This window comes from Xiphias gladius, chromosome 3, assembly GCF_016859285.1.
Source record: "Xiphias gladius isolate SHS-SW01 ecotype Sanya breed wild chromosome 3, ASM1685928v1, whole genome shotgun sequence".
In the NCBI taxonomy this organism is placed as follows: domain Eukaryota; kingdom Metazoa; phylum Chordata; class Actinopteri; order Istiophoriformes; family Xiphiidae; genus Xiphias; species Xiphias gladius.
The window spans coordinates 12,639,287-12,927,644 of record NC_053402.1 but is presented as its reverse complement, the minus strand read 5'-3'; the positions used below and the strand labels follow the sequence as shown (position 1 = coordinate 12,927,644).

The 288,358-nt window shown below is 41.3% G+C and overlaps 13 protein-coding genes, 1 long non-coding RNA gene and 1 other non-coding gene across 26 annotated transcripts; 11 read left to right on the top strand and 4 right to left on the bottom strand.

Annotated features, from left to right (window-relative positions):
- The first annotated feature begins 98,869 nt into the window (after positions 1 to 98,869).
- On the top strand, positions 98,870 to 108,240 carry nptx2a (neuronal pentraxin 2a). Its single transcript, XM_040123685.1, has 5 exons — positions 98,870 to 99,319; positions 101,059 to 101,305; positions 103,948 to 104,192; positions 107,158 to 107,337; positions 107,948 to 108,240. Exons 1-5 carry the CDS (start codon positions 98,870 to 98,872, stop codon positions 108,173 to 108,175), a joined length of 1,350 nt encoding a protein of 449 aa, XP_039979619.1. The 3' UTR covers positions 108,176 to 108,240.
- A 13,123-nt stretch (positions 108,241 to 121,363) lies between these two features.
- On the top strand, positions 121,364 to 151,218 carry LOC120788428 (brain-specific angiogenesis inhibitor 1-associated protein 2-like protein 1). Of its 2 annotated transcripts, XM_040124255.1 has the most exons (15): positions 121,364 to 121,618; positions 121,727 to 121,792; positions 123,396 to 123,471; positions 123,867 to 123,953; positions 131,303 to 131,364; positions 133,265 to 133,336; positions 134,408 to 134,542; positions 139,736 to 139,888; positions 140,261 to 140,416; positions 141,015 to 141,129; positions 141,427 to 141,643; positions 144,218 to 144,280; positions 145,203 to 145,428; positions 150,079 to 150,125; positions 150,214 to 151,218. In XM_040124255.1, exons 2-15 carry the CDS (start codon positions 121,742 to 121,744, stop codon positions 150,284 to 150,286), a joined length of 1,533 nt encoding a protein of 510 aa, XP_039980189.1. In that variant the 5' UTR covers positions 121,364 to 121,618; positions 121,727 to 121,741; the 3' UTR covers positions 150,287 to 151,218. The 2 variants fall into 2 exon arrangements, with proteins under 2 accessions (XP_039980189.1, XP_039980188.1); XM_040124254.1 differs by having other exon boundaries at positions 121,365 to 121,792.
- Positions 151,219 to 151,418: 200 nt separating this feature from the next.
- Positions 151,419 to 156,990, bottom strand: bri3 (brain protein I3). Its single transcript, XM_040124256.1, has 3 exons — positions 156,820 to 156,990; positions 155,225 to 155,333; positions 151,419 to 152,838 (listed from the first exon to the last, which is right to left on the bottom strand). The coding sequence occupies exons 1-3, from the start codon at positions 156,962 to 156,964 to the stop codon at positions 152,706 to 152,708; spliced, it is 387 nt and encodes a 128-aa protein (XP_039980190.1). The 5' UTR covers positions 156,965 to 156,990; the 3' UTR covers positions 151,419 to 152,705.
- Positions 156,991 to 160,614: 3,624 nt separating this feature from the next.
- Positions 160,615 to 173,205, top strand: tecpr1b (tectonin beta-propeller repeat containing 1b). Of its 3 annotated transcripts, XM_040124250.1 has the most exons (26): positions 160,615 to 160,712; positions 160,890 to 160,996; positions 161,711 to 161,943; positions 162,033 to 162,215; positions 162,343 to 162,465; positions 162,588 to 162,710; positions 163,112 to 163,286; positions 163,800 to 163,900; positions 164,006 to 164,107; positions 165,158 to 165,285; positions 165,436 to 166,046; positions 166,303 to 166,421; positions 166,558 to 166,713; positions 166,864 to 167,013; positions 167,183 to 167,340; positions 167,656 to 167,783; positions 168,415 to 168,508; positions 168,658 to 168,754; positions 168,861 to 168,940; positions 169,042 to 169,098; positions 169,185 to 169,359; positions 169,556 to 169,691; positions 169,862 to 169,954; positions 170,037 to 170,143; positions 170,357 to 170,476; positions 171,214 to 173,205. In XM_040124250.1, exons 3-26 carry the CDS (start codon positions 161,719 to 161,721, stop codon positions 171,334 to 171,336), a joined length of 3,564 nt encoding a protein of 1,187 aa, XP_039980184.1. In that variant the 5' UTR covers positions 160,615 to 160,712; positions 160,890 to 160,996; positions 161,711 to 161,718; the 3' UTR covers positions 171,337 to 173,205. The 3 variants fall into 3 exon arrangements, with proteins under 3 accessions (XP_039980184.1, XP_039980185.1, XP_039980186.1); XM_040124251.1 differs by lacking the exon at positions 160,890 to 160,996 and having other exon boundaries at positions 160,665 to 160,712; XM_040124252.1 differs by having other exon boundaries at positions 160,665 to 160,996; positions 166,336 to 166,421.
- Positions 173,206 to 174,684: 1,479 nt separating this feature from the next.
- lmtk2 (lemur tyrosine kinase 2) lies at positions 174,685 to 202,019 on the bottom strand. The gene is made up of 14 exons (XM_040124269.1): positions 201,478 to 202,019; positions 194,945 to 195,078; positions 194,590 to 194,743; positions 193,920 to 193,996; positions 193,315 to 193,433; positions 192,287 to 192,374; positions 187,143 to 187,273; positions 182,802 to 182,886; positions 180,720 to 180,841; positions 179,841 to 179,990; positions 176,616 to 179,676; positions 176,399 to 176,531; positions 176,055 to 176,309; positions 174,685 to 175,441 (listed from the first exon to the last, which is right to left on the bottom strand). The coding sequence occupies exons 1-14, from the start codon at positions 201,578 to 201,580 to the stop codon at positions 175,413 to 175,415; spliced, it is 4,641 nt and encodes a 1,546-aa protein (XP_039980203.1). The 5' UTR covers positions 201,581 to 202,019; the 3' UTR covers positions 174,685 to 175,412.
- A 657-nt stretch (positions 202,020 to 202,676) lies between these two features.
- On the top strand, positions 202,677 to 207,027 carry pvalb5 (parvalbumin 5). Of its 3 annotated transcripts, none has more exons than XM_040124267.1 (5): positions 202,677 to 203,306; positions 203,968 to 204,040; positions 205,861 to 205,993; positions 206,416 to 206,525; positions 206,790 to 207,027. In XM_040124267.1, exons 2-5 carry the CDS (start codon positions 203,980 to 203,982, stop codon positions 206,810 to 206,812), a joined length of 327 nt encoding a protein of 108 aa, XP_039980201.1. In that variant the 5' UTR covers positions 202,677 to 203,306; positions 203,968 to 203,979; the 3' UTR covers positions 206,813 to 207,027. The 3 variants fall into 3 exon arrangements, with proteins under 3 accessions (XP_039980201.1, XP_039980200.1, XP_039980202.1); XM_040124266.1 differs by having other exon boundaries at positions 203,964 to 204,040; XM_040124268.1 differs by having other exon boundaries at positions 203,964 to 204,040; positions 206,750 to 207,027.
- Positions 207,028 to 208,006: 979 nt separating this feature from the next.
- LOC120788430 (parvalbumin beta-like) lies at positions 208,007 to 211,391 on the top strand. 4 transcript variants are annotated; one of them, XM_040124261.1, is made up of 5 exons: positions 208,007 to 208,139; positions 209,823 to 209,891; positions 210,126 to 210,258; positions 210,697 to 210,806; positions 211,098 to 211,391. In XM_040124261.1, exons 2-5 carry the CDS (start codon positions 209,831 to 209,833, stop codon positions 211,121 to 211,123), a joined length of 330 nt encoding a protein of 109 aa, XP_039980195.1. In that variant the 5' UTR covers positions 208,007 to 208,139; positions 209,823 to 209,830; the 3' UTR covers positions 211,124 to 211,391. The 4 variants fall into 4 exon arrangements, with proteins under 4 accessions (XP_039980195.1, XP_039980196.1, XP_039980194.1 ...); XM_040124262.1 differs by lacking the exon at positions 208,007 to 208,139 and adding an exon at positions 208,259 to 208,303; XM_040124260.1 differs by lacking the exon at positions 208,007 to 208,139 and adding an exon at positions 208,643 to 208,884.
- Positions 211,392 to 212,729: 1,338 nt separating this feature from the next.
- LOC120788431 (parvalbumin beta-2-like) lies at positions 212,730 to 214,979 on the top strand. Of its 2 annotated transcripts, none has more exons than XM_040124265.1 (5): positions 212,730 to 213,028; positions 213,739 to 213,805; positions 213,910 to 214,042; positions 214,491 to 214,600; positions 214,693 to 214,979. In XM_040124265.1, exons 2-5 carry the CDS (start codon positions 213,745 to 213,747, stop codon positions 214,716 to 214,718), a joined length of 330 nt encoding a protein of 109 aa, XP_039980199.1. In that variant the 5' UTR covers positions 212,730 to 213,028; positions 213,739 to 213,744; the 3' UTR covers positions 214,719 to 214,979. The 2 variants fall into 2 exon arrangements, with proteins under 2 accessions (XP_039980199.1, XP_039980197.1); XM_040124263.1 differs by lacking the exon at positions 212,730 to 213,028 and adding an exon at positions 213,250 to 213,340 and having other exon boundaries at positions 214,693 to 214,935.
- A 1,723-nt stretch (positions 214,980 to 216,702) lies between these two features.
- trnaq-cug lies at positions 216,703 to 216,774 on the top strand. The gene has a single exon. It is a non-coding gene; the product is annotated as a tRNA-Gln (tRNA).
- A 1,902-nt stretch (positions 216,775 to 218,676) lies between these two features.
- On the top strand, positions 218,677 to 220,406 carry pvalb8 (parvalbumin 8). The gene is made up of 4 exons (XM_040121889.1): positions 218,677 to 218,737; positions 219,368 to 219,500; positions 219,960 to 220,069; positions 220,381 to 220,406. Exons 1-4 carry the CDS (start codon positions 218,677 to 218,679, stop codon positions 220,404 to 220,406), a joined length of 330 nt encoding a protein of 109 aa, XP_039977823.1.
- Positions 220,407 to 222,924: 2,518 nt separating this feature from the next.
- LOC120805167 lies at positions 222,925 to 228,024 on the bottom strand. The gene is made up of 3 exons (XR_005709521.1): positions 227,914 to 228,024; positions 224,386 to 224,515; positions 222,925 to 223,575 (listed from the first exon to the last, which is right to left on the bottom strand). It is a non-coding gene; the product is annotated as an uncharacterized LOC120805167 (long non-coding RNA).
- aimp2 (aminoacyl tRNA synthetase complex interacting multifunctional protein 2) lies at positions 227,937 to 232,938 on the top strand. Of its 2 annotated transcripts, none has more exons than XM_040155100.1 (4): positions 227,937 to 228,122; positions 230,535 to 230,753; positions 231,102 to 231,336; positions 232,048 to 232,938. In XM_040155100.1, exons 1-4 carry the CDS (start codon positions 228,108 to 228,110, stop codon positions 232,431 to 232,433), a joined length of 855 nt encoding a protein of 284 aa, XP_040011034.1. In that variant the 5' UTR covers positions 227,937 to 228,107; the 3' UTR covers positions 232,434 to 232,938. The 2 variants fall into 2 exon arrangements, with proteins under 2 accessions (XP_040011034.1, XP_040011024.1); XM_040155090.1 differs by having other exon boundaries at positions 227,938 to 228,236.
- Positions 232,939 to 234,560: 1,622 nt separating this feature from the next.
- Positions 234,561 to 237,422, bottom strand: zgc:161969 (uncharacterized protein LOC569044 homolog). Its single transcript, XM_040154822.1, has 2 exons — positions 237,040 to 237,422; positions 234,561 to 236,693 (listed from the first exon to the last, which is right to left on the bottom strand). Exons 1-2 carry the CDS (start codon positions 237,229 to 237,231, stop codon positions 234,981 to 234,983), a joined length of 1,905 nt encoding a protein of 634 aa, XP_040010756.1. The 5' UTR covers positions 237,232 to 237,422; the 3' UTR covers positions 234,561 to 234,980.
- A 2,920-nt stretch (positions 237,423 to 240,342) lies between these two features.
- Positions 240,343 to 253,335, top strand: LOC120788052 (voltage-dependent calcium channel gamma-4 subunit-like). 2 transcript variants are annotated; one of them, XM_040123534.1, is made up of 5 exons: positions 240,343 to 240,569; positions 247,917 to 247,924; positions 250,454 to 250,525; positions 252,199 to 252,339; positions 252,809 to 253,335. In XM_040123534.1, the coding sequence occupies exons 1-5, from the start codon at positions 240,343 to 240,345 to the stop codon at positions 253,333 to 253,335; spliced, it is 975 nt and encodes a 324-aa protein (XP_039979468.1). The 2 variants fall into 2 exon arrangements, with proteins under 2 accessions (XP_039979468.1, XP_039979467.1); XM_040123533.1 differs by lacking the exon at positions 247,917 to 247,924 and having other exon boundaries at positions 240,343 to 240,565; positions 250,442 to 250,525.
- Positions 253,336 to 260,103: 6,768 nt separating this feature from the next.
- cacng1b (calcium channel, voltage-dependent, gamma subunit 1b) lies at positions 260,104 to 273,137 on the top strand. Its single transcript, XM_040123883.1, has 4 exons — positions 260,104 to 260,344; positions 269,696 to 269,770; positions 272,302 to 272,439; positions 272,905 to 273,137. Exons 1-4 carry the CDS (start codon positions 260,104 to 260,106, stop codon positions 273,135 to 273,137), a joined length of 687 nt encoding a protein of 228 aa, XP_039979817.1.
- The last annotated feature ends 15,221 nt before the right edge of the window (positions 273,138 to 288,358 follow it).

Genomic DNA, 288,358 nt, shown 5'->3' with positions numbered 1-288,358 from the left:
AAGTGGCATTCAGCTTCTCAGTTTGTTCTTCCCCGTGAGCACTGTTTGAAATCGATGCACAAGAGGTCAACATTGTGTACCATCTCTCCTGGAAAACTTCTTTCTACAGCACTGTTGCGTCTGAAAGAAGAAAAGCCTTTTTATGCTGTTATCATTTGCTACTTGTCACAGACACAACAGCTATTTGTGTCAGGTGTTCATCTTTCCTTCACTGTGAAAGATTATGGGTAATTATGCCTTCTCAATATCGTTTTTCATACATTATACTATCGAATTGTACAGTTAAGAGATGCATTGCTAATGTGACATATCAATCAACACACAGTACAGAAAATGCTATACTGAAGATTTTGACAGGGCAACGTGATCATGTGAAACTTTCTTCTCATACACATCTCGCTGTCAGAATTTTGAGCATACATCAATTTGTCACCATCATTTACAGCAACATCAAACATCATATAGACCTTTTCATTTACAATGTCAAAAAGGGCCACAAGGGGGGTTGAGGTCAGCCCTGAGATGTTGAGGAAGTAAAGGTATTGAACTGCTTCTGGGAGGCTCAGAAAGAGATGTGATTCATCAGCCTGGGCTCAGTGGCCAAGCTGCCCACAGTCAGACCTGGATCACATTCCCTCCGTCAGCAGTATGTTAAGAGTCAGAACCCTGAGAGGTCTGCAAAGTGGGGTCTGAAAGGAGGGGTATCAGAGCAGTTTAAAAGTGCATGGTATGGGGTAAAATTTGTTGTTTCCTCTGGAGGTATTGCTATCTGGATTTGTCTTATTGGGTTTCAATGAAAACCAGGCTGCCATGGACTTGCTGTGCCTGAAACTTTGTTGTTGTCGGTAATGGATCAGCAATTTTACTTGTCATTATGTAGAGGAAATATAATAATTATAATGCACTGTTTGCCCTAATGTAGTTCTCAAATATAAAAAAGTGATTTTAAAGAGTCTTGATATGGGGTCCTTTCCTCTTCTTGGGTATGCAACATATTTTAAGAAAACAACACCGTATTAATAACTGTGAAGTGTGAAGTATTCATTACATAGTAGGAGATTCAGAACCTGAAAAAGATTTGTGTGAGCTGCATACATGATATCTATTTAAATAGATTAATTATTCAAAAATAAAGAAAAATCTTCAATCCTGTCAGTCTAAATCCTCATATATCCCACAGGAAATGTTTACAGCCAGGGAACTCATATCCTGGGTCAGTTTCATTAATTAATTAATAATTTCATTATTTCTTTATTAATTTCTGCAGGTGCTTATTGGCACTATGTTTTTAACCATTAAAAAATTGTTTGGTGCGTTTCTCGCTACTTGTTCCTGGGGATGGGTCCATTAGCTGGACTACAGGCACTTGCGCTCCACATACATTATCAGATGGCGATGCTTGAAATGATTAACAAGTTTTCGGCTTGGGTAACATCTGTGTTGCGTTGGGCTTTGAGTAACGTTAATCTATCTCTTCACAGTTAAGGCTGCTGTGATTAATCATGACAAAGTTTTTCTCAAATTGCTTGTCTCTTACACTTAACTTTCTCACTTCCGATATTATTCAAAACAATAGCATGCGGTGCATTTAGTTAACTCGCCCAACCCTACTATGTTTATTTTCCGGGGGGGGGATGGGCTCCCTGTTCCTAAAAAACTAGCATGTGTTTGGTTAGAAACAGCCTCATTTTCTGTGTTGGGATCGGTTTACTAGTATTTTGTCAGTGATGTAACTTGTTGACAGTATATCATTTATATCACCCAGCCCTCACTGATAGCTGTTGCTCATTTGGATATGACAGAGCTAAGATTTACGTTTTCTAATCGGTTTTTAGTCAAGACCTACTGAATAAATAGTCCAGTAACTGTACTGTAAAGTGTTAATTACTCTTATTCTAACTAGGACCAAGGAGAAAGATGTATGTACATATGTTTATCTCTGTATTTATTCAATCTAAGTTCATTCTGAAAAGTTGTCGAGAATCAGAAAAAAGGTAGCCGCTAGCTACATGATTTAGTATCAAATTCTAAATCACGTATCTCCCTTCTCCCATATTTTAGCTCAGCTATTCTTGTTTAGGGCCCTACAGCTTTAGTGCGCACACCCCACTTACTAACCCCTTTCTCATCAAAGTACAAACTGCACAGATCGACTCCACTAATAGGAGTCAAGCAGAGTCTATATTTCAAAGGGGGAGCTGCGTTGTAGCTGAGGCAATTACAAACAAGCTTTCTCCCCCTGAAGATGTGCCAACGAGTTAAACCTCTGTCAGCAGTTTTCTTCAGGGCTACTGTTGAAGCAATGCAACACTTTACAGTCTGATTTACCTTATTATGGAAATGACCAAAGTTTGTCTACCTGCCTCGGGGGGGGGAATGAAAGAAAAAAAAAAAAAAACACTTGCCAAGTATTTATCCTGTGTAATCAAGGAGGCATCACTTGAAAGGATCAGAGACGTACTGAAGTGGGGAACAATAGAGTCTTCAAAGAGCGGGCGGGAGAAGACTGGGTCGAGGAGAAACACTGCAGCCCAACTTCCACTGCCCCCAAGCAGTGGAATAAAGCAAAACAGTAGGGAGGGATTATTAATTCACTGCGGTGGATCGCCAGTGTTTATCTCCTTTTAGTGTGGCCGGACATATAACTCCTACCTGCAGCTAAAAGTTTGCTTGTTTGGCACTCTTGGTACACTGAGCAGAATAGATTATTTGATATGAACCTCACCTGTAAATATACAGTCAGGTTGAGATGGATGATCTTTAGCATTGGTAGAAAATGTAGAATATAAGTAAAATTTATGTTCACTCTACTCAACTAATTATTGAATTTACAAACTGATTCTTGTTACATCAAATATGGAAATGAAGAAAGCATCATGTTTAAGTTCAAAACTTATGATAATCCTCAAAAATATATTTTATATTAGATTTGAAACAATTAATCAACTAGTTGTCAACAGAATGGCAACTATTTTTAATAAATTGTTTCAATTATTTTCAAGCCAAAAGGCCCAAAATTTTTTCGTTTTGGATTGTTGATTGGATAAAACAAGACGTTTGAAGATTTGAAGGCTCTGTGAAACTGATGGGTGTTTTGGCCATTTTCCAACACATTATAGACCAAAAAGCTAATCAAATGATCAGCAAATTAATCAATAATAAAAATAATCATTAGTCGTAGCCCTATATAATCTGAAACTTTATGATAGCAATTTTAAATCTTAAGTAAGAAAAACAGCTGAAAACACTCATGTACAATAAATTAAAATATGGGGGTTAGTCAGTCAGGAGCATAATAAGCCATCGTTTGCATAATTAGATCGACTGGCCTCAATACAGCCGCTCGACACGAACATCCCTTATTCGATATTTTTCATACCAAAAAAATCAACATTGATCAAGGGGGTCACCTCAGTGTTATTCAACCATACACATGCAGACCACACACACACACACACACACACACACACACACACACACACACACACACAGACACACACACACACACACACACACAGCCCACGCACTTATAGATTATAAATTGTTTGTAGTCATTTCTTGTACCATTATCCAATGGTAGTTTGATATATATGAATCGATGCTTACAAAACAACAAGAAGTAACAAATAAATAAAAAGAAATAAATGATAATACACTATTGGCAGCTGGTGTCTCCACCGGCATATATGCAGTAATGGAAGTGCAAGATTTCCCAAGATAAAATGGCTGAAACGCTGAAAGAGAGTAAAAACTGTGATGGCTGCGTCTGCATGTGAACCTTCCTTCCCCTTTCCTCCCTCAGTCTGATGACTCCCTGTTGGGAAATGTGTGGCTTTTCAGATGGTTTTGTAATGCAATCCACTAAGAGAGGAGAGACATTTACTCTGACACTGCTGGTATTTTCAAATTACTAATTCATAGGGATGGAACAAGCAATGCATTTGTTGAGTGCGAAGGTTTTGAGTTTACATAACATGTATGCACACACGTGTGTTTAAGTTATTTGTCTACTTTGACTGTTTGCAGTACTGTTATCAATGCATAACTCATATAAACAGCAACTGTAGCGAAAGGGGATGCATTTCCCCTCTTCCCCCAAATTCCTCTGCTCCTCTTTTCAACCTCAGTAAACTTTTTTCACTTAACAAACTGAAACTGACTGACATGTTTGCAGTTGTCACACTCCAAAAATGGTCATGCAAATGAGGAATAGTCCGGGGATTCACCAGTCCTTTTCTCAAATCTACATTCTGTTAAGAGCTCACCACAACCTGTAGGCAGGGTAAGATCGAGGCCATGAAGCCCCACTGCAGTCAAGTTGAAACTGATGCTCTTGACAGGCTGACAGCTCACAGTAGCCCCCTCTCTGGGTCCTGCGACAACTGGGCTACATTTTGGTGCATAATCACCAGAGGTAGGTAATAATTCATAATTTTTGTTTTAACATGTTTACAGTACCAGACAACTATGGTTTACACTCCACTAGGATACAGGATGAATTAATGAAAACCTATATTTATGAGTCACTTAATATAACCTTAATTTTCTGTGACTCTCTGTATTGCCAACCCCCCAAAAAAATTGAAGATGACTTGGTGAATATTGTTGAGCCGAAGGTTTTCTTATGAGTTGGTAATTTTAACTCAAAATCAAATCTGTACTTTAACCATGTGAATAAAGAGAGGCAGATAGATCAAGTAGACAGAGCTTCAACTAAACCCACAGAGAAGCTTATTGGAATCATTGATCATTGTAAGGTACCCTAATTGCTGAGGATAATAAAGAATTGATTAAACCAGTCAAGAGGGAAAACACAGAAACTGCATGCCAGCAGTCTCTGAAGCACACTGAACATTTTCTTCTTTGATTGCTTTTTTCTGCACATGGAAAAAAAAACTAATGTTGATATTGGACAATTGTGAAAAACACTAGTTAATGTTAAGTGACAGTGACAATTTTTTAACACATTATTAATATTTGTGCATTGCAGCTACTGTATGGGTAAGTTGTGATCATTTTCAGGCAACTAAAGGTACTTTGGAAAGGTTAGGGATAGACTATGGTCATGATAAATTACAAGGTAATAGTCCCATTTGTGCTTATGTCCACAGTGTCCTACCTTACACACTTGAACAGCGGTTTCTCAGTTTGCAAGATCAATTCTACCGCATTCCAAATTCTCTTTCAAAGAAGAACTTCCTGTTTCTGCTTTGCTGGTTCTAGCTCCAGTGTCAGCATCTTCCACCCTGCTTTTCAATGACTCTGTACACAAACGTTTTTCACTCCTGCCAAAGCTGCGCCAGATCTTGGACTGTCTACTGTGGATGCAGAGTCCACTTTGTGCTGAGATCATTGCAATGTTACTGGTCTTTCCTTGTGTTTACTGATGAGTGTGGGACAGTAGTGCCGGGTCATCTGAAAAGTCTAGATAATCAAGCTGTCTGCAAAGTTGTCTCCACTCATTTCTTCTGTGTGCATACTGTATTTCATAATGATCCAGTCTACCATCACTTCTCTAAATGCATAATTGCCAAATATGTTTCTATAACTCTTAAATATTGGTATTGTTATTGGCCTCACAAATCCAGTATTGGTCAAGCTCTAGTTGTTATGAATGTTTCTTGGCTATTTGAGGTGCATGGGTCTGTTAATCTAAAAACAATTATATTGAATGTATTGAGGAATATAGGGCCCTGGTAACATACAGTAGATACCCTCCCCTCTGAAGGTATAGTTAAAGCTGGAGTGCGGGACTCTTACATATAAAGGAACATCTGTTACATTCAAGCCCCTGCCAAATGAGTTCACATAACGCTGATTAAGCCTATCAGCGTAAATCTTTCGGTATTTCGCAATACAACAGTAGCGATGTGTTTTACGTTAGCCAGCAAGTTTCCCAGAGCTGAAGGGGGGAGCGACCGTAGCGCCGGAGACAGAGTGGGCAACAGTATCTAAGAGTATGGCAGAGCCTATGGTGGAAAAACCTAGTGAGCGTCCAAGAAAAGTTTCTGATGCTCCAGATTAAAAAAAAAACTGCGTTCAGAGGAAGGATTACAGTCTAAACTAGAATGGCACTCAGTAGAGTGCATACCTCCACCAAGGCCACTGTCAAACAATATACACCAGACTTCAGAAAACAAAATTCAAATTCATAGCAAATAACTCGGATCTGCCCCAAAATTTTATGGGTTTTTCCCTGGCCCATTCCCCATCCCTCAACCAAATTTGAAAATCAGTTCGGTAGTTTTTGTGTAATTCTGCTGACCAATGTCTGCACCATGGTGTAAAAAGGGTTCCTGTATCAAGAGTTCTTGTTTGTGTCTGGGCCACACAGATATAAGCACCCTGAGGTCCTCCCCTAGAACAATCAGCCGCCCAAATGTACTGTAGACTGTACCCTGTGGAGGCCCTATGAATATTTCTTAGTATGCAAGAGAGAGGCTGCATGATGTACAGCACTAAGGGTCATGAGAGTCAGATTGGAGGAGAGAGAGAGTCCTGTATGTAGAGGGTTGTTCATTAGAGATGCCAAGGTAGACAGAAATAAAGGGAATGTATGAACGAAATTCCCTGGCTGCATGATGCTTCGTAAAAATAACCGACAACATGACCCTTTTTAGACACTGAACTTGGGGTCAATCCACACCTGTGGTCACATAAATGTACACTACAAATGTACATTTTATATGCATGTAGTTCATGTTGTGTTACACAAACATCCATATTGCAGAAATATCTGTGAAAATGAACTGCCCTAGAAAAATGTTTTACACACAAAGATATTTAATGACTCCTAATGTTACAGTTATACTATAATGTGTTTAAAAGGATTATACTGGTATTTTACATGTTTCAACTCATTTACCTCCTCTCATTTTTTGCACTGAGCCTGCTTCAATTAATCTTGGTTTCGTATACAACAGAATATAACACAATTAAGAAAATTCAGTCTACTCTACTTCTTGTCAGGGACATTATCATTATGTGGTAATGCATTTAAAAGTGTGCGTTGAGTTGAAACATCTTCCAGGTTGTAGCGATCATGTGATGGTGCAAGCTCCAACTTCCAAGACTTGATAGTCAACTGACAAACAGCAAAGTTTTTGATGCAAGAAGCTAACAAATTCATATGATCAAGTCATCCTTTCTGCTTATGGTTTTACTTCTGAGTTTGATTTTCTAACAATGTAATTGATATTACAGATTAATTATAAACAAGTTTAAAGTCTATACTTAAATGAACACATGGCTGCCTGAATGATAGGGACGAGTGCAGTTGCTCTGGGATTCACGGTCTAAGTGCGCCTGCATTCTCATTTAGCTGAAATTACTAAACGGTACTTAGTCTCCTATTCTATAAAGATAAGTATGGCAGATCATTAGTCATGCTCACATCATCAAGTGTAGATGCTAATGTTACCAATATTTCACTTCAGAGTAAAGAACACTGTGAGTGAAGTGAAGAGAAATATATACTTACTGATCTCCCACTAACAACCAAGCCGCAGCAGATGTGTGTTTGCCTGCACACAAAAAGCAGACACAACCTTTCACTGGGACACATTGTTATTATTTGCCACCAATGATCTGATTGTTTATTGTCAAAAGTCTATATCAGTTGCTGTGTCTGTTTGGAAATTATGGAACAACCCACATACTTGTACACACATATATAGATATTGAAATCCAAAGCAAAAACAAAACATTAGTAAATGAAGATTTCAAAAACAGTTCCACAATCTGACACTCCCACATTCACCGATGCTAAATTCTAACACGTACAGAAGATACAGTACTCACACAAATGCACACAGAGCCTCTGGCACTACATGACTCATCTCTCAACTTCTGCCCACTTTCAACCTCCTGCTCCATGACTATGGGCCAATGTCTCAGTATGTGTCTGTGAGTGTGAGAAGCAAAAAGGCAGAGAAATGCAGCATTTTTCTCACAACCTCAATGCCATGTTTGCTTGACAGGAGCCTCCACATCCGTCTCCCTTGGCTGCCTATTAACTTTAATTAATGTACTACAGTACTTTACCTGCTAGCAGTGATACACTGATCTAATACATTGTAAACAGAATTAAGCAACACAATTCAATCAAGCTTTAGGGGCTGTTCACCACGAGCCAAAAGACTCTTCACGCTCTGCATGACTGCAGTGAAATGAGATCAAAATACATGGAGTGTACACAATAATGGAAAACCTCTCTTTTAAATAGCCTGACCAGGCTACCTGTATACAATAGCACCAGGCAAACATTACAACCACTTTAACTTAACGGTTCCATGTACATACCAGTTAGTTACCAGTTACTAGCATATTGTTGAGGTCTGGATAGTCATCGCACCTCATGGTAGCATCATGTGTGTGAAATGAGGTACTGAAGTAATCTAAATCTAAAACACAATGTGTCCTTTTTAACTGCCCTTCAGAAATACAACATATACGCATGCTGACAATAACCCTATTGACAAGACAACGCCATTTGTCAGCCCCAGCCAAAACCATTTACGACTCTGACTGTTGCAAAAATAAAAGCATTTTAGTATCTGGCAATACTATGGTTGAGGTTTGATAAGATTTAGGCACAAAGCTGACTTTGTTAGGGTTATAGAAACAATTGAGTTAAGATTCAAATTGCTGCTTCATCATGGTTACAGGACCTTTGTCATCGTGTTTGCAATAATCAACAAATTGGTTAAGATTGGGGAACAATTGTGGTCATGGTTGAAACAAACGAATGTCAGTAGGAAATGTGAAGCAAACCATGGTATCCCTTGTCAAGCTCCAAAGATTTATTAACCCATCCAACCACCATGACTTGCTCCGCATGCAGACTTTGTGGCTCCCCAACAACGTCACGCATTTCTTCTTTCGCTCCCAATATCCAACAGTTTCAATTCCTACAGCCGCTAGAGGGTTCTCTACATGCACGTTCATACTTAAAGTAAAAATGTAATTCCTGGTGAAAAGCTGTTTCAAGTTGAGACTTCGATAAACCTGTGGCACACTCCTGAAATCTATACTTCAGTGCCTTAGAGATTAAGAGACGCCGTCAAGTCCACATACCTAGAACTGTTTCACTGTCGTCACAGATTTGTCCTCCAAAACATAAGTGACACCAAGATAAATCAATCTGCCATCACTCGGAACATTCAACTCTCTGTGCCCCTTCAACTCCCTCCATCGGATTCCCACCACTACCACTCTGTCACATGATTCTTTAAAGGTCCTTCCCTTATGGGCCTTGGGAGGTTAAAAACAAGAGACAAGAGTCGTAGTGTGTCCTCTTGATAGACTCATCTTAATAAAGTAGCTTTACCTTGGTTTAACCTGTTTTTTTCCCCCTCAGGCCATATGCTTTGGCCGGGAGGATCTGACTATCTGATAATTCAGCAAAGCCATCGCCACCAATCTGGAGACAGCGGAGGCTCAGTACGGGGAGAGGAAAATGATGAAAATATTTTCAGAGGCAGTGATGCAAGGCCACTTGAATTAGGGTGCTAATGTAGTGTTGCCCATAAGTGTGAAATGGCATTGAGGCAGTGAGCGCTGCCAGCGGTGTTGCCATTAGGGCTCATTTTCCACTCTTAATTGCACAGGCACCTTGTTTAATAAGCATCGATTACAGGTCATAAAGGGCAATGGAGCACAGAGAGCCACACAGGCTGGGAGGAGGATAAAGGGACGGAGGGGAGAGGTAGGGGTGGCCTGAGGAGAGAAGAGAGATAAGAGGGTAGAAGAATTGAGGAAGGAGAAGGGAAAGATAAATGACAGAAGGGGAGACATGACAACAAGGGAAAAGGAGAAGAAGAGAGGGGCTAAGAGATGAGTTGGGAAACTTAAAGAAAAGGCAACTTACAGTACATGCTTGAGGTGATTTGTTTTCAGCAATTCCTATATATCAATGGAAGGTTTTTCAGGCTTTAAAATAAACCAAAACTTGTGACTCGTGATGTCCAATTTCAACAGCTCGAAAACTTAGCTTTTCATATAAAGCCTGTTTATCCCTGACAGTTAGGACATTATCAGACTTGCTCCCCGCCCATTGTTGACAGAGTTATAGTATAAGTGTATTTCATGCAGTAAGCTTGAACTTCCTACTGATCCTCATCTACAGATCAGTGAGCCAGAACTTTTGCATTACTTCGGATAAAATGCAATGAAACTGAGATGTTCACCAACCGGCTGCATGTGACCTCGATCTACTGTCTTGTGTCTTGACTATTAGGAAAGTTTATGAAGTGTGTTTTCCAGCTGTTGAGCTAGCCATTGGTTTCCATTTATTTTAGAGTAATCATTACACTCATTATCCATGATGTTACCTTACTGTTACATGTATTGTAATGCAGCGGCAGCAGAGCAGTTATTTTCCAGCGCGAAGCCACATGTTCTCTTTTGGTTCTATCCAAATAGGTAGAAAATGAATAGCATTATTTTTCTGACACAACAAATTAAAATAAAACTGCAAATAGTGGCATCTGTAAAGATCTATATTGTCTGGTAACTGTTCACCCAGTACTCTTCTAAGTTTGTTTTCAAACTTTTGATTGCATGTTAGAGCTCTAAATTAGTCTGTAGTGCCTGTTTTGAATGTAGAAAACCATCCTTTTAGTCTGATGGTACTTCTCTATTCTGAGCATCTCATTCATTCAAGTAAAAAAAATAATAAGCTGATAGAGCTCAATATAAGCCTCTTGGTATTTTCTTAGAAAGTAAAGAAAATGTGACTGTGTTATCCCTAAATTGGATCCCATTGCTGTTTTTCGGGAAAATAGACATTAGAATGTAAATTACTTTGTGAAGTTTCCCACATTTCCCCACTGGCTGACGATTATGCTGTGTTGATGAATTCAGAGAGGATCACTTATGTCGTGGATGGAAATCTGAGAAATGTCTGCGTCCTCCTCCTCCTAAACAATGGCTTCTCAAAGTCCGGACCTTGGTCCACAACCAAACCAAACAGCAAGTCAATCCAGACCCTGTCCATACCTCGTGTTTTGAATACTTATTTCTTTAGCGATTATGTTGTCATGGCGAAATTAACTGCTGGAGAGAGTGTTGTGTGTTGTTGCTGCAAAGTTCATGCATTAACGTTACACCAGAGAATTTGCTATCAGCTCCTAAATCGTGGATATAAAATGTGCTTTGTTTTCTCAAGTACACAATTTCTACAACTAGAGTAAATGCAGTTTTAAGACTATGTTTGAGTCAGAAATAAATATGGACCAACTGTCTGAGCTGTGTCTGCCTCTGTTTAGTGGTGGCTGCATCACAAGAGATGTGAAGCTTGTGGTGTAATCACGTATCAGGGTTCAGGGGTCACACAGGGCGTGTACCAAAACAACGTTGACAGTTGAATTAATTTCTGCACCCATATGTCATACTGCAACAGCTTGACCAATCCACACTTGGATCAGTGTCTCAGTCTGGCAATCACAACTTCTGTACCTAGGTTCAAGCAATAGATTGCAGGCAAACAATGCAAATTCTCCCAGGCTTGACTGTATTTTGATTATCTTGACTTTCTTGAACTTGAAAGAATGTTGCTTAAAAGTTATGAGCGAGTTTATTAAATGTCTTTTTTTTTTTTTTGTTATCACCAGTTGTTCCGGACCTCTGACCTTGAATATCAGGTGCAGACCTCTGAGTATTAAATTTGACAAACCCTGTCCTATACTTTTCACGTTCTCTCTCTCTTAAAAAAGGACAAGCAATTTCACACGGGAAAAGTTGGAAGAAAAATGAAAATCAAGTTTGATTTTGTATGACACAAATGTTGTTTTGCTGTGTTTGGGGGATGTGCAGGCAGAGATGTACAAAACACAATGACATTTACCATTGCAGCACAGGTGACACATTGGATGGAGACTGAATCTAAATCTGTGATCAAACACAAGCGCACAAACACCGACACACACGCCTTACCTCTCATCCAGCTCATTTTTCAACCCTCAGGCTCTATGCCAATTAGCTCACACCAGAGGATATTAATTTCAACCATGGCTCAGTGGGAAATCATAGACACTTCTATTATTCACTTGTCATGCCTTAATATTAACCCCACACTGGGATCTTTAAGGATTCATCATGTTATTAAGGGCATAGACAGACTTTTTACAACCTATTGATGAACTTGGAATCCAATAACTGCCATTATCCATGGTACTCAGCTGGGTCTAGTCAAACAGTGATGGATTAGATGTGCTTTGGTAGTTTGGGATAATGGACCTTTAAGCCCATTAGAAGCCATCGAGGTTACTATAGGTTCAAGGTGGAGCTCAGTTTTGAATGAAATTAATTTTATAGCTTTAATTCAATATCTTGTTTGGGTTATGATTGTCGTGCCCATGTTTATACATTTCCAAATTATCAATTTTAATCTCACATCTGGAAGCCTTTCAGTCAAATACAGACACATCTGCACACACATGCATATGCACAGCTGCACTCCATTTATTACATCTCATCGGCTTTTAGAAGATTATGAACAAAACGTACAACTCAGATTCATCAGACTAATATAGACAAATATAAAAACTCCAGATTAGTATCAAAAAAGATCCTTCACCAGCTGATTTACTGTTAAAATTTGTCATCCAGCAACTACAGCTGCAGTTAGGATACAGTTATTGAATGTTTTATATTGTATAATGCAGTAGCAAAGTCTGCCCATCAGCATTTGTTCATGAATTCTGTTCTATTTGCCATGAAAGAAACTGGAAGCATATTCCAACCCCCTCAGGGTAATTTACACTTAACATTGCTTAAATCCGCACCATGTACAAAGGAGGACAAGATAGAAAAGATTGGGGTCCCAAAGAGAGCTGCATGACAAAATAAATAAATTAATTAATTAAAAATAAAAAAATAAAATTAAAAAAAAGGCAAAATGAGAACTCCTCAAGACAAGTACAGTAATTAAATTTCAACTTTAGATTCTACATGAAAAGTAGAGTAACATGAATCTTCATGCAGATGAAAAGGTGGGTGTTTGTTTGTTACAGAGTCTTGTTTTATCGCAAATTCTCAGCTTGGTTATGACTCCACTTCAGAGATTATTTCTTGGAGGCAGTAGGCGTTCACACCTCTCTGTTCCCTCCATATGAGAACTCCAAGGCAACTCTCTCTCATGAGAATGATGGAAAAATAAAATAATGCACTTGATATGATATTAAATTTTGTTTACTTGAACTCTTGTTTATTTGAACTAATGAGTCAAAGGCATCTTTTGAGTTTTTTTTAAATCATATCATGTAACTTTAAGTTTTGTCTGAAAGAAGTAATACTATTCTGTTTCTGAAATTAACCCATTATCAAACTTAGCAAAGGAACACAAACATTAGGAAATTAAGTTATTAGTGTTTTTTCTCAGTTCTTTAGCTTCAAAAGTTATAAATAGGTTTGCGCTCAACTGTTATTACAGAAACAGCATAGCCTCCTGCACAAGTACAAACAGAGAAAAACAAGACTTAGAATCGCAAGTCAGGCTAACATCTCTGTGAGGCTATACTTAGCCAAAGTGGTGCTTTGAACTAAATGCCTATATCAGCATGCTAACTTGATAAAATGACAATGCAAACTTCCTAATTTTTATCAGGTATAATGTTTACCATGTTAACCACTTAGTTTAGCATGCTAACATTTGCTAATTAGCACAACAAAAAGTACTGCTGAGGCCGATGGGCATGTCATTAGGTTTGCAGGTAATTGGTCATAAATTATAAAAGTATTGAACAAATTAGAAAATTGACCTGATGATGGCTCTAGATGTTAAAGTGAAGGGATAGCCAAAGTTATGACAATTGAGCCAATGGAAAGCATGGATGTATGAACCAATTTCAAGGCAATAAATCCAATAGCTGTTTATTCAATGTCAACATCATGATGGCGCATGAGAGCAGGTCAGAGGATGACCAAAGTCCTTAGGATTCATTGTGTGGAGACAATGAATGTGTTTACTGAACTTTGTGCCAATCCATCCTGGAGATGTTGAGACACTGCAGGTGCTGAACCGGCTAACAGACATACCGACATTGCCATCTATAGAGCTATTCAGCTAAAAATGAAAATATCAACCTATTATCGTACCCCCTCCTTATTTTTATTTTGTTTAATCCTTTATTTAAAACAGGCAGTCTCATTGAAAGAGTAAACATGAACAGTTTAAATACGAGCAGACAGAAAGTCCACACCTATAAGTTGCGCTCAAATCACAAGTTTTACATTAAGAAAAGCAACTACAGTAACAGTACAGTAACAGTACAGTAACTTGACAGTAACTTGACAGTAACTTGATCAACCAAATCATAACCACATTAATCACATAAGTGATTTACATGTATGTATTATGCTGTTAGTTTCCAAACTACACAATCACATTGGCTGCAGCAACATAGGGTGTCAATAGCCACACAATGAGAATTCTCACAGTTGATTAATTGCCTCTTCTTGGCTCTCAGCTGAACTTCTGTCACTCCATATTATCAGCATCACAGCACACCATTTACATAATATTATGTCAGTGTTTAAAAATTACAGAAACATTTCACTGTTTCAGAAAATCATGCCAATGCACGATAACAAATACGGTTAATTACTGAAGCTGAGGCTACTTCACAATATCCTGCAGCTAGCTACAGAGAGTTAGCTGTGATTGTGTGATATCTACAATCTAATAAATGTCTGTGATTGAGAAGAAATGTGTTGGTGTGTGTGTGTATGCACATGGATATAGAGGTTTGTACAGGACTAACAAGAATGTTGCCAGACTTACACACACAAACAAATGTGCAGACAAACAGACACTCTCATGCGCGCATAATGACACAGAGGCCACAGTATGTTGAAGTGGTTAACTAATATCATTTGCTTAGCATATTGCTGCTGTGTTTGAAGTTCCTGACTGCACCCCAGGTTTGTCATCCTTCAAAAGAGTCCTGCCCGTGCAACATCTATGAGATGCGAGAAATGAACCCCGAGGAGAGTCTGTCATTGTATTATGCTGACGCCTTCAGCAAAAAATGGTGAACACACTCACTAACTGGACCCCCGTGGAGTCACACATATTTGTGAGGGATAACAGCAGACTCTCACAATCTGTTCTCTCACCTACCCTCTCAAGAAAGAGGAGAGATCAAATTTGTTAATCCCCACAAGAAACTTTTTTCCACTTTTGGCGTGTTCAGCACAAAGTGTTGATCAATGCTGTTAGATAGCTCGTCTTATACCCTAAGCCCTGGCCCCACTTCACATCAGATGAAAGCAACAATGATTTGCTGTGAATCAGCATTTAGCCACCTACACAACCTTGGGACAGCAGTGGACCTGTAACCTTTAGATCTCACTATCCATAATCTTCTACCTCCTGGTAAAATAAGCAGCAAAGTTGAATGCAGAAATTAAATAAGCTTACATTTCCTTATTTTTGAGTTACATAAGTATCACATCAATTCACTAGTAGTCCCCTTCAACTCCTTGCCTACAGGGTGATTACCAAACATGTTTTAGCTCGCAAATCAGGAAAAATTATTTCTTTACCAGTTCTAGAGCGATTACAAAACATGCCCACCGGTTCATACATGTGGATGATAGATCTTTGGATCATTATCTCTGTTTTCCTGACAAGGCAACAGATGAAGTCATAACAAAGGTCACTGATGAGTTTCCTCCAGGCCAGAGCTGCCATCTTCATACAAACTGCTATTGCAAAGTAAATTTCCCAGCATTATGGATGACACTTATGGCAACAAACTGCAAGAGGCTATGCGCAATATTAAGAGAAGGGAGGGAAGATGGTTTGAATGAAACATGAAAGGAAAAGTGTGTGTGTGCTTGTATCTGTGTGTGTGTGTGTGTGTGTGTGTGTGTGTGTGTGTGTGTGTGTGTGTGTGTGTGTGTGTGTGTGTGTGTGTGTGTGTGTGTGTGTGTGTGTGTGTGTGTGTGTGTGTGTGTGTGTTATGCATCAAGTTCTTCCTCTCCCAAGCAGGGCATATTATAATCAGCTTGGAGTCTGGGGATTCAGGGAGTGAACAACATGAGCAGAAGCAGAGTTAGTGGGCCCGGATTTGCCTGGATCACACAACGATGGAAGAAAAAAAAAAAGTATTCCTCTGTGTGTTAGAAATATAGAACAATACATGAGCTATCAACCTGCCCAACCTGTGTTATTATATTACTTTCTGTCTAATAAAGTATAAAGTTTTTCCAAGAGTTTCCAAGAGTGTATGTGTATCTATGTTTGTGTGTCTCAGTACATACTGACATTGTGCAGGTTCATGTGTGAGAGAGAGAGAGAGACAGAAGCAGAATATAATGGCTGAGACAGGAAGTCTAGTTAAATGCCTTGGCCTTGGGAAGAAGCCTGCAGGAATAACTGGGCTGTCAACCTGCCAGGACCCCCGGGACCAGCCGGTGCCCGGGAGTCTTCACTCACAAGCTGCTGGTAGAAAGGCTTTGATGATACTCCTCTATTATGAGCAAAAGTCCGTTTGCTGCTTGTAGAAATAGGGTATTAAGGAGTGCAGCGATGGCTATTCATTAGTGAAAGTGACATAAATGAGGATTTTCTGTGTGTTAAATTCTGTTACACAGTTAATTCACAATAATCTGTCTGTTGGGGCTTATTTGTTTTTATACACAAGTGCAGAGTGCTAATTTCCCGGTTTGAGGGACACTGTTGGGCTTTTTTTATTTATACTGGGACAACAGAAAACAGATGCTGTGTGCTGTGGCTTGGTATGCCTCTCTTAGCGCCTTGCTAGGCAAAGTATTGAACCACAAACAAAATACAATACAGTAATATTCACAAGCATTGTAATCAAAATATTTTAACTTAGTGATAAAAAGGAAGGAAAAAGAACTTGTTTTTTTATTAGCCATGACAGGCTTGGCACTATGAGAGAGTGTAGCAGTTGCATCATATTGTTGGTTGTGGTTTAGTTGTTTGTTGTGGTTATTTAAGAAACTTAAATCCTGTGACAGTAAAAAAAATAAAATAATAATAATCTATCATAATGTACTGTATGAAGGGGGCATATTAGACAGCTGTGCCACAAAAACAGTCAGAGGAATTAAAATATAGTCAAATTAACTCAGATGGGGAAAAGTTTTGTTTGGACTGGTGAAAGACAATCTGTTCTATCACTGAAGAAACAAAGCTTATTTATGTTCTACTGTAAAATGTGTTGTGAGAATCCTTCAGTTTCTGGTTTCAATTGGGAAATTGAAAGATCCCCTCAAAACATGTTTTAAGACATAAAAATACTCTTTAAAAATAACTAGTTTGGTTTTTACACAAAAAAGTTCAAATACCCTGCTAATAATTATATAAATTACTGTACAGCTACATGTACACATCTTAAACTCTGATTTAGGGTGAGAAACACATTTTGAGTGTAGGGGGGCTTTAAATGAAGCCACAATAAACATTAGCTACACTGATTTTCGATTTCTTCTTTATGAAGATATAACAATCTACATCAGAATTTGGAAAACTATATGCAGCTGAAGTCAGGCCCTCATACAGCTTCCAGTGGACATAGCAGCATTAGACAGCATGGCTGCATGTTGCCTTGGTTTCACTTGACCATCTTTGTCGAACCATCTGTCACCATTGTTGTTCATCTCTGTTCGAGTGTATACTTGTATTTTGGTCAAGATTGACCTAATTCTTATCTGAACCATCTCCATTCTTGCAGCTAGTCAGAGCTGACGTACTGAGGCTCCTTGGATGAATAGCTGAACAGTATTAGGAAACGGCAACCAATGCATTCATCTCATTAATGACAATCTTCTGTTCAATCTGTCAAAGAGAGTTTCTGACAGTGGCAAAAAGACAAATGGTGTAGCCGAGTGTGGGAAAGAACCAATTGTAACACTTCCTTATGTTCATCAGAATTCTCTCTCATTATTTCCTGTTATGAAAACCGTGATCATACATGCCATGACAAATCCAGCATATGCTACTGTCTGCTGCATATGCATCAGTCTGTCGCACAGCAGAGACCCAAGATTAGGCTGACACTCCTCACAAACGATCTGTGATATATAGAATCTGATCCCAGCCTCCAATAACCAATTTCACTGACACACACACATCCAGCCTATACTGTATACACATACTGGTGGAATATCCCATCTCTGCATCTCAGCCAAACTACCTGGGGACCTTCATTCGCTGCCTCATATATCACCTAGATAACAAAATACCCATTCCATTGCCTGACAATGTCAATAACAAATGAAGCGTCTTCCTGTATCCAATTATAAATAATGTGGCATCTTTACAAGAAGATAAAGCATCTTATTCTTATCATGCGATAGAGATCAATCAGAAAATATAATAAATAACATTCTCATCCTTTTCTGTTTCCTTCCAGCTGGGGCCGTCCTTTTTGTAGCTTGCAGGTAAAGAACGAGAGAGTTGGAGGATACGAAGGGTAGGAAACAGGGAAAGATAACTACTCTGACCTTGGAGAGGTAATCCTATAGCTATAGGCATGACTGGTGCTGTAACGAGGCTCTACTGCCTGCCTGTCTACCTGCATGTTTCTACAAAGAATCCAGAAGCCATTATGACTACCTTGAAGATAAATTGGGGGGGAAAAAACAAAAAAAACAACAAAAAAACAAAAACACAAAATAGAAAATTATATGGTTTACCACTGAGGGTAAATCTTTTGCATGTGGTAATTTCCATACAGGGGCCGGGAGACTGCAAACTCAGTTTATGTTCCTATTGCATAACTTTCTTAAAGTAATAAGAAGGATTTGAGAATGTTGCATATTTGATTTGCCTGAAATCTATGATTAATACACAGGATAACCACTTTCAGTATAGGATCTTATATTAAGCTTTTTTTACTACTTTGAATAGATTAAATCAATGTAGGCCCATATTGGAAAGAACATGGGTGTAACCAGCTAACTGTGGGCGGTCACAGTTTACACTTAAACCAATCAGATTTTGCCACAATCCTTTCTGTCCTTCTTCCCTCTCTTCTTTCTTTCGTCTTATTGATAATTTTTCTAAATTAATATTATTTTATTTGATAAGTTGATGAGTATTAGTTTTTAAAATATTTGTAGTTAAATAATAATAAGAAAAATACTGTACCTTGGTTAATTCTTTGAGTATCATCCCTACCAGCCCACTGGTCAATCATTTGAGAATCACATTGTGTATTAGTATGTGTGAGAGTGTGTGTTTATCTAGATGTGTGTAACGTAATTTTGCAGCAAGTAGGTATCGATATGTTTACAGTAGGAATGGATAGAAATGGCATAAATAGCTATACTTTTAATCAGTGTATCTTGTGTGTGTATGAGTGTTATAGTACAGAGACAGAGAGGGGAATGCCCAGCTGTTGACAATATACATTGATGCTATCAAGTTCAGTAGGGTGTAATTAAATATAGTATGCAGACAGCCCTATCAAAGCATCATGGCAATAAAATAAATACAGTAGAAGAGCACAGAGGCTGTGGAGTATGTGGAGCAATGGGGGGGACAATGTGGAAGGCGCAGACACACATTATAGTGAACTATAAACAGAAAACCCTTTCCCAGAAAACCATCTGCCAAAAAATCTTTCTCCTTATTGATACCTCAACCAGTTTGATATGAATAGGTCTGTAATACTTTTATGGGTCTAGGTTTTATGGTGACTTATTAGGTAACCAGTGCAGTGGCTGTTGGCAAATTCAGGAAACTAATCCATTTATTAACTAGTGATTAACATTGTTTGGTAAAGTAAATGCATATATAAAGACAGGAAAAACTAGAAAAACTCTTCACAGTGAAAGTTGTAGTTTCCATTAATCATTTCTACAGAGAGTAAGTGATATTTTCTTTGAAGTTAAAGGCTTTAAAACATCAAGACACACATCAATAAAGAAACCTTCTGTGAAATCCATGTTGAAATCCTTAGATAAATTAGCTCCAACAGTCTGTTGGTTCTTTATTATTCAAAGAAATGAAAAGATGTCAAAAACTATACTACAAAAGAAATACAAAAGAAAAGTTAGAGTGTCTTTGTGAAATTTTACCTCAAATTTCTCTCATGTTTGACCAACACTTGATCCTTTAAGAACCATTGATCCACAGCAGAATGTCTGGTGAATCACAGTATTTGCCTTCATCATATTACACTCTACAGACATTCTGGGTCAGAACAAAGAACGGGGCGCCTCAATTCCCTGCTCATATTTTTAAAGCTAAGCAATCAATAGATTCATATGAGAATGTGTGTAAGTTGTTCAGAACTAAGACACATACAAGCCGCACCGTCTCTAAGGGAATTTACTTGAGAAGTTTGAAATGGAAAAGAGAAATTGGAGAATTTATCTCACTTTGTCAGGTCATTTCCTGAACATTCACCTTGGATATGGAGCCACTGACCGCAGGTTTGAAATTATGTTGTCAGATCCTGAGGCGCAGAAAACAACCTGCCCCCAAGGTCAAACAGTTAAGTATACTGTATATTCTCTGTTTCACTAAAATGAAAAACCTCCGGAGGGCTGTTAATCCAAGGCCCGAGTGATATCCCCCTGACCTTGTGCCGCCACAAAACACCCATGAGACCTGCATTGTTAGCATGCATCAGACAGACACTCTACGGTCACAGACTATACAAACCCCACGACAACGTGCAAAGTAAACAGCATTTCCGCCTGGACTAATGAGACCATGACAAGCCATTGATCTGAGGCTGAATAAAACATCAATATAACCTCATAGTGGAGATGAAGCACAAGTGACAAGGGTCTTGATTTTTTTTAAGCCAATCAGCGGGGGAATTTATCATTTTGGCCTTTCATACGAGGCGGCAGTTCTGGGGCCAACTTGAAACACTGCCACTGCAAAACGATGAGCTCTAGAAGCGAGGTGACAGGTTCGATTGTCCAGCCCTGCAGACTGGACAGGGCTCATCAGAATGCTGGGTGCTTGCAAGTGTTTGTCTGCCATTGTGTGTGTGTGTGTGTGTGTGTGTGTGTGTGTGTGTGTGTGTGTGTGTGTGTGTGTGTGTGTGTGTGTGTGTGTGTGTGTGTGTGTGTGTGTGTAACACAAAAAGGTGTTTAAAGTGCTAGGGCTGTCAGGTCAGGTTTGATGAAAACCGTTTGCAAATAATCTTTTGTAAGTCTTCCAAAATTAAACTTGTTCCGATTTTTAGATTGAGAGCTGTAGAGAATAAGAGGGTATTACTGATCTTGTCAAGCCATACTTGGATTGGTTGAAGTCCATTTTAGAAGAATTAAAGATCAGAAAGCATCTTCAGCAACCAATTTCAATCAGATTTTGGTCCCTTGCCTCCTGTGTGGCCGTGAAAAACAGTTGCATTGAACTGTGTCAAAATACTGTCAAACAATTCGCCTTCCTATCCTCCCACTTTCTCTCTCTCTTTTTTTATCTGGCTAGACTTTAAAATTATTTGATTCAAAATCGCCACTAAATTTCTAGCAGAAATACAGAGAAAGAGAAGGAGAGGAAATGCAAGAAAAGATATTAAAGGAGTAGACATGAGGTGAGATTTCTGCAAATATACCATGTTTTACATGTTGCACATCATGTGGAATTTTCTTTGTGTTTCAGTTGGTGCCCCTGTGTCTTTTCTCTTTATTATATTCACTTCATTCTCTTTCTACATATTCATCTTGTTATAATAAATAGACTGCCTTTTTATTCCCTCTTCGAGAAGCAGGAGTGTAGAGCTTTTGTAGAACAGTCCTTCTGTCATTCAATTTGGAAAACCTCCTGATGTCTTTGATAAGAATTTGCAAATTTGAGTCAAAATTATGGGGCCTCAAAGACAAGGGGCCACTTGGAGTACCATTCAAAGAATTGTCAAGAATACATATTTTGTTCTATTTAAAATTGGTTCTTATATTTGTGAACTGACTTGACTTGTAACAGTCTGGTATCGTCACTTTGGCTGAAATGGGGTTCAGCAGTGTGTTTACAATCCCAACACTAGAACAGCACTCAGTAGAGCGCATTGCTCTGCCCAGACCAAATATTGACGAGAATGTTGAAAATGACTCTCTCTCGCAATGTTAACGAAAGTAATAAAAAAAATCCAAGTTTCCACCCGTTTAACCAGATCTGCACCAAAATGTAAAGGGTTCTTCCCTTGCCCATGCCCCATACCCCCACCCAGTTCAATGCAAATAGTTTTACTTCTTTTGTGTAATCCTGCTGAAAAATAAACAAACAAACAAACCAACAGACAGACGGATGAAAACATAACCTCCTTTGGTGGAACTAATAAAGTTCGGTTGTGAACTCTGGGTCAGAACGAGGTGTCAAAACGAGTAATCGTCCCTTACTGTCTGACAGCATCCTGGGAGCGATGCTTGGCCTTAGAAAAGGACTCCTCCTCTTGCGTAATGCCTGCAAGTGTTCAAAAGCATTACAGTGCAGAAAAGTTGGCAGCTGTAACTCCATCAGCACTTGATTTTTCCATAAATGCTAATAGGTGCAGCAGCAGCTCAGTGAGCATGCATTAATGAGCTCTACTGTTACATCAGTATGTACACACATACTTCCACACAGTTAACATTAATGTTATATTAGCAGGGAAAGTAATATTTAAATGGTTAACTTGCAGTAGGCATACTATGTGAAAACTCTAATCCCCTAAAGTTACTTTTTATCTCGCAATTCTTCCTCTCTCTCCATTCCCTTCCCTTAATCTCCTCTCCTCCCTATCTTTCTATTACCTAAATGAAGTAGGGACGACTGGATTTCCTCCATACAACTCTTGAATGGTGAATGCACTCTGACTTTGAATACAAATGCCACCTTTTATGAATGCCTCTGCCAGGGATCATAATGAGGCATTTTTTACATTCAACCTGCTAAAGGGCCTATGAATTCATTGCACGGAATGGGATAGCAGATTATATGAGACGAGAAGAAGAATATATCTATGTCTTCATGAATGCAGAGAATCTTATACAAAAAGCTTGACAGCTCTGCCTGTATTTTTTTCACCACTTACTGTTCTTTTAACACTGGAAATATGTATCACTTCTTTCGAGAGAGCAACAATTGACAGAGGATTTTTTTCTTTTTTTTCTTTTTTGACTGCTGGGTTTGTCGTCATTGAGGTGTAGGTTTAGGTTTCTTGTCTTCTTCACACACATGGACACACACACACACACACACATACCAGTTAGCCATAAAGTAGGACACAGGAACCTCAATTCAAAAAGGGATAACGCTCTCCTGCAGTCTTGACATGGATTACACATCTCAAACATATTGCTTTATTGTGGCTGTTCAATACCTGACAGCCCCAGAGGGCAGGTGTCCTGTCTCTGACACTGAGCATGGCTCAGAAATCAGGGCAGATGGTGAGAGACAAGTCTGCTTTGGGATGTGTCACATCAAAAGCAAGCTCTCATGCAAGCTCTCACCACATTTCATGTAAAGTTGGAAAAACCCTGTTAGAGCACATATTAGAAGCCCAAATACAATAGAAGTTTTAAAGTGCTTTGGATCTCTCTCGTTTCCATATATTGTAATTTTGAAGTTCAGGAATTAAGATCATTGTATTTACCTCGACTCCCTTTTATCAAGACAAATTACCATGGGAACCCAGCATTTTTTTATGCTGAAGACTACCAAATCTCCTCAAAAAAAGATGCTTTGCTGAACAGCATTAGTATTCCCGCATCTGTCATACATACAACCTGTAAACGAAAGATAAAATATGCATGCAGTGTCACAAGTGCATCGATCACATACGTAAGCCCCAAGTGCAGGAAGGGATTCAATAGGCCGAGTAGGGAAAAGAGAGTTTTTAACAGTCAAAAACAAGCTACTGTCACACTATTAATCTTCCAAGTATAAATACATTGAGTGCAAACTGATCATACTGCATCAATTAGTCAATGTACAAAAGCCCCCCCCCCCCAAAAAAAGAACAGCATTTTTGTCGACGCTGAAGCCTTCATTAGTGGCTTGTCATGATTCCAGACCACTTGTTCATGGTCAGCCCTGCCAATTAATCAAGCCAAGACTGGGGGCATCCTGAACATGCTTTATTATCTTAATAATTAATCTGTTGTCTTTCAGCATCCAGCCCTAATGGCCCACCTGGTGAAAATTTACACCTTTAATTAAAAGCCATCCATTGTTCAACCAGCCACCTATGACCTTCAAATCACTACCACAGTTAAAAAGAGCTATTAATGCTCCCTGATTTACACAGGGGGCAAAAACTCCATCTAAATTATCCTAAAATACTTTCCAAGGAGATGGTGGAGAAAAAAAAGGGAAAGACAATGAATGATACAGAAAGAGAGACTGCCTAAGAAATGGGATTACAAAAAGATGGGGATTGCAACGATAGAGGGTCATCTGTACCGTAAAGGAACAGGCTGACATTTTGTGAAACGCACTTACTCGCTTTCTTGCTGAGAGTTAGATAAGAAGATCGATACTACCGCCATGTCAGTGTGTTAAATATGAAGCTTCAGCCAGCAGCAGGTTATCTAAGCTAAGCATAAAGGCTGGACACAGGGGGAAACAGCTAGCCGGGCTCTGTATGAATTTAGCAGAATCCACTGACCAGCACCTAGGGTAAAAAGTTCACCTATTGATATATGATAACTTCTTTGTTTCAGCTCAACAAAAACCAAAGTGTAAAAATTTCAAAAATTTACAGACCTCTTCTTTTTACACTTTAGTTTATGTACGGATTAAGCAAAGGTGAGAGGTAATGCGTAAATTAATGAGCTTCAGAGGAGCTGGTTGGTAAATTTTGTTACCTTTTGACAGAGACAAGCTTACTTGTGAGACTTTTTCCTGTCTTGGTGTTAAGCTAAGCCAAGCGTCTGCTGGTTGTAGCCTTATTTTTGATGGACGGATATACGAGTGGCATCAGTCTTTTCATCTGACTGTCGAACTGTAAGAGGCTAACAACAATAGCACTATCTTCAGAAAAAACATCAATGCAGCAGGAGCAAACCAGAGTTAACTATATCTCAGTCCATCATGTCAGTCAGCAAGCGAACCAGACAGCGACCTATGGAGCCATCAGATAGTATTACCCTAGTATCAGACAGACGGGCCAGAGAGAAACCAAAAGGAGAATGAACTGCAGGGCAGCATTGAGCTCACTATCATGGACCTTATCAGTTTTTTGGGGTTTTTTTGTTTGTTTTTTTGCTGTAAACTACACGCTTGTGCACCAATAACTCAGGAATTTTAATTTTGGTGAATAAATATTATCTACTGGCTTAATATGTCTTGTGTAGTTCACCAATTCACAAGCGCACACACACCCAGAGAAGATCAGTGAGTCAGCGATTCCAGTAGCTGATTATCCCAAACATTCCTGTGAGAAAATGCCTACTTGGCACACAGGCCGAGTTGGCGACGGTACCGACTACACTGATAAAATCTCTTCCAATTTACTATTTGGTTATACCAAAAACACTGTAAATGACTGTTTGTGGGAAATAGTAAATTTTTGAGCCGCTAAGTGGGAGACAGGAGGACTGGAGAACAAGATGAGAGATAGAGAGACATAGACAGAAAGACAATGAGACAGAAACTACATCCTGTAATGTTAAAAGGCTCACTTGATTCTGCTGCTGACTTATGATCCTGTCACATCTTCGCTCTGCTCCATCCTCCTCAGTCCTTATTAGTTAACTATTTACTCAGGCTGTTAAAGCAGGGGGAATTCACTTTCATTTCAAAGAGCTTTACTGTGAGAAGACAGCTGGCTCGGAATTCTACCCAGGGGTTCTGACTAATCTACGAAGCATTAAACACACAAGTCTTACCACTTGATCCAGGGATTCAAGTAAAATAAAGCAGCCTGTGCTGCTTATCCCTTTTGGCTGTGCTGCGGATGTATATCATGTGGATAACGATGGAATGAGCTGCCATTAGCTGCTGAGAGAAATTATTGTGCTGCTTTAATGAGGGAACTGGAGAAAAGATGAGTAAGATTGCTCTAGCATTTCAATCATCACCTCTGGTTGTATTCTCAATATCACCTGTGTTAAAAAAAAAAAAAACTGAAAAAGAAAAAAAAACTCTTCACAGTTTGGTTATAAAGATCTGACTTTACAACAACTGTTGAAGCTTCACAAATAAGTAAGGAAACTAAAGTAAGAAGTGGAAGGAATGTGAAATAAGTTGAGCTACGCATTTCAAGTGACAAGGAACCCGTCATCACCAGGCAACGTGATACAAACAGAAGAAAGAGACCCCAGTCTTCCTCCCAGCAGAATTTAACTTTGCCCTCGTTCTTCAAAACTGCCTCAACGTTGTACATGAAAAGAGAGAAACAAAACAAACCATGCTTGAACCATACAGTTTGGGGCCCAGTGTGATGCATATCACCTTTGTCTATTGTGAAAGTACGTTAGCCAACAAATCTTTGAAGTGGGAAGGCTGGTCAGAGAATATCTTGAGTGTCAACAGTAAGAAAGTTTGGGCTGGTTAAAATCAGCGTGGCCGTCAGCCGTCAACCCATGTGTGTAATACATGTATGACAGTATGTGTGTGAGTGTAAATGAAGGCTGTCTTTGTTCCAAATCACACATTCAGGCATCTCACAAGAAGAATCTAAAAGACACCTCTCTTGACAAGGTCTGGATAAGTTTTCATTGTGCTTGCACCACCACAATAAAAGGTATCGAGCAGAATCAAAGTTATAATACTTAAGACTTTCATGAAATTTTGATGAAATTAAATATTTATGATTGGCATTTTTTCTGCATTTACGTTCAGAAATTCTCTCTATATATAGTTTTTATTTGTAGTGGCAAAGTCTGCCATTTCAGCACTGGAAACAATGCATACATGTAATCCAGCCCAGCTTTATATCATTAATAACAGCCTCGCTGTTTACTGTTCACTCTCTTTACATCAGAGCTGTATTAGGTTGCTGCTAATATAAAACCTACTGCGGTGTGTTCAGCTGGCGGAGCATGGGGTGGTTTTCATGGTGAAGCATTTACAGGAAACACTTTTCACTGTGGTTCACTCCGTGTGCAGCATGACGTCAGAATTATTATGAGCTGACAGAAAAAAAAAAAAAAACACGTCATGGAAAATTATTTAAAAACTGTGTGACAGGATGTTTTCTGCATAAACAGAAAACCTTCAGAAGAATTAGAAATCTGGGAAAAGGGGAAAAATATATGTAGAACTAAAAATTGTAACACTCTTTTTTTGTCAGCTGTGACCAACACTGTATTAGTAGATAAGTAGAGTAATTACTGCATGTGTATTTGTAGTTATACATATTGTTGATTTGTGACACTGGCAAGAAGTTGGAATGCTTTTATAGTGGGTGAACTGATTGGAGTGACTGAGAACGAGGTCTAAAGACTGATCCAGATGCATCTGAAAAGTTGAGCATTTTGAGGGCAAGCATTAAATGTTGTGGAAGAAAGGCTTCTTTTTCTTCCACAGATTTTGCATTGCAAATGCCATATTATCTAACACAGGATTTTTCAAAGCAGAATTATTAAGTTTAAATGCATTTCTGTCAAATGCTTTCCTTCAAAGTTAATCAGCATGGACTCAAGGTGCTTGGTGACATTTCGCTAAGTGGCTTTAAGTGCGACTGATTTAACAGGGTCAGCTGCAAGTGCACAAAATAAACCTCTTTGTGGCGTGCCAGTGTATCTATAGTAATTTGAGAAAATACATTTGGCTTGATTATGTTAGTATGTTTTATTTTAATGTTTTTGTTTGACAAAAAATAGTTTTTAGTTTTTGTTTTATAGCTTCCTATAATTGCTCTGTCATAATTATTATATCTAACAAATATGATTATATATTTTCCATATTTCTTTCTTTACTCCTTTTAATATTACGTTGTTGCTAGGGATGATAATGATCCACATCAGTTTTGTTGCGACTCTCCTTTGTCAGTGTCTGAATAAGCTACGTAAACAGCAATAAAAGCAGCAGTCACAAAGACAGGAGGGATAGTGTATCTGATAGACAGCTCCTGATGACTGATACATTTAAACTGCTGAGGCCTTGGTTGTCTAAAATGCCTGCGTCAGTGTCTCCCCGGGCTCTGCCATATGAGGGCTAAACATCCTGAAACAGTGGTTGGGAATTGCTATACAAGGAGGAGGGTAAAGGATTCATAACAAAACAGCAGCCAGACGTTTTCTGTGTTGATGACTGATCTAGGATAAACAGCAGGAATATGCAGGCATCATATAAACACATACTTACATGCACTCGTAAAAACCATGTGAGTGCAAACAAACCCATTCACTCCCTGAACTTTATAAAACGTATAGCCCATGTGAGCAAACCAAAAATTCAATACAGTACAATATTTGATAGGAAAAATGCATATGGCCCACAGGTCACACTGTTCCCTCAAGACGCCCCCAGACCAGGGTGGCTGATGTGACTCACAGGGCTGCAGAGCTGGGTCAAGCTGTGGGGAACCGGGATGGGTGTTGGCCATTAGCCGGTAACTAGATCCACTCCTGAGGTGCTGGAAGGGGGGAGAGAAGAACAAGCCACTACAGCGTAATGAGACACCTCCACCCAGCACTGACACATGGAAAGACAGGCTGAAACACATCTGCAGCATTGCAGTAAACATACAGTACTGCATAAATACACCAACACACTGAGAAAATTAATTTACAGAATTTCCCCTGCACACAGACAGCACAAACATACACGCAGGCTCACACTTGCGTATTCATGCACAAAACAATTACACACAAATACATGCATAAAATATTTCATTTTGTTTCTTCATAAACTCAAAGCATCCACATGTCATGATGGAGGAAGAAACCAAATTCCTGATCTCCTGTGCTGCAGTTCAGACTTGGCTTACCCTACTGTAGCTGATCTGAACAAGTAGTATTACTGTGTATGAGGGATGACCTCTGTTCTGGTTTTTGGTTTTGAAGATAAAAAACAGACCTTACTGAATTTGTTTTCATACGGAATGATGGCATTGTGCACAAGCCATTTGCTTTTGATGATAAGCATTAGTATGAAAACTTAACCCACAATGGGTACATCCACCGACCAACAACCAAATTGTCAATATAGACAGAATAAGACTTCAGGTCTACAGCCATGCTAGCAGCTCTGCAACACCGTACTTTGTAATAATGGTACTTGTTGGCACTACAGAGCTAAAGTCAGGGGATCTCTAAAGTCAGCAGGATTCATCGTCTGGGTCACATGAATGTCTGTACAAAATTGCAATGCTATCCATCTGACAGTTGTGGAGATACTTCAGTGGTGGACCAACAGACTAGCATTGCCATCCGTAGGACACCGTCACCAGTGTGTCTAAACATAATAATCATTATGGTAGGCTTTATCTTGAACTTCTCTGCCCGTGGTTTAAGTACAATGTAACAGTCGATACTTCTACATATGTTACTATTATTTGTCAGTTCCTCCATCATTTCACGGGATTTATAAAATGTCAACCTGCCTTTACATACAGCCATAGGGAAGTGCTATCAGCAAAACTGTGTTAACAAACCAACCCAGTGATCCATTAGCTGTGAGCTGTGAAACAACGTTTCCATGTCATTTAGTGTTTCCGTAAGCTTGAGTGGATCTCCACCTCCCACTCTCTCTCATTGTTTGGGTGTGCAGGCAGGAAGTGTGAGTGTCAGGAGGTGTGTAGAAGCAATTGGGAGATGGGACTGACATACAAGCCTGATGATGAGTTGGCTGGTAAAGTGTTAGTCCCGTGAGTGAGTGAGTGAGAAGGAGAAAAAAAGAGTGAGTGTGAAGGCAAGTTTCGGTGAAAAGCAACATTTGACTTAATTCTGACATTTCTTACTAAGTTTCTACGTGCACATGTGTCTGCATCTGTTCCAATGTGGCAAGAGTTTAAAGGGTTAATTAGGTGTCAGTGGTCAGGCACTATGATGCTGCAGGAGACAATCTAATGGTACGCTCAGACAGAAAGCGAAGCCAAATTCTCCCACAGTCATTTGTGCAAATTTGATCGCTGGACCTCTCGTGTTTATTCGCCCCAAACAGCCAAGGTACTGACTGTACAGACGGTAGCTTTAAGCTAGCAAGCAATCAAAGCAGCAGCTGTATATCTTGCAGTGTCCTCTTGTGTGGCAGCTCAGCTTCTGAGTGATCTCAGAACTCACTAGAAACTCAAGTTCTTTCTGTTATACCCTCTAGTTTTTCCTCTCGTCTCTGTCTTGTGCAGCAGATTCCTAAAATTCTGGGAAACACGCAAATTTTTGTGTCAAGTTGAAATATTTTTAAGATGCAAGTACGGATCTTTGCATCTAATGGCATCTTTCCTTCGACTTTGTATGCAATTGCGTCTAAAATTCGCCGAATGTTCTGTGACAGTGGGGACGTTTACCAGTGTGTTTTGTTGTGGTGACAGCTGCATCACAATTTCTCAAAAAAGTCGAGTCCTTTTTATGTAAAGTATGTACCCCAAAATCACAGAGACTCTTGTCACAGAGAATTTTGCAATCTATACATAGGAAACTTTCATTGGACCCTTTAAAAAGGATAGCAACAGCAGAAGGATCTGTCTTCCAGGACAGATACACACACAAAAGGTGTTTATTTGTCTACAGAGTAGACAAAAAAGAGCTGTGAGGAGTTCAATACTCGGTCAGCATAAAGTATGTGAGAGTAAGTAAGTCTGCAAGACAGCCATAATCCTATCACCTTGTTAGCTGTTTAGTGTGGCAATGATACAGAATGAACTCAATCAACTAAATGAAACAGACTAAATGAACTGCAGAAGCTTTGTAAGCATTAGATTCAAGTCTAAAAGTCCATGAACAGAAAAGACACATGAACTCGACCTGACCCAGAGGGTGCACTCAGCTTTAATCAAAGTAAAACTAAAACTTGAGCTAATACCTCCCTGATACTGTTCAGCCTTGTCAGGAGTTTCTGATTGAAAGCTATCTAAATGGGCTAAATTGAGTGTTCGTGAGTCAGCCCCAGTACTGAGCACTGTCTGCACACCATCCTGCCTGACTAATTTCACAGTCAGGCTCAATCCCTCAGCGAGAGGTGAACTAGACTGGGCTGTTAAGGGAGCCTTTCATGAGAATAGGATGGTGCTTACTTTCTGCAAAATGGATCCGACTGGTCATGTGGTGAGAAGTTATGTGTAGATCTGTTGACGGGAACATTATCGGCATTCCTGATATTTATGACACCATTATTGTAGCTGCACCTGCCGCTGTAACACATTCTCATAGTTTTGTCCTGTTTATATGTGCATGCAAAGGTATAATCAAAATTACATTAATCCAGCTGCGACAAAAACATCCCACTCTCACATCTCGGATAATCAGGTTTAAATATATAATGGTGACAACATCTTAATTTGGGATGTTGTGACTTTTGGAGGGAAGTGTATTCACCGGCGGAAAAAGATTAACACTACTTGTCCTATCCTTTGTAAGAAAAGTTTGTTTGTATCCAATCGTCAACACTGAACAAGTATGTTTATTAGAAAGGAGTTCGATACGCAAAAATCAATCTGGTGATTGCAATGTGGTGGCTATTAAAAAAAATCAAACAAGTACACTAGATCTGAAGGCTCACCACAGTTATTCTGTCTATATTATTTATGTCTACAACCTACTTTAAAGGAGCAAATAAATTTGAGTACTGAATGAGATCATTTTGAGCTCATACCACTGCAAATTAACCATTAATATCTGGTAAAGGTCATTGTGTAATGAAGTGCTCAGGCCTCTTTCTGTCAATTTTGAAATATATTATAAAGACTCCTCTATGTTGATTTAAAAAAAACTTTAATTTAAATGGCTTAAAAGGTTTTATTGGACTTTAAAAGAACCTTCAATTTGATATCACTGAACTGAGTGGCTGATATTGCAACTCTGCTCCAGTTGCTTCACAAATAAAGTCCCATTAAAAGTCACATTAAATTATATAGACACACATACTTTGATGGTATAAAGGTGATCAAACCAAAAAATAGCAGAGTGAAATTAAGTCTTGTCTTCAAGTCTTGACAAAATATTTAGTTCTAGGGGCTTGGAGACATAGAGGCAGGGCTAACTGGTGAACTACTATAGTTGTTAAGCTAACGGCTAACATGCTATCCATCTGGCAACATGCTAGCACTAGTCAGGCACGATAGCTGTCCGAGCATCTTTCTATTTTCTCTGTTCCGTTGCCATTTACTCCTTCCGGCATTTAGCTCTAAGGATTGTACATTATTTAATTCAAAAAGAGTTACTGAAGGGCGAACAAAAAGCTTTCAGAGCTAGCTCGGTGCTAAAGGGACAATAAGTTACACAGTTTCTCTGAAAGACATATTTGTACCACGGACCCCAGTCCCATAACGGTCTGCCAACCGCGTATCTTTTGTGGAACATTTTATACTCAACAGAGGAGGTCAAAGAAAACTGCACGGTGACACACAGCTAATAAGCCTCTGAGCTTTCTCTGTTTTGGACTCTCTGGCTCACCGTTCCCTCAAAAGTCAACACTGAACACAGCCTGCTATTAGTAAATGTTGCAATTTCTTGGGTCAAAGCTCACATAAGTTGAACAAGAAAACTTTGCACAGATGTGCTCTTCTGAATGAAAGTGAATACTGATATCAGTGACAGTGGGATGAATAGGTTTTTACAGCGAAAATTTGCCACTTAAATGCTGGTGTGACTGGACCATAAAGTGTGAATATATTGTATATTTATAGACAAAATTATACTGATATCTTGTTTATTACTTAGACTCCAATAGTCAAAGACTATGACTATACTAAATAATGATTAGACAACTACAGAAAACTGCAAGTAAGTTTTATTTATTTATTAGAGAGTCATCATTCAGGCAGTATGTGTGGGAGATGGAAAAACTCTTGTTGTATGGTGTCAGTAATTTCCAAATCACCCCAGTTCTCTAACAATGCTCACACAACAAGAATGGTAATGTCACAAAAACAGTCAACATGTAATTGTGTGGAGGAGAAATAAGCATGAATTCCAAAAACCACATGCCTTACACAAATATCTCAAACAAACCAGCAATGTTCCATTTTCCATGTCTGAAAAGAGCTTACGTTATGTCATCCACCCCCTGTATATCTTCAGAGAAGTGAAACGCATTGTTTTTGGTCTCAGTGCGGTGACACAATCATCATTTGTCATCCCACACTCAAGAGCAGCCATCCTGAATGACATCCCTCCAAGCGGATACCTAATGAAGACAAAAGCTCTTTTTGAGAACAGCCTCCTGTCTGGAAAGAATTACGCCCATGTGTTAGTGAATGTGTGATAGAAGCAGGGAGGTGACGCAGGGATGATACGGGGCTCAAAGCGGAGGAGCAGAGTGGTAGTGAGGAGAATGAATAGTGACTGGCGCTCAGCCCAGTGGCAGTTTAATGACTTGCGGTCAGTTAACTCTGTCTCAATTAATCAGACTGCTCTTTCCAGCTCACCTCCTCTTTTTCCCCTCCCTCCCTCTCCCCTTGGCTCTAATTTCCCCTTTTGTCTCCAACCCCTGTGCAGGGAGAGGGCAGTTTGTACTCTCTCTCTCTGTCTCTCTCTTTTGTTTTCTCTATCTGTGCTTCTCCATCTCTACACCATCTCCTTCTCTCCTTAGCTTTCTTTAACATGCTCCCTGACAGCTCCCTCGACTGGACTGTTTCCATTTCTTCTTCATCTCTGCATTAGTAAGAGACTGAAAGAATGAGGCCATTTTACTATCACCCTCTATCATCCCTGTTGTAGCCTGTCTAAGTCTGGGGAGAAAAAAGTCTTCCAAGTCCCAGAGAATTAATTTTTGAAGAGAACTCATGCCCACGTTGGCTGCAGCAGAGTCTGAAAACAAACTGTAACCCATGTAGATGAGGGCACAAATTGAGGCATGGTCACACAACTACCCCAGACATGTTCGCTCGTGGAGTACGAGAGGAGGCAGTACTGTGCTTCCATGTCAGTTGTTATCTTCTTCCCTGAAGGTCCCAGGGGGTCTTGCTGGCTTCCCAGGGTGGTCCTCACTGGGCTGACATTTGGAGGACTGGTCTGTGATGGCCTGTAGGGCTGTTCTGTGCAGCAGCAGCCACTGCTACTGTCTGTCTCTGCTTTGCTCGTCTCTCCCTCTGTTTTTTTAGTAATTTGTCTCTCTAGACTTATTCTCTAGTTGTCACACCTTTTTTCTCTCTGTCACTTTTCTTTATGTTTTTTCTCTCTGTACTCTGAACTCATCTTGTTCCATCTCTGTCAGATTTTCACTTTGTGTCCCTGCTGCCCGGCTTTCTCTTCCTGTCTCTCTATCCACTATCTTTCTTTTTCTCACATACAAGGAGTCTGTCACTCTACCTCTCTCCCTCACACATACTCCTTCTCTTATTTTTCCATCTTTCAGCTCACACTCCCTCCCACTGTGCTGGGAAGACCGCCCTGAGGAGCCCGCCTGCCCTGGCTCTTAGATGCTGGGAGGAAGGGAGGGGAGGGGAGGCGCAAGACCTCTGCCCCAACCAGGCTGACCCCGCCTTAAGCTCCGCCGTGCAGTCAGAGGGACAGAGGGAGCAACCAGAGGTCAAATGCTCCAGGAGGACTTATAATGTAGCCGTGATGCTGGGTGACATCTATTCAGTAGGAGCAGTGATTGACTTTCATCTATGTTGCCGTTGATCGGAGTTGAGCTTTTTACTGTGGTAACAATTTTGCCAGCCCGCTTATTCCCCACCTCTCCCTCTAATGTAAATCTTGTCCGAATGTGGCTTAAGTTGTTGAAATGCATGTACAGAAAACAACGATAATGAACAACAAATTGTCGGTTCTAGCCATAGTTTTTTTCAGCTCCAATTCCCCATGAAACTGAGGTAAGTGGCCTCATTATAAATTTTAATTGTGGAGGTTTTTTTAATTTCTGTTGGTACAAAGATTGTTATAATGTTTTTAAGAGGAGCATTCCTTAGTATTTCCTGTGATATGGTGTGTTGCCTATCCTGGCTCTGCGGACGGAGTTTTGCCAGTCTAACACACTGAGGCATACAATAAGACTAGTAAATAAAACAGTAAATAAATACAGTACAGGTTTGACTTCTGCTTTTTCAAATTACACCAATATCATAAACATATTGAAACATTTTTATGTCATGACATAAAATATTGCAGAAATTGAGCATAGCAGTACAGGCAGAGCACACGTCATGCTTGCATCAGCTTGTTTATCAGCTCATCTATCAGCAACCAACTGAATAATAGCACTCAATCCTACAGGTGGACAGGGTGGCCTTTTTAACCTGACACTTCTCAACATTACCCTGCCGATACGCTAATGCCAACATTGTTTACTGCTGCCACTGGCTACATCGTATGGAGAGTAAGAGTCCTTCAGTAATATTCTAAACCACATTTTATGCCACATCATCTGGTTTAGGACAGAGAACATTGCCCACTACCCTGAAAATGTAGACTTTCAGAAGGGAACCTGCATAACCTGCAAAGGATCTAGCCAGACGTGCAGCAATAGCAATATTTTGGCTCACCTTAAACCATGAATGATATTAGGTGAGGTTTTTGGTACAGTTTCAATTTCAGATCTAAATTCGGTTTAATGGCTAGAGAAGTTTACAGCAGCAAAGGTTCTTCCAATGTTATCTACACACATAAAAATGAGGTCCAAACAGCAAACGCACTACTACGCCTTAACAAGCAAAGTGGAGAAAGTCTTCAAAAATAACTCTTCACCCTTTTTTTTTTCCTAGGTCTTTAGCCTTCCCAGCGGTGCTCCAATCTGTAATTACTGACTCTATTTGATTCTAATCACCGGTCTGAAAAGACAGATACCACATCCCCTTTTAAACCCTCCCACAAAGACCTAGAAAGGTGTGAAGCTATACTTCTTCCAATTATCTAGTCAGGATCGACTGGCTTGGTGCTGGAGTTCTCACAGTGTGTTTGCCAATTTGCTTTGTCAATTAGATTTTCTCCTAGGTAAGTAATCAGACTCTGGGAGAGGGTGAGAGAGGGAAAGATGAAGGGAAAAGTAATTACAGCTTTTTGGGAGGTTTGCAGCTGCTCCACGGTGCCTCTGTACCACCCCTGTCTTCTTTAATCACTTTTATTGGACTTTACGGGGAGCCCCTGCCTTTGTGCTTCTCAGTAATAAAAGAGATTAGACACAAACACAGATAGCTGATACACACATGTTTAATTCGACTGTGCACAGACATGTTCTGTTAATCTCAGCTGCACACACACACACACACACACACACACACACACACACACACACACACACACAGACAAAAAGAGAGAAAGCAGAGAAGAGAAAGCCAAACAATATGATTGATGACAACAGTGTTTCTTCTCACTTCTCTTTTTGCACATTGCTGCAGCCTGTATGGCAGTGCTATTGTGCTGGGAATGTTATTTAGCACTGGATTTCTCCTCCAATCATACTGATAATGACTTGGGTCTCCAACGAGTGAAAAAGTTTAAATGTGATAATCACTTTTAATCCGTCAGAAAATGTGACTTAAAGCAGCTAAAGTTGTAAATGAATTCAAAAGTAGTGTTAGGAAATGGGCATTTAATGCTTGGATAGTTTTCCATTGCATATCTGAAAAAATAAAAATAAAAATAAAACCCCAGAGCAAGCCATACATTCACTCATTATATTTCTGTCAGCTTGACTGATCTATCTTTGTGTTCTTGTTTGATAATAAATTGTAGAGAAATATCGAGGCAGGAGACAATGCAGGAGAAAGAATTAGGCAGAGAGGCAGAGATAGGCTCACTCTCTGACACCTGGCTGTCCTGTCTGCCCTTGTCAAAACCTGACACCTCCTTAATCCCCACTCCCGGCCCCCCACCACAACCCCCATCTCAGCTGGCCAAGGTTGGCTCACAGACAAGCCTGTCATCCAGTCAGAGATCTGGGACCTGTCCAAGCCCTGTGCAGATTCACACAGACACCTACGGTCCCAGGGGCACGCTCGACTACCTCCTGAAACAAATCCTCGAGCGTCCTTGGCCTTTTCGCATTTTATGTGACTTTATGTGCTTATTTAAGGAAACCGTTATGCTAAAAATCAAGCCTGCACCACGACTTACTTATTCCCTTTTCAGCCGAAACTCCATTTAAGTGACCACCATCGACAAAAACTACCCCGGTTACTCCATTTCAGCTTGAGCACAAGCTCTTAAAGTTAACAGTACAATCTTTTTACAGCTTAAAAACCCATTCAGCTTAGAGTGCCCATTAAATTTCTCCAAACATCAAGTGCAGACTACAAGAAATGTTTTGTAAGAAAAACAGCTGCACTGTGGGACCACAAGAGCAATATTTACCTCATTATCTCCTACAGTGTATTTTTCTTACTGACAACACTCAGTACATACAGTGCTCATCTGCTTTGAAAATGTGTTTCTATGCCTCATGGTAACCAGTGTTCACATTTCAAATGTAAAAAAGTTCTAAAGTAAATTCTTCAAGTTCTTCAACAACCATACAGGCAGATGGAAGTGGGTGGTGTGCCCTTTGAATTCCACTTATACTAGAAATTCAGATGTTGTCATAAAATGGATATAGCAGTGTTCTTAACCAAACCATAAGAAACTTTGTTACAAACCCTCAGTTAACCCTCCAGTCAATTCTCCATCGGGTGTGCAAGCAGTGTGCGGTTAAGCACTTAGTGTTTCATAGTTACTCGGCTCATTTGACATTGCTACTAAACTAATTAACAATAACCAGAGGAGGCAGCAGGGTCCACATGCCTACAGCTACTCTTAAGTTTCAAAGTCAAAGGCACGACAGGCATTTAAAGGACAAATCAGGGAGCTTTTGACCATATAAATCAGGGTACAGTGTATTTAAAATGTTAAATGAAGAATATAATGAACAAAATTGACTGTAAAATAAGCACTTTGTGTGTTTGGCAGTTCATCATAAGTAAAAATCTAGGTCTCTTTTACTGGTCTTCTATCAGAAAACATTTTTAAATTGGATTTTGCTGCCGTTTAGGGTTAGTCTATGTATTAAAAGACACGCACATCAATGTGGGGGTAATAATGGACATGGGTCTCTTAAAATTTTTGGGGCAAATTTTTACATTTGGATTTTCCCCTAAACTGCAGTGTGTTCAAGACATGTTATAAAAATATCATTTTATTGAGTCTTGCCCAAAATCTGATGCCGTGTGAGGCTTTTGTTTTATTCTCTCCCGCTGCCATCAGCATTTCATAATACTCACTACAGATAAGTCTTTGATCTAAAGATTAATTTACTATAATCATATCATGGGGCACAGATGCGTTATTACAAACAACGCAGCGGATTGTAATCCTAGTTTAAAATAATAAGTAGGATATGTAGAAATGGAAATAATCTGCTCTACTGAGAACAATGGGTTGTGTAAAAATAAGTTGGGCTTCACTTGTAATTATTTTAAGGCTTACAACTGGTGATCCTTTTTTTGTGCATTTGTATACACACAAAGACGAGTATGCATTTTCTGAGGGGGATATGAGGAACAATCAGATACTGAAGCCACTGACTCACTGATCTCCTGCGTTGCAGTGTTTGGGTGTGTTTCTGCATTAACGAGGCTGAATAAAAGGACCGATCTGAAAATTACATCGAACACACGCACACACGCACTTAACGTCTAATATTATTATATTTTGAGAGGGGGCTTCGTGGAAACACAAATGCACACACATGCGTAGCATCAGATGCATATTTACTTAATGATTACATTTGTAAAGTGTAACACTGCACTGCATTGGATGTTAAGTATGAAATGCAATTACACAAAAACAGAAAGAGACGTATGATTGTTTGTTATACACCATTACAGATTTTATGTGTTCAGTCTTGATATTTCCTGCAACAGGAAAAAAGGACAGAAACAAACTTCCCTGAAACTTTCCCAAACACAAAAAGATACTAAGTATAAACCCACTTAAAATTGAAACCCACTTAAAATCCCAAATGAAGTTTGAACAGAAGATCACAGAACACAGTCGGAGCTAAATATGTAAAGAGAAATCTTTTCACTGATGAACCTAGAGTATATAATAGGTAACATACACTGTGTAATTAATATTAGGAGAAAAAACTGTCATAGTAGATGGCTTAATGTGAAAGCAGTGTGTCAACATATCATGCTCTGACTTTACATGTGGGTTCTCACTCATTTTTGTAAGTGAAATCTCAATGCTTCAACCTGAACCTAATAAATTTGAGGACTTGTGTTGAGGAAGCATCTTTATTTTCAGCTGCTTACTAATTGTGCAGTAGAGCATTGGCTTACTATTTAAATTGTTAATATAAATGTGTCTGAAAGACATGCAAATGTATACTGAATGTTAATTACTAATGGGTATAAATACATCAAAAGAAAAGTATATTGGTGTTTAAACATTAAAGACAAGCCGAGAGCCAAGAGCATTTAAGGTAAATGTTTGTTTGCCATTAACTGATGTGTCTGGTTAAATAGCAAGCCTTTCAACTTGAGGTGCACACAAACACTGGCATCTAAAGCTGCGCGCACACACACACACACACACATACACCTTCAGCCAACCTAGAACCCCTTATCAGCTTTTTGTTAATTAAAAGCCAAGCAATAAATTTTCCACTTCTTCTCCTCCATAAGAGTGAAACACTTCCTGGAGTAATCACTCAATAGCAATCCTTTAATATCTTATTTAAAAGGTTTGTGTGTGAATTTATGTATGTCCTTGTGTGCCTGTGTGTGTAGATGTGTGTGTGTTTGGGTATGTTCTATTGATTAACATTCATTCTTTGTACCAGGTCCTTCCTATTCCTGATGATGATACACTGAGCCTATCCCAGCATGCATTGGGCTGGAGGAAGAGCAAAAAATAAAATTAAAAACAAATTAAAGAAAAAAAAAACGGACAGGTCGGCTAGTCTTTTCAAGGCATGACTAATTTATTCTTAGGCAGGCAGAGCAAATGGGAGTACCTGTCAGCCAAAATGAAATATTGTAATGAAGCCAAAAATTCACATTGTTTGAATGTTTATGTCATCAAGGTGAAAAAGAAAAGTGATCAACAACGGAAACAGACGTTCAGTATTGGTCTCTTTTAACCATAACTCAATCACTCCATAACATTAACCAATAACCTTAAGTAGTTGTAGCTGTCAAAAAATAGCCAGATCTTAATCATTGAGGCAGCAGATCAGAAAAGCCTCCAATTATATATTTTAGGAATAGTCAGTAGTTGTTTTGGACAGCATATTTGTCCAAAATATTGGATTGGATCATTAACGTATGAGGACTAGTTGGTTGTAGTCCACACAGAGTGACCTTACTTGGCACCAAAAGACAGACAATACTGTAGGAGATGGCCAGTTCATTAACTGGTTTTCACCAGTTGATCTAAGGTTTCACAAAGATTTGGGTTGTTAGTCTTTAAGGCAATAGTTTAAAATTTTGGGAAATGTGCTTATTTACTTTCTTGCTGGGTATTAGATGAGACAACTGACACCACTTTTATGCCTGTATGTAAAATATGAAGCAAGAGCCAGCATCCATTTAGCTTGGCTTACTTTATAGACTGGAAACAAAGGAGAAACAGCTAGCCTGACTCTGTCCACTGGTAACAAAATCTGCCTACGCGTCGTTAGTTTAATCTGTACAAAAACCTAAGTGTAAAAAAGACAAGTTGCTTTTTTACATGGAATTATGTGCTGGAGTTTTTCAGGAGGTGCTTCAACAACCCTGTCTCCTAGAAATGACAGTTTTATACAGCTATTTTTGCAATAGAAAATGTGTTTTGAAGGAAACGTAATTGATACCAGTTACACTTTCTATTAAACTAATGAGATAGTGTTAATTTACGTATTTTGCGAGCCGCAATTACATTGATACCCAACGTATCAGTAAAATTTTCACAGACAACGCATTTGTTTTCCACAAGAATATCCAATTTTGCAGTACAATATCCACTTGTAGTGACTATAGTATTACTGAACTTTTTATGGTTATGTTCAGGCCCTCACAGCACTTGGTTAAGGTAAGGGAAAGATTGTGGTCTGGTTTCATACAGAAAAATTTCGCAGTGACTTCAAACACGTTTTTACTTCCATTTAACCAAAACCATGATTTTTCCATAACCTTAACACTGAACTCAATTTCTAAGAGACTGGGTTGCCATAAAGCATGGAATTGTAATTGCACTTCGATTCTTGCAAAGACTGAACAAACGGGATGGTGAGAGGTGCTGGTAAGAAGATTTTGACACTGCTGGACAGTGCGCCAGGCTAGCGGTTTGGATCTATTTTCAGTATTAATGCTAAGCTAAGCTAACTGACTGCTGGCTGTACCACAAGAGTCGTATCTATCTTCTCTTCAACCTTGTACAGAATAAGCATATTTCTCAAAATATCAAGCTATTCCTTTAAGAATATCAGTTCGTGGCAGACAACTAAAAACAATACAGTTGGTTTATTCTTTGCTAAACGCTAACTGTGTTACTATCTAGAACACACTCCAGAAACCAGTCTATGCACCAGAATGACGTTTAGGCTCTGAGCACTTTTCTTCAGTCAATTCCCCCCCCCCATCTCCTCCTCTTTCATCACCTTCCTCAGCACCTCTGTCGGCTGATGTCTGACCTGGCCTGAAGGAGTTTGGAACTGACAGACTACAAGCTTGTCCTGTGTCAAAGTGCACTGTGATGTGGGGAAATAATGGTCACAGAGACACACATGCCCACAAGAACAAACGTGCACACATGCTCCGAGGAGGCTGAAAAGTACACAGTTGAAGTTGATGGGGTATAAATTTGCCTGTGGTATGTTAGTCCATGTGTCTCAATCTCACCTGCATCTCAATGTTTTCCGCAATTTGCAGATCTATACAGTGTTCTCTATTATGCTACACTTAATAAAAAGAAAATTATATTTAGTTGTGACAATACAGATAAATGAAGAGTGGGACACAAGAATCGAGGCACTTTGTGATATCAAGTCTTAACTGTGCCAGTGAGAAATGAGGTTGGTTCAATACATTTGGTCAAATATACAGTGTATAGCAAAGGTTGTAAATATATATTTGTGGTTTCGATCCAAATATGGGTTAGGGGTTAAACTACCGGAAATATATTTCATGTATTTATATTCAATTGTTTTTCTAACGTAAAGAGCGGCAAGAACATGTTTACAGAGAGTTGCCTTAATTGCTTTGCCTCGAAATGGGCACAGCTGGCTCCAGTTTAGAGTCTGATTTATTAAGATCACCCATGCAAAGCAGTTTATTTGCAACTTTTAAGGTATAACGGTTGAGGTAAAGCTACTGTCCTGCTCAGCACAGCATTGAACTCAAACAACGACAAGCAGAAGATTCGCCAGTGATTCCCATCTGCAGATAAGGCCAGGAGGTGATGTTTTTACTCAAAGTGAATCAAAATGTGAGGCAAAGTGGAATCATAGATTTTATGAAAAATGCAAGCACCAAACATCTGTGTGCAAAGAGTTTTTAAATTGCTAAAAAATGCGGCGAGTAGACAGGACATTACGGTTTCATCATCAGTATTTCTTTAAGAGAAATAACTTTGTATTCAACACATCTACAAGGTGACTGATCAAGCAATGAATCATTACTTACTACCATGGGGGCTGTCATATGACAGTCAAGCATTTAACATTGAAAGAGAAAAGGGGAACATGAAAAACAGCAAAAAATACTTAATTTATTTAGAAATAATTTATATGTAAATTATATCTGGCAAATACTAAATCATTTAAATTAATAGGTAATAAATGTATCAGCAACGTGTTCTTTTCTGGTGCCCTTTCATGTGATAATTGCTTGAGTTAAGGGTTTTTGGAGGACAGAAACATGCTAGAGTCGAGGTTACTAGCATTTCTTAAGAAACAGAGCATCTAAAGTAGATCAGCTTTAAAGGGAAGATATATTTTTCTGTGTACAAGCGTAATCCATATGCAATGCCTGAACAGGAAACGGGACTTTCATGCCATGACCTCTTTCAAGCTGAAGGTTATCTCAGCAACCTAAACCTCTGAAAGCTAATGAAGTCAGTGCTACCGAAACACCTGCCCTTCCTGATCAAAGTGGGATGGAAGAGATAAGAAGGAAAATATGGAAAATTCCTAACTTTAACTACATCATTTAAATGTGCAAATGATAGACGTATTTCACATTTAGACCAAACAATTCTTTTCGAAATCTTTGAACTAACAGAATTTGTTAAACCACCAGGCTTGTCAAAGGATTCCTACACTAAGGACTGACAATTGAAAGCATATGGCACCTCTTTAAGTCTGTGGAAAGGAACAGCCGGTTGAACCTTCCCTCTCTAGACTCCATCAGAAAAAAAGAAAGCGAGTGTTGAATATTCATGACCAGATTCATGACAGCATAAGGTATCCGCTGGGATGTCAGAGGGGCAGGTCACGGCTTTGAACGTACTTACCTCAGTGAGGATTCTGTTAGATAGCAGCCCGCAAGAGATTTCTGTACAAGAGCCCAAACTCTCTGAGCCTCCATGTTGTGTCAGAGGTCAACGCTCCTTTGACCCCGGCAGGTGGGAGGCTGCTGGGAGCCAAAGGCCAATCAAATCAATTCCACCTGGCAAAGACTGGGTGCAAAGGTTCTGTTTCCTCTATGTGTGTTCATGGGTCGGTGTCAATATCACATCCCACAAGCTGAGGGCACTGACTCATTACAAACCACTTGCAAGCGGCCTGTTGCTGTTTTGTATTTGCATTTTTCAATCCAATCAGCTGTTTGTTCTCTCGATAAAAAGGTTATGATGAATATGTTTTGTCCTGAAGAATCTACTTTCCCCCCTCTGCTCTTTTCATTTTGTATGAATCAAGACAACAGACTAATTGGTGCATTAAAACAGCCTGAAGCCTGAAATGAAGCGAGGCAGGGAGTACAGTCTCAAAGGTACATGAGGATTAGGAGAGAAAAAAAGAGTCAGAGAGAGACAGAAAGAGAGAAGCAGAGATAATGAAGAGAGACAAAAAAAGACAGAAAAAAGGGGAACCGAAAACAAAAGAACAAACATGATAGGGAAACAAACTAGCAAACAAGCACAATGAAGGCACAGTCAGCCTTGTAGCATGTACAGAGATTTGTGAGTACATGTATTAAATTTTTATACTTGCTGGAGACAAATTTCAGCACAGAGTGAACGTCTGAGCTGGGATCAGACACCCAGAGAGTTTGGGGGGGGCACAGAGCAGCGGTCACACCAGACCTGGCAGGAACCTTTCGTCTCCGAAAAACCAGACTCTCACACTGAGCCTTGGTTGTTTGTTTGTCTGCTTTTCTATTTTCATCCTCTGATCATCATAACAACAAACTCCCCTTTCTCTTTTCTCCTTGACCAAAATCCTGTTCTTGTTCTCTCACTCTTTCTGTGGCCAATAAGGACCCCCCCACACACACTCTCTCTCTCTCATGTAGCATTCAGTTCCTTTGTGTTTCATGCACAAAGTGACACAAGGACAGATTGTGTTTCATAATGAAGCAGATCAGATGCATCATCATTAGTTTTGCCATTCTGTACTTTAGCACCGTGCCTTGTACTTTATACTGTAGAACACACGTTATAAATAGTGTATATTAGTACAATGAATGGCCCTGTTACATCATCCAACCTCAGATGTTGAGACCCTGCTGCCTGAAACTGTCATGCCTTTTTAATGTATCTGTCAGCAAGTTAGTGAAGCCACATTAGATTAAAAAAAGCAGAGGCATGTCATTCATCACAGTGTTATGTCAGACAGTCTGATTTCTGTTTTGCAGATTTCTGCTCGCCGTAGTGTGCAATCAGCTTATTTTTGCTAAAATTAGCCTGTTCAGTCAACTTGGTTTAGTTCTAATTCAAAAGACATACAATTGATGGGGGGGGGGGAAATGATTGAGCTGTGAAGTGCCACTGGCTTTTTACGATTTTTTTAATGCTTGATTACAATCTTGAACTTCTTTTGTGACACAGCATTACTAATATGCAGCTTATTACCAAACAACTATAGCATGGTTTTAAATTTTAACTATTCACACAAATGAACTCAAAAAGATAGATTTCTCTCTTCTCCATCCACAGTAGTTTGGTGTTTTGTTTTGTTTTTTAATCCCTGATAAGAAAAGTTCATCAAGTTATACAGCATAGTAGTATTGTCACTGTGAGCGTGTTAGCACGGTGTCGTTAGCAGTTCGCTAAAAATTACTTCTGTGCCAAAGTACAGCCTCAAAGACCCACTAGCATGCCTGTAAACTTTTAGCATGTGTCCCAAATCCATACTACACACTAATTACAAGCAGGTTTCCAGTATGTAGTGTGTTTACACTGGAAAAGTGACAAAATAAAATATTCTCAAACCAAACAATATATATACTACTGTTAATATGGCTGTTTTTTGTTGTCAAAGGATACTCTTCTCCTACAAGAGCTGCTCAAAAAATGTAAAATAACCAGTGGGAGTTGGGGAGACAGCTCCAGAAAGATCTTCGACAACAAAACAAAGTATTAAATCCTAAGAAAGACTTTGCTGTCTCTTTTGAGCGTCACTGCCAAAACCTCACAAAGTCACAGTGTGATCTATGACTGACCTTGCACATATTGTAACGTTTCCTGGTAGTATAAATTGGCATGTGTTGATTATGTTGATTATCACTGCTAAAATAGTACTGTATATGGTATGGATTTAGGACACGTCGCAAGTGTTGTAACAAACGCAGCTAAACAAAGCCCATCTTGGGTTGATAGAGCCCATCATTAAATCCAGAACAACAGACCATAGAAAGATTAAAAATATATATATATATATATTGTTAACTTAGATTTCAAAAGATATTTAAAAGATACTGAGACTGTCAGACGTACTCTTTGATCCAGGGTGGTATAGACCCCCAACTCAACCCTTCCATAGTTTCTGAAATGCCAGTTTGAGGGCATCCTGGCAGCCGGCATCCCTGCAACTGTCTTGCATCGTCTGGCATTCACCCTGCCTGCAACAGCTGGAAGGGGGGCAGACTTAAAGTCACAGACAGCAAAGATCAGAGATAAGTAAAGATGGAGGGACAGAACCCATCTGTCGATCTAGGCAGTCAGACCCTGTTACATGCCGGCCAAGGCCTTCTGCTATAGTTGGGCATAGATTCAACAAGTGTTTCTCATGCTGATTATTACCATTCACTTTGCCAGGTCTAACAGTAGTTCAACCAGGAGACACCAAGAAAAAGACTTTGTGAAGATTAATTACTTTACTTTAGTGATTGATTTGCAAGGGATAATTGGGCCTGGACCCCAACACTAGCTCAGACATCTTAAATGTATTTATTGGGTCATGGTGCAGGTGAGTTTGTGTGTGTGACATGATCGACTTATACTGTAGACCCCTGTATACTAAGCCAGTCAATCCTGGACGCTGTTGAAGGTGGAGAGGTGGAGACTAAGAGTGGTATGACAATGAGCATAAAGAGGTTATGATTGATTTGGACACAACATAAAAGGCTGAAATAGATTAATTGTTTCATTAAATATGGGAAGAACAGTGAACAAAAACAAAGGCTGTGGGGAAATGTGAGTGACTGTTTAAGGAGTGCCAGAGCTAGATGGCCTTCCTGCTTGCTATAGCTTCATTTTTCTTTCTGAAAATAAATAAGTAAATGACACATGCAAGCTCCGGCAACAGCAGCAACTTTTCCCTAGAGTGATTATTACAAGTTTGTTGATGAACTTTATTTAATTGGAAAAGCTGTTTATGCCTATGTTTTTGACTTAGCATAGCATCATTTGCAGGCTCTTATCTAACCGTAGCTAGTTTTTTCCCTAACTATGTTTTGGTGATGGCTTAAATTATATTCAATAGATGTTATTGTGTGTATTAGTATAGTGTTGAAGCTATGCCTTAATGTGCTTTCATGCCTGAAAATTACCTTGCCATCATTTTCACTTTTCATACTCTATTTCCTTTGATGTCAAGACATTAATTTCAGATGGCTGTGCTGAATGCAATTTGCATGAGTGATCAGTCTTGTTAGTCTTTGTGTGTGGGTGGACCCCGTGTGTTCTCGCTCGTGCACCTTCTGCCTCCTGTGTTTGTGCGGTTCTCTGGTGATCAGTGACGCACGCATGTGCAATTGAGAATTTGTTCATGTTAGGGAAATCAATGTCAAACAAAACAATACATCAGTTTTATAAAATCTTAAAAGGAGTAGTTCGACATTTTGGGAAATACCCTTATGTGCTTTCTGGCAGTGGGTTAGATGAAAAGACTGACAGTGCCCTTATATCCCTCCATTATAAGACTACAGCGGCAGCCATTAGCGTAGATTAGCATAAAGACTGCAAACATGGGGAAACAGCCAACTACCAGCACATCTAAAGCTCACTTATAGTGTGAAAGTGTAAAAACAGCAGTTTGCCGTTTTACAGAGAGATGCGTCATACTATTTCTTGGCTGAGAGCAATAATTGGCATTCCTTTAATATTTCTTAGTTCGTAATTTATCTGCTCTCAATTGTAGTTAATGCTATTTGCTTCTTGGACAAGGAACCTTGTGGTTTGAACGAACATCCTGAATGATCACATTATACTGCAGTTTCACACAATTTTCCATTCAGTGATTATATTTTATGTTGGTGCTTTGTGTATTTTATAAATTTCCATGACATTAAAAAATATGCAAAGTTAGAGACATAAATTCTTCAGAGGCTCTTTGTGAGTTAGTTTCATAATTTTTTAGGAATTGTAATAATTTGAGGTTTCACTCATCTCAATTTTACCATTTCAGTATGAAATTAGGGCAGGTAATTTGAGATAAAAGTAGGTTCATTCAGATTAAACTTCTTATATGTGTTCAGAGAGTATATGCATGTATCCGCAATTCCTCACATACAGCACATTGATTTAGTAGCCATCCACCATGCCCACTGAGATACAGCAGCCCTATCCTGCTCTCCAGTCTACCTGACCTGTCTGTTGCATCTATGTCATATGGATGTATGACAGCCCTGAAGCTGTGCACTGCCACCATCATGGAGCACTTGACATCTTCAGGTATTTATGACTCTATTAAAAGGCTGCACAAGTACAAGGAGGTAGTGTGCAATGGCGTTTCATTCTTCCTTCTCCCCCTCCTCTCTCCATTTTGCTCAGTCATTAGCTCAGATTTATGTAACCACCTGCTGATGGGAAGTAGATAAATGCATGTTAATATAAAAGCAAGTTGGAATATTTGTGGTCAACGTAGAAATTTTCTGTGTTTTGTCATTTTTATGTGTCATGTATATTATTTATCACTGACATTTATTGTAAAATGCCTGAATTTTTTGCGGGCTGGATTTTGGCTTGAGATGTCTCCTCATAACTCTACATATTAATGAACTGTCTTATGATATCAGTGGAATGATTTGAGGTAATATTAGGGGGAAAAAATGCATATATTATACAGTACGCATAGTATAATGTACCAGATGGTCCCTGAGGCCTTTGTGCTTGCTGCCCGCACTGATGATAAAAACTCTGACATGTAGTTGTGTCAAAGAGCAGAAGAAAATGTAGTTTTAAAGGCTCAAAGAGGCTGAGTGAAAGCCAGTAAACACTCTCTTACTGAAGATGATCGTCCTTTCACAGCATCGCCTGTGTGTGTGAATAAAATAATCGGCAGTTATGAAATTACAACCCCGACACATGCGGGGAGACAAATGTTTGAGTGCATCTTTTGTGTGTCCGATGTGTCTTCTGCTTCTCCCTAAGTTCAACAGGTCCATTTCACGTGCCCTTGCAATAACCTCTTCCATTCACGAGGCCAGTGAGTAACAGTCTGTTTGCTCTCTCACTAAAGAGCATCTCACTGCTATGTCAGTCCAGATTCTTTGACCAAAAATCATAAAAATCATCAGGCTGCAGCATAATATACATCGCTAATACATGTCGTTAGCCGTAATGTCTCAGGTTGCGGTAAAATATGTCATGTTTTTTTTTCTATATGAAAAATACCTGTATATAGTCAAAAGTAAGACATCACATATGTTTGATAATGGCATTAAGGAATTATTTTCAAATCGTGTGGCCAAGATCAGCCCTTTGAACAATTTATTACATATTAGTCTTTGTTTTAAATAAATAGTACTGTACCATGTTATCAGTAACATTCATGTTGTGCCCTAATGTCTAATGAGAGAAGAGTGTCCCCGCTCACGGATTCAATATAATATTGTTACTGTTAGAAGAAACCAGAGTGGATTGCACATATAGGCGCCAGTAGCGTTCCCCTCGAAGTTAAGAAAGACAGATATTAAAGTAGCCATCCACACGCCAAAATAAGATACTACCTAGAACTACTTAGAGGCGACAGTACCAATGAATGAAATATTAAACTGAAATAAAGACTAATAAAGTTGGGCTTTATGAGAAATGGTTTGACTTCCTCATTCACTTTATGCTTTTTGCGGGGGTGTGTTCTTATGTCATGTATGCTGACGTATGCTAGGGGGGAGATACTTCATTTAAGTTACATGCTGTAATTATCCCAAAGCAATGGAACACAGAACACGTTCCTGTGTCATTTAGACCTAGAGTGGATATCTGTCTAATCAATCAAGGAAAAAGCCTTTGTGAAAGCATCTGCGCATATCACAGCCACACACACACACACACACAGCCACACACACACACACACACGACTCTTCTTGTCCACTGCAGAGAAATCTGTACACACTCTCCTCCCCCGTACCTCCCTATAGTCTCTACTTACAGACAAATGAAGACATTACTTGCCCTCCTTGTACTTAAACTTGTATTGATTTGGCTCAGCTGTCTGAAATTACCTCCAACCTGCATACCTTGTGGACAAACTTTAACACAAACACATGCACAAACATTTATGACCAAAATAATTGCAAAATGCAAAGTTTACCCACAGAGATCGTGTATAGCAATCTGGGAAAACAGCTGTCACAGTCAGCCTTGGATCAACACAAACCTGTACATGGACACACACACATACACACACACAAACACACACAACACACGAAAATATACACACAGAGCTTTGAGGCATAGAATCCCTTACAACGGCATCTGTTGATTAATGGCAGTACATCAATCTTTTGTGCCTCTCAGGTGTTCTACTCACAAACACACACACAACTATACACTCAAAATGATTCAACATGCATATACACAAACACTCTGAGGTAGAAGGACACATGAACACACATCAGTGCCCTAGTGTAATTGGCTGGTTCCGTTGGGACAGAGCCTTGGGTGGAGCTCAGGTGATGAGGGGAAAAGAGCTTGATGAGTCTAAACCACCTCAAGAAATCACCTCTTTTCTCTCTGCTTTATATTCATTTTGTGTCACTTCTTTTCCACACTTTTCCCCTGTACAGCTCCAGATGTGATAAATGAGTCACTTCGACCATGCACACTACAGTCTTAAATCATATGTGCCTTCTTTCTAACAGCAGCATCTAAACAACCTTCTCCTACATGAGAAGAGAGTATTGCCTCCAGGACGGAGAGAAACTCCTTTCTCTTCATGTCAAATATTGTATGTGGTTGAACTTGACTTCTTCACAATAACTAGCAGTATCCCCAGGCTACAGGAACAGTGTCCTTGTAAAAGTGTGGGTTGAACCCTGAGAAAATGCGAAGCGGAGAGTGTGGTGTGGAGTGATTAGGTCTTTGTCCAAATGCCTCTGGCCTGACTACGACCAACCTCTGCCAAGGAGAAATTAAGCAAGCAGATGATGGTAGTTAAAGCTCAATTAAGCAATACTTCTAAAATTAACACTGAATCCAATATGTCCACATACGAGGCTTGCTAGCGCAAATCCCACTGAGAATCAACACCCTAGTGTGAAGCTTTCTGCAGCTTTCAGCTCATTGTTTTAGGTTTACTCGACTTCCGATATAATAGCAAAGAAAGATCAATACCAAAGTTTCTCAGTTTCTAGTGGATGTGTAAGTACAATGGGACAAGGGTTTGTTCTCACATTAGCCATGCAGAACTTGATAAATTAATGTAGTATAACAAGGTTAAGGGATTTGTCTAAAAGCTATCAAAATGGCTAAAGGTAGCTTTCACCTTTAAGAAAAATGGAGAAAAGAGCAGCGGATGGAAGAGGTGGGAAAACTCTTTGTAGCTCTGACAGCTTGAATTACAAACTATGGGAATATTTATACACTAAACGCATAATTAAGCCGTTAAAATTAGAGTATAGTCTTTATACGGACTGTCTGCACAGGTGACTCATTAAGTTTGCTGTGGTTAAGTACAACAAGCAACACTTTGCTGATCAGATATCTAAAAGATGCCAAAGATTCAAGCAAACCTTCAAACAGCCAAAATGCACAAGGTCTTAGTCAAAAAAGTCACATAAAAGGGCACAAATTCTTGCATGTGACTGTAGCAAAACAGAAATTTACATCCATCAAACCCAAAAATCTTTCCAGTCTTAATGTGAGCCACTATTGGCATGACTGTGGCGCAAATGTGTTACAATGCAACTTTATGGTCAGCTATTTTAATAAGATCACGCTATTTTAGATCAGCTGTAACCTCACAAACAAAGTAGTCAACAACATTCAACACTGTCAGGGATGTCTGCAATTTCCATTTGCAATTTGAAGAGTTTTAAGATGATTAGGAAGGAGATGATGAAGATTGTGATAATTGGGGGCAGAGATGACCAGAGGGAACTGCAACAGATAAAGGGGAGACTAAATTTGCAGTTGTGTGTTAAGAAATTAAATACCCCTCATACAGCATGTATCATCACAAAAGAAACTCAGGAAAGTTGAGTTGCATCAGAGAGAATAAATTAAAAAAAAAAGGTTTCCTAAAATACCTGAAACAGATTTGCAGGTGCCCTTGGCTTTTCAACAACCTGAATCAACGGCCATCTTCTCACAACACTGCTCAGACTCATTGTGCTGCGGTCTGAGGGCAATGTGCTCATTAGCAGCTTTCACCAGATATGCCTGATTTACGACTTTGCCTTAGAAGTAGGCTAAATTTGTGCCCTAATTTAGCAATTACAAAACAGTTCACTTCTTTATTGCTACACATTAAATATGATATGTTATTATGGTACTTATACCTGGTGGAACAACCAATTACACCAAGTGCATCACATTTAGCATTTGTAATATAAGTAGTACCTGCGTTGGGAACATAGTGATAGTGAAGAGAAAGGACTATGATTATTTTGAGGAAAGTTTAGTCTCTATCCTGATTAAGAAGAGCAGGAAACCAACAGAGGTAAGAAGAGGTGAGAGACAGAACACCCAGTCACCCTCTCCCCAACTCCTCCTGGGGCGGCGTGCCATTGATCTGCCTGCAAGCAACGCTTATAGTGGTTTGGGACAGAGCACAAGGTGCTCAGGCGCATAGACTAATCGAAGGGCCAAATGAAAATTGAAAATAGAGAGGCAATTTATGTAGCCAATAGCACAGAGGATTCTTTATGAAAAAGGACCCTGGAGTGTGTGCCTGAGAGAGAGAGAGAGATTGAGAGTGACTGTGTGTGTGCGTGTGTGTGTGTGTGTGTGTGTGCATTCAACATAATGTTCTGCTCATCAGTCAGAAGAGGAAGGGTGGCTCTCTGGTTCTCTGCAGTAGCATGCCACACTCGTCATAGCTTTCAAGTGCATGTGTGTGTGTGTGCATTCAGTAACGCAGCCATAATCCGTTCTTCCCGGTAGCTTGTGGACAGCCATTGCAGGCATGAGAGTGTCTGTAAAATTGCCGGGTGTTCTTGCTTTATGACACAGTATGAAGTGATGAGTGACAAAAAAAGGAGGCAGACAGGTGATATGTGATCATGTACATGAGCTGACTCCCACCCTGGGGCAACAGTGGGTAGAGAGGCCATCTTTAAATAATGAAACTCAGGTTCAAACTTCTAATCTCATATATGGAATTTATATCTTGGAAACAGTTGTGCATTCTTGATTCTTGCTGTAATTACATATCGATTCATACTGTAGGTGCAAAGAGTCATAATTACCTCAGCCGCCAGAGGGCTTTATCACTTAAACGTGAGCATGTGTCGTTTTTTGGGAATATGCTGAAACGACTGATGCAGTCATTTTTAGACAGCACCTCATCGCTGCGTAGACACAAGCAATAGGTGTGATTTGCAATATTATAGCCTTGACTTGTCTTGGTGATCAAATTAATCAAGAATGAAAATGGCTGTTAGTTGCAGCTCCCTAAGCACCTAAAACAAATTGCAGAGGGTTTTGTGTAAAAAAGAAAACTATTTTGCAAGAGACAAACATCTTAGCATAAAAACTTTTCCTAAACTATTTGCCAGACTTTTACTAGTTTCAGGTACATGACCAGCATTCCCTCTTTCACTTAATATGTAGTGTCGCATGTAACTATAACGGTTTTATAGCTGAAGGTGTAAGACTACCCTGAAAAGACTGCCAGCTCTGACACTTTCTCTGCCCTCTGACCCTGCTCACAGCGGGAGGGAAGCAAAAACAGAACCTTCCCCTGGGAATGAAGAAGGTATCTCACTAACATCATTACTGTGTATGCAGCAGAGTTCACTGAGTCACCAGGATGTCCTGAGTGGAACCGTTCTCTATATCCCTGCCTGCTGGCAATTACAGCTCCATTGGCTGAATCGTTAGACTAATTTACGTACAAAGTGCTCTCTACTCTGCTTTGAAGAGTCAAACTGCCTAACCATTTCCCTTCGGCATTGGACCAGCACGCTCACATTTCAACCCAGTCAATACAAATGATCAGCTTATTTTTTCTCTCTTATAGCACCGAGTTTTGAAGTTTTCTGCACTCAGGTGTAGTATTTGTTATACTCAGTGGACCTGCATTGTGACTAGCAGACTAGAACCTCTTTATATTAATACATCAATAGTGGCAGAGAGGCTGTACAGTCACAGTACACCCATATTTTTTTCACTGTCATATTTTGTGACATTAACCACTCTTAGTTTTTTTTTTTTAGCTTAGAAGTTAAAAAAATGCTTTAAAACTGGCATTTGACATCAATTAAAGCTCATCTTTTTATGAAAAAAAATGGACTAGATCCAAAGAACTACCGCTTCAGATCCTAAGCTGCACAGGTAGCTCTGCTCTGCAGCCTGTGAGGGCACGCTCAAACATTAACATGCGCAGTGGATGCGCATGAACAAAGTGACGCGGCTGTTGTGTGGCTCTGAACCAGCCTTTTAGTCTCTTTTCCTCTCTGCTCCTGTAAATTTACATTTTTGGGTTAATAATCTAATGATCCATGTTATCCTAATCTCTATTCTGTGTAGATGAGCTTGTGATCAGCTGGGCTCTATTAGCAATGTTCGATACACATATTACAAGCCGTTCCATGTTCATTACACGTGGGCAGACTGGATTGCCGTTTGCAAGACCCCTATAGCCACTTATCAGTGCATAAGAAAATCAGCAAGGAGGCTACAGTTTGTATATAAATTTATGTCCTGATTAGAATCAACCCACCAGACATGGAGGAACAGGATAACTGATAAGATGGCTGTTGATTAAATGAAAAAATGCAGCACACACGCTAACACAATTAAATCCCAATATCCGTCATTCCGTTTACCCTAGTCTGTGTGGTATATGACATTTGCCAGTAAATCACTTTGTCAATTAATCAAATGTCAGCCTGGGAAATGCAAATGGCAGGTGTTGGCTGATAAAAGGGGTCACTTATGGGAAGAAATTAACTGCTGGAAGCCAAGTATGAGCTGGGGAGCTTACAGAGAGAAGGATTGGGGCTTGGGAAGAACTTAGTGCTGTAGTTTCACCCCAAAGCTTTGTGATAGCTCAAGAGAACGGGACTTGGATAAAGACACCTCCTCCCGCAGATGATTTTACAGCTGCTGTTTTACACTAGTCCCCTTTTTTACCCATCCAGTCTCCCCTCTGCCTCTCCCTCCCCTCTCAGGTGGTGCTGGACCGCACTGTGGCGCCCAGTGGTAGCACTGGGTCTACATCCATATTCAGTAAAGCTCTTCTCTTGGGTGGGAGCCGTGTGACAGCGGAGAGAGGACAGCGATGCCATGCCTCCGAGGGCAACTGTGTGTGGCTCAATATTCAGACAGGGCTGTCTCTCTCGGGCTCTATCGGAAACTGAAACAGACACAGTCATGCAGACACTTGGACATGAACACTCTGATGCCGTATACGGTAAAGCCTGACATGCAGAGACACTCTTACGGAATGGTTGCATATTCCCAACACTTATTTACTATGTTAAGGAGGGCTGGAGGATTGTCCTGTCAGCAAAAAGCACATCTGGAGGGAAGAGCAGACGAAAACAAGGCAGGGGGTTTCGGCAATGGAAATAAAATAAAAAAATATGGGAAAGACATACAATGTTAATGCCACTACAAGCATCCTGTGATTCATTTTCATGAAACAACCATGCAAACAGTATAAATAATACCTCAACTGTAAGCAACTGTTATATTGAAAAATGGTAAATTTGGCATAGATAATTTAGAAACTATATTACTTCAAAAGTGGACGTCACTTTTACACATTGCAAGTATTTTTGTCTGTGTGGACATGGGGCTGTGAATTTGATCAATTTTCTTCAGCCAGATTCAGGAGCAACAAAAGAAATACGGCTCTTTGTAAGGTTGTGGTGAGAGCTGTGAGCACCCTCTAGTGTTTCAAAAGCGCACAATTGCTTCTGGAAAAGATGAATGACGACTCGACCGCGGATGCCGCCCTCAGAATCACGCAGTGTGGGTAATAGTACCATTTGCTTTCATCAAGTGGATGAATTTTCTGTACACCTGCCGTCCAGCCAGATGTCTCTCTGTTTTACGGAGCGCATTTCAGTCTCAGGGGACAAATTCAAACATATGATATGCATGAGACGGCACACGCAGGAGGAGACATCCCCCACGAAGAAAGGTAATGAAAGGGACAGTAAAAACAAAACAACTACAGGATTCCATCATCTAGAACTTGATTGTTCCAACACAAAGAGCACCACCATAATGAGATATATGTTTATTCACTGCAATTAGATTAATTATTGTAGAATTATGTGTGTATGAGTGAGTGAAGTAACAGAGAGTGAATATGTAGAGCTGTGTATACCTCAAATTGCTAGAAAAGCAACTTGTTCTTCTGTAGTGTTAACTCTGCATCTAGAGCACAAACTCGTATTTACTTCCTACAGGCCTGAACCACATCACAAACAATTCATTAAAGACACTGAATTCTGGTTAAATGGAAAAGCTGCTTTCTGCTACCACTCCTCCGTTTAGTGGAATACTGAGGGAGAACTGGTAAGAAGAAGCAATTAAAACCATCACAACCAAATATAACCTCTGTTTTTCAGTTTGGTACACAAACAAAGTCTTTACACCACGAAATAATGGGAACACAGTCCCTCACTGCAGCACAGCTCCAAGTATGACTCAATATGGCGCTGACACACGATGTGTGGGTGCCACTTGTCACTCGTGACAGCCTGAAAATTACTCTGCCGTTATGCAGTAACTATGTTTGGTTTTCTTTTATCTCTTCTGGTGCTTTTCTTTCTCTTCTTTCTCTCATTTCCACACACCATTGCATAAGCAAACAGACTTACCCTAATGAAACATGTATGTGCTACACACGCCATCGCCACACACCAAGTTTTTTTGATTAGCTTGAACACTTTTTTCAGTTTTTTTCCGCATTAATGGACGCACAGTGAGAGCCGCATTAGCATGAAACTAAAAACACTGAATCTAAATTGTGGGGAGAAATTATTTCCTCCAGCTATAATACAGCCTGCCCTTTTACATCTACAATCAATAATAACACATTCGTACCATATCAACCATATTTTCCAGAAACCCCACCCCTTTGTTTCCAATTTATTTTTTGCCCTGCCATATAGACAAGAGGAGGAGCAGGAGGGAAAATAAGATGATATTAAACCTGTTGGGTTATGTTTTTGAAGGTGCAAAATTTCTCAGGAGGATCTCTAGTATAAGACTAGGTAACATGAAACCATTTCAGTTAGATTACAGGGCATATACAGTAGAGGTAGAAATTGATGCATAACTGCATAGTTAGCCATTTAAATTTGCTGTTTGATTGTAGTGTTGAAGCAATGCCTCAAAAGGAAAATACATTTTGAAGTGCCAACCAAATATACGTGCAATGTTGCCATACATACTCTCGTGACAACACCCTCTCTCTAAAACGAAATTCTCCATAAAGACCTAGACTGGTATTTTTCAAAAGAAAGACTTTTCTTCCCATATATGCAGCTGATCTACACCCCATCTTCTACCGTACAATCACATGATTAAGGATTGATTATTTGACGTTGTTGCTTTTCTGACTTGCTGTTAATATGAAAAGATAATCTCACAGAGGACATTTTGACAAAAACAGGTGTAACTCAGTCCTCGTTGAAATTCCCCAAATAGATTAATGACATCCGAATCACAGGCCTTTGCATTTACAGCTGATATTAATTCATTAATTAATAGGCTAAGTGTTCTCGTTATCTAGATTCTGCCTGTAATGTGATTGTATATCAATATGCAAATTATTCAGGCGGGGGTTGGCAGACTTATCAACGATCATGGCGCATCCCAGGTGAAGGGAAGCAATGCAGTCAGGCATCATTCATTTTTCAATAGTTTTTTGTGAGGGAGGACTTGCTAGTTACTGCTAATACTTGTAGCTCTTGCCAGGCTTGCTTCAGCTAGCAGGAAGAGATGGAGGTGGGTAACTATTCAACTTGGTGGGAAGACGCCGTATGGTTGGATTTTAGAGGTGGCAGATCCGATTGCATTCTGATCACGAGGCTGTCAGGTGTAAATGCACACCCGGCATTTCCTTATCCAGACATGATATCCATGTAAGGATTACATGTCAATGCGGTGTAAATGGGAGATTTATAAAAGGCCACTTAAGTCTAGAACGAGGTCTAAGCCCTGAACAGGTAAGCAGTTCCTAGAGTTCAAGTGACGTGGGTCAAATCAACGTTCATCGGTCACTGCAAGACATCACGTCAGTGACTGTGTCCGTGTGGGTGACAGCCATAGCAGAGTATTGGGTGAAACGGAACAAGGTGTCAATGTCACTGCTTTAATCACCCTCTAAAGACTTCTTTGTCACTTCTTTGGAGGAGCCGAGAGAAGGCAGGTATTTACCTTGTCAGCATTAGATTTTAAAAGGATTAGAAATACTTTGCTGTGTGCTTTCTACTTTGAAACCAAACCTCTCATGTGTTATCTTTATTTTTTCAGCAACAGCTCTGACTTACTCTGCATTTAGCATGGCCATGAGATTGTATGCAATCATAGAAAGCCCCATATTGAACTATTTGAACTATATTGAATATAAAATACATTTGCACATGTATTTCATTTGGAATTTAAATTGTTCAAACCAACAGCACAGCTACCTGTATATCTCATTTCAAAGAGAGGCACAAGTGTTGACCTGCGTTTTAATGACTAAAGATATGAGCTTTGATGAGATGAATAAAAATCCTGCCTCGGCCGACATAAATATTAATGATGTATATTGTTTACAGTATTACTATACAGCTTATACATACAATGTATGTCATACAATTTAAGCATTTTTTTTCCTGTTTGTTATTCAGGTGCAAAAATACATAGGTTATAGCAATATATACAGCAAAACACCATTTGCATACTATATAAACACACATCTCAGTGAGTGATAATTTATTAAGAAGTACATGAAATAAGAAATTTTATCATTTGACATGCCACCTGCCGGAATCCAATCACTTCCCATATTACCAGTAATAGGAAATTATGCAGATCGGCTGACCTTTCCCACAAATTCCTAATTCAGAAGTCTCAGAAACCACCTGTGAACATTGGCCAGAGATACACCAACAAACATATACATGAGCAATATGTGGGGAATCACACAGCCTCAATGTGCCTGTCAGGAGTCATTCTGTGGTTAAAATTTCGCAACCATCAGGTACAGTAAACTGAGCGGATGCAAACTCACTGATTAATAACCCTTGTCTTTTGTTATAAAAAATAAAAACACAATTATCTCCCTAACCACTTTAAGTGTTGTCTATGCTGCAAAAGCTTCATATAGCATATGTGTCCATGCAACACAACTCCATTGATGTCGAAAAATGGGCAACATATTCCTTCAATACAATAAACACAGCCTCATTTTATGTCACGTGAGTTTTGATGATGACACACCCACAACCAAGAGTCAAAAAATGGATAATTCATGTATTTCAACCTTTTGTTTTCAGTTTAATGCAAAATGTACTGTAATTTACCTCAACTTGAAAATTAACAGAACCTGAAATTTACACTTCTTCACACTGGCTTACACAATCACAAACGCGAACACACAGAGCTCCTACCCATGTTCGCCTTTGTCTTGCTGTTTGTCCTCCAACAAAGCGGCTGAGACAGGCCCTGTCAGTTTCAGTAATGAGAGGTGATCTGCAGTGCTTGATCCAATTATGGAAGTCTGGATGGCATAAAGCATCAGACAGAGGGGAAGAAGAGGAAAGAAGGAATAAGCAGCACACAACTAAGAAGTTACACCTGCGGCTGTGTGCCTCTCCGTTTGCCTTTTACGTGCACAGATCACCTGTCATGCTTGTACATGCATATAGTTGCCATTGTGTGCCACAATGTAGTTTCTGTCCAGTCTGAATACGGCATTTATCTAGAACCTACCTTAGCCCTCCAGCTGTGGAGTGCTCTGGGTCTATGGCCTCTGCATCCACAGCCTATTAGCTCGGGCAGGCCCCATCAGCCAGCTCACCCATGCATGAGATGGACCTTCTGTAATACAAATTGTCTGCACCACTTACGGCACCTCCACCGGAGAGCAAACATGACAGCCATTAATTGAGGAGGCCCTCAGCGTGGGACAGGCTTCAGGGGAGAGAGCCCACTGCTGAGGCGGGGAGGGGTGGTGGGGGGTATGAGAAGACAGGAGTCAAAAAAGCGGTGGGGAGATGGGAAGGAGGGAGTAAAGGAAGAGTAATTGAGGAGACAGGACAAGAGACAGGTAAGGAGATAGGGAGGGGGGAGTAGTGGAAGGAAGGGAAAGATGGATGAAAGAAAAGAGGTGACAGAGGAGACAGGAGTCTAGGAAGAGTGGCAGCGTGAAGCTCTTCCAGGCTCATTTCCCCACGAATTCCATTAACGTTTTTCATCAAGAAAATTAAGGAGTTAAGAAAGTCTCCTCTCATTAGATGCTGAAAGGAGGTGACCGAATAATAAGAGTGCGTGCATGCGTGCGTGTATGTGTGTGATCTGTCTGTCATAGGCTACTTTTGGGGACGAATTTCAGACTTAAGACAAGTTAATTGGGATGGGATGGGTCAGTGGTTAAGGTCAGGGTAAGGGGTGTGTGTGTGTGCATCTGTGTGTGTGTGTGTGTGTGTCTGTGTGTGTGCTTGCATGCGTCTGTGTGTGTGTTGTTAAATTTATAACCTGGTTAATGGTGGATTACTATACTTACAGCAATGCGATGCTTAGACAAGACAATGTGTTCTGACTTTGGGTTTTGACAAAAGAGAACACGCTAATCTTTAATCGATATCTGGCAACAAAACATTCTCAACTCAGCTCTCTAATTACAACTGATATCACTCTTATCAGAAAATAAGTCATTTTCTTTATCGAGTTGTTTATATCTTTGCATGGCAATCATTGAATGTATAAATGCATGAATTATTTCATATATTCTTTACTCTTAAGTATTTCCTTTGAACATCCTCAAGTATCTTGGTAGCTCAGTGCACTGTGTAAATTCAAAGTTCTGGTTTACTCCGTTTCGTGTTGTTAAATGTTAAATTTAAATAATTAAATTCTCTAAAATATTATTTACCCTTTATCTGGTATTCTTTACATAATAATTATAATATTTTATAACTGATATTAAAAAATAACTTTTGAACATTTCAGATATTTCATTACATTTCAGGTGCCTTGATATGACATCAATGAATGTACTAGGGCTGTCCCTTTTTCAAAAAGCCACCCAATTTTTCACACCCAATTAGTTTAAATTAAATCGAACGCAACCCAGACAGAGTAATGAGTGACTGTCATATAAGAATGTGTGGCCAGCCACCCGTCGTCAAGGAATGTCTTGCCCCGTAGTATATTCGTTTATACTTTCCTACATGGTGTCCTAGAACTGCACTAACACTATGTGTCTTGAGACCCAAGTTCGAACAAAAGCTTGAATTTTGAATAAAAAGTTTCAGCCCAGAATGTGAATTTTGGAAGAATAATAAAACTCAAAATTCAGCGGGTCAATACCACTTTTCTCTCAGTCATTGTCTACTCACAACAGAAATAAATGGGCATCGCCATTCACAGCAACTCTACTTCTGCATCAGACAAAGAGGAAATATTCAGACCATGAGAACCCTAATAACAAATCTCCTGTAATCATTGTGAATGTGATGCAGGTCTCTGTATTGATTAGGTCCCCGCACCTCCTGACATGCTACTGAATGTAAGGTGCATAGGGAAATATTCAACTGGCTATTGACCACACTGAGGTAACTTCAATAATTACGTAATTAACTTGGAAAAAATGCAGTGGTTACAGCACTGTGTTGTATTTGTAACAAGCATCAAAAAGTCTCCCAGTTAAGCAGTGGGCTCTCTGGACATGGAGGCAGGACACTTATGACCGACATGCGCCATTTAAAATCTACTCATGTTGATGCAGTTTCTGGTTCTGTAAGTTCTGACTTTTAGTTTACAAACTTTTATAAGCGATAGAACTCTAAGCATGTGCAATTCAAAACGCGAGAGTGGCAGTATATTAAATCCCGGGGCAATACAGGCTGGCTGTTTGTTGCTGTGTCTAGGAGCCTGCTCAAAATGAACACGCCTACAATTCTTGGGCGACGACAGCAGGGGTCACTGCAAGCCTAAAGTTTTCTCTGGGTCCTGTGATTTTCTCTGCATTTTCAAATCAGTTTCTAACTTGTAGATTCATTATTCTTAAAATATTTCTGAAGTGCCTGACTTCAGAAAAAACATTCATCACAGAACTCATCTTCATGACTGATACAAAGAGTTTGGAGGAGAGTTTTGTAATGTCTTGTGTCCTTGAGCTTTTGTGACAGTTTCCTTTCAGGCTGAAGTTCTGGTTGACACGTCCTTGTGTTCTGATGTCGTCAACCATCGCCAGTCATGCAAAGAGTCTGAACACCATGCAGACTTAGAAATTCAGGGATGCTTGCATCGTATTAAACGTTCTCTGTTCCCTGTAACAAGCGAGAATGATTCAGAATTAGAAACATACAGAGCAGTAGATATCTGTGTCAGACCTGGATATGAGAAATGCTTTCAGTCCTTATTAATTGGGTATTTATTAATATGGGGTGGTCGATTAAATCCCTGAAGCAGCATTAAAGGACTTACAGCTGGTAACTTTGGACTACTGGGACCTTTTTAAAATATGCATCATGAAAAACCACTTCAGAAGCAAACCAAACTAACTTTAAAAAAAAAAAATCCAGAAAAACAGTCCCAACAAGTACAAAAATCTGTGGCTGTAAGGGTCACTAATAAACACAATCATACAAATATACTTCAAGGGCTGTGGACATACAAAAATACGAACAGGCAAAAGTGCACGCACATTTGTATATATTACAAACAGTGCAGCATCAGATTATATCTCTGACTCTGTAGAAATTGGCCTTGCATTGAAAAAACCCGAGATAGACTCTACCCCACAAACAGTACAGATCTAGACAAAAACACACCCATACATGGAACAAATTGCACAACCTGAAAACTGAATAAAAAGATCCTACTTACAGACGGGTCCACCACGTGGTGCCCCGCCCCTACACCATCATTACACACAGGCACAGGCACAGGCACATGCACAGGCGGGCGGGCAGGCAGGCAGGCAGGCAGGCAGGCAGGCAGGCAGGAGTGAGAGAGTTCTCTAATCTCTTAATCTCTCTACTGAGAATCAGGATGGTTTGTATCGTGCAGACAAGAAAGTAGAGATGTTGCTGCTGTGCTTAAAAGCCTTTTAGGCTGAAAGGCCTTCAGACAAAACTCAACAAAGTAAGGAACAGGGAAAAAAAAAGAAAAAAAATTCAATTTGTCCAGGGCAGCTCCTTCTGTTTAAAGCAACAAATCACACTGTGCAAGAATGCAGCTTGCGCATCATAGCACGTTTAGATAGTTACTACCCACCTTTCACATCGTCATAGTTTTCATGTGATTGCTTCTTCAGGGCAGTCCTATTAGCATGATAACTGTTCCAGCATGATAACCCAATTCATTCACAATTGTTGAAACACCCAAAACGACACCTGTTCATGAGCAGCATCCCACATTTATTGTTGAGTGACATACTGTATCTAAGAATGTCCTAATACGTGGGAAGCGTGATTTGTGAGTCCATTTCAGAGTTCACTTCCATCAACATGCTTGAATAATGTAGAGCAGCTTATTACTTCCTTAAGCATTTCCCTGCCTGGTTACACGGGACAGACATATTTAGCATTTTATTATTCAGCATGCATGCTTTGTTAACAAATATTGCTCTGAGTGCCCCCCCTTGTCTCCATGTGAGTGTTTGACAGAGACGCGATGAGACCTCACCCAAAGCTTAGCTAGGAGTGATGAGATGTTGCCATAATAATGCCTCTTCCCTATCTTACTTGTGCACTTAATCATTTCACTTAGGAGGATGCTTTATTTATGAAATGAGGGTATCTTACACTGTGGGCGGACGGTTCAGTGCCTCTGTCTACGGGGCAATTTGAGGAAAGATGATCAGGGATCAGACTATCTTTATAAGGAAAAATGATTGAATCTTGTCCCTTGGCACAAGTATGTCCAAAAAGAACAGCTAGTCTCCACGCAATCCGACTGGTTCCTTTTTTTTTTTTTCTTTTTTTTTTAAAATCACCCACATGATCGAGAGAAATGTATTTGAATTTATCTTGTATAAGTGTGTGGAGGAGGACAAATTTCCAGATGATCATTTAAACCTCCATTTGCTCACATTAACCCAAATACCCCGTATCCGAGTAATTACATCTAATCAGTTGTGAAAGGCCATGTACTGTAAATCTGTTTAAACTAATTTGCTCAATTCAAATGAGGAAAAGAATGTTTGCCTTTGAGTTGTTGGAAATCAAGCCAAGCGTTTATTGCAAAGCAAGAATGAGATTAAACCGATTTCCAGGAGGGGGAACAAAATGAGCACGGAAATTTCATGACAATATTAAAAACACATTCGCGCGCACACGCCGGCACACACACACACACACATACATACACACACACACACACACACATACATACACACACACATTCACACACGTGCACATGTGTGAATGTGTTGCTCTGTGTACACAGAAATCAAAGGGTCTTTGAGGCGCTGGAACTGCATCTGCATTGAGGCCTTCGGTTCTTTTAGCCAGAGACTGTTGTGTTGCCATGGAAACGCCTGTTGAACGAGGGTTCTATGAATCTTTCAGCAACCCCCTTTTTCTTCAGACCACTTGGGATCTTTTCATAACACACATAACATACAAAACTTTCCAGCGCGGGGAGGGCATCCAGTAGCCAGTAAATTGGTCAAAATGTCATCACAGTTCTTCAATAAAGGGGCTCAGTATTGTGTCAACAAAATAAACATGTATCAGATGGATTAAATCTCATGCCTGAGACAAATGAACTTAGTACTGCATGCAGAAACATACAGTGACTACATGCCAAGAGGACAATCAAACATCATGCATGCTGAAGGGATGTTCGTTCACAGCTGCAGAGGCAGAGGCAAACCAATCAACAACCTTTGCCTCCTTAGCTCTCTCCGTCTCTGTCAGTGGACCATGAGCGTCAGGTTAATAATGAGATTGTCAACAAATGTGCTTTCCTTTGTCTCGTGTCCTTGTACTGAGACAAAAAAATGAAGGGCCGTAGTAGACCAAAGAATCTCCCCAAACATTTATTTTCTCTTTTTTATTTGCTTTTTCCTATATTTGCCAACATATTAAGTTTATCATTTGGATATGAGAAACACTAGCCCGTGGATAGATTAAACTTATCCCATATGGACAATAATTTACAGTATCTCAAATATTAAAAATGAAATTTTATGAGGGCTTTGAGAAGCAATTCACTGGTCAGTGGTATGATTGTGATGGGAATGCGTACACAAATCCTATTCAATATATCACTGTAAAGATGTGGGATAATGATGCAAGATTTTTAAACAAACACTTGAAGTCACAAGGTTGTCAGCCATGCACATAAGACCTTGTCTTGTCTCAGGCTGTTGCACTTTTAGCATAATGATGAATCTACTTCAGCTTTTATGTGTCTTGGAGGGAGACAAAGTGTTCTGGCTCATCAGGACTACATCCAGGCCGTCTTTAGTAATGATGGTGACACATTGCTAGATTTAAAGAGGAGCCTTTATCCTAGTCAAGACTTCTGAATTTGCCTCTGTCTCTCTTTCCCCTGCCTTCAACATGTACCATGTATAATTATCAAGCCCAAGTAGTTTTATTTAGCTACAGGCACTCTGAAACAAGTCTACGTAGGATTTATTTTCCGTTCTTTCACTACAGTCAACAGTAGCAGCACCTGACAGTTTTGATTTTGTATAATGAGGGATTTCTTATGTTGACAATTTTCCGTTAGTTATACACTGTGTTGCATTTACTAGTTTTTTTATGGACAAGTAGAACCCTGGATCATGCCGAATTCCCACTGAACACCTGTGCATGAATAAGCTGAGCTTTATTTGACACAGAATGACTATTTAATCACTGTTTGCTCAGTGTTGAGGGATACGAATTGAGATATGGGATTGCAAACCTTATCCACAAGAAGAAAGTCAAAAGGCAACTGGACTTGCTGTTTGGTGTTGAGGATGTTTCACCTCTCCTCTTGAAATAATTGTCAAAGCCAAACAGCAGGTCCTGCTGCTTTCAACTTGCTGCTTTCAAATATCCTGACCTGGCAGACTGAAGCAGACTTTACTACAATTTCAGAGGTTTTCACGGTGAAAAGTGAAATGTTCAGCAAACCCTAAGCCAGTTCTCCACCTTGCCCACCAGGCAAAGCATTCTGGAAAATTCAATTTCCCTTTCATCAAAAAAAAGATTTAATTTCGTAGGATGACTGTGCTCAGTAGAGGAGACACTTGAAGATCAAACTCTGCTGAAGAGACACTGCCAGTAAATGTTTTTCACCTTCACCTTTGTGGGTTGTCATGTTGCCTCAAGTGTTGTGGCATTTCAAAACTGGTAAAATCTGCACCAGTCTTTGAGGTTAACAATAACTATATGTTTTAAAGTATTTTTGTACTTTTTTGCTCGCAAAATAAGCTTGTAATGTGGTACTACTACGGCTGACCAAAATACCTCAAATCTTCGAAGCTTCTACCATTTCCATGGTAATCAACATCCACATCAGAATTCGAATGTTGTGGGGGGGGGGTTTATATCATTATTATTAGTATTACATATACATTACCACAAAAATTAGCCCATGAAAATAGCCCATGGAATAAGAAATAAAAAAATCCATTATTATTCATTATGCATCAACATAAATTATTATTATTATTATTCTCAGACAAGGACATGTAATCTTAGTGATACCTTTGTGCATCAATCACAGCTCTTATCCAACATTACCAGCACTGAAACTGGGACGGTGACACGTGACAGGCTTACATTACAGCTACACTACCAAGATGTCAAAAACGTCAAACTTCTGGAATAACTTCCAAAATTGTGAAGATGACCCCAAAAAGTCAAGTGCCAGATATGCCAAAGGGAACTGGCACATAACAAATCTACAACGCCCTATTACATCAATGCTCACAGTATATCAGTATTCATAAAAAGTGCAAAAAGTGAATTCAGAGAGAAAACTTCTAAAGAGTAGCTGAGTCAGAATTACTTTAGTCACTAGGTGCACTGTAAAATAAGTTTTATAAATACATAGTGCAAGTGCAACAGGACCTGTCAGGCAGTACTGACAGTACTGACTTTCAGGGGCGTCTTTGCTTCTAAACCAGCTTGTTATAAACCATCTGTTATGTGTCAGATTATTATATAGAACATTTTGCTGTCTTTGTAAGCACAAATAATACTGAATGGCATAAAAAAATGTGAATCATTTTGCACAATGGCAGCTTTACTGACAAAAAAAATTATTACCAAAAAAAATTATTAATTCTTATATTACCATTTATTTAAGGGTTTTATCTTTTACACTATACATGGTGTTCATTTACTTTGCAAATACCATGTCGACAGCATTTGGGTATTAATTAAATCAACCTTTCTCAATTCAGTTAGAAGAACTATATACAGTAACAACATACCATGATGTTTTCAGTAAGGACCTTTTTTGTAAAAAGCATGGTTTTAACCTGATATTAGTACAGCACTGGTGTAAATGTCAACACCCGAGTATTCTTTGATTAGTCCCATTATTTATTATAAAACTAAACTTTTGAAGTCCAGTGCTAAGATAAAAATGAAAGAATGAGGGATATTTTCTTCTAAATACAACTATTGAATTCTGTCCAAATTCAGTACTTGTGTAGTGTTATCAGGCTTTCCAGCTAGGCAGTGTTAGTAATGACTGTTTTCTTGTCAAACAACAAAAAGCCGGAAAATAAAGGGATTCCAGAAGAAAAAGAGAGGTGCTTTTGTCAAGTCAAAATTACTTCAAACAAGGAGAGAGACTGGGATTTTGGGCTTACTTAATTGGACTGTATTGTTCTGCAGCCAGATGTGTCACTTTGTCATGAGAATACACACATGGAGAAAACTCGTTGAAATTGTGGTTGTCGAGGGTGCTAAAATCTGGTGTTGGCATGCGAAGACAGGCCCGAGTCCCTGCATTTCTGTTTCATTACCATTTTTGGTTTGGATCACTACCCCTACTTATAGCACTAACTTTCAAAGGTGTTAATTGTTGTAGAATCATCAAACATTTGATATATCAGTTTATGGTGGCCACCTGTTCATTTACACCTGCATGAATTCATTTTCTTAGGTAACTGGGGGCAGTGTAACAAGCTGTAAACACTGACATGCCTTATGAAGCTGATATGGCAAATATGTTAGCAAACAGTTGCATAAATACCGTACACATGGAGACACAGAGCGACATTATGTGGATTTATGTTTCACATCACCTGGCAAAACTAGGTCCGGTCTGCTGTTTGGTGTCAGGCAGAGATTCTTTATCAAAAACCAGCTGCCTGCTGCCACTGGAATCGAGGTGGGTGAGAGCAGTGAGACTGAACTAAAACAATAAAAGGTGTGGGCCATAAAATCAAAACAATGAGCTGAAAGATGCTAAAACATAGTCCACCTAAAATAGCAAATATTTCTCTGCAGCATCGTCAGATGGAGCAGTACCTTTTTTCCACTGGCAGGAAAAACTATTGATTACTGCACATGCACCTCAGCTGATCATTCCAAATCTGTATAGCATGAATCAAGAAAAACCTAACTTTAAACTGACAGGATAAGTGGTATAATTGCCAGACACTAAGAAGTGAGGCTAAAAGGGAGTAATGAATGAAACAGAAGAGATGAAGAATGAAGCAGACGTCATGAATGAGCTTCTGCTAAGCTCCATTTAACGGGTCACTGAGTCAGTGTGACCAATGGTTGGGTTGATGACTTTTAAGAACCACCAGGCTTAACATTATTTTACAAAAAGTTTTGGGGATAATCTGACGCAAAGGGATTAATCAATCTCTAGAGTGAAATGATTGACAAGGAGGTCAGACGTCAAGGTCAACAACACATCTACAACCTAAAAGTAGCAGATCGCGCGCTCAAGCACAGGTGCTGCCACAGGACATTACTCTATCTTGCAGGGAAGAGAAGGTCTTAATATGCCATCCTCATGCCACTAATACTTGGTTCTTTAATACTGAGAAGAGTATTACTGAGAAGTGTATTACAATGTGCACCTCTTCTCTTACATCGTCTTACGACAGATAGAAGAGGCAGGCGAGAGGAATTAAGAGAGTGGGAGAATCCCCAAGGAGACCCCAGTGTGAGCAGAGAACACAGCGGAAGATGAATGCATTTTCTCTAATTAAGGCGAATGATGGCTGATCATGATCACTTTAAGCTATCATTCACAGACTGTAAGCCTAATGAGCTATTATCCATGCATGTGCCAAACATCAAGAGACTCTAGCAGCTATACTTGTTTGTTCATTACTACACGTTTTGCTCTTCAGTAGTGAGAAAGTCATTCTTCAATTCCCACCCCTGTGAGTATGCTCTGAGCGTGATTGAAAACAAATACGTGAAACCGAACAAAAAAACACTTGAGGAATGAAAGCATATATCAAGTGATTTAGCTCTGTCAGCTACTTTGATTGGCTTCAAATGCAGAAAAGGAATGGCTAATCAGTTCCTTGAGTGGCCATGAAAAGGCGAGCTCTCCAGGCATTACTACTTGTGTTCATTAGTAACATCCTGGCATTTCTCCATCCAGACCTTCACATAAAAAAGGAGACACAGAGGACTTGAAGAGCTGGCCAATCAAGTGCATCATCTTCACATGAAAAAGAGACACGGGGGCCCTATAGATGGCTTTTAGTGATTTTATTTTTCCACAGAGCTGGCCTGGTAATTACGTCACAGGGTGACTAGTGAGACATATGATGGAATGTAGACTGAATTTAGTTTCAATATATATATATTTCAAGTTTTATGGCATTTATACTTATACCTTTATGGCAGAGCCTTTGCAAATCAATGATTTTTCCATATTTCTTTCAAATGAACAAGACATGAGGGATCACAAACACTTTAGCAAGTTTGTTTTACATTGATCTAAACATGTCACAAAAACATTCTGTATGATAATTCTAACAGTTCTTGACCTATTACTTGCACTACTTCTGAGTTTAAAAAAAAGAGAGATTTGCTTGTTTAATGTCAAAGAGTCAAACAGCTGATAGAATGTAATACTGGCCTTCAGGCCCAACCTTTTTAAAGCCCCAGGGTTTTGTAAATGTTGGCGATGGATGTGTAGTATGTACCGTATGTGCACTGGACATATTGTAATGTTTGCAACAGGATTTGAATGACAAGTTACATATAACACGAATATCACAATTAAAACATTCTGATACTTTTTTTTTTTTTTTTAAATCGGAAACAGTTTGCTTCTGCATTTCTCTCTGAAAAAATTAGATATCTATGTATATACTGTATATATATATATATATAAATCCACACATACACGTATACACACACACGTATACACGCACACACATATATATGCGCACACACATGCACACAAACGCACGCACACACATACACACACATATACATACATACACGCACACACACACACACACACACACACACACACACACACACACACACACACACACACCCATACTCTAGGGGAACGTATGGGAGTTAGAATGTCCGGCCAGTAAACCAACGCACTAGACTACTTAAGCTAGCTACACTGACTGATCTCATGCATGCTAGTAGCCATGTAAATTAAGTTAGCTTAAGGTTCGCCGTCTGTCATCAGCACCTTAATTGCTTCTGGACAGAATTGGCTAGTATTCACCTATGAATTGCTGAAGAATATCTGAATGAAGTTATCAGTTTCTTCATTTGCAATAAAGGACTCCATGACACATACCTAAATCCTGACTTCTGCTCTCTGTCTTCTAAGTTTTTCTTTTGGCAGCACCAGAGGCATATTTGCATTTTGGAGGCGCCATCATGTTGTACATCATATCATACTGCCGCAGCACCTGTGCCAATCAAATCCATCCACTGACATAACTGACCTGGGGGCCCCCAGGGTCGGAGGGATGTTGACTGGCTTGACATGATGTGCCCATTGAGGAAAAAAGACTCGAGAGGCCCTACGCAATTTCTGTTTTCAGCATATAGGGCGGGTTGGCAGTGATTAAAAGACATTTAATAACTCAACGTATGTTTAACAAGCTCTCTGCTCTCCGTTTGTTTATTTGCAGCATCACCCTCTAAAGTGCCTATAAACACACTGTGCACTCTGCAAGGATGCAGTCGCAGCACGGGGAGCTTAAATATTGACAACAGTAGTCAACCATTTAATACTAAGCATGTAAACCTGAAGTGATCCTTCTGTGCAAATACCCTTTCTCCCAACTTGTTTATACTCTCAGTATATTGCTCTGAGTGGGATCATATGTAACAATCATTTACTGAGACTGCCTCCTCTCCTTCTTGCAGCTGCTCCATGAAATAATCTATTTCTTAATGTCTGATTTCCTTTACACACCTTAAGGGATATTTAAAATGATTTCCTGTCCGTTTAAATTTAAGACACCACATTCTATAACATCAGAACCCAGTAGCACATTAATGTGCCACACTACTCCGAAGCAGCATTTGGTGTGGTTATGTTTTATCAAACTTAGTAATCAGCACTGAGTAATTTTCTCCCTTCCAACAGCCCTCTACAGACATCTCCCACACACTCTTCCTCTCGCTAACCTGACACTCATGATGAATTCACAAAACACCTCTTCATTTTTGAAACTCAAGCTGATGTCCAATTACATTGAGACAAAACACCAGCAAGCAATCAAATTAATTTAGACACACTAATGGATTGACAGATCATTCCTTTGTTTGTACGTTTCACACAAGCAGTCTCCATTCATTTCTGAAAATTAGGTCATAGTCTATCGAATCTAGGCTGTATAAAAGTAGAGCCTATTGATATTGCTGCACACACAGTTTTATATAAAAAGGGACAATATATCATCTGATGTTACAGATCATTGTTTTTCTCCGCCACATGGTAGCTGATCTTGTAGTTTTAGTTCCTTCAACATAATGGCTTTTCGGCAAAAAACAATGGGCACTGCAACAAATCAGTGCTTGCAGGCTGCAGTGTAATTAATCATAATCCATCACTGTGACATGCAAATTCCAATAGCCTATTTTTATTGGTGTCCGTTTTAATTTCTACCAATATTATATGGCCCTATTTTGTGCTAAATTCGTGTTGTACATTCCCCTACATTGTAAAATGTACATTCTAACCACAGGTTCAGTTTTTACAAATACTATTTCATGAGTAGGAAATGGCATATGCTTTTCTTGTGTGCATTGTTCATACATCTAGCCCCTGGTTTGCTCTTTTTAAACTAAAGGAATTACTGAGTAATCTGCTTTTCCAGTTTAGTTTGTCCTACTCCTTGTTTGTTTTACCTTCTGTTTAACTATATTACCATCTTGTTGCATTCTGTCCAGTTTTCTGAAGATAAGTGAGTAACCATGTTGCAGCCCCAGCAATTATTTTTGTTACATCAACATGGCTAATGGCATAAGATTCAACAAATGACAGAAAATACTTGGTAAGGCAGCCTTTGCCACCAAACTTCACTGCCATTAATAAAATTGAAGAAGTCCCAGATTCAGATTTTGTTCTACAAAGAGGAAACTGTTTCAGTGCCTTTTGAAGGGGGTTTGATAGCCTCTCCTAGAGAACAATACAAACCTCATTAATTTTTCATGCTTTTGCCAAATCCAACTTACAGGTTCCTCACACTGCCGCAAGCATTCCTCTAGAATCGGAATATGACACCGAGAGAGGATAGGTTGGATGGCGGGGGGGATGGATGTGCTGATGAATGGATGTGTATGATGTGTGGAGTGGAAGTATTTCCCCTGAACCTCTCCGACAGCTGGAGCTCGCTGTCAGCCTGCAGCACTATGGCAAGGTGGAGATGAAACTCCACCAAGTCTACATAAAAATCACGTCACAAAACTTTTCCTTTGTTTTGAAAGTGGAGAATAAATTTTGCCCTTACTTGTGACTCATACAGGAAGCGATACAGATATCCACCGAGTAAAATACAACTTTTCAGAACTGCACCTCTGCTCTACTTTATATCCTGTGTGTTTTGTTCAATTTTGAGTTTTGAAAGATACCCATATAAGACCCAATGGGCAGAGAGTTTATGATATACAGCCGCGATAAAACGTCCCGATTCAGTGCAGACCAACACTGAGCAATCACACTGACAATATGAGGTGTAAGAATGAATGAACATAAGGTCAAGACATCATTTTTTTGATTTAGAAAAACTAAATCTTTTTTATTGAAAATCAGACTTGATACTCTACTCAGGGGAAATAATGAGGAATTAGCTTCAAGAGTTACTGTTTGCACCCTGTGTGGATAAAGGATTATGGGCCTGAGGGATGGTGCCCCTGCGGTGAGTCTGGAGGTGGGATGTTGAGTGGATGGAAAGGGAAGCAAACTGTGTCAGAGAACAAAGGAAAGAGATGTGTTGAGGTATTATCAAAGTTGCAAATGTGGCTCATCTGCTGCGAGTGTTGTAAGATACTGAAGATCTGCCATCGCCCACTATGTTCTAAAATCTCTTATAGTAATAAAACCCCATTTAGGACATAACCACTGGCTTGCATGGCTATGGGGATATTTCACCCACAGTCAAAAAACAATTCCAGTTCCCATCACATATCATTTTCCACCCTGTGAATCACTGTTCACTGTAAAAGATCAACAGAGCTTGTACTGTTTCTCAGACTGTGCCCTATTTTTCAGTCTCACGCCTCAAGCCTGACTCTCTAATGCTTACAGTATCTAGATTGGAGATAACAAGGAACAACTCTCCTCTCTACAGCTCCAGCCTACTCATGATGCATTAATCTCAATTGGTCCTGTTACAGTGTGCTTTGTTTCCAGTCTTGTTCCTAATGGAATAAGAAAGTGCAAAAAGAGAAGAGAAAGACAGAGGGAAAGGGATTCATAACTACAAAAAGAAAAACAAACAAACAAAAAAAAAACACGAGACCAGATATAAAAAGTTCAGGTGCAATCAGTTTTAGAGTTTGTTCAGCACACTGCTGAGGTTTCTGAATAATTTACCGGGTGCTTAAATAGCTCCTTGCTTCAGGTAGTGCGAGTTCGGGTGGCACAGACTGGGAGGCTTGCTGATCAGGCACAGACAGAAACACGCACAGAGAGAGACATTGAGGAGTCGGTTGAATTGGTTGAATGAACTCAAATTAATCTATTTTTTGCTCTCGTGCCGGTTTTCTTTTCTGCTTTTATTAATGCTTTTATTTCTAGTTTCGGTCTTGCTTGTTTTTATTCTTAATATCTCTTGCTTACTTTTTTTTTTATTACTACCCGTTTTTCCTCTGCTGGTCTTCCTTTCTGACTTTCCTTCCATTTTTCTTCCTGTCTGTGTTGTATTCCTTCCCACCATATTTTTTTCTTTCTTACTCTCTTCGTTGCATTTTATCCACCTTTCTTCCTTTACATTATCCCTCTCTGGTCTCTGTGTGACCATTAATAATGCATCAAAGCTCTGGTTCTTTGGAGCTCAATTTAAAGTGTTTGCTTTCGCACTGACATCTAAATAGCGAAGCCCTCCCTAGAAGTAAACTTGTAATAATGTTGTTGATTGTATTCAACTACAAAGACAATTTAACTTGAGCTTACCTTTAGCTCTTGGCTCTTCCTGTTGTAACTGCACTTTTTAACCTAACAGTGAAATTTAAAAAAGGAAGTTTTTTTTTTTTTTTTGCTTTAACAGCACACGTATTTGAAAAATGAAGCTTAGTTAAATTTCAGTCAGAAAGACTATCTCCTTGTGCATGCCTTCTGAGTCACAAGCACGGTTTCCTGCTATCACCAGCTCATTCTTGTCTTCATCCAATCCCAACCTAACATGCTCACTGTTAACGAATCACTTGAAAGGTGTCAAACTTTAAAAGTGTTCTCTCTTTCCGCTGTTATTCAGATGTCATCTCAGTACATCCACCTCCGACCCTTCACCACCTCAACTGTGAATGCCTGGCCATCTCCAATCAAAGCCTCTGACCAGAGGTTTCCCCTCACATGAACCTCGAGCTCCATTCCTCATCACCACCACCAGCGTCTCGGCTCCAGGGAATGTTTCCTCCATATTGGAGGCACCTAGTTCATAAGATTGCTTCCCATGGTGATTTACTTCCTGCCTATTCTTACTGCTCACAATTAATTGAATTACTTCAAATTTTCCTAATTCTCTTTCAATCCTCTTATGAGTCTCTCCTGATTGAAATACTATTGATGGAGAGCCTTGGGGTCCACTAGCTGCAGGCTTTTTATTGAAGAGACATTATTTGCACAGAAAGGGTAGGAGTGGATTTCAATTTGCAAGTGAACATATTACACTGCCTGGCATCAGTAGTTGAAGTTTATTTTAACATTGAAAGTGACATGGAGACTGGGACCTTGTTATTCGAACTGATAGGAACTTCAATATTCAATTGAAATATAATTGTAATTCTTCAAGGCTTCCTCATTGCAGCACTCACTGATTACTCTGGTTCTGCATAGTTTGACTGAAACCAATCATTCTCCAGGCTCATGTCATTGTGGTGTTTAATTTTCTCCTTCGTACTATCTAGTCATTACATTTCATGTCACACCGACCTGCCACACTAACCACAAAGTCCTTTTATCAGTGCTGCTACTCTCGCAGTACTGACTGAACTGAAGAGATGCCAAATATTCTATCTTGGCTCTGTTTATGTTGGCAACCTTGTTAATTTTACGAATGAACTAAAACTACACAATATAATCACTCATGATTTTATTATGACAATAATTATGAAACGTCAAGATGATCATTGTTTTAGATAATTGCTGACATAAAAGCTAGCAGTAACAGCAAATATGATGGAGCATCTAGTGACCCATTTGTGAAGTAGTTAAAATATCAAGCAGCAGTTAAAAATATCAAATAATCATGTAACAAGAGCACAATAAATTATTTACAAGATTGAAGACAGCACAGCCACCGTCAATCAGACATGTGCAAACTCTTAATCAACATCTTTGGAGAGCCCCTCCAGCCACAGCAATAGGCCACTTTCACAGAAGACTATTTGACATGGCACAATAGGAGAGGCACTGGTGCAAAAATAAAATGAATGTTGGGTGAATTCCATTTACCTGCTTCAGTTTCGGGGTCCTGGTGTTGTACACACTGGCTTACTGTCACACTGTCATGGCTTACTGGGACACATTAGTAACACCTGTGCTTTCCTACCTTGAGATGTCCAAAGGTCACCCGTGAAAAAGGCATATTGCACTGTTTTAGCGTCACCATTCTCTGCCATACAGAGAGATACAATAGCAATTTATTCATAAAAAATATTTTGAACTTCAGCTTTAAGTTTTACATCTTTCATGGAAAGCAAAATATCAAAATATAAAAATGCTTCAAGCAAAAGTCAAGCAACATCGTTACTCCTTGAAACTCACTCAGTCACTAATTGTTTCCCATTCTCTCTTAATTATCACTCACTAGCCAGTCCTCCTCAAGTTAGCCTATTGCAGCATATTTTACTTCACAAGCCCCCCCCCGTTGGATCGACAAGGGGTTGTGTTACAATGCTTTATTTATTTAGAGCAGTCGATCTGCTGCAAATACACTAAATCTAAAAGTACCTTTTCACTGCTATTCTCACTACTTTAACTTTTAGTTGCGAGGAAAAACTTTGTAAAGAAAGGTTAAACTACTTAGTTATGTCTACTCAGGTTCCTGTCAGTTGGAGTTTATAGTTTTGTTGTTTTTTAGGTTTTTGCACACCTGCTCATTTGTGTTAGTATGTACGGTATCTGTTTACATGAGTGGGAGTAAGCAACTGAATTTGTCTGCTGTGTACAAGTGTGTCCTTCATCTCATCTTATTTCAGGTTGTGGTAGCAGTTTGGTAGCTTCAATGGATCATCTACTCCTCCTCCCGCTCTTACATCTAGTATTAACATTTAATGAGCGTTTCATGTGGGGACGCAATTGTTTTTTTAAGATATATTTTCATATATGATAGAAGCCATGACATAGATCTCAGGTGCTCCCAAAAACACAATCAGCTATAACTCTTCTTTCAAACTCACTTATTTTTTCTTGCACACACACAGAGTGAGAGAGGGAGAGGGAGCACATAGTGTCCTCTTAGATCATGCAGACATCAGTGGCTTGTCATACAGCAGTCCCCCCTGTAAGCCCACAGTGGATGGGGAGCCACAGAAGTCTTTCCAGCAGCAGTCAAAGACAATGATCACCAGCCGGCCTCACAGAGAGCAGGAACATCAAATACAAATGTATGCAAGTACACACACCGAATACACACAAACACTGTGACTCAGTGTCAAGTCACAGATTGTAGTTCACGCGCGCGCACGCACACACACACACACACACACACACACACACACACACACGAAGGTCTCCCTTTAAGTTCACACGTCAAACTGCAAGATACACACCACTGCACCCAGTCAGGAATACAGAAATAACACACACTGAAGAAACAGTAAGAGCTCAGAGAGGAAACAGATAGCATTGTGTTATAGACAGACATAGCAGCAGGGAGTTTCAAAAAAAACATTCTCCGACCTCACGAGTATTTGATATACTGATTTTTAGAATTGAAAAGAAGGCTTATTGCTGTCAGTGATTAATTTTATCCAGAAGAATAAAGTAAAATAATCTACACAAATACTAAACAAAAGAAATGTAATAGTATCTTTGAGAATGTAGATAATGCCACAACATTCAAGGTCCTCTACACAGCAAAAATCTTCCAGGCCATTTTTTCCTATGATTGTGACATTCTATAAATGTTGACTGACAGAGCATTTCCATTGAGTGGATAGGCACTAAATTCAGAGCAACTGCTTTTAAAAAGCAATGGTGTATTGAAAAAAAGTCAAAAGTACAAGGATGTGTGTGGAAGAATCAATGTGTCAATTTGCTGTTAATACTGCGTTGGTAGTGCCGGGACGAAACTTTTCAATACTGACCTTATTAAGCATACCAGGTGTTGACCATGATGTGACTGGTCCACATAAAATAGTTTAAATGTCAAATAAACTGAGGGTTTTCACCATTACTTATACTGATTCAGTCACTCCTGACTACAGACTCAATTTTTCAGAGCCACAGCAGTTTCTGGCCTCATATTACCTTACATAATGGCTTTGGTCCATAAAGCGTTTTTTTTTTGGGGCACCAGCGTTTTTTCAAATTGTTCCCAACGAGGAAAGAGCGTACGCAGCCGCATGCGTCTGCTTAGAGAAAAAGCGCTGCAGCCAGCATCTTTTCAGAGCACTCTGCCTTTTCTGTGTAGCCGCTCTTGAGCGCTTCTAGTTGAAAATCTCTGAACTTTTAAGAAAGATGCTGGTGTCGTCACTGTAGCTCCTTTTCCGGCAACCAATCCGATGGGGTGGGACTCGTCACCGTGGTAACCCAGAAAATGGAGGAGAAGCTTGTTCTGTCCATGTCTGTCTATCCCGAGCTGTATGATATGTCAAGACAGCACTGCTCATGGTTGGTGAGTGTCGTGCTTTTATCTCTGTACGCTTTGTAAGCTTGATGTTAGCTGTGTAGTCAACATAACACAACAACACAGCTCTTTGCTCTACGGCTGTCAGATTGAACAGCAACAAGTCAATCCATACAAGGTATGAGGGCAAGCATCCACCAGTTGGTGCTCACAGTGAAAAACAATGTCAAACAAATATAGTAATAAAAAGCATAGGGTCGATGCTAGGTTAACATACAATGGCGGTGGCGAAATGTTGTCAAGATATCACTGACATAGAAACAAAAGCCATGTGCATTACTTTTTTGAAGAAGTGCTGGGATAAAGCGCTCCCCAGCGCCCTGCCAGTGCTTTTCTGCTGGACAAAAACTCCATATGGAAACACGCACGAACAAAGCTGTATGCACTGATGAGCACCGATTTTAAATTTGGGAAAAGAGATCACTGGTATCAGATCAGTACCCTGGATCGACAGATAACCTGAGTTGAGGTATCACAATCTGTATTGGAAAGAAAAAGTTGGATGGGTGCATCCCTAGTAATCTCTCTTATTCTGTCCTATTTTTATAACACTTTCATATAATATTTCATAAACAAAGCAATAAATATTCTTGTTTAAACAATAAGTCTTTGAGACAGAGGATATGACAAATGTCATGGTAGTTAGATGATCCCATGGATCCCCTAATATGGCACATTTAACCTCATCCAGCAAACTGGAATGGTAACATGTAGGGCAGCAATATGAGCTGGCACACACAATAACAAACTCACCTTAATAATCCCTGTGTCTCTTGCTGTAAGGCACTGAAAACATAAACCTCAAATGGCCTTATGTGGTGAACTGCCCTCTTTTCTCTGACCTCATTATTTCAATCCATTCCTAGACTATCACAACAGCTGCCATCAGTGAGTCATTAAATAAACATGAAGTGGCCACTCCATCAGTTAGCAATAACACTGGAGAAAATATAAAAAATAAAAAAAAACACTTGATACTCATGACTAAACTATAGACCCCTGAGCAGTGTAGGTGTGTTTTTATTGCTTAATATGAAAGCCTTCAATGAGGGGCTTGTGGAGACCTTTCAGCTGGCAGGTCGAAATATAGCCGAACATATTTAGCAGAGAGAAAGAAAGAAAGTCAAAAGGGCAAACAAAAAAGTTTCATGCACAAATTTGGAGGCTTATCTACTTAAGACATATGGCCTGAATTAATAGGAAAGCAAGTCAAAGAGGGTCTTCATTTGCAGATGATAATCAGGCAGGTGGTCAAGGGCTGGTCGGGGTCAATGTGTGCAATATCATTCACTCCATCCAAGCAGGGATACAATTTTAAAAAACCGCCTCACTATGCATCACTCTGCCTCATTTCCACAGAAAAAAAAGCGATCGCATCATTGGTTCCTAAGGTTCAAACAGGTGAGAGTTAAACAGACAAAGAGAATTACCACTGCGGTTTGATGCGTGATGAATACTGTGGCAAATAATGAAGCAGTGACAGGTGAGGTGTGTTAATGCTTTGAACTGCATGTGTGTGTATATGTACAACTGTGGGTAAAATTAGGAATTAGAGCAGGGTAGGTAGAGAGGAGAATGTTTGCATTCAGTGTGGGTCAGTGCTCAGTGCGCAGCCTCCCTCCCCGTTTCCCTCTGAGACTGCTATAAAAGAATATCCGATGTGGATGCAGAGAGTGAGGGAGAGGCTGAGAGGACAAAAAGAATGCAAGATCACTGTGGCATTCAGAGCCAGTGGGTGTTATTTTATGCCAGCAATCTCCACAAATTCTATTCAAAATAGACAAACGTGTACTTGAAACCTGGAGGGGTGAAAGATCGGGGGGGGGCTTTAAATAACCTAGATAGAAACCCGGATGTGATTAGGCTAAATTCGTTGCAGAGTTTGTTCTGCTGACAGGACTATTTTTGATACTAAATAATTCACTCTCACCTTAAATGGCTCCTGGTTTTAGGTTTGATGGATTCTGGCAACTGACTTGGGTAAAAGGAGGAATACAAGACAATGGAAGGATCCGGCCAAATAAAAGTGTTTACTAGCTCAAAAGTACTGTGAACATACAGGACACAGAGAATAAAAATATAACTTTAATAGAAGAAAACCAAAGACCATTTTAAAAATTAAAGAACTACTTTAAAGCAAATACAAGTTTTTTAAAAAGTTTGCCATTGTTTTTTTTTAGACAGTCTGATCCTCTTCCATAGCCTTAATTGACTCTGAGGTAGCTGGAAGAGCTCTACCCAAGGATCTCAGACTGTCTTCTAACTGATACAGGATTAAAGTAACAATATTGTCTGCGGGCACAATTTGTACATGAACTTCCAAATTCATCACTAAATGGGGGAATCAATTTCCAAAGACACAGGTTAAACACTGAAGTGAAACTAGGATATGAGTGATGAGGAGCTCCCTGTCTGGCGACTGCTTTCATAAAATAAGGAATGATAAGGGCATGGATTACCTTCTAAATGTTGGCAAAGGTTAAGTTTAATATTAGATGTATTTTTATGTGTGTATGTGTCAAAAATAGTTCAGATCAAAATTCTGGTCAAAAATGATTTTAAAAAAAATGCACTTACTAAGTCTAAGTAAGTTTCTCTGAGGCAGTTTTGAAATAGAACTGTAGTTATCGTTGTGAATTAAACCCCTTGAAAAATGGCAAAGATTCAGCCAGCCTGAGGCAGCATGATCCACTGCTCTTTGTCACTGGTATTCTCATATTGTGTCCATGAATGTGGCAGAATTTAACTTAATGGATATTTGGTGCAAAGTACATCAAAGAATTCTTGCACAAAGACATTCAGTTATTCTCCATTGTGAAAGCTGTAATGGACAAATTTGAGAAAGCAATTTAAATTTTGCCCATGAATGGATTTCAAGGTTCATATGGTCCCTGAGACCCATTTGTGAACCTTAGAAATTATTCGGGTCTTAAAAGTTTTGAAAAGGCAATGGATGAGATTAAATTGCTTAAAATTCCTTGAAAGTGATTTGCCAGTGAATGTGAAGATTCTAAAATTGGTTGTCATTCAAGTGAAACAAAGACACAAAACTGCACTTAATTATCTAATTTTAGCTTTCAAGGATTTCCTGATATTGTCATTATAACTGAAAAAAAATCCATTACCACTACAATCTTCCTTGATATCGGACAGTTTAATGAAGCCTTTAACTAATTGGTCACTATCTCTGCACTGCTTCTGGCACATGTCTGCTCCGACAAATTAATAAGTGGAGGCACATCTGTGCCACAGTATTATTGTCTGATTTCTGGGATACATTCCGCTCCATTTGTCTCACATGACACAGCTGTCTTAAATCCGGTGTAGCCAAATCCTCTCCCAGCCAGAGAAAGCCTGTGGCTCACAGATGAAAAGGGAAAAGGGAAAGTAGGGGGAGAGAACAACAGGAAGGGAAGAGGTTGAGTCAGCATGGAAGACACAGAAGTGAAACAATGCCTTCGGGGGACAGAAGAGGCCGTGGCAACTTTCAAAGGAGTATCACACTAATGATGGCCACTTAGTGTGATGCAATGGGGCAATTTGGGAACTCCTATAGGAAGAGAGAAGAGGAAGTAGTACTCTGTTGCTTAGCAGTAATCATTAAAGGCTCTTTAATTCACAGTTAAGTAAATCGTATTCAATTACCTGCCTGACTAACGGATTTTATTATTTCTTCTCTCTGTGACAATAATAGTTGGCATGCTTCGCAGCTGAGATTGTTACCACAAATCCTGAGCTGTCAACCACCCAGTGACAGCTGCTTGAATTTTTACACTGCAGAGGCTACTGGGTGACTTGAGTATTTAGAGGGGCAGCTAGAGAGAGCAGCAACATGTAACTAGATCATAATGCAGCGAGAATAATTACTCATTAAGTCCCTTCTCTGATCTAAGTACATAAATGTGAAGTTTAAAAAAAAAAAGGACACACTAATGTCAGAGTTTCTTCCAACAAATGATCAGTGAATTTGACATTCAGTCAAATTCGAATGAGGCTTCTAGATTTTTATAACATTAAAACTAAATACTCAAATTTCAAGCAAACAAGACGTAGGTCTAAAATAACTGAGCTTCTTCACACACACACACACACACACACACACACACCTCTACATTAGTGAAGAACATACACACATCCACAGGAACAAGGTTCTGTGGTGCGAACATTATCTCAACAGCGTCTCCCGGGCTTGGACCTTTGGTAAAATGAGGATGTTATTAACCACAGAGAACTATAACATCGACCACCGAGGGTGCCAAGAACACAGAGGCCTGAGGGACAACACACACTGAAGAACATCCTCGTCCTGGATAATGTTAGTGCAATGAAATTCAAGCTTTCAAACTATTTTCCAACAAAAACACACATACACGTTTCAACCATAGGCACCTTAATGCTTCAGTAAAGGATTTAAAATCAGTGAAATGAAAACATCTGCATGGGAGCATCACAGCAAACACAGCGACTTACTCCACGCACCCCACTCAATAGCCATACATCTGTTGGCAAGTTTCTCTGATAAATCACAACCACATGCTGCATTTTCAAACCAATTCCATCTGTGTGTCGACTCTACTATGCCTGCATTCACACCAACAGTCACACTAACTGGCACCTGCAAGTGAAGCTGCAAACTTGACACAGATCGCTGACTAGCAAAGGAGTCGATCGGAAAGGCCGACAAACTGTTGCCCTCGTTGCTCATTAAACCAATAAGCATCAACACATGGAAACAGAGCAAGAAGTCTTACCTTGAAACCAGGTGGATCTTCTTTTTCTTCCTCGCTGGCGTGGCGATATTACACCCCGTGGCACTGAATGCATGGGATTGCCGTTCAGGATGACAGAGTTTAATCTCGCTAATATTCCTCTTCTAGGTCTCATGTCCGAAGTTAGAAAAAGCAGCGCTGACTGTGTTGCTAATCGAGCTGCACAGGTGAGTCGATTGCAACGAATGTCAGATCAAAAGTGGCGTTTTTGTAATTTACTCTGCCTCACTGCTTCCGTGCCTCGACTTGTCCTCTGAATCTGTGTCTTTACCGTCCCCCCCCGGTGCCATTTTTGTAGTAGTTTCCCCTCTCTTCACTTGCTTCTGTACAAATCCATCAGTGCAGGTCTGTAGCCGGTTTTGATCAACCTGGCGACGAGGGTAAAGGACTGGGAGTTGGAGACAGACCGTTTGCTAAACCCCCCCCCCTCCTTAGTTATGGTTACCAAGCCTGTCAAATTCGATAGATTTGCTATCGAAATTCATAGTAGTTTTTGAACCAATTGGTCCCTGTTTTCAGACATAGGCCGAAATGGCAACTGTCATTAGCAGATTCCATCAACTGAAGTTAGCTAGCTAATTAAGCTAATGTTAGCTGCGGCCAAGCAGACATAACAATAATAACAATATGTCAGATGTGGTTTCTTAACCCCTTTTCCTTGACCTCGGTGAAAAATGCCACGAGGTCAAGGGGAAGATGCGAGGGAGAATTTATAAGGACTTAGGAACAGACGACCTCAGTGCTAAGAGGAATCCGACCACACTTAACACCGGGCTACATAATTGTACGACAGGGGATGTTATTGACGTGGGTCCGCCGCAGTGAAACTACGATGTTCCAAAGGTGGAATATTGAAAGCGCGTCTTGGCCACTTTTCCCCGTCTGTTCTTACCACGTTGTTTCCTGCAAGCTATATAAATGTGGACAACTCAGTGAAAAATATTACTTCATTACCGACGTTGGTAATGAAACTTAAAAAAGAAAAAAGAAAAAAGGAACATAGGCTAGTAGTCACAAAGGTGAAACGAAATATTTGTCACAGTGAGAATGGCCGCTCATGCTCACCCTCCTGTCCACTCATATTTATCAACATGAATCCCAATTTGTACGATTGTAAGAAAATAACTGTTAAGTTTACGCAAGATAGGCGTAAAATGTTAGGCCTACAAATCTACTACTGTACGTGTTGAATGAAAAACATCTGGCTACAAATGTCCTTTTGTCTTGAAAGACAGACTCCTGTCTTATGGTTAATATGCTGATTATATAAGCCTTTCCATATAATAGTTTAAGAACCACCCTGCAACAGATTAAACACCTTGAAATGTTGACTTGATTGTGCTTTGAAGCTGTTACGGCTGCTACAGGCTGTGAATGTGTAATGTGACTAAATAGTTGATTCCCCAAAAATACTATTATCAGATAATCGAGGGCCCAACACTACCGCACTCAGTGAATGGCTGATAACCCATCTACCCAGGTGAGTAGTATATATCCCAATGAGCTTATCTTTAATAAGTGGCCTATGAAAGAGCAGCGGGGGTGTATCAAGAGTTACAGATCAAACAGCTGCGGAGGCTCGTGGCGTTGTGCTCAACAAATGGTAAGAGGACGCTGATATGCTGATATTGAACACAGATCACACAGCATGCTTAAAACGAACATAACATCAAAGCATAACTGAAATTGTTCCTGCATATCTAATGCGTTACTTTATAGAATATAGCATTTATGTTTTGCCTTACATACAATGATGCATCATTAGGCCTGAAAATGAAAACAAAAAAGCACACTTGTTATGTATTTACACTTTTTTCTATTTACACATTATTTTTACTTAGTCAGGAGAAGGGCAAAATGTCCTTGAGCAAGACACTGAACCCCTTACTACTCCTGATGCTGCCAATAGTGTGTAAATGTGTGTGTTAATTGGTGAATGAGTCAAAGATTGTAATGCACTTTGAGTGGTTGCTATATTAGAGAAGCGCTGTATAAGTGCAGTCCAGTGCGAGGATCCGGTGCCAACACCACCTCCTGTGCAAAGGAATGAACATGGAGGTCACAGACTGGCAGCACAACTGTCCGCCCCAAACAAGTGTCCCTCAATTCTGCAAGATCATGAGTATGACTTTTATTTTGTAAAGTGAATAAATGGCTTTCCTGTTGCATTTGGTTTTAGTCAATAATTCAAGAACTTTTCGTCTACACTTTTGTTTAAACATTAATAAATGAAGAACTTGCCTTTTCTTTCACACAGTGTTCACCATATATATGACAGTGGATCTTTCTCTGAGAGATGCAAAGACTGCCGAAGAAACACCAAAATCGTTAACTCCGTAAAACCCGTGGTAAAGGGGCTTCCAACTGGTCAAACTATTCTAAGTAATAAATGCAGAGTGAATGTAAATGGAAGTATTTAGTAAATAGGTCAACGTGGTGAATATGTCTTGCATCTAGAGCCTAAATCCATTACTGCTAGTCTCCTTTTCGTCTGTGTGGTCTGTGTATTTAGCTTGTAATGTATATTTTACAGGAGTAGGTCAGTCACTTTGCATTCAGGTATTTCCACCTCTACTCACCAGGTATGCCCCGGTGTGGTAAAATTTCAATTCCAATGCATCACGGTACAGTACATTATGTTGCACGCACAGCAGAAATCTCGTGTGTTTGAGGTGACAGTTCTGAAAAAGGTGGCTGGGAGCGGGTGGAGGGCATAGGCTCCTCCTCAGTACCTCTGCTAGGCAGGGGGGATATTTCTGAAGGCTCTTCACATCCAGAGGACGAGGCTTCAGCAGCAGTCTGGCCATGGTTCGGCACGGACCATGAGGTAACGAGGGTGGGAGGCTGAATGGACGGCCTTTCCCCAAGTGCGTCATGCATGGCATCTAACCACGGCCAAGTAGCTGCTGTTGGCTCACGTCTGTCTGTGCCCGTGCCAGTGGGGGGATTTTTCAACTCCTATTAACACCACGGACAACAGAATGTTACTAAAAAGGCAGTTGGGGCAGAATGCACAGTGAACCAATAATGGAATAGTCTGTCACTAGCCCTTCAACTTTGTGGCTGCTCATAATTGCTTTTGCTTCAAATGTTGAAAAGTTAATCAAATGTGTGGATAACTGATGGGCTCTTCACATTTCTATATAAAAGGCTAGGTTAGCCAATTTAAGCCTGTTTTAATGCACAACATAATATCCACAAACATTAGCCGGCCACAGTCCCCAGCCACATGATTTGCTTTACCTTGTATTTGGTTTTTAAGTTGACCCACTTTTTGGAGGCCTGCATTGCAGTCCCCCCCCCCCGTTTCCTTCACCACTTCCATGTGGGTCCAAATTAGCTGAATTAGCCATACCCATTTATAATAACAACATTTTAACCCACAAAATATACTTACTCCCAGCCTTTTTTGGCTGCATTTCTCTTCCCACTGAAGAGTTGATCCAGTTTAACCTTTGCCTTTATTAAGGCAATTTTATTTATGTAGTCTAATATCACAAATCGTATATTTGCCACAAGCGGCTTTCAATCTGTAGAGCATACAACACCCTCTAAACTTGAACCTTCAACCCTCGATTCAGTTAAGGTGGCTGGAGCGTAAACTTCCTCAAATCCAATAAAGAGTAAGACAGTGTTGCTATTGTTACCCTAAACTCTGGGTGCATTCAGGACCAGCTTCTATACGATATACAAGACAGTGGATGTGCTGTTGTGAACAGGGCTTTTTTTTGTAACCTGTAACCCCACAGACTAATGTACTGTAGTTAGTTAATAACAACTCTTGTCCTTCAAAGTAACTGCATGCATTATTATTAAAATTATTATCCAGACATAACGTTTTTTGCATATATAATAGCAGATAAACACATTGTTGTTTAATCTCTCTTTTTTTTTTTTTTCATGCACATTTTTTGGAAAAAAAAAAAAAAAAATGGACTCTCAAAACAAAAAAAAAAAACTTCTAATCATCTCATTCTAGAACTACACTACATGGCATGTGAAGAAATCAGAAGCTATGAGCTAAGCTACCACTGTCAGTTTAGTAGACTAGTTTATATGCCCCTAAAAAAAGTATATGCCCCTTAAAAACACAACATAACACACACTTGTTGTCATTTCATACCTATGTTATTATGTGTATGTTATTATGCTTCTGTGTAAATCAAGCATGGCTATTTAAATGCATTCAGGGTCAGCATTTACCTTTTACTAAATGCCACTGTTGTTAGGAAGGATGTAGCTTCCAGGGATGGCTTAGGGTTGGCTACAGCTTTCCAGGGGTGGAAAGCCACCAGAAGCCACAGTCTGGCACACAGTATTTGGCACAAGACAGCTTGAATGATGCACTGAGCCATATCAGCACTGATCCAAAAATCTTCTCAGAAACATTACAAGGTTTATTTATCCACCCATCTTCCTGAATTTAATTTTTCAGATGACCATAGTTAAACCTCTACAGGTGCTGTTTATTTGAATCACTCAGAATCAATCGGCTGTTGGAACAGCGGAGGTGGCAAAAATGTAAGCACGTATGGGAAGTTCCATAAAGTTGAGCTCACATGCATATATGCATGAGTAGGCACAACACAGACAAGCGTGATACAGACCTCATAGATGGTCTGCATTTTAAGTTTTAAGCACAATGGGCCACTTGATGGTTACTAAACTGTACACAGTTTCAAATTGTACTTGAAACTTGGTCTTTTTCTTGTGTTTTGACCTTCAGCAGCTTGATTGAGGCATGAAGACAAAGAAAATAGGCTTGTTATTTGGGCACAATAAATCTACTTACTGGAAGTGTATACTGTAGTTCAATTTACATCTTTTCTTACATCGTGTGCTTATATATTCCTTTATGATCTCCTTTTTTTTTTTTAAAGTTTAGTTTTTAACTTAAAGTTTGTTAAGGGTGACTGAATGTAACTGGTAGTGTCTGGCATTGTGTGCATTGTGTTTTGATGAGGAGGCTACAGACTGCGATATCTTTGGAGGCGATCTCTGTTTACTCTGACGACAGAAGTAAATAACAAAACCCTCTGGTCAATTTCGACATGTAACTTGAGCTCCTGCACAAATTAAATAACACAGGAATATATTACCATACTGCACAATAAATTTAAGCTGTTGTTCTAAGAGAGAGACCACACTGTCGCCTACCTCTCCCATGGAGAACAATAAAAAAGGGGACAGGTAAAGGCAGGAGACATCATTTATTGGGGGGGGCACAGAAGTGAACGTCGGGGTACAGATACTGAGACTCAGGTTTAACTTTTTACACAGATTTTATGTAATTATAATACTACATATTACTAATGTATATTTGACAAATATTACACATATTTTTACTGCTGTATGATTGACTCTGTTAAATGAACAAATAAGCATCCTGCTTCATTTGCACATACATTTAGCAGGTATAGGGCAAGAGAAGATAGAGTGAAAAGAAACACACAATGACAAATACAAATTCTGAATGTTACTCACATCAGACAAAGCTACACATGATTCCTCTGAGGATTTAGCTCTCTGTACAGTATGGTCAAAAAACTGCGGAATGATACCTCTAAAAAAAACATTACAAAAGTCATTCAGGGCTGAATGGTTTATGACTGGTAGTCCAACAAGTGAAGGCCACTGGATGCCATGACAAAGGCACGAGTGATACCTTTCTCTTAGCTTGTGCCTGCTAGGCCAGACAGCTTTATATTTGGTCCAGACGACATCTGGTAACCTTACACATCCGGAAAGTTCTGTCTCAATCTCCTCTGTCCCCTGGGTATAGACGCTGCCAGGTCTGTTGCTCCACCCACCATCCCCCTCTCCTTCGCATCCCGAGCACAGCTATGACCTGCTGCAGCTGGACCTCGGCGCGCTCTGTCCCCTGTGGCCAGCTTCTAATCAAAAGCAGCCAAAGCTGGCAGAAAGCATCCAGCAGTTATGATATTATGAGACAGCAGCAGACTTTCTGAGATCTTGTCAAGCGGTCACTTATTTGGGCTGGGTCCCAGAACTCGTCAGAGAATTTTAAATAGGAATGACGGTTTCCATGGACTTCACTACCGTTATCAATAAATGTTCACTTCACTGGTTATTGCCCTTATATTACCTACATCTCCTCATTGATCACACTGAAACTGAAGCAATGTTGATAATGTCTTTCATCATCATCATTTCCTTATATCCTTCTCTAAAAATATAAACTTGTGATGTGAACTCAGTAAAAATGCTTAAAATATTGATTCTCATTATCCCTCACATATTTCCTTGAAAAAGAAAGACATACAGTACGTTAGGGATAACTTTGAACATTGATTAATCACTAGATTTACTGACAAATCCATAAAATGTGTGATATGTATAATATCGAATTATGACATTTGTGTAGATACAAGTGTATTAAATTCAAGTACTGTACAAAGTAAATTGTAGATTTTCCAAATCAGAAACATAATTAGGCCAGACCAAGCAGACCTGTGACCACAGGGTCTTAAAAATAATTGTTAAATTATAGCCTAAAACCAGTTATTAAAAATTTTGCACTCTATACATTTGAAGAAATACTATAATAATCATCCATCTTTCTATCATGGGTAGAGGAGTAATATCCTCTTAGAAAGTTTTGGCCTTTTCAGATCAATAGTGACAGGTAGGCATACACTTGGTGTTTGAAGCACATAACAAACGGTAGATAACATCACTTTAACATTTGATAATACTCCATTAAATAAAATGCACAGATTTCCATAGGGATTGCTATGAGTAATCGATGATCAATTACTGATTGATTTTTTTCCCCTTTTTCCCCCCATTTCCAATCTTTTATCCTTGAGTATCTACCAATCTGAGCATGCATGTGTATGGAAAAAATGCGGTGGTGCAAGGCCAAGAGGTCATTCTAAAAAAACCGGGCTGACCCAAATATAAGACGATATTTTTTCTGGAAATTACATTTCACGGTTGTATTAAATCTGGGGACTATAATCAGGTGATTAGGGTTTGTGGGAAAGTCTGAGGGCATCTGGTGGACAGGTGAAGAATAGCAGAGGAATGCATGAGCCACGGGGATGTGAGATGGGCTGACGGTTACAGAGGGGTAGAGTGTGCAAAATAAACAAGGTTGAAGCAGAAATCATGACAAGCAGTTGACAGTTCAACCTAAAGAAGTTTCTAACGGCTCGTGCAATGTGTTTTACATTAATAAATTCTGCAGAATGTGTCACAGACCTGCAATGGCGCCTCAGATATTATACAGTACATGTACAAACAAGTGAAGTAAGTTTGCTGTGCCCCTCTGTCTGCAGTGGCTATTTGTGTTGCTCTGGGGCTCAGGGTTTCCTACAGGGCATTTCCAAGCTGTCCTGGGGACAGCTGGCTTCACCACTCATCATTTATCTAAGATTTAGATACATACAGCATATCACATAATAATGATAACACGTTCATGTGAGGTCTCAACAAACATGACGCACCAGAAAACACATAACCAATGTAAACAGCATCTGCACTATATCATCTTTAAGTGAGTCATACGACATCATCTTGCTTGAACACTTGTGGGATGGACTGCTCTTAGCAATGGAGGTTAATTGGTTTTCATGTTTAATTTAAAGTGGGAGTTTGTTTTCCAATCACAACGCTGAAAGACAAAGCCAGCAGTTCTCTTGAGGCTATGCTGTGCTTGCCTCATATAACCCTCCAAACACTGCCCAGTTATTAAAATATAGAAAGAGATAAAAAATTTCTCAGCAATTAGAACATTCCTCATTGTTATGCTAAGGTGCTTGTGTGTGAGCTGAGTGTATTTTATATTACTATAACAATTGAGATGTGTCGTGAGGGGTCACTGGCAGACTAACTGCATTCTGAGAATTTCATTTGCAGCTAGTTACAGCTACTTGATCGATTCCCTGCAGATTTTTTTTGCAATTATCTAAAACAACCTTTACAGCAAAGCACACATGCTTAAACACACGAATACACATGTGTGAACACACAAACACTGACTCGGTCCGAGTCTTACGGCCAGGCGCTGATGGCGGACCATGTGGTGTCAGTGGGCGGTCATTCCCTATGGCAGCATGTGAATTACATAATGGCAACCTGTGAGCCACCCTGTTTGTTTTCATTTATGGACAAGTCATTAAGAGCTGTGTGGTAGGCCACAGACTGTGAATTGGACCTCCTTGCCCTTCCACATGATGCAATGCTCACAGCCGAGAGAGTAATGAAGCACATTGTTCAGAAAAAAGCGTGAGCTCTTTAGAATGGAGAGAATCAATCTGCAAAAGTAAAACTGCAAACCTTGAGGCATGTTCATAATAGTTTACCTGATAATACCTAAGTCAAATTCAAAACACTGCAGAAGCATGCAAGTTCTGCTTGAATGCCAAGTGGTAGGGAGAAAAATGAAGACAAAATGCATCAATATAAAACTTAGTGAAAAAGTAAATGTTCCAATGTAGTCTGCCACTCAAGACAACAGTGAAAGACACTGTTGTGTATCCTATGGCCTGATGTCAAGGCTCGCCTCATGACAAAGCTCAAGAGAAGTCAACATGTTCCCAATAACCTTTCTTTGCACTGTTCCTACGCACCTCTTCCAAGGCGAGAACTCCAAGGGTCTGATAACATTCCCAAGACAGACAGAGATTAAGTACTTTTCAATTTGAACAGGAAGATTCTCTTGACTGCCTCTGTTCCACGCCACACTCGACATCAAAAGAACTGGCAGGCTTTTGAACAAAGTCAATCAGTCCTTTTGATTTTTGGGGGGAAGGCAGCTGTCCCACATCCAGCGTGATAGCAGCAAAACAAACAGATAATGATGCGCATGTGGATAAATGATTATGTAATTTCACTTGGATGTGTCAACCAGCATTGCAGCTGGAGGGGGCAAAGATTACTGTTTTTGGTTTCTATGGCATATTCTACTCTGCCAAGAAATTTCAAAAGGCCAATCCTGAGTTGGATGCATGTCTCTGTTACAAAACCCTACCTCAGTAAGAGCAAAAACCCTACACTTTGTGAATTTTTACTTTTGGTCAAGTTCTACTACCTTAGAGGAAAATGAGGAGTGACAATAAACTCCGCAAAACTGCCTTTGATACGGAGCCTGATGCCAGCTATTATGTGGAATCTACACTGTGGGCAAACCACCATGTCGGCATTCCCCTGCTAGGCAACTCAGACTACAATGTGGATATACTATCAGGAAAGCGCGGTGTGTCGATCACACAGAAAACACTAGCTAGTAAGTGAAATGGATAAATTAATGCCATACTGTATGTGACGCTTTCCTCCCAGGAAAAACAGAAGCATCGGTTGTTTCAGGAAATGCCCAGTAATCACATGTGTTTACCTTTGAGTGACAAAGCCCTCCATAAGCCATAGAAATGATGACTCATGTCTGTTGGGAGGGAGGGAGGACGTACTGTGACATTGTTATATAGCCACAAAGTCTGTAGATGGAGGTTGTTTGGGCGGTTGAATGTGTCAATTAAATGTAGGACTTTCACATAAGAGACCACTGTTTTGCTTCCCGTTTCCCATCGACAGCCAATGCCAGTTTCTTAAACAATGACCATGATCGTTCCCTAACCTTAATCAAGTGGTTATTAATGTAACCCTGACGATGAATCAGCCATATAACTAAAACACTTATGTGGGTATGCAGGGCCTTTAATTAATAGTAATGCATCATATTTTATAAGTTTATCATATCATATTTGTATCTAAAATCAAACTTGAGTAAATGTACAGTTTCTTTCCACCACTAAGTATAGCAAATCTATTTTTACAAGAAGCCAATATACAATAATACCCATACTTTCTCCCAACCTAGGAGAAAGTATGCTGCAAAACTAATTTAGCCCATAACACTCAAAAATATAAGTACCATAAGCTGTGCCAAACAACAATCAACAAAAAAACAAGCTTAGGCACTATAAGCAATTAATTCACAGTTAGTGGCAATACACATACATAGGTAGACAGCAGAGGTATAAAAGCAGAGATTAGCAGCCAGCAGATGCCAAGACGTCGCCTACAAGCGGATCTGCAGAAGACCAATAAAGCAGCCAGCAGCATATTGCCAAGCACACAAACACCGACTGAACAAAGCCAAGACATCAGCTCATAATATTCTTCTGGCTTGAAGTGGTGTTGGAGGCCAACAGCTGATATGAGGAATGAATGGAGTCACTGAATAGTAGCAGCAGCAGCTGGGAGTGCAATCGCAAACACGATTATTTCCCCTCAAAGCCGTCCTGAAGCGACATTACTGTTGGCAGGCGAGCTTGCCTCTGAAATGCTACTTGAGCAACAGCGCAGATAAGGGCAGTGGTACAGCAGAGTTAGCCAAAGAGCCCTGCTGTAGCACAAAACAGTGAGCAAAGGGAAAAAAAATGTTTATCAGCCTGCCTTATTGCAAAGTTTTGGATATATGTTGCAGAGAGTAGAGTATGTCACGTGAGTGCTGCAGCATCACTGAGTTGTCTGCCATGTCACTTTCTTTATGTATTTTTCCTTTATGGTCAAGATTCCCAGTTTTTCCTCCTTTATGCCTGTATTTACACTGTTTTCTGCCTCTTGGTATGTATTACAAGGAACACTTTTACACCTTTTTCTTTAAAAAAAAGACATGAGCATTGTTTATGATGCACTTTAGAGCAGTTTTTTCAAAGCTCATATGAACATACACAATATTTAGCTGGTCAAATATTGACATTCATGGAAACGATTGGTGTACGTTGAGCAGGGAAATGCAGACACAGACCAGGCAGCCAGGAACGGTCGAGCGATTTTAATGTAAGAGATGGTGAAGACTTTCAGGCAAACAGGCAGGAAGTTAGAGAACAGGTAACAGGATAGTTAGCAAGAACGAGAGGCCTGAGCATGAACAGCATGGAAGACAACACACATGAACATGTTGGAATCTGACAGGGCGAAGGTGGAATAGTCAGGTTTAAGTACTGGCTGGAAAATTTGGAGACTGGGAACAGGTGTGTGAGTAGGCGGGGATCATCAGGTCAATGGGACAGGAGAGTAAGTTCGAGGGCATCCGATAGACGACTGAGGAATGACAGTTGAGAAAAGTTCCATATGAATACAGGGGCCCGTGGGAAAGAGACTGTGGCAGAGTGGGTGACGTTAACAGGACCAGGACAGGGATCGTGATATTTACTGCAGATAACCTACATATTCTGAGAGTAATTTCATTATCTATTATTATTCAAAACTTTTGACTACAAGAGCAAACTTGTTTTTTGTTTCTTTTGATTCATGATGTCCATCAATGCAACAAAGATTTAATTCCTGAACAGCCACATCATTACAGGCTATTATGATGAGGCTTTTGGTTCAGTTTTGAGGATAGAGAAAGTTTAGGTCTGTGTGTGTGTGTGTGTGTGTGTGTGTGTGTGTGTGTGTGTGTGTGTGTGTGTGTGTGTGTGTGTGTGTGTGTGTGTGTGTGTGTGTGTGTGTGTGTGTGTGTGTTTCTATCATGATTTTGTTTGACATTTTGTTCTTTTGGTTTGTCTGCATCATGCATACACATTATCCAGTAACGTGACAGAAGTACGTGATAGCCTGTATTACAAAATCTGACTCACAGATTTCACATTTATGCCTTGCTCCTGTGTCTTTTGTGTCATTCTCGCTTACTCTCACATGGATGGGTTCATGTTTGCCATGTGGGGCCATGTGTAAAATGCCTGTGTGTTGTGCTTGCTTTGTGGGGGGGTCGTTGAGGCCACATGCGGCTCTGCTGGACTCTGATTCACGGGACCTTTGGCCGCAAGCTTGCCGCCGAGCAGGTAGCCAGCAGCATTTGGCACGGATTGATGGATGTGAGACTGAGGGATGGTGAGAACAGAGGAATAGATGAACAGTGTTTTGGACACCGACTACATGAGTGATCAAACAGCCTTGGGACTGTGTCATGCGGGGTGAGTGTGGCTCCAGTCAGAGGCTCTGAGTGTTCAGCACTGTCGTGTATCCGTTGCACTCACATCACACTCAACAGGTGGAACTCCAAAGCAGTGGAATACACATCGGTGAGCAAGAACGAGTATGCAGGATGATTAAGGGGAATGAATCATGCTCCTTGAGGTCCTTCATTTGCCCAAAAGCATTACCATCAGTAACAGCTGGTAATGAGAGCTGCTAGGTCCCTGATGGTGCCATTACATCACCAAAAACCTAGAAATCTATGTAGCTGTGTGAGTTATTCATAATTTCACTTTAAATTCATGCTCTGATAAACATTTACATATCATCGCCATCAGTTATATTCGTCAAATCTTATATACATTGAATCATTTGTCTATGATGGCTAATGTGGTAGGCACTTCATACCTGACGGGTCACATATAATGTATACAGTAGGAGTGCAGATTAGTGATTCTTATCTACAGTCCTGTAGTAAATGAAACACAGTTTTTTAAATAATAGCTCAATCTGATAAGGTGACACTGTGTCAGTGTCAGATTGAATTCCGGTCATTTTAAAGCTGCAGTTTGTGGTGTTGTTGCACTCTATTGCGTTATATTGAGGAGTTTTTAATATTTTGGCTCACAGTACAATGCTGTCCGATAAAATAGCACCGCACTGAACATCCTCAAAACACACCACAGAATCGAGTGGCCACTTAAGCAGTTTTACTTCTGAAATAGTCTCAACAAAAACCCAAACATTTTACGAAAGGTAGTATCTATGTAATTGTTGTATTGGATTCCATTACAGCATGCAGCAGTGTTTATATTTCACTGGATAGTCAGTGTAAATCAGTGACTGTGTTTGGATGAACAAAAATTCTGATTACCTCCGGTAAAGTGCTAAGCAAGGCAACCTAGTTCTGAAATGTATTCATTTAGATGGGAAACTCAACTTGGGATAAGAGTTCAATCCCTGCTGACTTCTTAACCCTCGCTTGAAGGCGCTTTTAAAAAGTAAAGTTACTTCACCCCAGCGCTCACCAGTTGCAACATGAAAGGGAAATAACTTTATCCCATCAACTTTGAAGTGAAAGTTGTCATCTCTCCTCAGTCTTCAGCCCACTTCACCTCTGCCAGCTCCGCGCTCTCCGAGATGGGGGGGTCAGGGAGGAGATAAGGTTGCCATGGTGATTGTCTGCCCCCCCTCCCCAACCCTAGATCACCTAGCTCCCGGGCCCTGCGAACAGATAAGGGATGACGGCTAAGAGTTAAGAGAGCGTCCCCACATGAGTTATCGCTGTCCCACTCCATCAGATTTTAAGGGAAACGCCTTGAGGAAATACAGATTGATTGAAAAAGATGCCTCGGTGCTTGATAACATCCGTGCCGAGCGTGATTCCTAATCTGAGCTGAGCCATCGTCTGGCTTTGAAGTTTTTCATATTCTACGATTCTTAGCAGGTATCTGACGGATGCCAGCTCCCTTGTCTTAGTTTGACAAAACATGAAGGGAGCTCCAAACAAAACCTGCTGTGATACTCTTCACCGTCTGTCATTGTGAAAGAGGTTAATGGCTTTATCTGCGACAAACAAGCATTTGCCTGCAGATTTCTAAATATATAGAAACAATAACATCAAATCGTGTAGCACATGCATAGCACTGCTGTGTACTTGGCTGCAGAAAGAATGTTCTCTTTTCTCTCAATAGTGTTCTCTCACTTTGGGTTATTTTGAGAAGAGATCCCATGCTGAAAAGGTTTTGAGATGGATTTCTTCGAAGGTTTGACATGTTTCCACATGAAATAATATCTTGTGGTGAGATTTATGTCAGGAGGGATTGGATTTGAATATTAGAAGATGTCTCTTACATAGTCTGAAGTTTGTACATGACGTGTTTCCCTCTTTGGATAGGCATGGCATTTTTTCACTTGTTGTTCATGTAAAACTGTTATCTAATGGTTATAGAATAACATCCTACCAGCCAGATTAAAGCAAACACCAAGGATTATTTTTAGTACTATTTGGCCCAGATCGCTAATATTATATTTGCCACAAACACACACAAACGGAACCAAAATTATACATGAACAAGATTTCCAGTAAACCTTTCCTGTCTTTATAATCAGCAATGAACAGAGTGGCCATTTTAAATAGAATATTTACAGCAGCGTTGCGTCCTCACATCTGCACCATAATGTGCCCTTTTAGTTTATAGCCTGACAGAATGAAAATCTGGAATTGACTGGGTTGACAAGAGGGCTTAAAAAAAATAAAAAATAAAAAATAAATAAAAGGCACTATCATTTTAATGGGAGGAATGGGCCAAACAAAGTCCTCAACAATGCAGAGTGCACTGACCGCAGAATAATTACTTAAGAGTAAAATGTTCTTTTCTGCTTTATTTTCTTTATAAGCATGAAATGTTAATAGCAAACGAGGGCTACCCCGGGACTTTATTCAGTGTGACCCTGGTGCCATTAAGCCATCATATTTTCATAGCAGGACTTGGGTTTATTTAATTTCAATACATTAGTCCTCACAGCAATTTGGCTCAAAGTCATGTTTTATCAGCGAGGAGGCACAAATATATTTCCGGAGTCGAGTGTAAAATTTCACCAATGCCACAAAACATGCTGTGCAGAAAACTGAACTCTGTTTCTTATGCATAGATCTGAGTGATGAGAAAAGGCGATGGGAACTGGTTTTAATTCAACTCACACCATTTGAACTGTGGGTTTAAAGTGGATTTGCTAATCCTCAAAGTTTGATTTTAGGCCAGATGTGCCCTCTTGGAAGACATTAGTTCAAACCAATTCAGACACCGTGGATCACGGAGGGTGTTTTACTATCTCCCCAGTGCATAATCCAGTCAGGTGTCAGGTTATCAAGCATAACCCACAAAATATCGTTCGGTTAAACGGCTGGTTGCATGGTTCATTCTCACTCTCTTCGGAGAAGACCCTGAGGGGGGGGGGGGCTGCAGATCTCCACCACACGCATCAAAACGGGCGACGGGTGGAAAAAAACAACCCTGTGGAGTCCCCGCTCGTCGTGTGTCCTTGCTGGGCATTTTTTGACAATCCGTAAACCCCCGCGCACATGAAACGGGCCCGGCAAAGTCAGCGAGACAAGCCCGTAGCGTGGCTCGGGGTCCGCCGGGATTCAGCGATGACGTCGGGCGAAGCCGAATAACCGGAGCCCGCGGATGACGAGCGGAAGCGCCAGTGCGCACCCCCCCCCCGCAATAATCCGTCTGAGCAGCGTCGCTGTCTTTTCAGCACCATTCACTGACAATCCGACCAGGCGGGGAGGCAAGACGGGGCGAAACTGAGTTCTCTGCAGCCTACTGTGGATTTGTTTTTTTCCGCCCCCTCAAGATAACAAATGAACTTTTTTGTCTTTCCCCCCCCCCCACAGGGAAGGAGATAACAAATCCTGATTTTAAGCCACCTGCTGAAAGTAAGAATTTAGATTTTAGATTAGATTTTTTTTTTTTTTTTTTTTCAAGCACGACCGACAACGTGGTTGGATGTATGATATTATAATTTCTCATTGCGGATTCTCATTAGGTTTTTCCACTATAAACTTAGTTTAATCCTTCTATTACACTTCGGAAGTCCAACGAAACGCCCGCAACCACTTGAATGAATGAGTTGCTGTTGAGAGAAGTTCATTTCATCGTCTGACGGGAGACTTCGAACGTTAGGTCGGTAATTTAGGAGCAGTTTCGTTTGCTTTAATACGTGGGATTTGTGTATCTGGTCAGGGATGCTGACTTTAGTGGTTGGACTGCTGTACCTGGTCAGTGGACACGCCGTGCGAGCCCAGGATGCTACAGGTAGCCGCTTCGTTTGTAACGCCATCCCCCCGGGCGCAGAGCCAGGTTGCGGGTACGTTTCGTCGGGGAACCGTGTCCAGAGCAGCAGCCCCGTGGAGGACGAGCTGCGGAACACGATCATTCAACTCCGGGAGACCACCCTGCAGCAGAAGGAGACCATCATGAGCCAGCAGGGAACCATCAAGGAGCTCAACTCCAAGCTGGCGCGCTGCGAGGCGGCAGCCGACGTGTCGCCGCAGGGCAAGTCCCGGGGTCAGGGCTCCAGGCGGAAGGAGTACGGCAAGAACACCATGGGGGATCTGCCCCGCGACCCCAGCGAGACCATAGACCAGCTTGGCAAGACCATGCAGAGTCTCAAGGGTCGGCTGGAGAACTTGGAGGTAGGATGGCACAACCATGCAGCTCCTGCGTAAACGTACCAAAAAACACTTTTTCTTTTATTTTCCAGCCAAAGGAAAATGTTAAAATTGCCCATCAGTGTAGACAATCGCATCATACTTCCCATGCATCTCAGCAATGTCTTTCAACCCTTTCAACCCCGTAACATGCCTCACTGTGGAGCCTTGCATACACGTCTGATAACAGAACATTCCGACACCTGTCAGGGGACCTCAAAGGGTCACGTAATAGGCAGGTCACATCAATACGGCTTTAAACCGTTAAAATATAACTCGGATGGTGAAACCCGCTGTGCAAGAGTCATCAATATGAAACGAGCAACAAAAAATCTTGTCAAAGGTGTAATCATGCATGTGGTGCAGGGATTTGCAATGCATCGTTGAATTATTTATGAGTACTGTATGTGTGTCTTCCACATAACGTTTTATTTGCAGTCATGTGACTAATTATTCACGGCAGCTGATGAAATCCTTTCCCGGCAGATTTCATCTGAACCAGAGCACTGAAAATTTTAATTGAATCGAATGCTTAATGGTTTAGTTGATCATAGTCCTGTTGACCCAAGAGCTCTCCATCGCAACCAGCCCGTCCTCTAGAATCAGCAGACCTCATTTCTTGCTGCCTGTATTATTTCCATGTGACTCAGAGATCACATTCAATTGATATTGAGGTCACCTATAGTGAAGTGCTTTACATAGAGTAGAAGGTTGATATAAGCCCTGGTTTGATCTCTTATGTAATTCTTCACCATCTGACAGCCCTGATACCATAACGATCACAATCAGGGTATTTGTATTGTTGTCTCTGATATTTAAATACAAGGTTATTTGTATATACAGTATGCTGCATTGCCGATCCATCCATCTCTCGATTCCCTTCCCCCCTCTAGCTCCCCCTCTCTCCTTGATTGAAAGCTTTAATACCTTGATCAAATCAAGAATATACTGCAGCTGTGCCGGATACCTATTATATTGCATTTTAATCACCTATCTATTGATCGGCATCTGCTTAACATAACGATTATTGCAAGTCTGTTGTTGCTGACGGCATATGGCTCCCAGGAGCAGGACCTCTCTCACTAATCAAAGCCATCTGCATATGACAACAATTGCATTTTGGCCTTCGGTGGCAGCTTATCAGGAAGTCTCTCACTCTAGCCATTCAGATGGTTCCACTGTGTCAGGAAAGATTAATTAAACATTGTGCCTGTGTCACAAAGTGTCTGAATCCCAAAGTGGAGCAGACAGCTGGGAAACATTGACAGAGCTTTAGAAATATGCACCCGAGGGCATTTTGCAATATCTCTGTGTGCCACCTATATGCATGGGCCTGTGCAGTTTTTGTCCCCCTTTTTCAAAAACCATCTGCGATCACGCCTGGTTTGAACTCTGGGTGATGACATACATGGCGCCTACCTTTAATACCCGGCCCAGCCATGGGTGTTTGGCAGGTCACCAATCAACATCTGCAACAGGGACACACTGGCTTCATTTCGATATTGCTGTATCAAAAACAAAGGTGCTAAAGGGATATCAGACCGAAAAGATATATAAGATCAGTCATCTACTGCAAATCTAGGTCTTTCTGAAGACTGAATGGCTGTTGGATTAACTGGATTAAATGTCCGTGTCATTATTCGTACGTGTCACTGCCCTTTGCTATCTATCTATCTATCCTCTTTTCTGCTGTCTCCTGCAATCCTTTCCTCTCTGCCTCCCAGCAGCAGAGTTTGCGTCTCCCCAGCACAAATGTGTCGGCTGGAGGTGTCTCTGCCCTGACTCCCTTGCCACCAGAGCTGCGGGAGCTGCTGCGGCAGCGTCTGGGGGCGCTGGAGACCCAGCTCCTTCGGAAGGTGGCTGAGCTGGAGGAGGAGAAGAGCCAGCTCTACAATGAAACAGCGGCCCACCGCCAGCGTACCGAGAGCGCTCTCAATTCCCTCCTGGAGAGGATCACTGAGCTTGAGAAAAGTAAGTGATACAATGGGTGCTGTGAAATGTTGGCTGGATTTAATGCCAGGGTTTTTTTTTTTTGGTTTTTTTGTCTGCCAGATTTAGCACTAATTAGTCAATCCCTATGAAAATATCTGATGATGCAAGTAAAAACACAACATCGTTTCTCGAAGCAACTCCTGGTCCTGAAAATAAGGCTTGGAAAGCAACACTGAATGTTTAATTAGCTTAAGAGATATTGGAGAGATGTCCACACTCCAGGATATCACTTTGATGTTAGATGTCAAATTGACACAAAATATCCCAAAGGCAAATTATTTCAGAAGATTATCTCACCACTCAATGGACATTTCCTGTAGGCTCATGTCCCCTGAGGCTCAGCTAATACAAGTTACAATACAAGAAACCATATTTAGATGATTAGATGTATAGGAGATGAGAACAATAACACAACCACCTATACATTATATTGAATCAGTACAATAGCTCCTCAATAAATACTACCTTTGTGAGCCTTATTAAGTTCAATTTATGTCAAGATGGTGCCAGAGAGGTGTTGATTCCATGCTACAATGTCTTTTTTTGGCCGGAGTTTGTGCTGTTGTTTTGTCAGCTGGAAATGTGACAATTTTTCCAACAGTGATAGCCCTACAATGAATTTGTAACATGCCCTGGTTGTCTCCATGCTCTGGGCTTACAGTAAAGTATGCTGGGATGGAGTCCAGCACCTCATGATCCTGTTATGTTTGAGCTTGAGTTTGTGGACAAACAGTATGACCAAGGAGCTCAGAGTTAGTGGCAGGTTATACTTGAAAGACATTTTTTAAATTTACATTATATTCTTTCTTTCTCTTCTTTTGTATTGAGCTGTGGGTCAAAGTGGCTTGACTGGCTCTGCATAAAAGCCCCCTGGAGCTAACGTGAGCCTATGTTGTAAACCTTTAAATGTTGCAGATGCACCATATACTGAGAGAAATGGTGGAAGCCCCGAATACTCAGCTCAACACAGATAAAACTGGTTCGATCACATTAACATATGCACCATGTTTCTTTGGTGAAAAGCCACTGCAGAGTAGTACGTGCGCGGTTTTTGCAACTCCTCTCTCCTGTTTTATTTTCATTTTCTCCTCAGACTTGCAGCAAGCTTCCCTCTCTGTCTGTCTTTCTGTCTTGATCATGCACGATCTAGCATCCAGGTTTATTCAGCTCCTTGTCCATTTCTTTATTTTGGTTTTTTTAAACATTAAAAATCTTGTAATCTTTCTTTATCTGACCAACAACCACGCCATTTATGAAATGTGATGCCTTCGGCCACAACTGACTCAGTATAAAATCCTGAGTGAACTAAAGCAGCAATGAAAAAGCGAGATAATAACAATCAGTTCTGTCTTCTGGCATTCCGTGACAGTATATGGCATATGGTTTTTTTCCTCTGACAGACTGGTTGGTAGAATGACTTGTACTAGCCAATTCTGTCTGCTAGAGCTTGTGTTCATATACTACTAAACTATTTTCCCAATTACGTTGTGGTGGCAACATAACCGCTGGCTGGATTATGTTCAGGGGCAAACAAAATTTTTTCTCGAATGAACTAAGTGCTTCATTTATTAATGGCAACGGAGTCACCACGCGTTGGTTGGTGGGCGTTCAAGGCGCATAACTGCCACACCAGAGACCGGGATTTGAATCCACAGTCCAGTCTGTGGTTAGACTTAGGCAACAAAAGCACTTTGGTTAAGGTTAGGGAAAGATTGTGGTAATTGTTAAATGTAAATAAACACGTTGAATCTTAAGTCACTGTGAATTTTTTCAATATTTAACCCGACTGCGATCTTTCACCTAACCTTAACTAGGCGCTGTGAGTGCCTAAACATAACCATTAAAAAGTTTAATAATGCTGTAGTCACTGCAAGTAGATATTGTAAAGCAAAATACGATATTTTCACGGAAAACAAATAGTGTGTCTATGAACATTTTATGGATATCTTCTTTATCAACATATTTGCAACTTGCCAAATAAATAAATTAACATTTCCTCATTACGTTAATAGAAAACGTCATTTAAAATGTAAAAGCTGTTGCAAATCTGTTGTATATAAACTTAATTTCTAGGACAGCATTGCACTAGCCCACAACTAAGCAAGACTGCACTTAGCTACAGTGGTACTACACATCTTAGTTTAGCATGTTAGCATGCTAACTTTTGTAATTAGTCGTAAACATGAACTACAGCTCACCAAACCAAAGTACTGAACAAATTAAAAGTAGATGTTGAGATATATAAGTCTGCACCAAAGTGGTGGACAGACAAAATTTGCCAGCCTTGGAGCTGCTAGCATGGCTAAAAATGAACCTGTTCTCTCCCTGATGTGATGTTGCATGGCTGATGTGTGAAGTGGATGGTCAACCATCACAGTCATTACCAGCATGCCTACTTATTCAGTATGCCCAGTACAAGTGATCCTCACCTTCATCCATGCCCTCCTCCTCTTCACCTCAAATTTGATGCTAAGACTATCCTAACATTGCTGCTACCATCCTCAGACACTTTGCCTTCATCATCATTATCAGAGGAAGATGAAGACTTTCTTGATTGAAACAAGTCATAAAAAAGTGCATCAAAGAAAATATAACCATGTGTAATCATTATCGTTTAACAGGTAATAATGCCTTCAAGTCGCCTGAGGATTTCAAGGTGTCCCTCCCTCTTCGTACTAACTACCTGTATGGCCGCATCAAGAAAAGCCTCCCAGAAATGTACGCCTTCACCGTGTGCATGTGGCTCAAGTCCAGTGCCAGTCCCGGCATAGGCACCCCGTTCTCTTATGGAGTGCCAGGCCAGGCCAACGAGATAGTCCTCATTGAATGGGGGAACAACCCCATCGAGCTACTGGTTAATGATAAGGTAGGTCCATACTGAGAAACTGGTGCCTTGCTTAACAATTCCAGTAACTCTGATTATTTCCTTCTCTCCAGGTTTTCTGACGAGGGCAGACGTATTTGAGTCAGGGACTCAGAATCATTTATTATTTGCCTGGCAACGCTGCTGGCTGTAATGATGGCAGTAAATGTAGATGAGCACTGACGCTAATTAAATGCAAAGAATGCATGAATATGATCATGTTAGCTCGCTCTGTGTTGAGAAACAAGCAGATGGTTACCGTATGTACACGTTACCACAATAATGATACAGCTGAGAGGAGATTCACTGACCATCAGCTCTGAATATTTAATTTTGCGCCTTATAAACATTTAATATCATTGACCCACATTCTGCACACAACCAAGAATAGCAGAAATTCATTAGAGAACCTATGCTGCCATGTGTGCTCATTTGAAGACCTCATCTTTTTTTACTTTCTGTAGACACAATATTGTAGCTAAGCAGTCACATGCTGTGAGTTTTGAGTCAGCTATGGGGATTTTCAATTAACACAACAGAAAACAAAGTGGTAGAAACATACATGAATATTTTACAGCATTTTGTCTTAAAAGGAAAAGAATTATAATAGTTTTGTCGATGTGAGCTGTACGATGTAATAACAGATTTTCTTGTTTCCTGGTGGCACAGCAGCTTCTCCAACAGTGTAATATTGGATTTGGGGGAATTTCGGGGGAAATGTTCCCGCAGCATGGAGAGTTTTGTTTTTTCTGAGGGGGGGGGGGGGGGTTGTGTCACTGTCATGTTTACGCTGGCCGTTATTGGCACAGGCAGGTATCCTCACAGATTTCCCCTTCACCATGCATTATATATGTGTTCAAGTCAGACAGATGAGAGAAAGATGGTGGGAGAAATGGATGAATGCATGAGAGAAAAAGAGAAAATATATAGGTAATAGAAAAGCTGCAGAGCTTTGGAGGTGATGGAGAGCTGAGAAGAGAGAGAGGGGAGACAGTGAAAGATCAGAAGGTGCCAGAAAAAATGAAGTCATAATGTACTGGAAACTGAGAAAGAAAGCAACAGAGCAAAAGAGCAAGATGGAGGAGAGTGAGATAAGACAAGTGAACAGCAGCACATCCATGTGTTGAACTTGTTCACAGTGATAACAGGGTCCACTGGGGCACATATTTCATGCTGTTCATTTGGCTGCATACAGAGCGAAGCAGAAAGCTGCCTCGACAGTATTAAAAAGTGCAACGTTGTCTGTATTTTGCATTTGTGGTTGGTGGTGCAGAGAGGGATTTTTTATTGTTGTAAAGCAACATCTTCATCAGGATATTCTGTCTCTTTTTTCAGGAAAATTGTCGCATCTCATGAGGTTTCTCTCAAACATTCAAAGCAAGTTCAGTAAAACATGCTTATGGCATCTCAATTTTCCATTCAAATGTGACTGCCAGGAGCTTAATCTGTAGTGGATTCAGATGGCCTTGTACAACATTAACACAGAGTTCTTTTGGCAAGTGTGTATGTGTAATCTGAAGCTCCAAGTTTAATAAATCTGGTGTTTTTTGGAATTGCTAATTCCAAATTTTAGAAAAACGTCAAGCAATTCTATTCAAAAATATTCCAGGTTTATTCCAAATACCAATCAAAATTCGTATGGTCTAATTCATCCATGTGAGCTCATTTTTGCAACTCTCCATTGACATTCAATACTTTTATCACTCTTGGTTGAAAGCAGGACCTTTAGTGGCTTTTTCTCTTCTTACGTGACCTTCTGAAAACATTTGACACTTATCTGCAGAACCTTATCTCCAGCCTTTTTGAGGTAGAGAACAAAATGTCATCTGAACCACAAGTTAAATACATCATGGGCTTTTTTCCACAGCAGACATTTTGACATGTCACAGCAGGAGAAGCATAGATGTAGCTACCGACACCTTTATTCCTTTTAGGTATCAGTTCCAGGGCACTGGTATTGGAAATGTTGGCCTAATGGGACATAGAACAAAGGTAAACCTGTGCTTTTCTTCCATTGACAAAGCAAAATGTCTGCACTGAAAAAAAAAAAAGCATAGAGGAAATAATTTTCTACAATGTAATAACTGTGAAACTGTACTTTTTATGTTTTGTGAATGAGATGATTTGTATTCATTTAAATGAGTGAGTCATGAATTCATAGTTTTGTCTGCCCTGTGGATATTGAGTTTTAACATAAAGCTCTTTGTGTACAAATTATCACGGCTATCATATCTTAAGTGCTGCAGAATGTTTGTAAAGGATTTATTTTTCATTTTAAGTTCCTAAATCTTTAAGCAGTCAATGAAGCTCAGGCTACTCCAGCTCAGAGAGACTTTGTAATAATACTGCCAGCATTCCCTGTAGTCCCAGTGCTGTAAAGATGCCACCAGGCGTCCTTAACCAGGTCAATTGCTTTTGTAATTGCAAGTAACTTGAATTTTATTATCAGTGATTCTTCCCTTATTTTCAGCTTTATCTGTAGCTGGAGCTGTATCTGCAACAAGATATGATTGTGAAGTAATTCTGTAGGCTCATAGGAAAAATGCTAATGAGTTACACGCTCATAATCTCATGCTCTGCACTGTATCCTCAGAGGACCATGATGTCATCGGTGGGTAAAATAACCGGTTGTTTTTCTTTGATCTATGAACAAAGCACAAAAGCAGAAGAGGACACTGTTTTGCTATTAGCAACGCAACTGCTTTGAAGGATGTGTTCTCCCTTGATGTCACCTGGGTAATCTAAATTTTATGTGTCACACCGGCTCATCTGGAGAATTCTTTGCAGAGGGTTGTCTCTTTGAAGTCCTAAGACTTCTAATTGCTGTCCATGTTTCTAATGTGCTCTAATGTTTCAAACCTCTCTTGACGCATGTCATCTCTTGACCCCCCCCACCCCGGTTCCTTCCACTTTGACTTACCCTCCCTGCCCTTATATCACTCATCCTTTGCCCTTCCCACCCAACCAGGTGGCCCAGCTCCCCCTGTCAGTGAGTGACGGGCGCTGGCATCACATCTGCATCACCTGGACAACCAGAGACGGTTTCTGGGAGGCGTACCAGGATGGCGAGCGTCTAGGCACCGGGGACAACTTGGCCCCCTGGCACCCAATTAAACCTGGAGGGGTGATCATCCTGGGCCAGGAGCAGGTGAGAGCAGTAGAGACGCTCAGGTGGTAGAGAACGGGTGTGTGTGCCTGTGTGAGTGTGTGTGTGTGTTTTTCCTGGAGTCAGTAAGATCCCTCCCCCTGTGTATTCGGCCCTGAGCTCAATGTCAGAGGCACAGAGGAGGGAGCAGGAGAGAGGAGGCAGAGAGACTCTTCTCACGCTATCGTGGCCCCTTCAGTATTACGTCATCCATCTACCTCTAAACTGCACCATTATGCCCTTGGGAGCTGTGTTAGCGGGTTATTCTAGCAGTTAGCTCCATAACCGCTCCACGTATATATTTAAGAAATGTACAGTGACATATGAATAATCTCCCCAGAGAGCCCTTTACTCAATCTGCATTAGTTTGGAGCCTGAGGAGGGCTGTGCTGCTTTATGTTTCAGTCACACACAAAAGGTGAGATTGCTGAAGATAGCACGACACTTGGAGGACACCTCCAAGTTAAAGCGGCAGTTCACTGACAGTTATCCAGCGTCGTTTGGCTGTTTGATGAAAATCAAACAGAACTGATTCATTTTAAACAGATTCTGTTTGCATGTCCCCGAGAAGTAAACTTGCACCGTAAACTTTCATCTCTCTTCCTATATGAAGGATGTCGTCGGAGGCCGTTTTGACGCCACCCAGGCCTTCGTGGGCGAGCTGAGCCAGTTCAACATGTGGGACAGAGTACTGCGACCTGTGGACATCATGGGTCTGGCCAACTGCTCAGCTTACATGCCGGGCAACGTGGTTCCTTGGATTGATGCTAACGTGGAAGTGTTTGGCGGTGCAAGTAAAGCTGCCCTGGAGATCTGCGAAGATCGGGCTTTTGATTCCTAAAGGATCTACTGTACGGAATCCAGTACGGCCACTGGGATTGAGAGGCTAAGTATTCCGACTGTGTGATGCCTCTGTCAAATCCCAGAGGTAGGGGTATCAGTGCAACATTTTTACATATTTATATGGTCTGACAGCGTAGTCTCAAAGACTGAATGTTTATTGGGTTCACATGTTGATGTGTCCATTCAAATTGAAATCCTAAAGACATTACAGGAGATGTCAAATTAGTCTGCTCATTTGAAGATATGCTGTGGCATCAGTCTACTGTAATGATATGACCTACTGTCGTTCTGTGTTTTTCTCTTCAGTAGATCAGCTTTCATTTGTCTCCTCTTTGAAAACAGCTCTTTTTGGTTGCATTCCTTATACTGACAATGCTGCACTGTATCTGTAGTGAATGTCAGCTCAAACAGGCTTTGATGTGCTATGGAACTCTATTCCCGAGTTACATGGCAGAGCCCTACATACTGTGAGCTTCCTCAATGTTTGAAGAGCAAATTGGCACCAAACCAGAAGTGCAGTGAAATGAGGCGGACTCGCGTGATTTCAACATGGACAAGAACAACCCTTGCTGTTGATTATTTTGAGGCAACCCAACATGGCAGATTGTCTACATTTTTATGCATGAGCCCCAGCGGTGAACGGAAGTCCAGGTCACAGGTCACAGTGCATGCTTTCTGTCAATACACAGAGTGTGTGTGGTGTGTCCAAACAGGCCAATGCAGTGCGCTGACAACATTACGTAAGAGTGTCTGTGTGTATGTTCATGCGCATATGGCTTGTCTTGCGTGTAAAAATACCAGAGATTATGAGAGAGGGAGGACATTTTCATTCTTGTAAATCTATGCTTAATACCTCTCTGCCCCTTGAGCAGCTGCCATGTTCCAAACAGCTTTATGGATGGGCTGGCTCTGCTCAGGTTAATAGCGATGTCGGACAGCTGCCCAGGACTGGCGTATCGACAGACCTTTGGATGCCAGCCGAGCTCCCAGTGAGGGCAGGGACTGGCCTTGACCTTCAAAGACAATCCTTGATTCCTCATCTGGGTAGTATTTATCTGTGTTTATGAATGAGTACGGCAGTGAGCAGCCACTGGTCCACCAGTGTTTTCTCGAGGCTTAGTGTGTCATACTCAATAAGGTATTGAGATTTAGAGCAGCACTCTATGGACATTATGAATGTCACTATCAGATGGACTTTGGTCTGAATTCCCTCTCACTGGTAAAGAAGAATAGGTCTGATCCATGGATATGATATATTTTTTAAAGGTATAGGAAATCAATACATTTTGGCACCGCTTCGATATAAAAATGACGCTTTTTGCAGCTTAATTTATGTCAGTCCTTAATGCTGTTGTGGACATTTGTTTCAACTCTGTTTGTTTTTTTGATAAAGAGTGTAAAATATTGAAAGCAAAGCCTGGTGCTGAAGCCCCATTAGGAAACAGATATAAAAGAGTCAACAAAGATTAAGTTTGGTGTCTCCTCTGGAGCTTCTTTTCTGTCCTCACTGTGGACTTTCCTGTGAGCAGACACTAGTATAAAAGCCATTAAAAAACTTCTATTCACATTTGAAAAATACAAATCTACAATGCATTAGGTTACTGGACAGCGCAGAATGTTATAAAAGAGCGTGAACACTCAACATTACAAGGACTTGTTGACTATGTCATCAACATGTTGTGACTGATGCTCTTTTAAGTGTCTTTGTTAACAATGTTTCAATGTAAAATCCTGTAGAAAGTGTATTTTTCTTGCTTTTTTCTGCTCATGATTTTTGTCCATTAGCAGCACATTATCTAAAAAAAAAAAAAAAAAAAAGCAGAAGTACTGAAAATGCTTTGTTTAAATGGTGAATGGCCTTTTGCAAGAACCATATGTGCTTTTGTCAGCTTTTACAGAATTAACAGCTCACTAGCAGCACAGGCAATGAGGGACACGAGAAAAAGAAAAATGTCTTTGCTATCATTGTTTTAAAGTCACCTTCATGTGGAGTACCCATTTAAGTTTTTGCACCTTTCTGCCCTGTGAATGTCGTTTTTGGACCCAATAAAAGAGTGAACAAGCTCCAGAGGTGTGACAATTAAAGCAGCAACTCAGTAATGTGACAGAATACCTGAACAGCTTTATGAACAATTGAGGCATGTTTTATTAAAATACCATTGCGCAGCATTAGTGATGAAGTCAGAGTGAAGTGCAACCCTGTCGAGGTCATGCGCCATTCTTAACTGATGTTTCCTCATAAGGAAACTGTACTTTAATCGTTGATGGAGATTAACAAAGATCACTATTTTACTGACACATTTTCGGTCACATTAATTCCAGTGGAGATACGGGTGTTTGTCCAGTTGGTAGCCATATCATTTGTAGGACCAGCCATAACACACATGGAGGGATACGTCCTCTCATCTGGGCAATGTAATGTTGTCAGCAGTGGAGAAATCCTCTGGACTGGCAGATGTCCAGGTGGAAATGAAAAAATCTGCCCGTGCGGATTATGGGAGCTGCTACAATGTAGGACACTGTGAGCCTTCCTCATTCTCCTCGATGCTGTGTGCTGCTGGTACTGCCAGTGTGTTGGTGCTGACATGTTGGGGGGCTCCTGTTTTTTGACAGAGCAACAATCTAAGTAACACTGTGAAATGTTTATATGTGAGGTTTTGTTTTTTTTCTATATCTCAAATTTCCATTGTGATGCTACCGTAACACTGCACAGCTGATGTTTTCAAATGCAAATTAATTATTAAAGAAAACATTCCAATTTGCGTTTAAGAGGAGAGAGATAAAATCAGACATCCAGAGAATTTCTGATTTTCATTTTTTGCTACGATTCAGTTCTTACCAATTCTTTCTTTCATCACTGCTGCTGCTAAGTTGGTGCAAGGTGTGGAACTTGGTGAGCGGCCTGTGTCTGAGTCCCAAACCGTTCCAACCTCTGTCATATTGTCACTGCAGAGGAACAAGCCCATGTGTCGGGAGAAGAGGAAGGTGTCTGTCTGCTGCTGATGGGCAGTGACGACCGAAAAACCGAAAATGTTTGTACTGGGGCTTATGATAAATTGATTGTTGCTGTCACATCATACCTCAGGTTTGTCGAATGTGCGTGTAAGACAAATGAGCTTTCTGAAGGTGCATCTAACTGAGAGGGGAATCGAACTGAAAAAGCATCGTCTTTGAATGTAATAGTTATCATCTGTCTCTCTGACAGTGGTATGATTCGACAGGATAAACCATGTGTGTGTTTATGTGTCAGTGTGTGTGGCTGTGTGACAGAAAGCAACACTTTGTTTGTGCGGTGGATCTGAAGAGTAGATTTGTTCCACTTATTGAGTTTATCTCCCACTGTGGTAAGGTTTGAAAGGGAGATTTACAACCAGCAAATTCTTGGAGGGTTTTTGAAGAAATGATCTCAGCAGCTGCTGCAGATGTATTAACAGTAAGTCACTATAAACAAATTACCTGTTCAGTGATGTTGCCAGCTTGTCAGTTTATCCCTTACACATGACAGGATAGAGTGACAGTGAATCATTATTTGGAACATTTTTATAAAAGCTTTTTCACATCCATACGCTCTTCTCTCAGTGCTCTGGATCATCTGGCTTTCCCAACGTTGCCCAAGGTTGTGTTTAAGTGTGTGAACAGTCCATAATTAAAATGAAATCACACTGAGCGTATTTGATTGTCACTGGATACATGCACTGATCTGGAGGGGTTGGAGGGGTGGGTGTGTGTTTGTGTGGGGGGGTGAATTAAAGTGCCATTCTGCTCCAAGCACCCTCTCTCTCGCACACGGAGTCCCCACAGAGCCCCAAAGAGCGAGCGCTGTAAAGACTGCGAGAAAAACAAGTTTCAGAATTGAGACTAGAGACGTCCTTTGGCTTAGCAATTAAAGCCTGATGGAAGAGAAGCCTGTGTTCTCCGAGCCATTTGAAAACTGCTGTTTTCTTGGATGTCACAGACTATTAGTGAGACCCACAAACCCCCTTCAGCTTGTGTCGCTGCCTTTATAAAATTATGCATCAAAAATCTTATATTCTGTTCCCATCTTTGGTTCTGTCTGGCAGCCATTTTTAAATTAGGCACAGGAGTACTCTAACTTTGCAGCCTCATTTTGGTTGTGCAAGGCAATATGTTGCCTACTCTAACTGAAAACTTATTAGGCTACCATTAGTATTATTCACTTATTTTATGAGGGTAGAGAGCACACGGTTGATCTATAGGGGAAGAGGCTAAACATCTATCCGAGGCAGGCCAAGGAGAACAACTTAAATGCTGTTTTGAGGGGAATGAGAAAAAAAGAGGAAAGACACGGGATGACGTGAGGGGAGGGAAGACACAAATTAATCAGCGCAGGAGAGGAAACAGCTGCTGTGCAACAGTGTGTAATGCCACCTCTCTGAGGATCAAAGCGCTGGTGGATGCTAGATGAAGATATTCATTCACCTTTTTTCGATTAAGCAATACACAGTATCTCCAGGCATAGTAGAAAATCAACTATGCTTAAATAACAAAGCTCCATAAATTCACTGCCAGAATATAAAGTGTTTAACCTGAGCACAGTCTATTCTAAATGTCTTGTCTAATCTCACAATTTGTTCTCTTGTCCGTGGATGATATAATGTATACCTACAGGGACCATTTACATTTGTAACGATATCCAGGATTTCTGCAGAAGAAACTTTAATAATAAATCTGGAAGATAGGCTGTGATATATAATTTTCTGGCCGCAAAGATGAGAGCTTAAATCTCTCCCACAACCTCTTTAAATCATGCTTTCTAGCTCCTGTGAGGACTGCAAAATCGAGCCCTTGACTGTCTTGCCACAAGCAGTAAAGCTCTGCAGCCACAAATCTCTCATTGTGCTTCACTGAAGGTGCTCCATTATGTTCACCAAAAAAATCTGCGTTCCCCTGCAACAATAAACACGGTGACTGTAAAATGGCCTGTGTCTATCTGTTTTTTCTTTCCACTTAACACTTAATATCTCAACATATTGTGGTTTTTAGGGGGGGCAATATGCCTTGCAGTCGCAGAAAGTGACTGGAAATAGTCAGGCACATATCCCCCATAAAACAACATTGGGCTATAGGCCCATTGTGGTTTTACCTTACCTGCCTTTGGAAAGAACCAGGCTAGCTGAGTTTCCAGCCTCTGTGCTAAGCCAAGCTAACTGGCTGCCGGCTCTTACATTTATATTAACAGTACATGCATGAGAGTGGTATCAGTCTTCTCATCTAAATCTTAGAAAGAGAGTAAAAAAAACCTGTTTCCCAAAATACTGAACCCTTCCTTTAAGAAGTATACCAAATAAGCCGTTTGTTATAAGTAGAGACTATCGTAGATAAGTTTTTTATTAACTCTAATGGGAACTTTGGGTCTATCCTAAATTCCCATAATCTTCAGTGCTCCATCCATCACCATAAAATAAAAATATAAACAGTAACAAAAGCACTCAAGTCACTCAAGATAAAAATGCAAACACAAGAAACAAATCAGTGCTTCTTGACTGGAGATTTAACACAGTTAGTCATCACCTCATTATCTAATGTTGAATCATGGGTTAGACTCCAAAGTCACCCAGTAATAAACTAGACATGTGACTCTTCATGATCCTTTTATCTTTGTGGAATCTAATCAGATGTCCGTGACTCACCTTCCCCCAGGGGGGCCATGGATCAGTGTATTGTATTATCTAGATGATTCCACCGCTGCTAACGAAATCACCAGCCAGCATTTCCTACCTAGGAGATGAACCCATCCTCCATTCAAACAACTCACAGAGCATACGCATGCTCTTGTTGGTGTGATTAAGCCCCGCTCTCTACTGACATTAGCAGATCATGTGACTAGCATCAGGAAAGGGATCTAAGGACATAAAACCTTTTTCTCGTGGACGTAAATCCGTGTAGGGTCTATTTATAGAGCCTACGTAGCTGCTTACTATTTATGAATATGAACTTCCTGTTCCCACCGGCGGAAAGTAAGCCTATCCTGCTTTGGATCAAACTACAGTCTCTGGTTTATTACTTCACTCTGAACAAAAGAAAAGACAAGAGCCACAGGTTGACGAGACAGATGGGGGAACATGGATGAGCAAGTTTCAGAGAATGGTTAGAAAAAAAACAATAGCATGAGCTTTAAGTCTGAGCTTTTGAAACTGAGGGCGGGATGGGATCAACAGAGTGACTGAGAACATTAAAAAAGAAACGTGTGTCTGAGAGTAGTGTGAGAGGAATGGTTTTGATACAAACAGCGAAAGGCAGCCAAGATCAACAGTCTTGCTGCCAAGGTCACAATTGTCACGTTACCCATATGTTCTTCTTGTGGACTCCACATAGCTGAGAGGATGCTGGGTAAAGTTGAAGCAAATGGACACTTTCTTCATGTATGCTTGACAGAGGACAAGTGGACAGTTTATCATGTAAATGTGTGTGTGTGTGTGTGTGTGTGTGTGTGTGTGTGTGTGTGTGTGTGTGTGTGTGTGTGTGTGTGTGTGTGTGTGTGTGTGTGTGTGCGCGTTCTGTTTAAACACCTTGTTAGCGACTGCATGAATTGGATTAGTCAGTGATTTCTGTGGCCGCTCTGTAAGATATTTGTCAGCGTGGGATTTTCAAAAATGCCAGGACTCTGTATTTGTTCGAACTACACTTTGAGCCATGCACAGATGTACAGCTAATGAGTGTTTTTCTCAAACAAGCATTTATCACAAAATAAGACACACACAGAAAGTCCATGAGGCAATACAGTGAAACAAAGGAGAATAATTGCATAACTTGATAATATTTTAGTCTTGTTGTTTTTTGATTAAAATGCATCATGGATAGCAGATAATGGCATTAAATAATCAAGAGGCTATATATTCTGTAAGGGTGACAGTGAAATGCTATTGATATGCACAGCTGGAGGAGATTTAAAGGCAGGCAGGCAGGCAGGCACCTGGCACAGGCTTGGTTTGTGCCAAGGAGCACATTGCTCACCTGAGTTACAGTGGACGTGATTGATCGCAACAAGAGTTGCGACTGACTCATTGTGCTAAAGCCCCACAAGAGTTTCAAGGTTGTTCACATTAACAGCAGTAAATTTTGCATAATTGATACCAGGCATGTACTAAACAAGTCATTCTTCACAAGGCCATAGACAGCTGAAGCTATCTTTTTCTTCACTAATAGCATTTTCAGCTCTGGATGTAATCCAGCTGGATATGAATACGAACATGTGGCTAATGAACTTTTAGAAGTTTGTGCAAAAACCTGTTATGGATGTCTTTTTATTGCTCTGACACAGCTAGAAGGAGAGATGAAGACAATAATCCTGCATGTAAAGGAATAGTTCAACATTTGAGGAAATACGCCTGTTTGCTGTCTTGCTGAGAGTTAGATGAGAAGAGCAATACTGCTCTCGAGCCTGTACTCTAAATATGAAGCTACAAGCAGAGGCCAGGTACCTTGGCTTAGCATAAAGACTGGAGACAGGGGGAAACGGCTAGCTAACCTGACTCTGTCCGACGGTAACATAATCCACCTACCCGCACCTCTAAAGCTCACTCATTAACATGGTACGTCATGCGTGTTTAATCCGTGCAAAAAACCGAAAGTATTGAAAGTGCTGAAAAAGTGTTAAAATTCCATTTTACAGGTGTTATGTTTTTGACCAGCGGAAATACTACTGCTGGGAGCAATTCCAGATACTCACTGGAATTTTAGCTGGTTACCTGGAAACTGCTCAGAGCCAAGAAATTATCCCACAAATGACCCCCTGTAAAATAAGAAATCGTCATTTTTACACTTCTGCTTGTTTAACAAACAAGATATAAAATGTTAATTGGTGAGCTGGAGATGTGCTGGTTGGTAGATTTTTCTACCACGGAATGGAGCCACGCTAGCTGTTTCCCCCTGCTTCCAGTGTTTGTGCTAATCAAGGCTGACTTGCTGATGGCTGTAACCTTATATTTAAAGTTTAATTGTGCTTCTCCCACCTTTAAATTATTCTATAAAATACAATTTTTTTTTACCAAACCCTCACATCTCTGTGACATCTCTCACATGCTTTCGTGGGATTTATGGATTATCGCTACATGGTAGGGTGCTCAAAGAGCTAGAGGACGTTGCATTATTTCCACTGCCTTCCACAGTTCTAACCAGTGCCTTGTGACGAGCGTTTCAAAGCCTGTGCAAATATGTACCCAGCCAAGGGTGGGTTGCACGTCCTTGTTTAATCTGCTACAGAAAAATGCGCAGGCACGCCAACAAACACACCTTTAAACATCCTTTGACTTCTGTACACAAAAGGCCTAATCATTCTTTATTCTGTCTGTTGGATGTGGCGCTGAACTATGAATCAGTTAGCTACTTCTGGGCTGTAGATTTTCATGTGGTGGGAGCAGCACAGGTTACACCTATTTGACAGATGTCCATGATGCCAACTGATTGTGCTACTTATATAGTATATGATATGAACTCAAGAGTTTTTTGGACTCTAACCTGTCTCATGTTCAAGCACGAGCTGTTCTGTTTGCTGCCTATGCTCAATGTAATGTATTTGCAGATAGAAAAAATGCAACACCTGAAATGGCAGTCTAGTAATATTACACAAACAGTTCAAAGCTTCTCTTGTCTGTCATAAGGCAGATTTGAGCTGCTCTGTAGATTCAGAGGGATTAGGAAGGTGTAATTAACCTAGATACAAACCTTGAGTATTTAGTGAAGGCATCGTCATGACAGACACAGCAATTAGTGCGTGCGTGTGTGTGTGTGTCTTTGTGTGTGTATTTGTGTCTGAAGAGCCTTCCAACACACTGAATCAAGGTCCCCGAGCGCAGAGCTTTGTAGCTAAAAATGACAGCTCTTGTCTCATTCAGACATGATTCGTGGGTGAGATGTCTCAGTGCCGCATTACGAGGTTTTGCAGCTTTGAGATGTTTGGTGTGATCAAAAATGTCTGGGTTCCACAAGGAGTTCTGCATAAACACAATCATTACGGGATCAATGTTCATATTAATGCGTGCTGCCAGCAGGCATGGAGGTGAGGTTCAAAATAGTATGACTTTAAATGGGAATCTATGGGAATCTAGCCTGCATGAGGCTCCAGGCAGCTGTAAAGAGCATTAAACCCAGGCACATATCTCCAAGTGTCTCCTCTGGGGAAAGAGGTTCACTTTTGATCTGTGGCATTTTCAAAATTACACTGATTAACCTAAAGGTCAAGAAAAGGTAATAAAGTTGTCCCGACTAAAAGGGGGTCTGCCGCACTCATGGCTTTGCTGTCGCCTACTTTAATACTATTCATCACTAATCAGTGCCTTTCCCCTTCCTCTGTGACATTTACTGATTCTAGTCATATAGATGAACACACTGAATCCAGATTTCCAATTCCAGCTCAGAAATGGATAAAACTCACATTTCTCCAGATTCCAGTCAGAAAAATCAAAGGTCAGAGTGTTGATACAGGGATCATGGCTGCTCGGTTTACCTTGTGTAAATGTTTTGTGGTGTCAGTGAAGCACGGACAGCTCATACATGGCAGGGGACGTCCGTTTCACCCGACACGGCTGATCCAGTCAGTTGTGGCGCCTGGCATCAGCTCTGTTATTAAATTTTTACACACTGTTGACCGCAATATCATCGGGAGCAAATGTTCGCTGCTGTGTACCCTCAGGTGCCCGGGCCTGTTTACTTGTGTGTGTGTGAGCGCGTGAGTGTTTGCATGATTCTGAGTTGTGAGATACAGTGAAGTCCAGGAAAAGTACATGTGTGATTTTCCGTTACAAGAGTCCTCCTGCTACTTATTTGCTCTTTTTAAGCATGCTGTAATTTAAATCAGCCCCTGCCCCTCTCAGTATAGTTTTGAAGAATACCTGAGCAGATGACTCAGCTGTTTGGTGAAGCAGCAGTTTCTCATAAGAATAGAAATCAGACCTTTGTTCTTATCACTTTAGAATAAGAAGTAGTTTAGAAATACTGCATGCGTCTACCACTGAGGAACGACCAAATGGACATTCTGTGTGTCTGGAGGCCTTTAAAAACAAAGTTTTTAGATTCTGAGTGAAATAATTCTGACCCACTTAAATGTATTCATTTAAAAGTCTATTTTCATGTGACATGAAGTTTTTCTCTTAAAACTCACGCACCGCCTACTTTTTTCTTTAGACTGAGATTTTTTGTCAGCCTCAACTTGAAAAAGGTTTCTGGAAATAATTTGGTGCAGTGCAACCCGAAAGCCGCTAAAATCCAGTTTCTGTATCACGGTGGGACATGCAAAGCCCAGCGCCTGGTGCCTACTCATGATTGGTACCATGAATAGTGTTGACGCTGAAGAAGACTGCGCATGTGATGGATATTTTTCACTTAAGCTCTCAGATATACTTGCTGATTTGCTGCTGAATGCACCATGGTATTCACTATCTGCTGCAGTTGTTTTATTGAACCACAGCTTTACACAAAACGAGCCTGTTGTACTTTTTTTAACTTTCTGGTCAAGCTGTTACTTAAAGACAATGTTGTATAGGAGAATTAGTTGTTTGGCTTTAGGTCCTCGGTTTGCCCATTAGATTAAGGGTAGATTTATGATCTTGCTTGGTGAAAGTAATGAGCACCAGCATTGCAACTCAGTCAGGAAATAATAGTGTTCTTGGTCATTGCATCCTGGTGTTGGTCAAAATGGATGAGTTTAATGAGTAGTTTTGTATCTGTATCTTCCTTGTCTTTATTCGATCCTCGCACTATTTTAAGAACGGCATTAATGATGTCAATAAAAGCAGAAACGAAATAAAGAGTATCTGAGACTGAGGGTTAAAATAAACTTATTTACAGCTTATTCTTTCACACATCTACTCTGATTAGTATTGCAAGGTTGTAAACTGAAAATCTTGCACCATTTTCAAAGGCGAAAAGCAAATTCTGAAGCTGTCTCCACTGTGTACCCACCGCTTCTGTGAAGCACTGTCAGGAAAATATATGGCCTGTCTGAAAAGGAGGTGGCCTTGCTAGCACAGTATAAGCAGGCTGTCTTTTCAAGGCCTCGGTTCACTTTGCTATTCCATCACAATGGATGGAGAGTTGTCCTTGAGAGGACATGCCCAACAGAGACAGTGAATGAGAGGTCATTAATATCTTGGACAAGAGTAGCAGAGAATACAGTACTCGCAGAAATTGGGCAGATGTAATGTTATGCAGATGAAATGTTTTGTGTGGTTCAATGTTACCATTTCTCAGTATTTTAACAGCAGTGTCACAGTACTACAAAACCGGGGTGCTCTTAACATCATCTTTTAAATAATGGCTGACAGTTAGACAGGCTTAATGATCTATGCAACGTTTCTACGCAATCACTGATGAAGTTAAGGGGATATTGAGATATAGCGTGCTTCGTGTGTGAAGTTCCCTAAATAGAAAGTGCATTAGAAAGATATTACCACATCGGATGGGTTACTGAAAGCATGAAGCTACTTTTCAGCCCCTCAGAAAATCTTAGTGATGTGTTATAATTGACCCTCATATTGCTCTATTCAGCGTTACTTTCATTTAGTATTGATTCCTGCCTCCAGGAACATGGTTGCTCAGTGGGAGGTTTTTCCAGACGGCCATCTTGCAGGAGCTAACAGCAATAGATGGGAAAACAGAGAACCTCTCTAATACTGGCTTTGCAGACTAATTAAGTTGCTTGTGTCACCTTACAGCGTTTTGACAGCTGGAAGCAGTGGTATGTGCTCAGAGCCTGAGGTCACAATCTCATAATACATTCAGCTCCTTTTTGTACCTCTCCGTGGTTGCAGGCAGCCATTTAAAGTTTTAACATCGAATGACATTTGGACCACGCAGCAAAGAATCAGCATATTTGCCCTCGCAGTTGATACTGATAATGATAATGATATTTGCCATTGCTTTGTTTGATGTGACGGCCAGATGTCCCGATACTACAAACAGTGCAGAGCCTAGGCGAGCTGATGTGTTTGTATTGGATATCTCAGCTTGTCATAAAAATAAAAAAAAAGAAGTATTCAAAATACCACGGAGCACTGGCGCATGAGCAAACTGAACATTTAAACATGGGGAAAAAAAAACATACTGGGGATTTACTTTTATAAATATGTCATATGTATGTATGTGTTGATATTGTGTCTCAAAGGTTATGAGGCTTCTCTCAGCTGGAGAGAAAATCAGCTGACCATGAGAGACATCTAGCGGTAACTTTTCCTGCCGGACCGAATTGTTCTCCGTGCAGGTGGTTGGAAAATAAAGACGAAAAGGGCCTCGGATTCAGAACAGTGGGTGGCAGGTACTTGTTTAGGACGTCAAGTTTCAGCGGAGCCGCTTCTCCAGCAGGTTATGCAGCCTAAGATTCCAAAGCTGTTGTTTGTAATGGTGAGAACAACTTTAAAACGATTAGATACCGATATATCTATATCCAGGTTATAAAAGCGAGGGAAGAATGACGGAATTAAAGGGAAAACAACGAATTAAGCTAAATATAAGGCCCATGTTAATTATTATTGTTAATTTTTCATCGTAGACAAGAACTAAACAACTAAAAAAAAAAACACCTTTGCCTTGGTTCCAGTAGAAGGTGTGATGTGTGTTTTCATTGTGTTGTGGATTACTTCCCTCCAGGGAGCGCCAGTCTCCACTATTTAGTCCGTCGTGGACCTTTTCTGTCCGCCTGCGGAAAGCGTCAAGTCCGCTACGAATAACCAGAGCCGTACTGGAACGGGCCCTTCAACATAAAAGCATACAGCGGAAACGCACAGGATTTTAGGAGTTCGGAGTTTGGGACCTCAGACAAGACCATTGAATCTTGCCTCGAAGCGTAAGAAGTGTAATACGACGACACATAGTTTGATGAAAAGTAGCTGGAAATAATAGAGGATGACACACACACAAAAAAAAACAGAAGTGTGTGTCATTTGTCCAAAGTTTAAGTTTACTGATAGCATCGGTGAAATGTTTACAGAAGTTGTAGATTTATTTCCTCGAGGATAAAGCCAGAGCTAAAAAGAACTAGATCAAGATCCGCTTTATCCGTTTCACCGAAATTTCATTCAGACTTCACACCGGTACTTTGTGTCATCATCTTCCTCGACCTGATGTGGCGCAGCCTGCGATGAGAGTAGACGAGAGCTTTAGTTTGAAAGCAAACCCAACCGGAAAAGCGCGTCATTCCTTCATTGCGGTGGGCTTGACACCCGTCCACCTTTTCCTACCTCCGTAGGCCTCCTCCCCTCCGGTAAACCGGCCACCTACAACAAGTTTGACAGCTCAGCTCTCTCTCCGTGCTCACACGCAGAACAGCAGCGACAGCAGCGGCCACAGGCAGCCGGACTCTCCTCCACCCGGGGATACATTTCTCCTTCCTTCTCTCTCTGTTTTCTCTTTTTTGTTGTTGTTGTTGTCGTTGTTGGTATGTGTGCGTCTTGCGTCTCCTGCTTGATATGAAGAATTTCATGTGACCGTAGGTTTGGTCACTATTACCCTTTTTTATTTTTTTTATTTTTTTAAAAACTTTTTTTTACTTTTTGTATTTTTTTTTTTTCTTTCTTTCTTTCTTGGGCTGCTTAAGGGACCTAAGTTAAACATGTCGAGGAGCGCGGAGGAGGTGAACAAGCTAACCGAAAGCACATACAAGGTGGGTGGGAATACAACAGGTGCGACCACGATACGAGGAAAAAAAGAAAAGAAAAAGAAAACCTCCGTACCTCCAATGTGTCCACTATGGAAACTGTTACACCCGCTGTTCTTCGACTTTTCAGCGTCAAACAGTGACCACTTTTACCGGCTGAGCGTCTAACTGCTGTTTTTTTTTTTATCAGCCTCAGTTCTCGAGGAGCTAGTTGAATATTAATCTGGGCCCAAATAATACAGGATGGAGTGAGGGGTAAAGTCAACCTGGAATCAGAATATATGGGCTAATATAAGTTAAGATATATTTGTAGCATGTAAGTTTAAACAAATGAATTGATTCTTGTGCTTTTTTTGGAGGATCCATGGGCTGAGTTATGTAGACTTCTTTGTTTACCTCTGCATCAGTATACTATCCAGAGTAAAGGCAGAGTGTAAACAGTTTAGGGCAATTTAGCTGGGGTTCAGAGGCTTTCTGAGATCCAGTAACTGACTGTTGAGTGAGTTTGGATCACTGGTTTTGTAGAAAAATAGCCCCACCCTTGGAGTGCCATTTCCTCATTAAGGTGTCGCCTTGGTTGATCGGCATAATTTGAGCTACTCTGTAGTGTGCTCTGGCGTCTGTGCCATCCAGACATTAACTTTCGAGTTATTTACTGAAGATAAGTGGGTTCTTTCAAAGTGAACCAAATGAGATAAATCGCTTGGTTGAACGTGAGCCACCGCGTTCTCTGAATCCCACCATGAGTTGTTCCTTATTACACTCTGCATCCTGCACTCCACAGGTGGTACAGAGAAGGTGAGTGTACAAAGAGGCAGGAGAATAAAAACAAAAGAAAGAAAGACTTAATGTTTTTATTTCTCAGAATCATCCCAGTCCTCTTGAGTAGTTATTATCTGCTGGGCTCCTCTCAGGACAGCCCCTGCAGCTCCTTGGTGTGAGGAAATGCAGGAACAAAGACTCCAGGTTTAATAATTTAACTCGATGAGTGTGTTGTGTGGTAAGATTACACAGAAAGCTCCATTGGTTTGCAGCTATGAACAACAGTAGCCCGAGACTCCCAGAGTACTGTATGTTTACATGAGTAGAGCAGCAAATTAGAGCAGAGTTGTACTGTCTTTGTTGCCCAAAGATTTTTGTATTGTGAATGATTTCACCTTTTACATATTTCATGACTTGGGAAATTAGAAGATGCAAGGTGTGATTTCTTGTATAATGTTATCAGAGTGACAGTATCTGTAGCTTACAAGTCGCTTAATGCTTGATTGATCTTGTAATGATCAGCCATTTTAAGATGCAGATCTTTGTTAATGTTTGTCTTAAGGTGGTTTGCTGAAGTTTTATTCATCTCCTGCATGCTGGGCTTGGTTATGACCCTAAGCTAAGACCTTATCCTCTCGTAGTCGTCACTGAGGTAGACATAATGATTATGATTATGGATGTTTAACATGACTGTGTCATTCCTCCACACCTTACCCACATCTGATGTCACTCAGTCAGGCAGACAGTCGCCCGCCTTTTAACTCAAATGTGTTTCAAACCAAACCAAAAAACCCACTGATTGAAATTATAACAATCTGTCTCCCTTTGGTTGTCTTTACCCACCCAGAATGTGATGGAACAGTTCAACCCAGGACTGAGGAACCTGGTCAACCTGGGCAAGAACTATGAGAAATCGGTGGCTGGTGAGCATGTTTACTACATTAATGGACGTTAATAGTAACATAGAGGTTAGGATCACAGCTAACTAGAAGGTTGAAGGGATGGCTGGGAGAGCAAAGGCTTTTACTGAGCTGATCTTCCTCCTCATTTGTCCACTCCATTGACAGAAAAAAAGGGATTTTTGAACTTTTACATCTTATGTCCAACGCCCATTAAACATGTTAGGTTTTTCTGCCGTTCAGGTTTTGTTTGAATAGACCTGAGCTTTGTTTTTGATCCAGGCATACCAGTTCAAATCTTGGCACCTTTTTTATACAAATATTTTGGGTGTTTAATGGTCTTCAACAGGTATTAGGGAGCCTGTATTTTACCCAAACTACTCTGACAAACGTTAATGACCATTTTATCATTTTCCCAGCAATGACCCTGGCGGGAAAGTTGTATTTTGATGCAGTGTCTAAGATTGGGGAGAATGCCGCAGTGTCTCCCGTCTCCAGAGAACTAGGTAAGTTTCCATGTTGCCCTGTCCTCATCCTTGGCTCTCTTCTGGGATAAACTAAGGGACATCTGCAGACTATGGAGACAGTTCCTGCTTTCCTGAAATAGTTGTTAATCTCATTTGGGTCTCAGAGGAATGTATTAGTCGTTTCCAGGAGTTCTTTAGACCATGTCTGCAATTTAGCAGTTAAAGCTGAATACTACGTAGTTTACATTGACAAGTTACCCTTTATTTGAATGCTGTTCCAAAAGTCCACAATAATGATACTAGTGTTTTTCATCAAGCTGTGCTTCACAATCAGCAGAAATGAAACACTGACAAGTGTTGCATTTATTTAAGTGAAAGATCAAAGAGGTAAACAGTAATGAATGCAAGATAAAGAAAGGTAACATAACTAGCCCTAGTCATTTGTCTAAAACTCTGCCAGCCCAGTCTCATAAGACAAGTGAGTCTATTTTTTAAAAGCTCTGATTGCAAAAACATGGCCACCTTTTATTCTGAGGTTCAAACGGCTCCACCAGGCGACAGACGAACAGTCACCGCCTGGTGGAGCCGAGTGGACTGAGGTTAACAAGAGGAGGTAAATATGTGTACTGTCAAATCTTCTCATCATTGAGATACACAACTCGGCGAGCACTGTGGCTTGATCACAGCAGCAGTTGTACTTTGATTAATGGTCGTTGTGATGGATGTACTACTGTGTGTGTGGTGAGCTTTAGAAATACACTGTGACAAAGAGTTTGTTTAGTTCTCTGTTTGTTTCTAGCCAACTCCCCAGGCTTCAGTTCCTAGAAGCTCATTTGCAGTCCAAAGATGTCTAGCATCCTAACTCACTGTCACTAGTGGCTCACTTTGATTTAACCACTGTGTGTCTCTCAACTCCCCTGCTGATTAGGAGCAAAACTGCTAATTAAATTCAGCAACACAATGGGAAGTGCCACCTGGTGCTGTGCGGGTGTCAGTCTCCTGGCACACTTATAGTGATACTCCAACCCAAAAAATGAACCCCCCCCCCTATATAAAAGTTTGTAAATTGCTCCATAAAGAAGGACTGTGTCTGGTGAGCTTGGATTCGTGATTTTATTGTGCAGAATAGTATTATTATAAATCCACATCTCCGCTTTCTCAGCCAGCTTTGTCCAAATCTACATGTGGTTGATAATTATTATAAAAAAAATAGATTTTTGGGTTGTTCATCACTGTAACATATAATGTGGTGTACAGGTCGTGGATGGGACTGTATTTATGTTCACTGTATTTTAAAGACACTCTCTGATCTCTACAAATTGTACAGAGATATACTTTATTATACGTGTAAACATTGTCACATGGCAGAAATACTCAGACAGCGGTAGGCTATAGAATGTGTATAAAATGTGTAAAAAATGTGCAGGTGATACACTTTCTCTTGTAGGCCCTGAAAATCAAACTGGAATGTCATGGCACAGAACTGTAATTTTAGGGTTTCTAAAGGCTTGACGCCATTGGTTTTTCTCACCAAAAAATACCCAAATTGTTTTAAAGGTGGTAGATGAGTTTGAGCTGGTTTTCACTGGATTTTATATCCAAATGCATCCAAAAAATGTTGTTGGTTGCTGCTGTAAGAGGACAGCAATCGGAGCAGTATACAGTAAATCGGGTCCTCCTGTGGCAAGTACAGCTTCCTGTAATAGGAAGTGGAGAGGAAATGAGGGGAGGGATCCAAACAAAATGCTGATTATTATCTGCATCCATCTAAGTAATAACAATTACCATTTTTACCCAATTATCATCTGCTTTAATATTCAAAATAAGAACGGATGAATTCCCATTTTTAAAAGAAAAAAACTAGAAATGATAAGTCAGAAGGATAACGCAGACATGCCATCATCATCACAAAACAGTTTTGGGTGAAGTCATGATGTCCAGGCCGAGTCACACTCAACCCTGACCTGTGGATACACTCCAGTACCCACTAATCCCTGTATGGGAGAGACAGACAGACAGAGAGAAAGAGAGAGAGAGACACTCTGGTCTCATGACAGATCAGTTTTAGTCTGAGTCATTATGGGGGATTATGTAGGGCACGGGCTGATTAAATACACACTGCAAAGAGTCATCTAATCTAATGAACCGGGCCTGTAAACCTAAATGCCTTGTAACTGGATTCTGTACTACACATCTATAGAACCAGTCAGGATGACCGACATGGGACATTAGACGCCGTCGGAATTTCAAGGCTATGATAAAGTCTATGCACCTTGCTTCTGAGACTGCTCGTGGACCCAGTGGATCTGCCCTGTCAGAAACCTGAGCTTCAGTGACGTGTAGCCAATCAGATACCAGATACTCTTGAGAGGCATTGCAGGACTGGTGCACCTTAGCCTCCTTACCTTCTTCCGTTCCTTCCTTTAGTCTCGTATCTCCTCCTCCTCATCTGCCAAAGTTCAAATGTCAACGGTTCTTTAATTCAGGCACTCGGGTATCTGACTTGTTTTGTTCTCTAGTCAAACAAGCAATGAGAATTAGGATATGGAGGACCAGGGGGTAGAGACGCATCTAGTTTAGACCTTGTTGTATTCAGTATATGCATCTTCTGTGTATGAGGGGAAACTAAGCCCCTTTGATGCTGGAAACTAAAATATTTTGTTGGTTTTCTTATAGAACCTTAACAAGGGCTCCACATTGTTGCCAAAGAGTCAGAGGAGTATTTAACAGCCTTTGAGCATATGAGAAGTCCACAAGGAATTTAATCTCTTCCCATTTTGTCCTTTTACAGCAGAAAATGCTTCATAGACACACACACACACAGACACACACACACAGACACACACACACACAGACACACACACACACAGACACACACACACACACACACACACACAGACAGACAGACACTCATACGCCGTCCTGTGATGGCTTTGGCCCTTCAAACTGCATCAGGCCCACTTTACATAATCCAAGCATGTTTGCATGTTGTGTTAGGTGGCTCTCGCTGATGCCAGGATTAGTCGAAAACAGTGGAAAAACTGTGGGCTGCTTTGAATGCTACCAGCAAAATGTTGTTTTCAAAAGCTTGAAGGACGGGTTTTTTTTTTTCTTCTGTTTTTTTGCACACATTCAGTTCTGTTTATTTCACTCTCAGACTATATTTTCTTTACTTTCCTTTTACTTTTTCTACTCTATCTCTGCCCTATGAAAGCCACGGAGCTCATGTTACAAGAATGGAGCATGATAGCATTTTTTAAATATTGTGCAATCAAGTGATCATTGTTCGTAGAATGCATTTATAATGACAAGGCTGAGTTTCTACCTTTTCTACAAACACACACACACACACACACAGATGAGTGTGACCCAACTGTACAACATGGATTATTAAAGAAAAAGAACAATAAAATGTTCTCTCTTATAGGATGACGTAGCAAACCAAGACTATTTGTTTGATGTTACATTTACACCTCACCAGTAGTGCTGGGCAGTCATCTGTGTTTTCCATAGCATCATTTTGTCATTACCAGCGGCCGCCCATAGACGATCCGATTGCCTATGGCGGCGGAATGGTTGGTGGGAGATGTGGTTTGGGGTAACTTTTTTGCCATTTTAAATGTCAGTATAGCCAATCCCACAGCACAGTTGCTCTCATTAACTTGTGTTTTGGTAAATTTTATCAGACAGTCATAAAAATATAAAGTTAGTTTGTCTGCAGCAATAGCTTGGTTCTCCTGAACAGAGATTTCTCTCTCCCCCATGAAAACTAGTTCTGCAGTGCATAGCTGAAAAATAATTTTAATGGTCAAAAATTACAGGCATTTAGCGTATATACGCTGAAAATTGAATTTCAGGTTTCAGCTAGAGACGAGGCAGGAAGAAACCGGCGCTTACAGAGAGTGAAACGGAGAATAGAGTCGCGGTCACATGTGGCTCACAGAGGAAGACAATCCGGCTAGAATCGAGCGATAGCGGCAGGCATATGGAGAATGGACATATGGGGTTTTGTCAGATTGCACAGTGCACTTCTCAGGATTGTTGAATGGAAAAGGGAGCGCAAACAGGTTGCTTTAAATTAAGGAGCAGTCGCTTGTGCTGATTGTTGACGATCGCTGATGGGGGGAAAAAAAAAAGGAAACATCTGAGTTTGTGTCTTGTAATCGCCAGTCTGCATAAGCCTACTCACCAGAGGCAAAGACGAACTGATTTAAATCACTAAGTGTTGTTCAAACTTATACAAAAATTTTAAAACAAAAATGAAATATATGTAAAATACATTAAAAAAAAAACAGTACCTAAAGGACTTTACTTCCCACTGCTGAATAGTCAGATGCTACCTTTTGTGTTTGAGTGACAGTTATTAGCTCTGTAGTAGTAAATGTAAAACTGCTCCACAGAGCTCACTGTGTCCAGCTATGACTCCAGACCCATTTACATCCTGGGTAGACAGGGCTGTAGGCAGCCTGTCTTTATTTTGTGGGTTTATCTGGGTTTGGCTATGTTCGCTTGTGGCAGTGGATTGCCTCTGGTGTTGTCCGCATCACGACACACTTTTGCCCTCACACATTGCTCATTTGAGCACACCTGTTGCCTGGCAACGTTTTGTACTGATGGTGTCAACAATAAACAAATGATTGTGAACTGCAGGAAACAGACCGTTGATTCCTGTGACGTTGCTGTGCCTAAGGCATCTGCATGCAACCAGTTACGCGACACATGTGCATTGACGTATAATTCAGATGTAGTGGTATGTTGATGACTCATAAGATTTGTGTCCTACAAATGAACTAGTCTGTCAGGTGTTTGACTCAAATCCACTTTTGTTGACGTTATAAGATTACGTTGTTCTTATTGGAAGATAAGGGGACTTTCAGGTCAAATGTGTTAAGCATTCACTCCCGAGCATTAGCCCGGCCATTTTTGTGCCTGGTTTACTTTTAACCCAGTGTCCTTCAGTGTAATGTGGTGAACTTTTTTCTTAGCCATCATGTGCCTCTACCCTTTCTTTTTTCTTCTCAGTTTCTCAGTTTCCGATATTTGTGTCTCTTGCTATTTGCAGCACAAGCTTCATCCCCTTTCTTCAATACTTAAAGTACCTTCTTCTGCCTCTCTATACACCCCCTTAACACACTTCTCCTTCGTTTCCTCCCCCCTCCCACCGTGTCCCAGCCTTTTCTCCACCATTCCGTCTAGTTTCTCCTGCACTGTGAAAGGGCATATTGGCTGGGATGATTTGTTGGCTTTTATCTGCTGAGCTGTCTGAACTGCGCCGAGTGAAAGAGCCATTACGCCATAAGGCAAGGTGGAGCAGGCTGGGTGTGGAAAGACAGACGGGGAAGGGCTGTGTTAACAGACTGATGAATGTACAGGTCATAGTGATACATCAGACTGGCAGCCTATTGAACATCTGTCAGGGGTTAACGCAGTAAATTTTAACACGTCAGGAGGTTGAGTAAAGGAAACTGGATCGTTTTTTCCACTAGATTCACCACCACTGATGGAATTACACCTTCTTAAATATTGATGGGATGATATATTGAATTTGAAAAGATTTACTTTCAAGGCACAAGTACAGCTGTTCCCCTTTTTGTTTTGTTTTTTAAATCTTTAGAAAATACTTCTGTGAGGTTTGTGTCCTTTTCACATAGGTTCATTTGTTGCAGTGTTGGTCTACAACATCTAGAAACCTTAACAAAAATGGAAATAATTAAGAAGTGTTGTTTATTCACCCGGTCAACATCTCCCCTCTATGATGATCCAGGTCTTCCATTTGTAACAGACAAATTTGCTGTTCGTGTGCTCTGAATTAGAAGCCACTGTATCTGAACAGTAGAAAATCTGTTTAAAAAAAGTGTCAAAGTTACGTCACTGATAACAGCCCATAGGTACAGCACAGCTGTACTTGTTGGCTACTGAAGAGTGTTTTATTTCGTGACATTCACTCACTGTACATGGAAAATTAATGCCTATGGGAAATGTGCATTGTGGGAAAAGTCAACATGCGGTCTCAATTTTCCACTCTGACGATTTCCATCCTGCTTTCGTATCCAAGATGTCACATGATCCAGCGGTAGACAGTTTTAATTTATCCTATATATTGCTGCATACACAGAAAACATAAACAACATATTCAGTACACTTTCTATAATTCTAAAGATATCTGGAAATTGGAGTGCCAATGTTTTGTGAGCATGTCTCTTAAAGCACTGTCTTCCAAATTATTTGCTGTTTAATAAGACTGGAAACAGAATAAACATCTTTTGAAAAACCTGAAGTTGGAGCCACAGTTCAGCTGTTGTACTTTTGCTGATTCTCCATCATTGTTTCTCTTTTGCTTCCTGCAATAAAGTGAGACATGTTATCAGAACATCGGCCCACACATATTTTGTGCACACAGCTAAGTGTTCCTCCATGTCTAACAGTCATTTGAGGGGTGTTAAAAATGATGTTTGTCAAAAGAACAAACTAGCCAGTCATGCAACTGCTCGCACGCACGCACGCACGCACGCACGCGGAAGCCTCTCGATCTGTGAACGGCACTGTCCAGGCCACTGACAATATGTTAGAAACAGGCAAAAGTCAGCTTGAAGGCCCTCTGGCTCCAAGTAGTTACTCCTCTTAGAAATGCATAATGCTGCACAGCCATGAAGCATGGGTTCACTTTCATTGAATTAGTAATCTTAGAAAGGTCTTTGGCTAATATAAACTATTTGTATGTTTTGTTATGCACTTAGCTAGTTTTATAGTAAGTCATATTCATGAAATTGTGTGATGCTGGTTTCTGTATTTTATTTGTTTGTTTGTTTGTTTGTTCTTATGAGAAACACTTCTGTAAGATACCCAAAGTACTGTGAATTCAAGCATGATTATAATTTTTGATAATGAAGAGTGCCGTGGTCTGTAGCAGGAAGGTCAATAGGAAATTTAATTACCATTTTCCACATCATGATTATGTATTTCATAATCCTAATTTGATTGCTTTGTATAATATCTAAAGACAGAAGGTTAGAATTTGTGGCTGCCCTCCATCTGAGCTCTTTTTGATTACCTGAGCAGTGGGTAGTCCAGTTTTTCTGGTCCAGGCACATGTATTTATTATTTTCATCTCAGTGAAGGGAATCCTTTGTAACTCAATCTGTGGCTGGTGACATTTGATGGTTTTTGAGACTTCAAATGACACGCATCATTACAGTTCATACAATATATACATTGTGCTCAGTGCTATTGTACACTGTTGTCAGTGTTGCATAGATAACACCATCTTTTCTGTTCACCAAAGACTGAAAGGGAAAAGCAACAATTGGCTTACGCTGGCCTGTGTTTCATCAGACATTAATCTGTATGCTGTGTCTCTTTCTCCCTGTCTTCTTCTCTCTGTCTGGCAGGTGTAGTGCTAATGGAAATTTCAGAGGTCCAGAGGAAGGTTCATCTGGAGCTGGAAGAAAATGTGAGTGCAAGATATGTTTTTGCACCTGTGTATATGCTTCCCGGAAATTTCTGTGTAAAGTAATTGCTATGTAATCGTCTTGCCTCACCCAAATTGCACTTGTCAGACACTCACTCTCTAAACCTGTTGCTCAATAGATTTCCAGCCAAAGGTAAGTGAAGCCTCAATTAACCAAGCACCATTTAGTGGCGCACACAGTCAGCCAGTAGCTCACTCTCTCTCCTCCTCCCACCATTGATTGATAGACACTGCCTCTACTCCCTCCCCCCACCGGCATCAACTACAGTAGAATAATGGACAAGCAAGATACAAAGGGGTCGGACGGGGAACGGAAACAACAGGTTTGGGTTGTAGGAACACCTTAGTTTATTTTCCTGCTGAGTACAGGGGGCAGGCCTCAACATGTCCTGGGAAAACACCAGCTGGAGCTGTCACAAAATGGTGCATTAAGAAAATACAGCTTATTTTAGGGTAATAGCATGTCAATGCCACAGTAGGGCTGCAAATAATGATTATTTTCATGAAAAATTAATGTTTTGATTATTTTTTTTAATGGATTTATTATTATTTTTTAGTCTGTAAAATCATAGAAAGATAGGACAAATGCTCAGTGGAAGTTCCCAGGGCCCTGGCTATTATTTGTCATTTGGTTTTGTCAAAAACAAAAGTTGAAAACTAAAAAGGATTTAGTTTGTAATGAGATACAGAAAAGCTTCAATATCTCACATTAAAGTAGCTGGAGCACACAAATGTTTGACATTTTCCTCTGGTAAATTGCTAAAAGCAGTTACTTAATCACTGATTGTTGTTGATTAATTTTCTGTCCATTGAATTGTTGATTTATTGACTAATAGCGTTTACCCAATTAGGATACACCCCTAAATGAGCGTATAAAAGGGTCAGGCCAGGTATTGTCTCTTCATTTGATACCCTAATGAGACCTGTCATCTGTCTTTTTAATGGTCATGAGCAAGCCATGTAATCAATAAAGGCTTTTTATCAAAACTCGGAAGTACTCCTTATCCTGTGACTCAGTGCCCAAACTCAGCGCCTGAAGTTTGCTCTTTTGCGCATGTTTGAAGATTTTGGTTCTTTTTCTTCAAGAGCACCAGCATTTGTTTGCTGAGTGCATCTCAAGATTTTTAAGATTGACCCACTGAGCACACCAACATCTTTTTGAATTTTGAATATAATATTGTAGCCACAAGATTTTTTCTTAAAATGTTGCGTGAGCTTTGACCTTGGGAAAACACATAATTTCAGAGTTTAAAAACAACCAGTTAATGTTTAACTTTGGGGCTGAAAAGTTGAGAGGCACTCCTCTGAGACATTGTTGCTAACAGCATCAGTGGGTGGGTTGACTTGTTAATGGACTCTAGTTGGTGAGTCACAGCATCAGTCCAGGTCAGAGAAAATCATGGAAGAAAAACCTTTTGTTGACTTTGATGAGGATTTGTGTTTAGTGCGCGGCAAGGTCTCTGTGGTCATCTATGTGCAATCAGTAATGGGGTCTCCCAGTTCATTGATACGGCCCATGTGGGTGCAGACGCTGCATCGCAACAAGGCTGTGGGGATGGGAGCGCTCTGTCACCCGCACACTAATGAGAGAGAGCTGGAGAGAAAGGGAGAAAGTGAGAGAAGTCTGTGGGCATTCCCACGCTTGGTTTCTGACTCATTCATAAGCACAACCTTGGACTTGGCTCTCACCCCCGCACACATGCACCAGTACAATCTACATGATCGGTCTTCATTTCACTCTTTGAGACTTGCAGTATTTTCCCCGTGTGCTGACAAAAGCTGCAGCTGACAAACTGTAGCACTCCATCCTTCCAACAAGTTTCTAATCACCAATGGGTCTTCTCCCCCTCTCCTCTCTCTTGTCCCTCCTCTTCACCTGAAGTTTAAGAGGTTCCACAGGGAGATAGTAGCCGAGCTGGAGAGAAAGACCGACATGGATGTCAAGTACATGACAGTGAGTTGTTTCTGTGTTTGTGTATGTGTGCTTGCACAGCAGCGCACATATATGTGCACGTTTGTCTGTGTGTTTACTCCAGGTACCCCTCCTCGTGAGATCAAACACTTCCATATAAAAGTATCTTTTGTTTTTGTTCTCACCATTGGTTTGCTTTTTATTACATTTTACATGTTTATTGTCTACAGGGAATAATTGGGAAGCACAAATAAACACGTCTGTAAAACTAAAAGCCCCAGTGTAAAACATTTGATTATTTATAATTGCAATCGGGACTAAGATGAGCATGGATGGAAAACTGATCACTCAATGACGTGAGGGTTTCGTTTACACTCAAAACACTCACACCATAATCTAATTATGTGCAGCAATTCAGTGCTGCAGTCATAGCAATTAATTTATGTCCTAATGAGAGTTATTGCCACAACACAACACAGAAGAAAAACAAGGTTCAATTTTCCTGCAGCGATGCTACTCAAAGTGGTACACCATGCATGTTTATTTAAAAAAAAAAAAAAAGCGAATGGGAATCAGTGATGGTTGAAGCTTTGACTTGGGGTCTGTATTGCATTCAAAATGCAAGTGTCTGTACAAAGGTAGCTGAAATTATGTACCATTTTACACAAACTTTAATGTTTTATTATAATTCATAGTCACACTAAGGTTTTTTTAGTCCACTGTCAAATTAGCATTTTCGCTGAATGGCAGATGGAACCAATTTAAAACAAACACATCATATCAAATCAATGCAAGTGAAATAACAGTAGTGATAACGTGTTTCAGAAATGGTTTATTCTATAAAACCTGACAACACACTTGGTAATGTGATTCATGTGTGTACAGGATGATTTTTGTTATGTCAAATCTGTACTGCAAACTAAGGCCTGGATATGTCATGTATCCAAACTCCCTAGAAGTAATATGTGGGTTAGATTCATTGGAGTAAATTCACCACTTCATTGAAAGTGCAAATCAGTATTGAGCCAGTCATTGTAAAATTCATTCTTGCTTTCTGCTACCTGACATGACTCTGGTGTTCCAGCAATCACATGTATCCTTCCTCTGCTTCAGGCCACATTTAAGAGGTATCAGACGGAGCACAAGATGAAGCAGGACTCTCTGGAGAGGTCCCAGTCAGACCTGAAGAAGCTGAGGAGAAAGAGCCAGGGCAAGAACGCCAACAAGTACGAAAACAAGGAGAGCGAGGTGAGATGGACGTAGAAACACCTAGAGACACGTGACACATACATGGATGCTCCATCTGTGACCCACACACAGGCATGTTCATATGTGCATAGACATAATTACACAGACACTCAATCATTAACAAACCTTGACACCTGAGAGGCACCACCTCAAACCCAGTGTAACAGTAGTAGGGGACTGTGTGAAGTGTCCGGTCTGTGCAGTCATGCGGGAGAAGATCTGTTTGTTCTTGACTTCTTTTGCCCGCACCTCGAATACACCCGCATGCAATCTTCTCTTGCACCGTCTTTCTCCACATGCATGCAGACTGATTAAGATGGACACACACGTGATGAAACAAGAAAGCAAACAATGAGGAATGTTCAAATTTGACCAGAGTTAATGGAGATACACTTCTGTACAATATATACAATTATCTGTACAGACCTGGATACAAGTGCTGCTCCCTCTAAACATTTAAAGGCTTAAGTGAACAATCGCATTCATGTCAAACTCAGAAGAGGAAGTATTAATCCATTTCGGTCTCCGGGACATGTTTGTTTGTGTTGTAACTTTATTATTCCTTTACAGTTTTATATCTAAACTGGGTTAGTATTGTGTGTCAAGTCCATATCAGTACTACATCATAATGTTTTGAACTTAATTTTTGGTTTTGTTTTTTTGTAGCACCCTTTTTCACTATTCAAATTTACACTGGCCCTGAGGCACTAAAACAAAAACTTTTGTCCAATTTTTGTATTTTGTGCCAATTCTGACCTTGCGTCTGTTGGTAACACGTATCATACATGGTCTATTTCTGGAAAAAGATTACTCTGATTTTGCCGTTGTTATGACAGGTGGTTTACGTAAATGTACACAGTTAATCACTGTGGAATGTTTATTCATTACAGCCAGTTTACGTTGGTATTACATGGTGCCACCACACCCTAACAGTGACTCTTAAGAATGAAAATTACAGATGAGTTCTATCCCAAAGCTGCAACCCTGAGAGCACAGCAGCCTCAGATCTTATATACCCTGCCTACCATTGATCCAGTCAGGCAGCCTGTTGGCCTGGGTGTGTGTGTGTTGTGTTTGTGTGCGTCTGTGAATGTTCAATGGTTTGTGTGTTCTGTCAACAAGGTAAACCCTACCCTAGCCTGGCAGAGGGACTGGCTCCACTGCGACAAACGCACATAAAAGTGACAAAGGGGCAGCTGGAGACACCCAAAAAGGATTTTCACACTTTAATAAATGAGTGGATTGCCATTATTTCCTAAAGGTTATTGCAGCTTTAATCATCTATATAGACTCTGATATATCATATCTCTCGGTTTACTTGATATTTTATAGGTTACACAGTGAATCAATGAATTGAAAGAATAACTAGGTGATTAGACAACAATGACAAACATGACACATGTTGGACCAGCTGAGAATCTAAGAAAGTTAAGTATCTTTTACAAACAAGCCTTGAACGTAATTATGAAAATATGATTAACTTAACGTATAATTATAGACTTCCTTCCTCTTCTCTCCTACCTCTGACTCTGTTGTGTCTTACTGTTCTGTCTTTCCTTTATACTCTTGACACTTTTCCCTACATCTCTATCCTCTTTTCTTGACACCTCTCTCCTTCCTTACCTTCCCAGCAAACCATGAGTGTTCGCTCGCTGCTGTGCTCACTTATCTGATTTAAGGCCAGGTATTGGGATTTAGATACCCGACAGACACAGAGATGGGCCTGCTAACAGACAGACACCGTGTCAGGGTTTAGAGGCAGGAACTCACAGCAGCAGATGATTCACCAGACACCGAAGAGACTTCAAAGCCAGGGAATGATCCGTCAGAAAAAAAAGAAAGCGGGACAGCTGCCACAGCTGTCAAACTGTTGATTAAAAGACTCCACAAAAAAGGGAGCCCAAGTTTTTCTCTCTGTAAACAAGATTAACAAAGATTGAGATATGTATCAAGGGTCTTATGTGTCAAAGAGGGAAGTGTGTTTTTTTTTTTTCTCTTTTCTCTATCTCTTACCTATAGTAATCAGATAAACATGTTATCCATAGCAACAGGCTTGCTGCAGTGTTGACAGATGCAAAGTGATTAAGAGGATGTGTGTATCTAGATGTGTGTGTGTGTGTGCGCACGTGTGTGGGAAAATAGCATTTCACACTCTCCCTTTTTTTTCCTCATCCACTTGTTAGTAGGAATTATGACGCCCACTTCCACATTTCTGGAAAGGTGGTCACTCTGTCTTTTTCTGTTTTTCTGTCTCTACCTTAATTCTATTACATCTAAATGATCTCCACTGGCATGAAATGCAACAGGAATTTTTGCAAAAAGAAAACACACAGACAGATAAAAGGAATTAACGTACTTTAGATGCATGTGATATATTTGTTCAATAATTTCAGGGCCAGTAATGAAATTCTAATTACCCCCTCGAACATCGCAATCAGCTGAATGAATGCAGATGATGAATACATATGTGGAAATCCAGTGTTTCCACTGCAGTCATAGTGATAATCAGGTGGTATTTGGAAACACAGTGCTACATATTAATCAGCTAGTTGTGGCACACTCCCTTTCTTCTCAGAGCGAAAGACTTTGGGGAAGGGTTTTTTGCATTTTTGGTTACATTCATGACATTTATAATAAAACCCCCGAAAAATTATAGATTTAATATAAAATATGTTCATAATCTGTGCGGTGTAGAAATAACTGCTTGTTTATTCCTTCATATTGATGTTGAAGGGAATGGGGCTGCAAAAACACCCTTGTCTCACTCAAGTATAATTTTCCAACAAATGTTTGGTGCAAATTGATAATTGTGATACATGGAGTTGACGCAGTCAGTCAGCTTTCATCATTAATAGCACTGTCTTTTATTTTGTACTACAGTCCTTTCAAAAGCTCTCTGGAGGTCGACAAAGCTGGAGTATAGTTTAGATGTGTTTTGACTATGAACTATGAAAGTCAGCTAAGGTTGGGTGTGACCGTGGCTTATGGTACGACATTTTAGCAAAAGTCAAGTCTGATTTCGTTGTTACATTATGTTTTTTATGGTTACTTCTTATTTGTGAGTCGATAGCAGCAGAGTGAGATTATTGGATGTCCCAGGTAAATGCAAATACTTGGGACTGGAGAGCAGGAAAAGAGAAATGAAAGGATAGCAAGTGGGCAGTAACACGAAGAAGAGTTCTATATCTGGTGTTATTTGTGTAGGTGTATATTTGCTCAAGAAATTTGCATCTGCTTGTTTGTTGACATGTAGCCACAAAGGTAAGCCTGTATTCATGTAAGGACTTTCTGACATTGGAGAGACCGACAGGCAGAGAGACAGATTCTCGTTCGGTCTGACAGACAGATGGCAATGCCTGGACAAAGATAATATCACTCTGCTGAGAGTTAGTTCGCTTTTGTCTCCAAATACACACACAGGTGTACATAGTTCATGTTTTTTATGCTTCCAACTTGTTGAGGAAAAATACTAATTAACCCATGTTAGATTACGTAATAGACTGGGATATCAAAAGAATAGATATATAATAATAGAGATATTGAAGAGATAGCTGCCCTGGTAGATGAGTAGAATCCCCTCCATCCAATGGTATATATTATCATCATCATATTCTGCACTCATTTGTTGTCATTTGTGATCCTCTGACTGTTTTTATAGAAATAATTCAACAGTATTGTTTTCTCTGTGTGAGTTGTGGGGTATGCTTACTCTGGGTATTTTACACCCAAAGGAACCGTTAAATAAACACGTTGGTTAAGTCATTAAAAGGACATTATGCATTTTAATGATCTTCTTTCATTTTATACCCCAATGTGTCACTCCACATTAATTTTGGTCGAATCTTTTAACACTCTCCTACCAGATGGCTACCACATTTCCATGGAGAGTCTGTTTCTGGGCACATCGTTGACACAGTAGATGAGAAACTGAACTTTTTACACATAAATGCATTTTATCCACCACAGATTCCTGGTAAATAAAGCCATCAGCCATTTTAAGTTTTATCAGATGAGGACGGTTATAAGAGCTGAATAGAGAGGGTGTGGGCCATTGTATTAACGGATGTTAACAGGCGTGCCAGTTCCAGCCGGTTGGATGAGGACTCACAAGGAATCAGGGAGAAAAGACAATGTTAAAAGAAGTTAACTTCTTCCTCTGTTTGTTTTTTTGCTTCGTACTGTGTTGGGGATTACTTGGTTGTATGTGTTATGTGACCGACTGGTTTCACTATAAACCTATGTTCTATGTAGCTACAAAATCATACAAATGCATTGCATGGGCTGGAATCCAGATCCACACATTTAGTATATGCTGGTAACATTAGTGAATACTCACAGCAGGACTGTAGAAGCCAGTTAATAATCCTGCATTAGCACTGCATTAATAATACATTTATACAATACATCATTGTTAAGGCGTTTGTTTGTGTGAAACTATTCTTCTCGGTTCAGGTCAACTTATATCTCCATTTACTACAGTAGCAAAACTCTGGCAATTAGTCTGTATGAAGCTTTATTATTGTTCATTCTTGTTCACAATTGAAATATCAAATATCCAAGATATTAAAGATGATGAAATGAGTTTTAGATTTAGCAAAAGGATCGAATCTGAAGATGATTGTGATTTCATAAAGTGTGCAGTCACTTTCTCGTATATTCACACGGAGACACATTAGTCTGAGATTTTTTTCAGTAGGCTTCTGACCTTTTATAATCCCAGGCTGTCAGTGTAGATAAAACCAGATCCTCCCTGTGACTGCTGTGCCTCGTCGATCTTCCTCCTGTTGCGCTGTCCTTTCACTAAACACTAATGGCAGCCCAATCTCAATACAGTAAACTCCAGTCTAATAATACCAGTTCTCCTGCAAGACAGAGATTAGGATATTCAGAAAGGAACCCTGCTCCTTTCATATCAGTTGCCTTTGTTGGATTTGTAAATAGGTTGTCAGTGAAAGGGTGTAGATGGCTGCAAACCATGTGCACAGGAAGATTAGAGAACATGATTATCTATTCAAGATGGGGGGTTATAAGACAGAGCAAAATGAAAGATCATTAATCCATTCAAATTGACTGGAATTATATTTGCTTTTGCACCTTTGCGTAGACTCAGAACTCGCATGCATGTGTGAAGTATTGTGTTAGGACAATGTTCAAGTAAATCACCTGTGTATGTACATGTGTGTACGTTGTCAGTGCCTGGAAACATTGACGAGCCGTCAGACGGACATGCAGTTGTTCATCGCAGACGGCTGTAAGGAGGCTCTGCTGGAGGAGAAGAGACGCTTCTGTTTCCTGGTAGACAAGCACTGTGTGTTCTCCTACCAGATCGCTTCCTTCCATGACAAGGTACAAGACACTCGTGCTCCTTCTTATGTTGGAACCAACCTGCAAAGTTTGCTCTCCCTCGACAAAACACTTCACTGGCTAACATGCGGTTTTGGTGAAAAGCTATCTTTGTTAGACATAATATGAAGTTCAAATGACAAAGACAGTCCAAATATATCCCCCAAGGCTTTTAACTGCTCTGACCTAGAAAAACATTATATTGCTGTATAAGGTAGAGAAAAAACCAGTTTTAAATCTAATGAAAACACCAGCCAGAACAATTTATTCCAAAACCCACGATGCTTCATGTTGCCATAGTGATGAAAATGTCTTCACTGTTTCTACTGATTACTCATTTTTTTTATTAATCATATCTCCTTGCCTGCTGGACAGGCCAGAGACATGCTGACGGCAAAGCTGAGCAGCTGGCAGGACCAGTGCAACAGTGCCACCGACATGCCGGAGAGCATCTTGTCAATGATCGAGGGACTACGGATGCCGGTCTCCATCACACCGCTGCCCTCTCCCTCGCCGTCACAGCGCAGCGTGGTACGATGGGAGGAATGAGGGTAGAAATAAAGATGTGCTCCTGTGCTATATATATTGCTGCCTTGCTTCACACTGAATTTGCTCTTATCTACACAGTGTGGTACAACTCTGTGTCTCAAGATCAATACATGATGGAAAGCTAATAATTACTCTTCCTACAGAGTAGACGAGGGGATTCGATTTCAGAGCACCTTGCTGCATAGCTTTGCATATTAATGACAAGAAAATTCTTTGGAGTGCGGAGTTGATATAAATACCTCATATGCTATGTGAAGACAAGTATTATGAAATACAATATTAAATCATATTTTTTTTCTCTCTAACTCTAGTAAAGTTAATTCATATATGAAATTTGTCAAGCATGATGTAGCTTACCCCTTAACCCCTTACATAGGTGTGGGATATCATATTTACTGCAAGACATTAATAAGTTCAAAGGCCTTTTGTTTAGATCTTACAGTAATGTCACGGCTGCTACTACTATTACCAAAATGGTGCTGTGACAGAGATTCATTTTGATGTATTTAAATAGCAGCGAGGGCCTCGCACCTGCACAGTTGCAAACATGCTAACATTATGATTAATGTTCCTGGGACAGAACATGGCTGCTCCCCCGGCTCCACCTCTGAAGCCTCAGACCAGCCCTCTGGCTAACATGTTCACCCAGGAGAACAACACTACCAATGTAACCACCAGTACCAACAACAGCACAGGTATTATGAATATGGCACCTCCCTCTGTGCGTTGTCTGTTTTTTCCTGACATGTACCAGGCCTTTATCTTGCCAAGAAAAATAGCATCTGCATCACTTGAGTCTGGATTTGGGTATTGTTTTTTTAAATGCAGTTTTGCTTCTTTTTCATTGCTATCAAAACCGATTCAAAGATAAAATGGTTGTATCAAATTAATGATTTAATATAAAAATGGCAGTTATAAATTATTGCTGCTTCTTATATTTGTCTTTTCACTATTACTCTTCATCCTTTACTTTCTCCCTTTCTCCCTTCCAGATCATGGGAACAGTGAGGAGAGCAGTCTCGCCAGGTCCGTGTCTGTCGCGACGGGCCTCAACAATATGGTGAAGAGGCCACGCGTGCGCACCATCTTCCCCCACACTGCCAACAACAACAGCGTACTGCTCAGCTTTGACGAGGGAGACGTCATCATCCTGCTCATCCCTGATGAGAGAGACGGGTGGATGTACGGCGAGCTGGAGAAGAACAGAAAGTGAGTTGACCCACACATGTTGCATTTGTGACACCAAAGGCTATAATCACACAAATAAGGAAAGTTATGTGCACATGTAGTCCTGTACATAGGAACATGATTACATACACACACTGACAATTAGGATATAGCTCAGCTACCTCACATCTTTGAATATTAAGATATTCAAAAAAGATATTTGCTCTTATATGTGAATTTACTATAATCACCACCTACTTCATCGTGGCCCCATTGTCCGTTGTTTTAAACATGCCTGCCATGTTCCTCTGTCCTGCTACCAGTCAGGTGATTTATATGAGTGGGACTGCACCGTCCTAGTTGGCCAGATGGTCCCCTTGCCTGATTGTAATGCCAGCCATGTACACGCTCACACAGCTCCAGGCCCATTGAGTGCTGCCTGAGCTGGAACATTCCCTGATAAGGAAATCAAAGTAAAGTACGGCCTGAGGGTGGGAAGTATGATGGCAGACAGGAGCGAGGCAGAGAGAGAGAAGTTCAGAGTACCACCTGCTCTCCCACACAGTCAGGTGCCAACTGCTTTCCCCAGGTCTGAGGTCTGACTTATTAAACAGGGATTTGATCCGAGGCCTTGGAAGTGTGTTTTTGAATTATAATCATTCATCAGATTTGATTTGTATCACTATCAAGCGAAGTTACCTGGCAAAAGTATCCAAAAAGCTGATCAAGGGCAGAAAGGAATAATTTTTGAGTTGTTTTCAAATTGAGGCTGCTGCAAGTGAGCTAAAGCGCCTAAAGGCTTAAAAAATTTATCATGTTTATCAGAACATGGCGTCTTAACAAGATAGGCTCCGTGTCCCACAGGAGGTTTGGCTTTGGTGCATTTGGGTCTCTATCTAGGTTTCTCCCTTTGTCTTATATCAGCTTTGATAGTGTATCCCGGCAACTTGCCTGGCAACAACTAGGCTGATTCAGATACCCACACACAGTATTGATGGACTGAGGAATGAATGTCAGCAAGACAGAGCTACATTTTTCATCACAGTGAGTGAAAGATGCACTGGTAATACATAATAACCCATGGCAGCATTTGAAAGTCTGACTTTTGACTATGCAAAATTTTCATCGTGGTCTGTTTACCTACAGAAATTTGATCTCCCCGTCTTATCGTCCAAGCAGGCTTGTTAGTGTTTTGCTTTCCTGTCTAGGAAAAGTCACAAGGGAAGGTTAACACCCCTGGCTACCAGTATTAATGAGCGCTAGCGTGTCCTTGAGCAAGGTTTTCATTAATGTCGGGTTGTTTCAGTGAAGCTGTTTAGTGGCCAACAGTAACATTGGTGCTGGAAACGAGCATGTGTTCTCACTGGAAAACCCTTCCCTAAATAAATAACAGCTATTATTAATATGACTGTGATTGAGTGAGGCTCATTTTCCAGTAGGACTTGAGAGTCTTTTTATCGGAGGTACAAGAAGGAAACGCCTGTTCTTCACGTCAAATGTGCAAATATTAACATTAGTCCACATGGAGAGAGAGGCCGACTGGCTACATACTGATTACGAACAACCTTGTACCCTAACAGTACAATGACACACAGTCCATGGACTTAGCTTGTTATAGAGACTAGTTGTACTCATTTTTTCTAAATGTTTTCATTCTCTCATATAAATTCCTTTAAATGTGTTTTCAAAGGGAAATCATTTTTATCAGAGCAAGCTGAGAAATTGTTGGAGCGAAGTAGCTTTAATTTAATTGAATCATTTAACTATCTTCATCACTATTTTTCTCACTATGGTTTTCTACTCCATAATGAAGTCGTGTGTGTGTGTGTGTGTGTGTGTGTGTGTGTGTGTGTGTGTGTGTGTGTGTGTGTGTGTGTGTGTGTGTGTGTGTGTGGGGACAGGAACAACAGGCTGCATAGTTTCACTTACTGAGGCCTCAAGAAGCCTCATAGGTCTTTGATGTCTTACTGAGACATGGACTCATCTATTAGACAAAGATTCACTCAAGTTCCAAACAAAATTTTTTTTGTCAGCTCAGCAGGTTGGAGAGAAGGCCTTGCCCACAAGACCTTGATTCATTGTAGTCATTGATTTCCCTTGTACCTTAGACAATATGGAAAATAATCAGGCTCCGACTAACAGCAAAGACTTCTTGTTAAGAAAGACACTATCCATAAAAATAAAGAAAAAAGCATTTTAAGTGGTTCCCTTTGATGATATCTGTTTGCAAATCAGAGGCATCAGTTCGGTGAAGTCTCTTCTATGTTGGATTCCAGCTTTCTGCTACCAGGGTTACCATGGGCATACATTCACACAGTATATACAACAATCAAGAGAACCATAATAGTTTTCAACCATACTCAGTGTGGGAAAATAGAAGCATATTATTGTCTCTGTAACAGTCTATTTATCCCTTCTGTCTGTCTCTGGATCTTCTGATTAAAAGTCGGAGGAAGCCATTGAATAGAGGGCAGAGCAGCAGAACACTTCACCAATCATTTAGAGAGGTTTTCGGATTCCTGCTCAGTGAGAGCTGATTGGGAGGCTGGGAGTAGCATACACCACAGATGTAATCATCCCTGCCTTGACTTCTCGCTCTTTGTCTCTGTCTTGCAGGAGGGGCTGGTTCCCTTCATCTTACTGCCTTGCACTCTCCGAGCCACTCGTTAATAACAACAGGTAAGGAGACTCCACGTTCCAGGTAACACACATACACCCCAGAAGGTTTCATGTTGCAGCCAGCTGTATTGTTGGCAGCCTTTCCTCTAGTAACCCCTATTAGAGCGATAACCTTTCTAATCCTATGGGGGAATCTCCCATTCCTCAACCTTTGATTCCTGTTGTGCTTAAGCCACGTTCTGCTTTCAGTTGCCTGATTTAAACCTTCAGTTTCAAATTTTTGTGTTACATGACATAACGCAATGTGAGGGAGAAGACTCTCGTGAAACCACTGATGTATTTTTTAAGGATTCACGGACCCCGATAAAACTTTTAAGTTATCTTTTTCTCATAAATAGATTGTGTAACCGTTAAATCTGTGTAATTGAAATTAATCTAAAAATGGACTTTTCACACAAGCCAAGCAAAATATCAGGAAACAGGATGTTGTGTGCTGATGAATACATTTTGCTTCTGATGAGAGAGAGAGAGAGAGAAGGTTCAGAGAGTCGACTCCAGGCTTTTCTTCAAAGAGACTAATCCCTGTCGGATTCATTTATTAGATCTTAATGTGCTGCACCTCCCACGGAGAGGCTGCCAGCCAACTGCTACCAGTCACGGAAACACAAAGTTTAACGCAACAACACATATATAATTCTTTGTCCTTTTGTGCTTATAAGGAACCTCCACTGACCATATTTAGACTGTATCCCATAACCTTAACCATAACCTTAATCTTAACATCATGCCTAAATCAACATCACCTTTAAGATTTACCTTAGTCTAATAAGTAATCGTAAACCCAAGTTACAGCCCTCGAAATACTGAAACACACACACATGACATGAGACTCATGCCAAGGGCTGTTATTAGTTCGATTAAGTGGTCTTTCTTCCCCTCTGTCTCTCATAACATCCCTCCTGTTTCTCCTCCTCCTCTGCAGTGTGTCTGTTGCACCGCACCGCAGCAGAAGCGTGGTCAACCTGCACCATCAGGACACAGAGACAGACGAGGCGACCATGGTGCTCCCCCCGGCGGACTATTGTGACACCCTGCAGCGCAGCACCATGAAGAACAACATCTCGTCCACCAGCACCATCGTCTCCACAAATAACAACCACAAGCACTCCCCCACGCCCTCCTCTGCCTCCTCGTCTGATCAGAGCACGGTCAGTCAGTGAGCTGGTGATTTGGTTTATGTGTATTCACCTGACATATTCATGGTTTTGTCAAGAGTTTAGCCATTTGTAAAATGTTCCAGTAAGCCTAGTACAGGCTGCCTTTTAAAAATTATTGTTCATAGAAATTTGATCAGGCCAGAACAGTTCGACTCAATGTCTTCTGCCAGGCCTTTGTAACGCACTGGCACCGCCCTGCCGTCGTGCTGGCAATGCTAGGTTACGTCTCACCTGATACCTGCTGTAGGATGGCTACTGTACCCTCAGCTGTGCAGCCTTATCTTGACTGCTGATGACAGTACCTCTGTGCGTGTGTGTGTGTGTGTGTGGGTGTGGGTGTGGGGGTAGTGACACATGAGCTTTTTATGTCTGAATTGGAAACCCGACCACACTCTCAGTGTCGTCTGACATACACATTAAACGATCAATGATTGGGACTCAGGGACATTTTAACACTGATGTTTGCTGCTGGTAAATCTACTGCGGTGTGGTTATCTCAGGAAAAGCTGCATATGAGGCACAAGAACAGACAAAGTACTCATTCTGGATATTTTCACTCTCTGCTTGCACCTATGCTTTAGTCTCATATTTTTTTTGGAAGATAAGGTAGCACATTTAGTTTGTCTTCTAGAAAAAAAATTAAACATCAAGTATCATATAAAAGCATGGATTTTCCTGCCTCAGCATGAGGCAAAGGTGGCACATAATGTTTCAGATGGGGACCTTTATGATAGTGACAGTAAAAAAGTGTTGCTTACCTTCATTATATGTCAGGTTTAGATTACCCACACTGCAAAAGGCACCTGTTGTTCCTTGAGAAAGCAGTTAACTTGTGTAAAAACAGCCATCAGGTGGAAACTTTCAATTGCCCATAGGTGTTAATGCTTGTCAGAATATGTTTGTCTGTCTGTGTGTTAGCCGAGTGGCAGACTTTCAACCTACCCAGGGTACCCCCTGTCTCTTGCCCGGAGTGTTTTGGGTCCTTTCAAACCCCCCATGGCCCTGAACGGGAGAAGCAGCTATACTAGATGGATAGATTTTAACTCTACTCAGACTGTCCAACAAAACACCTTGAAGACTCACCTCAGATTAAGACAGGCATAGAAACATGGTTAGAGACCCATCCTCACATGGTTGTAGTGGATGAGACCGAGGCTGAGGGGGGAGCGCAGCTGTAAAGACGATCTCCTTTGTTACAATGTTCTGTGGTGTGCTGATAATTGGTCTCCTGGAGACTTTGCTCCAGTGAGAGGCAGTAACACTGGGATCGACATGAGAACAGAGTCTGGGTCAGGTTGAGTGACTGAAGTCTCAAACAGTGCACACACCGCACCCTCGCCCTCACATAATGATGAACGAAGCATTCTGTATCTCAGCAGCAGATGGTTTTTAAAAAATATTTTATATATGTCGTCAAAAATGTCAACATACTTTATTATTATTATATTACATAATACATTATGTCAGCCATTCCCCATTCCAACATAGTCCCTAGTTTATACATGTTCTCCCATTTGCATATTATGCAAAGTCCCAGCCAAACTTGCGGTTTCCCTCTACAAAAGCTTTTCTAGTTCCCTGTGCTGGTGTAATCTAAATGTGTTGCGGTACATCCGGGTCTAATCCACTTGCCCTGTCTGGACAATCATCTACACACTCTCTTCACCACATTACACTGACGGTGCTTTTCCAGACTACCTGTAGACTTTTTGTTAACATTTTACACTTGTCAGCCATAGTGAGACGTTTGACTTTGCACTTAATTCATTTCATGCATGCATTTATATTCAACATGTTTAAAACAACACACACTAACATGCTCCACAAATACTTGTTCAGTGTGTGGTCTCTTCTACAATTACTGTCCAGTCAAGTGGCAACATCCAGTTAATCATGCACAGCTACAAGTACAGACTGATTGACTCCTTAGTCATCCCTGATAAATGAAACATTTAAGTAATACACTTTTCATTCATTTCCAGAAGACTACTTTAACCTGAACTTAAGGCTTAATGCCGTTACATAAACAAAACACAGACACACAGCCGCTGTGGTTATTCCAGGAGGTTATGATGTTTGACCTAGATAGCGGGTCAGTGGTAAGATGGCAAAAGGAGATACTTTTCTCTTTTTTGCGTCTATGGTATTTATTATTAACCACTCATTTGGTCCACAGCCCCACACAGACATACAGTCGTAGTGTGTGTGTGTGTGTGTGTGTGTGTGTGTGTGTGTGTGTGTGTGTGTGTGTGTATGGCACTGTCAGTCTACATCCGGCTCTCTCCACCACTGGCTCAGCATTATGGTGGAATTCCACTCTGGGTGAACCTGATACCCACCTTACTTCTTTGTCGCTCCCTCTTCATCCTTTCAGTTTCTCTCAGCGTTGTTGGTCTTTTTATCTCCACATCTGAACACCTGTCTCTCCATCTTCAATTCATACCTCTCTCTCCCTCTCTCGCCTCTCCCTCCTTTTCCAGGGTAAATACGGGTCACTTGCGGGGTAGTTTATCCTCCATTCATTTCTAGTAACAACAAACCCCTGCTTTAACTCTAATCAAAAAACACAAACACACACACACACATATCCCATAATAGACTTGTGTGTGGGGGAGAAAGTTCTTCATAGCTAAAGCAGACTATAATATACTGGTTTATGTTAAGCTCGGTGTATGAGTGGGTGGCTGCGGTTGTTCGTTGGTGTGTTAGCGACTAGCTGCAACTTTCATTAACATTATTGTCAGTATGATAAGTATGCTGTTTTCTCTGCAGTGATAGATGTGAGAGAGTGTGTAAGAGAGGACGTGATCTGATTTTCTGTGTGTTTGTTTTTCTCCTTGTATCGTTGTTTTTTTTCTCTTTATTGGTTGATAATTCTGCCTGTGCTCTACAGATGAGTGGACATGAAACCTAAATCAGAATATCTGTAGCTTCACGGTGTTTTTTCCACATATTTTCACTCGCTTGGTGTCATCAAACTGATTGGAATCTGTATCAGCAAAGCCTTTGTTTCAATGTTGCATGTTGTTCCAGAGAAGGGAAGGTGGGAGGAAGAGAAGAAGAGGAGGAGGGGGAGTAGAGGAGACAGGAGGGCTGGGGGAGGTGGGGTTACCCTGGAATGCACTGTCACCGTGAGAAAAAATGCACCCTCACTGGTTTGTCGCTTCGTGTGTTGAGTTAAAGATAATGACTCCCAGGAATGGATCATTTTAGAGGATGAGAGAGAAAGAGAGAGAGAGAGAGATATCTGAGAGATTCAGATCTACAGAGAAAGTTAAAGGAGGAGACACGGTTTTGACCTCAGGGTACACTGAGTGAAAAGGGAAGTAAAGACATAATCAAGACATTCTTGGTTCCCTGACTGAGCATGTTAGCATGTTGAATGTACACTCTTCTATATTAAAATATTAAACCGCAATATATAAGATATATATATATATATATATATATATATATATAAAATATATTCAGATTTATCATGTTGCAGCCTTTTGCATTTTTCCCTCATCAAACAGTCAATACCCCATAATGACAGTGTCAAAAAAACAGAATTTAGAAATTTTTGCAAATTCAGTGTAGACTGAAGAGGGGGAAAGAATTAATTTAAACGAATTTAGCAAAAGGCTACAATATAACAAAATGTTAACATAGTAAAAGCTTCTGAATACTTTATGAATGCACTGTGTGTGTGTGTTTATGTGTTTGTGTGTGTATGTATGTGAGAGAGCGAGAATGGGAAAGGGCTTTCTGCTACGTGATTTGTAATCCAAACATCTGTAAGAGGAGGACAGATGTGAAACTGTGTGGGTCCCGTGGGAAATGACAGCGGCCACAGTGAGTGAGATTGGGCCAAGGCTCAAACACTCAGGACAGCAACATCACTCGCTCTATCCACTCCTGACCTCTTGTGGAACCTTTGGAGTATTGCAGGTTCATGGCTGGAAGGCATTTTAAAAACACGGCAATGTGAGCAGTAGTTTCAGGTTTCGGACACTTAATTGTCATTTTTTTGTCATCGCTCACATACTTTTTTTGTTCACCTGTGGACAATAAATGTAGTACACTATATAGTAAATAGGGATTGATTGCAAACACAGCTCATGTTTACATTTCTGGCGCGTTTCACATTTTTTCCAGCTGCAGCAGAAAAGAAGAAACTTCGTGCTCAGTTGATCTGAAATACGCTGTCTCACATGTCGTGCTTGTGTGTGCTTTTGTCTGTATTTGTGCAACTGCAGGTACATGGGCTCAGTCTGTTCCCAACGTCTTCGTCTCCAGTTTTGTTGTCTGTAAGAAAACTTTATGATTACATTGGTTTTGGAAAAGACTTGAAATTCCAGAAGGTCCAGATTCCACATGCTGCCTCGTGATGTGACGCAGCGCGCTGTCTTTCCCACGCTTTCCCCCACCCATCCATTCATCCAGTGTGTCTAATCCTTTTGCAGCCTGAAATATGTGCGTGTGTGTTTGGTGCATGTACATCAAACAGATGTACATGCACCGAACAGGGCAGAAGAGGGGGGTGATTGAGGCATTCATAGTGCAAATGTGTCATGGTTATGCTCTGTGCAGTAGATTAGGTTACAGCGAGTTTTGGCCTTGTGACCAAGAGGTGACGGTGTATCTGTGTTTTCTCCACAGGCAGTCCAGCCTAATGGCGTCTCAAGACCTCCACCCGCTTACTTGGCGTAAGTAACATAAGAACATGAACAAGATGATGTGCTTTTCTGTCACTCAGACACGCACTCATCACTCATCTCTGCTGCGTTTTCACAGGGGAGGGAACCCTTTCGCCACAATCAGGCTACGTCCAACCGTTACCAACGACCGCTCCGCACCGGTCATCTGATCTGTCCACATGTCCGCCCATCCTTGATTCCCACAGCTCCTCATCAGCCTTCCTGCGTCATCTACCCGGGACATGCAGCTCTGCCCTGCCTTAGCAGTCCAGCAGCTGCTCCGGGTCTGGATGAAATCAGATAAAACTGGACCAGCACTGAGAAAACAAAATGCCATTTGAATCTGGGATCCCCTTACTGCTGCAACCCCCCATATGAAAGTATTTTGGGACCATTTTATTCACAGAACAGATACTCATATATTTAAAACTATGTATTTTCTGTGTCTGTTTTTGTCCTTCTGTGTGTGGTGGTGATATGTCAATGACCACATTCTTACCTGCACTTGAGAGATAAATGAATAAAAAGGGGCAAAGAAATAACTGCTATGTATTTTTGCTGTTCCTGTAGCTTGTGCACCGTCAAACGACTGTTAGGAGTCATTTCTCTTGCCATAGGACAGTAGAGGAATGTAGTGTAAGGGACCTCTGCATTTCAGCTTCAGGTCCTTATGACAATGTTGCAACTCAGTGTTGATACTAAAATGATGTTGACTATTGCAGTGAGGAGAGAAAATTGCAAACATTTAAAGAGAGGCATCCAAAGAGGCTCACAAGTGGACCTATCCTTAAGTCCCTTTTGTATATAAATTTGAACTGACGCTATAAATATTGTCCTTTGCCATCTAACTTAAGTTTTTGTAGAGCTAGACGATCATGGAGACAGGACTGTTGCCTTAATGACACATACATACCTACTGTCGAATATCATTTACCTGTTGCATCCTTCAGATTATGGACATGAGTTGTGACATTCACCTCATCTTCACATACACAGTGCAATCACGTCTGCTTTAATAAATACTCGCGGCATTTTAAGACCAGTTTGTACTCTTTTTTTTTTTTTTTTTGGTCTTTGGCCCACATTGCACCCTTAATAGAATTTGCTGTATGAAAAATAAAGATTTATTTCTTCAATTTGCTTTTTAGTTTGTTGTCATGCACAATCAATCTGCACCGTGACAGCATGATGACGATTATTATTGCTTTGCATCCCTTTGTTTATATGAAAAGGTAACAGCATATTTTGTGTATTACAATAATGTAAAAAAAGTTAAATTGAATCACGCAAGTACTCAAAAACTTAAGTAGCATTCATTTTTAATTACAGTAACTCATATATAAAAAGTAAGAACCTCAATCATAAGAGCGTGCGTAGTGTGTTTTCTAAAGCAAGATTTTCTTTAATCCCTTCCACCCAGCTATATCTCCTTTCTCCTGCCAGGGACAGTTACATAACATCTTGCTGCGATGGAAGACATAGACATGGAGATACTGCAGATACAGGGTAACATTCTTGATCGATTGTCTGGCTGGGAAGAATGGGGCAGGGTGACTTGTCACAGAGTACTAAAATAAAAATCCAGAGATTATACACATCGAGAGATTTCTTCAGCTTTTGCTCTCAGAGTGCTTCCTTGACGTGAAACTCTGCACATTAAAGGACGAGTCTGCGCTTTGACACAAGAGTTTCTATTAAAGTAGGTAGAAGTCGGAAGTCAAACAGTGATTGAGGTTTTTAAGTCGCGGGCGTTTCAGATTATATGTACCTGAGGTCTGCATTGGCCCTGGAAAGCACAACCCAGCAGAATAATCATCAATCAAACGGTCAGTGCAAATATGGCCCCAAGAAATAATACCAACAAAGACAGACAAAATGCCGTGGGCTTTCTGTCTGACACGAGTCCATTGTTTTCAGCCGGGACAGCTCATGTTCAGGGATCTTTACACATCTTTTTTTAAACGTGTTGTTTGTGTTATTCCATGTCACACTCAGCCAAAAAAAAAAGAACAAAACATTTTTCTTTTAAAGTTTGCATTTCCTGAAAAAGCTAATACATGAGTGATCAACATGGATGCTGTTACTAAGTTAATAAGCACAATGTTAACCAAAAAAAAAATATCAATGCAGTGTGCCAGCAAATTAAAAAAAGAAAAAAGAGAGAGCAAAGAACCTCGGACAAAATAAACTACATGTGCCTTGGTTAATTCTGGCTTGTCAAAACATGAAGGAATCTGCCCAGATCCTTGGATAACTGAGCTAAATCGACAGAAGAAATCATGAGTGATGGAATCTCCGATGCTCATTCTGCAAGGCACTGACAACAGCTGGACGCTTAACATATGCTAGAACACATCCTCAACTAGCAGGTGAAAATAGATCGCTAAACGTGCCTCTGATAAAAACTCACATCATCAGTCATGGTAATATCTTGATCATTTGTTGTACATAACATAATGGCAACAGCAATGTGAAATATTAAGATAAGATAACAAAAAAAAAAAGACACAAAAACGCTGTGTGTGTGTGTGTGTGTGTATGTGTATGCATTAGAGCACGAGCATGTGCGTGAGCTGTGGTTTGGTCCCTCTAGCCGAAGGTGGCGCCACAGTTGGGACACCTTCTCTGACGCAGTGCGAAGCAGAAGAGGATACCCAGGGGGAAGAAGAAGATGGCACACAAGATCCCCAGGCAAGTGAAGTCATCCTCCAGGACACCAACCCTTTAACACACACACACACACAGACACAGAGACACAGACAGACACACAGACAGACACACAAGAGGAAGCAGATGATGGTTAGATGAAGCAAGATTTTAATCACAAAAATATACATATATTTCTCTCACACGTACCATTAGGGGTTAAGGTTTTGTGCCTGATTAGCTGTCATTGAGTCTACACAAGACCAGGTCATGGATACTTGAGGGAATCTGAGGTCTGACCAGTATCAAATTGTCCAAACAAAATCCAATCTGAACCATGTCCTGACATTTCACGGTAAACAACTATCAAGAAGACACGGCTCCTTTTGAGTCTCACCTCGCTCTAAAAGAAGAAAAGTTTCATTCACACTATGAGCCCAGAGGAAGAGAGAAAAACCCTTTCATGCCTCAACAAATATTATTAAGTCAGAAATAAAGAACCAATAAAAAAAAAAAAGAAGTCAATCTAAAAAGGGTTTTCGCGTGAAGCAGCTTGTTCTGAAGGGAGATTCTTGAAGGTCGTGTCTGAGAGCAGCTTCAGTCCAGAGTCACGGTAAACAAAGTGCTAACCACGGTCTCATGACTGCACAACGCCGACCAGCGTGCCCAGTAAATCTGCCCCAGGCCCCGAGAAGGAATGGACAAATGCAGCGTGTCAGACAAGACCCTGAAGAGATGGGAGATGAAAAGCTACTGTACGTTGGAGAGCACGTATCGTTTATGCTCGGAAAAACTCGTCACAGAGCTATGGATTTTCGTTGGGGTTAATTCATGGAAATAATTTTAATAAATAGGCCTTAATTACACTGAGAGTAATATTAGATCCTGCCATGAGATGATAAAATGGGTTGAACCTTATAACTATCGTTCTAGCTCCCTAAACAAGGCTTGCTTACACAGCATTTGGACTCAAACTGTGTGTGTTTGGTCTCCCGTGACACCACGGCACTCTGTGTGCTGCTGTGCCATGTCATAAATGTTCACATCTGCACTGCTTATCTGTAGACTGGTGCCAGGAGCCGTAGCGTTCATCAAGCATGGCGGCATGGCCGTGGTGCGGGTACCGACTAAAACTGTGCCAGCCTTTCCCCAACGCTCCCGAGTGTTTTGCATACTGTAGACAAACACTGTATACTGGGCCGTATGTCCCCTGTTATCACAGAGTGTCGGGGAGCAACATGTCTGTGGTACTTCTAATCCAGGCTTGATACAAAGTGGATTGTAGAGCAAAAGAATACAGCGACAAACAGCCAAATACGGGAAAGAACAGTGTGAATGACGGTAATGCTTACATTAAGTATTAACGTGTCACGCTGCTGCTGTGCGGCTATTTTCTAAGTTTTCTTAACTTTTAAGTAAATATTTCCAGATCTGACTCTTATCTCGTGTGCACAAAAAAACCCACAAGCCTTCGTTGCAGTTTTTAGCTAATTAGTAAGTCGAGTCACTGAACACTTCTGTCTAAACTTATGACTAAGGTGTTCCTATTTCTGTGGAACTCTGTCGTCATTAATCATAATACAACACGTTTCAGAGACTGTGAGTCACGAGAGTTACCAAGCAAACACATAAATAACCATTTAAATTTTCAGTTCAAGTTAAACAAACCAGAACTGCACAAGCAGGGTATTCATTCACCTAGTGACAATAAACAATCCTGCTGCATTTCTGTGAAATGAAAACCTACACAAAGTTCCTGGAATAGACGAATAGGTTTCATTATTCAAAATTAACCACTGGATGAGAGTGCGTCTGATTTCTATTTGGTGCTCTTGTGGATTGTGTCCTGTGAGCCACCTTTGGCCCTGCCTGGCGTGAACAGCTCCGTCACATGTCTGAGGCTGAAATCATCTGACTGACAGGGTGTTGACCCGGGCACAGCGAACCGGTCTGAAACCTCCCTCTAAAACTGAAAGTCGTATCTGCTCAGCCTCTGGTCACACTGTAGGCCTGACGACAAACATGTAGGAGGAAGGAAAATACACGTGCAGACAAAAGGCCAAATGGAGTGAAACCGATGATTATAGCCTCAGAAGGAACTGTGCCTAGGAACCGGGTTAGTAACAGCGGGCACGGGACACTCGTGTTCAACCACGTGCTAAATCGAGAGAGCTTACTGTCATTGAATGCTCCTCTTTCTATCGTTTTTATTGGTGAAATTGAGCCAACTGCTGCTTTACTGCCCTCATCCTGGAATTCCAACTGTCAACACCACCCAGTATCTCACGTCAGTTATTCTCATCATTCTTGCCTCTTTGTGTGTGAACTGCAGCTGTGCATCTTAAACCGCTTTTCTGATAGGTCACCTAAAAGCCATACAGTCACTATACCCCTCCATGACATACTGTAGTGTATGTTAGGTGTCTTTGTGTGTGTCTTTGTGTGTGTGTGTGTGTCCTCACCTGCAGGCAGGGCAGCCTCCCACCACAACTACGGAGGGTTGGATGATAGTGTAGCTCCCAGCGTAGGGCTGCTGGGATACAGCAGGGCCCATTTGGGCTGATGGGTAACCTGTGGTCGACAGAGGGAGATGGCACACGCGTTACTAAGGACGGGTACTGAACTTGTCTCCGACAGAGAAATGACCACACCGACATGTTTGGATTTTTTTATTCAAATTTTTTATTCAGGGGACGTCTGTCTAGATGCGAAACGTGACCGTTCACACTCAGTCGTGACACATATTCACAGTCAGAGGCTGCACTTAACACTGTCAAAGGGTTGGGAGACACAGCCAGATAGCGCCGAAGTAGACAGTAGCAGAAGACAAGGGACAGGACGAAAGGAAGTGGCACTTAGTTTGAAGTGCGAATTTGCCAGTTTTAAAAGTCAAGATAAAATTGAGCTTCAGTCCAACACTGAGTGATCTGCAGTTGATCTGTTGGCATGAAAATGTGTTTCAGCGTGCAAATGTCATGTTACAGTGCTCCAATGCACTCTGTGTATTGAGCTGTATTCAGGATGGGACGCTTTGTAGGGACAGAGAGACTGGAACGATTAATGGTTACGAGGAACGTCCCATCGTCAATCGAGCCTTTCAGTAATAAACACGGATCAGACCCCTGGGAAGCCCCATCTGGTCGTTACGAGCTGGCTGGAGAAAGACACAAGAACAGGTTGTGACTAGTTATGGCGTGTGCAGGTGTGTTTGAAGGGACGGCCGGGGGGTTCCCCGCTTCATTTCACTGATACTCCCAGGGCCATGCTGACCTTTTTTTTTTTTTTTTGTGACCGCCTCTGCACATCTGCGGCGACACTTGTGTGACCCAAGACTTTGCTTTCTCCTGAAATGTCCACCCGCACCTCTCGTCTGACGAGGACACCTCCCCGCGAGAACCAAAACTCACTAACTTATACCAAAAACAGGAAATGACAGGAAACTGCAGGAAATGAGACTTCGCGCACTCACTGCAGCGCTTCTGCGACCGCAGTCAAGATGATGACCTCCTCCTTCACATACAGCGGACACACGCGAGACCTGCAGTGGCACAACGGTGCCTCTAAAAAGCTGCCCCCTGCCCTTTGCCAAGATTTCAACAGGAACATATTTCACATTCTGCTGCTTCCTCTAAAATAAAAAAGACTTGAGCCTATAGGCCAGACGATTATAAAGTTCATTGTTTACTCGGGGTTTACTGAGCTCTCGTGGCACACTACCGGAAAAAGGGCGCATATTTTCTAATTGATGCAAACACCGGTCGGTCTCAATAGCCGACGTCGTTTTCCGAGATGCTGCGCATGCGCAGCCCCGGAGCAGACAAACGACCCGAGTTAGTCTTTCGAAGTTAAAGTTAGAAATCTCGGATGTAGGTGCTTCGTAAATCTACATCTCGGGGCTGAAGTACTTTGTGACGCAGCCAGACACCGAGCGACATAAGCGCCACTTTAAACGAAGGCGGAAGTGGGCGGGAGGGAGAGCTCTCTTCCCGTCTGGGTACTCGGCTCTATGGCAAACGTGCGGACCGCGTACGTGTGCGACATAAACGGAGCTACTTGCCTGGGCCGTCGGGGTACGGGTAGGGCGGCGGGGCCGGAGCCGGGATGGCCCCATAGCTGTGCTGCTGCGGGCCGTACTCGTAGGCCCCCGGGACGGTGTTGTAGGCGGGAGGTCTGTCCTGAAGAAGAGGCTTGCTGTCCACCATCTCCCCCGACGTAGCGCGCCCCTCAAGTTGTCTCGTCCTCTGACCCCCCCACCCCCGACTCGGCGCTTCAGCAACAGAAAGAGTCAACACCGAAACTCCGGGCTACTTTGCTTCCGTGGCCCCGGGAGCCGAGCGACGTTGGGTGACACGCAGTGGCGACAAAAACAAAGATAACACAGAAAGGACGCTGCGCAATAATGAAACTTCGTCCCTCTCCATGCGCCAACTTTGTCCCCCGCGGCGCAACAAGCCCAAATGTTCACCAAAATGTTCAGCGGGAGGACGGGAATGGTCTGAGTCGGTCGGGTGGCGGTTAACTCAGCTCCATGTCCCTCCTCGCGGTCGGTCCGTCGGTACCAAAACAAGAGTTGTCCGTCATCGCAGCGCCTCGCGAACTCAGCTGGAAGTGGCGGAGGGCTTATCCTTTTCTGTCTGGACTGTCACAAGAGAAGAATCATGTGATGAGCTGCTGTAGCGCCTCTGCGCAGCGGAAGGCTTCTTAAAGCGACAGTTCGCCAAAATAAAAGGTCTGTGGCGCCACAGCTGCATGCGAAGGGGGGGGGGGCTTCAACGCAAACCAGCTCACGGTTACCTACCGGTGCTGGACTGATTTCGGTGCTTGAGCAGGTTATATATCAGTTCGCCGCGGAGGAGTTCGGGTAAAGCCCACGTGTGGTGGGGGGGGCAAACTTGTTCTCGCCGTGGCTTACATAATTACCGTCCTCATTGCGAGTGTGTGCGCCGCCCTGAAGGCTGCATAATACGGGAGTTTGCATCCTCGGGTGGGAAACGGAGGATGAGGCTGTGACGAGCGAGTGAACAAAGCGTCGGAAGAAAACGACAGATATCTTGAATTTCTCCGGGGAAGCCAGACCCGGTCAAAGTCAATGTCGAAAACGTTAAAGCGGCCACAGAGTTAAACACTTTAAAAGTTAGTTTAACTGTCAGTGCCGGCCCATGATTAGATGTTAAAAGGAAAAAGGAAAAGGTACATTTGATATGGAAATAGCAAATGACTTTTTTTTTTAAATGGGCAATGTCAGAGTTACCCTGTAAGATTCTGCTGCTGAAAAAATGTCACCCATCCTAATGTTTTTTGGATTAATTTTTTTTTTTTTTTAGGATTGATTTATTTAAAAATGGTGAGAGGGAGCCATTTTTTCCTCTTGTGTTTCATTCCAGCAAGAGCTCGAGTTAACTTGACTTTATTTACAGGATCAGAAGTCTTCTGAGTCACAACAGAGTCAGAACAATATAACGTGAATCTGACTCCCAGTGGGCAATGGTGGAACGTAACTAGTACATTTACTGTTCTTAGGTACAACTTTGAGGAGTATTTCCATGTTCTGCTGCTTTCCGCTTCCGCTCTACTCTGCTACTACAGGTTAGTTTTTAGGTATACATTTTACATGAAAACAAAAAAACAACAAAATAACACAACAATAATTAGGAAACATTGTTCCAGTGGATTATTTTATTGTGACCTTTTACAAAAAAAAGCAGTGTCTTGGGTCCTTTTGTCCCAACAGTTCAAACAAAGAACCATTTACCCTCCAAACTTCTCAGATGTTTTAGTTTAAATAACTGTTTGAGGCCCAAAGAGGTCAAATTATCTAATATTTCACACACAGACACAAAAAAAGATTAGAGAAAAGTCCCCAGGGATTTTTCATGGGACCCTTTGGGGACCAGTGGACTAAACTACCTGTTTATCAGTGAGTTAAAACTATCTCCATCTACACCAACTACAGGTGTAAAGTGCTGCTTACGCATTGATGCATCAGTTAAACAATCTAATACTTAGTCACATACGGTAATGCCTCAGTCACAGGGGCCATTCTTCTGCCTAGTGAGTACTTCTACTTTTGATACTTTAAGTACACCTTGCTGATAACACTTACTGATTTTTAATGAAGTAGAACTCTGATTGCCGGACTTTTACCTGTAATTAGGTGTTTTTAGCACTGGTGCTTTCGCTTAAGATTCAGATCCTTACCTGGTCCTAAGTGTTCAGGTTAGGGTCTGAATACTTCTTCCGCCACCACTGCCAACAGATGAGTCCACTGTCTACAACAGGGGCAGGCATGTACGGACACTCGGCAGGTTTTCATTCCAAGGACTTCACCGCTGACCAGCAGTCATACCACTAGGGGGACGAACCCATCAGTTGAAACCACCCGCTGAGGTGATGCTTGTGGCGAAAACCTGTTGGGTCGCCGTCACAGGTGGGCGACCGCCTCTGGTCCAGCTACAGCTCCTTCCGCAGCTCAGCTGGATCAAAGTGCGTCGACAACCCTGTCCAAGGTGCTGAATCCGCGTCCCCCGGGGGTGATGGAGCTGTCTGAGGTACCGGGCGTTGAGCCTGACCGGATGGCCAGATTAAGCCCCTATGGGGCCCCATGGCCAAAAAAGTTGTCACAGGGCCCCTATTAACCCCCACAGTATACATGGTAATGTCATTATATCCTCAGGCACCCAGGAACTGACCAGAGCTCTGGAGCTGAAATGATTAGTCAATTAATCGCTTAGTTAGTTGACAGAGGATTCATTTGCATGTCATTATTTCAGTAGAAATACCCAAAATTCACTTAATACAGCTTCTCAAATGTGAGTATTTGCTAGTTTTCCAGGTTTTTCCCAACATTTTGGGGTTTTCGACAGCTGGTCAGAAAAACATTTGAGAATGGTAACTTGGGCTTCAGGGAAGATTGATGATATTCACTGAACAACCAACAACCATTATTGAAGAAAATAATTGTCAGATGCACTGATAATGAAAATAATGAAATTAAAATATGACAATAAAAATAGAAAAAGTTGTTGGTTGCATGCTTACAGTTCTCCTATGATGGGACAGTACGACTCTGCTCCGGGTTTGCTGCGTGTCGATCACTTGCTAGGGAGAAAAACCGGAGCGGCTTGATAGAACACAACTTTCCAAGCAATGAGAAGAATATAAAATAAAACAACTCGGGTCTTAAAACCAGATTTTGGTTCCTCTAGAAGATGGAGAATGGAGGGCCCGGCATAGCTGATATTGTACGTCGTGTGGTGTGCTTTTCTGACAGATTTGCGATTAATCAAAATATGTTGACCCGAATGATAGAGAGCAAACCTGGGGCTTTTTTTGGGGGGGCTCCTGGGGGTCTGGGGCCTGTGGGCAGTAAGTTTCCCGCTCTGCCTGACATACAGATTCACGGCCTATATTTTACCAGACATTAATGTTATTTAGGAGAGTTGACAGTCCTTTTTGCTCACAGTGTTTTTTTTCTTTTCCTTCCTCGTCACCACTGATATCAGACTCTGTGGGTGCAAATATGTCCCGTCGGCAGAGGATCAGGAGGGAGAGGACGAGCAAGTCTTCTTTCTCTGGCTCTGTGCTTGGTTTGTGGTAAAATGTTACAAACTGTGGCCAAACAAGTAAAACCGACCTTGCGCTTCAATAATTGATCAGGCGCTGACTAAATTATTGAAATATGCGCGTCAGTCAGCAGCGACGGCCGTTGGAAAAAAAAAAACAATATATATTAGGAGCTCGTGTGCTCGACCAATCGGAGACGGAGATCCCACACTCCCTGCCGAGTTTCCACCAATCAGAGTTCCACTTCCTCCATTTCCCGCTGTGGACTCGGGAGTCGGACGGAGCGTTCCTCTGGTCCAGAATGTGAATCAAACGCCGCCGTCGGCACGAGCATGGGAGACTCTCCTCTCGCACTGCGAAGGTGTCGCGCATGACGGAGCCTCGTACGTAAGTAGACGCCGTGTGTCTGAGCACCTCTGAGGCGCTGGCCGAGCGCCGCCCGTCCCCCGGGGATGTAAACAGCTTACGGCCGACTTTGCGGCGTAAAGAGCCCAATGATATCAGCTGCCTGCGTTGTCGCGCCGCTTGGCATGCCTAAACCGTTGTCTCGCATGCACTCTGAAGCCGTCCCAGCATGGGCCTCGGAGGGGGTGGCCGCGGGTATCGGCTGTTGCACCTGACGCGTCCGTTGATATTCCCTTGACGACCGCGGATCGGATACCAGTATTCAGGTAGGCTGCTGTTTGAGCGGACAGTGTTTCTGATCCTGGATTTACTGTGTCTGTGTGTGTGCGTGTGTTTGTGTTTGTGTTTGTCAAGCTCCACTGCAGGCTATAAGTCACTGCACATTTATTCCGGAACACTGAACTAAACTATGTCGCCTGGCGTGTGTTTACTCACAGTCTTTGGTTCAGTGTGTTTTGGACTCGAGGGTAACGCTCGAGTGTCGAGTCGAGTAATTGCAGAGTTCCCAGAGACGCAAGTAAAGGCCCGTGTCGACGGGTAGCGGTAGCAGAGGCACAGTGACAGTCCAGGGTCATTCCGTACCGTAGCGGATTAGTATCGGTCGATAATGCCAAGCTCAAGTCGAGCTACTCGTTCAGAATAAAAGTGGGACTTCCGGTCAGCGATTTCAAATTAAAAACTTTATTGGAACGTTTTTGTGGCACCAACTTAAAAAAAACAAACAAAAAAAACACACACACCTGGAGTTAAAACGAAAAACCGGCGCATATTTGACACCCTATAAAGTCAGAATTTTATTTCAGAAGAACTAGCAGAGATGGAAAATAACTGTCACTGGACATGAAGCCTTTACTTATGGCCGTACTTCTCCAGGACATCAACTGGGCTTAAGCGCCCAGAGTCGTAACACGTACACCCTACACACCGTACGCACACATACAGCTCGGAAGGATGAGCGCTATCTTGCCGTCTCTGTTCAGGGGCCACCATGCCCGCCACGCTGCTGTGGGCCGTGGACGTGTACGGCCGGGTGTACAGCCTCTCCACCGCCGGCCAGCGCTGGGAGCGCGCCGACGACATGCTGCTGGAGCTGAAGCGCGTGACTGCGGGCAAGGGCCGCTGCTGGGGCATCGGCTGTGACCACCACATTTACCTCAACATGATGCCCGGCGAGACGCCCGTCCGCTACCGGGAGGAGACCTACGAAAACCAGGTCAGCCCAGCCCGTACTCTGTCGCGCCGGAAACGCGGGCAGCTGTGCGTCGCTAATGCTAAAGGTGCCGTTTGCTGTCCGTCCCGCAGAGGTGGAACCCGGTGGACGGCTTCGCCGACACGCTGCTGCCCACCGACCGCTGGCCGTGGAGCGACGTGACCGGCACGAACCCCCGACCGCTGAACGGCTTCCAGTCGCCCTCCCGCAGTTGGGAGTGGGAGGGCGACTGGTACGTGGACCAGAGCTGCGGAGGAGAACCCAGCCAGACTGGGGTGAGAGAGAACGCACGCCCCTCGTGAACACACATACACATGTCCCTTTCTTTATTTCCAGCTGTCTGCCCTTTTGCTCTCCTCCTGATTTGGACTGGTCTAACGTATCAGGTCTGTCCCTCTTCAGGGCTGGGAGTATGCGGTCGATTTCCCGGCCAACTTCTCGCCGGACAAGAAGTGGAACTCCTGTGTCCGCCGGAGGCGCTGGATCCGCTACAGGAGATACGTCGCACAGGGCACCTGGGCGAAGGTTTGGACCCGCTCTCTCTACTCTTTTACCTGTAAGATCCCTCGGGTGAGTCCGGCCCGGTGCTCGGCGTAGAGTAGGCGAGCACCGGTGAGACCGAGATTCAAGTTGCTCTCCTCCTCCAGATCCCGCGGGACCATCCCAAGAGACCTCCGCTGCCGCTCTGTGACATCAGCTGCGGCGGCTGGGAGATGAGCGACCAGTCCGGACGGTATCCCAACCTCTGGGGTGTGTCCCAACAAGGACAGGTCAGTCTACTGGACCAACAGTTCCAGGATGTGAAGTACACCTACATTTCTTTCTCCCCTTTTTTTTCTGTCAACTTAAGGAGGGATTAGATGCTCCACTGCTGAAACCTTCATTCATACGACTCCATGCAAACATATCATGCAAAAACTTTGCTTGTCATCGCTTGTCATGAAGACAGATACAGCAAATTTCGGTCCCCGTCAGTTACTATAACAACAGGCTGCCAACCGGCTGAAAGTGAGGTTCACTTCTAGTTTTTGGCCACAAGGGCGCAGCATGACTCCACGTGCACAATGCACCAAATGCAACTTTTTTTTTTTTTTTAAGAAGACAATTAAAATAGAGCGTTTTCAACCATATGCCACTCAGTCTAATCTTATGACTATTTTTCCCCTCGTAGGTGTGGTTCAGGGAGGGCATCCACCCTCGGGTCCCAGAGGGCTCCAGCTGGGAGGAGGTAGAAGTGCCCAAGGAGGTGGCTCAGTTATCAGCTGGCCCCGGGGACCTGCTGTGGGCTTTACTCTGGGATGGGAACCTGCTGGTCCGTACGGGCCTCAGCCTGGACAGTCCAACTGGTCAGCCGTCACTGTAGTTCACATTTACCCCCCAAATAATTCTCCATTATCTCTCACCTTAGCCCTTTCTTCTTGTTTTAATCCTGGTCCATCTTATATGATCATTTGATGATCGCGCAAATTTTGCTTGGATGTGACTTCTCCACCTCTTTTTTTTTGTTTTTTTGTGAGCTTTTACCGTTGCTCTCAACAGAAATTGCTCTAAAGTAGGAAATTGTTAGTGCAATTTCACCCAGACAATGTTTTTTTACAGCATCACAGTATTTGAGGTGTTTATAATAGTCACTCCTAAAAAAGCACACAAAAAAAACTAAACACCAGACTGATACATTTTCAAAAGTCAAGGGTCATGTTTTATTCTGTGTCATTTGAATCAAAGGTGCCATTGATGCTATCGTTGGCTTTGTAGAGCAGTATATTTTAAAAAACGGAACTGTCACATTTAATGACGCCAGTTTGCTTATATTAGCTCTTGTTTCGGTGCCGTGTAAATAAACCTTTGCTTTCAATCAGGCACATCGTGGGTAGAGGTGGAATCACCGGGAAAGGAGGTCGAGGCGCTTCATGTGGCTGTTGGAGTCAGTGTGGTCTGGGTGGTCACCAAAGACTACAAGGTGAATCCATGCTTCTCACGTGTAGCATGTAGCTGTATAGTTGTGGTTCACCGTGGCGGTAACACATCTGTATCTACGCGTTTGTGTTTGTGTGTGTGGCTCAAGGTGTGGTTCAGGCGTGGCGTGAACTCTCACAACCCCTGTGGCTCCGGCTGGATAAGCATCGTAGGGGAGATGATGATGGTGGACGTAGGACTCAATGACCAGGTTAGAAGATCTCTGTTGCAAATTGGGCTGTTGCAAAAAAAAAAAAAAAAACCCCAAGAAACACCCACACACCTTAGATGGTTTAGATTGCCTTTTTGAATATGTAATTGAACAGAATTGGCAGCAAATTCATCTTAATAATGTAGTGATATTATAATGAGATATTATATTTGTGCATATAATGTGGGTTCAACAATGTAGCTATTACTACTGAGGCCATAACATTTGAATGCAAAAACAACATGCTAAGATATAGGTTTTATGTCTTTATGTTTTTTGAAATTCAGTTATTAAGACTATAATTTTACTTTAGCATTTCAGCCTTTTTGACTCCTTTAAACCTCACTGTCGCCAGCCTCTGTACTTCCCCTTGACGGATTCACTTCAGCCTCTCTCTGGATCTGGTTTCAGCACAAACCAGATCGGGGCTGGGGTTCGGGGGCAGAAAAGGCTTCACTCTGTATCTCACTGCGGAGGACTTTGCTAGCACTGCAGACCCGCATCTCGCACCTCCTCCCCTTCTTTCTCTCACCCCTGTTCCCCCTCCCCCAGCCCTTCTACCTCTGGCGCTGCCCTGTAACAAGAGTACAGCCAGCCGCTCCGGCCAATGCCCAGCCTTATATATCCCCAGACTATATTCCCACCGGCATACCTGACATATGGGAGACTCCCTAATTAGAAGCTGGCTAAGCTGTCGTCATTATATCCCATATTTCTTATTTCAGGCCTGCAATTATGGATGTGGCTTGTGTGAGGTGGCAGGTGCCGGTGTTACAGTATATGATCTTATAAAAGTAACGGTTACTAGTGTCCTACTAGTACCTCCGATGCATTTTTAAAGAGTGAATACAAGTTTTATTGAATTTAATTTGACAGTTATTATGTATTCTGCCATATTTATCATATTCGGGTGTTATCTTCTTACTAAATTTCTTTCTTGTTATTACTGTTTGATGTGACATATTACAACTGCCGTGTCGGTGTGTGCATGTGATCGTTGTGTTTCACCTTTGTTTTTCTGCACTGTTTTCTTTGCTATTGTCTTGTCAGGTGTGGGCGGTCGGTGAGGACCGCGGCCTGTATTTCAGAATGGGTGTAACCCCGTCTGAACCAAGTGGGAATGGCTGGATTCCTGTTTCTGCCCAATGGGGTCATAGTAAAGAGGTTATTCCACCCAGGTCTGTATAAATAATTGAGTTGAATCTTTTAACTGACACATGAGTTACAACCTTTGTTTACAGATACCTGGATGTGCTTTTTGAAGCAACACTGCCTCATTATACCCTTTATTTTTTCTGCTCTGTCCATATGTTTTTGTTGTTTAATAGACATGACTGTGAGTTTAGTGGGCAGCTGACTGAGGCCTCACAAGGCTCAGTTCTGAGCTGCACTGACTCCGACTCAGAATTAGGTCCTCCTGACCCGCAAAACACAAATGATACCCCAGTCCTGGAGGCAGCAGCCCCCTGCGTAGTCCCTTTAGGAAGAGCCAACACTCTTACGCCTCCCCTGGAGGCGGAGGACGCTCCCTTAGCCTCCCAGCAGGATGTCCCCAAACCCTTCATCCCTGCCAGCGACAGCTTCATCAACAGCCTGGTCTCAGACCGCGACAAAACGTCCGCATCGCAACCGACCATCACAGAGATACCGCAGGAGGAGGTTGAAGAGCTGTCCCCAGCCCCGATACTCCAGACCCCTGTAGCTGCAGGACAGGATGTCCCCTGGATGAACGTGGATCTGGAGGGGGCAGAAGCAGCAAGAGGGGCACAGGCGGCGGGGCCCTCACCGGCTGGTGGCAGCGCTGCTGCCACCTACACACTTGGGACTCTGGAGACCGCTCAGGGTGTCGGAGAAGAGGACGGACCAGTGTGGGCCTGGATCTCCGGTGGAGGCTGCGATGTGCATGCGAGTTCACAGATCAGCTGGCTTAGTCCCACAGGTAAAATGAAAACCAGTATGATTTATGTATTCATCCACAATTTTTAAAAATCTGGGCATGAAATAAATAAGAAATGACGGTCATGTTAATCTGAATGTCAGTTCATATCTGTGTATATGTGATATTTGAATGTTGTACGCTCTGCGTCTGTTTGTGTGTTGCAGCTGTTGCCTGTGTTTACAGTAGACGTACTGTGCGTGGTACCTCTACGGTTGTCTGTCTGCCTAAATGTCCGACGTGTATGTCTGTCTGTCAGGTCCTCTCACCAGCTCTCTGTCACTGACCCCAGTTCAGTCAGCAGCCTGGAGCGAGCAGCAGCAGCAGCAGCAGGAACACAGAGAGGAGATCAGCAAGAAACCGCTGGAGAGAAGCAACGTAAGACGAGTTTAACACTTCTCTGTAACTCCCCCTTTCTGTCTTGAATTGAATTTATCTCCTCTCTTGTCACATTCATCATATCTCAGTGTACATACGGGGTCTGGTCCCGTCTTTGTCCTGTCTCCCTCGCCAGTCGGTGTGGGTGCGTAAAGGCGCACTGCGCTGGTGGAGAGACTGGAAGCCTCAGCGCTGGGTGGATGTGGGTGTTGCTCTGGAGCAGTCCACCAAGTCTGATGGCAGGAAGGACAGCATTTTCTTTGTCTACTACACGCAGTATGATGAGAAAAAGGTTGGTTTTCTCTGTTATGATCGGGTACATAAACAGCACAAAGAGTAAGATTACCTCATGTATTTTATTAAGTAGACAAGGGGACTATCCCATAACTGTCTGTGAACAGCTGTCTTTCGCTGATTCTTGTTCCCGGTCTCTTTATTTCAGTACCTTCAAGTGTTTATAAATGAAGTGACGGCACTGGTTCCAGTTCTCAGGGACTGCCACTATGCCTTTGCCGTGTACACAGCCCAAAGGACCAAACAGAGGTGGCCTCTGGTCCTGGCAGCACAAACTGAAAAGGACATGAATGACTGGGTAACGCAAACAGATCGTGCAACAAACGCTAAAGTGAAAAGTGTAGCTTAGAAGATTGTATGTTAGGCAGAATTTTCATCTTTTTATTCTTCAATTATTCTTTTCTAGCTAAAGCCCACGGCACATCACATTGATCACATGTTTCTCTGTCTTTTTTCTATGGGACCAGCTGTGCCTGTTGTCTGACTGTTGCTGTGAGTGTCGAGGGATCACAGGTCCCCCTTCCAGACAGGCCCTGTGGGCCACCACCTCAAAGGGAGACACCATGGTCCATGAGCCGTCCTTCTCCCTGGAGGTTCCTGCAAACTCACTGGCCTGTGACCTCATGTGAGACTGAGACCAAAGAGAAGACTCTGTCTGTCTGCGTTATGTTTCCTTTCACTGTCTTTCTCGTTGTCTTGACCCGGTTTCCCATCAACTTTTTTTGTTTACATTGACTTAATTCTGCTAAGTGCCAGTTAAGACGTTACTAACAAGGCCAACCCACTGCTTTGTCCGGTGACAGTAGGTATTATTTGTGCTGCTTAATGTGTCAGCCTCTCTCCCACTTTGTGTGGCAGCACTTTGTCCTCCATGTGTGCTAAATTGTGTGCTAGCAATAATGTGGCTAATGCTGGGTGCTTCTGCTGTATGGTGCTGCAGGTTCTGGCGGCAAGTCCCGGGACACTTGCGCTGTGTAGAGTCTAACAGTCTGGGGCTGGTGTGGGGCATCGGGTGGGACGGCACCGCCTGGGTCTACAGTGGGCGCTATGGGCGACAGCCCACCCCGGGTAAACCTGCCCATGTAGACATCTACCCATATGTTGTTTCCAAAAATGGAAAAAGAATTCAGATATAATCCACACATCTAGGCTCCCCTCCTTTATACTGATATGTGTGAACCTTTTGATGGGTCCTCCTTATCAGAGGCCTGGTCTTTTTCCTCAGTTTGTCATGTATTCTTATTGTTACTGTTGTAACAATTAATCAATTGGTCGATCAACACTAAATTGATCTGTGACAATTTAGATAATTGCTTAAAGTACAATTTCTCAAGTTCAGACTCTCTTGAACGACAGGCGACCTTCCGAGGTATTTTTAGGTTCTGATAATTTGAGATAGGAATTTATCTTGTTTTATATTTATACGCTAAATGCTTATTCCATAATCTATAATTGGTACAGTAATCTATAATGAAAATAATCATATGCCACATTTCATTTCAGTAATTAACTTACAAACACATAAGAGAGAATGAATGTAATATCTTCGTGCTAACAGCTTGTAGTTTGGTGTGCGATCGCTTGAGCATGGTTTGAGGATCTACCGTCTGCTGCAGCTGTAGAGACCGTTATGCTCACAAGTGTATGACTACTTTATGTGCTTTCATAAAATTTTTGTCCGTGTTCGCGTGTACCGCAGGAGATGCTGTTCAGATGCACCAGCAGACTGATGTCAGGAGTGTACATGTATATGAGAATCAGAGATGGAACCCTATGACTGGATACACAGACAAGTAAGAATTTCTCCTTTTACACTGTTTTTAATAAAGTCTTTGCGGTTGATCTTGATCTTTGTAGCTGTGCTCAGTTAAAGCCTGTCGGCCAAAACGTTTTGGCTTTGGAAAAACGCTTTGGCTGTTTGTTTTTTGGCACACTTCTCCAGAGGACTTCCTACAGACCGCCCGATGTGGAGCGACGAAAGTGGGCTGAAAGAGTGCACCAAAGCGAACACACACCCACCCTCCCCTCAGTGGTCCTGGGTAGGTGGTATCCCGAGGTTAATTCCCAGTCAAAATTCCTCCTGGAAACACATTTGACTTCTTGTCTCATCACCAGCTGATTCTCCGCCATCAACCTGTGTTTCAGGTATCAGAGTGGGCTGTGGACTGCAACGTCCCTGGAGGAACAGACAAAGAAGGCTGGCAGTACGCCGCAGACTTCCCTGTGTATGTAACAACACTTTTCTCAGGATGATGTCTCAAAGAAAAAAGAAAAACAGCATTGTGAATGAGGTGCGCCATTCATCTGACTTCTGTCTCTCCTGCAGGACATTTCACGGCCACAAAACCATGAAAGACTTTGTTAGGCGCAGAAGATGGACAAGGTAATCACTCACACACTTGCACCTTTCTGTGGTTTGTAATTCAAAGTTTACTACAGCATCAAAACGATCACATGTTCTACATACAGGAAGTGTAAGATCACATTGAGAGGTCCATGGCAGCAGGTCCCACCCATCCCGCTGAGTGACATCTCTCTGATGGCCTGTCTGGCCCAGAGCAGGATGGAGCAGGTCCCTGTCTGGGCCCTCAGTGACAAGGGAGATGTCCTGTGTCGTCTGGGAGTCAGCCCCCAAAACCCAGCGGTGAGGAACGTGTGCAGAGTACCTCTGACAGATTACTTTAACGCTACTTTAACTCTCAAGCGGAGGAGACTTACACGTGTGCAGCGGGAAAAGCGATTTCACTGTAATTCCTGACTTTCAGTTTGCGTCTCCTCCCTGCAAACACTGCAGTTGCAAATAAGGCTGCTTCCTAACTCCAGTGTGCCTGATCTTCCAGGGCAGCTCCTGGCTACATGTAGGCACAGATCAGCCCTTCAAGTCCATCTCCATCGGCGGAGCCAACCAGGTGTGGGCCATCGCCAAGGACGGAGCTGTGTTCTACAGAGGATCAGTGTCCCCACAAAACCCTGCAGGTGAGTTTTAGGATGTGGAACAGTAGGGCAGAAAGTCGAAATGTTTGCAGCAGGAAAGGCCAATAAAGGTCCTGTGCTGAATCATCTGAGTACATGTACCCAGTGCCCAGTAATATACCCAGTAATGGTCCAAATGAAGCCAAACTTCCAGTGCTATTGTCCCTCCACAGGGGAATGCTGGTACCACATCCCTTCTCCTCCAAGACAGACCCTCAGACAGCTGTCGGTGGGCCGGACCTCTGTCCTCGCCGTGGATGAAAACAGTGAGTAGAGTATTTTTTTATCCCTTTAAAATTGGAGGACATGAGGAGAATGAGAGAATTAAACTAGTTTAATGTCCCGTAGGTAACCTGTGGTACAGACAGGGCCTCACCCCCAGCTACCCTCAGGGCTCCGCCTGGGAGCTCATCTCCAACAACGTCACCAAGGTTTCTGTGGGACCGCTGGACCAGGTCAGTTTCACTGCGGTCCTCCTAACCGTGGCGCAGACAGGAAGTGAGGCCGGGAAATCAGTTTGAGTTTATTTTGTGCAGATATTTACCAAAGCCATTAGAACGGCGACGCTTGATTTACCCATCGAGGGCAAGTATTAACAGGAATTGAGGGCACTTTTTTGCGGACTGTGAGCGGACTGGCGTTCGGCTCAGCGCTCTTGTTTTCTCCAGGTGTGGATCATAGCAGACGGGGTTCCAGGTTTCCCTGCTGAGTCGCCGGGAGCTGTCTGCCACAGGCTTGGGGTGGGGCCCGTGCAACCCAAGGGCCAGTCCTGGGACTATGGTATAGGGGTGAGTGCATTATCATTAGACTTAATCCATCCAATTCACATTTCATTAATAATATAAAATGAAAAAAGAAAACAAAAACACTTACTTTTGTATCTGTATTATATGTGATCATTTATAGGGGCACCGCTACATTGCTTATGTCTGCTTTGTGAAATAATATTTACTTTTAAAGTTGGCACTCAAGGAATTAAAATAAAGCGCGGAAGACATACTTAAAGGATAATACTAGTGTTATTCTTGTTATTATTATTATTATTATTATTATTGTCAACAAAATCCACTGAAAACAGCAATGTGTTAGTCTCATACTTTCTGACTCCCCCAGCGTGCCTGTGGCTCTCAGCCTGGTCCAACTGGCTGCTTCAGAGGATGTAAATCTTTTTAAAAGAGCTCGCAAATGTTTAGTTTCACTTTTAAAAGAAGCTCAGTAATTTCACAGACAAAACTCCATCAGCATTACGGTTGTGGCAGCATCAAACAAACCAAACAGCAAAATTACACAGCCAGTTTATTAAATTTTTTAAATTTATTTTTAAAATTGGATTTATACAACAGGGTTTAAACGTGTTTCCTGTATATTGTGGCCTCATTGTTGCCCTCTAGTGCATTAGTTAAATAAATGCAGGTAAGTTAGCAGATAGATATGAGATCTGTGCATGTAAGCTGTGCAAATGCAGAAGAATTTGTAACAATCATATTCAGGTGCTGACAGTCCTTTATATGTTTTTGACTTCCAGGGAGGATGGGAGCACATCAGTGTGAGGGGGAACTCAGCAGAGGCTCCTCGTGCCCCCCACCCTCCACCTGCTGGACCCCCGCGACCTCCGACACAGGCGAACGGGACCGCCGTGGGTGTGTAGCACCCACTCATCTCCTCCTCCCGTGCCCCGGCCCTGTTTGTGCCTGGATCTACATTCGTCCCCTCAGACCACTCCAGCAGGCTCTTATCCCTTCATTTAGTGGGGATGCACAATCGCACCACTGAGTTCCTATTGTACATTTTGGTTGGATTCGACTCTTGATAGGTGGATGAATGTTGCTCTCTGGCTTGTTTGCCCTCGCAGAAATCATGCCAGTGTGCAGTCATGACAAAACAGAACAAGGGAGCATTTAAATGGGATGGATCTTAAAAGTGAGTGCATGTGTTTGCCCTTACTAGGCTTTGGCTACTGAGTGTTTTTGGATCTAGCAATAGCTTTTATACTTATATACAATATCCTGTGAAAACCTAAGAGGCTGGTACTTCGATAAAGGGCTAAGGCTTGGGTACCACACTAACTCGTCTTCAGACATACAATTTCACTGTAGCCGAAATTGTCTTGGTTTGTAGAGTGTTGTTGTTTTGTTTGTGTTTATTATTTCTCTGACATACATTTGCATGTGATTTCATTTATTTATTTATTTATTTATTAATGATGCTCTTGTTGACTTTTGTTTCTCCATATGTTTTGTCCTATTATATGTTTGTAATGGAGTGTTCTTTGCCCGTTTCGCTACAACAAGCCTTCCTAATATCGAGGGCTTTTTCAAAAGGACTGGCAAAATTTAAGCTATTCATACTGGATGAAAATATATGGCTCTTAATTACGAGAGACTGCAATGGAAAATATGAGACATTCAGTCTGCGATAAGGAAAAGTTCTTCCTGTCAGTATCACACCCAACCACATGACTGCTATGACCGTGACTCTTGTAACTGCACAGCAGGTCTGAATGTCACCGTGACCGGACATTCATCTTCCAAGGGCATTGAAGTGTGAAATAAAAGTCTAAAAATACTGCTACATGTTCCGACATCATTTCACACTAGATTTGGAAAACGACCTGACTGCAGTACCTCGGCTAACAGCAGTGAATCACTTACCTTTTTATTTAATTCATTCGATTGTGAAGATGGGTGTCTTTCTTTTGAGAGCAGGAGAGAGAGAAATGACTAATCTATGTTACGCTCAACCAGGCGTGTGCATCAGCTTTCACAGGCCTCCTCTCCACGACAGTCGCATACTGCCGAGGGGATCCAAATTCTGCAGGGGAAACGCTCCATCACAGCAGAGCCTAGCCAAGGCCTCTCTAGTAGACCTACACCTGCCCAGGGCTTCTCACCCTGGGCAACTCCTATCCAGCAGTCTAGTTTTGAGAATCGCCGTTGTGTGCGGAGCTAAACCATATTTCTAGCTGATACCACTCTTACCTTCCACGCTTGGTCTGGCTCCTCCCCACCAGTGATTACATTCCAAAAGCCAGCTTTTTATGGCCTAGGTTCATTCCTTGCCTGCCAAGACACCTGACTCCTTCACGCAGACTCACTATGTGCAGCTAGCCCAAAGAAATGTGTCACATAAGATACCAGCCGTAATTAGAAGTTCATTTGCATTTATTTTCATATTAAACAGTGTAATTATAAACATTTCATTCAATTACACTAAGCATGATCAATATGAAGTAAAAATATTTTTAAAATCTACAAGTTTAAAGGACAGAATGAATTCACATCCGCTTCTGTGTCTTAATTTAACTGCTTTTAAGCCAATGACTGATATGTTCCTCTGATCAACTCAGCTTTAAGTTACAAAATGAAACCTCATACCTATAACTCAGTTACATCATTTCCCATTTACAGACCCAAAAAAAAGAAAGAAAAAAAAACCCAAAAAACATTTATATACATCAGTACAGTTTAACATTAAGTTACATTTCTCAAATGTGCAAGATTAAGCAAATGTATACTGTAGTCAAATAAAACAAGATTTCCTTAAATAAACGTTCAAGTTTAACTGAAGCACAGGCTGCTGGTTTTTAACAAAGGTTAACATTGTCTAAGATACAGTGCCTTCTGTATGGGGCAGGAGAGATGGACATTATCTACTACAGTTGAAGTATAGCTGTTCATCAGGTCGTCAGTGACAAAATCATGAAGGTATTTGAGTCATTAAAAGAAATGGACCATACAGTAACTGTATAACCTACAGTTTCAAATAACTGATTTTTTATAGCTGTACATGAAAACCTGGGTGGGGGTGGGGGGGGCGCACTCATGATCCATAACCATTTGCATTACGCTTCTATACAGAAACTGATCTTGACACGTGCATGAACACACATCCCCAACCAACCCTGTACAGCCACAGAAACAATGGATGGCCTGCAAAAGATACGATGATGAAATGCTCTAAATTTCAACTATTTCCTTTAGGAGGAAAATGCCGTCTGAACAAGTCAATTAAGTTTGACACAGTAAAAAAAACCAAGGCAGACAACTCTGTTCATGACACTGAAGTTGACAAAAGCAGCAGTGTTTTTTGTTCTAGTAGTGATTTTTTTTTTTTATGAAGCTTTAAGTCCCTGCACATTACTGAAGAAACGCCGCCACGTTCACCAGCTCATCCAGTGAACTCCTACGCAAATTTCAACCAAGTGATGAAATTCATTGCACATTTGTTTACAAACAGCTCAATACACATTTTCATTCTGAAATTTAAAAATAAAATCTCCCACTTTTTACACAATCTCACTTAACGTGTGACTTTAAATTCTGTAGCAATAGTAAATGGAGGAGTGCAGCTGTCGTTAAAGCATCAACAGGCACTGTGATAAGACCCAGTGACAAGTAGTGGAGAGACAAAACCATCCAAGCAACTTGCTGAACAATTCAGAGCATAAAATGAAGCATTACAACATGATTAAGTTTTTCCTCTAAACTGCCTTTCTTTTGAATCCCCCTTTAAGGATTAATGACAATTCTTGTCTAGTAACACCCACAGTTCTTACTGAGATGTCTCAAAAATATGAAACTACTTATTGTAAGTGCTCCTTTCAAACATAAATAAAGGAGCATACAGTGCGTCACCTATTTAGATGAGGGCTTGTTAGTCATACAATCATCCTATGCATGGATGGCGCTTCCAAAATTTCAACCCTTCTTTTTCAACTGCTGCTACAGAGGGATACCACACATTTTCTCTCCAGTTAGGAGATTGTGACTAAACCCAACAAAAGGTTACAAAAAACAAATCACTTTTCCGAAAAAGGCAACCACTGAAATTATCGCACAACATGAGGGAGGAAAATTAACAGTGTCACAGAAAAAAAAAATTGGATTTTCAGTTTCACACAATCAAAGAGCTTATTCCTATTTGGCTGTAGTGATAAGTTTGCCAGCCCAGTGTGTCCATTAATTTAGAACATAAAAAGTCTTCTTTTTTTTTCTTCTTTTTTTTTTTTTTTGGTGATGCAAAATTCCTGGAGAAGGAGTGCACTTAGACACACAACAAAAAGAAGCAGCCAAACACTTGGAATGCGCTTGATGAGTCTTTAAAGCAAACATTTAGAAGCTAGGCCCGTTTTTAAGTTGTTTTCTTTTTCTTTTTCCAAAGTGGAATTGCACTGAACTGAAATCACACATACTGATGTAGCTGGAGAGGTGATGTGGCTCAGACTGGGACTGGGCCTTGTCTGTCTTATTTGCTGAATGTCAGTTTACAGCCTTTGTTCTCATGGCCAACTCCATGAGAAACAGTTCTGCCTGAGAGAAGCATCCACGGTTTTCCCCATATGCCGCGTCATTTGTCCTTATTCAGCCGTTCTCCATCCCCAAAGAGTGCGAGTATAGGTTCATTACGTCCGCCAAGAAGGTTATGTTTTCACCTATGTCTGTCTCTTTGTTGTTGGTCAGTTGGTTTGTTTATTTTTCAGCAGGATTACACAAAAAGTACTGAACTGATTTGCACTGAACTCGGTGGAAGGATTGGGGCATGGGCCAGGGAAGAACCCGTTAAATTTCGGGGCAGATCAGGATCATTTACTATGAATTTGAATTTTTTCCGCTGAAGTCTGGTATATGTTCCTTGACACTGGCCTTGGCAGAGGTCTGCGCTCTACTGAGCACATTTTCTAGTTTCCCAGTAGTTTGATGATAAATGGTCCCTTCATTTATCGCACTAATCTTTTTCTCCATCTTCACTGCTTCCTGAGGTGAAGGAAAGAGGAAGAAGAGAGATTAAACATGTGTTCAAGTCACTGATGAATATTACTCAAACTTGATTATTTCATATTATTTCACGACCTAATGAACAATGTACATGTAAAATCTGATAATAGTGGTATAAAGGATTTCCACCTGGCTGGTGGAACGGTCATATTAATTTATATAATTAGTAAAAATAAATATTATCTTGATAAGAAATGCATATGATGAGATTAAGACTGCAATGAAAATGAACCTTTTTTTTTTACAGGACTAGTTTCTCATTTTGGGAACTACACTTATTCACTGTCTTGCTTAGAGAATTTGGTTCGCTTTTTGGTTAGCTTAGTTTAACACAAAGTCTGGTTCTGTCATAAGATAACAAAAACCCCCTATCATGACCTCTAAAGCTCACTAATTAACATGTTATATCTCGTTTCATAACGCCGGCTAATCGGCTGCTGGCCATAGCTTCAATATTTACTGCGCACACATGATTGGTACTCATCTTCTCATCTAATTGCAAGAAAACATATACAACAAGTGTATTTCCCAAAGATGTCAAACTATCCCTTTAAGCCTTTACAGGCTTTGTGTGATGCCATCCTCAACTTGCCTCCTTGTTCAATGTCGGAGTCGGTAAGATGTGTAAGGGAGAAGCTAGCGATGCTCGCGGGTGAGATGGAAAACCGGGAGTAGTTTGATGAGCTGGTCCAGCTGGGCTCCAGCACACGCCCTGCTACAGGGGGCGGAGAGGAAAAGCGAGATGCTGCAGATGAGGACATAGCCTTAGACGCTGGGTCTTTATCTGTCTTGGGCAGGAAGGCAGGTGCAGGAGAGGAAAAGTCATCATCCCACTCAAAACCACCACCTGTAGGGATTTTGTGAATGAGTCACGACATGTAATGGCAAAGACAATTTTTTCAGCAGCCTGAAAAATTTGGTGGGTTTAGGTGTTACCTTCTTCATCTGTGGAGCTTTCAGAGTTGGCGAACCGGTTCAGGTAGCTGGCGGTGGGCACTGGGCTGCTGAACTCTGGTACCTGACCGTTTGAGCCTGAAGAGTGGTCACCCAGTTCCTTGGTGGGAGTCTCCTAAATCAGAATGCATCAAATTTGAATTAAAACAGCTCAAACGGCTAAAACTCAAAACCCAAAGCTAATTAGACAATACTTTACCTGGTCAAACAGGTAGACAGTGACATCATCGAAGAAGGACACAGCTCTTCTGGAGTTATCTGCAATGGACCTTGCAGGAAATAGAGAAGACGATGCCTCGATGTTCAGGGTGGCTGGTTTCAACAAGCTCTTCAAGTTCTTTGCGCTATTGTCATCTGAGACAATAAGCGGCACTGTATGCACGGCATCATCCTCGCTTTCTGAGCTGGAGCTGCGTAGCTGATATGCGCGAACATCATCGTCAGAGTCATCGCTGTTCTCGTCCTCCTCGTCAGCATCCACGCCATCCTCCTGTACATCTAAACCCGAACCATCTCGCCTCCCCAGGTAACGCCCCTCCATGTCAGGCTCTTTTATTTTATGACCATCACTGGCGTAGGTCCTGGTTAGTTTAGCGTGAACTGTGCTCTCTGGCACTGGCTTTAATGGGGTAGGAGAAGGAAGGGGAGTTGAGGTTTCTGGATCTTCTGATGGGTCTGGCTGATCAGGAGATGTTACGTCCTTGAAAAACTCTGATTTGTTTCCATCTTCATTATGGCTGTTGGTCGCCTCCCTCTCAGATTTCTCCGCAATATCTGAATCTGCCCCTGGCATGACCCTAACATGAGTATCAGGTGTTTCTCCAACCTCAGCCTGTGCTTCAGCAGCTACAGAAGATTTTTGCTGAGACAATGAAGGATCTATATCTCCCTCCTTGTTAACCTCCAGTGCCGGACCTCCAGAAGGCCCGCTGTCCTCGTCGGTCGAGTTCCTCAGCCACGCGCCTTCAGCAGAACCTCCAGCTGTTTCTTCAGACTTCTTCTCAGGTTCTGATTCATTGTCTGAGAAGTAGGCAGAGTCTCTGTAATTACTGCCCATGAGTGGTTCCTCAGCAGGAGCTATGTGATCTGGCTGCTGAACCTCACTGGGATCCTCACTATGAGCATCCGGCACACCCTCTACTTCAGAAATGATGATTTCTGGTGGAACCAGATTTGTCACAGCTGTGCACTCTTCGGTCTCTTCTTCTTCTATGGCAACACTCGTGCCATTTGTTACAGGGGAGTGGTCTTTGACATTAGGCTGAAAATTCCATTCAGGAGACTCTAGGTTCTCTGTCTCATACCCACTGTCTGATATTTTGTATGGAGGCTGGAGTTTGCGTTGAGCTATTTGACTGTTCAGCTCTTCTCCCTGTTCCCCAAGCCTGTGGATGTCAAGGGAGTCGAGGGAGTCCGGTGTCTCGGCTGAATTATCTACAGTTTGTAGAGTGGTAGACATACTGTCTTCCAGTAAGCTGTCCTGGCTGATCTGGTCCAAAGATGGCCCAGAGACCAACAGAGAAGATCTCACAAGAGGTCGCCCATTAGTATCTATAAAGGATTCTTCATGGTCAGACAGAGAGGGTTCCAGTTCTATATCTGCATCCTCAATAAGTTCACTCAACAGATCGTTGCTTGTTAGATCTTCACTGTGTCCATTGTCTGAGAACAAGGCTTGGTTTTCAGGCATTTTACTTCCTACGATCTGAGAACTATCCTGTGAGTTTCCAAGGTCGTCTTCAAGGCTTGGAATTTTGGCATCTGTGCACAATGAGTCTGTGGCACTTTCAGAGAATGCAGGGGTGTGGTCATCAGTTTGACTAATGATAACCTCAAACCTCTCTGAGGTAGAATCAAAACCAGAGTCCACACCTCTGTCTGAGGATTGCAGCAGACCAAGGTTTTCGGTGGAAGAACAATTTCTAACTGGCGGCTGGTTGCTTGTGTTATCTTCTGTCACAATTGTTATGGAAGGCACCAGTGTTTCATTTTCTACCAGAGACTGACTTAACTCGCCCAAGCTGGTACTTGGAGAGTCTAAAAGTTCCTGTCTTAGGGATGTGCTACTTGCTGCAGGTTTTGAATGAGTGTCTGCTGTGCTTAAGCTGCCTAAAGTCTCAAGGTTGTCCCAAGAAGTCATTTTGAATGTTTCTTCTGGTTCATGGGCTATGCCAGGTGAAAGAAAATTCTGCTGAGGACTTGAGAATCTGGATCCATCTTTCATCAGGTTCTGGTTTTTGAGAAACATAAAGTTTTCGGCTAGTTTTTCAGTGTTCAGAAGCCTCATCACATCTTTGTTCTCCCTCTCTACTTTCACAGGATCTGCCAGGTGAGTGGCTTCTGAACAATCCCCTAAAAAAGAATCCCCATAGCGTTTTTCTTCATCTGCCTCCTGGACTTCTAAAGCTGCACCTTCCTGGAAAGGGTTCCCATTGCGCTCTGGAAGCTCCATAAAACTCTGTCCCCAGGAAGGGGAGTCCTCTTGCTTGGACTCTCCCTCTGTGAAAATGTTGGTGTGGTATGGGCTGTCATTTTCAAGAGATGACCAGATGTGACTGTCTGGTAACAAGGAATCCTTGGAGTCGATGCTTTGGTGGAAAAAGTCAGCATCGGTGCTAGACTCATCCAGACGGACATCTTGGAGAACAACAAAGTCTTGCCGGCCTGAACTAAAGTCCATGTCTTGTCCTCTATTCCCATCTTCCCCAACAGTGCTCTCCCCTTGTTCTTCTAGTTGTATGTAATATTCATTTCCATTAGATGGCTTTTGTGCATCAAACACTGGTACAATCCCAGGTATTCCCGATGGAGTATTACCAGTTTCTGTGCCTGTTGCTGTGGCTACAGGATCAGGGAAATGGGCCTGGATGTCTTCTCTGGAAACAGGAAAGAACATGCTGTGGTAGTTCAACGTTGTGTCCATGCCTGAGCGCCCATGGTTGCCATCATAGTGGTCATGCTTAGCTGCCTCCCAAACGTACTCAAAGCTGAGGCCTTTGCTAGTTTCAGTAACAGTGAGAACTTCATCAATCTCTTGTCGCAGGGCATCATCAGCAAATTGTTCCAAGATAGGGAAAGAGGAATGACTAACAGTTGTCTGCCGTGTGGAAGGGTTAGGCTTGAGAGCATCCCAGCGTTGCTCAAAATCTTCTTCTATGTCCTTCTGGCCTTGCATGCGCAGGTAGATAAGCAAACGGTGCACTTCCTCTGCTGTAGCCCGCTTGTCTGGTGACAGCCAGCAGAACTGCAGGACCTCGTACCTGCAGTCATAGGCAAAGCAGACATCTCTTTTTTTTTTAAAAATATATTTTTAATGGCCAAATCAATTAAAACCCAATTTCAGCCAAACTACTTACATGTTTCCCATTTTTACAGTAGTATTTTTAATATAATTTGTTCAAATACACATATTCTTAAGACTCACCATCTGTCAGAATAAGGTAGCTCCAACTGTGGCTTAAAGAGTCTCACTTGTTGTTCCTTGATCACATGATTGAGAACCTCACGATCCGACAGATGTGGGTAAGGCTGAGCAGCATTCTCAAATAGTTCCCACAATGTCACCCCCAAAGCCCTACAGACAAGTGAGGATAAAATAGATATTGGATTTCATTGAAGGACAAGAGGTAAGTTGTTACAAACATCCAAAGCCAAGAAAACTGTGATTTTAAATAAATTACATAATTCATAAAGCAACTACAATAGCAAGGGGCTAACTGGAATACTTCATTAATGAGTTACTCTTTATACAAGGCACATTTTGAACATCAACATATTTTTATTGAGGGGGAAATCTGGCTTTTGAAACTAGAACGACCTTATTTAACTCTTAAATCTGTGACCATAAAGCATTTAGTTCCTAAGCCGTGAAGTCAGGGAGAGGCTGAGAAGACTGTACAATGTGGAGAGATGCTTAGGTGGTGCAGCTTCAGTGTATTTTCGCCTCTTTTGGACTTTAGCCTAATTGGGATTTACAAGCTCTGATATAAGCAGAAAGGGCTTATTTTCTAAGCAATGAGCAAGAGATCTACTACAGAGAAACTTACTGTGATATTTCTGGTTATATGACATGACTCTACCTGGAATATCTATTATACCTAACAATATTCAATAAAGCAGAATAACTGTTAATGGATTTTTAAACTTAAAATAGGGATGTTAACCTGAAAGTCTTTTCCTTCTCTCTCAGGAGTGTCATTTTAAAATATATCTGAATTATTCAGTTTCACCCACAGTCTTTATTAGTTATGGGTTTTTAAGAATGTTGTCTACTGTCAATGTAGAGCTGCAGTCCTGGACATACCACACATTGCTGGACTTGGTCTGCTCCATAGTTATCACACCCCCATGGCGCTCACCCACCAGCTCAGGAGCCAACCAGCGAAGAGGAGCAAATACATCATCCTCTGTGATGATGTAATCCTCCTATAGTAACATTGTAAAAAGATTTTGTCAGACACGGCATTTTACTTTTACAAACTGTGTGACTTTCTAGGAGACACTGCAAATAACTGTACAAGTGCCACCACATTTAAAGTACTCAATGAGGAGAAATTCAGTTACACAGTTGTTTTAGCACTCACTGAGGCACTGCACTCTCACTTTGCCTTTCCCTTTCTTTACAGAGACAGATTTACTGGGTGACCCTATCTTGTGAGTATTAAATTCAGAAATCCCAACTGTCAGATCAGCAGAATTTAAGGAATGTAGCAAAAATAATTGCCTTAGGACATATGCAGCATGTCAAGTCACAAAAGAAAACAATATTAATTCTTCAGCAAAATATTCAGTTGATCTAAAGCAAACATCTACACCGCCTGTGATGAAGAATTTGAGACAGATTATGATCGGGATTTAACCTCAATAGATACCCAACCTTCAGATAAGCATCTTAAATTTAAAAGCGGCATTACATGGAGCACTTCTCAACTATGTTATGAACGTATGATTTATTAAATTTGGTAAATTTGGGCTTATCCAAACATTTTAAAATATAACCACCCGTGGGACGATTTGGCCTTGGTAGTGTTGCTTAAAGTATGTTTTGGTCTGTACTGGACTCAATCTTCACACAAACTTGACAAATTATTCAGTGTTTGAAAGCTGTAAGTCTCCTGATTCTATCTGCTTTCTAGCATTTTAGGATCAACATATCACGGCAACAGCTGGTGACACAGACTTGGTTGAGACTTGTAGCTATGGCTCCAAAATATTTTCCACACAAAAGGTGATACTACAGGCCTAATATTCCCGTTTTGATCCCAGAAAACATATACAAGGCAAAAAAAAACAAAAACAAAAAAAACAACATAAATTTCTACCATGTTTGTCTCTCTGTTACTTTGATTCAGTACCTCTTATAAACATTCAGACTTTTTGGTTGTTAAATTTAAAGCATTACCTTTTAAAGAAGGGAAGGTTTATGATTGTAATCAAAAGGTTTGAAGAACAGTCTTTTTTTGGGAAAATTATTTTCGGGCTTGTGCACAAAAATTTGCATGTCTGTTACGGGGTTAAACAAAAACACAGCTGACCTGCTTCAAACTGCTAAACTCTGTTCATTTAATTCACATTATAAAAACTATAAAAACTTCTTTCTCTTCGTTGCTTTCTTTGAAAACCACTAATTATGAGCCATGCCTTCCTCATTTCATTTTTAGCTCAATTATTCCTACTATTACAACAGTTCTTTGTTCAACAAAAGTCTGAGGGACGGTGGCTTTTTAGGCCAATTATTCATTATAAATTACTTGATCAGTGGTCTTAAAATTTCCCAAAGATCACAAATTAGACAAAGCAAACAAACATCACTCAAACAGTGTTTTCTCAGACTGATCCATCAGGGATCCACAGTCTCTCCCACACATCCTCGTAAGGCAGTGTACATTTCTTTCCAGACAAAGACTGCAGATGGCACTGTTAACCTCAGAGGGACATGGGCTGCTGATGCCTAGCAGGCACTGGGGGGCTGTGTCAACATGCTACAAGCAAGGGATGCTGACACAAAATTTCACGTGTCTTTTCATTTGGCATTTGGAACTTTTATTTGATGTTTCTAATGCACACAGTGTGATGCAATGTGGCCAAAAAAAAAAAAAAAAAAAGACAACATTAGACTCACAGGACCACTGCAGGTAATCTGTATGTCATCAGCAAATTCTAATGCAACTAAGTTAGTGATTTGTATCAGCCACGAAAGTCTATATTTTTATATTTATATCATATTTAAAAGCAAAGTTAAAACTGGCCTTAGTCAATAGACTAATTTGTCTTTGTGTAAACAGGTCCTGGTGTTAACACAAGACTATACAGATCCATAAAAAGTAATGAAATTAATACATCTCTGTGCAGAGAACATCTGAAATTGAACAGGGTTACCGCTTACTTTGTATCTGTAGGGTCCAATTCCATAGTCTCCCACCTTGACAGTAAGATCTGCAGTCAGGTAGCAGTTCCTCAGAGCCAAATCACTATGAAAGCATAGAAAAAAATATAATAGAGGATTAGTTACTTTACAAACTCATACTTACCAAATCATTCACTGCTTATGAAGCTTGCAGGCATGTTTGGGAACCAAATATTGCAAGCTGATGCTTGTTCTTGCCAGTTGGTCAAGTTTTTTTTTTAGCCTGTGCATTGTAATTTGTGTCTTCAAAGCAAAGTTAAAGAAAAGACTGGTGTTAAGTGAATCCAAAATTAACCCAATCAAGATTAAAAAGAAATCCATTATCTGCTCTTAACCTCAAAAGGCTAAGATTACAGTGCGCGAATCGAGGACAGGGGAAATTTGCAAGGATCCTAAATGACAGAAAAATAGCACATGGGCTTCTGCCTCTGCTCTTCACCTTGCAACAGGACTCATACAGGGGCTATTCCTGACTCGTGCATACAGCAGCAGGATAGCTTCTGGAGGGAAACACGGGCTATGCAAACCTTTTGTGTGTCACCCAGGAGAGGGCGTAAGAAGCTATGAGGCTGTCCCTGCAAATTAAGCAGACATATGGTAGTTCATTTACACTGAATGAAGAGACAGGCTTTAGTTTCCCTTTAGCCCTGCGGCATTCCCTGCTCACAAGTTCCAAGTCCATTTTGCCCGCCTAACGACAAACACTGCTGACACCAGTGTTCTTGCGTGTACGTGGTCCAGCTACTGTCAGACCACCTGAAACCTCTGTAAGATAAATGGAGATTTATTTTAAACTCTCCTGTCCTCCTGTCCTCTGCTGGTGGCTGATGGCCCCAACGTATAGTAAACACAGCAGCAGGGAAACGGGGTCAAACCTCTTGACCCTACAAGGTTAATACTTTGCGTGATCACTCCCATACCATAAGACATCCAAGCATTTTGTTGTAGCTTTATTTAAGCTGTTTATTGACTGTATCTTTGACCAAATGGAAAAAAAAAAAACAACTGCTTATTTTAGGATCTGAATGACGCTGTGGTTTAAAAACATTATGTCCACTACCAACAATTGTTAATAATCACCATCTTTCAAAACATGTATTTTTCATTAATAATATATACATTTTAAATAAAAAACATTTTCTTTCAAAACAAGAATTACTGCCTAATGGTTGTATGACTCCAACAACCAGTCAAGTTGCAGTTTACATCCATGTCTCTCCAGACTCATATAATATATGTAGTGAAGATTTTTAGGGAATACGATACGAACAATTTTATTGATCCCATTAGTGTATTGTATGTGTTCGCATGCTTGGCCAATAAAGATGATTCTGATAGAGCACAAGGTTGGAGCCCTGACAGTCGACAATTCTTCAAATATGGATGTTGCTGCAAAGAGGCTACAAATTCTAAAACGTGGATGCTTTAAATACATCTTCAACCCGGCAGCACAGATCAATATGATCCCCAAAGTTTCAAAGTGGGCACCCAAGGTTAGTGTCTCCAATTCAGTATCTGACCAAATGTGAAATATGATGTATGATAATAATGTCCAGAAAAGTATTTCTGCAGAATATTACGATGTCACAATGAAGTTGACCTTTGACCTTTTGGATATAAAATTTCATCACTTCATCATTTTATCCTATTAAACATTTGTGTGAAATTTTTGTCATAATTAGTGTATGGATTCTTGAGTAATGGCCAAAAATGTGTTTTGTGAGTTCACAGTGACCTTTGGCCTCTGAGAACCGTATTCTAATCAGTTCATCATGAAATCTAAGTGGACGCTCTTAACAGATGTAACGAAATTCCCTCCAAGCCCTGATAAATCGCAAGAACGGTACGGATGAACGGACGGGCATACTGGCATACGGGCCACAGCAGACAACGGTGTGGAGGCATAAAAATGCCAGAGAAAAATGAAAAACATCTGCACATCTTCTCTGCATACCATTTGGTAGGACTATTGAACCCTTTAACTGCACTGACTATTTAAACATGTAAAATACTTATAACACAATATTTACATATAAGCTCCTAATACACAGTGTGAAAAGTTCTACTTTCTGAGCAAATATTCTAATCATTTCAGTGATTTTTCAAGCTAAAATACTGAAAAAATGCCAAATATTTGCAGATTTCAGCGTCTCAAAAGAGAAGATTTGCTGCTTTTCTTTTGTCTTATATCACTGTAAACTGAATATTTGGGAATTTTGGACTTTTGGTTGAACAACACATCATCATCAATTGCTCAATTGTCAAATTTCTTGACAATTTTTTAAATGTTTCATAGACTAAATAAAAAAGGTGGCAATTAATCGCTGATTAAAATAATTGTTAGTTTCAACCATATTCCATAGTCACTAATTTTGTATTGGTAATCTGGACAGGATCACCCATATATTGACGAGAGAGAGAAGTCACATGCCATCATTTCTTGTTTTGTTGAAGAACCATTCTTTTTTTTTTAGCAGGACAATAATGCTAAATGTTCATGGAAGCTATGCCAGGCCTATTTAAAGATCAAGGAAATGCACGAGTACAGATTGACATGATTTATCCTCCGCCGTCAACAGAGTTCAACACTTAAGAAGATCTATAAATAGGGAAAAGGCAAAACATACTATAACACCACGTGAAACTCTGTGATGCTCTGAATGAGTGTTGGAAAAAGGAGGACTCTCAATTTCAGTAATAACTAAAACGTGATTAAGGTTAATTAACATTAGTAAAAGAATAAATTCATTTACTTAATATAAACTAAATATAGATTTTTGAGTTCCTGGCAGACTAAGACTTTTAAGACCGAGTAAATACTCAGACACAACTCGTAATAATTTATCATCTAAACTCTAACAAAAATTAATAATCAAAACATCAATTAGAAAGCCATCGCTGGTCCATGCCTCAAAAGAAGCTTCCTTCCATACTTTGTGAATGAGTATGTTCTTTCATAACACACAGTACAGTATGCGTTTTGCTCCTCTGCAGGGCCATTCTCACCCCTGCATTGCAAAGCTGAAGTTTCATCTTTGGATATCAGCCCACACAGCACTTGCCTTGAGGGTTTTGTGTCTGTTGCGCCGCACCATCAACAGCCTCTCATTTAGTTCTGCCAGCGTGTGGCGGTAGTCAGTTTGTGTAACCTTTTTTTATTTTTTGTCGTTAAAAGTGCCACAGAAATATTTTTACGGTTGTAATTTAATCACATAATAACAATTGTTATTATTATTATTATCATCATTATCATGATCATTATTATCATTATCATTATCATTATTATTATTAGTTAGTTCACATGGAGGGAAGCTTGTAAAACTTCTTTTGAGTTGTAACAAGGATTGAAACACAACGCCCAATGTGAGGCTATCCTTTTCCACGCAAAGCGCAGAATCATCATATCCTTCTGGCAGTGGACAGCTGACACTGTGGCAATGCATGGGAGCTGTGTAATTGGAACCCTCCGAGCTTATTCTGAGCATGCAAAATAGAGCTGATGAGCTGAGCATCGTATGTTACCCCCAAGCCACACGTTTCCAACACCCCCTGTACCCTGCTGGCTGCTAGGGGCCAGACAGCCAGTATTCGCTCGGGTAAAAAAGAAAATGAAACGGAGCCTCACTGTTATACACACCTTTTTTGGAGAACACTGGTACTCCAGACTGGTTGACCAGTGAGAACTAAAGTAAAGCTAGCAGCTGACCTAAGTCTTTAAAATCATGTCCTGTGAAGTTTATGACTCTTGTCACTTACGAGACATTACATATCACACACCATGAAAAATGTGTAATAGTATTCCTTGATCCAAACATTTAGGGCAGCAATATTTATGTGAATTTTACGTGATGAGGCAAGATGTAATTTTAATGCCTAATTAAAAATATATACGAAATTTCAGCCAAATGGTTGCACAAATTTAAATCTCTAAAAACCTCAACAATCAAGTTACACCAGTTTGTTGAAAGGGAAAGAGCAGCTCAAGTTAATGAGACAGTGATCACAAAATTCAGTTTACTAACATTACCACTAACATTACCCATTCTCTATTTAAAAAAAAAAAAAAAAAAAAAACTAAATGTGTTAGATATCTACTAATTAATTCAGTAAATGAAACTTGGGCACAAAAGCATAAAACGATGGCTCATGACAAATGTAAGGCATCTGTGAGTGGAGTTTGTAATTAAATATGTAATCACAAGGTCTTTGTGTCTAGCTATGACCGACAGAGTGAGCATTAGCCCAAACGGCAGACAATGTTTAGCTTAGCGGGTCTAAAATCTGGGAGTTTGCTTTAGTGTTGCAATTCTGAAGTGCTACCTGTGCAGGAAGTTGTGTTTGTGAAGGTGAGTGACGCCAGCAGCAATTTCACAGGCCATCCTCTGCAGCTGCAGCAACTCAGTGTTTCTGAACATCCAATCCTGCTGAGACAGATAACCCCGCAAGTCCCCCTGCAAATGTACACACACACACACACACACACACACACACACACACACACACACACACACACACACACACACACACACACACACACACACACACACACACACACACACACCTTCATTAGTTCTTCAGTATCAAAGATAAACATTCAACCATATTTGTATTTTAGCTATAGCGGGAATTTAATAAGTGGTCCCATTTGAATGAATTGTGCAGAGACTGCCACACAGGGGCAGTAGGCTCTCCTGTTCCTGTCTCCTCAGCACTTCTCACTGCTGATGTGTGAGAGGACCAAATAAGGGTAACGCTGTTTAACGGACCTTTATGCTGTGTCACAGGGATTTATAAATAAAGGAGTCCAGCTCAGGTCAGGGAAATAAACTGTGCCTGTGTCCACCTGGGTCTCGGTGCTCACGCGTGGATGGAAGAAAAGACCAAAGGAAGCAGGATGAGGCACTTTGAGCATTGATCACACCCCAGCAAAATAAACAAACACAGGCTTACATCGATACAGGTATACGCCTACACATACGTATACAAATATACGTCTACGTATACACATGTGTGTGTATATGTATATTTATATATATACATATATAGATAGATAGATATGGAGGTATTAAGTCTTATGTTACAATGTTACACATCAGCTCTCCAGCGTGACTGATTACATTGCTGCAATAAATTGAAATTAGAAAGTCAATCTGGAACAAGAGATTTATCTCTATTAAGATCCCAGTGGTCTCTGTGGCAGGACTGAGTCCTGAGTGATTGTAAATTTAAATTACAACGAGGGTCTCAGCTGTGGCTGGGTGGGAATATCTGTAGACACCTGTGGTTATCATTCTTCAGCATGTAACAGTCTGTACAGTGGTTGAAAAACTATTAATATAGTACACTGTACTTGAGCCTTTCTGATATTTCACTACAACGTGTGCAAACTAAATCAAAGTGCAGTACTTGAGATAGTGGGCACTTTACTGAACAGCTTACTTCAATCTTCCTAAGTGTTTAAGCAAAGGGTCGGCTAAGTTACGTGTGCTTCTGAGATCCTGTTCACCACCGAGTCGAAGCAAAAGGCGGCCCACGATTAGCCAGCAGAACGGAGCTGCCATGAGGAATTAGCTACTAAGAACATACTGTACACACACTGGAGTCCCATAGTATGTGAGGCGATTTGTTAAAAATGTGAAGTCACATGCAGTTACTAAGTGTGTAAGTTTGTGTTTGTGTGTTCACAAAAGGGTCTGCTAGCAGCTTAGATCAGTCGTCTTATGTAAGCACTATTTGTTTGCTGCCACATGCAACCCCCGCACACAGACAAACAAAAAAAACAAAAAAAGGGGGGGGGGGCTCTGAGAAGGGGTTTTCACAGAAGAGCTATACTCAATGTATGGTCAGTGATACCCTCTGCCTGTCTGTATTTGTGAAGGCTCCACAGCAGGTGATTAGGTCTGGGTTCCAGGGGGAGGATCCAGTGCTTTTAATTAAACAATATTAACGTTGAGAGGCCAAAGCAATTAGGCCTTGTGTCTGACCCTTGAATAAACTAGAATGTGCCAAGTTCCTAGTGCACAGATTCATGTCAGACACCACATGATCTATTTATGTTAATAAAAATAATTGCTAGTCCTCCATGGAGTGGATTGGATATTAGAAGCAGGCTTACGTTCGGATTATGATTATCTTATTTATGTGTTAGTTGAACAGAGCAAGCGGGCCATTGAAAGAAATGGGAAATCCAGGGGATATCCCTCAAAAGATGCAAAATTATTACGCAAACATTTTTCATAGTCACCAAAGCAAAGAGTTTAACATACCAGGTGTCTGTGTTAAATCAAGTCTGATTTTTAAGAGTGGATTACCATCACTGGAGCAAATTCTGAAAAGGCTAATTAGCCTGAAGAAGACATATAGGAAACCAACCACATAAGGGCAACCTTACCCACAAGATGAATTATAATGCTCAGTAGGCTTAAGGGCAGAGCACGTCAGTAATGTATAACTTCATGAATGCCATGACAAGAAACATAAAGAGCACTTCCATCACACTGTGAGAATTGTTTGCTTTAACAACCGCGATATATGAAGAAGATCAACAACTTTCAAAAGCCAGAAGTCAGCTGGCTTATGCCCGAGACCCTGAACCGGAGAAGGGTCTGACTACCGTCTTGGCCAGGCACCAGGCAGGAGATCCACGCATTACAAGCTGTCACTCACACTATGGTATGTGACATTCTGTGGCCCCTGCACCAGTTGCCCAATGTATTTTGATGTCTAAAATGCTTTGAGTCAGGGTTACCCGGCACGGGTGTTATAGGACGGAAAAACCACCATCAATCACCAGGGTGTCTGAGGGAACGTCACAGTCTATTGGTTTTTTGGGATTCACCTCGTCCACTGCGCAGCTGCAGAGTCGTATTTCAGGTTTCGACATCTAGAGGATGATTGACACGTCCTGAAGTACTAAGAGGCCACAGAAAAGTCCTCTTTTACTCTAAATTCAACCAAAGTCAGACTCAGCACTTGTTTCTACATGAGCTAAATTTTATTTTGAAATTTTAAGTGCAGGCAGTGCAAGAGGAACTTGTACATATCGAAAGAAAGAAAACAAGCATCATGTAAGACAACGCTCCACTTGGATGAAGTCCTCGAAACTCTTTCTCCAGCGAGGTGTGCATAGACATCACTCATTTTTGCTACCATCACACATTATCACCTTCAAAAAACAGGACCTGCTCTACATCGTGCCATCTTCCCCAATGACTCACACACACTTGTAATAAGTCATTCACTTTGACTCATTTCCATCTCCTGTCAGAGACGTTATGAGAGAGCTGGCTGTGAATGACCACAATGCCAGGACGCGGGCCAGGTCTGGGCAGCTGACAATACTCCAGCCCAACAAATATATTTGATGTCAGGCAAGATGAGCTGAACTGGATCCTGCTGGACACGTTAGCAGGTTGGACAAATGGGAAGCCAAGCTGGAGGAGGAGTTACTCTAAATATGTGTGTCACCTAAACAGCAGAAATGCATCCCCTTTTTCCTGCAAGCAAATAAAATATGGCTTGACATTCATGCAGTGCGAATGAAGATCTTATATGCCTCCGTGCTGCAGACTGCACATTTGGACACAGGAGACGAATACATTACATAAAACCCAGATTTAAAACCACCAGATGAATGTAATGATCCCCTCTAAACAACTGTGAAGTCTAACTTTACAGCTCAGGTTGTGCCAGCTCATTTGATGTTACCATGAAAAAGGGCATCCCGTATTCTGGCACCAAGCAGTTAGCGGGTGGACCAGTGCCCGTCCTGTGTACCCAGACACAAACAAACAAACAAACAAACAAACAAACAAACACACACACACGCACAAGATAATTTATAGCTACCAGAATATGACAGGGGTCATCTGATTCAACAGTACAGTCAGCTATAGATGAAAACAAACTATGTGGTTATTTCTGTGGTCGTAGTAGTAGTTATTGGTGCTGGTTCACAAAGATATACCTGATTTTCCTGATATATTTAACACTTGCTGCTCTTGGTTAGACTAGTTATAGCTTTATTCAATTTTTTTTTTTTATTGCTTTCTAACTTAGGCAATTTCAGATGAAGAGTTACATTTTTTTCTTCTGCGCATATGGTAAGTGTGCTTACTACAGACAAACGCAGACCTTACGGTCAGTCAACTGATGGTGGCATGCGGAAACAGACAAGAAAAGGCAGCATACTTTCGGAAAAGAGTATGCATGAAGATGCTGGGTGACTAGAAAAATCGAAACACCTGTATAATGTAAGCTCCCATCATTGTTTCAAAGTAATGCAAAAGTGATGGTAGTATTTATTAAAATTGCTCACTTAAATTATTATTAAATTATTCAGTTTTTGTTAGGACTACTGCTTAAGTTGACTGAATGTTGACTCAATTCTATGGTACGTTTTTAATGCTGCACTTTGAACATACCTTAAAATGTAATGTGATCACATTTTGGATTTATTACAGATTGGCTTGAAATGTGTAGTGTTCTCAATTTTCCTGGTTACTTAATAATATAAATAAATTATTTAGTGCCCATGACGCAACAAGCTAAGATTACAAAAATACAAGTACTATATTTTTGATCGTAAAAGGTTGTCCTGTTAAGATAAATCAAACAGACACTAAGGTGGTGTTTATTTTTAGGTAACATTTTTGGCATCGTGCATTCGTCACTGGGCACCCATAGGTTTCTTTAGGAACAGCTTAGTTTACTTTAGACTGAGCTCAACAGTCTCCAACAAACACAAGGTGTTACCCATAAAAATGCCCAAACACAGCAACTGGTGGAGCTGACACCAGAGGAGCGTAAACGGAGCCTGTTGCTTTCCTGAGCGAGGTGGGAATGTGAGAGGGCGCTGGCTTAGACTAGCTATGTGACTTCGGCAGGAGGAGGGAAACAGAGGAGGGAGGGAGGGAGGGAGGGGAGGGGGCTCCCCGCAGTCACAGCCTGGCCCACCCAGAATAGATAAAGAGAAACAGTGCATAAATCAGCCGCCACGATGGAGTCTGAGTCACTTCAATATGTTAAGATGAAAGGAAGGGCTAATTTGGGATTAAGACAGTAAGCTTTCAGGCCAGATAGTCAATAAGGCGGCTCAGCTATGCATGCTAGCTGGACAGTATTTAAGGGGGTCTTGCCCTATGAATCTGTGAGCTTAACAGAATGACAAGAGCTAATTCTCAGATTTCTCGATTAATGAAGCCTTCTAAGTGAGGAAGTGCTGAAATAGCAGGTAGTAAATAAACGATCTCCCAGTCATTGGAAACTAGTGCAGAATAACTGTACAATGTTTCAAAATAAGTTTGCCATACTTCTCATGGCTGATTTTTCGTGCATCATTTTAATTCCCGTTATTCAACTTTTTTCAACTGGTATACTTTCGACAACTACTTGTACATTAACAGCTGGTTGTTGGTGTATTTTGTGCTCACAAATAACATTTAGCAGAGCATGTGGTCACTCACCATTTCACAGTACTCAAAGACAAGCAGGAAGGGAATGGCCTCAACACACTGCCCGACGCACTGGAGGATGTTTGGATGCTGCAGCACTCTGTGAAGACAAAATAGTCTTAAATAGTCTTAAAGATATAATTTTAAAAGAAATTAAGTCTGATGTAATGTGTAAGAAGAAAGGTAGAGGGTGCTGCTAACTGCTAACTTTACAGTGATGTAATAAAAGCTATTTTTGTCCAGATTCCCTGTGTGCATGTCACCACACACACATAGCTACAAAGTAAATGAGGTTAATACAAAACATGATCATTAATCAATCAAATACTAAATAATTGAACAATAGGTCAGCTGATAAAAAACGCTGGAAAATAATCCTCAACCAAAGGGGTTAGGGTGTTCAAAGAGAACAAAAAAAAAAAAATGTAGATACCTGTATGGATCTCCCTGCTGCAGGAAGTCATTCTGCTCCTGTGCACTTGCATTAGCTTTTAACTCCTTCACCACCACTCTGGCTCCACCTGGATCTGTGTAGATTTCACTCAGTAGGACCTGTTAATACGTGAGGACACTTTAGACTAAACAATATACAGACAAAAAGCCCATACAACACTTCTCCTTTTCAGATCCACAGGATTTTTTTTTTTTTTTTTAAAGAGATCAAGGGATGCCAGCAACTAGAGAGAGAAACAATAGAAAAATCAAAAGACCTGTAATATGGGGGAAATATGGGTAGTCCACTGGACAGGTTGAAGATTATTTTGGAGAACATAAATTTACTTATCTATCTTAAGATGAGCAGAAAAAGCAGTAAAAATAGGGAAAGAAAATATGTGCATAAATCCTGAGTTATAAAAGATTCAGAACATATAATCAGCCTTTGGTACAGATGATGCTAGAAGCCACCTTGAGTTCTCTCTAGTTAAAAAGCCACATAGAATAAAATATCACCTTAATATTTTCCCTTTTTTTTATTTTTGGGACATTGAAAAACCTGTGAATTAAAAGGGGAGAACACAAAAAAAAAAAAATGTAGATACCTGTATGGATCTCCCTGCTGCAGGAAGTCATTCTGCTCCTGTGCACTTGCATTAGCTTTTAACTCCTTCACCACCACTCTGGCTCCACCTGGATCTGTGTAGATTTCACTCAGTAGGACCTGTTAATACGTGAGGACACTTTAGACTAAACAATATACAGACAAAAAGCCCATACAACACTTCTCCTTTTCAGATCCACAGGATTTTTTTTTTTTTTTTTTAAAGAGATCAAGGGATGCCAGCAACTAGAGAGAGAAACAATAGAAAAATCAAAAGACCTGTAATATGGGGGAAATATGGGTAGTCCACTGGACAGGTTGAAGATTATTTTGGAGAACATAAATTTACTTATCTATCTTAAGATGAGCAGAAAAAGCAGTAAAAATAGGGAAAGAAAATATGTGCATAAATCCTGAGTTATAAAAGATTCAGAACATATAATCAGCCTTTGGTACAGATGATGCTAGAAGCCACCTTGAGTTCTCTCTAGTTAAAAAGCCACATAGAATAAAATATCACCTTAATATTTTCCCTTTTTTTTATTTTTGGGACATTGAAAAAAACCTGTGCATTAAAAGGGGGGAGAAAAAAAACAAAAAACGTACCTGGCCAAACCAGCCATTGCCGATCTCCTGGATATAACTCAGATTGTGGCGTGCCACCTGGAAGCTTGTGGATCCCTCTGTGAAACCAACCACAAAACAATGTTAATTACCTCCACCAAGGAGGTTATGCTATCACCGGAGTCTGTTGGTTTGTTGGTTTGTTTTTGTTTTTTTATTTGTCAGCAGGATTACAAAAAAAGTACTGAACTGATTTGCACCAAACTTGGTTGACAGATGGGTCATGGGCCAGGGAAGAACCCATTAAATGTTTGGGAAGATCCAGATCACTTACAATGAATTTCCATTTTTTCCTCCGAAGCCTGGTGTATGTTGTTTGACACTGGCCTTGTCGGAGGTCTGCGCTCTACAGAGCACATTTTCTAGTTAAGACTGTGCTAATAAAAAAAGGTCCATACAAACTTCTGGGCTATTTAAATCACCAAAACTATAGTGCAACTTTTCTGGGAATGTGTTTTACAGAGATTTGACTTTGACTTGACAGACCTGGATAATATCAGGTACTGGCCGTTTGTTAACATCCCAATCAGACGGGTTTCAATTGCAGTAAGTACTATAAACGGCACATGACAAGGAGAGCTCACAAAAAAGACAGAAGCAGAATAAAATGGCACCTCAGGCAGAACTGTCTGTGAGTGTGCGTGTGTCTGACCTGTGATGTGGGCAGGAGGCTGGAGGTGCGGGGGTCCAGGCAGGGCCACAGGGGACACAGCGAGGGTGTAAACCTCGGCTGGGTACTGCATAGAGGGCGTGTCCTCTGCCGGTGGGGTGAAGTCGATCTCATCATCAAAGTGGTCCTCAAACTCCTACATCAACAAAAACCAGGGGTGGGATATTACTGCAATCAAAACAGGCTTATAGATAATACAGTGTATATCTTCACGACAGAACCTAAATTCACGGACGGTCCATCACAATCCATTCCCACTCTGTATTCATTAGGTGCAGCCGGCATGGGAGCAGGTGGAGCTGTGTCTGTCTGGCTACCTGCCTCCCAAGACTCTCACCTTGAAGTTGATCTCCCTTTCCTTGCAGCAGGTCACACAGTTCACTAGCAACACCACCAACGCCACGAGAGCAGTCAGTGACACCACCAGGGACAGAGGCAGAGACACAGACACAGTGTCCCCTGTGTTTCCACCTGAAATGTGAAACAGACAAACTATTCTGAAATCGTTCACATTTACAGCTGTGCTTCAAAAGTAATTTAGAAGACAATAAAGGATGGTACCTGGCAGCATTGTTAAGTTACAAGCATAAACATGAGGGTCTTTGACAGTAACACTGAGGGTGTGATGGCTCTTTTTCTAAATACAACCATAACAAAGGATACATTTAAGCTGAACAAAAAGGCCCTGCACAGTGTTCTTGCAATTAAACTTCTTGATCTTATTGCTCTGTTTCACTAGAAACTGTTTTGTTTTTTAAGGTTTACAATTTCTGCAAACATGACATTACAATAATTTTGACTCATCAGGCCAGAAAACCCAACCTCTATCCCTCATCAGCCGTTCGGAGAGACAGTTGTGGGGGTTTCCACTGGCTGATAAGCAGCTGATGTTGCAACAGTGGTAGAGCGGGCATGGGTCTGCGCCGGTGAGGATGCTGCTGGCCCAGCAGTTGGAGTGTCAGGGCTGACAGCAGCCTTGCAACCCACCCACTGCACTGCTCCGCTGCTCCTCGCTCACTACACTGACGCCAGCCAACATTTACGCAGCTTAAGCTTCCAATTTAACTGAAAGCAATTTCCAATTTAGTGCCACACATCTGTTCCAGACAGTGCTTCACATACGAAATGCATCACCTACAGAGGCGCAATTTATTCCAGCATATTCAAGAAAGTAATAAAAGTGGAATACATTTCGCAGCAAAACAATATTTACACCAGATATGATTTGATTTGAAATAAGTCAGCCATTGATCAAATGCATTTCAGTTGTATTAATTATAATGCAAAAACCCGCAAAGGATCTACTGCAATTTTAAGTGTTGGTGATAGCCTTGTTTAAAAAATATGTTCCCCCTCGAAACTCATATTGTTGGTCAGGTGCATGGACTCTGTATTCAAAAAAGCTGCCTGTTGTGTATCCAGTATTTCTAACAAAAGCTCAAGCTTTTGTTGGCTGTAAGTGTGCACCTGTCACTGTGCTCTTTCACCACATTTCCTCCTTGTTTACTCATCTCCCAAATGTCACTACTCATTTCTAACTGCTCATTTGAAAGGTATGACTGCCGGTCAGTGCATCTCTCGTCGACACTGTGAGTGAACAGAGATTAAAGTCAATCCCTGCCACTTGCAGCTTGTATTCTCTTTTAAGGATATTACTTCTGTTCTCACTGGGAGACATGCTGAGTCCAAGCGCAAATGTACTTTGTGATTTCCCTATGCTGTTTCACATTATAATAAATGTAAACATGATCTCAGCCCATTACATCGTATCCCAAAATGGCTTGATATGTCAGCGAGCGAGAGTGTGTACTGAAAGAACAGCGAGAATTCGTGTGAGACACTCCTCCCCATTCTCCCTCCTGTGTTTGTTCTGTCTCCCACTGGTCGTAGCTTGTCAGGTACATCCTGTCTGCTAGAGGTAGAATCAACACCCACTGAGTCTCCTTCTGCTGAGCTGCAAATTCCTGACAGATGAAAGCGGGTGCTGAATACATCCAGACTGCAAGCCTGCTTCCAAGTGTCTCATGTTTTCACATCATTACATGAAGGAGTTGTGAGTACAACTGCAACACAAACAGTCTCAGCCCTTTGGAATAAATGATAAAGACTAAGGTCAATATGTCCACATTTAGCCTCTAAATATGAAAACACATCTTTTCCCCTCTGTTCTGGCATTCCATCTGTACTAAACCGGTATTTTTATATTTTTTTAATAATCTGCTCTTTAAGAAGCTCACTTCTTAGTGTGGATGATGCAAACAGAGCTTTTCCAAATGACCCCATATGTTTGCTTGCACACGGTCATGTCCCGCTATGTTAAAAATCCAATTTTCTGTCATCTCCAAACCTCTTTTTGATCACTTATTTTGAACACCATATAGCCTATCCCATAATGAAGGGTGTCTCCATTAATCTGCATTTCTGTTCAGGTCGTTTTAATAAATGACATGAATAAATCCCCTCAAAGTAAACCTACGATAAAAGCTCAAAAGTAGTCTAACAACCAACAGGCTGAGCGGTGATCTTACTACAAATCAGGACTGGTCAGATGGAGCACTTGTGTATCCAGACAGCACAGCCCATTAGAGAGCGGCAATCACTTAAACTCCCAGGGGATCATTAGATATCCAGAGTGTCAGCCATGATTGAGATTCATTTCATGTCTGCCGCAGTACACCAAGCCGTCACTGACAAAAATAGAAAGGACTGCTTAATCTGCTCTCTTTACTTATGATCAAAACAAAATTTTTCGGTGCACCCTGCCTTTTCTTCTTTACAAATGTCTGAGTGCCTTATGTTTTCCTTACTGCACTGAAAACATTGGGAACCATAATCCCAAAACTGATGTCCACATCAAAATGTGAATTTTGTTTCAGCCACCTCTGAGATAAGTGTTACAACTCTAGATCATGCTCAGCCACAGACACCGCGGGTAACCTAGCTTCCACACACTTCTCCTCTGTGCTAAAGACTGCAATAGCGAAACTGTCTGTGGTGAAATATTGATGAGAAGAGGGATAAAGATTAAATGGGTCCATAGTCAGAACACAGGCCCAATGGATGTAGCTCTAAATGGAGATGTGTACTTACAACTGTTACATTAAAGTGTTTCCTACCTTGCAATTTATCATCGACATCCAAAGGGAGATGAAGGGACCTTGCCAAGTCTTATAGGGGCTTTGAAGGTTGTATACTATATTGGGACCAGGAGGATAGCTAACGCGGCCTAACCTGACTGAATCTGCTTAACATGCATCAGTCAAAACCACGGAGTTCACACAGTTTAAATGAGGAGGATGACAAAGAATTTCTCTTCATAAGGGAAGCACCTCATACATAATACTGACATCTTATTGTTACGGTACAACACTACAACAATGACACATCTATAAAGGAAAGGGGATGGGAGGAACAATCTGGAGATACTGACAGTATCTGATGGGAGGGAAAAGGGTTACACTAGAGAAAAAAAAAAAAAAAAATGCTAGGTGTCCCAAACACAGCACTGGCTGGGCTTTCCCCTGCTAAATCTAAATCTCTGGTGACCTGCCCAAGTAAGTGTTTTTTCCCCAACCACAGGATAAACAGACACATGGGCAAAGAACTGCTGATGAATAAGAGAGAAACTGAGCAGACACTGTTGACAATGTTGAAATATGGCCAATGCAAAAGTAAACTGCTTTGTGCCTTCCAGTGAAGAGAATTGATTGAACGTTTTGTGACAGTGACAGTCACTGGCTGAGGCTTAGCATATGTTAGTAACCCACGGGTAGAAATTGGTCCAAATCTCCATTTGGACATTATACACCACTTTTCTGCCAGTGAATCAGCTGAAAACAGTCGTAGGTACTCTGTGGTTTAGGCAAACATTAAACATCCCTAAAAGTGAACAGCAAACAAGAACTATTACATCCCATTCATTTTCCAAAACCACACGTCCATCAGATCAAGCAATTTTCAAACTGATACCATGTAGCTTGACATTGGCACTGGACCATGCTGATATGAAAATCCTATATAATGTGCACCAGACCGGCAAGAATCACCAAGCTCATGAAACCAAGAGTGAGCTAATGGTAAACCAAAACTCAATAGCCCTGCTCCACTCAGCTCCAAACTATGTCATGTGTGGCTATTTTTCATCCCTTTTCATCACACTTCCACCATCTATAATTATAACCTGCAGAAAAGTTATCTGTCGTTGACAGGAGGAATCATTCAGAGAGTATGACAATTTAAAAAAAAAAAAAAAAAAACTTCACGATAAAAACATGGCTGTTACTGTTATTGCAGGCATATTTTTGTTACAAACACCCATTATCCATCTCAGCAGAGCAACAGGGTTCCAGGCAGTGCAAGACTCCCAGAGAGGCTGCAGCAACAGTCAGACAGAAAAAAACAGGAGCTGGGTCACGGCAGCTCTACATGGGATCAGTTCTCCTCCGTTAGGCCTTATCTGAGTCATGGGTTCATATTATGACTTGGCAAGCCCCAACAAATGACTCAAGTGGTTTTTTGGGACCATTATGGCAGGGAACTGCCAGATTTTACTTCGGTTCCACTGCATATTTCAGGAGGCATTCACACAGAGGAGGAGCTGACCCATTTTTGCAGATTTTACCCACCAGTGCGCACAACAGTGGATGTCTGTGCTGTCAGTTACATATAGGTTGGAGGATGGCACTGTCTGGCTGACATGTTTGGGTTCGGATAAGATTTATCTGTCTGCTACAATAGGAGGCACCGAGCCCACGTATCTGGAGCAGCCAATACTTATGGCTGCCCTTGTAAGGATCCATATTTACAAGATTGTGTTCTGACATTTTTAATTACAAATCAGGATGACTTTTAAAACAATAAAAAAGAACAGTATATAGACAAGTCGACATCAGCGTGCATTGTCTTTTGTAACATACTGTAACAATGAAAAAAATCTTCTGTTTGATGTAACTGATGTTAAATGAAGCAAACAACTGGACTGGAGTGAAAGGGCTCTGAATGAAGACTTTGCCCTCTGACAGCAACATAAAACATAGGCTGGTTTGTAACAGCAGCTTCCCCTACAGCTTGAGGTGGTAGACAGTGATCACAGAGCAGTGTAGTGGAAGGTTAAGGCCAACGTCAACCCCGACTAACAATCAAGACATACCACTATCACCTGGCTGTTACTACAGTTTAAACACTGACATTTCCATTAAACCCGACCTATCTACCTTTACCCATGACTGATATGTGTAAACACAAAAACAGGCACGTAACTTGAAAACTGGCTTTGCAAGTGACTAGCTCAGTTTATACCTTGTACATGTGATCTCATCCACAATCCAATACCTAAATCAAAACTTTAAACACGTATTACTCTACCAAATCTATTCACACTGGTAAATGAAGACTGGAGAAGCGGGGCAAAGGACAGGTTATTATGTAATAAAAGCATAAAAACCATGCTCATATTGCAACATGAATTTCCTGTATGTTGTATTATGATTAAGCAAACAGCACCATTGCTAATCATTGACTGGTTCTGATAAGATTGGAATGTGTTCTGGTTACACATTGCCGACCCTCACTACGACATATTCACGTCTGCATTTATTCATTTATGCAGACGAAGCAGGTTATACCAAGAGAGTGACTGAGCGTCTTGCTTTGAGAAGCTGCAAAAATAAAGAAAACACAGAAACCATTCCCTTTCAGATTTATGGCATCCACAGCATTAGGGTTGCAACTAAAAATGTATTCTTTTTTAGAATGGATTCATCTACTTGAATTAATTCACTATTTTTTGATTAAGCAAAAATGTGAGACCTTGAAATTTCAATTTTTTTCTGGCAAACTTTCAAAACCCCTTGAAAGTGTTTGATTTACATTGGCGTGACGTGAAGGAAAAAAAAAACAAATACTCGTATCTGAGAAGTTGTAACTATCAATTGCTTGAAATGACTTGATAAATGGTGTAAAGGATTAAATGATCATCAAAATTGTAAATTAATTTTCCGATCACACACTATTAATTACAAATCAGTAATAGCAAATTAGTCTCTCAAATAAAACTTCTGGAACTGAAGTTTTTTTCATACAATGATTCTGCAAGAGTCTCTAAATCAACAAATGAAGTGGGGGTTTTTTAAAAGCACACTGGCAGACTGTTTACTTCTATGAATACACTTTTATTCATCCTAAAATAATCAAGGATCACACCCCTGACAAGACCTGTGATGTAGGCAAAGTGTGAGAACACTAAAATCAAGATCAAAGTGGTTATTCAAGGTTCACTTCAAAACACGAAGAAACAGTGTTTCCATGCCGGTAGGCCAACATCCATTCTACTGTCCTATAAACTTGGTTATAAGTCAATGAGTGGACCAACCCTACTGAAAGGTTAACATCCCTGTACCTGCTGTTATTATATTAACTCAGACACATTACTGCTACCTGGAACTTAACTGATTTGTGTTAAACATCGATAACAATCAAACTAGACTACGTTAATAAGTATTTTTTGAGCACTGTAGTAGGAATGTTTATGTTTACCAGTATGCTATTAGCTGAGTCGTGACGATGACATGCTGTTACTTTCCATTATTATTGTTATTAAAAATGTCACATGTTCTTTTAGAAAAAGAATTGAACTTATATTTTATAAACTCTGTGACCAAACAAAGAATAGTTTGGTACAAGTGTCCATATACTGACAACAACCTTCGCTGGGTAGCAGGAAATACAGCCAGGCGCTTGTGTTGTTAGCTAAGCCAGCAAATATTAGCGGACAGAAACATCTGCTCGCTAAGCAGCTGGGCAGGCAGCAGTTATAGAGGCTGAGCAAATAATCGCTTGGCTGTGTATCAGCTTGCAAGTCAGCTGTCTCACCTGATGTGTGAGGATACTGAACAGGGGCACCTTCGGACAGCCAAAACGCCGATATAAAAATCCCACTGGCCAGCAACAAAACATATCCATGGCGGCTCTCCATCCTCCTAGCTTAGCTAACGAAATGTTAGCTAATCGGAATCGTCGTTCTCAACAAAAAATGGCTGATATGATGCTAAGTAAAGTTTTTTAATCATTGATAATAATGAGCTTAACGTCAGTGTAGGCTACATAAACAAGCATATTTTCTATCGGTTTGGTGACTTGCTGTTAGCCAGCTAATTAGCTTCAGCTAGCATGTTGATGCTAACAGTTTCAGCTGACGACAGCAAACACCGCTGCCAAGTGTAGTGTTCCGTTGTCCATGGAGACAGAAGGAGCGATCACCTTTCACGACCTATCATCTTTAGTGCATGCAACCTAATGTTATTTGAAAGAACCTAGGTAAAGGAAATTAATCAGTAGACCTGACTATCATCAAACACCTCTCCTACAAAGCGCCATGTTCCTGTACAACGTCACATCGCTGAATGGGGCGTAAAACTTCAAATGACTGACAATTACTCGAGCCAATCACGTCGAAGAGTTTCTTCGCGTTGAACGCACAGCCAATCAGCTTCGAGCTGCATTATCAATCATGTAAATCCAGCGGTTTTTATCAAAACTGAAGAAAGCGCTTTACATCCACTCGCTCGCCAACCATGTGAGGCACGCAGTGCAGATTAGGGAAGAGGACGTATCCGTATTTAATGTTTATTTCTGGATTTATTGCCAATTATAAACCCCCGAGCAGCATTTTATAGGCGGACAGGGTAATTTGGCGGGTGTACTAATGTTGGCTTAAGCCTTGTGATCTATTTTTTTATGGATTTTTAAAATATATATATATATATATATATTTTATTTCATACTAACACTGTTGGAAACCGGGGAACGTGATATTTTCCGTTACCAAACAATCATAACAAAAAATTTAAAAAAAAGTAAATAACATTTTTATCACAATGACTACAAATAAAGAAAAGATGCTCTTGAACAGTCAAGTTGTCATGGGTTATTGATCCCAATGAAAGACAGCCATACCTCTATATACAATAGACCTGCAGGTTTGTCCTGACATAACATCGTTTTAATGGCTTTCAAGCCATAGCACGTTATAAATTATTTTTTTATGAGGTGTGATTAAACTTTAATTAAAAAAAATATATCAACAGATTTAATTACTGAGATGCTCTGTGTATGCTTGTTAATATGTAAGACTTAAAATATGACAACTGCATATTCATGTGTTTACACAGTTTCTTTACACACATTATTTTTGAAATTACCAGACATAATTAACACTCAAAATGAATAACACATGGTCACAATTACCACATTCATCTCACCTACTACAAAGTTTAGCATTTCCTGAGTATACCTGTTACTTTATTTTATATAATTATTCCTTATTAATATTAATATGAAAAACTAGTGGGATAAATATTACATGAAACATTTAAAACCAATAAAAATGCATTTATATTTATGATTATTCATTTCAACTATCGTTATTTTTGGTGAGTGTTTTTTGTTGTTGTTGTTGTTGTTTTTTTGCCTGCAAGTTTGCAAGACAATATGCGTGAGAAAATTATCTGCCCTGATTAACTGATGACGGAGGAGGAGGCGTTCTGTGGCATGTGGGAAATCTCCCTGGGTTTGAGGACAGATACGTCAGGTTGCTTCTTGCACTCTGGATCACGAAGCTGCAAGAGCGTGTTGGTGGCTCATAGGCACAAAGAGATCTGCACGTCATAGGCTCAGAGAGTGCAAACCTCACCCAGGACACGGTGAGTACCAAGCTTTTTGCATATTTAACTGCACGGCATTGTTTGTGTGATGATAGCTGGCAGTTCTCTGTGTGTTTGTGCATTGGAATGTCTCAATTCTCTTTCTTAAAGGAGGGGGGCATAAATGTTAAAATGTAGTAGGAAGACATAGGAGGTTCAACCCTATTTGTGTTTGCTCCTTCAAGTTGCAACAACTTTCTCTGTGAGAAAGGATATTCTTTCATTTTGTGAAACTTGGATCATCAGCCAATTCTTATATGACTTAAGCCATGTCTTATGATGAAATATATCTCCCACTGAGAAAACAATAGTTTACAAAGTTATATCTTTTGTTAGTTTGGTTGTACCTTATTGTCCAAACGGTACAACCCCAGTGATAAAAGGTACAACTCAGTGCCATGGTTTCTGACAGTGCTGATGTACCTGAAGACTACCCACAGAGGAATAATAACAAGTTCTGACTGTTTTTATCTGACACAGACTGTAATCTGACAGCAGAAAACACCTTTGCCAGTTTCATTTACTGTCACTTTGCATTTCTTCAATTCATGTGTGTGTGTGTGTGTGTGTGTGTGTGTGTGTGTGTGTGTGTGTGTGTGTGTGTGTGTGTGTGTGTGTGTGTGTGTGTGTGTGTGTGTGTGTGTGTGTGTCCCTCAGGCAGTTACAGAGGACCATGGCATTTGCAGGGATGCTGACCGATGAGGACATCAAGGCTGCGGTCCAGGCTTGTCAAGGTGAGTCAGACTGCAAACGCATACACTCACATGCAGGGGGACACACCCTTTACAAGCATCTAATCATTAACACCAGAACACATTCTTTACAGTAAGCGAATTTACATCCACTTCCATATTACACAGAGAAAGAGACACAGGCACTATTAAACCCACTCCCACCCCCACAGCTGATAGCTGTATGATGTGTTGTTCACAGTGGGGACAGGGAGCCTGCGGGTAACCTGGCAGCCATGTGGCAGGGGGGTAGTTACCACCCAGATACCAAAATCTTATGTTGAGCATTCAAACAGAGAAGGCCAGATCACACAAGCTATACAGCTCTCACGTCCCAAAGCAATTAATCATTTATCTCTACCAATTATGTTTGCATGACGAGGCAGACACAGCTCAATAGCTCCAATGAAAATCAAATGTCAGTGCTTATATGCCCTTTATTCAAGAAAACCCCCGCTGTTAGCAATGTTTTAGGCAATATGATATTCAAAGTTTGTCAGGCATAATTGTTTTGTACTTTTTGCATGTATCAATAAAAGGAGATAGTATTTCTATACTACACTAACTTGTGGTGAACTAAAATGTCTAATGACAGTTGGGATAACAGACAACTCATTTTAAGGTTTGGGATTCTTTTTTACTTTTTTAATGATTCCCCTAACCCTAACCTCCAAGGACATTCTGTCTTCACCCATTTCTGTTTGTTTGTTGGTTTGTTTGTCTGTTTATTTGTCAGCAATGTCAGGATTATGCAAAAACCGCTGAACCGATTTGCACCCGATAGACGGAGGGATGTGGCATGGGCCAGGGAAGAGCCAATTAAATTTTGGGTCAGATCTGGATCATTTACTATGAATTTTAATTTTTTCTCCTTCTTTTCCTTGGGTATGTTGTTTGACACTGGCCTTGTCGGAGGTCTGCGCTCTACCGAGCACATTTTGTAGTTAAGACTGTGCTAATAAAAAGGTCCATACAAACCTCTGGGTTATTTAAATCCCCAAACTGAAAACTATAGTGCAACTTTTCTGGAAATGTGTTTTACAGAGTTTACAGAGAGACTTTGACTTGACAGACCTGGATAATATCAGGTACTGGCCGTTTGTTAACATCCCAATCAGACGGGTTTCAATTGCAGTAGGTACTATAAACGGCACATGACAAGGAGAGCTCACAAAAAAGACAGAAGCAGAATAAAATGGCACCTCAGGCAGAACTGTCTGTGAGTGTGCGTGTGTCTGACCTGTGATGTGGGCAGGAGGCTGGAGGTGCGGGGGTCCAGGCAGGGCCACAGGGGACACAGCGAGGGGTGTACACCTCGGCTGGGTACTGCATAGAGGGCGTTTCCTCTGCCAGTGGGTTGAAGTCGATCCCATCATCAAAGTGCTGAGCACATTTTCTACTTTATTTTTAAATCAGAGTATAAATCTTTTAACTTCTCATACAGCGGCTGCAAATCATTTTCAGTCACTTGATGGTAACTCATCCTAGATCAGAATTTCCACTCTGAACTCTTTGATAAGTAAAGGGCTTTTAACATTTATGATTGCATTAGGGCCATGGGCAATATTCAGTGTGCTTTAACTGTTTCATTGGCATAATTACATAGTCTATAATGGTATAGCCAGTGATGTGCTACAGGGCATTTATTGGTAAATGCCATCGGTTGAAGAATGAAAGTCATCTGAGCGAATGAGTAACTGCGACATCTCTATTCAGCCCCTCACCAGTCTTGCTGTCTTGTCATTCTGTAATTGACCTCTCACTCCAACATCTATCTGTCTCTCCTGCTCCCTTTCTATCTCTCTCTCTCTCTGCCTGTGTAGCTCCAGGCACATTCGACTTCAAGTTGTTCTTTGCACAAGTGGGACTGACCGGCTCATCTGAGGCAGATGGAAAAAAAGTGTTCACAGTTCTGGACCAAGACAGGAGTGGATATATTGAGGAGGAGGAGCTCAAGTAAGGACAGAGTATGTGTGTGTGTGTGTGTGTGTGTGTGTGTGTGTGTGTGTGTGTGTGTGTGTGTGTGTGTGTGTGTGTGTGTGTGTGTGTGTGTGTGTGTGTGTGTGTGTGTGTGTGTATGGTTTAAAAAGGCTTGAGCAAGGATACAGGGGGGTACAGATGGGTGTGTGGGTGTGTTTGTGAATGTGTGTTACATCTAAGTTGTAACTCCCTCGTGATGGGCCTAAGGCAGAGGCTGGCGAATGAATGGAGCGGCATTTCCACTGTGAATGACTTGAGTAATACACGGGGGGGGGGGTTGGTGAGAGGGGGATCAAAACATCTCAGAAAGGCCTGGGGGGGAGTACCATCATAAAAGACAAAGTCTATGATGATTTAAGTCTGAATTTATGGCTGATATTTTTCTGTCTATCCGTCAGACTGTTCCTTCAGAATTTCTCTCCGGGGGCAAGGGAGCTGACTGTGGCTGAGACCAAGAGTCTGATGGCTGCAGGAGATAGGGATGGCGATGGCAAGATTGGGATGGAAGGTGGGTGCTCGTAAAACACATGAAAAAGCTGGCGCCACATGACGAAATGAGCCATCTGTACAGAGGAGCTGTCCAATACTTAGTGCTGAAATTGCAGTCTATAAAGAGCACACACAAACAAACTATACAGCTGTGCCCTCAAACAAGCAAGTAAATAATTTGTTGTTTGTTTCGTCATCTTTTTTTAACTACAATACTGCATAACAACGACTTCTTGCCTGCAGAATGCTGAATCCACTGTCCCCCCCCTCCCTCCCTTCACAGAGTTCTGTGATCTCCTGAAGTAAAGCGATTCGACCCACACGACTGCAGCTGTCTTTCCCCGCTTCTCACAATGGATTTCTTATGGAACTCCTGACTTTCCAGATTGTTTGATGCAAAGACCGGAAACCTCAGATATTCTGTACCTGCCCGCTGCTCTCCTTGTTGATGTGATACAGCAAGATGTTTGGTCGACAGATGATTAAAGCTGGATATTAGTTGTGTGTGTATTTAATCAATCAGATACCTGGAATGGATTAATAAATGTATTTATTAGATGTGAAATCTTTGTTTGCTGGTCATTTTTGTCCGCCTGTAATGGAGAATGAATAAAGGTTCTCATTTTATCTCTAATGTAAAGATAATCTGAAAGCCCATGGGATGGTATGACATTCAGGGTTTGAGTTTCACTTTATCCTGAGTCTTAAGTCTGTGCATCATATCCTTCACTGCAATGTGTTTATGCTGGTGAGAAAAGTTAGAGATGACTGACAAGATCAGTCTATGATCATTTATTAGAGCCCTTTCATCAAATTATCTTTATGCAACATAAAGAGAGAGCTGGTTCTTGAAGTGCTTCATTAATGTGACATCTGGTGATTACTGTTCTCAATTTATTAATAGATTTATGAATAAATTATCAAATAAGAACCAATGAGTATGATAAAGTATGAGTGCCCAGTTAACTGTGCATGACATTACTCAGCTATACAGTAGCTTATATCCAAAATCCTGTGGCGATGGGGAAAGTGAAAAGCCGCTGAGTCCAGTTTCAGCAATTTTGAGAAAATCGTTTGTTTTAAAAAGGCCGGATTGTGCATTTTTAAATTGATGGGGGACACTTCCTCAGAGCTCAGAACACATGGGTTCTTCCAAAAATTCCCCACGTTTTTTTTTATTAGGACTAGCACTGCCTTCTGCTGGACGGATATCAAATTCCTGCAGACCAAGCAGAAATATCCCCCCACCCCCAGTTATGGACCATTCTTTTTTACATACAGAACAGAGACACTGGCGAGATGGGTCTCCGTGGTGACCGGTTGGTTGGCAGGACCTAAACGTTAAAAAAAAAAAAAAAACAGCACGCGGAAAATCGTCTGAATGACTGGTGCAATACTGGTAGGGATCTGGCGGTATAGCCCCCCCTCCCCCAAGTCGGTCCTCTCAAACTCGACTCACTGCGTGCAGAGTTCAGGTGAACCGTATGTTAATACACTGCGGCCTATGCTTTAGGTATCGCTAGTCAATGCCCACATCTATCATCCGAGAGCATCTCAGGGCGCTGTTGCAACTCCAGTCCTTCAGAATCAAGAACAGAAAGCCTGAATTCAATCATTTGCAATCAAAACACAGGTTTTATGCATACACACACACACACATATACACACACGTTATATAATAAGGCATTTAATAAACCTGAGAACAGTTAGAATACAAACTATATGGGAAATATCCAGACAAATAAGTAGATTCACTTCTGAAGTGAAGCTCAATTGGGTTGGACAGACGCACTGCAGGTTTGTCATGCATCCAAACGGCGGACGAAACGATGGCGCAAAAACACCATCTAAATTCTAACAAGCTGTCCGTCACAGAGAAAGCCCAACGGGCTGCTTCTCCTCGGCGAGATGAATAACCTTTTTAGGCCGTGAATGAAATATCCCCTCTGTTCACGGTGACAGTGAACAGCATTTTTGGCATTTGGCTCCAATGGCCACACATTCCAAATTCATTTCATTTATGTTCTCCGACGACACCTGCAACATCAAAATCCGCATGTGAAATGCTGGCCAAAAAAAAAAAAAAAATCCTATGTGTAACATGCCCTGTGAGGTCAGCGAACAGCGGGCCTGCTCGGGTTTCCACACGTCTAGCTATAGGCCTCCGCGCACATGGTAGCATCCTCATTTGTTCACCTAAAAATAGTTAGAGACTACTTGACACATTTTTTCGAAACCCATGCATCTTGGTACCCGATACTGAGACGCAAAGCTCTGTAAATGGTGCTGCTCGGGGATATATAAGAGAGAGGGGAAAGGGGCTAGGGGCATTGACTCGAGTCCGCCTTGGTTTTCACTCGCCTCAACGCAGCGCAAAGGTGAGTGGGAAGTGCGCCGAACGGGCTCCCTGGCGCACTGCACTGGGAGGAGTGGGAGTCAGCCGAGGAGATCCCCGTGGACTATAAACTGTAGAGAGAAATGGAACCGGCGTAGCCGACAACCGCTCGGACCGCAGGACGATTCAGTCAGTGCGGGGAGGAGGCCAGATGCGGCCATTTTGGTTCCAAAAGGATCAACGTCTGTGGATGATGATGATATTTTACATGATCTCTCTTAACCGGATTGAAAAAAAAAAAAAAAAAATCACACCTAAAGCTAACGATGCGTTTTGACACATCATTGCGCTTCCCCAGCTACACGGTTTATTTGTGGCAGTGACTCGTGTTGCCGTGATTTGACCTCGCACTGGGAGCATCATCCACTTAGTGCCATAGCAGCATAACGGTTCGGGATAAACAGAGTCAGACCTGTGCTGTGATCAGATATCCGGAGAGCAAAGAGCAGCTCTTTAGCCCATTTAAAAAAAAAAAAAAACAGAAACAAAAAGGACTGGTGATGGCTTTGAAAATGCCTGAAAACGATGATTTCCAATACTGTGTTAACGATGGCTGCACGTTTATTCTCTTGTGAAGCCATTGCAGGTATAGCCTCGTTTAAGTCTTGGACATGAATGTCTGGCCACTGAGGCATGATCTTAGCCCACAGACCTAAGGCCATATCATGTCTTATGATTTAAAAAAAAAAAAACGCTGTAGGAAAACACCAGTCATTTAAAGAGAAGCCCATTAAACTCCCTGTATACCTCTGTGAAGCACCTGCACCCTCCCAGGGAGTGTGTGAATCTCCCAGATACACTTTATCAGTGTTTCAGATGGTTTACTTTGAAGACGGATATTTGCAATGCAAAACTAGGACCTCTGTGTTGGATTTTTGATGCTTACACTAACCCCGAACTATGTCTGCTTTCCCCTCCCAGATAGAAAAATGGCCTTCGCTGGTGTCCTCACTGATGCTGAAGTGAAAGCAGCTCTGGACGGCTGCTCAGGTGAACCTCACTGTCTTAGCATACAGCAGATTGAACAGAGAACACACTGGACTCATTTTTTCGTTCTTCTTCTTATATTATGGGCATAGTATGAATTTTCACTGTGAATGCACATACATTTTAAAAAAAAACAACAACAACTGATCCACAGTTATCATATTACATCCACACTGAAGTCCTGTGTTGGGCTCGTGCCCGTTGGGCGCTAAAATGGTGTTAAAATGTGCGTGACAGCTGCTGACTCCTTTGACTACAAGAAGTTCTTCAAGACATGCGGCCTGGCCGGCAAGACCGCAGAAGACGTCAAGAAGGCCTTCGCCATCATCGACCAGGACAACAGCGGCTTCATTGAGGAGGACGAGCTGAAGTAAGCCATTCCAGCGATTCACACTTGGGGCTGACACTCGATGCTTAGGCCTCAGCGGCCTAAAAATATGCACCGGATATAGTACTGCTGTCTCATGTTTAAGTTAGATCTAAGTCAATCTAAGAAACAAGGGGTAGCCTTTCTTCTTCCCCTCATTTGTACATGTTAATTTAGCTTGGCTATAATCAAATAAAACAAAGACTGCGCTGAAGAAATTAAAGTGAGGCCGTGCTGAATGAAGCCTGAAGGATTTAGGACTTTGTACGTTTAAATCCTTGCGGTCAGGCTTTTGGAAACATTGCACTTTGTTGTAAATTCCCAAACACAGAGGCTCTTTAAAAGGAAACTGGTTCTACATAATGCTCTGGTCCAGATCAATCAATACAGACTGAGATGTACATCATCTTAACCTCTGCTGTTTTTTTTCCACCCCGTCAGGCTGTTCCTGCAGAACTTCTCTGCTAGTGCCAGAGCACTCACTGAAAAGGAGACCAAGGCTTTCCTCGCCGCTGGTGACAGTGATGGTGATGGCAAGATCGGAGTCGAGGGTGAGAGTTGTTTGTGGAGGAGGGCGGTCTTTTACTAGATATCTCTGATTGTAGCAGATCACAGCAAAGACAAACGAGATTATTTTCTAATGCCCGTTAGCGGTGGACCCTAAATTAATCTGTGTTCCAATGTAATTTTTAACATCCACCCACATACTTTCTATATCTGCACGGACTCAAACTCTTGCTTAGAGAGTGGGTCAGATTGGTCTAGATCATACCAACGTGATGACTTAGGAATCTGAATACATTTTGCTCACTACTAATGGCAGTTTTATTCTACTTTCACAGAGTTTGCTGCCCTTGTAAAGGCATAAATTTCCACCGACCAAGATCCACTTCTTTTCATGGAACTGCGAACTCCTTGCAAGATTCAGTAATCATCAGCTGAAAGAATATTTTTTTGTACCTTATTTATGAGTTGCCTGCGGACTATTTCTTAACATGGAACACATACTTTACTGTTAATGTTATTCACATGTGTTATATGTTCTGAAAAATGACTTGTGTAAACTGTACAACACCATCTGCACTTCTGAGGAAGAGTGAAAAACCAGGAATAAATACTCTTTTGGTGTAAAGTCATCTCGCTCAGGCCAGTCGTCTTTGAATTGGTCAACTTGTCTGGTATTACACAACCCACTGTGTGCACATGCTGCAGCTGTATCAACACAATGGGTTGAGGAGGAGTATCCACCTGCCAGGGGCTTTTGAATACTTGTGGGGCGCTGGGAGATGGTCGAACGGACCTGACCAGCACTTGTTTTGATAAGCGGTTAATGAAAAGGGGAGCCTAGCTGGTCTCAGGCCAGGCGCTGGGAAACATAGTGGGAATGGCTCGCGTTCTTCCTGGATCCAGTGAGGTTTGCACTGGATGGCTGTCACGCATAGTGATACTAGGTGCTCTGTTCCAAGGTCTTTTTCTCCACCGTCTGCTGCGTAGCCAGTTAGATGATGTGCTGTGGCAACAGGAGGGCTATTTACAGCCACTTTTGCATCAGCAGGCCCCCAAAGCGGGTTACATCTGCTGCTGAGATGCGCATCTTAACAAACGGTTGATTTGTCTCGCAGTGTTTGGAATGTGCCACATTTTCTTGGACAATAATCCATATACGTGAATCGGCCCTAGAAAGAAATCTGAACAGCTCATCAGTGATGTTGAAGTCCGATTACAACTTCCAGTGGAAGTCAAGTCACGTAAACCCTCAACCCTGTCAGATGACCAACCCGTGGTCAGAACAGAAAGAGCCACCCGATGATAGCGGGCTGGCCCCATAGGACAGTGCTGCCACCCATAGGTCAAAACTATTCTCTCAGCGTTGTAAGCGGAGCTGTGGAGTGTTAAGACAAGGTAAATCATTTCAGAATGACCCCCCCCCCCACGCAGTCCATTTTGATCAATACTTATTGACAATGAATACATTCTTAGAATATATGCAATACAATTGACTTGCCAGTCAAAATGGGGCTGATGTGGAACATCTGCAGTGTCTATGCACCACAACGATGACTGCTGTGCGCTTGATCTGATTTTAAGTAGACTGGTGGAAACCTGATTCGAAGAGTGCTCCCAGACACAGCCTCAATTTGACAAAATGCAAATTATGGCATAATTTAGGCACCTCGTTGGACTCGGGTAGACTGTGCCAACGTTACACGTGTCTAAACGGCAAAAGTTTGTTTGTCAAAAAGTGAACTACTATTAATTTATTTTTGCACATTTCGCATTAACCTTCAGGCCATAACAAATCTAAGGACGAACAAGACTTTTAGGAAATTCGTGAATAACGTTCGTCCCAAATCAACGATGTTACGCGAAAAGAGGGGAAACAACCAATTAGCGCCACTTACGCCTGCTCTAATTCATGCATGCCCAGTATCCAGCCTCTTGGATATATGGCCGCGTGTTGCCAGCGGCACTTCCAATCCGTCCTCCTCAGCAGTGCCCAGGCCTATTCTTAGCACCGGGGGACATCGAAGACTTCTTCAAACGCACCTTTTAAGCGTCTTCATTTGTGAAACTCAAAATAGACGGCTGGCTGTACGGGACAATTTTTTTTTTTTTTTACCAGCCCCCTACCCGGCGGTGTCAGCTATCTTGTGCCTCGGATTTCGATGGAGTGAGGCTATAAAAGGGTCACCTGGGGCATTGGGAAGATCACTGCAGTCGACGCGAGTCTTGCCTGTATCATCCGTGCCCTACAAAAGCGAAGACATCAGAGGTGAGTTTGAATGAAAGGAGTCAGAGAAGCCCCAGGATCCATGCAGACCAAAAAAAAAAAAAAGGGCCTGCGCAGCATCAGGCCTGGCATCTTTGAGAAAACATGGAGGATTTTTAACAGTACGTTTTACTAAGCACCTAATAAGGAGAATCTGAGAAAAAAAGAGATGAATTCTTTCTTTCTTTTTTTTTTTTTTTTTTTTTAATTTTTGCGGGATCGTCAGCTGCACGAAGACATGGATTTACTGTTGAGACCTCCCAGCATCTGTAGAGTTGCAGTAGGGGACACCTGTCAATCTCAACCTCTCGAATGGTATTTGGAAATGCGACACCAAACATGCCCTTCAGAAAGAAGTGGATTCAATCATTTGCCCTTAAAAATGTGAAATCTGTCTATTTTCTATTCTATTTGGAATAATTTGCAGATTTAAATATATATATATATATATATATTTTTTTTTTTTTTGGCAACAGACAACTTTTCCGCAAATCACCGAGCGTTGCACCGTTTATTCTGATGATAATGTGATCGATGTTTAGCGTCTATTTAGTATGATTTATTACTTATTCTAGAATGTAAAAGGAAATATGAATACAGTCAGCCATAATCCATACAGTGAGCTGCCAAGTTCCCAGGTGGCTCCCCAGCGATTACTGAGCCATAATCGATCCTACTCTAAGCCTAATCGTGGTTTATTTTTGTTTTCGCAGACCAGAATGGCCTTCGCTGGCGTACTGAGCGATGCGGACGTCGCTGCAGCCCTGGAGGCGTGCAAAGGTGAGTCACGGAATCACGGTCCCGTCGACCCTGAGTGGCTTTTATTTATTTTTTTTTTGGAGCATTAACAGCCACCAGCCGCATCTGCGTTGACCTCTTTCCAGACGCCGGCACGTTCGACTACAAGAAGTTCTTCAAGTCCTGCGGCCTGGCCGCCAAGAGCACCGACGACGTCAAGAAGGCCTTCGCCATCATCGACCAGGACAAGAGCGGCTTCATTGAGGAGGACGAGCTGAAGTAAGACACGCGCCTGCAGACAGGCCAGTCCATGCCTTCCTTCATCCGGTCTTATTGATGTCAGCTGCATAAAACGGTAGTGATGCATGCCTCTGCCTTCATGCCCCGTGAACACCCGTGGACCAGAGCAGGATATAGTATCTAATGCCCTGTTTGACAAAGACTGTCAATCTTTTCCTCTTTGGCCGACTGGCTGGTAGATCTTTTATTTTTATTTTTTGATTAATTAAATCCAATAAATTATGACTGCTGTCAAAATAATATCTTTTTTTAAATTATTATTTTAACAGATAACACCTGCCTCAGTGTCGAGCCGCGGTTCGGCAGTAACAGGCTATTTACAAGTGACAAGCCCTGCGGTCAGGTTGCCTACGCAGTGTGTCTGGGGCCCCGTGAACTAACCGCCGCCTCCGTGTGTGTGTGTGTGTGTGTGCGTGTGTGTCCGCAGGCTGTTTCTGCAGAACTTCAAGGCGGCTGCGCGTCCACTGACCGACGCCGAGACCGAGGCTTTCCTCAAGGCCGGTGACAGCGACGGCGACGGCAAGATCGGCGCCGAAGGTATGCTGGACGCTCACGGCCTCATTCTGACGCGGGGTCGGTTGAGGTGTTCTCATACCAGCTGTGTGTTTTCCTCTCCTCCCCCCCTGCAGAGTTCGCGGCCTTGGTTACGGCATAAAATGGCACCGGACCAACAACACCTGCTCTGATGGAACAACAAAGCCCACGTCGACCCCCCCTCCCTTTGTCATCTGAATATAGATAATTTTTATACATTTGCTGAAGAGACGTTTCCTCCTACGCAACACACTGTCCAAGAAATGATGATTGTGAATGTCGGTTGTGTTCATGTCTTAAATATGAATTTTGCTTACTGTAAGATCTATTATGCACTTTCCAGGAACGAACGGTAAAAAAGAATAAACATTCTTTTGCTACTGTCTCATTGGATTTTTATTCTTCATAAAGCCTTTGATTTGTGGCTCTTTTCAAGTCACGAAAAAAAAAAAACCATCGGACAAATTCGTTTCGACCAGTTCTCTTTTTCTCCCTCCCTCAAATTCAATTTCCTTTCTCTTTTTTCTTTATTTCTTTTTGCCATAAAATATAAATGCATGTCAAAGCAGGTAAAGGAAAAGAAAGCGATGGTAATTATAGCTGGTGATGTAATCCTTACTCTTACAGTAACACACGCACATTACACTTACTCACGCAGTTTATGAAAGTGTGTGCGTGCGTGTGTGTGTGCGTGTGCGTGTGCGTGTGCGTGCAAGTGTTTAGTCACGCAGCCCCACGCTGCAGCCACTAGGTGGCGTTACTTCCATTAACAGCAGACCCTGGGACCGAGACTCAGTGATGACAAACAGTAAATCATCCCGCCGTTAAAATCGACGAGTGGACTTTTAATTCCCTCGCTTCAAGCGGTGGGGAACTTACTATAAATCAGAAAGGGAGACAACTTACGCGTCCGAAGTTCACACCTCGGGGCGGATTTTTTCATGAACCTGTTGGTAAAAATCGGTGGATAAAAAAAAAAAAGATTAATTTGCAGTCCAACTATATACTTGAAACTGATTATTGCAAAATATGCCGGGCGAGGATGTGCCCGGAAAAATGCACTGAAAATAAGTTGAATTAAGAAAAACACGATTTTATTTTTCATTGAACATTTTTCACTGTAACTATGTGTGTGTGTGTGTGTGTGTGTGTGTGTGTGTGTGTGTGTGTGTGTGTGTCGGGGGGGGGACATTAGCAAATGTAAATGAATAAATGATCGCCCGGTAACTGGTAACTGTATAGTCTACGAGGTATCAACATGGCGCATGACATCATGCGTCGGCTGTGGGTGAAGTCGCACCACCGCTCTCGATCCGGTGTCCCCAGCCTCTGTCGTTTTTTTCTCACACGCGGTCTGGTGGCAGGTGACAGAGCTTCGCTTGACCTGCTCAGCGTGTCCGCCTGAGGCCAGAACCTCGCCGGGGACTAGCAGACATCGCTTGTTGAGCGGCGCCCGTCGACAAGTTTGGCACCGGGATTAGGTTTAGGAGAGGCCGCCAATGACACAACCACCGGAGATAGGCTACAAGCTTTTATTCAATAATGAAAGACGCCAGGAAGCTGCCAAAAAAATAAACAAAAAAAAAGCTGCCGTACACGCGCTGTGCGTAAAATTCATGCCCATAGCACGTGTTCTTGATTCTTTCTTCGCCTATCATAAGCTTCTTTTTTTTAAAAACTAATAACTTAATCATATCTCCACTAAGACAACTTCAAATATAAAGTATATTCAAATTAAAAGTTGGTTGCTTTATCCTGGACCACGTGCACCAGCGCATTTCGACTGATTTCAAACGACAGTAATTTGATGTCTTCAGGCCTTTAAATAAAGTTTACGCGGATCTTCGCGCACCTGTCGGGACACCGCGCCAGACTGGCACCACCCGCCCTTTCACGGCCGCCAGCTGTCGCGTGCGGGAGCGTAGCGGTGCCAAGAGCCCCCGCGTGGGCCCACGCACGCGTTGCGCGAGCTTTAAGTGGCTGTCTCCTAATGTGAGGACGTTGGGAGGGGGGGGGGCTTGCTGGTGTGGCACCAGGCATTTAGTGGGTGTCTGGTTGCAGATGATATTGTCGAGTCGGTTCGGGAGAGCGTGTGCACCAGCGGAGGTTCCATGGTGTAATGGTTAGCACTCTGGACTCTGAATCCAGCGATCCGAGTTCAAATCTCGGTGGGACCTGCTTCTTTATTGGTTTCACGCGCCTGCTGTTTCAGCGGTTCTCTCAACAATATCAAAAATGTCCGCACAAAAACTCGTTCCAGCAGCACACGCCAGTCCGTCTTTCTCCTCCCCGTACACAGCATATACACACTTTCCGTTAACCTTATATCATAGAGACAAATAACCTCTTTTTCCGTGTGTAACTGCAGTCAATACCCACCCAGGACTGTGCTCGACGACCCCTGAATTTGTCTGCGTGTCTGACCCGCCGGGGGCCACAGATGCCCTCGGAAAAGACAACCTGAATTGGTCATTTTGCTACCGGACAAATGGACAGTGCGCAGGTCTGCTTCTTCCAGCAAGAACAAAAAAAAAATGACCTAATGGGACAAATGATCAATCTCCAGCAGAAATGAATCCAGTGCTCAGCCCTGTGTGACCTTCTGCCTCCTACGCCTCTACTTGAATAGGCCATGTGAATACCCGGGACACTGTACATTATGCATCATCATCACCATCACGGAGAGACGGGACGCCGACGGCAGAGGGTGACCTCGGGTCCCGTACTCAGCGCAGTTGACAAAGCAATTTACCGAGGTTACCCCCCCCCCCCCCTTCCTGACAGTGTGAGACAGCGAGAAGGTTATGAAGCACCCTCGCCCCTGACATTCAGTGATGAGCAGCTATGATGTGTGTTTTGGGGGGGGGGGTTACACTAGATTGGGACGGAGACCACCTGACCCCCGTCTGCCGTGACTCTGCCTCACCCGGGCCATCGACGTGGTCGATTCGGGCAGGCGAGTGTGTACGGGCCGAGCCATTGGGCGGTGACTCAAGTCATCTCGCGCTAGGGCTATCGACGCGACGCACACACTCGGTCCCTCCGCAAGACTACAAACTGGAACCGACATGGAAACGTTCAATGTCAGCTGACGTTTTATTCCCCGTAACTCAGCGCAAACGCATTGATAAGGGCACACTTTCAGTGGGGTGTGGCTCAGATGTGCTCGTTTTGAGACTGCTGTCTGGAAACTGATGTCTGCATGGGGGGGCAGAAAGGGCAAGAGATGGAGAAGAAGAGAGAGAGAGAGAGAGAATGCGGTTACATTACTGCCTCCCTGCATTTACTGTACTAGGCTCTATAATTCTAGAGGTGAGAGGAGGAGGGGGGTTGGGATGACAGGAGGGAGTGGCGGATGGGGGAGAAGAACGCGCTTTTCAACTTAATTTGCTATTTACAAGGGCGTTACAGATGTCCACGGTCCGGTCTCTCTGCCCCTGGGCGTTATAAATAGCAAAGGTTAATTAGCTAGCAGGGAAATTGGATCAGGGGCGGGCAGTTAGAATTCGATCCATAGACAGGTAACTCAAGCGATCCCCATTGTCCCTGCAATCAGACCTATATAAATCCGCCTTGACGGACAGCAGTCACCACATAGCCTTACCTCTCTGCTGGATCACCTACCGGGCAAGAGAACCCGCCCCAGCCCCTCAACACGGTAAGTCGCTGCGCGGATCCAGGGAGGTCGCTTTCGGTGGCCACTTCTGGTTAGTTTTCTGAAGGATTTCGCAGAGGCGGCTCCTGAGCTTTCAGCGCGCGTTAGAGCCAATGCAGCGGCTGCCCAGTCGGATGACAGGTGAAATAATATGTCTTACTGGTGACAGGTTCATTCTGTTTAACCTGTGGGAAGCAGCCAACGCATTGAGAACATTTACTGACTTTTAAGAATCGACCTGGATCGGAAGACTTTCATTACGTCTCCCGGCCTGTTACTGAGGCCGACTTCTCGGCGTCAGGGTTGTCACCTGGACACGTTCTGCTCCCCCCTCAGTGTCGAGTTGGAAGGTTTTTTTTTTTCTACTGTACCTGACTAAATGTGTTAATAATTCACCGTGCCTGTTCCATCCCACAGGAATAAAATGTCGCTCTCATCTATCCTTTCCGCCGATGCCATCGACAGTGCTATCAAGGACTGCCAAGGTATCGTCTTCCACCTACATCATTATTGCTCCCTTCATTAGATTTTTCTTTTCCAGTTCTGTACGGTATTTCTGCTGGAGCCTGTGCAGTACACCAGACAACAGATCCGTCTCTATATGATACCCTGCTGGCAAACCGCAAAATGTTTCATGATATATAGGCTCAATTCAGTACAGTTTAACAGCATATACATGAGGGTATGTGATTAAGGCTTTGTTGAGCAGCAGTTGCAATAAGCCAAAGAAAGATCAGATGCTGTAACCTAGTCTTATCACTGGAGGTCAAAGACCAAGGTCTCTTAAATCTCTAAAATATAAATAAATTCTACATTCCAGCATTCAGGACCAATATCTTCTCCAAGCTCTGTGCCCCTGGACAATAAGATTAAGGGACGATACATCACAATTACTAATACCTTGTCAGTCATATGTCATCTCGTCTCCACAATTTAAACATAACATGTATTGCTTTAACATTTGCCAATACCACAGCAACTTTGCTTTAATTCTGGCTTAGAGGGAAAACCATCCCATACGAGCGAGAATATGGGACTGAGGGCAGAGTTTTTCTCGTTTAACCATCAAACCCAGCTTGTGCTGTCCCTGACTCTGCTGTCTGTTTCTCCTCCAGCGCCGGACTCCTTCTGCCCCAAGAAGTTTTTCCAGCTGTGTGGCCTCGCCAAGAAGAGTCCCCAGGATGTGAAGAAGGTTTTTGGGATCCTGGACAATGATGCCAGCGGCTTTATTGAGGAGGAAGAGCTCAAGTGAGTGAGCGGCCCGTTCACAAACTGCAGACTTTCTGTTGTGCCCAGGATCTAATGGGTCAGAGGCTGTTTGTGCCGTTCCCTCCAGTGAGTGAGGAGATTAGACTTGAATGTCTTCGACTCGGTTTTAATGGTACTATCGTAAATGTTTTTTCTGAGATTCAAATAGGTTTTTGTTCACAGTGGTGCCTGTTTGCCTTATGAAAATCACTATGTGCTCACAGCTCACTCCAAACAGATGACAATGCAAGAGGCTGTCTTCTCACTCATGTTTACAGCTACGCCCAGCTACGAAACCTGTTACAATTACATGTGACTTGATTGACTTACAATGAAACTTAACAATCATCCCTTTTACTTTTTTCGCATCATGCCTTTGTCGTTATTGCTATATCCAACTGTTACGAAGGAGTACCTCTCACTTTTGTTTGTATGTGTCTGTGGCTCTGTGTCTGCCAGGTTCTTCCTCCAGAGGTTTTCTCCTGGGGCTCGTGTCCTGACAGACACAGAGACCAAGGCCTTCCTGTGTGCTGCTGATGACGATAGTGATGGCCGGATTGGAGCAGAAGGCGAGTGGATCCACACCTATTTGAAAAATAAAATTATGCAAGACGTACATGTGTATATGGACAAACACTGCAGCTAATAAAACCATTTCCACATTTTTTACATTTTCAATTAAAATTAAGTAAATTCGTTGATTTCTTTGAATAGTTTGTTTCTTCGGGGTTGGTACAGGGAAGATGGAACAGGCCCTTAAAATGGCTAATGTTCTCAAAGATCAATTGTGATTTTAGATTTGTGAGTTAGTTTAATTAGGTGACAAAAATTGTGCAAATAAGGTGTCACGCCTTACTAATGCTGTTTCTTCTCTCCACAGAGTTCCAAGCCATGGTCTTGTCCTAAACAGCGGGGCTCCATCTCTCCAACTCGATCTGACCCCGCTACCGTCCCATTCCACTGCTTCAAGGGCTCTCTTAGTTTTAGTTTCTTTTTTCTCTCATCTGGTTAGATAAAATTTTTGATTCTTTTTATTTTGCAAGCCTCGCTCCGGTCCACAGACACCCACATTGTCATCATGTTTTTAGTTTTTTTTCTTTTTCAAATGTTTCAGACAGATCATAAAGCTGTAATGCCCCAATAAATGTACAATTCACCAAATTACTGAGGAAATAAAAGATTAAATCCAAGTCTTGTGACTCTTTACATCATTTCCTTGTGTACATCTTTGTATATTTCTGTATTCTCTACTCAGTTTTGGTTTGGAATGATACAGTGGAGCATGACAAGGGCAGAACCCCAAAATATTGTATGGTGGTCTTGGCTTTTACATAAAGGAGCAGTGAGATGATTTCCATGCACAAAATGAAGCTCTAAACCCCTAGGAAGTGGGAGTCCATATACAGTATGCATACACTGATCCAGATGTGCCTATGCACAAAACACACACACACACACACACACACACACACACACACACACACACACACACACACACACACACACACACACACACACACACACACACACACACAGACGTATGCAGACACACAGTTACATCATTTCTTTTACAGGTCTAAGGTGTTCTTAAATCTTTACTTACCCTCACCAATCACAGCGGTAAATGAGATTGAATGTCAGATAGTGTCAGGTTTAGGAGAAATGAGACGTTCTTAAAACACAGGGTGTCTGACTGAGTGGATACTGTATACAGTACAGGTGTGTGTGTGTGTGTGTGTTTGTGTGTGTGTGTGTGTGTGTCTGTGTGTGTTTGTGAGTTTAAAGAGTCATATAGAGCTAACACAGGGAGAAAGCGGAGGAGGTGACCTTGATGACCAACTAAGTGTCATCGCGACTGGATCGAGTGACACCTGACCTCAGCTTTTTAAATAAACCCAGCTGAACTTTGGTGTTGGTCAGGCTAGGGAGACGACACACACACACACACACACACACACACACACGCACTAAACCCAATGCATCTGCAAAAATCAAATATGAGATCAGACACAGACGGCCATCCATGCAAACACACATAATCCAAAATATGCACATAAATATGCACACATCACCATGTACGTGTTAATATATCCATCTGTTTGAGTTTGTGCTGGTGTGTATGTGTGTATGCGATGTACAGTATGAACTGCACACTCTGCAGAATGCTATAGCTGGGAATCCTAGCCTTACATGTATTCCTTTGCCAGGTCTCCTTGGTAGCTCAGGAGATCCTGCATGAGGATATATTACAGAAGAATCCTTTTATTATGCTCGCCCCAAACTCTCAGACAGACGTGTGACCGTATCGCAACTCTTCATTCCTCCTCCGAGAGCCCCCAAATAGCACACAGCTGTTTAATTCTCTGCATTTACAGGATTCATGGGATTAAAATTAACAACCACCTCACTATTCACCCCCCCACTAGAGGCGCCAAAATACAGAGTACCAATTTTTTCAGAGTTTCCACCTTAGTGTCATTTCAGTTATCTGTATATTATAGGGAGAACCTAACTATTACAGCACACACCTACTACTCACAACTCTGGGGCATACCCTGGTATTAGCATGCGGTTGTGGTCACAAATGTAGGATGTGTAGTCATACCTGCTGTTGCTTGATTCAGGCGGTGTGCCGAGACGATGATAGAGGTTTTAAGAGCGTTCTTTCTTCAGCAGAGCCTGTACAGCCTGTAAAATACCTGTTTATTTCTTGTCATATTATAAATTTCACTGTCACGACAAAGTGATGTGATGAAACTATACTGATTAGCAATTTAATATGTAAGAACTATTGACCATTTCAGACAACATATAAGAAAAAGTCATTTAATACTTTACTCATACTCCCATATGAGTAAAAACGGAGTAAGAGGGTTAAAGAGGAACTCCACCGTTTTTATGCATTAAAGTCTGTTTATAGGTCTTGGGGAGAACTACTGCATAGAGAAAAAAAATGTATAGTCTTTTGTGGCTCCAGAGGGAAGTCTGATAGATTGCCTCAAGTGATGTCACTCGAGTGTTGGTTGGATCTGATCATCTGAAAATGAAAAAAATCTGGGGGTGTGGAGTTAGAAGGTTTTGACTTCACCAGAACTCTGTAGCCCGCTCCTCATCTCTGCTTGAGACTAGTGGCTCGAGACTACATTAGCCGCTGCTGGCATAACACCCTATCTGTGGTCGAGTTGCACTGTGGGTAATGTAAGCGCCAGGTTCTGACCATGATGAAGAACGCGCAGAATAAAAAAGACAATACCTCTGGTTCTGCTGATTTTGATGGTTTTATTTTTCAAACTGTTCATCGTGAGTTTGACAGTGATTATGTATATTTGAATGTATGAATGTTTATAGTCTCTTCAAGTCTTAAATTGGACCCAACAAAAAAAAATCTTCAGTTATATGTAAAAGCAAACTTCAGGTACCCATGTGTATAAGAGCAAGAGTAATGTTGACATTATAATAAAAAATATTTATTGGTACATTGCTTTACATTACATTACATGGTTTGCTCATAAATAAATAAAACAAGTTGTAACCCTGCTGAAAAACTACAAAGTTTGAACTGTGTTGGTTTTCTTAAAACTTGTTGCATTAACAAGTCGTGAACTAAAGCAAAAACTGCCATTTTATAACACCGACATTCCTCATTTCTGACGTGTACTGCAGGTATCAAGATACAAACACTGGACATGCAGAGAGAGACACTGCACTATCTGTAGTTACGAGGAAGTAACAGGGAGCGAGAATGGAAGTAGGGTGGCGGGCTACACAGCTGAAAGCAGGACAGGGTTGGGGAAGCCAGTAGGTAACACAAGCCAGGTTGACACACAATGGAGCCGTGGCCCCTGCGGGTCAGGAGCGGCGAGTGGTAAACAGGAAGGAAATGTGAGCCAGCAGGTCGACGCTAACTGCTGGATATGCTGCTTTGGGACAGCGGTACAAGATAATGTGACAAGCAGATTACCAGGACTCAAGGGCAGAGGGAGGGAGAGAGAAAGAGACAGGCTGTAGCTGTGTTTCTCTCTGGGAGACCACAGCTGTGACAGGCCAGTAATGTCCAACAGCCCTGGTGGGGTAACTGTGGGAGAGAAAAAAAAAAAAAAAAAGGATTTTTGGATGACAAAGTGAACCTGGAGGAGGTTTTGATATTCTTTCACAATACTAGCCTTCAAAGACAATTCTATCATCTTTCAAGAGCTAAAACAACAATTTAGATGTAACACATACGTTAAAAGCCAAGTTCCTTTGTACTGTTTAATCTGTTGATGGAAAAAATGGTCTAACAACCATAATTTTGTGCAGTGTAATTTCAAGCAGGAGGATAAATCCAAGTAATATGGTAAATCACGTTGTTTCAAACTGTAATTTCTGAGAACAGTGTTCTTGCCATGACAAACAAACACATTTTGAGCGTAGGGAAATTTCTTACCCTACTATCTGATAAATCTACTGTATATGACCAGCAAGGGTGTAATTTTGTACATTGAGAATTAAGGGACTAAAGACAGGAAAAAAAGCTAACTGCAGGTACCTTTGAAGACAGGAGTTGCAAAGGTAAAATGAAAGTGTTACAAGGGTTGAATTCAGTAGCACAATGCAATTGTAGTGTTAGAAGAAATAGTAGTAGTAGCAGTAGTCACCTTAACTTAACTTAACTTAACTTAACTTAACTTAACTTAACTTAACTTAACTTAACTTTTACTATACTTCACTTTTATATTTAAACGTTTTGTGTGACTGCTAAGACTGTACCATGCAACAGATCTGGATAAGCCCTTTGGGATGAACACATAGACCTAGCCTGCTTGTCTGCTTGGCACTTCAATAATTGATGCCCTCGCTTCATTGTCACCAAAAACTCATATCAAGAAAGGAGTGTCAGGCTCACCTTACTGATTAGGTCTGTGTGAAACTTTAATGTGCGCCCCATCTTCAACCGATAAAAAGCGGATGTGCTCGGGTAAACGAGGGAGTGGGAAGCTCAACCATTTGGACGTCGGCTCCGCATCCGGGGTTCGCTGTAACAAACAGTGGTCATATTTTGACTCATTCCCAGTCTTTTGGAGCCTGGAGGTATCAGAGAAGTTGCTACCCGATAGCTAGTCTGAACAGGGAGGAACGTCGTAAAAGATTTAACTGGCGTGTTAGGAGGACTGAATGGGCTTTGTGAGCTTTGTGCAGGAACTCTATCCATAATGCAGGGGATGACAGCACTGCCACTGTTCCCCAACAAGCATGAGTCCTGAGCCTCCACTTATGATGTCTGTGTGTAGCTTCCCTTCATTAATGAATGATAGGCCATGCGCATATCAATGGCCATTCCTGATACAACCAGGGCATTTGTGGAGGGCGATTTCTCAAAATCTATTTCCACCCTGGCTTGAACCTATTGTTTGCGTATCCGCGAACCGATATGCTTTTATATATACATTGACTTTGACTAGTAAATAGACTAATGCGAGTTTGCAACTTGAACTAAAAGCCACACCCTCCGTAAACCCATGAGCGGCTTTTACATGTGCTGACTCGCCCGCAGACTGAGTAATGGCTGTCGTGGAGAGGTAGACAGGTACTTTGCAGACTTTTCCAAATGAGAAGGCACAATCAGATAAGATGGTGAGTGTCATCCAGGACACACTTAGTTTGACTAGCTGAATAATGGAGGCGAACTGTCTGGTTGGAGAGGACAACTAAAGAATGTTTTTGTCTAGGTGGAGTTTGGTTGGTAAACACCTTACAACATCCATAAATATTAGCATAAATACGTAGAGTCCACTGAAAAGAAAACACTTACCTAAACTTGAATTACACTCAGAAATGCAGACATTACTTACAAGTGTTTGCATCTTAAAATGTGGTTTGTGGTCATAAACCTTGACTTTTTTTTAACCAAAATCATTACAACTACTGATATTAATGGCATATTTTCTATTAACTCAATATACCTTGACTATGCATCTTAAAAATGAGAGATCCAATAACTACAATGAACATGTGTATACCACATATAATTTATGAGCTGCTACCCACAGCCTGACAGACTCCCTTGTTCCTACATGATTTAAAGAACTACTTTGAACTGTCAGGTTTCAGCTTCAGTCTCAGTTTCTAGCGCAGGTCTTAGTCTGGACATTAGATCTGACTATGACCTCAGCAGAGCTGCCAGGTTGGCCCCACCACCCCCTACCACCACCATCCTACATTCTACATCCTTCCCTCTCTCTTGCCAGACATCCGCGAACAGTGAATTATTCAGGGTTAACAAGCTGCTGGGACGTCAAACTCAATTGTGCATTTTCATTAAACTTCTCTTGTCACGGTGGCTGAAGAGCAGAGGATGTGGCCCAAGCGTGAAACATCATTAAGCCGGTTCTTCTGACAGAGAGGTGCCAGAGAGGGAGGGGACACGCCAAAGGAGAGGCTGGTATCAGGCAAAGTCCCGGCCTCCTCAGTTGCTTCCTAGTAAAGGAGTGTTCTGCCAGGTTTGATTGAGTCAAAAGATCACGTGTGATTGAATAAAACTGGCTAGACTGAGCTGATTGATTCTGACTGGTGAAACATGTTGACTGCTGTGGATCTGAAGCAGTCAGATCTGAAAAGTTCTCTTTATCTTTTTAGCCACAAGAGAGCAGAGAGATGTTGAGGTCAGAGGAGACGCAAGACAACAGAGAGCAGACAGACTTTCTCAGTCATAAACTATGTGGTAGACTTAGGAAATGTATGGGTGAGATACATTTCAAGTTACTTCCCACCTATATTTTACTCGCAACCTGTCTCTGACTAGACTGTTGACTCCACTTGATTGAATTTGAACAGGGATCATTTGAACTATTTTAACTATAATTACAGATTGAATAATCATGATTATCAAAAGAGCTGTTCTTATTGAAAAATAAACAACACTTATAAAATGACTCTTAATTCTCTGTAAAAAAAACTAACACGTGAGGTTTTGGACTGAACAAATTTAAAATGTAGATATAAAATGACAGATTGTCACATCCACAAGAAAGCTAAGTGACTCCCCCGAAAAGTCATTGCATACGGTTTTATGAAAGTACAAAAGTTTTTATTATTGTGACTACAAGATTAAAAATAAGATCAACACGTATTGACTGCAAACCTTAATTCTTGGGGTCAGAAACCTGAGGTCTTTGAAACGGGTTGGTCTTGTTTTTAATCATGTAGCACCCATAATAGAGGCTTTTTAACTTTTCAACCTTAATGACGCAGTGTGCCTTGACCTTTTTTTGGAATTTATTACCTTTCTTGTGGACATTCATTGACTACCTGTGCATGAGGAGCACCTGCTTTGTGTTACAACGCTGTTACATCCAAGAAGCGCTTCCTCATTTGCTTTTTTATCGAAGAATTTTTCTTATATTTGGTAAAAACAAGATACTTGACTCACTACAAACACACTGATTTTATCAAAGAACTGCATCAAAATGTTAATCCCCACTGGATCATCTAGAGCAGAAAACCGCAGCAGCACTGCTCTCTACAGGCTGATATTTGCTACTATGCTGCACTTCTGACTACACCACGTCTGGTGATGTCTCAAAAGGTGTGCTGCCCTGATAGGAAAACCTCATGACCAGATGTTTTCTCTTGCATCAAAGAAAAAATCGTCTTGGTTCAAATTATATATGGTCATTTCCACTAAAAGGAAAGCAGGAGTAAAAGCACATTTTGATCACTAGCAAAAGAGAAAAGTCTGGGTTTTTTTAGTGCGGAATGCAATAAAATCATTTAATGGTTGCTTTTTCAACGTCAAATTTTCAGCGTTTTCGAATTCAAACCACACAGTCATTCCATGCATCCCTTTCACAGAGACATATGCATACAATGATGTCAGTTTGCATTTGTTGTCATTGCAGACCTTAGCTTGCACCATCACCTATTTATCAGTCTGTCTTAGTTTAATTATGGTTAAGTTCATAAGCTCATACCAGTAGGACCATGGATGGATTATGAGACAAACGGCCCCTGGGCACAGACATGCAAAGGCCGCCACCCCTCCTACATTAGAGCAAGACCCAAAAGACTGAAGGAGACAACCCCAAGGACAAGTAACAATCAAAACAAATAACGCAGTGGACATTTTGCATTTCTCTGTGGTCCCCAGGCCTGTGCCGGTCAGGCCCTGACGGTAATACAACCATGAGTATAACCAAATCCTCTGCTGATGCCTGACCTCCTGCAATGCACTTGCAAAGATAGCCTGTGCGAAATGATACTGTGGCGTCCTCTAGTGTATTTGGAACATGATACATGCAGAGAGTGGTATGTAGTGTTGCTCATAATCTCGATGATTTTATCCCCCACTGCCTCAGAATGAATAAATAAATAAATAAATAGATAATAATCAGTAGGCTGCCACCTAATAAACAAACGCAGAGATTTGGCCACTCACTTCAACTCAGCTTCTGCTCTCACCGGATGTGACGCCAGATCGGCCTCCTTCCTGTCTGGCCGGTGGGGCTGCTAGCTGGTGCTGCTGCTGCTGCTGCTGCTGCCTGTCAACATCACGCTGCCCCAGAGGACGTCGGTGTCCGGGATTTTGTTTTTAACTTGTTGTCTCTGACAGTGCTCAGACTGTCCTCCGCCATGCCCATGTACCAGGTAAAGCCCATCAGTGGGGGTGACATAAAGATTGATTTGCCAACCTGCATGTACAAGTTACCGAATATCTACGCGCAGCAAGGGGACAGCTTCACCCACGAACACGCGCTTCAGGTAACTGTTGACTGATATAATTTCGAAAAGCTTCATTTAAAAAAACAAACAAACAGATTTTTAGCTTGTGTTTTCTCTCTCGCTATTGCCCGCAGTTCGTTTTGTCTCTCGCCTTTCCTTTCTAGCACGGTTTCTTAGCTTTAGCTGTCTTTAGCCAAGCTAGCCGGCTAGCGTAGCTTGTCAGGACAATGTGTAATGTCACTTTTAGCTGATGCAACAATTAGGTGAATGTGTCTACTGTCCATCAACATTTAAAGATTACTATACGATATAAAGTGATGACACAGAGTTGCCTCTCTCCACTCTTTGTTGCATTTGCAGACTTTGGCATTATTAATGATATATAATAAGGGGATATAACGATCGTTAACATAACTGCACATAGGAGACTCTTGCTCCAGCTGTGCAGAACCTCAGGTACTGTATATAAGCACAGCTTGGGTACTTCCATTCATGCCACTTCCTTTCAGAGGGGAATGTTGTACCCATTTCTACACTAAATTTATTTGAAAGACGCAGAAAGCAGTTACTTTACACACAAGCCTTAATGAACTCATAAAATGTGATTCATACTTACAGATTAAGCTCAGTTTTCATACAAAAACTGTTAAAATTGGCTCCAGCTCGACTTTCTGTAATAGTAAAATGGTGCGTAGACATTATGGCATCAGTATATATAAACACTCAAAGGAGCAATTTTTTTTTTAATACCTTAAAGGACAGGTTCACATTTTTTCAAGTCTGTCACACAGCACACACAGTAGTCAGTTGCTCATATGAACATTGAAACGGGTTTTGCATGCTGTAATCAGTCCTTCTGTTTATATGCACAGTCAGTTTAACGGATGGGGGACAAAATCCAGTCCTGGTTCTGAGTTGAAATATGCTCCAAAGTTTGTGTTGTGTTACTGTATTGAGCTGCAATGGAGGGATAGTAACACAAAGAGAGAATTTTGCCCACTATATCTTCAGTTTGAACCACACCTTAAAATTTATCAATGTAATACTCATGTTATAGTATTTTTAGCAACAAGGGGCATGTTTGAAATAAATCAAAATGTCTGATTTATGAGGCATTAAAAAAAAAAAAAGATTTCACACCCATATTTCAAGTGCATATTGGCCATGTATGACAAAGTCTATCCTAAAAATAATCATACCACTGGAAAGAGCATTTTTAATTAGTAAATGCACAAAATTTGAAGTTGGTACCTTCAACCAAACTGTTTTTTTTAGGTGTCAAACACGACATGTTTTACTACAAATTAAGATTCTGCAAAAAACAGTTCTACACTTTAACTAAGTCAGGCAGTTAAAAGCTTTGAAGAAATAGTTTGAGCATTGATGTCCCACTTACACTGCCAGTTGGTGTAAGTGGGGCATCAATGGTCTTCAGGATTATTGATGTACGACAGTGGACTGTGTCATACATGGGCAATATGCACTTGAATAGACATGTGAAATCTTTTTTTTCCCTTTTTAATTCCTCATAAATCAGAAAGTTTGATTTCTTTCACACATGCATCTAGTTGCTAAGAAAGTGCTATAACATGAGTATTATATATAAACATTTAAAAGATTTGATGTGGCTCAGTGTGATGATTTAGTGGGCTCCAAAGCACAAAATAATTTTTAAATACAATTTTCAGCTTCGAAAATATGCAAATGTAGACCAACCATTTTATAAGTTAAGTACACCTAATAGTAAAGAACAATCGCTGATACTTTCAAGCATGTAGCATGACTAGTTCAAAAGTAATGACTTAACTTTGCAATTTTTAAGCAGCACTTGTTTATTAGGGCCTCAACCCCTTTTTTAAAGCCTCCATATCTCAGAAACTATAAAAAGGTACAAGCCGAAAATTTTGCACACCAGTTGTTGGGTTCAATGAAAATATTTACATAAAGTATGAAGTAAATCCAAGATTGTCAGTCGGGAGGCTTCTGTTGATTTGGCAAGGAATGACAGAGTGGTGACGTTCATCTGGGACAGATATTGTGGTACAAAAGAGAAACCTCATCTAGGTAAAGTATAGTCTTCAAATTTCTTCATGAGATGTCTTTCATTGATCTGTCTTGTATGTGTGAGTGTACTATTACGGTTTATCTCTTGTCTGAGAATATGTCAAATTATAACTCAAGATTCTCCGTTTTATCTGTGCAAGGAGAGTTTAATGTTGGGACTCCAGTTTACACCCAGGCTCTAAAACCGCTGCAGGGTTGTGCTCAAATTGTTTAAACTGTGGATGTTTGCATCCTTGGATTTAGCCAAACGGCTATTTCTCTCTGTTTACCCAGAATGGCGAGGTGGACCCAGCAGTCAAAGCTCTGGAGGCGCGGCAGGATGAGATCATGAGAAAACTGTACGAGCTGAAAGCAGCCGTGGAGGGCCTGGCCAAGACAGTGACCACCCCAGATGCTGATCTGGACCTGACAGTCAGCAGCAGCCTCTCCTCCGAAAGCTTCAGCTCCGCAACCTTCAAAGGCACTACAGACCTGGACGCACTACTGGGCAAGGTGAGAAACTGGGAGTAATACCGGCGCGCTTTTGTGATGCTAGAAATTTATTTCTACATGAACCATTTACTGGCAGGATGTCTCTGTTTCTGTCAACGGAACAATTTGACTGGATTTTCTCTTTGGTAGTAGCAGTCTCTGATCATACCCATCATACCTGCCTATCCTTACAAGTTCTAAATAGTGTACTAACTGGCAAAATCTGCTCATAATGGAATTTTAATTTTTAATTTTTTTATTTTTACAGCCTATTTGTGCAAGCTGTTCGGTTTAGTTATAGAGGGCAAATGTTAATACAGTATTTATTTTGAATAGTGCACATCTTTACCACTGTCTTGTTTAAATCAGGACCATGGTGCTCTCCGTGACATTGTCATAAATGCCAACCCGGCACAGCGACCTCTGACCCTGCTGGTGCTCCACAGTCTGCTGTGTCAGCGCTATCAGGTGCTCTCCACCGTCCATATTCACTCCTCCATTGCCAGTGTGCCACCACAGCTCCTGTCCTGTCTCGGTCCACACCATGTGAACAGCTTCGCCCGCCACTTGTTCCAGCTGGGCTTCACCCTCATATGGAAAGATGGTAAGACCGAAGTGAGAGAGACAGTGTGTGTTAGCGGATGGACAGAGGACAAGAAGTGTAGGACGACTGAAAGTGAAGTGGGAGAGAGGAAATCAGAACTGGAGGGAAAATATAGAATATCCATGCTATACCTGAACCAGTTTTATATGTTGGTGCGACACAGTCCTGATACACAACAGCTGGGCTTTTTAATTTGGAGTTAATTTATTGTGTAAGTGAGTGGGTGTTTTGCTTGTTTTGGTTGTTCCATAATTGTGAAACTAACTACAATACCTTTCACCCCGTTATAGTACTTCCAAAAAACAATAAATGTAATCAAACATAAATCCATTTGAGAAGTGGCTTGCCAATTGTGATTAAGATCTGAAGCCTTGAATAAATGTCAGTAATTTCACTATCAAGAACAGAGTTTTGCAACATATTAATGCGACAAACTTTGTTTAAATAAGTTAAAATAATCTTTTGGGAAAATAAAGGCTTTGTACTGTGGAAAAAAATCATGTAGATTTCATGAACAATATACCTAAAGGTTATCTTATAAAATCATGTTTAAACTTGTAAAATGTCATTGTGTTTTAGGAAAGCTATTTCTAACTGTTCCGAGCTTTGTGTTCATATTACCAATGATCTGCATGTTGAAATGATCTGGATGTTGTAAATGCTTGTGTCCTTGTTATAATGCGACACGTTTCTCCTATGCCCTATCCACAGTCCCCAAACTGGAAATGAGGTTCAGCATCAAGAACATGTGTCCCATCAAGGGTGAGGCCAACGTGGCACGCTTCCTCTTCAAGCTGCTGGCTCCCTACCCCAGCGACCCTGCTCTCGCCACTTTGCTGGACAGCTGGGTGGACACGGCTTTCTTCCAGCTGGCAGAGGGCAGCGCCAAGGAGCGAGCCGCCGTCCTGAGGGCCCTCAACTCCGCCCTTGGCCACAACCCCTGGCTGGCGGGGCCGGAGTTCTCCCTGGCTGACATCGCCTGCTACTGCTGCTTGCTGCAGAGTGGCTCGGCCTCCTCTGCTCCCGCTAACGTCCAGCGCTGGCTCAAGTCCTGCGAGAACCTGGGCCACTTTGGTCCTGCCAAGCTACTTCTGTAGTGACTGGGGCTGTCCCAGGACCAGACACCAGAAGGGTGTCTCACCCAAAAAAAAAAAGTGAGAGAAAGGCATTAGAATATTAAAATATCCCGGCCATGTCTGGAAGGCTTTCTAATGCTTCCCTCCTTACTGTGTTATATCACTGCACAGACAAAGACTCAGTAGAAGCAAGATGGTTGACGGTTGAAGTAACTTAAGAGTATTTGTCTCTGCCCTGCTGCTTTTGTAAAACAAGAGAATCTAGGCTATTTATTGCAAGGGAGGAAGCATGAGAGGACTGTAAAGACAAGGGCTTGGTGATGGATTAAATAAAAGGTACTGACAGAAATTGTCAGTCCACCACACACGGTACACCTTCCACCCAATTTGTGCCTAATATGATCCTGTTCTAAATATGTGTGCTAATGTGTGGTGGCGGGTATTACTGGATGTTTTCAAAAGTAATACTTTGAACCATTTGTTTTTCTGAAGCCATTAAAACTTCCACTTTGGATCAAACTTTGAACTGGGGCTCGGGGTTTGTTTTATTGGACTGTTTGATCACTTTAAAAAATGATGTTGCTCAAGTGACCAAACAAGTGGCATTCACTGAAGTGCGCGGCGGTGTCCAACAGGTGGCAGGATTGTCATTTATAAATTGAAGGTAATTTCCAAACATAATGTCATTTATGAACTTAAATCAGCTGTTGATCCTATCCAGAAACACATTGAGCTGCACCTCTTCCCACCAAACGTGAAGACAAAGAAATGTTAGACAGGTGGTTTTTTCATGACAAAGTTGACACAAGAACTCACATCTCTGGAAAATCTCTACTCCACATGGCTTGCAGGTCTCGAGCACTGGATGACAGCAGTACAGACATATGAGCAGGCACAGGATAAGGTGTAGGACATTATTATGGGCTAAATCTTCAATTGAAATTTTAGTACTGAAAATTTTTTAAAATTCGTAGTGTTAACTCAACTCTCATATAATCTGACATTAGGTCGTGGCAGAGTTATCAGTATCTTGTCATTTATCAGCCAATGAATGACAAGAAACTGTAGAACTGAAATGCCAAAGATATGTTCTCAAACAGAGTCACTATACTATAGTTTGTCCACCAGATTAGTGACCTGTCTGTTTTTCAACTGTAAAATGTCCTGCTCAGTACATTTCATGGTCACAAAAAAAAGTAATTTAAGGGAACTTTATCAAAAACAATTATTTATGTTATCGGCTGTGTAAATAATATTAATATTGGTAGATATATTCTTTAAACACTCATAACTATGGCCACGGCCTCAAAAATCCTGTGTCAGTCAGGCTTTAAACACACACACACACACTATATATATATATATATATATATATATGTGTGTGTGTGTATAAATATATATAGTAATAATATATAATATGTATAAATATATATATATAGATAGAATTATAGATATAGATATATAGTGTGTTCTTTCTCTGCAATCAGTTGTTCAAGCAGTGTTTTCTGCTTATCAGCTGATGTGTTGCTGAATAGAATCCCAACACCCTGTTCTTCTCTCAAGAAGAATAGATTTTGGAGCAGCTCACTTCCACAGCAGTCCACTGCCGGGGAGGTTTATCTAAATCTAATCCTTGGTGACTGCTACGGGCAAAGTCAAAGGAAATCATATATGTATATATATGTATATATGACCATACATGCACTAATGCTCAAAAGAAGAAAAAACAAATCCCATGGTTATTCATACTCTCTAGGGGTTGGTTTTTCATCTTCACAAGATGCAAATGTTTTCGGCAGCTCCGTTCCATAAAACGCCTGTGTATGAGTGTGTGTTTACATGCTGACAGCCTCGTGTTGGTCTCCAGGCAGCTGTCTGACAAGATGAAAGCTCTTAACTGACATCTGGTCACATGGCGAGGAATACACCCAGGACTCCGTGGCACTGGAATTTTGACACTTGCGTGCCCTCTTGTCTTCTTCATGCACAAACACAGTCCTCTTTGAAACAATAATCAGCATGCGTTGATGCAGTCAGAGCTGCATGCAAATAAGATAGCCGATCCCATCCCATCACTTATCTAATTACTTCTGGTTTCCAATTGGTTTTTATAAGAAAAGGCGAGACACAAACAAAAAAAAACCGTCTATTTCCTTGTCTCTTTATATATGATATAAAACATACAGACAGGAGATGCATTCTCATCGAACAGCTGTAGAAAAAACAAACTAGCTTAACTGAAAGACAAAATCACTTCAGTTTAACCCTGTGGCTACTTCAAATCACAACAATAGCACAGATAAAAAGATGCTTTTGTCAGTATAGTGAGTCCTTGAATGTCACTGTCCATGATTGTCAATTCGATATTTTCATTAGGCCATTCTGGGGAGAGAGATAGAAGCTATGCCTATTAAAACAGGTAAGGGAAGAATATTATAAAAAAAACATCTGGGCTAAGTTGTCTGAAATGAGATACTAACTCAGGATTTTTCTGAAATGATGTAAGCACAATGTGGTTTGTTTCTGCATCAATTAGAAGGCTGAGAGAGTGAGTCACTGGCAATATATTCACTCGGTGGCCAAAGAGCACACGTTGCTGTTGTACCTCAAAAGCTGAATGCGCTCGAAGTAGTCGTCAGTCAGAAAGTTTCTCTGTGACGTGACCAGGTTGCCTTTCTGGCTGAAGAGACGCTGGACGGGGGCCGTGGATGGCAGGGTGGTGTTGTATTTGAGGAAAAGCTGCTTCACTCGCGGGAAGTCCTGCAGGCACTCGAGGCTCTTCCCCGTTCCTTCCACATACTTGCGGATCTCTTCCATCACTCCCCGTTGCTGGATCTGAGTGGCAGGCTTCACCGGCCCGTAGCTGAAGAAGTCATCTTCGGATTCAATGGTGGACAGGTTCCGGCTGGTGTTTGCCTCGGCTACGCTGCAGGGGTCCATCTGGGACGCCTCTGTGGCCAGCAGAGAGCACATCTCCTCCCTCTCAGAGGCAGCCATCCACCACAAGCGAAACTGAGGAGTGGTGGCTGTGGCAATCTTTGCCTCTGTGCTGGCAAACAGCTCCTGGAACCGCACATCGATAGCCATTACAATGGCGTTGATGACATCGCCAAAGTAATTGGCCGCATCTTTCTGCTCATTTAACTTGTTCTTCAGACTGAGTACGGTTGGGATGACCAGACCCAAGTAACATTTCTGCTCTGCTTGGAAAAGTTCAAGTGCAAAAGCGAGCGGGTGGAACACAGTCACATATTCTTTGAGGAAGGCCATCTCCTCGGGCTGCATGCGCGGGACCTCCAGGCGGGCGCACAGCTCTGTCAGCTCCCGCTCGGTGAGAGAGACGATCTTCTGCACGGCACAGTACTCCACATTCCAGCGTATAACAGCAGGGACAACGAGTGCCATCTTCCCTATCTCCTCCGCCGCATCCATACCAACCTGGAGGTGGTGGCATTTGCTCCATATGGCAAACACCTTGGCCAGTGTACTGTAATGTAGCTGGCACATGGGCCCCTGTGACACAGCCTGCCAAAAGTCCTCAGTGACTATCTGCTCCAGGGTGTGTGACGCGCAGCGCTGTACAGTGGGCAGGAACAGGAGCATGTCCTGCTCGGGCTCACCCTCGAGGACGGCGCTCACGTTCTCGTAGAACCCAATGTCATCGTCACTTTCCTGGCTGTCCACTGCAAACTCTTTGAACACGCTGATAAAGGGGCTGCCGTTGTCAGTGACGGTGGTCTGAACTTTGCTTTCGATATTGTAGGCCACATGGATGTCGTGTATCCGCCCGGCAATTGTGTCGTACGTGATCCTGCCCTGCAGCCGTGCGAACCCCAGAGCAGCGGATTTCCTCTCCAAAGAATCGCCGTCGATCCAGTGACAGGTCATCCCAAAGAAGCTCCTGTTGCTGGCTGTCCAGATGTCTGCCGTGGTGCACACGTACTGGATGTTGCTGAGTTTTGCCATCAGCTCCTCCCGCATCCTCGAGAAGCCCTGGTCCACCTTTGTAAACAAGGTCACCCTGTCCATGGACTTCAGCCCTTCAGTTAAGCCCGCAATCAGCTTCCTGAAGCCCGGCTGTTCCAGCACATAAAATGACTGGCAATCCTCCACGATGAAGTTGAAGATTAGATCGTCGATCTTTGCTTGGGTCATGCATTTGGAGATGATTTCTGCTTTGAGTTTTTTCAGCTGGCAGTGCCTGCTTTCCTCGCCGTTGCGTTCCTCTTTCTTCCTCCCCCTCTTGGCATCTGGACTAGCTTCGCAGCCCAGGTGTGTTCTCTGAAAGACAAGACGCCAGGGAGATTTCCTGTTAAGTTGTTGGAGGGGTGCCAGTTTACAAACTTCCAACTGCAGCGAAGAAACAATCAAAATAACACTCATATAGAGTAAAATGATTGTTTTTTTGTTTTGTTTTGTCTTCTGGGTTTTTTTTTTATGTTTTTTTTTTTTTTGCTCAGCAAAGTTGAAAATAAAAGAGCCTCCAGCGCCACGAGCTGGTAATCAGCACGCAGCTACAATGTAACGTTATTAATCACGAGGGTTGCTATTCATTCATTGACTCTTTCAAACATTAACCTGGCCGGTGCGCGATATCATTACGGGGATAACACTCTCTGCTACTCACGTCTAAATGCTTCTTTAGGTTAGACGTTGAGGTTTTCGACGTGGACAGCAGATTAACCCTCGGCAGACACAGATTACACTGGACGATGATATTTTTTCCTTGATCTGCCTTGTACGTGAAATGGTGGCGATAACGCCAAGTATGCATGGCCGACTTTGTCTCGCCGCTGGTTTCGTGGTGATCCACATCCATCTCGGACGCTCTCTCTGCCGTTACAGACGTCTTGAAATATAATAAAAGTATCGTAATCCGATTTAGTAATCGTGATTACACGTAAAGTAACGATGGCGCTAGAGAAATCCTCATGAAAAGGGGCAGGCCTTTGTTCGGGTGTCGCTCAGAAAACACAGGAGGTGCGGACACTGTCGTCACCGTCGCCGCGGCACATGCGCATTCTCGGCCAGCAAGGTCCACGGACAGCGCGGGCGAAGTGGAGCTGTGCGCGTGCGCCTCACGCGCACACGGGGCGCCCACATTTGACGTCACGGTCCGCTTCTTGTGGTTTTTACTCACATGCACGGTAGAGTACTCTTGCCAGTATTTCCTTTTCCTCCAGCGTTGCAGCGAGTTGGCGCCACCATCGGGGAACGGAAGTAAAAAAAGTCACAACATTTTAATTGGTGCATTGTATCAAAAGCCTTCAGTCACTTACAGTTTAGTAGAGAAAAAAGTTAAATGATCGTCTGAGCCATGCAAAGAAAAATAGAGGAGAACGGGAAACAGAAAGATTATCACATTACTATTGCTTTACACAGTCTATCACAGATGTATATTTCAGTTGCACAGAAAGTCTTCAAAGGCTAAAAACCGTTGGGTTGATTTTCAAAGGTTTTAAACATTGTTTTTGCCTGGTTGTGGCCCCAACATTACACCTGACACCTGCTCAAACAGTCAACTTAAAAACATTTTTGATAGCATTTAAAAACTCCCTCCACTCAAAAAAGTGTTTTTGCTTATTTTTTACGTCACTTTGTTGTTGTTGTTGTTGTTTTTTTTCCAGTAGTTTGTCGCTAGTCTGTTTTCATGTTCATCAGGTTTCTTTGCGTTAACCTTAAATCTGAGTTTAAGACCTGTGCACATGGGCGTGATTTTGTGACATCACAGCTAGGTTGGGAGCCAATCATGTTCAGACGATGTCAGCAATGTTTGCATATTCATAGATTCTGGATTTGTTCAAGGAGCAAGAAGGAGTAGATGTAATTTTAAGAGTTTTCAATGAAGTAATTGAACCTTTTTTTTGTTGAAAAACCCTATTAGATTCAAACTCTTATTCCAAGTACAGTATTTTTACGTGTCTTAAAATACATCTGGAGGGGATCTTTAAAAATCTGAAGTATCTCACAGATTAAAACTGATGTTGTAGTGGTGGCAGCATGTGGGAACTTGGCTCTAAAAAAGACACCAACCTGCCCACAGGAATGAAAGCAAGAGCTCCACTGAGAAATAGTAGCCTAAGAGTAGAAACAGTCCATGACACAAGACATTAAACCAAGTAACCCCTCTTTATGCCTTTATTCCTATTCTTTATTCAGACTGATTTGTCATGTAGCCCATAAATTGACAAAGTATTAGTATAGCATTAAGGCATATATCTTAAAAAACCCAGTAGCGTTTACTTTTCAGTGAAGTGTTGCACTATTCTTAGGGAATTTCATGTTTTGTCATTTCTGTAGGATCAGTCACTGCTAAAGACAGTTGAACTGAGTCCAAGTGAGGTCATTTGGATGTTGCACCTCCGTTACCACAAGTGCTTCGGTTTGTTGACGCCTTTTATCAGTGAATTGTTAGTTTTACACTTGTTCCTATTGCGGCGATGCTTTTACACCGACTTCACAAGCGAAAAATAGTCTGTTCTCATTCTAACCTTAACTGCAAGGTGAAATTAGCCAGTCTGCTGATCAGAGTTCTACAGAGAGCAGGCTGGCCGTACCATCAAAAAGTGTTGTGTTTTTTGTTTTTTAATTCAAGCCTGAGGTGCCTTGCCAGTGGATGCCATCCAAGAAGCCATGCTCCTAAAACGTTTCCCCGCTGGTTTCAAAAATCCTCCATTTGGCTCAGGGATGCATCGAGCATGGCTTTCATCTGGTGTTCACACTGGCATGAATGGCGTTCTTCGCATGTTTAATAAACCAACTCGTCAACTAGATGATCAGAGTCAGGGGGAGGGGAGGGAGGAGTTCGTGTGCGTGTGTCCGAGAGATGCAGATTTTTGTGAGTTATTCAAATGTTTTATTTATTTCTCACTAACCGTCTGACTTTTTTTTGGTAAAATCTCAGAATGTATACGTCGCATTATTCTGCGAATCTCCTTGTTTTAAATTGTCAAACACACACTGGCATCCATGCCATTTGCATGGATGCCAACGTGGCACCGCTGAGCAACAAGTGCCTGTATTTACACATATCTATCCATCTTTCTATCCCGTGAAAGCTCTTTTGAAGCCCAACCTGAGGGATTTACAGATGGGTTGGTGGTCACACTCACTCGCCAGCCATCTAATTGCTTCTTTTAAGTAGTCTTCTCCGCGGGGAAATTGGTTGCTTGGCGTTAGAGCACCGCAGAGAGAGACCATTGTGTCAGAGACTGTCATTATGTCTCTCCCCCGCTCCCCCCCAGCCCTCACCTTCACCCCTGTGGCAGCTGACTCCGGGCTTTGATGATATCCATCGACTCCGATGTCCCAGAGGAGAACACGGATTGTTTGGCGAATTAATATTTTCCCAAAGATCGCACGCATTTTAAATGCACGAGCGATCCAATTCTAAATTGTAATGTCACAGAGTTGTTGTTTTTTTCTTACTTTATTCAACAGCACACCCCCTCCATTGGTTAGATCTGACGAGGGTGGGGTCTCATTTAAGTTGACGTAGCCCTTCTTTGGCAATGGCTTTTCACAGAGACGCAGTCAGTGCGTGAACGCAGAAAAAGAGTTTTGAGACCAAGACAAAGAGGGAAACAGAAAAAATGAAGTGGTGAGGAGGTTTGAAGTGTTCTGAATTGGCGCACGATGTTGCCGTCCTGCTGTCCTGCGCGCTTCAAACCTATGTGGAGCCTCTGGAGTGGGCACAGCTGGTGTCCTCTCCTATTCCCAGCAGCAACCAGTTGGTTTTGAGCATCAGGTGAGCGTTTCACTTACCATTCCTCCTTCTTCTTCTTCTTCCTCTGGGCTACACACGCCACTTTCATCCGAGGAGCGGAGAGAGTGGGCGCACCTAAACAAGTATGAGCAAAGGATCCGCGCCCTGAGGCGCCCCGATGCCTGCATGTCGGACCGGTGTGAGTGTGGACTAGTATGAAGCGCCATGGCTTGGTGTGACCGCGGGGTTCAAACGCTGCTGGCCACCGTGGGGGCTTTCGCCGCCTTCAGCCTGATGACCATCGCCATCGGCACCGACTACTGGCTCTATTCGCGGGCGTACATCTGCAACGGCACCAATGCCACCACAGACGAGACCCAGCCGCAGCCCAAAACCAAGAAGGGCGATCTCACCCACTCCGGGCTGTGGAGAATCTGCTGTATTGAAGGTGAGTCTAGTCTCACTTTGATTAAACGGAGGCTGCAGGGTTCCCTGATGTTTCCGTACAACAAATAGTTTCAGTTTCCGAGGAGGAATCTTGTGTATCTCGGTGCGCACGGCCGTTCGAGCGCACACAGCACCCATCTCTCTTTACGCACGCCAAGATGTATCTATCGGGAGATGGTTGCCCAACAAGAAAAAAAGATCATAAATGGGGATTAACTTTCAGGGGTCATAGGTCGGATGGAGCGAGCGTAGACATACACACAGGTGCGGACTGTAACGGCACTGATCTGCTGAAGTGGCAGATTGACGAGAAACGGAACGGACGGGGCCCCGCTAAGCGCTCTGCTCGAGCTGTCTGCCAACTGTTACATCGCATTGTTCGAGCATAGGCCCACACAAGAAATACGGCTGTGTTGTAGTCTGCGAAGGGACGCGGTGCCAAGCCGGCGCGTCTGAGCCCATTCACTTTGAATGTGGACGCTGCCAGGAAATGTGCGCGCTATCAGTCTACTCTCATTCATGTCTTCATTGTATCCGATGCTGTTGCTTGGCAACATCCCTGAAATTGCTATGGAAACATGCCCGGTGATTTAAAAATAGATGACTCTGAGTTCACGTCATGTCCAAGAAAAATAGAAAAAAAAAAATTAAAATTTTGGTAATAGAACATGAGGTACGCGTCCCTTATTTCATCTTCTCGTCCTTTTTGGAAAGTTTTTTTTTTTTTTTTTTTTTTAAATAATTTGATGTTTGAAAAAGAGTTGCGTTGGCTGTGACGTCTTATTTCAGAGGCAGACAGACGCTGATTCGTTGACCAATCTTCCTTCCGGCCACCCCTCGACTCCTCGCCTCAGCGATCAGCGAGTGAGTCGGCGTGACTGCACGGTTTTCTTCGTGGCGCAAAGGCCTGTCATGACGCAGAACATTCACAGGAAAGGGTTCAAACAAACAAACACGGCCTGCTACACGAAAGTCAAGAAAAAGAAAAAGTCATGTATTTTACTTCAGAATCGTGTTTGGAGACGTTTAAAAAAAAAAAAAATACACCAAAGCTGACAAAGTGAATCTTTAATTTCAGAGCTGGCATCACATATGTGCAACTCAGTCTCAAATATATTTTGCTCTGTGGAAGACGCAGAATGCAGAAACGCCATGCATGCGCAAAAACAGGGCCGATCATTTGAAGCTCTGTGTCGAAACATAAGCTTATCTTTAGTAAGATCCACAATTGAGAGTAATTTGGCCACGAGCTCAGGCAGGCACCTCAGAGGTACACAGGGATTTAATACAGGCGGAGGTGTCCAACCCGAAACACAGCACACGCTGTGTTCCAGCGGAGCGGCTAAGAAACGGGACACACAGCCTTATTGACATATGTGGAGGATTATTTTCGAAACAGAAGTAAAATGCAGAGGCCAAGATCTAAAACTTTTTTTTTTTTTTGTCAGCTCCCTAATTACTCATTTAGTGACTGAAAATTCGATTCTAAAATCTTCTTTAGTGCATTTTGCTTTGAATGTTCTATCTTTGGTGTAGATACAGTACGATTTTGTATTGGTGGCATTTATTCATTTATTTATTTATTAAAAGGCATCTGAATTATTTTTGTCAGTTGTTTCTTCTCTTCCAAAAACAGCTGAATATTTTATACTTTGTCCATCAAAAATAATATATGTATATGTATATATATATATATATATATATATATATATGTGTGTGTGTGTGTGTGTGTGTGTGTGTGTGTGTGTGTGTGTGAGAGAGAGAATATATATATATACTCACACAAACACACACACACATATATATATATATATTTGTATGGCTGGACACTACAAACTTTTATTGCTCCATTTTGGTGCTGGGTCAGGGGCTTTTCAATGTCTCCAGGTTACTCTGTGAACTGGTGAGCTTCTTTTTCATTCACGTTTTCAAGACTTAATGCAATCAGAGCGATATAGCTGTCATCAGTGATTAAACGGTTTCTGGGCTCATCCCGTGCTGAACACACACGCTTTAGACACATGTGAAGAACATCCTGGTGTGTTATGACACTCGCAATTAACTGAGAGTCATACTTGGCTGGGCGCCTGTCTGGGATGTGGACAGACTCACAGTCTGCATTAGATCCTCGGAGACCCTAAGAAATGACAGTGCATCACAAATGCCAGCCAACTATTATGTCAAGCATGATTTCCTGTCAGAAATGCTGAAAGGTGATAATGCAAAGTAAATCATGAAGGTCGATTAATGACTGTAGCAACTGAACAGATGTTGATGAGGCTGCAGAAACGGAGGCCAGCTTATCTTATTGTTCTCTCCAGTGCTAATAATTTGACTCCTTTGCCTCCGCTTAAAACTACAAGCTGCTGGACGGTGGCTCTGTTGTCATGGAGACTCATAAGTATAGGGGAGAACACAAGAAAGGAAGACCCCCCCCCCCCACACACACACACACACACACACAAACACATACACCCCCTGTTCATAATGACAAAAACACTGGGTTATTGACGGGGACGGCTCTGTTTATAACAGCTCCTGGGGAAAACATCACCACGTTTGGCTGAACAGATTGCAGCGACAACATGTCTTTCTCTCAGCGACAACAACACATTGTTGTATCACACACAGCAGCCACTCTGAACTCTCCAGCCCTTTTTTTCCCTCCTCAGAACCATATAATGAATGTTTTTTAGTGTTTTCGCTTGCCCTGCTCAACAAGCGTTACCTCTTCTTCAGCGGGCGTGCATGACATTTAAGGAACAGGCAGGAATATATTGAATGAGGCTGCTTTACAGTGAGGTCGGTGCTACCCTCATAAATTGAGTCTTTTTCATTTCTCGACAACTGTTTAGATTTTTTTTTTCCCCTCTGTGTTTGATTTCCCACGTGAATATCGTGAGGCCAGGGTAGCACCCTCGAGCAAACCGAGTGCGCCTGATTTGCATCAGAATCAGTAGTACATCAGAGGCCGTTGCTTAATTGTGACTCGAGTAAATAAAACCAACTCCAAATAACCTAATGAATAATCCAATTAAGTACATATTTACAGTAAGCATCCCAGCTAGAGGTGGGTTGGCGTGAGTGGCAAGGCGGAGCTGTTTTTCTCGGGGGACAGATGTGTGTGTTTGTGAGGTCGGATTAGTTTAGGTGGGGGTTGTGTGTGTGTGTGTGTGTGTGTGTGTGTGTGTGTGGGTTGGGTTGGGTTGGGTTGGGTGGGGCGGGGGGGGGTCACTGAGCTCTTTCCACCATGCTCCACAAGTCTGTAATTAAAAGGCGACAACTGAGAAGCCATGCAGGGGCACTAATTAACCAGCAGGCCCCAACTTCCACTTCAGTCACGTCGTCCTTCTTCACTCCTCTGCTTGATGTACACTCTCTCTTTTCATCCCTGTATAGGTTTAACTCCTCCATCCTCATCAGTCTTTTATTTGCCTCATCATGGCTTTCTCTTCTGCTATTCTGCTTTTTTTAATGAATCCTCTGTCGTACCCACAAACACCCTGCTCCTCTAGGTTTTTGGTGCATTTAATTTCTCTTCTCTTCTCTTCTTATATAAAGTTTCTTCACTGCAATAGGTAGGAATTTAAAATTTAAAAAAGTTTAAAGGAGAAGTATGACATTTTGGGAAATGCACTTACTGACTGTCCTGCTGAGAGTTGGAGGAGAAGATTGTAATCAATCACATGTGTGTACGCTAAGCATAAGCTACTGCCAGTAACTGGCAAACTTAGCTTAGCACAAAGACTGGAGATGGGGGAAAACAGCGACACTCTCTCTGATCCCCGTAAATCATAGATGGTTGTTTTCACATTTCATTTGAGATATTATGATTAACTATATTATTATTATTATTATTAATAATATGTTAATGAGTGAGCTTTCGACAGGTAGCAGGCTACCTGTTTACCTAAGCTAAGCTAATGGTAGTTGGTGGTAGCTTCATATTTACCATACAGATATGCGATTGGTACAGATCTTCTCATCTAACTCCCAACAGGAAAGCAAATAAATGTCTTGTTCAAAATGTCTTATTTTCCTGTTAATCCGTTAATTGTCCAGGAGTAGTGGTGCTCCTGTTGTTTCACTGCCGGAACATTACATTCCTCATCATTTTCTGTTGTTTCATCCTTGAGTCAGACAACATAATGTAGATAAGAAAATTTAACATTTTCCTAATATAAACCTAATATAAACATTAATTCAATCATTTGAGTCTATACTGGTTCCGCAATCAGTAAAAAAGTTTCAAAAAGACAGTGTTTTTTTGGGAGGAACACCTGGTTTACCACCAGATAAATTGGAAAAGGAAAAAACAGGAATAAATGAAAGAGGATATACATATATAACAATCTGAATGCCTTCATTTTAATTTTAGTGTGTTAACATGTAACAAGGATTTGTCCTGGTAATTTTATATTGCACACAAATAAAATGTGAAAGTAAAAGAATGAGGTTGGTTATACAGTTATGGTTATGGTTATGATTATATTTTTGATACTCTTAGGTGGCATTTAATCTGGTCCTCATCGTTTTAAAACAATATCAGATTTTAATCACATAGGAAATATACAAAATAAAATATCTAATAGAGCACTTATGGAGTGAAATGCTAAAGATCTTTTATTTTGATCCATGCTCAAACAAGAAAATCTTCAGCACGCAGAGAATGCATGACAGCCTTCACAACAGACTACATCTGGCAATAGATCTTTAATTTTCTCCCAATAACATGGCTACACATGTACAGTCTACCCCAAGCAGAGCTGTGTTTGAAAAAATTGCAGCCTGGTGACAGTTTAATTAACCAACTGTCTGTCATATCAACACTGAATCACTGATGTCTTTGCCAAATTGCTTTTCTTTCATCCTCACTTGGACTGAAAAAAAAAAAAAAACATGGAAGGGTTTGTTTGATAGCACAGATGCTTTTATATTCTGCCCTGGCATTCCCTGCTTCCAAAGCAATAAATGTATGTGTCGCTAAGTCCGTGTGAGTTGTGCGTGTATGTCTGCATTTGATGTCAAGCCCTAGTAACAGTGCTCTGTCTGTTTACAGCTTTATAAAACCTAATCATCCCACCTGCTGCAAACCACAGAGCGCTCTCCCTAGTCAGTGGTCCCACTTTCCAGTCGCAGATCTCAAGGCAATGAGGATAGGAACAGAAGCAAAGCGGAACGAGGCGTTGCTACACCTTGCTTGTTGTAGATCTGTTATGTGTAATGTTACTGAAGGTATATCACCCTCTGGAGGCTATGCAGTTGTCCTGTGAAATGCAATATTAAAGTCACTTATGATTGGGTAATTCCTCAATCTATCGGCAGAGCTATTGATGTGTGAACATGAGGTAGTGGGGGTACGCGTCGCATGGAGCTCGTTGTCATGATATACTGTACTCCGGGAGACACCAGAACGAGCAAATGTTGGACTCGATGAGACAATGCTATTGGTGTATTCCGCTGGGGCTGCTTGCTTATTGGCTGAGCTAATTCAAAATAATGACAATGTGCATCATCCTGTTGCCAGTGGCACCACTGCTGTGACAGCTGCTCCCAGTACAATGTGCATGTGTGTTTGTGTGCATTTGAGCACACACATGTGCATGTGAGTGCACAGACAGGTGCATATGTCCATTTTTGTTTGCAGTCATGCACTGTTAAGTGGTGACAGATCTTGGAAAGGGAAGGGGGTTTACCAGGGCCGTCTGTAATATAGTGGATATCAAAATACAAAAAGATGCCAAAAGCATCCTTGGAGAATTGTATATGTAAATGAGCTTATTTAAGACTAACAGTGGTTGCCATTGAGAAGAGCAGTGGATGCACAGCATGGAGCTTTCCAACTCCAGTCAGGCCCAAGGAACCTATTATTTCCCATGTAATGTGTTGACTGTGTAAAATTAATTCTCATTTGTCACGACACAATCACCACGTAACATCCCCCAAATCTGAGGATAAACACTTTTTCTATCATCTTTATTCATCACCAACACCTTAAAAAACATATGTAACATGACCGGCGGTCTGTGTGTCTGACTGGCCAAGCCCTTGCCTCTACTTTAACACTTGTTACATTGCACACACACACACACACACACACACACACACACACACAGACACACGCACGCACGCATGCACACACACACAAACTAATCGTTGATATTGAGCTGATAACTGTCAGTCATAAATGACAAGCCTCAAGGCCTCGACTTATAATCAGATTCCAAATCAGTTGCAATACTGTCTTTCTGTTTCTTCCATTATGTATCACATACACACATACACAAACACACACAAACACACACACACGCACACACGCACACACACACACACACACACACACACGCGCACGCACACACACACACGAACACACACAGTAGACAAGACAGAGGCATCAGAAAAGCTGGAGTAGCTGGGGTCTGGACTCAAACAGAGAATGGAGAATATTGTGTACAAGTCAAAATTAAAATTAGCATTCTGGGTTCACAGTGAAAGGTTTGTTAGTTGCATGCAGTTTTTGAAATGAGTAAAAACAGTTTCTATATTTCATAATAGGAGAAAAGCCAAAGCTATAGACTATCATACAAAGACAACCCCCCCCACACACACACACACACACACAGACACATACACTTATAAAAATGCACATATAAAATCATCTGCAAGCAAGCATGCAGAGTTTACACAGAAATTAGCAGAACAGCAAACGTGTCTGTATTTTTGTTATCCCCACTGGTTTTGATCTAACCACGTGAGCCAGATGTGTTTTTTCACCAGGCACAAAGTCTCACATCGCTGCTTAAAATAGTTCCTAGCCCTTTTTTCCATCAGTGACTAGACACAGAAACTTGTGCTCCATTTCCACCAACTGATTTGACGCTAATTAATTTGATGTCCCTTATTAAGCAGCAGACCTAGTTAATGGAATATAATGGAAGCAAGCGTGCCCTTCAAAGCTGTGCCACAGACAATGATGGTTGTGCCGCTCACCCATGGGCACCTGGGAAATGGAGTTGACAGGTGTCTGTCTGTCACTGGCGTAGTCAGTTACTGGGAAGGTTGACATTTATATGGTGGTAGGTTAGCCCGAATTTCGGCTGCCTTTTGAGCCTTTAGGGTTAAAAGGGGGACTTTGTATTTTTGAGGTGGAATAACTAAAAGTCCTCTTTGCTCATAGAGATACAGGCAAGGCTTAATTGAGGTTTAGCCAACTGACCATTTGCTAAAACCCTCCCGGAAACAGCGATTGTCCAGTTTAACAACCATGACTTGGCCCAGCAGGTCTGCTTTGGATTTCTTTACGTGCTGTATTAATGCACATTGGACTGAAGAGGTACTTGGCATTTAAAGAGTTTTAAGGGTGGTGTCCTTTTTTTAGTATCCCCTCCAAAACCAAAAGCACAAGGGCAAAAGTGTAAGGAAAAAGGATTATCTGTTCTAGCTAATCCTCTCCAACGTAGTTTGCATTTGTTATCTAACAAATGTTGGCTAACTAGCTCATTACCTTGGTAGTACCTAGCGGTTACCTCGACGGCTAAGGAGCATTATTAATGAACTAGTTTGTGGGGTTACAGGTTAGATGAAAAAAGTGCACGGCTCAGTGAACACCTATTTCAAGAAGAGCTCCAGTGTGACGAGGTTTAGTTGGTGTTTCGAGGATCAGTGCATACGCTTGCTATATGGTTGTGTGATTAAGTCTAGTCGCTCACGACTAGAATTTACACTGTGTATGAACACATATTGTTTGAAAATACTAACAACTAAGCTAAGCAGTTAAACAGGGTTATTTTATAATGAAATAAGAGTCTAGTCTGACGTCTCCTAACTTTTAATACAATGATTAACTACCTTTACACTGCAATTACAGAACAATGCTATCCAGCGTTATCCTTAATGGTATCCTTTACTTACGTACCTGGCACACTCAGCTTTAACCTCAGCCAGATATCATGTATGTAGCCATCAAGTGCACGTCATAGTCACCTGTAACAGAGTTCTTATTTTAATACAAGACAGCTGGAAATATATAAATGTCAGTCAACGGGAAACGCCGTTTTCAACCAACTCGTGGAGCTAACATTAGCTTAGTTAGCGAGTTAGTTACAGCTGATAAAATCTGCCACAAACAGTTCAAATTGCTAGAAATGAGAAGGCCAGTTGTGTCCACCTTTATATGAAATCAAAGGCTAATTGCTTTACAAATTACCAAGATTTCAAGTGGTAATGAGCCACTGTTACCACTGTAAGCTGCTTTATGTGCTGTGCGAGAACCAGATGCTTGACAGGCATAGCAGCTGTAACTAAGGTTGGGGTTACCAGGGCTTTAGCAAATGGCCCATTGCTTTCCCTACTCTGGGATGCAGACAAAGATATGAACCTGAAAAATAACATAACACAGCATAGAAAAACATTGATATGCTTATGTAAAAATATGGAAATTAAGCCACAGCCCAGGCCACCTTTCATACCGTGGGTGTTGTTTGCAGAATGACTAAAGTGTTAAGAGTGTTCACAGCCCAAATGGTGAATGAATAACCAAAGATCTCCTAACATTACCACCACTGAACTGAACACATCCATTAAAACCACCCCCAACCCCTTTTTCTCTAAATCAGGTACTTTCTATACCCTTTCTCAATTACTGCTACAGGCTTCTCTCAGCTTTAACTTCTCTCTGTCTCTCTCACTCTCACCCATACGCTCCATTCTCCCGTTCTAACTCACCTCGGCATTAAAAGCTTCCAGCACACAGTCTTTTGTTGTTCAGATAGGCTTCTTGTTCCTCCCAGCACTCAGTCATTTACCTGAGCCTGATTTGGACACGCGCCACAAGCTATCAAATCCCTGCAGGCAATGCGATCTTAATCACACAACCATATAGCAAGCGTATGCACTGATCCTCGAAACACCAACTAAACCTCGTCACACTGACGCTCTTCTTGAAATAGGTGTGCACTGAGCCGTGATCTTTAGTTTTCAGGGATTCACGGTTTACCCAGGGAGATATCAACAACATTTTCCAGTCAACGGTCAAAGTCTCACCAATGGTTGAAAGTGAAAATCATAGAGAGCACAATGAATTAATCCTAGAGAAAATGTATTTTTTGTGTGTGCTATATGCATGGATCTAGTTTAATCTATCTAACGCAAGCTATGATGCCGAGATTCAATTTAACAGTGAAAGAAAGAGGGGAAAAAAGATGGTTTTAGAATTAAGTCTTTATTATAAAAGAGGAAAGGCTTTGATAGGGCTATAACAACAATCTACAAGCTATTTCACAGTATTAAAATTCTATTGTTAAACAGTATAAATAACACATGCTTGACTGTGTTATTCATTGCTAACAGTTGACAGAATAAACCTTAATGGAAGACAAAGTTGAGTTTAATTAATCTGAAAGGCTGTATTTCCCTTTTGTGTCCTGCTGCTCCTGTTGCCTTTTCCTTACAACCAGGCAGCACCATTAAGAGATGAAAAATAACCAGAGTTCGTCTGAGAAGCGACTTCCCACTCCATCCTCCTTTTATCTGAGACACGGGCACAGAAGCGTCTTACTCCAGTGGACACATTTTAACAAAAACGGGTCATCGGGTAGGGAGCAACTGTGGCTCTGACTCCAGCACCCACACATCCTTCACTCAGCTGAATCCGACCGCAGTTTGAAAAATTCACAGCAAAAGTGTGATAAATACAGTTTAACTTCAGCTTGCTTCAAAAGGCGCCTATGTTCCTGATCTTATTCGTTGGTTGAACAGCATTCATCCCCTAAAACACATATACGGTAAAAGACTGTTGAAGCACCTTGATGTCTACAGTGGACTATAGTAGTTCATATTTGATGTGGAGACTCAGACTTTCTGTCTTGTTGCCCTGCAGGTATCAATCAAGGCAGCTGTTACAGAATCAACCATTTCCCTGACGACAACGACTACGACACAGACAGCTCTGAATACCTGCTGCGTGAGTGCTCCTTGCTCGTCCTCTTTGTCTGGGATTGTGAAAACTGTCGGTCTTATAATTTTAAGAGCGAGCAGGAAGTCCAGCGACCTTAAATGCCTTATTATGTAGTTCTAAGAGCAGTCTCCACATAGGCAATGCTCTTTTATACAGAGATTGATAAAATGCAGAACAAAGGTATAAAGCGATTAGAGAAAAGTGATGGCATTCAGTAAGACAGGATTTAAATATGTCTAGGGTAGCATTACAAGCATTGTCAGACTATGACCAGACTTCATGATATTTTTAATTTATCTATTGTTTTTACTCTTGTCTGTAACAAATTCTGACATGGTTATCCCTCATAGTTACCGAGGGCTTTGTCCTAATGAATTACTTGTTACTTAATGAGAAAATTAAACGTTGTCTGGCCGAACCCGAGCACAAGGTAAAGCCAGTTGTATCCACCTTGTCTGAAAAAGCCTTAATTTGCTGATTGGTTCTCGTAGAATGCAATGTTCCTTATTTGCTAATCAATTAGTTCCAACCCTACAAATGATAACTTAATACTGTGGTTTCAGACATGGAGCTCAAACATAAAAAAGGCTTATTATTATTTTCTCGTTAAAATTTGGAAGCATTAAAAAGGCTTGAAAAATACTGTACAATTGGCAGTGCAAACACAGTTTTTTTTCATCGTTTGTTTGTTTTTTTAATATCTTTATTACTTTGAATAATGCTAGTGCAGGATCAGCAACACATTTGCATGTTCCCCTAACTTTTCTTTTCTTTTTCTATCACATATTCTATCATATTGTGAGTTGTGCTCACTGCAAAAAGAACTTTCTCTCATTTGTGGTGAAAACTGTTTTGGCAACATGGGCAGACAAAATTCTTGTTTAGACCAGTTTAAACCAATCTGCTCCTTTAAATTTTAAGGTATTCTTCTGTGAAAAGTGGTTAAAAAATGACCAGGCTTACACATAAAATTAGATTAGTTATTAGATTAAAATGGGGATATTCAATCAGCAAAGAACCTTTATTTAAAGCACAGCCAATTCAGTATCTGCCTAATATGCAGAGAAGAACAAAGGATACTTATCAGGCTTTGGACAAAGTCCAGACTCAGTCCATTAGCAAGACTAAATAAAAGGGGGGCTTAATAAAAGACTTTACAGCTGAAAAAGCCCCATCCCTCTTTGGAAACTTGTAAAATGGCGCAGTGATTCATTTCTGGGGAGGTGATAGTCAGTGAGAGCTCTTGTTACATCCCACAGCTGATTAGCAAAGCTTTGTCACAACAAGGCCCCAAAGTAAAAATGATAATGGAGTTCTCAAAAATGGTTGGAGAAGAGGTGGAGAAGAGGTGGACATGGATAGATGGGGGTTTAATGAAAAAAGCAGGGTAATGAAAATTCAAATGATTTAAAAGAGTCTAATTTTTCTGTTAAAAATTGTGTTGTTAAAATAATTTTTCAATTTCCACACCCTATTTGCCTGTTATTAATCTATTAATTGTTGTATTCTGGTATCTATAAAATGCCTTATGATTTAATCAATTGATTGATAGATTGGTTTAATAATTTGCATTCACATTTTGCTTACTAGTCTCTTTATTGTCCAATCAAATGTTTGTTAATGAATTGTGTTAATACCATTGTGGCTTACTTCAGCTAATGATTTCTTTGTCTCTGCAGGTATAGTTCGTGCCTCCAGTGTGTTCCCCATCCTCAGTACCATCCTGTTGATGCTGGGCGGGCTTTGTGTCGGGGTGGGCCGTGTCTACAACAAGACAAACAATGTCCTCCTCAGCGCAGGCATTCTCTTCGTAGCTGCAGGTGAGCTGGAGGATTACGTACACTGTTGGCCTTGCTCCCAACAAGGAAAAAAATCACGTAAGAGTCGGGTTTTGATAATGAAGAAAGGCAGCTTGATGTGGCACTTATGGTCACATATGGTACTTCAACAATTTGAAATCATAAAGACGAAGTTCTATGCCCACTGAGAAAGTTCATGATCTCCATTCATCACACACGTCACACACAAGTGATGAGGACAAGTCATTAAGGGCCTTGGTAGTGATGAGAGTCTTGTAATTGTTGGCTGATGATACTGGGAGTTCAGGGGGTTTCATCACTGTCACTGATAAAGTCATAGATGATTGATCACTGTTCATTTTTTCTGTATACTTTTTGGTTTACACTGTTTTATCCTATGTCACTACATCACATCCCTTCAACCTTTTCTTTTCTGCTTCTTTTTCTTTTTTTGGGCTTATTTCTTGTCTATCTGTTTCTTTTGTATCAGGTTTGAGCAACATAATTGGCATCATAGTCTACATCTCCAGCAATGCAGGAGACCCCAATGATAAACGTGACGACGACAAGAAGTACACTTACTCCTACGGCTGGTCCTTCTACTTTGGCGCCCTCTCCTTCATTGTGGCTGAAACTGTGGCCGTCCTCGCCATCAACATCTACATTGAGAAAAACAAGGAGGTCCGCTGGAAGGCGCGGCGTGAGTTTATCCGTTCACTGTCGTCCTCTTCCCCGTACTCGAGGATACCGAGCTTCCGATACCGCCGGCGGACATCGCACACCAGCTCTCATTCTACAGAGGCTTCCCGGGAGAACTCACCGGTGGTCGGTCTGAAGGGGGCACCATCTTCCAGTGGTCCCCTGGACGAGCTGTCCATGTACGCCCTGGCGAGGGACAGCGTGACGGAGAACACATACAGCCCTGAACATGAGGCAGCTGCTGAGTTCCTCCAGGTCCATAACTGCTTCCCCAACGATTTAAAGGATGGGGTGAATCGCAGGACCACACCGGTGTGATTGGCATATTGCCGGGCCTGAGGTTCACCTGGAGAAGGATGAACAGGAAATGAAAAAGTCAGTGGGCTGAGTGCTTGTGATAGCCTGCCATCTTAGAGGCACAGTTTTCACAGAGACTGTCCTTTATGAAAGGACCAGAGGGAGACGAGAAGACATTCAGCTGGATAGAGGATGAGCCATTTAAGAGAACCTGATTATTTACCTGCTTTTAGAGACCATCAAAGCAGAATAGAGTTACAATTGTCTGTGCTGTAGCCTATACGAAATTAGTGTTATCTTTCAACTGTGTCAAAATGCTTAAATGAGCTGTGTGTGGATCAAAACCCTTGTTTGTGTAATGGTCACTACAGATTGTGGGCGAACTTGAGGGTGAAGTGGAGAGGTGTGCCAATCAGCAGTATACTACCTGTAAATTATTTAACAAGGTGCTAAATGAAATGTACTCTACAACTTGAAAGTGTTCCATTTGTGTGTGTAGTTACAGTGTGGTCCTCCCTCCAAAGTTTCTAATGTGTCCTCATAACCAGTTTGGTCTTGCCTTATACTCATAGGTTTGAAAGAGACAACAGGGTCTCTCTCTCTCTCAGCACTGTCCTTTAGAATACTATATGGCCTTTTAAGCGAACGCAAATTATAAGTATTTTTAACGCATCTTTTTTCACCGTTTGGGAGTCAGTGTCTTTACAAAATGTTTGACTTGCTGAGTTGTAGTGTGTTGGATGTTTAGTATTTTAGAACATTGCACAAGTCGACCACCCAGTCCTCCAAACAATATGAAAGGTTTTGTCTCCCTTGCTGCCTCCTCCTTAATCTTATTCTTCGCTGACATTTGTCAGTGGAACAAAATGTCCGTTTTGTGAGTGGAACACCTCTGCTCAATGGCCGCTTTTTATTCACTTCCATATCAATCCTCCATCCGTCCCTCACAACCCCCTGATGGATGTGACAATGTGTATGTGCCTGTCACAAGAGAAGAGCAGCTGACAAAAAGGGGGTGCCAAGAACTGTGAAAAACGGCACAGGTTAGGACTTCCTTTTGCTCTGAATGGAGCCCCGGCATCCAGAGTGTTAAATGGACAGGGATCAGAGAATTTATGTCTGTCTCGTGAGTCCATCTGCCTGCCTCTCTCTCCCTCCCATGTCAAACAGAGGCAACAGGCAGAGGCAGAGGGAGCTGTCTGCGACTGCGTCCCAGAAGGATTTGGCTCTAATAACCAGACGTGTGTGTCTACTGTTCTCCTGCACGTTCATCTCTGCTCTTTCTTTTAGTACTCTCAGGAAATACCGGGTTTTTGTGAAACTTTTGAGGTCCTCTCCTTGCCTTGTGGCACTTCTGGGATATTGACCAGTGAAAAAGACAAACCTGGCGAAAATTATTTGAGAAAAAATGCCATTATTGTATCTAGAAAATGCCGTGAGTGTTTGCTTGAGCTTGCTCCAAGAACCAGCAGGGGTGGGTTTTTTTCAATTGTAGGGCTATTTCGTTGGTTCTGGTCTGGCAAGCAAGCTCACTCAACCACAGAATAGTATTTGATTATGTTTAGTGTGTTTATATTCCATTAGAGATACGACTTCATATACCAATCTGGGCTCATGTAAGACAAAGCCATCAGTATGATCCATTCTAAGTGTAGATCGTACACTTTTATATAACAGTGTGGGAAAAAATATCTAAATGTGTTTGTAATGTAAAGCCGTAATGTTGTATATGAAAGTACAATAAAAAAATCCAAAACAAACAAACACAAAAAACAAAACACTGAATGTGCAAAGACATGAACAGAGGCTTTAAAGCATTATTTTACTGAACAATGTCTCAGTAATAATGCCTTGATGCAATCTGGCCTTAGTCATACAATTCGATTTACCATTTTGTATTCAGGTGAACACACTCTGGTTTTGCTGTTATCAGTCAAAAAGGTAAATCTAACTATTAAATATTCTGTTTTGTAAGGTGAAGTATAGTTAGTACATTTAGGAGAAGAAACTACGTTTTCTATTCCATGTGTATGCGGCAGCTGTACTTTACTGTATGTGCTTATATTGGTTAATGGCTTACTATTGTTGTGAAATAAGCACATTGTCAATTTTTTTTTTTCAAGAAATTAACTCTAAATACTTGAGCATGGATGTTCATAAGGGAAGGTGTTAATTGGATGAGTTACATAATAAAAAAAATCACAGGAAAAGAAACTGAGGCAATTGTGTTGTGGTAAAAACAAATTAATTCCTTGTCCTAGATACAGAATGTTTCAAGTACAAACTTACTGAATTTAAATCACTATTAAAAGTACTTTAATTTTTTGATATTGGATAGTAGAGTGCCTTTTGTTTTATTTATAATATACTGTAAATCCTGCTTTTATTGTTCCAGTCAAACAAGCATTTTTTTAAAATCTGAATTTACTTAAATTGTTTTTCTCATTATTGCTTTTTAGTTTCAACCCAAAACATTCTGTACATAAACAAATAAACTAAGTCAGGCTTATATTGTTGTGATTTAGTGCTGATTTCTTTTAACAAGACCAACAGTCTACAGCCATGCAAGCAGCTCTCTGAGGCTGTGGTGCTGTGAGCTACAGCAGCTGCTAACGTCAAGATGCTCACATGTGCGCAGTGAAAACTGTTCACATCCTGACATTTAGCAGATGTACTGTTTACCATTTTCCCCTTTTCAGATTAGTGTGTTAGCATGCTAACATTTGCTAATTAGCACCTAACACCCAGCACAGCTGAGGCAGGTGGGAATATTGTTAGTTTTGCAGGTGTTTGGTCAAAGTGTTGGTCAAAATAAACTTTTGACCTGGTGGTGGTGCTAGAGTAAATGTTAAGGGCTATCCAAAGTTATTACAATTCATTCCGAGGGAAAACATAAATGTCTGTACAAAATTTCACAACAATCCATCTGATAGTTGTTGAGATATTTCAGTCTAAAAAAGGTGGCAGATCAAGCGACTGATAGACTGACATTGCCATCCCTGGAGCAGTGCTGCTGGCATGGCAAAAAACCCACTAATCTGGAACAATTAATGTCTATGTATAAAAAACTCAGATACAGATGTGTAGGAAATGTATGGGATTTATTTCAAATGATTACAGCCATAAGCTTTCATCTCAGTTGGGCTTGTTTTCCATGGAAGATCTGTGAGTGCTGTGCTTCGTTCAGATTTCTGCATCTGAAGATTGCTGGGGCTGACCTTCTCCGAGTCCTGAATGCCTCTTCATTTCAGCTGCATAAGACTGAATCGCTGTTATCTCCGTATGAGCTACGAGCTACTTCTGCCTTCAGCAGGAGTCTCCGCCTTGTTTTGCAATGGAATAAATCAGAAGTCGCTATCGAGCTAATGGCAGCACTCTTAGATGAAAATGTTAAAAAGCCATCACTCTCGATCAGAATGATGCCACCTCACAGAATGATGCCTTTTTTTCCTTTTTTTATCTCAACAGTCATCCAGCTGATTCAATCAATGGGCAAAGTGAAACTTTCCTTTCTCAAAGTATGTGAATCATATAAATATACCAACTGGAGAAAAGAAGGGATGGTAGGCAGAGAAATAAGACTAGAGATCAATGCCTTTTTGCCACATCAATTTTTTGGACTTCACAAAAGCAGAACAAAAGCTTTGACACATTACTGTAATTACTTCTTTTTCTATTGGTTCTGCTTTTCAAATGTTTCTGCATTTGGTCATATGCAGCTATAAAACCCACATGGAAAAGCAGAACACCACCTGTATCACAGCTTCTGTTTTCATAGTTCAAAATCCCTGCATCGTATGCCTGGATGAAGAGGATTCTCTAATTCAAGTAGAACCAGCAGATTGTTATATACAGTGACATATGGTGTGCTCCGTATAAAATAAATAAATAAACAAATAAATAAAACTACATTAGCGTGTCTGATATGTCTAATTATGCTGGTGCGATTTCATTTGGTAAAAGAGGAATCAGAGCAGCGTATCTAGTTGGGGAGATGATGTTTTAATGGTAATATCTGATGTTGCAGTTCAACAGCTACATCACCCCCTTGTAATTTACAACTAATTCCATTTTTCTTCAATCTGTTCTCATTAACTCACAGTTCACTGTCCCACATCAACCCAACCTCTGCTGAATGTAGATCAATGGCCAAAGCTTTTGCTGGAACAGGTCAAATGAGTGAGGATGGCGCCACCGAGGCCAACATGTATGGTAACTGATCCCGTTGTTTTCGAGAAGAATATTAACGTGACCCTCATAGAAATGGCTTAGGGGCATGGGTAATCTAATTTAGCTTGAGTGATGTTGCCTGTCATTAGCAAATGAATACAGTCTCTCTGAAGGCTACGCAATCTATTCTGTTATGGGTCAAATTAGCCACCAATTAAGGTTGTTTTTCATCCTGGAATAAAAATTCTAACAGGGAAGCTGGAAGCTGTAATTGAAGTTAATCACTGCTGATTTTTGATATGTCAACCCTGATTTCAGCAGCAGTGATTTTGCACGTTTCAGTGATATTTCTGTTGATAACATTCCTGTGAGTGGCACTCAGGTGCTGTCATCTGATTTCAGTGTTTCGCCTCCCTGTTCGGTTGACAAGAGACCGTCCCTCCAGTATGACACGCTCATGTATCATCCATGACGTGTCACCACTGTCGTCCACGCTGCTGCCTGTTGGTTGGAGACTCTGCAGCTGTGAGGTGTTTGGTCTCTCTACAGTCTCCAGGGGACCATGAGCAAAATGAAGCGGGTCAGAGGGTTACCCAGTGAGACAGGCTGCATCCAAGTATTATTACACACTTAGAGACAAGCCGTTGCACTCAAAGCCTCAGCGAGGGATTCGTCCTCTGGGAGAAAAAGCAGTTTTGCAGTAAATGCATCCAGATGGAATGCGATAATGAACACAACTGTCTCTCATCTCCTCTCAACCCTCACTGTGAGGTTTCTGTTTTTTAAGATAGCGAGCGAGATGATTTATCTCTGACGATCAATTTCCTGGTTCAGTTAGCTACTGATGGTGTTTGAAGAAAGCATTTTAGTTCTCTGACATTACATTCATTTTCTACAAAGTGTGAGACATCACATTCAGTTTGGTGTTTCTGTCCAACTCTCTCTTTTTTCCACACACAGTCACGAACACTTATTTTGTATAACTAGTATAAAAAATATACAAACAATAAAGAGTATCTCTCTCTCTCTTTGTTTTACACACAGCATCATATCTTGCTTTCTTTTGAAACACTTTCCCTTCACCTCTTGCTTTAAATGTCGTGCCATTTATGTGCTAAAAAGTCAGAGCTGTGTGAGCGTTGTCAGGGCTGAAAATGGGCCAGAGTCCTGTCTAAAGTGGGGCACAGTGGTTTAAAAAAAGCATGTCCATTTACTCGTCTATTTCATAGGGAAAAGGCTGATTATGCCTCTGAGATGTATCAGCTTCTTGCAGTTTTTCCCTGCTCAAACTGTGTGAAGTCATTTTCTTAGTAAAGCCATCAAAAGCATCTGAGTTCAGGTTCAGATTATTATATACATATATATTTAGAGATAAAATTAAAAGTCTTAAAATAAAGAAAAAAAAAAGAAAAAAAAAGCAGAAACCATCCATGTGCAGCATGCAGTTTGTGACAGACACTTGTAGGATTTAAAGAGTTGGGGCAAAGCTTGCGCTAAAAGCTCCTGTAAAATAATGTATATTCAAGAACATTCAGAGAGCTGATTAAACAGAAAAATGCATTAGCTCTAAAAATCTCTACTTTGCTGCCAAGTCAAGTATATGAAAAATGTAGAATCTGACTGAACCTCAAATTTCAGAGGCTCTATGTCAAAGCCCTTTTTTGCATCTTTCCAAATCTGGATCAGCTGCTGGTATCAGGTGGGACCCTTGTCTCAAACCTTGACGGCTCATTGGCTGAGTATGTAGATCAGCTCATTCAGATGACAACTAATAAAGGAAATCTCCCCCAAGGAGTCCCCTGGCACACAGCGACTGAGACAACTGAGCTGGATCAGACCGAATAAGAATATGAGAGAGATTCGACGGAGAATATTCTGGACAAATGATGGATTGATAACATCAGTATTTGCAATGGCAATGAAATATTGAATAGGACTGTCAAAACCTGCCAGGAGTTTATATTACTTTGTCTTTGATGTTGTAGTTAGAAGTGCAGAACTGGAAAGCTCACAATCAATATACAATGTAAACTTTAATTTAAAGGGTCTGATCATGACCCGATTCCTGTCGACAGCAGAACGGTCAAGTAATGGGTGCAATAGGTGTGAGCACATCTTCATCTTGAAGCTGAATGGCCTAGGCTCACCAAAGGCAACTAGGGAGGGAGAGGAAGAGAAGAGAGAGGTAGAAACTAGGGCACTGTTATCTGGCCCCTTTTTACCAACTGCAAAGCAGAAGGCTGAGAAAGAGAAAGAAAGAGCCGTGGACAGGAGAACAGGAGAGAGGAGAGGACATCAGAAGAGTATTGAAGCTGTAGACCAGACCGGGGAACCTCGGGAGTCAACATCTGGCATCCAGGACCTGAAGATATACAAGACAAAGGCAATACTTAACTGTCTTGCCCAGGCTTTATCGTCCCACACACTCGATCTATTCGCAGCCACATACACAGTAGCATTTCACTTACTTGTGTCATACACACATACACACGTGCAAACAAAGGGCACACACACACACACACACACACACACACACACACACACACACACACACACACACACACACACACACACACACAGTTATCCACAACTTTGCACACACACAAATCGGGCAGCAACATGTTTAAGGAGCAGGCGACCAAGGTCAAGATCACGTCTGTGGTGATTGTGGTGGGCATGTCGTCGATGCTGGCGGCTGTGGTGACTGACCACTGGGCCGTGCTCAGCCCACGGGTGGAGAAGCTCAACGCCACCTGCGAGGCAGCCCATTTTGGCCTCTGGAGGCTCTGCAAGAAGAGTATCTTCATCGTGGAGGAGGACCCCCAGGGAAAAGGTTGTGGCCCCATCAGCTTACCTGGAGGTATGGAGCCTCGTAAAAAGTATCGGCTAAACATTTCTATTTGTTATCAAAGTGAATGTGTTGTGTAGTTGCTGACTGACAGATCCTCTGGCTTGAAATAATCCTGGATGTATAGTCAAGGTGAGGAGTGTTTCTTCTTTTCTTATGTTGGTGGAACGTGGACTTGAACCAGTAAAGAAATATTTATGCTGCAGTTTATCTGTGTAAACATGAACGTCAAAGCAGACAAGTACTGAAGAGCTGAATATGGTCGTCTGTCTGCTGTCGTTCATCTCCTCATTCGTATCCCAGTTAGAATTAAGCCCCGACTTTGACCTATGTGGGTTCATCTCCACACATCACTTCAAAGTTTTCATTAATCCTCGTATTGGCACCAGAAATAGTTAAAGCAAAGCACATTTAATTTTTCCAGAAGTCTTGGGACATCAACAGTCTCGGTGTCAGTGTCAGCATGCAACAGCAGTTTTCGTCAGCCTTTTCTTCCACTCATACTCTCTCTGCCTCCGTCTGTGTGTCTGTCCCTTCCTTTGTTTTCTCCCCTCTCACACACAAAGGCACATGTCAGCACATAAGTTGGCATGTCATTAGGTTTGTGTAAATACGCTCACAAACACAAACTTGTGTTTGGACTGAATGTGTAACAGTACTATAGCCAGCTTCACACTGAGCCATCATTATCTTGCACCGAGGAAGTCTGTGAACAGACTGCCAATTAAGCACACTCAAACAGCTGAAGTCAAGCGTGTACAGGAGGAGAGACGCAGCTTTACTTCACATTTAACCTGACAAAAAAATGAATCTGTTCCATCTGGGCTGATGGACTCTCAATGTAAGATAGGAAATGCACGAAGCCCCTATTTCTTTCATTTTTCTTATACTCCTTTTTTGGGTGATGTCTCAGATCACGACATGAAGTGTTACATAATTTGTCTGCATTCTTATTTGGCTTTCTCCATACTAAAATGTAAAATCATAAAATGCCATTTAACTTCTACATCTCCTGTTCAGTCTGACTCACAGTGTCAAAGAAAATCTCAGGTTAGCTTTGATCAACCCAGACACAAGACTGTCCAGAGAGCATTTTTTTAAAGAATTACAGACAGTATTTTCTGATGCCACTGATAAACCTTGTCTTGCACAATGTTTAAATGCACCAGTTTGTTGCCAAACTCTTACATATTTACAGGCTATAAAAAAGAAAAAAAAACTAAAAAGCAGGGCAGGCTGCTTGGTGCAGCATCTGTGTCAAAAAGTAAAAAGACTAGGTCAAAACCTAGTAATTGGCTGGACCACCGTTTATCTTTTTGCTTCTCTTCTATTCTCTGTGCTCACCTATACAGTATTTTAATAAAGCCAAATTCCCAATAAAGCTTCTCTCATTAACATATTTTTCTGTTTCAATTGTAAGTGAATGGAACAAGTAAAAAAAAGTGACTGAAACGCAGTCTGCACTGCTAAAATCCTGAATTTAATTTTAATTGAATGAGATGCACAAAGAGGTGTGCATGCAGAGTGAAAGGCCGACCTCACGCTTGTGGGGTAATACTGGCAATTCTCTTCTATGAAAATCAGCTAAGGTTTGCCCAAAAAGTCACCAGATTTGTCTCTAGGTCCTTTTGTGAAGAAAAGTCGCTAAGGGGTGTGAAAAGTCCTTAAATCCAGCGACAAATGCGCTAAATTGGCAACACTGCCTGTAAACGACCCCCTGATGATGCAGTACAAACTGTTAGTGCCAATTCATTTTGAAAAAACACTTAGCCGGCCGACCAATGGTGTAACTTCATCACTCACTCAGTCAGTCATTCACTCACTCACTCACTCACTCACTCATGGACATCCGTGTTTTTAGGGCTGGCCGTGCTGTTGTGGTCAAGCCAAAAAGGTAATCTTCAAGACAGAAGTCAGTTTTGGAACTTCTTTCCCTCCCTTCCCTAACATTGCATACAGAAAGAAATTAAAAAAAAAAAAAAAAGTCAAAAGCATTCTCTCTTCAAATAGTCTTGTAGCTTTAATTACAAGCCCTTGAAAGGAGCCAGCCCTGGGGTAAGCAGTGTCTCGCTGGCCTCTGGCTGTGTGCGTGTCCTGCAGCCTAACAGAGAGATTCCACTCTGACTCTATCATTGACTTAGTCTCCGGCTCCAGCACCTCAGGATCAGTACTGGCCTTAATGAAGTGTGGCTTCCCACTCCAGCTCATGAATTAGAATACACCTGGGAGACTCGGGAGGGATGAAAGGGATTGGGGGAAGAAAATAGAAGTCTGCGTGGGTGGATAAAGGCAGGGATGCCTCTGCTAATGGGGAAAGGGGGAGCATTTTTACAGTGTCCAAAAAGGGAGGGGGGCTTTCAGTGAAGACAGTTTATGCTAAGTTTTATGTATCGCATGTTGAGAAACCAGAAAAAGAGGGCTAGTAGATAGAGGGACAGACAGTCAATAGGTATTACAGCTGCCTGTCATATTAATTTGACAAGTACAGGGATATCGAGGGCGCCCAGAAAATATTCTTGGTGTAAAATGGAGACAGAAATTGAAGTTGGAGATTTTTTTCCTCATGGACAAGTCAATCACTTGTGGAATGAAAGAAGGGCATTTTGTACCTGACAGACTCACATCTCCAATATGATGAATGATCCAGTTACAACGTCCACAATCTGAAAGCAGCAGTAAAACAGTTTCCAAATATCTGTGCAGAATCCCAGCTGCTTCTCTGATACTCAACATGAGGTGAAATGGACAGAACTGACTGATTAGAGAGAAGTCATATGACAGACTAAACTTGTCGGGAGTTCGTCTTTAGGTGAAGCAAGGGGAGATCAGCTCAGTGCACAGGGCTCCACCCTCCTCAATTTTGATGCTGCCCATGAAACTGTGTGGCAAGAAATATCAGCTGTTTTGTCAGAGAACCCTTTGGCGACATTCCCACAACCACAGTGGTGTTTCCACATTTGGAACATGAGAGAAAATGAATCATTCAATAGTATTTCCCCGAAAAGGTCTAGGGATTTAGCATGTAACTGTTCTCTCCCACGACAGGCCTAATAGTTTTAGTTATACAAGCCCATCATTCCCCAATTTGTGGCCATGATGTTGCCAGAGATGGATCTGTGATTGTGGTTGCCTTTGGTGAGATGCTGGTTGGTCTGGTTGTTTTCTGCTTTCTTAAAGTGAGTTTCACTCACTGTCCTCACCAGGTGAAGCTGAAGCTTGTGCGGAAAAAGGCTAAATGCAAACTTATCAGTTTGGTGATTGTCCTCCAGTGGCCAAGAGAAGGCGTCTAAAGACTTTTTCTCTTAATGACAGGTACTTTCTCTGCTGACACCCCACTGGTCAATTTGCCAGGTTGGTGTGGTTTGACAACAGAGAGGACAACAGAGATATACAGCCACTCTCTGCCCTCAGTGGTTTGCTTCTTCCTTGATAGAGTGCTATCAGGAATGGCAGTGTGGCTGAGTACTGAAAGCTTGGCTGGACTGCACATTTTGTATGAAATTTCAACCATATAATTGTGTTTCACATGTGATAAGTTCAAACGTTTTTTGGAAGGGAGCCAGTGTTTGCACATAACAAGCCAGCCAACCTCAGGCAACAACTTGTGACAAGGGTCTGAATCATGAATCATCTTTTCCAATATTCAACCTATAATGCCATTGGACAGTTTTGAATAAATACTGAGATCATTTTGGTTCAGTTAGCAACAACACAGTGGTGCAAAAAAACACCCCATATCTACTGGTCTGTTGTTGTAGGATGGATAAATCTTGGAGGTTCTGGGGGTAAATAGAACTCTACTACAGTTTTTGATGGGTCTACATAAATAACTGGCCACTGATTTTAGAGCCTAATGGAGTGGCTGACTGGCTGAAATTACCACACCAGCGTTTCCCTACCTGCTTCTCAATTTAGTCTGCATTATTGGTCGAGTGTTGAACACATGAGCAATGCTCAGTGGTGTAAAAGCCCCCCGAGTTGATAGAGAATGCACTATAACAGATTACATCCTTGATGAACAGTATACCCAAGCAAACAGCAGTGACTGGACTTAATAACACACATTTGCATTTTCCCAAAGGGAGGGGAAGTTAGTTGTCACCAGGCGCACACAAACACTTTTTCATATAGGCACAATTATACCGCTTTTGTTATGGGGTTGCATAACAACGGCAGCAAAGCGATGAACCCAAATGACTTTTGAAATTAGTTTCCCACAAATGACGCATGACAGCTTGAGTGCTGTAAAAATCAAACAAGCACTTTATGGATCACATCTTGCTGCTCGGCTGGGAAATAAAGAGCATAAATAATGCTTTTGTGTGCATGTGTGTGTTCCAACACATACAGTATGGTTGCAAAGAAGCAAGGGGGCAAGGATTTTAGTATCAGAGATGTTTTTAGAGTTTCCAAGTGGTCAAGCATCACATTTTCCAGTTCTATAGTGGAAAGAGATTATCCCAGACCACACCTTTCAAAAAAATCTTCCTCTTTTGCTTCTGTAAGTGACACAATGCTTGACTGATGCCCCTAATTCATACCCTCAAAAGCACCAATGTCATTATTCTCTCTAGTCTGCCAGGTTTCTGCTTCAAGTGGAGAGCCAAAACTGTGGAGGTGTGCTGACCTGGCATCCAGTTTAAGTTTCAAAATTGTACTGAATCGCTTCCCATTATGTAAATTTGAAACCCATTATTTACATAATGTGATGCTGTTTGCGGTGACCGTGATGATGGCAGTCAAACTTCATGACAAAGGTCAGGCCACACACATTCACACACATTCACACACATTCACACACACACACACACACACACACACACACACACACACACACACACACACACACACACACACACACACACACACACACACACACATAAATGCACATACATGATCATGAGGGCCATGAGGACTCTCCTGTACTGTTGTGTCCCAGATATCAAAGCTCCTAGTGGAATAGTCATTCAAATACCACCACCCATCCTATTCAAGTTGACCCAGAATTAGTCGGTCATTCTGCCTGGCTAGAAAAAGAACAGCCCCCCTTTCATCACCTAACAAACCCATCTTCTTTGAAAGTCCTGCACAAGAAGGAGAAGCTATTTTGGGATAAAAATGTCAATCTTTTGCACAGTTGTCATTATATGTAAAAAAAAAAAAAAAAGTATACTAATGCAGTTAAAAGTCAGTTAGTTTTTGAGGCTTGTTCATGTATCCTCAAAATTTTCAAGGATAAATGGGAAGTGGGTGGAAGGAGGGGCATGAGAGGAGAAACCAACTGAAAAAAGGCAAAGGAAAACCATAAGAATACTTAAGAACGAAAGAAAAAGTTGAGGTGACAGGTATAATACAGGTGGAAAGGGGAGAATGGAGGGAAGAAAAGTGTAAGAGGAAGCTGCATATCAACGAGAGGAGGTGGCAGCAGAGTTTAATGGAAAGAGGTGAAACTAAAATGACAGGCGAAACCTCGTTCTAATCACTCTCCCCCTGAAACTAAATATCCCCATTAGCCAGACTGCAAGGTCAATGATACGCACCCAGATGTTCTCTTCCACAGTGAATATTCACCATCTAGACTTATAATACACACCAGATTTGTTTTTAACCTTTCCTGGTCACAGTTTTTCACTATCATAACAAAATGTGAGTTTATATGCTGTATTCATATTGTAGCTGCATTTGGTTACAGTTAAAACATATTTTTTTTCTTTAGCAACAGAGTAACAGTATAATGTGTCTTTATGTCTCTTTTAACTTGGTTACAAACGTTTTCCAACTTTTTTGGCGTAGCATACTGAGGCAGTGAGAAAAAACTAGCAATGTGGTTAAAGCATTTAGATGAATCACACGTATGTAACTACTCTTCCTGTCTTCTGTCTGTTTTAGCACCAAAATAAAATAGGGAGTACTGCCTTTGTTGCAACATTTACCAACTTTTCAGACCCCTTTAGCAACTTTTTTTCAAAAAAGCACGTAGCAACAAATCTAATGACTTTTTGGAAAAACCTTAGTTACCTTCTGTAGAAGAGAGTCACAAGTAAGTCTCTTTCAGCTGACCGACAGACGTGAATGAGCTTCTAACTTTCTCTCTCTCTGAGGCATCATTTCACATATTTTCAAGTAACCATTATCCCTAACTTATATGTATGGTGATTATGTCAGACGATGTCATGGTTATAAAATCAGGATTTTAGCAGTGCAGAACAGCAGCTTAGAAATCACTTGAAAGTCACTGCTGGTTAACATTTAACCTTAATGGGCCATGTTTTAGTCACTATTTCATACTTGCTCCCCATTAACGAGTTCATGTAACGTGATTCAAAGAGTTTATACTCAATAGTACGGTAAACTTTTTTAACTCATTTAAACTCAGGATTCATTTAAGTTACACAAAAAGTGCTTACATGACCTGCAACAAGGAGACAAAAATTACTAACATTAAATGCGTGGAGCAACTTAACACTTTTGAATATATTTTCTCCATCTCGGTATACCTATGCTCGCTGGATTCTTCGACATATTCAATGTTGTCTATCATATTGATAGACAACATTGAATAAAACCTTAGAAAAGCCAGCAAACTGTTTAAAAGATCAAGAGACTCTGTATCTTACAGCTGTAAAGTCCTCCCGCCTTATCGCCTTTGCTGCCAGCCTCTAGCGGAGGTCCACCGTATTTAGCTAACTATATTATTATGTGGGGCTATATGAAAAATACCTATTCAGGACCAGACCATCCACTGCATGGGAGATTAGGTGCGAGTATACCAGAGTAATGTTAGGTGTGTCTTGCTCTTTATTTGGTTTGGGGAAGTTCACTTTCCAAAACTTCGGCCAAAATGGCATTAGATAGTTTTCTTGGCCAAACTCACTGATTATTCCACATATACAAAGGCCCTGTCTGTGGTAAAAGTGCATACTGTTTGAAAATACAAACATTAAAACATAAATCTATGTCTATCTCATGTCTTTCTCTAAGCTTTTAAACTATCCAAGATTTATTAGAAAGAGTCATTACATTTTTAATTAAAATACTATATAATAATACTAGGGCTAACTAGTTTTCAACCAACCCATGGAGGTATAGTGTTAGCATTAGCTTACGCTCAGTAGCTACAGCCGACAAAACTGCCAGCAAGAGGTAACAGCTGTCAGCTAGAAATGCTGCTTTTGTTTACTTATGTGTGAAATGGAAGATCTGCTGTTTCAAAATTTACTGCAACTTTTGAGAGGCAAATCTGGCACCATTACCACTGTAAAGTGCATCAACTGTGCCATGCCAGAAGGGAAAACTTAACAGGCATAGCAACAGTAACTCAGGGGGTGGGGCTTAGAGAACGGTCAACTAATTATTACCTTAAAAAAAAATCTAGTTTTCTTTCACTGCTCTCTACATTATTCTTCTTAATTAATCAGGATCCAGAAGATAAATAATGGCTCAGGCTTTTGAAGCTTCATTAGTATAAATCAAAGGTCTTACTGTCTTGTCTCTGTGTGGTGAACAGATAATGGTCTGAAGTGGGCTAAATGTTATAGCTACACCCAAACACATATTAACTCAGATTCGCTTAGCCTCAGAGGTGAAGAGACCTAATGAGAGAAGGCTAATGAAAATAATATATATGCAGATCCAAGCTGCACTGTGACTGCACCTCCAGTTCTCCCTACTGCCAGTCTGTCCATCCCTTTAAACACACACACACACACACACACACACACACACACACACACACACACACACACACACACACACACACACACACACACACACACACACACACACAGAAACACACACATGCAAGCTCGCATACTATTACACACACGCATGCACAAACTCCCCTTGATATGCCTTTACATGAGTAAATAGATAGGACTAGCCAAGACCTGCAGCAGCCAGTTGCTAGGTTACCTCTTTAGTGATTCTTTCTCATCCTGGGTAACAAACAGCTCCTCTGTTGCCTGGTACGCACACACAGACACAGACACAACACACAAACATTGTCCATCTCTGTGTGGACAGAGAGAGCACCTGTCTGTTTTATGGGTTTAATCTCAGTGAGAAAGGATGGTGAGTGAAGGAAAGAGGGGACACTCACTTGGTCTTTATGTCCTCTCCAGCCCTCCCCTCTCAGCCCAGCTGCCCTTAGAGATGACTGCACCTAGGAATGGTTTTTCTATATGAGGCTATATTGAAGATTGTGGTCAAAGGACTAGAGTTTGGGCCAGCAAAGTGCAGAAATGTATCATTCCTGTGTAGAAATGGGTGTGAACTGCTTTCTGAGAAAGAAAAAACACAGCCAACGTAGAGGATAGTGAAGGATTTGAGCTTAAGACATTTTATTTCAGGATTTTGGCAAGTCACAGAACACTGCTGTGATTTGGAGGGAACTGTCAACAGTTGTGCATGCTGATTCTTTACCAATTTAGAAACAAGAAAGAAGTGTGTTTTTATGCATGGATAACACAGAACACACATTTTATACTTAATTTTCAGGCATAGTGGGTACAAAGAATGTCTTTCAACCAAAGAGGCCCAGGTTCAAGCTGCTGGGTTTGCATGTATCCACCCGGGTTAAGTGGTCATGAGCCATGAGCTCCTGGGGTGCGACATAATACAGAGAGGTATCGTTCAGTCAATAGATCTGCAGTTTGATTTTAAGGATGAGCGACAGCTGTTTAAAAAAACATGATGGTATTATCAAGAAGAATATTTATTTATATGCCATTTCCATAAGGCAAAACTAATGAGATTGTGATCTCAAAACACAAGAGTAGAAGATGTTTGTAAGCTTTGGTGGGAATTTATTACTAAATTGGTGGATAGTATATCATGGCATTTATTTAGGTTCAAATTCTATTCATTATGAATCTCTCAGTGAATATTGGGGCCACAAAACTCATTCCGAATCCCATCTGAAGTTTCAAAATTGTGAGGTTATAAATGGGTAAATAATTCAATTCAGTTCTTGAAATTTGTTTTTCTCAGAGATGTAAGGTTTGTAGGCATGTAAGACACAGGGCATATAAAGAACATTCCCTTATACAGTAGAATGATTGAATACCTTTGCTAGCTGAAAATTAAGTAACTGAATACACATAAAACAATTATTCAGAGTAGCAGCAACACATCAACCCAAAATGTCTGGGTAAAATAAATTACTGAGTCATTCAATATTTACTATTTTCATCGCTGTTTGTCTCATTAATGGATCCACTTAGATTTAACGTTTACATTGATTAGTATTACAGATACAAGCTGAGCTATCTGCTCTCTCCCCCTCCTGTTTCATCTCCTGATCTCTATCTCTCTCTCGCCCCCTCTTTGTCATCCTCCTGACTCACACCCTGTCTTACCCTGCAGCAAAAAACTGTTCCTACTTCAAACACTTCACATCGGGGGAAGAAGCTGAAGTTTTTGAAGTCAAGACCCAGAAAGGTGGGTGCTTTCTCACTGCCACCCAGACTACATGTCACATGATCCTGGGTTTTGTTTTTTTTCTTGTTTTTTTTGCAGACCCAACTCACTGTCTGTGAAAAGAAAATATATAACAGAAAACATTAGAAAAGTAAAAGGAAAGGAGATGTACAGTAAATCAGGGAAAACAGCATTTCCTACATGGATATAAGCTCAGACATATCACATACCCACATTATAGAAAGGACAACATGAGAAAATTCATACATGTCGTGTGTAAGACCCTGACAAAATACAAATGCTAAAACCCTGTCTTCTACAATTCCTTTCTTATGCAACTAATTTGCTCGTTGTTTTTCAGACCTTCCCTCATGTCAGATGAGAAAGAAATCTGTTGCAGTATCTGCTGATTTTTATCTTCTCATCTTCCCTGCATTGCAACATTGTTATATTCAAAGTAAATGTATTTCTCCTCTGTTCCTATGTTGGTGAGCTGACCTTTCAGCTTCTGACAGACACAGAAGAACACGCAAGGAAACATGAAGGGAAACACACAGCTAGATAACCATAAAGGCATGAGTTATAGGTCATCCTCAGTGTTTTAGATAAATTGCAGCAGATGTACAGCACACAACTATATCTTGGTGAAATCAGTGAAGTAACACATTAAAAATTGTAAATCTATACAGGGTTTCATGCATGGTACACGGTTGACAGGATGGTACATAATACAGAAAAAAGTCTCTTAATAAGGTGTTGGGCCACCATGTGCCTTAAGAACAGCTTCAATGTGCCTTGGCATTGATTCTACAAGTCCCTGAGCTCTACTGGACGGATGGACACCATTCTTCCAAAAGATTTTCCCTCATTTGGTGTTTTGATGGTGGTGGTGGAGAGCGCTGTCTAACACGTCAGTGCAAAATCTCCCTTAGGTGTTCAACAGGGTTGAGATCTGGTGACTGTGAAGTCCATTGTATATGATTCAAATCAATTTCATACCCATCAATTCATCCAGTGACCCCTCTGGGGGCATTGTAACCCTGGAAGAGACCACACAGCATAACAGAGCCACCGGATCCCCTCACTGTAGGTATAAAGCCTACAGTCCTGTACCATTTTCTTGGTGTACGCCAAACATGCGCTCGCCCACTTGTCGAGAATATGGTGAAGGATGACTCATGAACTCTCAAATATGCATTCATCTTTGTAATGAAGGATTTGTGCACTGCAACCCTGCCATAATATCCCTCTCTATGTATTCGTCAATGGACTGTTGCTGCTGACAGAGTCTGATCATGCACTGCATTGACATTCTCAGTTACCTGAGGAATGGTTGCTTTTCTCATTTTCGTACATATCACACTAACAAATAAGCCTCACGGTCATCAAATATGTGCTCTCGACCACACTTTCTGACCCTATATACTGACGCCTTCCTATAGATCGAAATGCAGATGTCACTTTAGTCACTGTTCCTATTGAAACACTTGCCAGTTGATCAGTCTTTGTGACTGAAGCTCCTGCCATCCGTGCCCCAACAACGAACCCCTTTCTCCATCTTGGTACAAAATCAGAATCAACCGGGCCTGCTCAGTATTCTTACACATGCCCCAGAGCATGATTGGATATTAACTGCTTAATTGGATTGTGCAGTGCACCTGTGTGGAAGCATCTGCATTTGTCATGTTATTCGTCATATATATATATATATATGTGTAAGTTGAAAGAAAAAACTTAATAGTGTTAGCAGGGGACACAGCTTTAGTGTGAAGTGCAATGACAGACGTGGCCAATTGTACCAGCAAAAAGTACTACACAGAATAAAATGCAAGAAATAAATGATCAAATCTGCAAATCTGTTGATGTTACATAACAGAGAACAAAAATAAAAAGGGTTCAGCAGAAACATGCACACATAAAATGCATTAAAACACTTACACACACATGCATATCCACACAGAGCAACAGTCCTCAAACAGAAACAGAACGAAAGCGACCTACACTGAAGAGGCTGAGTGCAAGGTTATTTTACACATTAGCATTATTCCACATTTGCGGCGCTGAAATGGAATAGGCTGCTCCAAGGATCATTTCTATCACAGTTGGAGTGCTACAGAGAAGGAAAGACGAGATTATCTTTGTCTGACAAACAAACAGGAGGGGAGGTGGGCAGGAAGAGAGAGGGATGTTCTAATCATCTTGTTATACGCCTGCAGCATCTTATCTGTCATGAAAATGGCATTATTGCCAGTTTGGATAAATGACTGTTGTTTTTCAAGTGAGGCTAATTTAAAGGCTAATTATCTGTGTCATAACTCGCCTGAGTGCAATATTGAAACAATTATTATGTAAACGATACTGCAACCTCCCCTTCTGTTCCTACCCACTCTCTTAATTTTTAATCGCTACCACTTTGCTGTTTCAGCTCCTTCCATCTCTTTTTTCTTCTCCTCCTCACACACTCTTGCCTCCGCTGTTTATTTTTCTGACTTCTCTATCTCACTGTCTCCCTTGCAACCTTCCTCATTTCTCTTTTTCCCCTCTTTTCACAGAGTACAATATCTCAGCGGCAGCCATCGCCATATTCAGTCTGTTCTTCATGATCCTGGGCACTCTCTGTGTCATCTTCTCTTTTGGGAAGGGGCGGGACTACCTGCTCCGGCCTGCTGGGATGTTCTTTGCCTTCGCAGGTCAGATATAACAGATAATGTGAATCACAGATGAGGCTTTGTCTGGTACTCTTGTCTCTATGTTACAGCTCAACTTGAAATGAAGTGTGTCAGTGTCATCATCATGCACACCTTTTCTTTTGGTGATGAATATTACTAATGCAGCTAATTTAACACTTGACAAAGCTGATTTTTCACCAGTAATTTTTTTGGATGGGACAAGCTCTGAGTCGATGTAGCTCTGGGGCAACCTTTGAAAATATCTCAAAGTATGAAATTAACTGTGATGGGTGTGATCGCCCATCTAGAATCGCATTCACTGTTACAGACTCAGAGTTCATATAAAACTGACAATCCTGTAGTGTAAATGTGGAACTATAACAGCATTTGATTAAACAATTTTGACAACACAATTGCCATGAATGCAAGTGAAGCATCTGCTTCCTTCAGTCGATTACAACCCGTTCTTTCTCTTTTGGCACACAGGCCTTTGCATCATCATTTCTGTCGAGGTAATGCGCCAGTCTGTCAAACGTATGATTGATAGTGATGAGACCATCTGGATTGAATACTACTACTCCTGGTCCTTTACCTGCGCCTGCGCCTCCTTCACCCTGCTCATCCTCAGTGGAGTTGCCCTGCTCCTCATCTCCATGCCCCACATGCCACGTAATCCCTGGGAGACCTGCATGGATGCTGAGCCCGACACCTTAGATTAGCCACTGGTGATGCAACAGACATGTCTGAAGGCCTGGTTAAAATGACAAAATTAGCCCTTTAACTGCCTATCCTATACCACAGTTTATCATTTCTGCTAGTTATTATCCAGAGCATCAAAAACTTTGTAGCCTGATTTCCCACCCTGCATATGTCCACTGGTTTCAGTTCATGTTAGTAAAATATTAAAATCAGCTTGGAGAGGCTTGCATGAGATAGATAACCACAGCGAAAACATGACATTCACGTTGTATTCAGATGTTAAAGCAGCTGGAAGCAGGAATTGTTTTGAAAATTCTTCTTTTTTGGTGTGTTTAAGAGTTGAGGAATAATTACGTCACATCTGAGACTTATCTGCTGAACAGCACCTCTTTTAAAGCAAGAATTGAACAAACTCACATTATCTTTTTTTCACAAGATCCATGTATGCCCAATGTTTGTGTTTATCTTTATGAGCTTTCCACCAGCACCTGAACACATCAACACACCACATGGGCCCTGCTTGTAACTGTATTACCACATGACAGAAAAAAAAACCTTTAATGGAAAAACAAGGCAACTGAATGTCCACTGTGATAGACCACCTGATTGAAGCAAGGTTAAATTTTTTGCAAATTGTTTTTCATACTTTACTAAAAATTAACTGCAACCAGTAGATAACTGGAAGTGAAGAATGGATCAATCTACAAAGTTATGGTATGCTTTGGAAAATGTTCAAATACAAATAATTTGTAATAAATGAGGTAAAAGGTTCAAACAAACCTCAATCACCCTTTAAGGCTTGATCAGACAGGACTTGGGTCAAAGACTTACAAAGTGCAACATTTAAGCGTTTTACACGTCACATTGGGAAGAATTCTATACTGTTGGACAATCACGTTACAAAATGTAATTTAAAATTGTATATGGTCGTTACTGGCTAATCTTACGCCTGAACTGTCCAACCGCAGTTAATACTACTATATCTGTCACTCTAATGAAAGTAAAATGATTTTCAGATGCTGGACTAGACTAGGAAAAAAGTACAGTATGACAACAAACAGACAAGACATGATCCAACCTTAAGACATAATAATCAAATTAGATAGGAGTAAAAGACCAGGCAAGATAAAAACAAAACAAAAACAAAAAAACCCATAAAAAGTCTGGACTAAAACTGTACTATACCAAACAAGACACAAACAGTGAGTCATTGCACTGTAACACATTGTTTAAAGTGATGTAGTGAATTGTTGTAATGGGCTACTGTCACTGCAGTAGGACTTTCTGCAATTAATCTATGCCATTGACTGTATATAGAGAGACCACTTGCCCGAGTCTCCCTTGTTGATATCACTTATTGATTTCAGGTCAATGTTCAAGACCCCTGGTGACGCAAGTCCAGGAGCTCCGATCCATAACAATGTCCATAATATTTGCTGAACTCTGCTTTTAGTGGGCATTTAAAAACACAAATTAAAGCACCAGAAATATACAGACAAAGGTTAGAATATAACTGAGCCCTGAGCAGGGTAGCAGAGATTGTCCAGTCAAAGCTCAGCAGCAGTACGTATGTACAGGAGATCTGCTGTCAAGCTAAAGATTTCTAATATGTTGAAGCAGTGTGCATGGGGCTGTAGTAAGAGCGATACTCCGTATAGGAAGAACATGGATGGTGGTTCCTTTTTTTTTTTTAAACCTCTCAAAAACCAAACACACGAGTGCAAATGTGTAAGAACTGGATTAATCATAAGCTGCAAACGTTACCATGTCCCGCTAACTATACAGTACTGTAACAGTAACCTAACCCAGCATTACTTCCAAAGTCAGTGGCATTTCATACTACATTATTTTGCGGAAATACAGCTAATTTTTATTATTTTTTTTTTTTTTTGAAAACCCCCTTCAAGACTAGCACAACCGCTGTGTAGTATTTCCCCACTGTGTGAGAGCCAGCTCTGGATGCTACTACAAGAGATAAGGCTAACATTAGCGGTTCTACCTTGCTTGGGTTTGGGGAAGGTTACACTGCAGTAATTCCAGCCAAACTCATTACCATTACTCAGAGACACTATAGCGTTAGTACATTGGTTACTCCTCATCCTAAAAGCCTTCTATCTTGTAACATTAAAACTGAAACATGAATGAAAATGTCGTGACATCGGGATCTCTCTGGAGTAGATCTCCAGATCTCTGACAATCATGAGTGATCAAGAAAAAACCTCCATATAAACAAACTGGCCGCTCCAGCTCCTCCCCAGGGGAATTACACACAGGGGGCGAATTTACATATTTGACACATAATACAAACTCATATACATATAGACATACCTGACAATGATAAGTGATAAAGCTTCCAACTAAACAAAATGACCTCTCCTGCTCCTAAAATAAATACAAACAAACAGGACAGTATTTTGCTAAATTCACTGGAACTATTAAGCTAACAATAATCAGCTGTTAAAATCAGCTTAATAAGCATCAGTACCACAAAATAATATCAAAATGTTGAGACAGACATAATGTTGATTCTCCCACAGGAGAATTATAAGGGGAGAAGTGAAGGGTGTGAAAAGAAGGTGTTGAGAGTCAGGTATAAGAAAAACTTGTGTAGCGGAACAGATTTTGCATAATTATAACAAAAGGTTATGTATGACCCGGTTACACTTGCCTGTCCAAGTATGTAATCTAAGCAGTTTAACAGGGTTATGGTTGAATGAATGACAGTTTGATCCTACATTTTTTATTATCACACCTGCTCAGCACTGCAGTAGAAGAACAGTGCCATTGTCTACTACATTGATTGTCAATTGGGGAGGATGCCGACTTTTTGACCGGGATCTTTTAGCTTTTGACTCTGTCTTTTAGCACAGTATCATGTAGCCACCAACTGCATATTTTAAACCCATTTACAGGGTTCTCCTTTTAAAACAAATCATCAAAATATTAAATAGTGTTCTGAACACAGCATTTTAAACCTGTTTGTGAGGCTAATGTTAGCTTAATTAGCTGGCTACAGCCTAGTTGAATCAGCTCATGTTGTGATTTCAGCCAACAAAACTGATGGTCAACAGCTAATAAATGAGAAGCCTGCTTTTGTCCCCCTTTGTCTGAAATCAAGGGCTGAGCCACTGCTGCAAAAAAAAAAAAAAAATGTTCAAACGGTAAATCTGGCAAATCTGGTTTGCCATTTTTGATAGGTGTAGTAACAGTGACTAAGTGGAGCGTGGCTTGGCAAACAGTCAATTTAAACGTTGTCACATGGAGAGCCAAAGTGACACCAGAACTTCAGGTTCCCTTCCAGAAGTCAGAAAACCTCCTTCAAAATCCCATTCACAATTTTTAACATTAACTAAAAATCTAGCCTTGGAACAGAGCCTCTCTCAACAGTACGTCGTGTGACTCACATGATATGTTTATATAAGTACGGTAGATTTTTTGGGAAAACAATCTAATATCATTGTTTATTCAATATTTATGTTTCTAGCGGCCTTTAGCAAACGCCATTTCCCATAAGCCCTTTCGGGCTAAACGTTACGGCTCAACAGAAGAGGGAGTGATGTAGTTCAGACGTGTCTGTAATAACAGCAAGACAGAGAGAAGCGAACACTAGATGTTTTTAGACAGCAGAGATTACAACTAGAACATTGGAAAAATGACTTTAGAAGAGACCACTGGTGAGTTTTATGGATATGGATGAAATCACTTGATGATGAAGTTTCCACGCTGCCGCACTAACTTTTGAACTTTGTTAAAATCGCAAAGGTTTCAATTTTAATAGCCAGTGATGTAGTGGATGGCGATTTATCTTCGAATATGGAGATAAATCTCAGAGAGCACACCTCAATTTTCACAAAAACCAATGAAAAAAACGTTAAATGACAGATTGCATTGAGTTATTGAAGATAATGGAACGGAGGCTAGCCTGTACGTTACGTCATGACTTCGGCTCTCTGTAACTGTGGGTAATGAAGCATATCTTCACATAAATTATATCATAAACATCCATATAGAATTTAATTCAATCTTAGAAAAAATATTGATGTTTGTGGCACTTATATTTTTCATTTGCAATGCTGCAACCTATTAAATTATATTACTTTTCTTTTTGGGCCATATATGCCCAAAGCAAAAATAGTTAGGATAAGTGTGAAACTGATGGCTTTTTCATTTAATTATTGCCTATTATTGTAAAATAGTATCTTAAAGAAGATTGAAGATTTTTCTGTTTTGTAGACAACTATATTGTTGCTGTCAGATGAAAACCTCATTCAGACCGACTTTCTTTTTAGTGGCTTTTTAATTATTGTCATGTTCAAGTCATAGTTGACCTTTTCAATGCTAGTACAATCAATAAAAACACAAAAATCTGATTTCACCTGACAGCAGTAATTTATATTTCCTGCATAGATTTTACACAAAGGTTGTATATTGTTAGCAAAACGGTCATCTACGTCTAACATGTTATTTTTCAGTGAGTCACTCTGGCCCCGAAGTCATTCGGCTGGTGCAGGTGCAGTGAAATTAAAGTTCCTTAAATGACGCTGTTTCACAGGGGAACAGAAGAAGAAATGATTACATTTAGCTCTGAGGTCCTACTGAGAAGAAGCTTTCCATTTTTCTAACCGCAATCAAAAAAAGTTACTTGGTCATTGTACAGGTTTATATTTTAGATAATTGAAACAATGCCTGCCTGTTTTTTTTTGTTTTTTTTAAATTTAATTGACTATTTTATATAATTTGCAGTGATCGCTTGAATCCTGCCATCATGTTCAGCTAAATCAACAGCTGAAAAATTAGAGATGTTTAATGCAATATATATATATATATATATATATATATATATATATATATATATATATATATATACAATAAACCTGTAGGAGTCCCATACACAGAATGCCCACAATTTTGTGAAAAAAACTCACCATGAGTTTACTACTTCTTGTAAACAACACACCTGATTTGTATTTTAGTTTAGAATTGTAAATGCTCTGATTAAGTATATGTCCATGATTGTCTTTTTTCAAAAGAACTAAATAAAAGTGGACCACTGAGAGGGTCAGCAATACTGTTGGATGTTGGTGTGACTTCTTGTGAATGCTGCAAAGCAATATTCCACTTTTGACATATGCCTGTTTTGGTATAGGTTTTTCCCCACAGGTTTACCATCCGTCTTTTACCAATACGTTTTAATGCATAATCATGTTAGTTTCCCTCTGCTTGCATTGCTGTGAAAATTCTACTTTTAGTGTTTCCTCCATATTGTGTTTTTATGTCTTTACCTATAGATAGAGTCAATTCATACATTTATTCAGGAAATAAAAATGGCATTTTAAGTCTTCTTTACCAACCATTCAGCTATCTTGTGTGTCACTGCTCACACATTCACAGAGTCGGTCTGCAAACCTCTCAACCGGAAAATGTGGTTGAATAGAGAGACAAATCTATTGGAAATGCTCCAGAGACCTTGCACCATGCAGGTCAGAGCTTTTCGGGAGTGGATGGAATAAATGCACAAAGCTCCCTAAATCATTCATGAGACCTTTACCTCAGAGCAATGAGAACAGCATGGGCAGAGCGTACACTAAAACACAGCCATATGTACTCTCTGCTGCCTACATTAGTCTTAATCCCTGGAATTCCCTCATGGTTTTGTTTTATATAGATTACTCACCTGTTTACATACATGCAAGAAACAATGTGTTCAATATAATGAAAATTAAAATATCACACACAAGAACATTGTGCTCATGGATATGGATTTTTTTGGGCCCTTTTTTGATTTCTGCATAGTCTAAGGCTGGAAAAAAAGTAGTTGGAGGAGTACATCGACATTGCTAGTGAATACCTTTATTAATGCTGGAAGCTTGCGGATGATTGTCGATGTTGACAGTGCAAAATTAACCTGGAAAGCCATAATTTAAACATTGTGCACAGGGTAAAAAAAAAAAAAAAGAAATTAGAGCAACAGAGATGCCCCTCTATGCTGTTAGATTTGTAATTGTTTTTCTTGTGGAAAAGGTCAAGGAAATGCTTGTTAGATTGCTTCCATATGTAATTGGTTTGTGGAGAAAACACAACCACTTGTATATCCCATTTGTTTTACCCCCTCATACTCACCAAGTTTCTCATTCACAGAAGCTTGAGGAAAGACCCAATGGGCTACAATATTTGTGAATTTCTTTGAATGCAACATACAGGTAAGTAGGTGTATATCGTGAGCCTTTTTAGTGAGGACACTGAGGACATTAGAATATATTAGATGAGATTTAGATTGGATGAAGGTCGTCTACATTCTAATTGTATTCAGCATCTAATAATAGTAGTTATAATATAGGGATGCGTGAAAAATAATGTAAAAAATAGGAGTACCTTATTTTCATTAACTATTCAATGCGTGTAGATGTAAGTTATGTAATCTTACATTCCTTTGTCTTCTATTTATTCCCTAATTATCTACAGTGCCATTTATAAAATGTGCATTAAAATGGGGGCTGAAAACTAAAGCTGATGTTTGGAGGAGTCATCTGGCCCTTTGAGTCACTGCTATCAATGTAAAGCTGTCAGTCCCTCTCCTGACCTCTGACTGAGTGCTGTCAAAGCTGTTACTATTCTCCGCACACAGCAGTACAGTAAAAGCATTTTCCATTCAGCCGTGTCCCTCGGGGAGTGTATGAGCTGGCAAAATTTTTTTAAAATCACAGGGTTAGAATTCTTGCAAGCGCCGTGGACGGGGGAAGAAAAGCAACATGACATGAAATTGAAATGATGGGCCCAATGTGGAGCAGGGCAGAGTGGGGACGGCAACTGAGAGACACAGAGGAAAAACACAGCGCCCTGAAAAAGTACAGATGGTTACACGCTGACCGACTGGCAGAAGAAAATGGGATGCTCCAAAGAGATTTAAAGCTCTGCCAGCAGAGCGAGTGAAACAATGACAGAATCCAAACTAAGACTAGACCACACTTTTCGACAGTGACACAGAGTGCGCTATTTTACCTCTCAATTACCACAATTCGGGTATTTGCTAATAGTCAAGTGCTTACTTGTTCTAATCCATATTCTCATTCTCATCCATACCTAATGACACGAACATGGCATGACTACACTGCCTGTTGGCATTTCTTAGACATGAGTCTTGTTTTTTTACTTGGAGGCATGTGAATGCACAACACTGCAACACTGTGTGGGTTTTGGGACAGGCCCTGATTTAGCCCCTTATGTACTCTCCTTTTAGTGTCTTAATTTTCCCTTGTCTCTTACTGTTAATAATAAGTTGCTGATATTCATGCTGCATACTTTGTCCTGTTCTTCCTACCTTTGTGGTCAAAAAGGTCTCCGTGAATTCAGTCTAAATTGAAAGAGAGAAAGCTGTGTTGGCTCATCTACTCTGCTGAACTAATCACTCCTTACCTCAGGGAGACAGTGACACTGACACTCTCTTTTTCTCTTTCTCCACTCTGCTTAAGTATTGACCATATTTCTCCTTCCTCCAGTCGAACCTGCCTCTCTTCGTCTCTCACACTCATTTACTACGTTTCCTCATCACCATGTCAACGCTCTTTTTGTGTCTCTATCTGCTGCCCACTCTACTCTCTTTACTTCATGTCCCTACTTCTCTCTTTTCCTGTCTTGATCTTCTTTTTCTGTCTTGCATCTTTTTTTTCTGATCTTTTCCTCTACTTTTTTCATTTTTATATCTATCTGTCTCTTTCTTGCCTGGCAGTTGATTATGCTCTCCCATTCTCCTCTGTGTTTCCTTCATTAAGCTACCTGTTTCTTTGTTTTGCCTTCTCTTCTTTTCTCCTCCTCTCCTTTACCTCTCTTTCCTTTCCACTTTTGACGCTTTCCTCTGCAGACAGTGACAGTGAGCCATTGGTTCATCTCCCCCTTCTTTTTATCTTCTTTTTCTCTCCTTCTCCCTCTCTCTCTCCCTCCCTCCCTCCCTCCCTCCCTCTATCTTTCTGCTCTGGTGCTCTCTCAAGCAGGCACTCTGCTGTCTAATGACTTGGATCGGTAGCGACTGTTGAGAGGAGATAGACCTGTAATAAGGCAATCCCACCCAGCGCAGGAGTGCAACGTGCTACCAGTGTTTCATCTGTGCATACTATATGCTGCATACTGTACTCTGGCCTGGAGGCAGAATGAAAGAAGTGCTTTGATACTGGAAAGAAAAGAGGAGGACTAGTGAATTCAACAAATGAAGAAGGGAGAGATTGGACAGTGGTCTCCATTAATGTTGCTTTAAGGTCCATTTATGTGCAGGTTATTATTCCATCCAAATCTTGCAACAGCACATTTCATTAATTAACCTCTCCAGTCTGGTTTAAGGTGGATTAAGTAGTTAACAGCCTTAGTGTCTGATCTGACATAAACAAGACCTGCCACTTCTGTTGCACTGTGGAATATTCACTTTGTAAATTCATCACCTGGGCTATTGCATCTGATGACTTTTTACATGCATAGTTTGAAGTTACCAACAGTAATTTAAGTAAGGTGATTACATGCCCTTGTATGTTGAAAGACTGTACAGAAATCACACACTAATACTGAGCCGCCTGTATCTGGAAACGCCACTTTTCTCTAATTGCGCCCTCCCCCTGCTATAAAAAAGTGTTGTTTACACCCAAAAGAATCCTGCAACTAACAATAATCTATATTATCGAATAAAATACAGATTATTTTCTTGATTAATAAATTAATTGTTTGGTCTATATAATGTCCAAAAATAGTGAAAAATGCAAACACAATTTCCTTGAGCTACATATTAAAATATTTAGATTGCTTGTTTTGCCCAAACAACAGTCAAAAACCAAAAAGATATTCAGAGAATCATAGAAATATAGTTATAACTTAATCACAGAAGTTGTGTGAATAATGAAAAAGAGAGCTTGAGAGAAATTCTGCTAACTTTCTCACCTCTGGACACCCGGCCAATCGCTGTGCAAATGGCTGGGGTTGTTGGATTATTGCTTTTAGAAAGTTACAAAAATCTTCCCATCAACCCCCAATTCTGCCGTGTGAAAAGTATGAGGGAGGAGGTCTGTGATGCTGTGTGACGACCAAACAAACACTTCTTAAAAGCACACTGATCCCTTTACCCTCGCTGTGATCAATTACAGTCTTTTAAATGTCTATATAGCTGATCACAATTATTTACCTGCATAGAGGGTCATTTTGTCAGATTATCTAACCATCAAAAGGGATTTCATTGATGTCTTGTGCAGCGGAAATACTGACACTAAGATAATAATTACGTCTGCCAAGGGGTTATGTTTGTTGGTTTGTTTGTTTGTTTGTTTGTTTGTCAGCAGGATTATGCAAAAGTACTGAACCGATTTGCATTGAACTTGCTGGAGGGATGGGGCATGGGCCAGGGAAGAACTGGTTACATTTTAGGGCAGATCTGGATCATTTGAATTTGAATTTTTTTCTCTGAAGTCTGGTGTATATTGTTTGACATTGGACTTGACAGAGATATGTGCTCTACTGAGTGCTATTCTAGTTAAAATATTATCTCCTTAATCAGGGTAAGTCAAATAAATTGTGTATGTGGGAATATACTGCACTTAAAATGAAAGAGTTTGACATTGAAATATGCTTATATACTTTTTTTCAAAGAGTTAGATGAGTAGATTGATACCACAATCACATCTGTGCAGTACATATGTAACTGGAGCCGGCAGCTGCTTACCTTAGCTTAGCATAAAGACTGAAAACGGGGGGAAACAGCCACCCTGGCTCAGTCCAGTGGTTAAAAAATCTGCACCTCCAAAGCTCACTAACTAACATGTTATTGGGGCATGATTTTGTCCCCCAAAATCTCAAACTATTCCTTTAATGGCACGTGATTACATAAAGTGGTTCTACCAATCTAGGCTGAGATGTGCCGAGACTGTGAGGTTGGTGTGTATTCGGGGACGCTTCAAAGAGGTGAAAATAACAATGATCACACTGATCCATATTATACTGTACATCTCCACTCACAGTATTCAGACAGAAGACGGACAAACAGCAATGGAGAGAATGGCAGTCGTGAAATCAACTTAGAATTCAGAGGGTTTGGGTTGGTGTGAAGTATACATTTCAAAGAGAAGAACGCTTGCAAGTACACACTAATGCTTCATAGAACACACAATTACTCAAATGCAAATGGATAAACACACACACACAAACATGCAAACACATGCTATGGTCTTGCTGCCATGGGCAACAAGACCATAGTCAAAACTCCCACTGATTTTTGTGAATTATTAATCCAAGTCTGTTTTCACAATCAATAGGGAGGAGAGGTGGAAGAAAAGGTCAGGCAACAAAACACCAACACACACACACACACACACACACACACACACACACACACACACACACACACACACACACACACACACAGGAAATAATTGTTAAGAATGATGAGCATGGAGGCGTTAGTCAGTCCAGCCCTTGTGGAAAAATAGATTTGAGCACCACCATTATGGTTTTTTTTTTCTATTATGTAAGAGAAAAGCAGAGACAGGAAGAGAAAAAATGAATAGTAATCACGTTGACAAAGCCAGCACCGGGTAATCGTGGAGACAACAACATACATTGGATAAGTGTTTGTTAGGAGCTTTTGGCAAACAGCAATAAGCTCTTATAAGTTCTTTGTTCCCCTTTCCCAGGTTTGTCTGTCTTTAATTTTGTTGTACCTGTTGTCATTTACTTTCACCTGTACTCCACCTCATCCTCACTTTTTTCTTACTTTTCTCATATGCTTTTTCTTTCTTTCTTTCTTTCTCTCTTTCACAAGCAGTTTTGATAATATTGCTGACTGAAGACAATAACATTAGCTTGATATTAGTTTGCTCATAAACCTTATGATAATACGTGTTGTGACTGAGCAAACTGCTATTATATTATAGTATTACATCATCAGACATAAAACAATACTCTCCTTTCTCTCTCATCTTTTGTATTTGGAATTTACTTGTTATGTCACTTCTGTTATCTGACGTGTCTTATGGCAGATGATGGTGGAACGATAGGAAAAAAGGATACTGCATATAGTATATACATAAAGTAAATGGCACATAAAGTGAGTTAGAGTATAACATTTCAATCCCAAAATTCTTGAGAATACGCAAAAATGCTTACTCTGCACAAAGACATGTCCTTGCTGTGCTCAAACAGCAAAGGTAGGAAGGTATTGAAGCAAAGGCCAATGCTGCAGTTTAGAAAGAAAAAACTATATCTGAGGCCTCACGCAATGCAAAATAAGAACATTTCACAGAAAACTTCCCTATGAGCTCCTTCATCTGCATTTTGTTTTGATAGTCAAGGGAGAGTCAGTTTTTGGGTCACTCTGGCATTTGTAATGTTGAATTTTGTCAGGGAGGTAAAAATGAGAAAACCAACATTTTCCAAAAAAGAAAACAAGCATACTACATTAATACCACCTATTCAGTTTGGATTCCAATTTTTTTTTTTTTTTTAAAGTGCAGTGTCACGCAGCTCATGGGGCTAATTGTACCTTTGAATGATGCTGGCAGAACAACCATTTTTCTCACTTGCTTGGTAAAAGCTCTCATCTCCATCATGCAGGCCTGTGACTCACTCATGGGCAACGTAGGAGGAGAGCACATAAGTACAGCCAAAGTTTTTCTCAATCTTAATTTTAATTTTTCTCATTATACAGTATATGCTTGCTCTTTTGTATGAGCTTCATAGTCACCATGGAGAGACTGCAAAGGAGGGAAAGTGAAAGACAGAATCAGAGAGAGAGCAAGAACGAAGGAGGGAAAGATCATGCTGTTTTGTTTGATGGTGACAAGGGCACAGTGGCCTTCAATGATAGCTTGGTGTCTCCTGGTTTCCTTCAAGAGGATGTCTAAATTGTTAAAGTTGTGGGTTTGTGTCCAGAAGACTAAAATGCCTGCTGAACTTGCTGAATATTGAGCATAATTCATTTGCATTTCTGCCAATGAACAGACGGAGAGAGTAGGAGAGATAGTTCCCCACTCACACAGATGTTCACCTCCGGTCTTACACAAATGTGAACTCTCTTCAGGGTTGAGCACAACACGCAGCGGCCTCTCTGTGCCATCAGCTGATAGGAGCTGTGTGTTACTGGAGCTGACACTGCCAGTCTCTTAATGCTCTGTCCTGATTCAGCTTGACATGCTCCCCTCGCGTCCATCAGCCGCCCCACAGCGTCCGCTGGTACGCCCACCGGGGTATGGAAACCATGGCTAAAGGACATTTCCTCCATAACATGCGTAACTTCTTCAAGGTTGACAAAAGCTGTTAGCCGCACAATGTCCAGTAAAAGCCTGTGAATGGGATTAATGCTGTCTCACTATTCCATCATGTTGCTTTATCCTGCTGGGCTGTCCACCCACTTATGATCAATCCCGTTTTGGCACCGGTTCTATTTTTACTTTGTTTTAGTTTGCACCAAGTTTGTGCGACACAGCTATGAGTACTATATGTGTGTGCCCAGCTGCTTATTTTACATGCATTTAATTCCATCTGACTGCCTGTCTCTTTGGGGTGTGTCTTTTTTTTTTTTTAGGTTGTCATCCTGCTCTCTGTCTATGCACTTGATCTATTTTGTACTTTTAATTCTTCCACAATCTTAACTCTTACCTTGAAAAATAAATAAATTATTTTAAACTGTGGAAATAAAATGGCCTTTCTATTTACTGAATTATGACATTTACACAACGTGTACCAAGCTGAATAATACATTTGCTAGACAGAGGTATCCAGTGGTGGGAAGTACATTTACTCAAGTACTGTACTTACATTCAATTTTGAGGTACTTTTACTTTATTTGAGTATTTACATTTTATGCTACTTCATACTTATACACCACTACATTTCAGAGAGAAATATTGTGCTTTTTACTTTTTACTATACAACTCCAGTCATTACTTACTTTTCAAATTAAGATTCTGGATTAAAAAACAAATGACAGATTTATAAAATACATTACAAAACCCATTACAAAAAAAGCAGTATATACTTGGGGCCCCTTCTCGCAGGCTCACCACATGGCTTTGAGTCGTTAGCAGTTAAGCCAAAGGTTGATTTCCCCTCCAAACTTCTCATATGGTTTAATTTAAATAACATTTCAAGGCCCAGATAGGTAAAATTGTTCAATATTTCCCAAAATGCAGAGTTTTTTAATTGTAAAAGATTACAGAAAAATTCCAAAACATGAAAACACTTTTGTGTAGAAGAACTTATTTAAATCAATCATCTCTCTTTAATTATCTCACAGATTTATCTTATGACCCTTTGGACGGGGCCTGACCCCCACATTGGGAACCACCGGACTAAACTCCCTAACTATATATAAAGTAGTTAAAACTAGCTGCAACTCAACCAGCTACAACGTTAAATGCTACTTTTGCATTGATGCATTAATATAAACAGTCGCATATATGATAATTTATCATTCACAAGGGCCAAGTACTTTTACCTAGGGTACTTTAAGTACATTTTGCTGATAATACTTGTGCATTTTTACTTAAGTACACTTTTAAATGCAGGACCTTTATTTATGATTTAGTATTTTTTACATTGTTATATTGGTACACTTATTTTAAGTACTGTAAAAGTTTTGAGTACTTCTTCCACCACTGCAGGTACGATTTGAAGCAGAATTTTAGGTATTTCAGATATGATATTTATAATGTTTGAATCCCTCACACATGCATCTTTAAAATTGTAGAGCTTTACTTTTGTGTATACTGAAAGGACCACTTATATTTAGAAACTAGATCTCAACAATTTCAAGCTTTGTGTGACACATTCAAAATCATTTGGATTGGTTTTATGAAATATTGTTAAGAATTTACAACAATCTCACACACATAGTTAAAATTACTCAGGAACAGCTGTTTCATGGCAACATCCCTGCATTAGCTGGTTGCTTCTGCTATCACGGCAATAACTCTGGGATTTTAAGATGGACTCCACATAGGCTAGAAGTGTCCACTTCACACCTGAAGAGAGTGTTGTGCATCACGCTAACCTCACACGCTCCTTACACTGTTTACGTGGAAAGACACAAAGTGCACCAAAAAAGCCAAAGTGAGACTGACGCAGATACAGGCAGACATATAAACACGTACAATACCAACACATGCATCTGCTGAAGTTCTTTGCTCTCTCATCTATCATCCAATCTCATTACTTTCTACAAAATCAAATTAAAGGATTGTGTCGTGTCCTACTCTGAGAGAGGTCGAGCTGGCGTTCTGTAACAAATAAGACCTCTTCTGTTCTGCTATGCTTTATTATTGGTGAAAATTTCTATTCAGTTGAGGGGTGATGCATGGAGATGTGAAAAAAAAAAACTGTTCTCTGCCATTATTCACGCCATTATTTCCGCTGGATGGGATCAGATGAGTGATGAGCACATCCATGAAGAAAGACAGTGACAGTCACGTTTGCTCCTGCCTTGGCAGCTGTGTGTGTGTGTGTGTGTGTGTGTGTGTGCATGCACATCTCACACATCTCTAAGTATGTGTTTCCAAATGTGGCAGGCATGTATGATCACCTGTATGTCTGTGTGTGCATACAGGATGTTTAATTGGAGCGACACAGGGGAGGCGGAGCACACGGAGTGACAGGCTGATTTCCATCCAATCAGTGGTGTTCCTCAGGGGAGTGCGACACCCACATTATTAATCCGCTGCATTTGGGGCTGCCGCAGGTGAGTAAGCCTGTCTATCAAAGACAAAAAAATCGTTTACAATGAGGAGATGACTGCGGTGCACCCCGCCACCACCATAACCAACATCATTGCCTCTCCGCAACCTCAGCTCCATACAAGCAAATGTAATTTCAGAGGCAATTTGGTAAGCAGAGGAAAGATCAATAGTGCGTATAGTCAAATTAAAAAACAAAACAAAATTCCTCATTTGAAAATCTGGTATTTGTAAGACTTAAGAATATTTTAACCTTCCCTTGGTTTCAATGTAAATCAATTACGAAGTGCAAATTAACTCAAGACGAGGCAACTGCACTCACAGTCATTGAGCAAAGATTGAAAAGGGAGATGAAAGAGGGGCAGCAAAGCTCACAGTATAAGGTTAAATTCATATTTATTTTCTCAGTGACAGTCAGTGAATTAACATTAAACAAGGACAAAAGGGTGTAGTGTTGTACCTAAACTCTCTTAAAAAGAAAGCTGTAGTTGTCAGCAGTAGCAGCAGTAGCCCGAACAGCTACAGGCAAGCTGTTAACAACAGTA

Coding starts and splice junctions, on each gene's coding strand:
- LOC120788431 (XM_040124263.1), top strand. Junction 213,806..213,909: donor AGCCCTGGAGGCGTGCAAAG/GTGAGTCACGGA, acceptor ACCTCTTTCCAG/ACGCCGGCACGTTCGACTAC. Junction 214,043..214,490: donor ATTGAGGAGGACGAGCTGAA/GTAAGACACGCG, acceptor GTGTGTCCGCAG/GCTGTTTCTGCAGAACTTCA.
- pvalb8 (XM_040121889.1), top strand. CDS start 218,677: ATGTCGCTCTCATCTATCCTTTCCGCCGATGCCATCGACAGTGCTATC. Junction 218,738..219,367: donor TGCTATCAAGGACTGCCAAG/GTATCGTCTTCC, acceptor TTTCTCCTCCAG/CGCCGGACTCCTTCTGCCCC. Junction 219,501..219,959: donor ATTGAGGAGGAAGAGCTCAA/GTGAGTGAGCGG, acceptor TGTGTCTGCCAG/GTTCTTCCTCCAGAGGTTTT.
- tecpr1b (XM_040124250.1), top strand. CDS start 161,719: ATGCCCGCCACGCTGCTGTGGGCCGTGGACGTGTACGGCCGGGTGTAC. Junction 162,711..163,111: donor GTGTGTCCCAACAAGGACAG/GTCAGTCTACTG, acceptor TTCCCCTCGTAG/GTGTGGTTCAGGGAGGGCAT. Junction 166,714..166,863: donor CGCAGTATGATGAGAAAAAG/GTTGGTTTTCTC, acceptor TCTTTATTTCAG/TACCTTCAAGTGTTTATAAA.
- aimp2 (XM_040155090.1), top strand. CDS start 228,108: ATGCCCATGTACCAGGTAAAGCCCATCAGTGGGGGTGACATAAAGATT. Junction 228,237..230,534: donor CCCACGAACACGCGCTTCAG/GTAACTGTTGAC, acceptor CTGTTTACCCAG/AATGGCGAGGTGGACCCAGC. Junction 231,337..232,047: donor CACCCTCATATGGAAAGATG/GTAAGACCGAAG, acceptor CCCTATCCACAG/TCCCCAAACTGGAAATGAGG.
- LOC120788052 (XM_040123533.1), top strand. CDS start 240,343: ATGGCTTGGTGTGACCGCGGGGTTCAAACGCTGCTGGCCACCGTGGGG. Junction 240,566..250,441: donor GAGAATCTGCTGTATTGAAG/GTGAGTCTAGTC, acceptor GTTGCCCTGCAG/GTATCAATCAAGGCAGCTGT. Junction 252,340..252,808: donor CATTCTCTTCGTAGCTGCAG/GTGAGCTGGAGG, acceptor CTTTTGTATCAG/GTTTGAGCAACATAATTGGC.
- lmtk2 (XM_040124269.1), bottom strand. CDS start 201,580: ATGGAGAGCCGCCATGGATATGTTTTGTTGCTGGCCAGTGGGATTTTT. Junction 195,079..201,477: donor TCAGTATCCTCACACATCAG/GTGAGACAGCTG, acceptor TTCACATTTCAG/GTGGAAACACAGGGGACACT. Junction 194,744..194,944: donor AAAGGGAGATCAACTTCAAG/GTGAGAGTCTTG, acceptor TTGTTGATGTAG/GAGTTTGAGGACCACTTTGA.
- zgc:161969 (XM_040154822.1), bottom strand. CDS start 237,231: ATGGATGTGGATCACCACGAAACCAGCGGCGAGACAAAGTCGGCCATG. Junction 236,694..237,039: donor ACCTAAAGAAGCATTTAGAC/GTGAGTAGCAGA, acceptor CTTGTCTTTCAG/AGAACACACCTGGGCTGCGA.
- LOC120788430 (XM_040124259.1), top strand. CDS start 209,053: ATGCGGCCATTTTGGTTCCAAAAGGATCAAC. Junction 209,084..209,822: donor TTGGTTCCAAAAGGATCAAC/GTCTGTGGATGA, acceptor TTCCCCTCCCAG/ATAGAAAAATGGCCTTCGCT. Junction 209,892..210,125: donor AGCTCTGGACGGCTGCTCAG/GTGAACCTCACT, acceptor TGTGCGTGACAG/CTGCTGACTCCTTTGACTAC.
- bri3 (XM_040124256.1), bottom strand. CDS start 156,964: ATGGTGGACAGCAAGCCTCTTCTTCAGGACAGACCTCCCGCCTACAAC. Junction 155,334..156,819: donor CCCGTACCCCGACGGCCCAG/GCAAGTAGCTCC, acceptor TGTCGACCACAG/GTTACCCATCAGCCCAAATG. Junction 152,839..155,224: donor GGAGGCTGCCCTGCCTGCAG/GTGAGGACACAC, acceptor TGTGTGTTAAAG/GGTTGGTGTCCTGGAGGATG.
- LOC120788428 (XM_040124255.1), top strand. CDS start 121,742: ATGTCGAGGAGCGCGGAGGAGGTGAACAAGCTAACCGAAAGCACATAC. Junction 139,889..140,260: donor TCGCTTCCTTCCATGACAAG/GTACAAGACACT, acceptor CCTGCTGGACAG/GCCAGAGACATGCTGACGGC. Junction 144,281..145,202: donor CCACTCGTTAATAACAACAG/GTAAGGAGACTC, acceptor CCTCCTCTGCAG/TGTGTCTGTTGCACCGCACC.
- cacng1b (XM_040123883.1), top strand. CDS start 260,104: ATGTTTAAGGAGCAGGCGACCAAGGTCAAGATCACGTCTGTGGTGATT. Junction 260,345..269,695: donor CCCCATCAGCTTACCTGGAG/GTATGGAGCCTC, acceptor CTTACCCTGCAG/CAAAAAACTGTTCCTACTTC. Junction 272,440..272,904: donor GATGTTCTTTGCCTTCGCAG/GTCAGATATAAC, acceptor TTTGGCACACAG/GCCTTTGCATCATCATTTCT.
- pvalb5 (XM_040124267.1), top strand. CDS start 203,980: ATGGCATTTGCAGGGATGCTGACCGATGAGGACATCAAGGCTGCGGTC. Junction 205,994..206,415: donor ATTGAGGAGGAGGAGCTCAA/GTAAGGACAGAG, acceptor TCTATCCGTCAG/ACTGTTCCTTCAGAATTTCT. Junction 206,526..206,789: donor TGGCAAGATTGGGATGGAAG/GTGGGTGCTCGT, acceptor CTCCCTTCACAG/AGTTCTGTGATCTCCTGAAG.
- nptx2a (XM_040123685.1), top strand. CDS start 98,870: ATGCTGACTTTAGTGGTTGGACTGCTGTACCTGGTCAGTGGACACGCC. Junction 99,320..101,058: donor GTCGGCTGGAGAACTTGGAG/GTAGGATGGCAC, acceptor TCTGCCTCCCAG/CAGCAGAGTTTGCGTCTCCC. Junction 107,338..107,947: donor TCATCCTGGGCCAGGAGCAG/GTGAGAGCAGTA, acceptor TCCTATATGAAG/GATGTCGTCGGAGGCCGTTT.